The 235,058-nt window shown below is 36.1% G+C and overlaps 1 protein-coding gene and 2 long non-coding RNA genes across 5 annotated transcripts; 1 reads left to right on the top strand and 2 right to left on the bottom strand.

Moving 5' to 3' along the window:
* Positions 1-13,241: 13,241 nt before the first annotated feature.
* On the bottom strand, positions 13,242-60,894 carry AHR (aryl hydrocarbon receptor). Of its 2 annotated transcripts, XR_008667389.2 has the most exons (12): positions 60,145-60,894; positions 49,359-49,546; positions 36,282-36,388; positions 31,039-31,128; positions 28,811-28,934; positions 28,000-28,130; positions 24,761-24,963; positions 23,878-23,987; positions 23,078-23,219; positions 19,194-20,442; positions 18,907-19,024; positions 16,372-16,494 (listed from the first exon to the last, which is right to left on the bottom strand). XR_008667389.2 is itself a non-coding variant. In XM_004045136.4 (11 exons), exons 1-11 carry the CDS (start codon positions 60,207-60,209, stop codon positions 16,351-16,353), a joined length of 2,553 nt encoding a protein of 850 aa, XP_004045184.2. In that variant the 5' UTR covers positions 60,210-60,894; the 3' UTR covers positions 13,242-16,350. The 2 variants fall into 2 exon arrangements, 1 of the variants encoding a protein (XP_004045184.2); XM_004045136.4 differs by lacking the exon at positions 18,907-19,024 and having other exon boundaries at positions 13,242-16,494.
* Positions 60,895-60,994: 100 nt separating this feature from the next.
* Positions 60,995-147,718, top strand: LOC109027845 (uncharacterized). Of its 2 annotated transcripts, XR_010134606.1 has the most exons (4): positions 60,995-61,128; positions 61,460-61,612; positions 100,474-100,550; positions 147,430-147,718. It is a non-coding gene; the product is annotated as an uncharacterized lncRNA (long non-coding RNA). The 2 variants fall into 2 exon arrangements; XR_002006935.3 differs by lacking the exons at positions 100,474-100,550; positions 147,430-147,718 and adding an exon at positions 72,823-73,062.
* Positions 147,719-152,984: 5,266 nt separating this feature from the next.
* On the bottom strand, positions 152,985-234,823 carry LOC134758895 (uncharacterized). Its single transcript, XR_010134607.1, has 3 exons — positions 234,696-234,823; positions 155,140-155,202; positions 152,985-153,956 (listed from the first exon to the last, which is right to left on the bottom strand). It is a non-coding gene; the product is annotated as an uncharacterized lncRNA (long non-coding RNA).
* Positions 234,824-235,058: the final 235 nt, after the last annotated feature.

Below are 235,058 nucleotides of genomic sequence, written 5' to 3'. Positions count from 1 at the left end.
TAATGATGATGTGTTTTTAACATAATGACTTTTTTCTCCCCCTTCTTTAACTGTTTATGCTTTGTCAAGTTATTTCTGAAAAGCTTCAAAATTCAAATAAAAAAGAGAGGTGCTACTTAGTTTTGAGAGCACTTTAAATTCTCCACCAAAGTCTGTTTCTTCTTTTTCCACAGACAGATGGTAGTCAGGCCTATAGTTGTAGCTAGGTATGACCAAGGGAATATGTTCATGAGTACAGAATGTGAGCAGAAGTGATATGTACCAAGCTCTTACTTGTTCTCTCACAGCTCCTTGGCCTGCACACATCCCTCCCATTCCTTCCTCCTGGTTAGAAAACGCAGTGTTGGGAGCATATTGACAATGAAAAAGAGTTGCCTCACCACGTGGGTTTGCTTTGTGGAGCAGAGGCCACCTACATTAGACAAATAAACACCTAAAGTTTAAAGAATGCTTTTTTTGGTATTTCATTATACCAGATTGGCTTTACTCTAATACAGACTCACCGAATAACAGGAGCTCACAATTCTTTAGCACCAATTATCACGTATCAGTCATTGTGCTGAGCAAGTTGAATGCATTATCTCATTTGGTTCCCATAAAGATCCTAAGAAGTAGGGCCATTTTATTATCTTCTTTTTACAGAAGAAGAAACAAAGGCACAGAACAGTTAAATAAACTCCCCAATCACATATCTAGCAAGGGAGCAGAGCCTGAATTCAAACCTAGCATACACTTCCCTGAATCTTAAATATCACGGCATATTGCCTTTTATAATGACTTGGAGCAAAGTGTTCAAGTCAGGGTTTCAAAGGGTTTTCCATGGGGAGTAAGAATGGTGTAACTCGAGAACAGAGAATTTTATCAGATTCGCCATGCTATTTATCTCAAATAACAGTTGCCTCTGCAGTCTAGACTGGGATGCAGTCAAGAGAGCAGGATAGGTTGGCAATTTTAGTTGAAAGAGCAGGCAGAGCCAGTCATGATAAAAGATGGTGACAATTCCCCATGAATCTCGTGTTTCTGCACATCCTGTGAGCAGAGGGACTGCTTTTTATCTGAGCAGACTTTTGAAGGATGTCTGTATAGTAAGCAGCCTTAAAAGACAGAGATAGTATCCCTCTTCAGAGCAAAGGATCAGGTACGCATTCCGCCCATTACAAAACCCTAACCTCAGGCTTCCTCTCCTGGAATTGCATGTGTAGATGCCACCTGGCTGTCTTTGTGTTGCCTTGTGGGGAATCAACACAAATGCTATTGCTATGAGTAATAAACTTCCTTTGCCTCTGATACCAGAGTCTCATGTCATTTTGCCAGCATCCATCAAACTGTGACTGGCTAACTTGCTATCTTCAAAGTAGGGTAAAATCTCCACAGCTCTTCACAATAAGGTAAGATTTTCTATTCTCTTCTACATGCAGTGAATCTTCCTATTCAAAGATAGTCTGAATTTTCTACATATCAGTTGATTCCATAAGGAGGAAGACAAATATCTTCAAAGACAGTAGAAATTAATACACTTCAAAAAAGAATTTAAGCTAACCTAATTCTGAAACACAAGTTTTAGTCACAGTGTCTAATCTTTTTGCTGAAGTCCCCAAGTTAGATATTGATACTGTCAGATGTCAGGAAATACGTAGTTTAAAAATGTTTAAAGGACAACCTTTTAGTAAAAAATATTAAGTAACCATACAGGACTGTGGGAAAATAGAGTTGAAGATAAATTTGTAGACATTCCACAAGCATTGGGATGCTCTGCTTTACCTGAAAGGAGGGTGAAACCATAATTCTGAATAAAAGGAAAACAAAAATTTTATTTATCAAAGCTAAAAATAAAATTGTGTGAATATGTTGTTTTCCCTAAGAATAAAGCCAACTTCTTGTGCTGTAGAATGAATACTCAGACCCAAGCTGAGAATTCATGAAATAATTTTATCACAGACAATGACACTTGCACAAAACAGTCTATAGGCCTTTGTATTTTTCAAACATAATGTTGCGGGTGTAAAATACATTATCTCAAAGATCACATCTAAGATGGAAGTTTATGCAACTCTATAGTCTCAGAAGTAGAAGGATACTTAGCAGTGATAAAGTATAACACACATTAGAATTTTGAATTATTTTCTTATGAATTCTAAGTGATCATTTCTAGAAACAAGATCATTACATTATAAAGCAGGTTATTTTATCTCCAGTCATCTTTCAAAGGATAGTCTTCTTTAAATTAAGGTAAAGGTCTGTTAACTTTTATCAATGATCCTGGTTTAATTTCTGGGCCCCAAATGAGAATCTTCACTTTCCATGCTAGAATATCAATTATTTGAAGGTTGTAATCATATCACAGATCACTCTTCTCTTTTTCAATATATTAATCACCGGTTCTTATAATGTATGAATTATAAGATTCTTATACATATGAATTTGTTTCTCCACAATTCTGGTTATTCTTTTTAATATAAGAGTTGTTTCATGCTTGACTGTATACTTTAGACATCACACATAGAGTGTGGCACATCTTACCCCTTGAGAAATTTTGCTGGAGATGGAGAGACTAGTGTCAGAAACTGACCCCCCAGGGTCTGGATCTGCCCAAGATGGTGGTGGTGGGGCTGTGGGTGGGGGTGAGAACTGGAGGCAGGACTGGCTGTGCCTAGGATAGGGTTTTAAGTCTAAACTCAACAGCACAGGAGAGCTATTGGGGCCAACTTTATTCAGAAAGTTTTGATATCTTAAAGGTCTACTAGGAGACTAGGAGAGAAGGGCAGTTCGCCTAATGGAGGCAGTTTTGCTTTTCAGGTGAGAGTCAGAAGTGCGGTCAGGGTCACAGTGTAGTCTGGGGCAGGCCTCCTTAGTCTAATAATTGCATTTTGAGATTATACTAATGATTTTCAAGAATTACAGAAAGAGGGCCAAAAGTAAATCAGAAATCAGGAAAAAGGAGAGTACAATGTTACAGAAGCCAAAGTAAGAAAGTCTCAAGGAATGAAGATTTCTTGACTTAATAGACCATTTGTACCTAGAAAATTGGGAATAAATTCAGACTGGGAAGGTTTAAGAAACAGAGGTTGGTAAAGAAGTAAAGAAAGTGTCTTAGCCAGCTGCTCTTTCAAATGTATAGCAAGTTAAAAAAGAAAGAAAAATCTAGTGGTAGTTGTATTTCACTTTTCGAAGAGGGTTGGAAGACCTGGTGTTTGATAGATCAGTAGGGTGAATATAGTTAGCACTATTATACATTTCAAAATAGCTAGAACAATTTGAAAGTTCCTAGCATAAACAGCAGATAAATATTTGAGATGATGGATGCCCCAATTATCCTGATTTGATTATATGAATACATCAAATTATTACATGGACCTTGAAAATGTCTGCATCTATTATATATCAATTAAAAAACAGAAAAAATAAAAATATAAAAACTGGAGATATTCTGAAGTGCCATTATAGAAGAAGAAAACCATAATAAGAACATATTTTAGAAAAAAAAAGAGGAAGAAACTCATGTATTTAATGGCAGAAGTTGCAACAAAAAGTCAGAGGTAAGGAAAATCTGAGGAGATAGTTGATAGAAAGGAATACAAAGGCATAAAGTAGAAAACTGAAGATTATTTCAGGTTGTTTTCAGTCAAGTTGGAGATAATGTCATTCTAGAATGAGATGAAAATACCTAGGGGTGGTGGTGGGGCAGAGACTCTGTTTATCTCTTACGTACAGAAAGCCCAGAGGTAGTAGGCAGACTAGGAATTGCCTGTTTGGTAGTTCCAAGTCATGAGAAACCATGCTCATTCTATTTTTTCTTCACCATCCTAGTTCATGGCTTCTGTCATCATGGTTCAAAGTGGCTGGTGGCTCTCTAGATACATATGTGTTGGTTACATGGGAACCATGGGAAAAGCATGGGAAAAGCAGAAAGGCAAAAATTGCTCATTTTAGTTGTATTAAGTCCCTTTAAGCAGCCTTCCTGGAAGTATTATACAAAATTTTTGCTTTCATATATTTGGGCAGAAGTTATGTTAGTTATGTGTATCTACAAAGGAGGCTGGAAAATGTAGTCTTTTATTTCCTCAATGTAACCAGTGAAAAGTCAGGGTTCTCTTACTAAGGAAGGGAAGATATCTCTGTAGGCAACTGTCAGTCTCTGCCACTGACATGATAAGACTGTGGTGAACCCAATTATTTCTGTTTTGTGACTTTCTCTAGCAAGACTGCATATCAGGAAAACAGAGTGTTTTTGGCCAGGGCCATGGACTGGATCAGCAGTTACTAATAAGTGAGAACATCCAGGATATAAGCAAAAATATTTCTGAAATCCTGAAACTGAGGTCCAGGCTGCTGGACTATGAAAAAACAACGTATACTCAAGGAGCACAAGGAGGGTGCAGAGCTAGTTGAACAAGGAAGAAAAGATTGGAAAAGGAGATACTAAGTTGATAGAGGTAAGGCAGTTACAAATGCTCAAAGTCTGAGGTATGGCTGTACTTAGTTGTAACAGAAAAATAGGTTATTATAGTTGATGTGTAGAAGCTATGAGAACAAACCAAGAACGGCCATTGATAAGGATGATGTTAGCAGATCAAAGAAGAGAGGAACGTTTTAGGAGGTTAAAAAGTGGGTGCAGTCCATGGAGGGCGAGCTGAAACAGGGTGGGGCATCACTTCACCTGGAAAATGCAAGGGGTCGGGGAACTCCCTCCCCAAGCCAAAGGAAGCCATGTGGGACTGTGCAATGAGGAACAGTGCACTCCCACCCAGAGACTATGCTTTTCCCATGGTCTTCACAACCCACAGATCCGGAGATTCCCCTGGGTGTCTACACAACCAGGGCCCTGGGTTTCAAGCACAAAACTGAGCAGCCTTTAGGACAGACACTGAGCTAGCTGCAGGGGTTTTTTTGTTTTTCATACCCCAGTGGCACCTGGAACACCAGCAAGACAGAACCATTCACTCCCCTGGAAAGGGGGCTGAAGCCAGGGAGCCAAGCGGTCTAGCTCAGCGGATCCCACCCCCACGGAGCCCAGCAAGCTAAGATCCACTGGCTTGAAATTCTCACTGCCAGCATAGCAGTCTGAAGTCGACCCAGGATGCTTGAGCTTGGTTGGGGAAGGGGTGCCCACCATTACTGAGGCTTGAGTAGGTGGTTTTCCCCTCACAATGTAAAGAAAGCCATGGGGAAGTTCCAACTGGGTGGAGCCCTCCTCAGCTCAGCAAAGCCACTGTAGCCAGACTGCCTCTCTAGATTCCTCCTCTCTGGGCAGGGCATCTCTGAAAAAAAGGCAGCAGCCCCAGTCAGGGGCTTATAGATAAAACCCCCATCTCCTGGGACAGAGCACCTGGGGGAAGGGGTGGCTGTGGGTGCAGCTTCAGCAGACTTAAACATTCCTGCCTGCCAGCTCTGAAGAGAGCAGTTCTCTGAGCATAGTGTTCAAGCTCTGGTAAGGGACAGATTGCCTTCTCAAGTGGGTCCCTGACCCCTGTGCCTCCTGAGGGGGAGACACCTTCCAGGAGGGGCCAACAGACACTTCACACAGGAGAGCTCTGGCTGGCATCTGGTGAATGCCCCTCTGGGGTGAAGCTTCCAGAGGAAGGAACAGGCAGCAATCTTTGCTGTTCTGCAGACTCAGCTGGTGATACCCAGGCAAACGGTCTGGAGTGGACCTCCAGCAAACTCCAAAAGACCTGCAGCAGAAGGGCCTGACTGTTGGAAGGAAAACTAACAAACAGGAAGAGCATCAACATCATCAAAAAGGATGTCCACACAGAAACCCCATCTGAAGGCCACCAACATCAAAGACCAAAGGTAGATAAATCCACGAAGATGGGGAGAAACCAGTGCAAAAAGGCTGAAAATTCCAAAAACCAGAATACCTCTTCTACTCCAAAGGATCACAACTCCTCGCCAGAAAGGGAACAAAACTGGATGGAGAATGAGTTTGATGAATTGACAGAAGTAAGCTTCAGAAGGTGGGTAATAACAGACTCCTCTGAGCTAAAGGAGCATGTTCTAACCCAATGCAAGGAAGCTAAGAACCTTGAAAAAAGGTTAGACAAATTGCTAACTAGAATAACCAGTTTAGAGAAGAACATAAATGACCTGAAGGAGCTGAAAAACACAACATGAGAACTTCGTGAAGCATACACAAGTATCAATAGCTGAATTGATCAAGCAGAAGAAAGGATATCAGAGATTGAAGATCAACTTAATGAAATAAAGCATGAAGACAAGATTAGAGAAAAAAGAATGAAAAGGAATCAACAAAGCCTCCAAGAAATATGGGACTACATGAAAAGACCAAATCTACATTTGATTGGTGTACCTGAAAGTGACATGGAGAATGGAACCAAGTTGGAAACCACTCTTCAGGATATTATCCAGGAGAACTTCCCCAAACTAGCAAGAGAGGCCAACATTCAAATTCAGGAAATACAGAGAACACCATGAAGATACTCCCCAAGAAGAGCAACCCCAAGACACATAATCATCAGATTCATCAAGATTGAAATGAAGGAGAAATTGTTAAGGGCAGCCAGAGAGAAAGGCTGGGATACCCACAAAGGGAAGCTCATCAGACTAACAGCGGATCTCTCGGCAGAAACCCTACAAGCCAGAAGGTAGTGGGGGCCAATACTAAACATTCTTAAAGAAAATAATTTTCAACACAGAATTTCATATCCAGCCAAACTAAGCTTCATAAGTGAAGGAGAAATAAAATCCTTTACAAACAAGGAAATGCTGATTTTGTCACCACCAGGCCTGCCTTACAAGAACTCCTGAAGGAAGCATTAAAAATGGAAAGGAACAGCTGGTACCAGCCACTGCAAAAATGTACCAAATTGTAAAGACCATTGACACTGTGAAGAAACTGCATCAAGTAACGGGCAAAATAACCAGCTAGCAGCATAATGACGGGATCAAATTCACACATAACGATATTAACCTTAAATGTAAATGGGCTAAATGCCCCAATTAAAAGACGCAGGCTAGCAAATTGGATAAAGAGTCAAGACCCATCCGTGTGCTATATTCAGGAGACCCATCTCACATGTAAAGACACACATAGGCTCAAAATAAAGGGATGGAGTAATATTTACCAAGCAAATGGAAAGCCAAAAAAGCAGGAGTTGCAATCCTAGTCTGATAAAACAGACTTTAAACCACCAACGATCAAAAGAGACAAGGGCATTTACATAATGGTAAAGGGATCAGTGCAACAAGAAGAGCTAACTATCCTAAATATATATGCGCCCAATACAGGAGCACCCAGATTAATAAAGCAAGAGACCTACAAAGAGACTTAGATTCCCACACAATAATAGTGGGAGACTTTAACACCCCAGTGTCAATATTAGACAGATAAACAAGACAGAAAATTAACAAGGATATTCTGGACTTGAACTCAGGTCTAGACCAAGCGAACCTAATAGACATCTGCAAGACAAACTCTCCACCCCAAATCAACAGAGTATACATTCTTCTCAGCACCACATCACACTTATTCTAAAATTGACCACATAATTGGAAGTAAAACACTCCTCAGCAAATGCAAAAGAATGGAAATCATAACAAACAGTCTTTCAGACCACAGTGCAATCAAATTAGAACTCAGGATTAAGAAACTCACTAAAAACAGCACAACTACATGGAAACTGAACAACTGGCTCTTGAATGACTACTGGGTAAATAACAAAATGAAGGCAGAAATAAAGATGTTCTTTGAAACCAATGAGAACAAAGACACAACGTACCAGAATATCTGGGACACAGCTAAAGCAGTGTGTAGAGGGAAATTTATAGCACTAAGTTCCCACAAGAGAAAGCAGAAAAGATCTAAAATCGACACCCTAACATCACAATTAAAAGAACTAGAGAAGCAAGAGCAAACAAATTAAAAAGCCAGCAGAAGACAAGAAATAACTAAGATCAGAGCGGAACTGAAAGAGATAGAGACACAAAAAACCTTTCTAAAAATCAATGAAGCCAGCAGCTGGTTTTCTGAAAAGATCAACAAAATAGACCGCTAGCCAGACTAATAAAGAAGAAAAGAATCAAATAGACACAATAAAAAATGATAAAGGGGATATCACCACTGATCCCACAGAAACACAAACTACCAACAGAGAATACTATAAACACCTCTACACAAATAAAATAGAAAATCTAGAAGAAATGGATAAATTCCTGGACACATACACCCTCCCATGACTAAACCAGTAATAAGTTGAATCCCTGAATAGACCAATAACAAGTTCTGAAATTGAGGCAGTAATTAATAGCCTACCAACCAAAAAAAGTCCAGGACCAGACGGATTCACAGGTGAATTCTACCAGAGGTACAAAGAGGAGCTGGTACCATTTGTTTTGAAACGATTCCAAGCAATAGAAAAAGAGAGACTCCTCCCTAACTCATTTTATGAGGCCAGCATCATCCTGATATCAAAAGCTGGCTGAGACATAACAAAAAAAGAAAATTTCAGGCTGAGACAAAGATGCCCTCTCTCACCACTCCTATTCAACATAGTATTGGAAGTTCTGGCCAGGGCAATCAGGCAAGATAAATAAACAAAGTGTATTCAAATAGGAAAAGAGGAAGTAAAACTGTCTCTGTTTGCAGATAACATGATCATATATTTAGAAAACCACATCATCTCACCCAAAATCTCCTTAAGCGGATAAGCAACTTCAGCAGAGTCTCAGGATACAAAATCAATGTGCAAAAATCACATGCATTCCTACACACCAATAATAGACAAACAGAGAGCGAAATCATGAGTGAACTCCCATTCACAACTGCTTCAAAGAGAATAAAATACCTAGGAATACAACTTACAAGGGATGTGAAAAACCTTTTCAAGGAGAACTGCAAACCACTGCACAAGGAAATGAGAGGACACAAACAAATGGAAAAACATTCCATGCTCATGGATAGGAAGAGTAAATATTGTGAAAATGGCCGTACTGCTGAAAGTAATTTATAGATTCAATGCTATCCCCATCAAGCTACCAGTGACTTTCTTCACAGAATTAGAAAAAACTACTTTAAATTTCATATGGAACCAAAAAAGAGCCCGCATAGCCAAGACAGTCCTAAGCAAAAAGAACAAAGCTGGAGGCATCATGCTACCTGGCTTCAAACTATACTACAAGGCTACAGTAACTAAAACAGCATGGTACTGGTACCAAAACAGATATATACACCAAAGGCACAGAAAACTGAAAGTGGACCCCTTCCTTATACCTTATATAAAAATTAACTCAAGATGGATTAAAGACTTAAATGTAAGACCTAATACCATAAAAACCCTAGAAGAAAACCTAGGCAATACCATTCAGAACATAGGCATGGGCAAAGATTTCATGACTAAAACACCAAAAGCAATGGTAACAAAAGCCAAAATTGACAAATGGGATCTAATTAAACTAAAGAGCATCAATGCAGCAAAAGAAACTATCATCAGAGTGAACAGGCAGCCTACAGAATGGGAGAAAATTTTTGCAATCTATACATTTGACAAAGGGCTAATATCCAGAATCTACAAAGAACTTAAACAAATTTATAAGAAAAAAAACAAACAACTCCATCAAAAAGTGGGAGAAGGATATGAACAGACACTTCTGAAAAGAAGACATTTATGCTGCCGACAAACATGAAAAAAAGCTCATCATCACTGGTCATTAGAGAAATGCAAATCAAAACCACAATGAGATACCATCTCATGTCAGTTAGAATGGCAATCATTAAAAAGTCAGGAAGCAACAGATGCTGGAGAGGATATGGAGAAATCAGAATGCTTTTACACTGTTGGTGGGAAAGTAAATTAGTTCAACCATTGTGGAAGACAGTGTGGTGATTCCTCAAGGATCTAGAACTAGAAATACCATTTGACCCAGCAATCCCATTCCAGGGTATATACCCAAAGGATTACAAATCATTCTACTATAAAGACATATGAACATGTATGTTTACTGCAGCACTATTCACAATAGCAAAGACTTGGAACCAACCCAAATGCCCATCAATGACAGACTGGATAAAGAGAATGTGGTATACTACAAGGCTACAGTAACCAAAACAGCATGGTACTGGTACCAAAACAGATATATAGACCAGTGGAACAGAACAGAGGCCTCAGAAGTAACACCACACATCTACAACCATCCAATCTTTGACAAACCTGACAAAAATAAGCAAAGGGGAAAGGATTCCCTACTTAATAAATGGTGTTGGGAAAACTGGCAGCATGGAATACTATGCAGCCATAAAAAAGGATGAGTTCCTGTCCTTTGCAGGGACATGGATGAAGGTGGAAACCATCATTCTCAGCAGACTAACACAAGAACAGAAAACTAAACACCGCATGTTCTCACTCATAAGTGGGAGTTGAACAATAAGAACACATGGACACAGGGAGGGGAACATCACACACCAGTGGGGGGCTAGGGGAGGGATACCATTAGGAGAAATATCTAATGTAGATCACGGGTTGATGGGTGCAGCACACCACCATGGCACATGTATACCTATGTAACAAACCTGCACGTTCTGTACATGTACCCCAGAACTTAAATTAAAAAAAAAAAGATATTCGTCAAATCAGTAGTTAATGGGGACTGATGTCAATGTATAGCTTTACCTCCAACTAAGAGGAGGTTGTGAAGATACAGGAAAATAGTAGTGAGAGACATAAAGATACTTGCTATGTGGCAATAAAAAACTGCACTTTTATTAAAAAGTAAAATCTATTGTAGAATAATTTTAGATGTACAGAAAAGTCGAAAGGATATAGAGTTCCTTTACTCTCTTCACCCAGGTACCTCTCACGTCTTATATAACCATGGTGCATTGGTCAAAACCAAAAAATTAACAATGATGTGGTACTATTAACTAGACTTAGAGTTCTGCAGATTCTCAGTAATGCCCTTTTTCTATGAAGGATGCAATCAGAGATATCACATTAAATTCAGTCATCATGCCTCCTTAGCCTCCTCTGCTCTGTGATAATTATTCAGTCTCTTTCTGTGACAGTGACACTTTAAAAAATCCTCTCAGAAATTTTGTGGAATGTCCCTGAATTTGCGTTTGATGTTTTGTCATAATTAGACTGAGGCTATGTGTTTTTAAGAAAATCAGGGAGCTTTGAGATGTACACTTCTCAAAGTATCATATCAGATAATACATGTTATATCAACATGACTTTTCATTGGTGATGTTAACCTTGATTCCTTGGTTAAAGTAGTGCTTGCCAGATTTCAACAATGTAAAGTTATTTTCTTCTCTGTCTGTACTCTATTCCTTGAAAGCAAGTCATTAAGTCTAACTCATACTTCCAGGGGAGGAGAACTAAGCTCATGCATCAGAGGGCATAGTAGCTACCAATATTATTTGGGATTCTTCTATAGGAAAGATGTGCTCCTTCTCCCCCATTTATTTTTCAACCATTTTATTTATATCAGTATGGATTCATGGAAATTTACTTTATTCTTTGTGCTGTAATCTAATGCTATCATCACTTATTTAGTTGCTCAAATTATTCCAGTTTTGGCTACTGGCAGCTAAGTGATTTTATATAAATCACTGAATCCTCCAGCAACCCAGTGAGGCAGGTACTGTTAGCCTTAGTTTACAGAAAAGGCATCTTAGGCTGAGAGAAAGTAAGAAACCTTCTCAATGACATCTTATCTGTGGCAAAGCCAGGATTTATACCTAGTAGTCTGACTCCAGAGTCTATGTGTTTAGCTTGGCTATGCTATGCTGCTCTCTCAGGGAAAGAATTGCTCCACAAATGTCAATCAGAGGTAAGGCATTGAATCACTTCTTCTTAGACAGTATGTACAGAAAGAGCCACAAATGGTCAAAACTAAGCCTGCTGCCAGGTGGGAGGAGGAAAGAGTGGTTAACAAAGGAAAGAAAAGGGATAATAGGAGCTTATAGGACAACTAATGTCATGGAAGGGAAGAAAAAAGTTCATTGAAAGCGTAATCAGTTTGGTTGCAGGGCCATAGAAAAAGAGCCTATGGTAAGAAGTTTAGTGAACCGCAACGCTGCAGTATAATGGAAGGATGGAAAACAAAACCAGATCTCAGGAGATCAAAACTGTTACAAAGGAAGAAGGTAAAGAAGTAATTTAATAGAGAAGAAAGTGCAGGTTCAAGTAATTTTTTTCCAGGATGGAGGAGGACCTATTCACAGAGAATCCTACAGACAAGGAGAGCCTCTCAGAAAGCAGGTGTCGAAGCTGTGTGCATGAGAACGAGAGAGGATGGGGGCTAACCCTGAAGTCCAGGAACCTCTCCTCCTCACATACTGGAGGTAAGTCCAAGGATAGAGGAATTGCTGAGATGAAGGTACAAACTTAGGATGATATCCTCGATTTTATTAGTAAAAACGGAAGCCAGGTCATCTGCAGACAGTGAAAGAAATGAGAGATGTCATCCAGCCCTGTCAGTGGCCAACATCCCCGGGTCGGTGTTTGGTAGAGCTGGCGAAATTGGACAAGCTAGAGTCATTCATGGTGACAGAAATCACCTAAGTGCAAGCAGAGATGCACTCAGGTTATCTGGATTTTTACTTGATTTTTTTTCAGATCAAATAGTTACAACTAAATATTTTATGTAATTCTTAAAGACTCAGGATTAGTCTAAAATGTTCAGAATTAAGTATGATGCTAACTTATGATATGCTAGTCGAGAAAAATGCCTAATTGTAAAGAACAAATATAAAACTAATAGAAAAATAACTGTCACAAGAATGAAAACATTTTCTCAGGAATTTTTCTTCAATCAATTCTAATTGCAGAGTTTTCCATGAATGTTCAACCGTTATGAATTTAAGGCCAAAGGCTTCTGTATCATTTATACTTATTAAACGGAAATACTAAGTTTGGGCAATGGTTTTTCTAAACTAAGCACAAAATACAGCTAACAAGGGTTATTTCGAATTTCTTCAGAAATATTCTTAAAATATTAAAATAGGATTTTGGATTTTAATCTAAGATACACTACTACACTGATAACACAGGGCTTTTAAAAAGTTCATTTCAGAAGCATTTTAATTTATGAAGCTACTGAGAGTGTTTTTTATATCCAGATAAAGGTCAAACATTGGGGGGCAAAATTGTATAGGAAGTTTATGAATTACTGACGTAACATATCCCTAAGTATTGTAGATTGCCCTCATCTAACATAGTTATAATACTACAGAATAAATCATTTCCTTTACGTGGACCAGAAAGAATTTACATTAAAACATATTATTCATATTTGTTATTTTATTATATATTATTGTATACAACTTTGATAATGAGGATATTATAAATCATACTTTAAGCAAAAATCTATGCATGATATATGTAAGCAGTAACATTTTGAAGAAAAAAGCCATGAAAGCATTTACCTAAAATTTAGTAACATCGAAAAACACTAGTTTGTGCATAGTAATGTTGAAAGCTTCATAATACACTAGAATACCGGTAAGTCTTCAGGTATTGTAAGAAAAACCTGGTACAGGAAAAGACTAAATTAGACACATCCATATCCTTAGATGTGCGCATCACCTAGAAATAAATCCCACAATGTAGCAGTGCACTAAGTATCCTTTGTTTGGCACTTAACAATACAGACAAACGTGTATTTGGTTTAACGTGATTTTATTATTCTTAGATACATTTTAGTTATTTTATATAGATAAAAATATACAATATTGCTTCTCAAACTTTTAATTTTATAACTGTATAACTGATTGTCATCATATTCATGATTAAAAAGCCTATTTTCCACTAAACAATTTATCCAGTAACATGTGGAAGAGAGTAACAAAAATGGTTTATGTAAGACTTATAATAAAAGGTTTAAATGTAAAAATAGAGTATTAATCTAGACCACTGGTCTAAATCCTTAGATACCTCATGCTGGAAACAAATTATGAAATGTTTCAGACAAATTTTTTTCAACACTTAAATTGATTCTACAGGTTTAAAGTTTTGACTGAAAATACACAGAACTGAGAGATATTTTGTCCGAAGCCATTTTTATATACATTAATTTACTAAAAAAAGTAAAAGAAATAAAAATTGTATTTTTTTTTTTTTTTGGAGACGGAGTCTCGGTCTATTGCCAGGCTGGAGTGCAGTGGGGCGATCTCGGCTCTGCAACCTCCGATTCCCAGGTTCAGGCTATTCTCCTGCCTCGGCCTCCTGAGTAGCTAGGACTACAGGCTCACGCCACCATGCCCAGCTAATTTCTGTATTTTTAGTAGAGACAGGGTTTCACCATGTTGGTCAGGATGGTCTCCATCTCTTGACCTCGTGATCCACCCTCCTCGCCCTCCCCAAGTGCTGAGATTACAGGCGTGAGCCACTGCACCCGGCCGAAAATTGTATTTTAATACATCTCAGTTTGGGATTCCATCAGATTTTAAAATAATACATGCAAAATGTGTCTAAGCTCTTCAGCTCTCCTATATAAAGAAAAGAAGAGCTGAGTGCAGTGGCTCACGCCTGTAATCCCAGCACTTTGGGAGGCCAAGGTGGGAGGCTCACCTGAGGTCAGGAGTTTGAGACCAGTCTGGCCAACATGGTGCAACCCGTTTCTACTAAAAATACAAAAATTAGCTGGGCATGGTGGCACAGGCCTGTAATCCCAGCAACTCGGGAGGCTGAGGCAAGAGAATCACTTGAACCCAGGAGGTAGAGGTTGCAGTGAGCCAAGATTGTGCCACTGCACTCCAGTTTGGGCGGCAGAGTGAGACTCTGTCTCAAAAAAAAAAAAAAAGGAGAAGAAAAGAAGAATAAAAGATGGTAAGATGGTGTCATTTTTTCTTTTAAGCCATGTTAGGACAGTAAAGGTGGTAGGGTGATTAATTTGCCTATTGGTAATGAAGATCAGTATATCATTAAAAACAACCTAAAGTTTGAAGGTAAACGAACTATGTGGTTGTCTTTTTTTTAATACCAACTTTAAGCAGTTGGATTCATTACTTGATTTCTTAGAAAGACACATTGATGAAGTATGTAAAGCCCCAACAAATTATTTAAGTGCATATATAAGGTATGGACTTTTTAAAATGAAAAACTGCAAATATCTTACAAATAATTTTGTTCATTATATCTATACAATGCACCATTCAATTCACTCATTACAATACTTTGCACCAAACCTTGCTATCTGCAATCTTAACACTCCTCAAATATGAGAAAAACACATAGTTTCCACTGTTCTAAGAAGCGAAATTTATAAAGTCAACACAATATATTATCAAGGATTATAGGTCTAAAACAGTTTTTAAAAACAATTTATACACATTGAAATGGGTGCCTTGCTTAATTAAAAAGTAGAAATAAAGCTTCTTGCAATGTAATAAACAAGGTTGCAGTTAACAGCAGATTTTTCACATTGCAACTTCAACTATCATCATGGAGATTTCAATAAAGGTAAAGAGTGGTATATTTATTTCTTCTGAAAACACTGTTGAGGAATTTAAGTGCTATTGTCTTAATATTTTTATAATAATTAAGAAATAATTTGGAAAGACATTTTACTTTTAAATTTTTTCAACATAAGGCACATAGCAACATTTATAGTCTAGAAACAACTAAATTATGTAATAAATAATTATTTTTTCGATCATTATTTGCCCTTTACCTGAAGAAAGTAGGTAAGCAGTGGAGTTAAAATATGCCTGAATTAATGAAAATGGTTGGATTTAGGAAACACAAATAATATTTGTGTGCAGAAAGATATTAATTTAAAAAAGAAAAAGAATACTTTATATAAAATATACATCCTAGAGTGTTATAGGTAGAAAAAAATGTGAGGCACTTAGATGAAACAGTGAAGGAGGAAAGCACTGAGATTATCTTTTTATAAAAAGCACCAAACCATTTATTTTAACATCTGAGATAAAAGCAGAGGTTAACATGATAGGAAAAACTAGTTTAGTTCTGTAACTTTGTATTTGGGGAACTAATAAGAATCCAATAGTTCAAAACTCAAAGTATTTTATTTTTACTGTGACAGAAATAATTCAAATAGAGAATATTTTCTAATTTAAAAGAATCTTAGTTTCCCTGATAAAGTTTTGTATATTTTGTGGTGCCCAGAATAATGTGAAATGTAGACGGTATCTCACCACTCTGTGGCAGCACCCTTTCTATCTTGACTATAGTATATGTAATTTTGATACCATTTTTAAACTCCCTTTTCTAAAAGCAAAAATTAAAATTTGGTTTGGAATAATTGTGAATAGCATGCATCAATGCCTCCATGTGAACTTGCTGACATCCAACAGTGACAGTTTTATTTTTCCATAATCCTTCACAAACTAATTTAATCCAAAAACCAGGGTCAAAATTGGGCTTGGAATTACAGGAATCCACTGGATGTCAAATCAGGAAAAGGTCTGGCTTCTGACGGATGATGAAGTGGCTGAAGATGTGTGGTAGTCTGAGTGTTATTTATGTTATTTAATTCAGCTGGATATGTTTCATTTAAAACTCCATTCTGAAACTGAAAACAAAAATGGTGATGCAACTTATTGGAATAGATCTTCCAAGTATCTTAAGCCATTAAATAACATTAACATGTATTTTTAAAATCTTACCCCCGAGAGTTGTAAACTTCAAGTTCCTTTACTGTTGCTAAATTTTAAATCTTTCACACAGTGAAGACATACTGAGGACATATTATGTATTAGTTGCATTTATAACCTGTTTTTCCACTAATTTGACAGGAAATTTTGAACATGGTACAGATGAGTGATGCAGCTGTCTCATTTCAGATTGCCTTTGGGTCAGGTAGGAATTGATGGGTCAAACAGCACAAGTCATGAATTACAGTTAAATATTCTCTGTCATAAGTAGGTTTGCTTTGACCAGGTTTCAGGTTATAGGTATCAATGAATTGATCATATTCAGGAATCTTACACTGGAATGCAAAACTTTTCCAAAAAAGGCAGCTTCTGATTTTCTAAATGTTTCTAAATATTCCTAAAATATTACACCACAGGTATGATTTTCTTAACCGATTTCTTATTCATAATATACTTTTAATTAATGAATACTACTGAAAGCATAGTTCTAATTACAGAATTAAGTTACCAAAAGAAAATGCTCTGTCTTGTTTTCTTACACTGCAATGAATCTGGTTTCTATATGCTAGTAGAAAAAAGAAAAATAAAAAGGAAGGACATGAAGATGTATAGCTCTGTAGAGTTTTATAGATTACAGAGCCTTTATATTTTAGTTAGTGGACGTTCTGGAAACTTTAAAACAGATTAAAATCATATCCTTAATTGCTTCAAATAAAATCTACCTTTGTAAAGCCTACATAACTGGCTTCAGTAATCAAAATGTTAATTACTTCACAGATCCTCCAAAACATATATAAAATCTATAGTAAAAATCATATAACCTGTATCTTCAATGAATGGCAACACTGTAAATTCTTTAAATAAAAAGTTAGTATTACCTGCCCAGATAATGGTGAGTTTTAAATGATTTTTTCTCATTACTCATAACACAATTCATGTCAGCCATTCTCTTTAAACATACTGTACAGAGCAGTGTAATCCAATACAAATATAATGTGAGCCACATACAGAACTTAAATTTTTGGCTACAGTAGATTAAATAAAATACATTTCTAAAGTTAATTTTACCTGTTTCCTTTTACTTTTGTAATGCGGCTACTGAAAAAACTAATCATTTCAACATGAAATCAATAATAAAAGATGAGATATTTTACATTCTTTTTTCAAGCCAAGTCTTCAAAATCCAAAAATCCAATGTGTACTTCACACAGCACATCTCAGTTTGGACTAGCCACATTTCAAGTGCTGAACAGCTACTCAGTGGCTCAATATTGAGTGTCTTAGCTCAATAACATGTACTCTGGAGCATATGTAGGTCTATAGAATTATTTGGTTATTTACAAAGAAGCAGTGAAAAGTAGTGAGGGGAAAACACTGCAAAGAACTTATGTGGTACTCATGCAACTCCTTATTCAAAATGTAATTTTACAGAATTAACGTCTGTACAATTTGCTTTACTCAAGAGTAAAATATACTTTCATAGCAATTTTGTGAGACAGACTATAACTGAATATTATTCAATTTTAATATAATTGAAGGATGTAAGGAATAAGAAAAATTTTCACCGTCCTTTTCTATTAAAAAGCTCATATACAATTAGACAAGCAAAATGTATGAAAAAAGCCAGAAAATACAATTAAAGATAAAGCTTCAGGTCATACTTTTAATTATTATACTCTAATACAGAGTAAACAGGGGTCAAGGAGCTTAATTTTAGTCAAGATATTCTTTAAAACTAAACTTAAATATACTTTAAAATGAACTAAATATTTTCTAATGGAAAAAGCATAAATGCAAACATGATGTATTCCTGAGTGGCCAGAGATAGCAGTTACTGACATTATGTTAACTTTTTTTTTTTAAGTGATCATTTTTAGATTTAAAGTGTGCTCACTGCCAGACGGATTCTGATGACACATTTAAACAACAAAAATGCACTATCAAGCTTGATTTCCATGACAGAAAGCCAGCTGAGTTACCTCTTTTAAGAAAGCCAGAAAAGAAAGCCATTTGACCTTAAAGGATGAAATGAAGATAGGGGAGGTAATGTGGAGGAATAGCTAGAGAACATGGAGGTGCCTAGGACTGAATTCCAGGGATATAATTAATCTAGGGTTTCAGAGGCATTGTAAGAAAGCACACTTAAATTTGAGTTTAACTCAATTTCAAACATATATAAAAAAATAGAGCTTTGAAGAAATTATTCTTAAAAATTGCAATACATTTTTTAAAGCTTGAATTTTTAAATAGCCATATAATTTTTAAAGAATCCAGAAAGAATAAACCAAATTATCTATTTTAAACATAATACTTCTAAAAACTAATTTCACCTGGTAATTTAGGTCATCTTATATTAAGGACACATTCATGTTGCTTCATTCCTTGATATCTTTCTCCCTCATGAATCAGGTGAATGATATATTAGTAACATACTGGAAAAAGTACAGGCTTGTAAAAAAAAAAAAAAAAAAAGGTAGTCACAGATATAATAAAAAATGCTGTCTCCATGAATACTATAGATAACAGATTAAAATCAGCTGACATAAAAAATGTGTAACATGTCTATAAGGTAAAAAGAATCACTGAAAGATTTAATTCAGTTTGATAACACCCTTACCTTGTTTAAAAATGCCTGTTGGCCTGGCAGTACTGGATTGTACTGCATCTGACCCACGTGGGTGTGCTGAGGTTCTGGCTGGCACTGATACATCGACACGGCCCCAGCATAACATGTCTGAGGAGTTATTATGGCTGACTGTGGGTTTAATCCATGCTTTTGGTTTTCAGGAAGTTGTAAACAAGTGACAAAATCTTCTAAACTAGAAGCAGTGGGGTATGGGGATGGTTCAAAACTCCCCATAGGGTAGTCCAGCTCTGTACATTCGGAATGTTGTGGTAATACAGGCTGATTACAGGAAATAAAGTTCTGTGTATAAGGCATAGAATCCATTTCAGATTTGTAGGGGAACTCTTGACTGATCCCATGTAAGTCTGTAAAGACATTATATTGTTGTGGGTCTTGCCGTGGACAATTGAAAGGCATGAATTGGTTAGAGTTCCAGTTTTCAAACATGCCATTAACTTGCATGTGCTTCATTTTCTGACACAGCTGTTGCTGTGGCTCCACTACTACTTGCTTTTGGTGATGCTGCTGTTGCTGTTGCTGTTCTAGCTGTAGGTGCTCCTGTACCATACAGCTTGAGTTCAGAGCCAAGGACTGTTGCTGCTGATAAGCTGAAGGTATGAAGGGAGACTTACTTAAAGAATCTTGGACATACGTCAGGATTTCATCCGTTAAGTCAATGTCTCTGAAGTCAACCTCACCAGAAAAATCATTTCTGAAGAATTTTTCATTCTGCATGTGTTTGATGTCTTCAAAATCAATGCCTAGGTTTTTCATTATGCTGTACAAGTCACTGTTTTTACTATCTTGAAAGAGCCCTGGGTGACCTCCAGCAAATGAGTTCCCATCCTGAGGCTGGTCAATTTGCTCATGTTTCAGGATAGTATCATCTCCCATCGGTGCAGTATTATCTTGCCAATTTCTGCATTCATTCATAGATTCGTTAAAAAAATTGTTTTCAAAAGGTGCAGTACTTGAAGTACTTGAAGCAGGATAGAGATAAATAGACTCATCTTGTTGCATCATGGCAGCCAGGAGGGAACTAGGATTGAGAGAATCCTTGTTTAGAGTTGATGTGGTAGCAGAGTCTTTTCCACTAGTGCCATTTTTAGTCCTTACAGGTAAGGGATCCATTATGGCAGGAAAAGGGTTGGTTGCGTCATACAACACAGCTTCTCCAGTGGTAAACATAAAAGGCAACTTCGTATTTCGTTTTCGTAAATGCTCTGTTCCTTCCTCATCTCTAAAATTGTGTACAAAAAAGTCTTAGAAAAAATTCTATCAAACATTTTAAAATAAAAATAATTAAAAAAAGAAAAACATAAAGCAAAATACATTGTAATTGAATTCAGAAAGGGACATATTTTATTTTCACCTCAATTATTCTCATGACTGGTGCTATAAAATTGTTTTTCAGACAAGCATATTTAAATGATTTAATTTTTAAAAAATAACTTAGTTAACTCCATGGTCAGGTTACATCCCTACCTGACACCCTGCAAAAAAAGAAAAAAATAATAAATTTGTGTGGAATAAAGATCTACACACAAAAACAGACTACGAGAATTTAGGGGCCAGGCATGGTGGTGCATGCCTGTAATTGCAGCACTTTGGGAGGCTGATGTGTGTGAATTGCTTGAGCCCAGGATTTTGAGACAAACCTGGGCAACATGGCAAGACCCCCACCTCTACAAAAAAATAAAAATTAGCTGGGCGTGGTGGCACATGCCTACAGTCTTCAGCTACTCTGGAGTCTGAGGCAGGAGGACTGCCTGAGCCTGGAGGTTAAGGCTTCAGTGAGCCACATTTGTGCCACTGCATTCCAGCCTAGGTGACAGAGTAAGATCCTGTCTCAAAAATAATAATAATAATAATAATAAAAAAACAAAAAAATTAGGAATTAGAAAGTTAAGAATCTGAAACAACCTCTTTAATAAAACCCAGAAGCTATAAAGACAAAGACTGGCATAATAATATGAAAATTACTTAATATTAAAGTATTTGTATTTTTGCAATAGAATTCTTAACGAAAATATTTGTAACATAATGTATTTATAATTTAATATACTTATAAAATTTCATATCCATAATAAAGAGCTCCAATAGAGTCTAAGAGAGAGGCAAACAACTCAAAAGAAAAACAGGTAAATGATACAAATGTAATTTATGAAAGAAAAATGTCATAGAAAGATGTAAAAAGATGCCCCCCTTCAGTAATAAATGAAAACAAAATGTCTTAGTAACTAACAGAAGCACATAAAATATCAACAAATGTATACAAATATGAACACAATTAACAAACTAGACTTCTGATATATAAAAATAAGATACTCCCAAACAACAGAACATGTATTCTTCACAGGATTACATGGGATATTTTACCAACATAGACCATGTATTAGATCATAAAATAAGTCACCACAAATTTCAAAAAAACTGAAATCCATTCAGAGAATATTTTCTGACTACAATGGAATTAAGCTAAAAGTCAATCACAAAGAGGCAACTAGAAAAATCCCCAAACACCAAAAAGTACAGTAACACTGTATTTCTAAATAATTCATGAATAAAAATAAAAACAAATTAGCCAGTATTTTCAATTAAATAATAAAAATAAGATAGCAAAAGATGAGGGTTGTATTGTTGTACTTAAAGGGAAACTGATATATATGTTTAAGTATATATTTTTTAAAAGTTGCAAAAAATGATAAATTATACCCAAAGAAAGTAGAAGGAAGAAAATAATAATGAGCAGACATAATTAAAATTGAAAACAAATGTATAAAATAGAAAAAAATCAATAAACCAAAAGTTGGATCCTAATAAAGACTAATAAAATCTAATTAAAAAAAGTGCCTTCTAGAAACATTGATCAAGGGAGAAGGGACAAATTTGTAGAGGTACACACATACCCATGCACTCATATACATATGGTACACACATACTCATGTACTTCCATGGGTACTTATACACATACATACATTCATCATGTTCATGGGCTCAAAGATTCAGTATTAAAAAGATGTTAATTCTCCCCAAATGATCTACAGTTTCAAGGTAATTGCACTCAAAATCTCAACAGATTTTCAGACAACTGCTTTCTAAAATGTATATGGAATTATAGAGGGCAAAGAAGAACCAAGGCAATCTTGAAGGAGAACAAAAAAGGCAAAACAAACAAAATGACACACTCTGACATAGAAATTTATAATAAAGATCGAATAAGTAAAACAGTGTAATGCTAGACAAAATAGACAACTGCACTAATGGAGCTATTAATAGAACAACACAATCCAGACAGAGAACCACAGACAAAATCCCCTGATCAAAATACAGCGCAGCGGGGAAACAATGACCTTCTCGGTAAATCATCTTTTCAATGTTACTGGTCAATTGGGTATACGTATAAGGGCTGGGGGGAATCAGTCCTTACCTCAAGCTACAGACAAAAATCAATTCTCCAGAGTGGGAGGAAACATTTGCAATACAAATATTTGATAAAGGACTTATCTGCAGCATATGTAAGAAACTCTTAAAATCACTGCTGGGTTTAGAGAACATATTCTAAATAAAGCATTGTTATATTTTTCTTTTATTTTACCAATGACACTAGCTTTTCGTGTGTCTTTCATATGCCCAGGATAAAACCCTAGAGTTTTATTATTCTTTCTATAGCTCTGCACATGTAGCTGCTCAATCAAGTTAGTCAATTCTATCTTCTCAATGTCTCTCACCTGTGCTCTTCTTTCTAGATGAATTACTTAAACTTTTCAATTTTTATTTACAGACTAAAGTCTGCTTGAATTATTTTTATGCTTTCACATAAGAGGACTTATGAAAACAAAACCGTTAAAACAGGAAACATTATTTTTGCTTACGTTAGTGGTCTCTGAGTTGCAATGATATAATCTGGTCTTCCATTTTTATAAAGCAGGCGTGCATTAGACTGGACCCAAGTCCATCGATTGTTTTTTGTAAGAAGCCGGAAAACTATCATGCCACTTTCTCCAGTCTTAATCACTAAAATAAAATTAAAAAATTAAATTATCAAACCCCAAATCAATATATGAAAGATTACTCCTAAAACAAAGCTCTTGTGACATAGTTCTGGATGTATTTCCTTTATCCCCAAAGACAATAAATTTTAAACAAAAAATAATAAAAGGCATGGAAATAGTTTTTCAGAGTTGTTTTAAATTTATTATTTTAAATGTTAAAGGGAAGATTATGTACCAGACAATTCTAGTAACACAGCAAAGTATAGAGAGAACATAAATTGGGGAAAAAAAAGATTAAAAAATTATTTTCATTTAAATAGGGAATATTTTCCTACAGCCTAATACTTTATAATTTTAAACTAGAATTATTAACACTATTATTGTTACAATATTAACATAGATTTATGAATTGATAACGATGTAATTAAAAAATTCCCAAGCAAAACTTCATGGGCCAAAATGGTCATTTTTTAATAACTAAACAACAATATTTCTACATGGCAGGTGTAGACAAGTTAATGAACAAAGAGTGTAACCCTGGTTAATCATAATGATATGTTACTAAGTAGAAGTTTATCCATATACTTTACTTAAACACTTTACATTACGTAAGAATTTGAAACATGTACAACAGTATATGCCGTTTTTTTCTGAGATGTTCATAAGGAACTACAACTTACTTCGGATATGGGACTCGGCACAATAAAGCATATCAGCTGCATGAATAAACTGATATCCTGATCCTCTCGTGCACAGCTCTGCTTCAGTATATCCTAAAACAATTCTTCCTCTGTTTAAAATAAAAAAAGGTAAAATAAGAATGGATTAAGATTTAACATAAATGAAATAACCAAGATAAATTCATTGGTTTTATGCTAGTTTCTGCAATATGTTTTAGTTCACATTTAGAATTTCACATAAGTAGATGTGAAATTCAACACATCCATGTAAACTGCTCTTCTTTGCTTATGATTGCAAATTTCAGTTTCAGCCTATTTTCTTTTCCTGAATAAATCCATGGAAATTAGTATGCTAAAAATGAATCTAATAGAGCAGATGTATGGGTAACAGAACATCTTTAATAAAAATCTGGAATGTTTTTATAATCTATTTTTAGGGAAGAAGGTTTTTCTAATTACCTCTCTGCATTCCCACATTAGAAAGGAGAAAAGCACTGATATGTTTGATATGATATGAATGTTTAATATCAGACTCTTGCTCACAATTTTCTGAAAGTTACTAAAACTTCTGGGGCTAGAAATCAAATAACATTTGTGCCATTTAAAAATGTAAAACAAACCAACATAAATGTCATCAGAAGAATAAACCTTACTAATATATAAGAACATCATCATTTGAGACAAGTATTGCAAAAAATTAAAAAGATGATTTGTGAGCCTGATTAAATTATTTTACTGTAAAAGGCTACACTGGAAGAATATAAGATAATAGCCAATCTAATAATAAACAATATTACATACACTGTATGTTTTACATGCTAAGAGAGACTTACTGAAACATAATGTACATCCAATAAAATAAAAGTGAAAAAGTCTCACTTACTTGGCATCACAACTAATAGGTGTGAAGTCTAGTTTGTGTTTGGTTCTAAAGATAAAATTTTTGGTCCGGATTTCAAGTATGGATGGTGGCTGAAGTGGAGTAGCTATCGCAAACAAAGCCAACTGAGGTGGAAGTATTGATCCATCTTTCCCTTTCTTTTTCTGTCCATGAAGATACTTTAACTTCCCTTGGAAATTCATTGCCTTAAAAAAGCAACAACAACAAAAAAGTTCATTAAAATTAACAATATAAAATAGTGCCTTTTTAAAAGGCTCCATTATGGCTGCCTCTAGGGTTCTTGATAATTCCATAAATATTCCTGAAGCTGAGAACTGTTAGTTTCTTTCACTCCTCTCTCCATGGGATGCCCATTAAATCTATCTCAAAGAGTAATATGAAAAATATTCTAAAGGGATAAGTGAACCACTCCTTGTTCCTAATGGTCATAACATGAAAACCTATATCATTTTCCAAGCTTGCCATTACCCTATCATTTTCACCTCACACAGCTCCTTGCACACCAGGCAATCAATATATCCTGAATGGTGATAAAGTCCTAAAGTAAACATTCATTTTCAAGCATACATGAACTATATCACAGCTCATAGCATACTGCATAGTTCATAATCTTTTCTATAGAGGCAAAATATAATTTTACTAAGACACTAAAATGAATCATCATGAAAACATATAAAGAATGCAGAGCCCTACTGAGTAAAGATATGGAAGAAATTTAGAAGACAGGGAAAACAAAGGCACTTAAACATGAACATGATATATTTAATTGCTTAAAACAATATCAACCAGTCCAAGGGATGGTTCTGACATCAAAATAATAGCAGCACAAGGAGGAAAGGACCCTCCTGCACACAGATATTCCACCTCAGACATACACTCACATGTCATTTAACAAAAGGGGCATGTTCTGTGAAATGTGTCCTTAGGCAATTTCATTATCCTGTGAACATCAGAGGGTAGGTTCACAAACCTAGATGGTATAGCTTACTACGCATCTAAGCTATACAGTATAGCCTTTTGTTCCTAGGCTACAAACCTGTACAGCATGCTATCGTACTGAATACTTAAAGCAACTGTAACATGATGGTTAAGTATTTGTGTATCTAAACATAGAAAATATACAGTAAAAATAAAGTATAAAAGACAAAAAATGGTATACCTGTATAAGAGCACTTATTGTAAACAAGGTAGGCAGGACTGAAAGCTGCTTTGGTTTAGTCAGTGAGTGAGTGGTGGTGAGTGAATGTGAAGGCCTGAGACATTACTGTACACTACTATAGAGTTTATAAACACTATACACTTAGGCTACGCTGAATTTATAAAAAATATTTTCCTTTTGGCCAGGTGCAGTGGCTCATGCCTGTAATCCCAGCACAGTTTACTGTAACTTTTTTACTTCATAAACTTTTGCAATTTTAACTTTTGACTCTTCTGTAATAACACTTAAACACAGTGTACAGCCATACAAAAACATTTTCTTTCTTTATATCCTTATTCTATAAGCTTTCTTCTATTTTTTATTTTTTAATTTTTTTACTTTTTAAACTTTTTTTGTTAAAAACTAAGACACAAACCCACACATTAGCTTAGGTCTGTACAGGGTGAGGATCATTAATGATCCTATCTTCCACCTCTACATCTTGTCCCACTGGAAGGTCTGCGGGGGCAATAACATGCATGGAGCTGTCATCTCCTGTGATAACAATGCCTTCTTTTGGAATATTTCCTGAAGGACCTGCCTGAGCCTGTTTTACAGTTAACCTTATTCTAAAATAATGATTAAAATACAATAATTAAAAGTATAATAAATTTAAAAATAAAGTAAAATAATGATTAATAGTAAATACATAGTGATTTATTATTTTTTTATTTTCAAGTATTATGTATCATATATAATTGTATGTGCTATACTTTTTATATGACTGGCAACACAGGTTTGCTTCCATCAGCATCACCATCAACATGTGAGCAATGCTATGACATCATTAGGTGATAGGGATTTTTTGGCTCCATTATGATCTCATGGGACTACCATCATATACATGGTCTGTTATTGACCAAAGCATCATTATGCAGGACATGACTCTACATACTAACTGTTCACGAGCAATAATACTGGGAAAACTGTCTCAAAGCACAATTCTAAATCTGGGTCAGCAAAATCCTCTTCAGAAATAAACACATAAACAAAAATCATTGCTTGGTAATGTTAATTTAAGATTTGATTATCTGTTTCAAATTCCTTGTTATTCACAAAAAGAATATACAATATACTTTGTATTTTCTTTTCCTGTACTTGGTAACATGAGCTAAGGATACAATGAGATAACAGACAAGTCCACTCTGAGGAATCCTAAGCTGCTCCCTACAGTCAACTCCTATGCAGGTGTTCAGACTTTGTAACAAGAAAACAGCATCTCCTATCAAATGATGATTCCACAATCATGAATATACAATCGTTTTTCTATGTGGCAGTTATTTGAGACATATGGAAAGGCCATAATTTTTCTGTCTAGCAGGCATTCAATCCCAAGATGGTAAGCATCCTCCTATTAAAAAAGGGCTACATAATTCTCTCATACCTTAAAAATCCTAAAATAGTCAAAATACAAGGCTTCATGTTATTTCACTCAATCTTTGTTACTATATCCTAAAGAGCAGTTCTCTGAGTTATAGAAGACAGTCAAAATCAGAAATAATTACTTTAAAATGTTACCTTCCTTTATCAAATTATTTGGTAGCAGATTTTTAAAGCTGAAATCAAAGACAACCAAAGAAAATTGGCTTAACTTTTTTTTTTTCTATAACTTAATGTTAAACTAAATTTGGGCTAAAGATGCCTCTGCTCCTTAAGTCCTTACCAAGGAATTGCAACTTCATTTACTATATAAGCTAACGGAAAGCCTAACAGTAGAATTAAACTTTTGTAACCAAATAGCTGAGTCTCAGTCAGTCACAGGTGGCCAACTAATCAGATCATCTTCAAATAAGGCAAATCCCAAGCTGTACTCAATCAAGCCATTTCTGTACCTCACTTGCATTTTCTGTTCATAAATGCTCCAGCCCATGTTTTTAAGTGAGCTCTCTGAAGCTCTCTGGTTCTGAGGGTTGCCTGATTTAGGAATAGTTCTCTGCTGAATTATATTTTGCTAAATTAAATTTGCCTCAAGCTGTTATTGTAACAATAGTAAAAGCCAGTATCATAAAATTTTGTACCTTACCAGAAAACCAGATGAATTATCCAGCAGACACCTTAGACGACATATGAAGCACCTCTCCATTAAAGGAGAGTTTTCTGGAGGAAGCTGGTCTGGGTTATAACAGACTACTGTCTGGGGGAGACCAGTGGCTTCTGTAGAAATAAAGGCAAAACAAAATTTACTTTCCATTTTGCTGTAAAATTAAGCACTTGAATAGGTAAAATTTGTATTAGTTTCTAAACTGGAGTCTGTGTTCTGAATACAAAAAAATCATTTTCAAAAGAGCTAATGACAAGAAACTAAAAGTTTATTAAATATCACTTTTATCAGATAGAACTTGCATAATTTTTTAAATTTTTATTGAGCTATCACTGTCAACAATTTTCATATTTTCTAATGCATTTTTGTTTTCTTAACACTTTAACAAATTTCCAAAAACATTTTTTTGCATTGAGAAAAGCATTTTTATACTTGCATATGCTAGCTTACTTTTTTCTTTGGTGCATTTTAAACACAATAATTTACATGCACTCAGGTATCAACCTTGTACCTTCCTTCCATTTTTCATGAAGGTACTACTTATTTTTATAAAATACGTTACTGACTATGGCAATACTCTGTTGCCTGAAACTCATTAATGGCTCTCATTTGCCAAAATATTCCTTAGCTCATCAGGCTCTTTGTGACCTAGCTGTGGCCTATGATTGCAGACTTTACATCTTTCCACTGCTTCCCTATCATGGAGTTCTATGACCCTACAGGTTCCCAGCCTCCTTTCACAGACTCATATTTAAAAACTACCAACACTATTTTTTGTACCATCAATTCTTACCTTCAATTCCTTGTCCAGACTCTGTACACTGAGAAGGATTTAATGCCCAGTGTAGCTGACGCTGAAATTCAGCTCGGTCTTCGGTATGGATAAGTTCATATACACTCTGATGTATGACATCAGACTAAAGAAAAAAGATACAAGGAATACAACAAAAGGACTGATTTAAAAATATGGCTAAATTAATTTTAAAGCCTATTTAGATTAGTGGGTGCTTGCTAGTGGTGATGAATACAAATTGAATGATTCCTAAAATTCCCTAGTCACCTAAGATAGAACCTAAGGTAGAAAAAGCTAAAGAGACTGGCACTACAACAGATAAGCCAAAAGTTACTTGTCATCAGTTCCCAACATGAATGCTCTTGCTCAAATAAGTCACATCCCCATTCCTTAAATGCAACATATTAAAATCTGTTTATGTTCCATATCCATTTGTTAGTTTTTAGATTCTTATCTCTTCCATGCAGCTTTTCCTAACCACCCCAGGCCTCTTTGACTTCTCTAAGCTTAATGGTATTCTTTATGTATTTCCTTCACTGTTCTCTAAAATTTTCTTCATATAAAATTTTCACTCCAAGTAGACTCCACAAGAGCAAGGGATTGTGCCTTTACCATATTAAACCCACTTTCCTTCTCTTGCCTCTCACCATTTACTACAGTGCTGAGCCATTAGTGCTTAAACCAGAGTTTTCCTTTTTTTTAACTGCAAGTTATGATAAAAAATACATTTCCATCTGTCACAGGTGTGTGCACAGACATAAACACATGGAAAAGTTTCACAAAACACTTACCATTATTACATGAGATAATACTGTGTATTCTATATTATTTTATTCTATCCTAAACAACTAAAAAACAGTTTGATAGTGATCCACTGTCTCGACTGCATACCCATGAGCGAGTCACAACTTGCAGTTTTAAAAATGGTGTCTTAATCTACCACTTGCGTCAGATATGAATATTCTTCTAGGAAAAAAAATCCATGTGTATATGCGAGAAAAAAAATGGATTGGAAAATGGCTAATCTCTCTGATTTTCTTACTAATGTAAATCACAATATCAAATCATGATTAAGACAGTTATATAATACATTAGGCTTCAAACAGGCTTTTCTATGGACATTAATGTATTTTCTTTAGAATGCAAGATATCAGGAGTTTAGACTTTGTGGTAGCAGTAGTAGCTAGATACCACTACTTTAGTCATCTACACTTAAATCTTCCTAGGAACCTAATCTTCTAGTATTAAATCATCTTGATGCCAACCATTACACAATTTCCGGAAGTTGCATCTGAAACGCAAGTTGAAATATACACATCCCCTGTAACAAAACCCTTCAGTGGTTTCCACTGGGTATATAATAGAGTCGAAGCTCTAGTCTATATAACTGTTATTAAGACCAGCAGCCTTGTGAGCTTGATAGAAATGCAAATTCATGGGCCCCACTGTGAACTACTGATTCAGAATATCTGACAATGGGGCTCACAGGGATGACCAAGTTTTATCAAGGTCTTCAGGTGATTCTTGTGCACATTACAATTTGAGAACCAGATATATGAGAATAGCAAGCATTCAAATGTTACAATCTGTTCTCAAACCATAAAAGATGTTCTTGTCCTTCCAATATATCAAATATTTATAATTCCATCTATTCACTGTTCATTCAGTAACATCAAACAAGTCAGACACGTTTGTTTCCTTCAATGACTTCCAGTCTAATGCTTACAGTACTTCAATATTCCTATGTTTTCTTGACCACCCACCTGCTACACATTATTTAGGTCAGCTTATATACCATCTGATTTAGGATAACTTCCATAATCCACATAAATCAGAATTAAAGGTATAAATCATAGGATTTCACTTGTACTTTTTAACAGCATCTCATTCATTTCATAGTTGTCATATATCCTCTGCTATCCATAAGTTATTTGATAGCAAATAATTTTGTATCTTCTCCCCTAGACCCTATGTGCCTGTAAGTTTCTTATATATGAGATTCTTGATAAGCGAAAGAAGAAACACAGTAACCATGAATCACATAAAGGTTTAAAGGAATTATAGTGCAGTAAATTATTAATATTAGAAAAAATTATTAGCTATAAATACATACTGTATTCTACAGCATATATTGATACTTTATACATACAAATGGCCAACTGTGTCCCAAATATATATAAAAAGTAAATGATATAATAATATAAATGATATAAATAATATATACTTACCTGCTGAAACCCTAGATAATCTTGTATAGTAGAAGAAGCATAAAAGACCAAAGCATCTGTAGTGACAACTAATACAAAGCCATTCAGAGCCTACAAGGAAAGGAAGTTCTAAAATTAGTAATATGACTTAATATTGACCGTCAGATAAAGGTTATTACTTTTATCTCTGAAAATTCTTCTCTTCAAAATAGTTAAAATTATCACATTTCACAAACACAGCCAAAACATACACTCCTGGACTAAGAAATATCTATTCATACCTTTTGATTTGTCTATGGAAAAATGGCTAAATTTAATGCTCAATCAGAATAACTTTGGTAGAATATGGAATTCATCTTCTTCCTCATGTTTCAGATCTTCTCTTTTAAATATATTGTATATATTTTTTAAAAAGCAAACTAGACATCATTCACTATAGTCTATCACACTGCTTTTTTTTAGAGGGAAACAGGAGGCAAAGATGTTGATTAGATTCTTAAACTGGGAACATTAACAGAAAACTCTTCTTGTACAAAGACATTTCAAGCACTGATGCTAACATTTTAAGTCACAGAACATTTTAAGACTTTTATAGGAAAACACAATATATATATATAATATACAATTAAAATATAATACACATGTAAAACAAGCATACAGTGAATTTAGTCCACTAAAATTTAATGTCATTATGAACATATACCTAAATTTATCATTTTATATGTGTTATTTCTATTTGTTCACAGCACATTCACATTTATAATGTTTCTTTTTCTCTCTGTTTTGCCTGCTTTGGGTCCATTATTTTTTATTAGCCCATACTCTTTAGTTTGGATGTTATAGTCTCTTTTTCTATTACTGGATAATTCAAGTCCAATATCAACTAATACCTTTATTCTCCTCTTGGATAACAATAGTATCATAGATCACTTTATTATTATCATATATTTTAATTCTACAAGCCCTCACTATTTTCTCCTTGAGTTCAATTTGGTACTTGATCTATTCTTTACTGTGTGATCACAGCTAATGTCTTCTAACACCCTGTTTTTCATGTAAGGAGAAACACAGTATGGTTTAGTTTAAGAATTGTACTGTGTAGTCAGACAGATTTGGTCTGGACTCCTGTCTCTGTCTATTACTAGCTGTGTGGCTTTGGTTAAGCTATTTACTGCTTTTTAGGCTTCAGTGTTATTTCAAAAAACTGGCACTTCATCAGGTAGATATAATGACGATATCCCACCTAACTCAATGCTTGGCACAGAGCCAGCACTCAGTGTAATAAGGTTATATGGTTGTAGAAATGAGCAAATAAAGATTTATATCACCGTGCTTTGAGAACTATAAAGAGCTATATAAATAATAGTGATTCATTTATTCAACATGTAATAAACTATTACATACCCAAGAGGAGATATGTATGCTAAGTTCTGGGATTTAAGAGTTAACAAGTCTTTGCCCTAGTGCTTATGACGCTCACATACAGTCCAGTCGATATCTTCATTATCAGATGAAATAAATGAAATACAGTGACTGTCTCTCTTTCCACTCCAATTACTCTCCACCTTCAAGATTCTTGATCTATATTATACTTCTGAGAACTTGACTACAAAGATAACAACTATTATTTAGTATTCCTTTTTCTAAATGTTTTTATGTATTTGAGTGGTTTCTTCTCCCAAAAACCCAGTGAGGTAAGTGCCATGTTCCAGTTTTACAATAGAAGAAACTGAGGTCAAGGACTATACCTTTAAAAGTAACTTGCCCAAGGTCACATAGCCAGAAAATGGCTGATCCAGGAGATAAATTCAGTCTGGCTCCAAAGCATACTCACTTAAATAACATGATATGCTGCCTTTATGTGTTATCGATCCCAAATTGGTGCATGGTTCTGACTGTTTTGTTCTATTTTTTTACTTTTAAGTTCAGTGGTAGAAGTGCAGGTTTGTTACGTAGGTAAACTTGTGTCATGAGGGTTTGTTGTACAGATTATTTCATCACCCAGGTATTAAGCCTAGTACTTATCAGTTATTTTTCCTGATCCTCTCTCCCTCCTCCCACCCTGCAGCCTCTAAACGGCCCCAGTGTGTGTTGCTCCCCTCTGTGTGTCCATGTGTTCTCATCATTTAGCTCTCACTTATAAGTGAGAACATGTGGTATTTGGTTTTTCTGTTCCTGTGTTAGCTTGCTAAGGATAATGGCCTCCGGCTCCATCCATGTCCCTTTAACCACAAGCAGGCTCTCAGGTTTTTGACTGCAAGTATTATATGTAATACCTGGCAATTCCCTTAGGATAAACAATGGTGATTCTACCCATAAGAACTTGAATAGTTAATGATTAACACATTCAAAATTGAATATTCTTAAATTCTCTTGGCAGTAACACTATATATCCGTCATTGCACTGATTCATCCTGAAAATATCTGCTTCTAGGGAAGATTATCCATTGATCACATTCATATTATTTTGTAGAACATCATACTTTTTCAAACAGTGAAACAAATTTAGTCACATTCCAATAAACTCATTGGTGTACATGCCAGAAGACAGAAGGATAATTTAAGTACAGTTATGAAATCTCTTTAGACAAATGTTATTATCAGAAATAAAAATCTAGAAAGGATAGATGCATATCAATGTTTATATATCTCAAATGATCTCAAGTACCGGGAGACCCAAGGTTATTACTTGTATTGATTTGTCTCAATAAATTAACAGAAGGAATTAATATGCTAATTAAATAAAAGAGATCATCATTCTTTTAGTCACAAAGATTCACTCAACCTATCTGAAAATTTTGTTAAGCTCACTTATTATTTCAGAGAAACTGCAATACTGTTATATAAAATTTCAACTCCTGTCACTGAAAAACAAACCTGCAAGATTTTAACAAGTACAGTATTAAATAGCAAGAGATACATTTTAAACTTATGAAATAAACATGTGAAGTAAATAAAGACACAGTTATTCACATTGTTTCATTTTTATTCCTTGTAAAATAGTAATAAATTGAAGCTAACCTAGAAAGATGTCTTAAACTTTTAATAAATTTTTTTTTTTTTTTCAGATGGAGTCTCGCATTGTCATCCGGGCTGGAGTGCAGTGGTGTGATCTCTGCTCACTGCAACTACTGCCTCCTGGCTTCAAGCGATTCTCGGGCCTCAGCCTCCTGGGTATCTAGGATTATAGGCACCCGCCACCACGCCCAGCTAATTTTTTGTATTTTTAGTAGAGACAGGGTTTCCCTATGTTGGCCAGGCTGGTCTTGAACTCCTGACCTCGTGATCTGCCCGCCTTGGCCTCCCAAAGTGCTGGGATCACAGGCGTGAGCCACCGCACCTGGCCTTTAATAAAAATTTTTGTAACATTTTCTTCATATGCCTTTGTTAAGCAAAGGAAAATATTTCTCCTCAAAAGTTTTAGGCCATATGGTATACAGAACCTCTGGTAACACCTTTCACACTGTAGTGGTAATTGGCTGATAACTGTCGGTTGCAATATAAAGTCAGATGTCATTATGCAACTGTATATAATCAAACAGCCATTTTCACATATCTATAATGTTTCTAGTCATCTTCTTCATAAAAAGATAACATATAAGCACAATCCTAAGAAAATCATAGAGAATGTGAGTCTTCCTATTAAGAGAGCAATCTACAAATGGTATTCAATATGAACAGGTAAGTTTATTTTAACTTCTTAAGGGTTACCAATTTGCAGATAATTTAAAATATATATATTCCATATAATTATAGCTTTACAGCTTTGCATTCATATTATTGTTATTCTGTTTCCCTGACATAGGGTATGTACACAATTTGCCTAAATGTTTTGGGAAAAAAATAAAAATGGCCCATAATTTAAACCAACTTGCCAAGTGTTACGTCAATCAGTACATATTTGTCTATTTCACCTGAAATACAGGATTTCATTAGGCCCTTAGTAGAAAACCCAAGAGGTGTGTTTAATCATCTTAAACAGCAATTATTAAAATGCTTTCCTATGACCTGAATAAGGAGTCTTTATGTTTGGGTTTACATGTACATGAAGATCCTCAATTGGGGCTAGGGGAGGACTCATGCTTTAATAGATTTACTTCGTTTAAAGTAAGTTAATTTTTGCTAACAGGACTTTGAATGTGATTACACAATTGTAATAAAAATGTTATATTATTAGGCACATCACCATCCACTGAATGAACTAGTGGACTTACCGAAACTTAGGGTTACTTTTTGTAACAATGGTGAAGTAAGTTTTTCTAGTCAGTTCAGTGGGTGAGACTGATAACGATCACATAGCGGTGACAGCACACATGGCACACATCTTTATTCTATCTTTTTTCAACAAAATAACTATCTGAGAATTTTAAGTGAGAATCAATCATTGCATCAATTCTAAAAAAAAGAGTAAAAAAAGATTCAAAATGCTTTCATAGACAAATTAGAAATTAAATTCTGAAGCATAAAAATAGGGATTGGAGTTGTTGAGAAAATCTTTAGTATGTTAATAAGTCACAAACAGTTGCTAAAATAAAATGTAAGTTATAACATATTGGCAAAATGAAATTTGGATTAAGAACTATTTTAAACTATTTAAGAAATGCATTTAACAATTTTAATAGAGATACATTCCATAAAAATATATATAAATTCAACATCTTAAATTAGAACCTCTAAAATACTCTAGGAGTTCTTGCTATTTGAAGAAATATTAACACAACAGAAGGGGTTGACTGGTCTTCTAACTAATCTACTTCATATACAGTCATGCATTACCTAACAGGGACACATCCAAAGAAATATGTGGTTAGGTGATTTTCATCATCATGCAAACATCACAGAGAGTACTTACACAAACCTAGATGGTATAGTCTACCATACACTTACGCTATACAGTATAACTTATTGCTCCAAGGCTACAGACCTGTACAGCATGTTACTATACTGAATACTGTAGGCAATTTTAACACATGGTAAGCATTTTTGTATCTAAACTAGAAAAATTACAGTAAAAAATATGGTATAATCTTATGGGACCACTGTCGCATATGTGGTCTGTTGTTAACTGAAACATCATTATATGGTGCATGACTATAATTCCATTTTTTCATGTATTAAGCATCATTCACTATCGCAGTTCAGATGAAAGTGGCAAAAAACATTGAGCAAATCCTAAGTAAACTGGGAATTACTAAAAGACTTATTAATTCATTTTCCATTTACAACTGTCCTTAGTGTAAGAAACTATATTTACTAAAATTTACCTGTAATAAGAATTCTCCTTCTTGTAAGTTCAGGCCTTCTCTGAAATTTGCTGCCCTACAGTTATCCTGGCCTCCGTTTCTTTCAGTAGGGGAGGATTTTAATGCAACTGTGGAAAAAAAGGAAAAACAATGATTTTAAAAGTAAGCAAGAGTAAAGAGCTATAATAGAAAACTTCTGAACACCAAACAAAGACAATTTGAAATACTGGCATCCACTGGTATTTTTAGTAATTGGGTAAAACAAGGTAAATAATAAATACTAGGTAAGTAATCCTGTTGCCAGTGGGTAGCTCCTTATTCTATGCTAGTAACAAAACTGAAGGATTTAGTCAAGTTGTCAGCTGACAGATTGTTAAAAATAATTTTTGATGAGTTCACGATATAATTTTGTCACAAAACTTAGGAGTTTCAAAGAACTGCACAACACTGTTACAAACACTCCTCTCCACTCCTACCTCCTTTCTTAGGAGACTAAAGTTCTCCATAATGTAACCTATAAAAATGAATCCAACATTTTTATGTATTTATCTAAATATTAGGGAACTGGTGGTGGTGAGGAGAAAAAAAGCAACTATACACCTTATCGAGAGACGGATTTCTGATGTTTGGAATCTTCTTGTCCAGCATTTGGGTAAAAACTGTTAATTACTGTGACTATTTAATAGGTTCATGTTAAATTTATAAATTAACTCATGGAGAATTAATGTCTTCATAATCTTGAATCATTCTATCCAAGAACATACATTTCTTTCCATTTGTTCAAGTCTATATTTTGTCCTGCTAGGATGTTTTAAAGTTGTCTACAAAAAAGATGTGCACAGGTATCTTTATATTTACTCCTAGGTATTACATCTTGTAAAGTGGCTTTTCCGGTATAGCTTTTAACTGCTTGTGGATTATCTATGTGAAGGAAAGTCTGATGGCATGATAGGATGCTTACTATTGGAGGTGTCATGTTATAATGCTATCTCTTCTTTTTTTTCCTCACTCTGTGTGTGTGTGTGTGTGTGTGTGTGTGTGTGTGTGTGTGTGTGTGTGTGTGTGGTATGTATGTATTTATAGTCTGGGAGGAAGCGCAGCTGAATAGAAATAATAATAGCTACCACTTAAACATTTTGCCAAGCACTTTCAAATATTATCTCACTTAAAAGCATGTGGATATTGGTAATTGACAGAATTGGGCTCAAATCTTACCTCTGACATTTACTAAAAGTGGGAGTTATTTGAGCCTGTCTCCTAATATGTGAGGTGGTAATTAAAAAAAAAATGTTTAAAGCACATCTTGCAGGGCTGCTGTGAAGAGTAATGAGAATATATGTTAAGTTTCTGACACACAGTGGATCAATACTGTTCAACAAACAGTAGCTTTAATTAGTAGAAATATTTCTCAGAGCTTATGGATTGCTTGGTTATAAAGCATAATCTTTTAGATACTTTCCACTTTCTGACCTTTTTTTAACCTGTGATATTTGAATAAGAGAAACCATTAAATAAAACTGACTCTGGCAGTCCTTTTAACATTTATCTCACTATATTTTTATGTGACAAAATAATCCAGCTCTGAAAAAACTAGAGATTTACTAATAACTAGACTTTCTCTCAGTCTGAGCAGAGTTCCACATATAAAACCTGCCTGCAGTCTTTCATATTTGCAGTGTATTTTCTGGTAAATCATCACTGAATGTGTCACACCAGAATCTCATGCCATTCTGGCCTTTGCAGAAGTTAAAACATATCTCTTTGCAAGAAACAGCCAAAAGCACGGTCTCTGAATATAACTTCAAAAGGCCAGAGAACAGATTTCCTTAGGCCAAAAAACAGTTTGAGGTAAACTGACCTAACAGTTCATCAAGACCAAAGGAAATGTTTAATCTGTACACAGAGAGAATGGCAGAAGAGAGAATGGCCTTTTCTCCCTTTCTATTCCGTAAGTTACGTTGTTGCTTGCTTACTAATGGCCACATTTGCTTGAATGCACTAAAACCACACAACGTCAGAGTCAACTACATTCTGTTACTTTTCTAAAAGCTCTGGTATGAAGCATCAGTAACACTTGCTTTTAAAAAGAAAACAACAAAGCCAAACCCTTACATTATGAAATAAGCCTAAAAACGGACAATAACAGTGTCAGACTTTATATATCTCAATTATTGTTTGGAATCTCTTAAAATTAATATTTAATCAACACAATTGATATTAGTTCCACCTAGAGTCATTGGCAGTAGAAAAACATAAATATTAAGAGATAACTACTTGATCACTGAGAAGATGACTAAGCAATGAAAGAGACCATTCATCTTAGAGTAATTTATAATGTGTTCTTGGGCTTGTACTGGGGGTATTAGCCAATGTAATTAGACACTTGAGTCAGACCCTGTCTTTAAGTAGGGGATATAAGCTATGGAAATAACTAGAAAACAATGTCAAAAATACTAAGTACCAGAATAGGGTTTAATTAAAGTATTACAGGAACTTGAAGTAGAGAAAAAATAAAAAGAACAAATTCTTTCTAAACAACAATGCTTATAATTCCAAATGTTGGAAGGATGATATTTAATATGTGTAACTACTACATAAGTAGGAAAAGTGACAAGTTCATTTGGAGGAATGATCACTGGAGGTTTCTACCAAAAACAAATATGCAAATATTTCTTTTGCTCTTGTGTTTAAGGTTAATCACTGGTAAATAATTGAAGTAAATATTGTGCAAACATGAGTCTGAGAAGGGTGGACTTTTAAAATCATTTAAAAAACACTGCTGTGCTTTTTCAGGAAACATTTTATGTCATGGCCTTTCAGCCTAAACTATGTAATGTCTACCCCTGCATGAAGTTTTTCTTCTATTTCTTGCTCTCATGCCTACTACCTCTAACTTAGTAAATTACTAGAGGCTCTATCAATACTACTCATTTTCATGTATATATTGCTTGTGCTGATTAGAAAGAAAGCAATGAGTAAGAAAGTGACATGAGACACTGTCACAAGAGCTGCTTCCTACCATTGGAGTGACCTTACTTAGTACTCGTATGTGATATTGGGCACACACTGTACACACCTAGCACTTTCCACGTATTATATCCTATTTAATCTTCATAATAGTTCTATGAGACTGACACTGTTATTTCAATATATTAGAAAGCTGAGACTTAAGGAGATTGAGAAAATGTTCACAGGGTCATAGAGATTTAAGTGGCAGAGCTTAGACAAAAACTCAGGTAGCCAGACCTCAGTGTGTGAGCTATTATTAACCACTGCCCACTTTGCTAACCACCTTTGACCCTTAGTTTCCTCATCTTTAAATGAGGACAATGCTACCTCTTGAGACAAATTCCTGTGAGGATTAAAATAACATGTACAATACCAGGGTAATGCCTGGAATCAATCACTGACAATCAAGGACAGAGGTAACGAAGTCTATGCTGACTTTATACCCCCTCAAACCACGATGGGAAACTTACAATTAAAGTGCCCCTAAGCAGGTAACTGAGTATTTTTATCATCTTTAAGTGGAAAGCAGTAATTAGTATCTAATAGGATTACTATGATAACTATATGACACATTTGAAAGTACAGCTGACCCTTGAACAACATGGGTTTGAACTATGCAAGTCCACTTACATGCCTCTGCCACTCCCAAGCCAGCAAGACCAACCCTTCCTCAGCCTACTCAACATGAAGACAATGAGGATGAAGACCTGCATGATGATCCACTCCACTTAATGAATAGTAAATATATTTTCTCTTCCTTATGATTTTCCTAATAACATTTTCTTTTCTCTGGCCTATTTTAAGAATACAGTATATAACACATATACAAAAGACACATTAATCGGCTGTTCATGTTATTAATACATTGTTCAAGGGTCAACTATACTTCAAAACTGTAAATTGTTACATAAATTATATGCATAACGACACTTTAAACATTACACCACTGGAATTAAATTTATGACAGTCCACAGAAACAAAATGTAGTATCTGAAAATAGGTCACCAGCTGGGAAGTATCTGCTGTACCGTAATGGGCATTTGTTAAAATCTTCCCCATCAGTGAGGATATGCACCACTTTCCAAAGTGTGAGAATCAGACTCCGAACATTCAGTAGAATGTTAAGATAGTAAACCACCAAAATATTTCCACTATTTCCTCATTGAAAGATCTATGAAGGAGTCATACAATACAAATAAGAATTTAATCTAACAAATGATGGAATTTAGAGTGCAAATACATCACAGCATTATCAAATGGTCATACCACAGATGACTCAAGTTTTATTCCCACATGCATTTAACCATATCCATGTTTCCTAATATGGTACTTTCCTTCCTTAGACATCTAAGCTCAGATTTCCCCTGCTCCTTAAAAGCCAAATCTCTTCATATCACATGCTTTGAATTGGTCAAGGAAAAAAAAATTCATGAGGAATACCAAATAGTGGTAAACTATATTTTGTATTTTGTTACTATAGTTTGCATTTAAACAGAAAGATGACATGATAAAAGTCTTGCCAGGGAAAGAATATCCCCTTTTAGTCCCTAACTACTGCTATAAATTCAATTAATTTCATAATATTTACCATCCTCTTTACTACTTTGGCAGGGAAAATTCAATTCCATTCCCATATTGACATAAACATAAAGGAGAGCAAAGCTATGACTTATAAAATTCAACCAACCACATAAACTTTTATAAATTAGAAAGGGTTAAGTAACGCAGTATTTCTTAAATTTAAGAAAAACATTCCCAGTTTAGTTTAGTCTGCTATGATGGGTATTTCCAAATAATATATTCAGTGTACCTAAAAGGAGCTTCTGCTACATACCTACTGGTAAAACATACATGTTTCACTCCAATACACTGTTTTCTTTTGTAAAAGAAGCGTTCTTTTGAGGGAAGGAGGGAAGAAACTAAAGAAAACTATGTTATATTCTAAATTCCTAGGAAACAGAGATTAGGCCCACATAGTCTAGTACCTTCTAATTATACTGAGAGACTACTGTTTTTCTGCCTACAAATTTCTAATCACCATGGTAGAATGGAAGAATATTCAGTTTTTTTAAAATGCAAATGTTAGTTTATATATTTATGATTGTAGGTTGAGAAACTAGTGTTACTGTCTTTTTAGCAAATCTAGGAAACATCATTTTCCAGCTCTAAAAGTCCTTAAAAGTTTGTTCTATCCAAACTCTTACACAAAAACTGACTTCCAAAGATGTTTAACATTCTTCCAGTTACTGACTGGTACACACTCAGTTTTATGCAATTCCTCTATAACTATATGACAAATCTCTGCATTAATGGAACAAGAGCAGTTAATTGACCTTTTCAGTGGGGAATGAGTTGCACTTAGCTTTTCATATACACAAGAGTAGTACATAAATTGCATTTTAAGTAACATAATGTAAATACTCAATGAGGGCAGTGATCCTTAAGCTTTCACAGACATTAGAATCACCTGGAAGGCTTAAAATACAATGCTTAGCCACACCTCTAGAATTCCTGATTCAGTAGGTCTAGGATAGGGCTCTACAGTTTGCATAGGTAACAAGTTCCCCAGTGATGCTGAGAATGAGGTGCCACTCTTTGAGAAACAGAGACTTAGAACCTCAGGATTTAGAAAATAACTCACGTATGTTCTGGATTGAATTCCCTCATACTTCTTAAAATTATCATTCCATGCTGTTCAGCACAGTTATTATTGTGAATGTCTTCGGGAAATAATAACAATTTTACAAACACAAAAGCTGAAGCACCTATCTTAAGACATAGTGCAATAACAGAAAATTTGACATGTATCCCAATAAAGCAAGTAGCATACAATGCCCAAAATTTCTATCCTCACCAAAGCAAGCTATCACACTTTTCCAAGTGTCCAGATTTGGAATATGTGCCACTCTCGATAAAAGAAAACAGTATATGTAAGTAAATTATTATGTATTATATCAAAAGGGGAAAAACAGTTTATTAACAAATTTCCATCTCTAAATAAAAAATATGAAATTAATTAAACAAAGGGATTCTCAATTGATATTAATACCAGGTCCGTAAAGGCCCTTATGCATATTAAAAAAAAAAACAAAACAGAAAATTCTCCATTAAAACAAGTGAAATACCAGGATTCTGCAGGAAATAACTATGATTTCCATAACAGTAACAATTTTAATTATAAAAATTTTTCACAGATCTCTCATTTTTAGAATTTACTACAAACCTAATACATCAGGGCAAGCAAGCATCATTATCAAACATGCTGAGAAGATGAAGACCCTGTGGAACAGTGAGGTTAAAGTCTATCAAAAAACACAAGATTCGTTAACTGAACTAGCATCCACAGCTCCTGCTGTCAGTGCTTTAATCACAAAACACAATCTCCCTCTACCATGCTGAGATAAAGAGATGAAATGTCTCCATAACACAGAAATTAGACACGATAAAAAAAAATCCAGCTGACAACAGAATGCTCTGTAAAAATGACAATTGTGTGAGAAAATTTCAGGCTAGAAAATACATGAAGAATTCAGTATGTACAATTCATTAAGGTTCTTTATGTCAACCAATCCCATCAGACTACTTGTCTCCCTCTTTTGTGTGTGTGTGAAACAGTCTCACTCCTGAAGTTCAGTGGCACGATCACGGCTCAACGCAGCCTTGACATCCTGGGCTTAAGATATCTTCCCACCTCAGCGTCATGAATAACTGGGATACAGAAGTACACCACCAAGCCCAGCTAATTTTTTATTTTGTGTGGAGACGAGGTCTCACTACGTTGTCCTGGCTGGTCTCGAACTCCTGGACTCAAGCAGTCCTCCTGCTTCGGCTTCTCAAAATGCTGGGATTACAGGCATGAGCCACAGAGCCCAGACATTTGTCTCCCTCTTAATCTCCCACTGCTAACAACTGAATGGCTTTTTGGCTTCTATGGACAAACAAGGAACAGAAATCACCTTCTCTAGTGTTATTATTTTTCTGTACACACTTTCATTGCATTTCAGTTTACACTTTCATTTCATTTCAGTTTTCACTTTCATGTACAGTTTTCTCTCTGGCTCTCCAATTTAAGAACACATCAAATGAAGGTATCTTAAGTCAACTCATTATCACCTTAGCATACTTTCATACTCCGCAGATTTCACTTTTTACCACCCCTGCTCATCCTTAAAACATCTTATCTTTGGTACTTTTCCTCTTATTCTACATGTTCTCCCCCTGGAATATTTTATTCACTTTAATGGCTTAAAATGTTATTCTGACGATAAAATGACTCTAAAATCTAAATCTCCAGCCATAAGCAAATAAACGAATTTGAGTTACTCATTAAAATTCATTGATTGAAAAGTCATAAGGCTGTAAGAGCAAGATTTAAAAATAATATACAAATATTACCAAATAAAAATTTCTTCAGACTTTAATATAATTAATATTATATGTGAACATGTTTTATAAAACACTATAACATGAAGGTGTACGTTTCCATTAACCAGATCACAAACCCTCACGAAATATCTTAAGACTTAACTACAGATTTTTAAATGTCTGTATTTGAAAATTTTCTAAAAAAGGAAAATTGCTGTAAGTTGGTGATTTTAATGTTAGCCCACGGTAGTCTCCCTAAAAAGAAAAAAAATGATGACTAACGACCTGTTCATGGCCAAATAAGCAAGGATTCTAGAGCCATGCAAGACTAGGTAATGATCAAAGAGAAATCCATTAAATCAGTAAATTTAAAAGAGACAGGAAAGCAGCAAAATACATAATATATGATGCAATGAGTTTAGATTGTTTGAATCTCAGATATTTGTCACTGTGTTCTTCAAAATAGTTGTCAAAGCAAACAAAAGCAGAGATAAAAGTATCCTATATAAAGTTCTATCATATTAATTTATTCATATAATCTAATAAATCTTATACTGTAAATTGGGATATCTGAGGAAAAGAGAGATTAAATTCCTGAACCAAAGAGGTCACAATATTAAATATGAGAGCCAGGATTTGTACATACATTCAATAAGAATGCGCTACTATTCTTTGTATTTATTCATGTTTAAATCTGCGCGGGTTTTATTGTATGAAGTCCATAAATTAAAATTTTAAAAGAACCTAGGTTTATATAGTTTTAGCTATGAAAGTTATCATGAATATTGTAATTAGAGTTTCATGTTTTAAAATGTGAATTAGGAAAAAAGATAACAGTTAAATCACCATTTAAGATGGATAATGCCATGGGTAAATCAAATTCAACAAATACTTTATTTGGTGATTTCAAATGTGCTAAACTGTTATGCAAACAAACCTACTTTGGATAGTCCTAGAATTAAGAAATAACATTTGCTATGATACTATGATACTGAAACTTTGGTAAATTACTTGACACACAGAAATTTTAAAATTACAACAAAGCAGATGAAATTATAGAATTCTCATGAATGAAAAAGCAGACATACAAATCTATCAGATTTTATAAAACATCAACCCTTAGAAGTACATTACTTAATTCATTTTTACTGCTTGTTCAAGCTTGTTCTTTGCATATACACATGTACGTATACTTGTTTTTCAAGAATAATGTTCTGGTCTAGAGACATACCAAAACAACTGAAATTCGGAGAAATGCACAAGCTGAAGATGAATAAACACAATAGCTCTCTTTGGAAAACCTAATGAACTGGGAATGAACTGTTAAAGCATCTGCAAAAGGAAGACCAAGAACAGAGCACTTGTAATTTTTAATTTAAAATAAAGTCAAGAAAGATCCATGATAAACAATGGGGTCAAATAAATGTTAGATCATCACATAATATAACTATTATCCTCTCTTCCCACAGCATTTTTAGGCTTAATGAATGAAAATATTTTAACATGTAAATAATTCTACATTTTATAAAATGGTGATTATTTTAAGCGTGTATAATGATTCAAGATTTAGATTTTCCCTAACATTACCTTGTTTTAAAAATAACTAGAATAATACTATTCCCTATGACAGCTGCAAATGCAAGACTCTGAAATCAGAAACTCGGATCCCTAAGCTCCATTTTGTCAGGCTCATTAGGTGTTTGTATGTAAACAGAAAACAAAAGTAGTCATTCCCGAATTCTCAATTTTGGGGCTGTATAAAAACAGAATAATTTGAACAAAATAGTTACATAATAATGGGCATTTCAAAAAATAGTAAGGAAATCTCATTAAAAATTGTATTAAAGATACGCTGAAATTAGGAATGAAACATTACAACGCTGATTAGATTGATCAACAAGCCCAGTGTACACTGTTTAACAATTTTGAGAGACATGATATAGGAGGAAACAATCCTTTCTCTTCACATCAACCAGTTTCAAAGATTAGATTGTAATCACCCAAATCCTAGTCTCTATTAATAAACTATTATTGATTGTAACCATTGTTATTTAAATTTTTAAAATACCCTCCATCTCAGAGATAATATATTTAAATGTAATGCTTAAATCATGTCAAAGAAACTATTTTCAACTTTATAACTGAAAAATTGCTAAGCCTTGTTCAAGTATTTTAAAGTTATATTTCAAAATGTTTTAATTAATTAGAAATGGATAAATATTAATGTAGTACTTAAAACTTTAGTGTTGCTTTTCAGACAGCAGCAGCAGTATAGTCATGGTTCCAAACTTTAAGAAGATCCAACCAAGTTGGATTATTTAAACTTGCAATAAATAGATGTATTTTCTTGGAAAAATATCTATTGTTACAGTAAAACTTGAGTTTCCTTTCTAACAAGATTGTATGATTACTCGTTTATATTGTTCTTTCCGCAGGAATTTACACACCCCCCTGTTTGCATCCTGTTATTCACTTTGAGCTTCCCTTCGCTTCGCTATACTGTTTCCCTAACAGTGGAAGAGTGGGTCCAACTGCACACAAAAATCCTAATCATTGTTAGCAGGTTTCAAATCTCTTCGTTTGCATCTACCATTTTTTCAGTACATAAGGGTTACCCTTACAATTTCATTCTCTGTGTGCTCTGAAATGTTGCATTGCCTTTCCAGACCACTGGTAGTCTGGAGGAAATTTGGGGATTAAAAAAAAACCTTATTATTTTCATTTTCCATCTAACTGTATGTTTCTGTATCAAACAATCTAAGAAACTGCTTAGGCTGAATGTACACCACTAAAACACAAGCAAAAATATTCATAGACTTCTTTAAATTTTGTATGTTTGCATTTGTCATTCTGAAGGCAAAGAAACAAAAATTAACCTGTTCAGGGCATAATCAAGGCTAGGCTAAATCACTGCCTCAGACTCTGTAACATGCTTGTTAAAATACTGATTCTTGGGTTTTACACAGAACTTACTCGTTATCAGCAGGGGCATGCCTCCGAATTTGCATTTTAAAAAGCTTTCTAGGTAATTCTTATGCACAATGCAGTTTGAAAAGAATCTAACGTTAAAGATAATGATAATGTAGTTGATGAAGGAATCATGCAAATAGGTAATAAGATCCTACTGTCAAATACACTGAGCCAGAATAAAAAATAGACAAACTCATTAATGAAGAGCTGAGAAAAAAGTTTTTAACAATTCCATGATGAACCCTGTGTTAAACTATGACATGCTTTATAAGATAGACTGTGAGATCTCCTTTACTTGAAGCATTGAATAGGACACTTACCTAATCATGTATGTGTCTGTGTGTATACATACATGAACACACATACACACATAATGTAGACATTAAATATAGAAATACATCTGTTTATATATGTGTGTTTCACACACATTTATATGTATCTGTCTAGATACACACATATGTACTACTTCTAAACAGAGGAAAAACCTATACATTTTTTTTTCTTTTTAACATATATAATTTGATTCCCCATTACAAAGGAACAAGAAATGGAAAGGTAAAATGACTCAAGTCAATAAAGCTTTATCAGAGTCAGGGAATAATGCCTCCTTGGCTTCTAGACTCCAGAATCTCTAAGGGTGGCAACCACGTCTTACACATCACAGAATCTGCCACCACATGGTCAAGCACTAAGCACAGCATGTGAGTAAATGCTAGGGATCAGGACAGCATTCTGTGACGCTGGGAGAAGGCCTGAAGTTACAATCTACAGCAGTGGCTCCTGAACTTCAACATGCATCTAGCCCTATCACCAAAGGTCCCACCACCTTAGATTCCATAGGTCTAGGGTTGGACCCAATAATTAGCATTTCTAGCAAGTTCCCAGGTGATGCTGACGCTGCCTGTCTGGATACTACACTTTTAAGAACCACAGGTCTAGGAAAAAATCCTCAGTGCTTTCCTATGCAACGGTTCCCAGAAAAAAAAAGGTATTATTTGGTCAGGAAAAACAATATAAGGAATCTAGAAACCTGAGTTCTAGTTCCAACTATGTCAGCTAAATGACTATAGCTAATACACACATACTTACAGACCATCACTGAATACTGCGTAACTCTTCTCCCAAGATGAAGGGTTTGGTATAGAGGCAACTGAAAATTCAAACACTTTTTATATAGGTCAGAGAAAATTTGTGTACTACGAAACTTTGAAATATATAATCTTTCCTGAAATCACTATCCTCAAATCTGTATATTGCCCAGACCACAACTGTTAAACTAAATAGCTTTTGTCCAAAAGAAAGACGGGAGAGCAAGCAAGCAAATCAATAAAAAGATGCTCAGACGAAACACATCAGATTATGTAAACATAAATCTAAAGGGAAATTAACTGTTGCAATATTCTAAACACAAATTACCAGTCAAATATCTATAAACGTGTTGTCTAGGCACTTCCTAGTGACCTAGACTAGCAGGATCAGCATCATCTCGGAGCTTGTTAGACATGCAAAATCTAGGGACACACCTAAAGCTACTGAACAAGAACCTGCATCTTAACAAGATCCCTATGTGATTTGTAAGCACATTAATGTATGAGAAGCATTGACTGACATAGCCCACTGAGATTTTATCATTAACTTGCTATGGTTAGTAAAATTATATGATATTTTAAAAAGACCATTTCCTTAAAAAATCTATTTCTGCCTTATAGACAGATAAAAGATAAATCAAAAATTAATTTTACATGAGAAAATACACTGAAACATCATTTGCAAACAAAAACTTCCACTGCAATTTAAAGGTAACAAATATCATCCAGCCGCCTAGGGCTCAAAACCCTAACCTTTACTGCTGAGAAAACTGAGATACGGGGATGCTACCTGGTTTGGTTAATGACAAACAGTTTTCAGTGACACAATAGAGAATGAAATCAAATTCTATTGACTCTTACAATCAAATGTTCTTTCTAGTGAAAAACATGTTTTAATTATATTTCTTGCAGTCGGTATACAATTAATGTAAAATATTAGAAATAGGCCAGGCGCAGTGGCTCATGCCTGTAATCCCAGCATTTTGGGAGGCTGAGACGGGCAGATCACCTGAGGTCAGGAGTTTGAGAGCAGCCTGGCCAATATAGTGAAACCCCATCTCTAATAAAAATACAAAAAATTAGCTGGGCGTGGTGGTGGGCGCCTGTAATCCCAGCTACTTGGGAGGCTGAAGCAGGAGAATCGCTTGAACCCGGGAGTCAGAGGTTGCAGTGAGCCAAGATCGTGTCATTGCACTCGAGCCTGGGCAACAAGAGCAAAAGTCTGCCTCAAAAAAAAAAAAAAAAAAAAAAGATTAGAAATATACATAAGTTTGGAGGGATAAATAAAATGACATGTCTATGAAAACACAGAAAATCCAGCAAGATGGTGTTTTATCTTTTTTTTTTTTAAAAAAGAGAGACTTTTAAATATTGAAGTAGAAGGGAAACTGGAATTCAACATAATCAATTTGAGTGTAACTTCTAAATATATGATTTTCAAAGAATGATACCATGCATCATTTCAGTGGCTGCATCTGTTGGGTGAATAAAACTGGAAAATTGATTTTAAGACTTATAAATCTGGCTTTGCCACTGAAATTTTACTATACAGCAATAAATTTTCCAAATACGGGTAATTTTTGTAGTTATTAACACAGAAACAGCTATATCTAATACAACTATTTTTTATAAGTTATTGTAGACAAATTAAACCCTTCTGTCTTACCATCAAAGAAGCTCTTGGCTCTCAGGTAACTGACGCTGAGCCTAAGAACTGAAAGTTTGTCCAACTTATTAATAACATCTTGTGGGAAAGGCAGCAGGCTAGCCAAACGGTCCAACTCTGTATTAAGTCGGTCTCTATGCCGCTTGGAAGGATTTGACTTGATTCCTTCAGCCGGGATTGGCTTTACTCTGAAAAACAAACAAAATACCATAAAAATCCTTTAAAAAATATAAAGCAAAAATTTCTATTGCATTATAACATCTCCTCAAATATTTCTCTAACACAACAAACTTTTAAAGTCTATTTAAAGTTTACATAAGTCTTTCTAAAATCTTCCTTTCACATCTTAAGAAAAACAGGGAATGGGTTAAATTCTTCCTAATATTTCATTAAAAAGCTTATGAACTCATCATAGGAAAATGTTTGCTTATACTTCATGCATTTGTAGCACAGTGATTCCCAATTAACAGATCTACTGGGATTTTTTTTCCCCTGTCAAATGCATTAGCCATTGTTTGGTGGAAAATTAAAAAGAGAAATTTGTGATAAATTATATGAAAATCATACTTCCTTTGCTATCTTCCACAGGAAGCATCTCAGCATCATTGATGTTGTCAATAAACAGGGACAACCCTAAATAAAGTATTTATCTTCATATCACCAGCTTCCTGTATTTATTTACTTTCAACTCATTAGAGATAATGTCCCAAAGCTCCTCTGACACCTGCAGATGGTCCTCCAGCCATCTAATGTGGTCCTCAAATATTAAAAGAAGAATAAATTTGACTTTTGCTATTTACATTTCTTGTTGACAAATATTAGAGGTTAATGGTGATTACCGGCAACTTTTGCTTTTACATGTAGACAATAATTATACTTAATTATTAGCTTTCGTAGCTTGTGTCTCAATTAGAAAGTTCAATGGAACCCTAAACAATTTAGCATGATTTTCACCTGAGAAGAAAGACACTTATGGGTCAAAGAGGAACATGAGTTCAGAAATGAAAAGTTGAATAACTTCACACAAAGACCCCAGCCAGGATTTCACAGCAGACATTAATCACTTAAAGTGAATTTAAAGATCATCAGATACCCACGCTGAACTGGAAAACCAAAGTAATTTATACCTTATACCTCTATACCTTCCTGTTAGCCAGAAAAGTAATTATCCAGCGTTTTCTTACAACAAAGACATTTTTGACAATTCAAATGGAATTATATGAGCTTTTGTAAAGTAGAAATTGGCCTGGGCATAGTGCTATTAATATGACCCAATCAAAACATTTCTAGATAATTTCTTTTCAATGATATATGTGGAGAAGTAATACTTTAGGCAGAAAGAAGATGAAAAGTAAATACTTCTACAAAAAAGGTAATACATCGGTAAAATGATGTGTGTGTGTGTGTGTGTGTGTGTGTGTGTTTATGTATGTATCAACAGATACCTTCTCCAGATTGTCTGTACAACTGTGTATATAATAGAAATTGGTGATGGTTCCCCTAGCTATTTTCCCCTAATCATATTGCATTTATAAACAAATTTCAAGTCACACCTAATTACTTCATTTCTCCACTTAACCAACTGAATTTCAAACTTTACCTATAATGCTTGTCTACCTCATTGTGTAATTCTCTACTGGTTAATTAATAACTTGCTGACAAGTATTTATTTATATCCATCACATCCTGTACAGCCCAGGTAAACACTTTTCTCCTAACTATTCAAAAAGTGTTATGGGAGCTAAGCAGAAGCAGCAACTGCTTGAAAAAAGATTTTACAGAAAACGTGGTATCTGAGATGGATCTTGAGTGAGGGACAGGATTTCATGAAGAGGCATAACTAAGGATTGGTGAACTGTAAGAATTCCCCCATATGAAGGGAGAAGCACAGGGTGAAAGAGAGAAAAGAAGAAAGATGGTTGGGGCCACATTCTTTCAACAAATACTGAACACCTATCAAGTGCCCAGCACAGAACACTTACAGGTAAACAAAATATACAAAAGCTCCTGTTGTCATGGAGCTTACATCCTAGGTGGAGGATGGAGAAATAAACAAATAAACATATAACTTTTAGGGCAGTGAGTGCTAAGAAGAAAAATAAAGCAAGGTAAGAAACTAAGGGGTGACAGACATGATGCTGGTTTGGATAGCCTAGGAAGGTCTCTCTGATGTGACGTTTCAGGACAGACATGAGTAAAATGAAGTGAGCTATGTGGGTGTCTGATGCAAAAATGTTCAAGATAGAGGAGACAACAAAGTAACGATAGAAATCGGACTTAGGCATCTGTTCTTAAGTGTTGAGCTGAGATTTACAAGATCAGCCTGTGTTTCACCAAGCTGACTCTGGTGATAGAGAATACAGAAAGCAGGGCAGGGTTCACTGAAGTTAGGATTCCGGGATGCCAGGAACTTCTTTCTAAAACATAAATCTGACTGTGTCACTCCTCTGATTAAACTCCTTCAGTAGCTCTGAACTGTCCATGTTCCTTAGCTTAGCACACAAAATCCTTCATGATCTTTCTAGCTTCATCTACCCCTCTGGCTTCATTTCTTCTATTGAAGCCGCTTTTGTCTATTCTACCCCAGAGCTAAGAAATTACTTACAGTTACAACATGTGGTTTAGTGCTTTCATACAACCTCCTTGTTATGTCCCATTGGGTTCAAGTCCCCGCTCAAGTAGATCACTTTCATGAAGTCCTCCCTGACCTACCTCACAATGGATTAGCAACTCTGCCCCATTTGACTTCTTATACAAATGTCTAATATAATGATTCCATTAAGGAATATTCCATACAAACAACTTCACAGAAATAGAAAGTGTGTATACAATCCAGTCCTGCACTCTTGGTGGCTTTCCAGTAATGATTATGAAACACTGGAGAGAAGAGAGTGACACAAACGCTGAAACAAGGCAACATGCTATGACATAGGGAGAACTAATAGTAACATAAAGGTATCCCTCCATGTGGTACTGCTGCCTGTCTTGTGCTGGCTCTTTGCAATATTCAGCCTCACACTAGATTCTGAGGCTTGCTTTTCACAATGCAAAATTGTCTACATTTCTAATGTATTACTATGTGTCTTACAAAATATTTAACATGAGAGCAAATTTCCATTGTCAAGTAACATAAATGCTTATACTTGTTTGCCTAACACCCTTATTTCTATGTAAGCTTAAATCATTTTTGTATCCTTAATGCCCAGCATAATAGAGTGGACTCTCAATTAATGTTTGCTGACCAAAAGTGCCAAGAAAAGAAATGATCACAACCTGACCAAAGGCAGTCACAGTGAGGTTAAGAAAGGACTGGCTTGAAGAGAGATTTAAGCCAGACTCAAATGTTCACTGAACTAAACTAACTCACTATAGGAAGTAAGGAAGAGGAAACCATTGAGTGAGGAGAGGTTGCAAATGGTTCTGCGATTTGTAGCTCGGAAGAACAACTACATTTCCTAATGAGAGCTGTACCAGAAAAGGAAAAAAGTGGCTTGAGGATAGACCTCAGTAATACCAACATTTAGGTCCAGGGCTATGGAAGAGGCATAGACACAGAGAAGAAATGATAGACAGGAAAAAAACCAGGGTAGAATATTTTGGAGGTCATAGAAGAAAGTCAAATACACAGAGGAAGAAAGTCAAATACACAGAGGAATTAAGGTCAGGGCTAAGAAGTACCCTCAGAACTTAACAATTCAGATGTACTGGATTTGAAGCTTTTAAAATGTCAGATTGTTAAAGCTAACAAAGGTAATGCATTTGACCCACTTTTTCACTGATTTTGTGAGAAATGTACAGATTTTGTTAAAATATTTAATATCTATCCATACATCTTGAAGATATACAGAACAATTAAAAATAGAGTAATCTTACATTAACTGCACTTGACGTGGATTATGCTAATATTTTTACTTTTGTATTGTCTTCGAATCTATAAGAAAGGACACTGCTAACCATTATTTAAGGAAAAGCCTGTTTGAAATATAAATAAACATCCCTGTAAGATTGGATTTGGGAGCTCTGGAGTTCAAACATCTCCTGAAATAGACCGTATGATGTTGGTCAGGCAAAGGAGTAACTTATTATTTTTTGAAACCTTTACCTCAAAAATCTTGTCCCAATCTGTAATCAAAATTGTTATGAAATCAAGACTCCAGCTGACTGCATGCCATGCTTCTGTTTAGAAGCCCTGCAAGCTTTAACTGCTGGTGGTAACAGGCCCAACAGTATGCCCAATGCCAGTCTGAATGCTATCTTGAAAGCCTTTTTAACATCTCCATCAAAAAAGTCTATAAGGTTCATCATTTGTAGCCAGTGTTTGAAGTAAAGCTGAAAAAATTAACCAAGTTTACTCATAAATATAACTGTTTTATATAATATTCATTATAAAACCTCAAAATGACATGCAAAGATATGGTTTCAGTAATCCTATGAGATTAAAGTGACGTTTTTTAACAAGAGATTACCTCTCACAGTACTGAGTTTGCTCTATCGGATTTTTCCTCGGGGTGATGTAATCTACTCTTACTGCGTTGGTCTACTTACCCATAACTTGTTTATCTTTATTTCCAGTCCCTGTACCTGACTGCCCTTCCATTCACATTCCCCTGGAGTTGGGCACCCACTTCTCAGCACTATGGTGCTACTCTCCATCTAATAGCTAGGAAATCTGAAGTATTCCTCAGTAAAATCCCCCTACCATACTACCTACACCCAATAAAGCCCAACTCTTAACCCCATTCATTCTTCATTTCCTTCCCCCAGCTTCAGTGCATCCGTATTTATCTCTGAATATAAATTTCAAATATTTACAATCATAAACTATGTGCTTAATGTGATGGAGGTGACACATAGCACAAATAGATCCCAACTTCATTGTCAGGCTGAACACAGCTGGATATTTTATTTCCCTATATGAGTCAAAAACATCTACAAAAACTTCTGAGAATTCTGGCTGGAAGCCACTTTTAATGAGTCAGAAATCTTCTGCCACCCTCCTGCTGCTGCCCTATAATTGTGATGAGTTCTTTCCTTTCCCTTTTGTTTGCTATACCTGAGGAGAGATGATGAGATATAAACAGCATAGTTTCTAGCACAAGACATTAGCAGGGAAAATCAGGAAAATGAAATATGGCCTAGAAACCACTATTAGTTCCATAATCCTGAAAAACTCATTGTTTCCCTTTCCCCCTTCTTCTACGCAAATACACATTTTTATTCCCCCTTGAACCCGCATAAAATGTATCTGCCTTACCAGAATCACTAAAACATTACCAAAAAAATTTTAAGTGGTAGTTAATTGTTAAATTAGTACATCTCAAATATGTACTAAGTGCATGGTACTGTACTGGGAAGCTCTGGTAGTTTCAAAGACAAATAATAGTCCTATCTTTAAAGACATTCTTTTTCCTACTAGGAGGAAATATATTTTATAACAGGGCAAAATCAAGCATAATATATTGCTCAGTAACACAGGTGCTGTAAAAGAGTTCATGGAGATGTGGCATCTAAATCGGGTCTTAAATACAGGCAAGACACTTCTGTTTCCGTCATGGTAGAATACCCAGCTTTCTGCAACTACCCTTCTCTTCCAGAAAACCACACCAAAACAAGAAAAGCAGGAGCCAGAAACACAAACTCTGTCTCCGATGAACCTAAGTGACAGCTAAACCCAGATGCAAATAAACGGGAAGATGGTAGAAAAGAAATCAATAATAGCATAGAACAGGAAGGCAAATGTAATCACAGTATATTACTTAGCTAAACAGTAAACAATATACAGTCAAATATAATACAACGCTAATGTGTATATAATCCAAAATTGTGATAAAATATATTGGGAGGATGGAGGAAGGTGAAAAAGGTTAAAGTGAGACAAGAGAGCACTAAAATCCCTAACTACCACAGTAAGACATCAAAAGATAAGGCCTCACATGCTATACTTAAGATGTGCCACATATATAATTGACTTTTCAAATCTGCCAGTATTATTTAATAGGAATACATTTTAAAACAATATTTCAATAGAAAGAAGTAAAAAGAACAAACTAAAAGATGACTGAAAAATGTAAGACAAAACAAATGAATACGTAAAGGACACCCTAAGTAGAAAATCTGCAAATACAAGTGCTTCTCCTATACATAACCATGATCCCAACATATAACTTTAATTACCAACCACACTTTTGCCTATGAAATTGACAATAATATTTTTTAAGCAAAAATGCAAAAATATAGTCACATCCCCAGATTGATGATGGAATGTAATTAGTAAATTTTTCTTAATTTGATACTATCTCTTGGAGTGTACGATTTGGTTCAACCTTAAAACAACACATACTTTTCTATCCCAAAATTCCCTTACAGGAATTTTTTCCTAAAAAAATAAATTTGCATAAAAATTTACACATCACAAGGGTATTCTCTGAAATATTAAAGTATTAAATGGTTGGGAATAAAATTTCCTCCCAAAAGAAAAACAGTTAAAAAAATTATAGAATATTAGTACAACAGAGTATTATGCAGCCTTTAAAAGCAATGTTTTAAAGAGGAAGGGAGGTGGGTAGCAAATCAATAAGACAAGAGAAAAGACTCTAAGAGGAAAGGACGTAAAACACAAGTATGGGGATGAGCAAGTACAAAGTATGTATGGGAAATGACAAATAATTTATTTCAGCCATAACACTATCTGAGAAGAAACAGTGAAAATCCCTAGGATACGGCTGTACTGTATGCATCACTGAATCTGTTCACCTGGACAGTACGAACACAAGTCAGTAAGAACACAAGCTTTGAAGCAAAAAGACCTGGGATCCAATATCCAAACTCTTTTTCATTACCTGAGCAACTCTGAATTTGAATCTCAGTTCCCTATCTATAAACTTAAATAATACTACCTTTCTTTAGTACTATTATAAAAATGAAGAAAATGATGTAAAGAACTGGGCAAGCTTGTATCAGAATAAGTGCTAATAAACAGTCATCTTTTGTCATATTAAGCCACTAGCAAAATATCAATTTTAAAAGAAGCGTAAAAGTAGAAAGGTACTGTTGTAAAAGATTTGTATGGTATTTACTTCTAAGTAACTGTCTTAATTAAATACATGAGTAAGCACGTACTATGTAAATTTATTCACCAGTGAAGTAGCACATTTCAGCCGTAGCCGTAATTGAGAACATAATCGTATACTGCCTCTTACTGTTTCACGGGAGAATTGATTGTTCTGTGATAATGTAAGCTAAAAGAATAGAATTTACGTTTCTGTTTCATTTATATCTCTAGCAGTCTTCACAGTTTATATATATATATATATTTTTGTTCTGTTTTAGTTGTGAGAGTAGCAGTACAGGTGCTGACTGTCGTGCTTTATTGGTCAAGAAACTTGCCCAGATCTGTAACAGTGAAGAAACTAGACCTCATTTTTTAGTTTAGATCCAGTGCTTTCAATTTATACCTGTTTCCTCTTTTTGCCATTTAATGCTACCTATAACTAAACACTTTCACTTACTTCATTTCATAGTTCTAATAAGCAGGTGTCCATAACTACTATGTATATGCTGTCTAAATCAAGCTATTGGAAAGAAAAATGATGGAGAAATAATTGTGTAAATGAAAAGACCCATTCTTTTATTTTAGATGCTATTTTAAAAATGGCACCATAAATTTATAGAAAACATTTAATGAGTATTATGTAAGTAATACAATTCAGTATTACATATATGAAATTCATGACATTTAAAAAGAATAGCAAGACAATGCTTTTATATTATTAATATGTTAATAAAAGTAAAAGTTTTTATCAGTATGCATTTTAAAGAAAGATCAGCTAAGGCTCAGAAGTGACTTCCAGTTCTGACACCTCATAATGGCTTAATCACTACTACAGCTGGTATCATTTTAAAGTGTAGATCCCCTTTTCTCAACACCTATTATTTGCCAACATGCAGTGCTAACTTTCTACATACAGGTAAGCTGAAATCCATTACAACTTTTTCTTTATGATTAAAACCTTAAAAACACAAAAATATATCCAAAATTATCACTAGGGAAAAACATTCTATTTAATTCTATAATGGCCTTTTTGACTATCTTCATGAGACAAAATAAATAAACACTTTCATTTCCAAAGAGAATAAAATAAACACAGGATTTGTTCTCTTTTTCTGAGTAGGGTTACTAAGTATGGGGCAACAGTCTAAGCAAAGTTATAGTAGATTCTATAATGAAAGCTATCTTTGATATTTTCTTCTTGAAGGGAGGAACATGAATTGGACGTAAAGTTGCTTCAGAGCCTTTAATTTCCCAACTTTCATTACTCCAAAAAGAAAGGAAATATTTATTGAGAGTCTACTATGTTGGAGATACTTCAGTGGGATTAAATTGAACACATTTAAAATGTATTTCCTACTAATAAAGATAATTTTCAATGTGAGAGCCGCCACTAGGGGGGGTTGATTTTTCTTAATAAATTTAACTCAAGATTGAAAGAAGCTTCAGGTTACAACTGTCACCTACTTTACTCCAAAATTTTATGGCATACTTATATTCCATAAAATTTATATTTAATTGGCTGTCTTTTTAAACAGTCCTATAATAATGCTACAGCATATTTTATCTGTAAATAAAATAAAATGGCTCTCATTTAAGAGGTCAAAGTTAAGTAGGTCTGGATAGCATTTTCAGCTCAAAACAAGATCTATTTTCCCCAATGTTGGCATGTTTTGGGGCTCATTAGGCCACAAACTGGTAGTTTAATTTTAAAACTCAAATTTAATACCAGGTTTAATGCCTTCATTTCTAAAATAAACTTTGATTAACTGCATTATAAAGTTAACAATTTTTCATTCAGGTAAAAATAATTTATATAAACACTTTCACTTGATAATGAAAATGCCAGCACTAGCCTTTTCTTACAGAGCAAGCTGGTAATATTTAAGGCATTTGTATGATTAGAAGCAATATACGGTGCTCAGTAGAGATCTGATAAACATCTATGCTGACAAAATGTGGGTGAATGGAAAAAACACTTTTATTATAGGAAATTAATACAAGTATATTAAAGACTGAGTAAGTATAATATTAGGATAATCTAATAAAAAGTACACTTTACGCAAAATAACCAAAATCCATAAATGTTAAACTGTATAATGAATACAAAATTATGGCATTTGTTTTTGTTTACAAAGCCATCCAGGTCCTTTGATAACACCCTAACTGAAACCCAGTATCTTAAAAACACATCAGGGAGATCTTCATGTTTTCTCACCATACACATAAAACCCATGACACCCCTATTATACATGATGCTAAGTGTATTATTATATTAAACACATAGAACAGACATTTGGGATGCCTCCCAACTTTAACCATCAATGACAATGTCAAATAAGACAAACATACTTTAATATAAGAAACCATTCTACAAAATTAAAAGTATTATAAACCGATGTCTCAAACTGCCAAGGTAGAAAACTGCTGGTTTGACAATATTCCCTTAAGACACACTGTACCATAAAACTTCCAAATTTTAATCAGTCTATTTATAGATTATTATCCTCTGTTAACGCCAATTCGTAAGTATAGTTCTGAAGAACTATGATAACTGAAATTCTGAAAGGAAACTAAAATTTTAGAATGAAACTTTAAACCAATAACTGGTTTTAAATGTAAATCTTAAAGTGTTATTTTTCTGGTTCCCATTAGTGATAGTTGGAGTCTAAGCAAAACGCACACTTCTGATTTGGTCTGAGAAGACGTTTAAGAGTTCTTAAAATTGTTTACGAAAACTTGAAACACATGTAGGTAAAGTAACTCAGAGATCTAGAAATAAAAAAATTGGAATAAACACATGAATACAACCACCTCACAACACGAAATGTTTTGAGCACGGATAGTTTTTTCTGACACACACAAAAAATTGGCCATCTCACACAAATATTCCACCAAAATCAACCGACAACGACAAAAGCAAGTTTGTACTCACTCAACTAGAAGAAAACTTTGAAGGGGAAAAGAATCAGAGATAGATGATAAGAATGAAAACCTCTCTCAAATGCAGTTCTAAATCTTTTATTTTACAGACCCTAAAGCCACCCCAAAAGTGATAAGCAAGCTTCCGAAAAAGATGTCTGAAGAATACAAATCCTCCACCGTATCCTGTCCGTTGCATCCCCTCCCACCTGCTACCACTTCTATCCACTTTACCGATATGGTCACGATGAGCGCTACAAAATTGCTGCCAAATAAGTAAACAAGAGCGCAACACAAAGCCAGTTGGTGGGGACCAAAAAGTACCTTTAGAGGCACTTAGCCCCTCCGTAAAAGTCAGCATGTGTTTAGCTCTTTAAAACATCTCGCCCTACCAAACTCTACGAAGAATGAGAATTAAGACCGTCCTCTAACCTAACCCATGCGGATATTAAAAGTGGAAGGAGATTTCAAGACAGGTTTATACTAACTAATCCATTAGCCCAAGACAGATCAGAGCTGTCAACAAATCAGGACCAAATCAGAAAGAACAAAGTTGCAAATGTGAGAGGGTGCGTATGCACTGGTGCGGGGGAAGAGGATGGGTGGGAGGACAATTTTTAAAATGCAATCATTGAAAACGGGAGAATCCAAGTCCTCTGTCTCCCAGCCGGCCTCCAAACCTCGATTTCACGGGCAGTGCCGGGAATGGACCTAATCCCAGGATCGCAGGGATTTGGGGGCGGGGTGGGGCTGCCTCCCGCACCCGCGTGCCTGAGCGCCCAGCCCCCGCGATGAGGACGCGCTCGGGACACTCACGTTTTCTGCACCGGCTTCCGCCGCTTGCGACTGGCGTAGGTGATGTTGGCGCTGCTGCTGTTCATGGTGCCCAGCCGACGGCGGCGGCTACTCCCCGGGCACTGGCGGCCGGGTCCCCGGAACCCGGTGAAGGCTGGGACGACTGCGGCGGCCGGCGCCGGGTTCCGCGAAGCCGCGCCCGCTCCACCTGCGTCCTCTCGGGACAGTGGCGTGGGCGCCGCGCCTCAACGCCTCGGCTCACGCAGGCTTCCGCAGCCCGCGCCAGTACAGGTGAGCTGCCTGGGCCTGGCGCAGTGAGGGGGGGCGAGGGGCGGAGACCCGCGAGCAAGGCGGCGCAGGTGCCGTCTACACCGGCGGAGGCGGCACGGCAATGCCCGCAGGTGAGGCGGCCCGGGCGGAGGAGGAGCCTGGGCCGTCTATTTAGAATCCTGGCCTGGGTCGCGCACGGTGGCGCCGCGCCCCGTGACCGTCGCCGCGGCCCCTTGGGTGAGGGAGGCGCCGCCGCGCTGCTCCCGGGACTTCCCAAATCCTGGGTGCTTCCCGCCTGCGGAGCTCGGGCGCCGGCCACCAGTCCCGGCTGCTCCCAGCTTCCGTTCGGCTACACGGCTGCCCCTGGTCTGAGCTGGCGGTCCGGGGCACGCTCTCGGAACAGAGCGTCGAGGGGACTCCCCAGCCAGTGCCTCCCGCCGCCGCGCGCACCGGCTGAATAGCAGGAGCACCCCCGACCCCTCACCGGCCCCGCCCCGCCCCGCCCCGCCCAGATCCCGCGTAGCCCCGCCCCGTCCTGCTTGCCCCCGCCCATCTGGATTCCATTCCATCTTCCTTGAGGGCCCCACCCTCATCCCGGCACGTGATGACGTAGGACGTAAGGACGCCCCCCCGCCGGTAGCCATCTTCGTGCATAGGCAAACATTGTAGCTAGACTGTACAAAGTATATCAAGATATGCCAAATATTGAGCTTAACTTCACCTGTTTGAGAGATGGTGGGTCAGCTAACTTGTGGCTAAGAATTACAATTAACTGGTAGACAACTGGTAGACAACCAATGGGACTGTATATTTTCCTAGTTGGGGAGGCTTCAGAAGGCCAGATTTGAGTTGACACTTGAAGGCTAGGAGTTTCCTTGACCTTTTTTGGTGTGCGGGGGAAGTCTTTACAATAGACAGGAAAATAGATAATAAGGGGACTCTTACGTGTTGTGTCATGGAGGACCATGTGGAAAAATATTGGGAGTAATTAACAATATTGAATGCTGTTGAGAAATTCAAATTAGTTGAAAACTGAAAATGTCATTCTTGTTTTCTCAATGTGTAGTCACTGATGACTTTCGTGAATGCAGTGTTGGGGTAATGGGCCTGCAAATAACATTGAAGTGGGTACAGGATTGAGCTGAAGATGACAAAATGGCATCCTCAAGCAGACAATTTTTCTTCCAAGTTTAGCTGTGGATGAGAGACACATCAGATGGTATGTAGGGGGAGTGAAGGGTTAAATGAGGGTTTTCTAGTTTTGGTTTAGTTCTTTAATGGGCGATACTGAGCAGCTTAGAGGGGGTAGAGATAAACTATGTAGGGAACCTGAGGGAACAGTGAAGGAATGATAGATATTAAGATAGCGAAAGCAGGAGGGAATGAGTGCCAAAGCATAAATGGGAGATTAGGACTAATAGATTAGATACTAACAGAAACAGCACTTACAGTGCTTTGCTATTCAGAGTACTCCACAGCTTCTTTTGAGAGTTACAGGAAATGCAGACTCTTTGGGTGTCCTTACTAAATCAGAACCCGAAGTTCACAAGAACTCCCAGGTGATTCAAATGTACATAAAGTTGGAGGAGCAGTTCTCTACCATAGCTGGAGGAAAGAAGGACGGTGGGTGAGATATAGTAGGCTACTAAATTTTGGATCAGAAAGATGAAGGAGATGTAACAAAGAGGGTATTCTAGCATGAGCTACAAAAAAACAATTGTGTTTTGTGGTCGATGATCTTTGTTTTAATTTTAGAAGAGCATAAAGTAAAAGTGATCTGGGAAGTGACAACAAGGAAGTAGATGGACATCCACCCTATATCCTGTGATAAGAGAAAATAATTAGGCAGTACTGGGGAGACCTTTAGGAAAGTGATAGCCTCAGTAAGCCAGCTTTCAGTTTAAGGAAAAAGATGGAGCAAATTCCCAACGAAGACTGTGTACACTGGGAAAGTTTGATGTTTATGAATTAGCAATTGCAGAGGCAGAATCAACCATCTCTATTTTCCCTTCTCTTTCATTTCTTCATTTATCTGTGCTTACTTATAGCCATTCTATCTAAAACGTGTAAGTGTAAAAGAATAATTTCCTCCTAGCTAGGAACTTTAAGGGTGAAAAATTTATATCAAAACATAATTTATTGATTCTGTAGCTTATAACTCCTCTTCATAAAAGAGATGTACTAAATGCAATGAACCAATCTTAATTTAGTGGTTTAAAAAAATCCTACCCTTTTTAAGGTTGTTGGCTATTTGGTGCAGTCATTTTCTACCTTATTTTGACTTTCATACACTTATTTTTTTATGTTTAACTGTAGGATTATTTTCATTATCCAGAAGTCATATGCTGTATTATGTTACATAGTCTTAGTTAAGTAACAGATCTTTGCATAATTAAGATTAAAATTGAATATCAACAAAATTCCCAGAATTCATTTTATTTTAATAGTGACATGAACTTACCTTAACAGTTTTGCTGGCATGTGAATACAGTATAGTGTAGTGCCATTTTTAAAAAATGAGCTGCCATTATCTAGAAACTTCCTGTATTGGCACTGTGGAACATGGTTCTCAAAGTATGGTTTGTGGCCATCTGCTAAGATTTAAAAACTTTTTTGTGAGCAGTTTTTTTTTTTGTAGTTATGTGATTTTTATCTCATAACAATTAATTTGGCTGTAAGAGTCGGTGAACATTTGATTACCTTATCCAAAGAACATCCTTTTAATCAATTGGGTTGAGCTTACTTTCTGAGGTTTCAGATGCAGCTGTATGTGTATGGGTTTCTTTCTCCTGCGAAATAGTATGAGAAAAATGTTTTAGGAATGCTATTATAAATATCAGCTGTTCTTGAATAAAGGAAAATAATCAAAATGAATGCTAAACCTATTCTATCACAGTTCATTTCACTAAGCAAGATTTTAGCCCCTATAATATACCAGACACTGTGGGTTACAGTAGTGATATCAGACATGTTCTTTCCTCTTAGAGCTTACATTCTAATGAGAGAGACAAGAATTAACCAGATAGTTACACAAATGAATGTATAATTACAACTGGGACAAGTACTGTGAAATGAATACTCTGAGAATGTATAATAGGTGGATTTAACTTGGTAAGGGGAGGTTACCCTGAGGGAGCTTGAGCTGAGTTTTGAGGCATAGGTAGGCATTTTATAGGTGACCTGGGGAGGAAGGGGTATTTCATGCAGACTGAACATGTATCACTTTTTAATCTCCTCTTCAATTCTGCAGCTCCTTACCTCAGGCCCTCAGAATTGTCTTTTACAGTTTACAACACACATTGTAGCTATATGAAGTATTTTACAGAGGGTAGTCCATGCTTCCTCAACTATGTACTGAGGCACCCCAGGAGCACCACAACAAACTCACAGGGGCACTCTCATGGGATATTTTAAATTTTCAAGGCCAACACAGTGACATCAGTTGGACACCATGCAAACCACTATCTTGAGGTAGTTCAGAACTTCTACACATTAAATTGTACTTCATTCCTTTTGACATCGTATCTTTGTGAGGCTGTGTTTTTGTAAATTGCTGTAATAAAACACAAGGACTATGGGAAAATTACTGTAGAGCAGGAATGAGGGTAGCGGTTTCCAAGTTTATTCCAAAGTTTGAGAAGTTATGAAGTGCCCAACAGATGTGCACATCCCATTAAGAATAAAAAATGTTAATGTATATTATTTTTTAAATAGCTACTAAGTTGTTAGGATAGACAAACATAAGTTTGGGTTTAACTGTTTAATAAATGGAACTGTTAGGTGTTTCTTTTAGCTTGCAACACCATGAAAAAATTACTGAGACACTAGGAATGCTGTGAACTGAGAAAGTTTGGGACCTTTGGCATAACTAAATCCTTCATTTAACAGGTGAGAAACTTCAGGCCCAGAGAGATCAAGTGCCCTGCTAATCATAGCCTAGAATCTGGGTCTTGTGACTTCTGCCCCAGTCTAAAATGTATAACTTATCTGACTTTGAACTGTTCTGATTCATTTATTAAAAATAATTAGTTTACACATTGCTTGCTTTTACTCCTAACACTGAAGAACAGACATCGACATCTAAGGGCTGTTTCTAAATGCTTAATGTCTTCTTTACTTGCTTGGATACAACAGTCTCATAGAAGCCACAGAGAAGTAATTAATAGATAATGCTAATCTTAATTCTGACAAAGAAACTACAAGATAGGAATAATTTGTTATTAGTCAAAATTATTTTTATTCACTTATGGATAATGCTTTGTTGCAAGAAACATTTAGGTTTTTAACACATGAAAGTACACTATTAAAATGTTAACATGCAGTAAGTTTGGATTTCGATTTCTTTCTTTCCGGACTTTTAATTCTCACGAATTTGAAATTTGATTATGGGGAAAGTTATAAAAAAGTTTTGTGTTTCACATGCTAAGATTCATGTCTAATTTATTAAACATTTTATTAAAATATATATGTATAAATATCATTTTTACTAAAATCCATTTAACTTTGGAGATAAATATATTTGAAATCTACATAATACATACTTTCTGCATTTTAAATCATGATATAGAAGACACTGAAATTAAGATAAAATACATTTATTTAACAAAGAAAATTATTAACTTGATAAGAACAGCTTAAGGAAATGTAAATTATTGTAAAATGCTGACCTAAAATATATAATTTAGATTTGCTAAACTTTAAAAGGCTATCATTCTTATTCATATTAAGAAACAAAATGTATTCTTTACTGAAAATATTTAACAAATTTAATTAATGTGTGGACAGTGGTTCTCAACATTTGTTGCATATTGTAGTCACTTGAGAACTGTAAAAATTATGGATCCTTGGCTCCACTACAAAAATTTTTATTTAATTTATCTATGTTGTGTCCTGGAATCGGGATTTTACAGGTGATAGAGGTATTGTGGTTATATACCTCTATCACCTGTAGAGGTATATACCTCTAGAATAAAGAGAAGATCCTCATTCTCAGGAAATGCATGCTGCAACATTCATATATATATATACACACATACACATATACACAATTATGAAAGGTATACAAACATTTGTGGTATTCTTTCAACTTTGCCATATGTTGAAAAATTGCACAATAAAAACAAAAAATAAGTGCAAAAATAAATAGCCATGTACTTTCAAGTTAAAAAATTGAGAGACAAAATATCTGAAGTCTGATAATTGTTTCCATGGGAGGTCAGGACAGATACATATTAGGCACCCAGCTTTTACCTAAGATAAAGCTTTAGACCTTGCTCTAAATCTTGATGTTACAGGAAACAGATGTAAGATAAATTTTAAAAGATTCAAAGTTTCTGCACTTCTTCATTTTGAAAACAAAGTTAGAATCCCAAATCTCCATTGTATGGCCTCCGTGGGCTGAAGAATATGTGTAGTTAGTTGTGCATTTCAAGAATTTGGCTGATTTATACTAACCACAAATTATTCATTTTGCTGTATTCACCAGTTATTTATACTAAAATGCTAATAGTTTCTAATACCTTACAAATACCTTTTTGCTTGTTCTTATGCATTTGAAATTTCTCCTTTATCTACTTTCCTGTATATAATCGCTGACTTTTCTAAGACTTTATAATGTATCAGTAGACAGGATTTATGTCTATAAGGCTTACATGCTAAAATAATAGTTTAAAAAAAAAAGTCTGGAACAAATGTTAACTTGTACTGCAAGTTAAAGCTTTTCACTTTAATGCTATGCAAAACAGCTGCATAAGTAATATTTTTAGGACCCTCCTCACTCAGACCCCATACCAAGCATCAGAAATACCTGCCATTACCTGATTGGTAAGTTGATGAAGGAGATCTGGTTACATAATCAATCAAGGGGATATAGCTGAGGGTGGAGTGTCCTGTAAAACAGAATGTTCTCCACCCTTCCCTCCTAAAGCAAGCTGTAGGAATTTTCCTTGTAAAACTTTAAACTTTAGTTGAGTGGCCTTCCTGCCTGAATGTAGATGGAGCTCCCATCTGTCTTCACAGAGGCGAGGGCTTCTGATGAAAATGAGTAGGAAGGATTCGATGTATTCCCAGATCTTGGACAGATCTCTTACATTCTTTTAATCCTTGCGTTAGGTTGAATTCATTCTGGTTATCTGAGCCTTTAAATAAATTACATAAAGCAAATATGTTTCAGAGAAAAGCATGTGAATCGAATAATTATTTTGGGATACATTAGTATTTAAAGAAATACCAAGTAGATTATAATGTAAGCAATCCCTATCTAAACTCTTCAGAAACCAGGGTTTTCAAATATTCATTACATATTTGTGTTGTATTTTTCCATATTATTTACTTATTTAAACACATTTTGTGAGTGGTCATATTTATGCCAGCTTTTTGTATAATTCTTTGAAGCAAATCTCCCCTATAAAAGAAAGTTGACATACACCTATATGAGTAAAAACACCAATCTGTATCCTGTTAGAGTGCTTTGATTGTATATGTAAAAAGTAAATGAATGATATAAAATGCAAACTTTGATTTTTTTTTAGTTCCTCTTGAACAGTTCAGACAAATGTTAATTTCAGTAAGAACTGCATTAACAAGATGAGAAAAATGGAGGTTAGTAGAGGGTAATTCAATCCCCCAGACCATTTTGTTTTAATTAGTATTTGCCTATTTTAGGATATAAAAAAAGGTTGACATTCTGATAGAATTTTCTCAAATATTTATAAACATGCCCTACATGAAATATTAATAAAAGAAATAGCCTCACATACAGCAGTTTATTCTTAAAAAGTTTGTTCACACTGAAGGTATTAGCCAGTTATGAAGTAGGTCATGGTTTTTAGGCACACAAACACTCAGTCCTTCTAAAAGAAATGTCATTATCAGTCAACCTAAAGACGATATTTTTTTCAATAATAATAAGAAATAGTACTTAATAGCTGTAACTTAATAGCCCTTTTCTTACCTTTTAGTATCTGCTCAACAAGATGAGGAAAATCCATCAGTACACAAAGTGAAATATACTTCTCAAAACTGAGCACTTTATGTCATTACATCTTTAGGGTCAAGTCTCTAAGTGGCAATTTAAGTTTTATTTGGAAACTATACTCCTCAGTAGATGACTAGAATAATAATGGTTAATTTGGTAATGAACAATAGCATTGATTTAAGCCAGTAATTTCTGAGTTCTATATTACTATATGTTATGCTCAGAAAAAATAGATGGTAAATATCTGTCACCATGAAATTAATACTTAATTTTTCATGTTTTCTACACATCCTTTTAATTAATAGTCAAAAAATAAGAAAACAAAACAGTAAAGGAGTGTCAAACATTATAATTTTCCAATTAGCTCTTACTAGAGTCATGTACACCTCATTATTTTACCTAAAGAATAATGAAAAGCACTGTCTTTGACATTGAAATATATGTCCAACATAAGTCTGTTTAAAAAGCAAGTACACACACACAAACATATATATATTAAATAATATATATAATTACATATATATAAAATCATTGTAAAGGTGCCTTCAACTTCTGTAGTTTACAACTTATGGTCTTTGGTCATTTCTTTTTGTTTGTTTTTTGTTTTGTTTTGTTTTTTGAGATGGAGTCTCAGTCTGTCACTAAGGCTGGAGTGCAGTGGCGCGATCTCGGCTCACTGCAACCTCCACCTCCCGGATTCAAGCGATTCTCCAGCCTCAGCCTTCCACGTAGCTGGGACTACAGGTGCATGCCACCACACCCAGCTAATTTTTGTAATTTTAGTAGAGATGGAGTTTCACCATATTGGTCAGGCTGGTCTCGAACTCCTGACCTCAGGTGATCTACCTGCCTCGGCCCCACAAAGCACAGGGATTACAGGCATGAGCCACCATGCCCGGCCTGGTCATTTCTTATAAGATACTAAATATGTGGGATAACTGAGATAGGGATATATTTTTTAAGTTCTACTCTGTAGCCCACTTATCAAATAATACTGCTGACTTTAATGTAAAAGATCCTTCAACAACAAAATATACTATCACAATTTTTGATTATTTTTCTTTCTAATCTGAATGAATTTAGAAGTTAAATTGAACTTATTATTTTAGTTTCCTATGTAAAAAGCAAAGGAAAAAGCCTTATTGTGTGATCTCTCTAATATACCCCTCAACATTTATATGTGTGTATATTATATATAGAGGGGTGTGTGTATATGTGTGTGTGTGTGTGTGTGTGTGTACACAGAGAGAGTACATAATGACTTTCAGGAGTGAAAACAGTCTTTTACAAAAGATGGATTCCAATGACAAATAGAAATGTTCAGAAAAATCTCAGGATCAATTGTTTTCTCTAGTAAGCACCCCAAACTTCTCTTGAGGTGAATCACAGCCTTCACTGCTTTGTGTGCTGAATACAGTAGTTCCTTTTGATTTAAAAATTTGCCAACTCTTACAAAGTTAACATTCTGTATCTAATGAATATGTGGAGATAAATAATCTGTGATACTGATGTAATCTAACCTACACAAGACTCAGATAACGTCTTTATTTGATCCTTAACAACCACATATATTGTTTCTTTATTATATTCTTTTCTATATGCTCTTAGCACAAAACTACTAGATCCACTTGATCTAACAACTCTTGGACAATAATTATCTCCTTGTTTAAAAAGCGCAATCAAATCTCTTCTAACTACAATCATGATATGTACCTTTTATTTATATGAATTTAATCACCTCTTTAATTTTAACATAGTATTGTTGCTTAAGTCTAATCAGAAGTGTTAGGTAGTAATTTCTATTTTTCTCTTAAGGTATATGTTAGGAATTTTTGTACTTAGGTCATTGTATGTACATTTTAAAATATGTTCCCCAAATTACTTTAAAGTGCATTTGAAATGAAAGTGATGATTTAATTGAATATGAATGAGATATTACTGAGGCATTATATTTTTTCATTTTGTCCAAATACTTGCATAGTTCATATTTTTTATTTTAATATTAAAGTACAAATCTAGGAATATTTGCTTCAGAGAGCTTTCATTCTACTTTTCTTTTATGTGTAGTTAGAATTCAAGGGGATTTAACATCTGAAATCTTTCCTTTTTTAATGTTTTTCTGTATGTGGTCAGCAGAAAACAAAATAAAGATAAGGTGCAAATATTGCCATATTGGTAGGTTTTACCCCAAAGAAGAAAAAGCCACTAATGCGGTCTCTAATAATGTCCTTTCCCCCATTTTAATAAGAAGGTTTGTGTTGTTCTGACATTAAACGGATTAAGCAGCAAGCCTGCTGAGAAAAATACTCAAAGGTATTAAACCCTAGCAGTGTTGGTTTAACTGTAATTACTGTAAAATAAGATTAAGTCTGCGTTTGGAAGAAGAACTAGGTTTGACATAAGACTAAAAGGTAACAATGTTCACAGATGCCTGAATTAATGCTTCAGTGAAAAATATAATTAGCACAAGATTTGAAAATATGTCTCCTTTGGCAAATGTCTTCAGAGAGTAATCAGTGCTGTAGACTGATGTAGTGGAAAGAGTACTGGGCAAGTGGCCAAAATCTTTGAATTCAAGTTTGTTGCTCTAGCACTCACAAGTTCTGTGACCTTGGATAAGAAATTTCTAAAACCTTTGAATCTCAGTATGGTGGATATGGCCAACTGGCAACCATTTGCACTTTTCCATACTGTGTATTTCTATACTACAGCAGCTGGAAAGCTAAAAACTAAATTTTCTCAGATTCTTGTGCCATTAAACTTCCAAATGTAAATAAGTTTCATCCAATTAGATGCACTTGTTGAGAGTTGGAAGCAAAAGTCAAGTGGAGGTTATCTTCCTGCTGCTTCCATTGTTTTCTGCTAATAAGTGAGATTGTGGAAACATGATTTTTCTGTGATGGGTTCCAGCATCCAAGTTCTAGGGTTTGAGAGGCTGTAGGGGTGTGAGCAGTAGTTGCTCCCTGATCTCTTAGTTGTGGCTACAGTGGTGTGTTTTTGAAGCCAATAAATTTTATAGTGACTTCTGAAGTCCCCACTTTTCTGATTGAAGCAAAGGTCATCTTTCTCTAATAAGTCAGTTCTACAGTGTTATGGAAACATTTCTGAATTCCCAGCCTAGAGCCTCTCTCTCTAGCCTTTCCAAAGATTTAGTAAGCATTTTATTCCCTGTTTTAAATCCCTATTTACTTGAAATACCTGGAACTTATCTGTTTCCTGTACTAAAACCTAACTGACACACATGTGCAAGTTTCATTCATACCTTACAAAGTCTTTGAGAGGATTAAACCATATTAAGCATATTTAACATTGCTTCCTCTTTTGAAAGATAAGTATTCATGATATGAAAAACAACTATCAAAATTGTCTCGTGGCATTCTCTTGTCATTAATTTTGCTCAGCTAATAAAGTCTAAACACAGTTTGTGAAGTATTGGTTCTCCTGGGCAAATAATGCAGAAGAAACAATTGCATATTCAATTGGTATCTAAAGTTTATAAATCTCCAGTTCTAAGAAGGTCTGTGAGTTTGTATGATACCTTTCCTATAAATGAATAGCTTTCACTTCAATTTACATTTTGCTAGTATTTTTACTTTTTTTGCAGTGGTCATAATTAGAAGCACTATGGCTAATTCTGTAAGTGGAAGTGGACTGACATAACACCATGTCTGGCAAGATTTTGAGCAGATTTGGAAAAATGTTGCTCTGTGCTTTGATCTTATACTTTCTAAAGGAATAAAATAATTATCCTCCCCCTTTTCAATGAATTTCTTTTTAGAAATATGTGTTATATTTATGGCGTCAAGAGACTTTATCACCTTTAACCTAGCCCACATATTCAGCCACTATTAAGGCACCGATGTGCTTCATATCAGTTATTTCCTGACTTGATTTGTTGCCCTCCTGTTTCAGCCTGGCTTCTGGATCTTGTCTCCATTTCTGTCTGTGGCTTCTTCTTTGGCTTTTTGATTTGTAATCAGTCTTTTATTCTGCTTCTCCTAAAAGGGCTCATCCCACTGACATTTTTTCCCTTGAGACTTTCTTAGGAGGGGTGTGTGTGTGTGTGTATCTCCTAAGAAAGTTTCCTAAAATATATATGTGTGTATATACTTTAGTTTTCATCCCTCAGGACTTAAATTCAGTTGAACCTTGACTATGAAAACACTCTTCAGTTTTCCTTAATAGGTGAACTCAGAAAACAGGAGAATTACACTAAGTGCTCATTACTTTCCTAGGTAATTTTATATATTGGACAGAATAAACTACATCAAAATTTCCAGTGCTCTGTGCATGAAAGCTTATTCATTTACTTCCACGTGTATAAAATTACATCATATGATGGAATAAAGTTTTCATCTGTCATTTATTTTTATTTAAGACAAGATCTTGCTCTGTCACCTGGGCTGAGTGCAGTGGCACAACTACAGCTCACTGTGGTCTCAACCTCATGAGCTCTGTAGCTGAGAAAACTTGGGAGTGACCAAATAATATAAAATAATATGAAAGTAATTTTTAAGATGTTTAACCTCAACAGTACAATATTGAAGCATATAAATTCAAGTTAAGTATATAAATTTAGCTCAATTCAATGCACATTGATTAAGCACTTAAGATTTCACCAGCCTGTTCTTCAATTACATGAGAAATGTGGCTTATTGATTAAACGTCTTAATCAATACAAGATAAAATTTAAGTTATTGTGAAGAACATATGGCACAAGCAAGTACTGCATGAGATGGATCTTGTAGAATGGGTACAATTTAAGTAAGTGGCAAGTAGGTTTTCTAATTAAACATGATAAAGTGAGAAGTATGAATCTGACATATTGAGGAAATTAAGAAAATTAGTCTGATTGAAGTGGAAGGTATGCGTTAGGGAATGGGGAAAATGCCGTTAGATAAGAAAGCAAAGTTAGATTAGTTGATGGGGTATCTTAGGATTGATACTTAAAATTGATTTGATGAACAAGGAGAAATTATGGGTTCTTGAGAAGGAAACTTATGTGTATTTAGGAAAGAGTTTTCAGAACAGTTTGTGGTAGTATTTAAGATGGGATGGGGAAATTGGAGGTAAATCTAAAAATCAGGAACGATTTCATTAAGGTTAGAATTAGTCAATAAATGATAGCTGGAGCATGTGCAACATAGTGAGACCCTATCTCTATGAAAAATAAACAAATAGCTGGGTGTGGTGGCACGTTCCTGTAGTCCCAGCTACTTAGGAGACTGAGGTGGAAGGATCACTATATTTTGTGTTTTCTGCTGACCATATACAGAAAAACATTTAAAAAGGATTTGGGATGTCAAATCCTCTTCAGTTTTAATTACACATAAAACAAAAGTAGAATGAAAGCTCTATGAAGAAAACATTCTTAGATATGTACATTAATATTAAAAATATGAACTATGCAAATAAAATATATTTTTTCTTTTTTTTTTCCTTTCTTTTCCCAGTGTTGTGAACTACTTGTCATGGGATAACCAAAATTAAACCTGGAATCTCAGAAGAAACAAATTGTTTGAAGAAGTTGGATGTGCTTTTTTAAAATTTTTCATTCAACTAAAACTTTGTGAACTGTTTCTTGGTTGTGGTCTTCTCTAAATTTTAATCTTTGGCATTCACTTCCAAAGTATCCCCCACTAAACTTCATAACATTTATTGTGTCTCTTCATCATTAAACTTTGATGAATTTACAGAGTGTCTTTTGAAATTATGTTCTTGAGAAAGGTAAGTTCCCTAAAAATCCCACCACCTCAGGAACAGAATTTTCTAAAACTGTTGTATCTACCTAAGTTACCTATTTTTGTCTGGAGTCCACTTGTCCTCAAAACAAAATTAATGTTGTATTCCCCTTTGGTCAAGGACACATTAAACATTTAGTGCAGCATGCACATTTTTCAGGGATGTAGAATCATAATTATTTATATACACTTCTTATGACATAGGGTGACTTTTACAATGTGCTGTGCTATTTAAAGTTAAATGTTCACCACTACGTATTGTACCTGTGAAAAGATTATAGGTTAGCTTTGATAATTTAAAATATTTTTGCTACAGCCAGTAGCTCTATTAACGATGATATGAAACTCTGGCGTTGTTGTGATTACATTGTATTTTTTCATATCTGTTATGTGATATAGCAACCAACATATTAGTCATAATAATAATTTGGTAATGAGTTCACACAGTTATTGGAGTGCTGTGTCCATCCCTAGGTGTTTGTTATTGTAGTGATACTTATAAGAAGTACAGCTTGGTGTACCTACATTAGCGCAAATTTCACTAGTCAGGAAAATGTGGATAAAGTGGTCCCTTTGATTCATTAGCCCTATACAAAGTATTTTGAAAAAAATATTTTAACAGATTTGTATCCTCTTTCCATATCTTATATAAACTGTAATTATTTTTAATTCCCCCAAATGAATGAAAGCCATCTTTACCATTCAATCCTTTTAAAAAAAAATAAGAATTAGTATTTATCGATTACAGGTCCTGTGCACGTTACATACTTTCTTTAATTTAGTCTTACAACAATGCTATGTAAAAAGTACTTTTTGAAAAAATGAAATAAAATTTATGTACCATAACATTTATCACTTTAGTGTTCAGTTCAGTGGTTTTTAGTATATTCACAAGATTACAAAGCTATCGGTACTAATTCCAGAACATTTTCATCATCCCAAAAAGCAGCTCCATACTCACTAGCAGTCACTACCCATTCCTCCTTCTGCCAGCTATTAGAAAACGCTGATCTATTTTCTGCTTCTGTGGATTGGCATATTCTGGAAATTTCATATAAATAGGCTCATAAAAGGCTGGATGGGGTGGCTCATGCCTGTAATCCCAGCACTTTGGGAGGCCACGGTGAGCAGATCACTTGAGGTCAGAAATTCAAGACCAGGCTGGCCAATATGGTGAAACCCTGTCTCTACTGAAAACACAAAAATTAGCCAGGCATGGTGGCGGGCGCCTGTAATCCCAGCTACTCAGGAAGCTGAAGCAGGAGAATCGCTTGAACCTGGGAGGCAGAGGTTGCAATGAGCCAAGATCGCACCACTGCACTCCAGCCTGAGTGACAGAGGGAGACTCCATCTCAGAAAAAAGGCAGGGGGCGGGTGGCTTATACAATATATGGTCTTTTTTGATTAGTTTCATTCACTTATCATAATGTTTTCAAGGTTCGTCTATGTTGTAGCATGTATTAATACTTCATTTTTTATGCCTGAATATTATTTCATTGTGTAGATATACCACATTTGTCTATTCCCTTCATCAGTTGATGGGCAATTGGGTTGTTTCTATTTTTGGCTATTTTGAATAATGCTGCTATGAATATTTATATACAAGTTTTTGTGAGAACATGTATTTTCATTTCTCTTAAGTATATATCTAGGAATAAAATTACTGTGTTATATGATAACTATATGTTTAACTTTTTGAGGAACTGCCAAACTGTTTTCCAAGTGGCTATACCTTTTTACATTCCCATCAGCAACATATGGAAGTCCAAATTTTTCTACATCTTTCCCAGCATTTGTTATTGTTGTCCTTTTTATTGTAGCCATCTTAGTAGGGATAAAGTGATATTTCATTGTGGTTTTGATTTCCATAATATGAGCATGTTTTCCTGTGTTGATTGGCCATTTTTTATTGTCTTTGGAGGTATGTTTATTCAAACTCTTGGCTCATTTTTAAATTTGGTTATTTTATTATTGAGTTGTAGGAGTTACTTATATGTTCTGGATACTAGACTCTTAGATATGTGATTTGCAAATATTTTCTCCCATTCTGTGGGTTTTCTTTACACTCGACAGTGTAATTCTTTATATCTCGACAGTGTTCTTTGATGCACAAAAGTTTTTAATTTTGATAAAGTCCAATTTATGTAATTTCTATAATTGCTTATGCTTATCACTGCTTGTACTTTTATCATTGTTTGTCCAATTTGTCTAATTTTTTAAAATCATCGCTTGTTATTTCATCAATTTTGTGTCCTATTTAAGAAACCATTGTCAAAACTGAAATCATAAAAATTTGTCTCTATATTGTCTTTTAAGAGTTTTGTAGTTCTGGTTATTACATTTAGATATTTTATCCACTTTGTGTTAATTTTTGTAAATTTTGTGAGGTAAGGGTACAACTTCATTCTTTTGCATCTGGATATCCAGTTGTCCCAGCACTTCTGCTGAAAAGACTATTGTTTCTCCCATTGAATTACGTTGGCACCCCTCTCCAACGTTCATCATTGCCATCTTCTTCTTGAACAGACTCTCATGGGTTTTCTCATACCTCTTCCAAGTCTTTTCTTATTTCTTTTTTCTTTTTTTAATTGTGACTTTTCTGAAATCTCATTTCTTACACAAAAAATTATTTTACCAAGCAAGCAAGTTAGAAAATATCACCTTCTTCATAGCCCCATATAATAGTTTCCCCTCCATATATGTGTCAGCTGGTCAAACAGTTGAAGAGTTAAAGTCAAACTTCTAGAAAACAATGTCAAAAGTATACATAAAAATGTAAAAGCTATCCATATTTTGTGGAGCATTTATGTAATATTACTTAAATGATATTTATGCATACAGAAAATGGCCATATCAAAGATATGTTATATTGAGGTTTTCTGTCTCTATAAAGATGCTCAACATCAAAGGCAGATAAAGTTTGAATACTATTCATTATACAAACACTTACTGAATACCCTGCCATATGTTCTAGGTAATGCACTACCATCGCTGGTGCAAGAGAAACCTAACATAGCTCCTCTCCCCAAGGGATTTATCTAGGAATGGAGAAAGATCAGTAAACAAATGATTACATCCAAGCCCTATGGTAAGGGCATAAGTGTTATAGGAGAACAGGGAGGCAAATTCACTAATTTTGCCTCAGTGAGTTACTTAGAAGGTGACACTCGTTTGAATAGGTTATGAAAATAAAATAATTCTCCTAAGAAGACAAGAGGGACAAATGAATTTCCAGCCTACTGGATGACATATACAAGGCAGAGAAGCATGAGAGGAGAACATGATGTATTGAAGAAAGGATCAGTAGTCTGGTGTAACTAGGTGCTAGACTGTAGATGGAGAATATGCTGGCAATAGAGGACTGAGATGTAGGCTGAGGCCAAATTATAAACTGAGCTAAAGAGTATGGACTTGGTTATTGAGGGAACTGGTAATTGCAGAGGATTTTTAAGTAGTAGGTGATCCTGTGCTTGCCATAGTGTAAATGTTATCGTAATGACCTGCTTCCAACCATGAACTATTAAAAGAAGTACATAGTGATAAAAACTTGGACCCTAGAGACAGACAAAATCAATTCAAATTTGGTCTTCCCAACTAAGTTATTACATAATTTTAAGTAGGTTATGTAATTTCTCTGAAACCTCAATTTCCTTATCTGTAAACCTCACAGATTTGTTGTGAGAATTAAATGGGATGCAATTTTTAAGGTAAAATATGTAGCACAATTCCTAGAACATATTATGTGCTCAGTAAAGGATAGTTGTATAAAAATGTCTTTGAGGGCAGGCCGCCTTGTCTTTCCAGTGCCAAATCCAATGAATTGGCCTTCAGTCATTATTTTGGAATGACATAATGAGGTTAAGGGGTCAGTCCAGTAGCATTTAGAAATACAGATCTGGAGCTTAAGAGCGAGTCGGAGTGTGGTAGCTGTTGTCCATAATCAGGATATCATCTAAATATAAATGGGAAATGAAGCTCTCACAGTTGTAGAGATTGAGCACATAGCAAATAATAAAAGGAAAATATTGTTCAAGAGGGAATATTGAACAGAAAGCAACTTAATGGATCAGTCTTTCATGGGTTTTTTGGTGCACATACCTTTGTAAAAAATATTAAAACTATACTATTCCCAAGAAAAATATACATATATTTTGCATGTTTTATATGTAGTGTTAAGGGTTCATGGACACCATAAACTCATCCTAAGAATCTCTGATTTAAGAAATGAGAAAATAATGAATTAAAAAAATGAGCCTTGGAAGGAGAAGGAAAAAAAAGTCTATACTGCAACATATATAAACTTAGGTTGTTTCTGTGGTGAATATTTAAGAACCTAGGATCATTGCTGGTGATGTGGAATAGGAAATCAAGGACAATAATTGTTCATAGCTTAGATGGAGATTCTTATTTATCCATATAGTTGAGTTCAAACTAAATATCTGGCAACCTTACATCAGGCAAGGAAAATCCTCTTGCAGTGTTGACAATTTTATGGTCAAATATTTCATGGATTTACTCCAAGTATACCAGTCAAATACTGAGAGCAGACATTAGACAAAGCATATTGTTATTCATATTGTCTTTCAAATGCATGTTTCTCATCACCACTGAAATGACAATTCCAAAGAATACTCAAGAAATGATTTTTTTCTAATTCTCAGAAGTTTGTAAGAAAATCCTATTTAGACATAGCATTATATATAGTGGTAGAAAAATCTTCCTGAAATGTATATATTTCTTTCTTTCTGATTTAAAAATGTTTTCTATATTTTATAGCCTCAATGTTTTTGCTTCTTTTTAAAAGACATAGAAAGAAAGGATATAGAGCTTTAGAGTTATATTTCTATCTAGTTCCTATTGATGAAGTAAGGTTTTTCTTATTGACTTACTGGATTCTCCTCATCTCTTTGAGCCTGAATGCTTTGGAATTAACCAGTTCAATCTATTATGGGAAGTACCAAATTACACATCTTACTTTAACTAGTAGTAAAGTCATCATGGGGACTAAAGGTGGATCTGATATTTGTTCTACACTTTATAAACATCTAAAACTAATTAGTCTAGGGAGATTAATTGGGGGTGAGGAATGGGCTAGAGGCAGGTTTGTGTGTGTGTTCTTGTATATTTCAGTAATTGTACAATCATCTATTATGAACCTACTGTGTCCTGGGAAATATGTTAGGTATTAAGAAAACAAAGACGAATTAGATACTTTCCTTTTCTACAAAACTCAATCTAGTTGAGGAGTCAGCATATAGATAATTATAATGCACAGAGGATAAAGGGTTTAGCTTCCTTGGAGTTTGGGGGATTGGATGGTGTCATGGAAATGTCAAAGAAAAAGTGACACCTGAGAGAAAATTTGAAACATGAAAGGTAAATATATGAAAAATATGAATGGGGAAGATAATTCAGGTAAACGGAATAGCATGTTCAAAGACATGATGGCATAATTCCACATGGTGTCTCCTTTGAATGACAAGTATTGTTATGGTATAAAAAGTGGAAGAGAGGATAAATGGGTGTCAAGTATGCTGCCTTTCACGAACAAATTCCTGTGAGTGTGTAGGTAGCTGCTTGAAAGCCATGGTTGAATGATGAGATTTCTGAAGCTATATCCTTATTCCATGTGAAAGCTTGGCTGTGATTAATTTGTGATATCTGTCTTAAGCTTGTGGTTGAGAAGGAGCAGAAATTATTTTTTAACATCTTTATTATAGGAGATTCATTAGCAGATGAAAATGAAAAAATAGGCTGGAAGCAAACTGTAGCAAAACATTTTAGTGTCTGTGAGGTCCATGGATTTTCATTGAGTAGTTTTCAATGAGTGTTTTGTTATACAAACCATATTTGATAAAATAACTCATAAAAATTTGGAAATGAATGGGAAAAGGTCAAACCAGTAGGGAGGTTATTATAATACAAAAATGAAGGTCTGAACTAAAGGAGTACAGATAAAGAAGGAGAGAATAGGATTGATTTGACAAGTATTTTTTGGGTAAAAAAATAGTCTTTGATGCTCAACTGATGTGGAAGGTAAAGTTTTCTAGGATACCTCCCATGTTTCCTTGTCAATGATTGGGCAGATAATGATGCCATTAAGAGAGAGGGAATTCAGGAGTATATGTGTGTATATGGGGGAGTGAATTTGGTTTTGGACATACTGAGTATAAATTGTCTGCTGAACCTGAAAATAAAGATATCCAATAGGTAATTAGAAAATGATTCTAAAGGCTAAGGAGAGAAAGAGAAGCCAGAGATATACTTGGAGTGATCAACATATCACTGGTAATTAATTGTAATTTGCAGAGCAGATGCACTAAAGAGGCAAATCAGTCATCCAGACAAGAATTTACCTCATGAGAGTCAACTGTGCGCATCTCTTCCCAACATTGTGATTGGTTATGTCATGTTGATAGCTTGAAATTGGACATAGTATGTACATTTACACCCCAGAAATCTCAGGTACTACCAACTAAACCTTCCCCTCTCTCATTCCCCAGCGCTGTTAATATGGAAACTGGTCTAATATGGAAAACAGGTGAACATGGAGCTTCTTTGTTTGACTCAGGGATGAGAGATACCCAGGTCCTAATTACTTGTCTTTAACTTTCCTTAGGGAGTACTAATTTGGGAGTCATTGTTCTAAACAATTAAAGTGAAGTAACTGTCCTGTTTTTCTCTTTTACCCTTGTGAACGAGGAAGCTCAGGGTTAAAGTCTATGTCTTTTCTTATACATTTCTGTGTTGTAGGATCTTTTAGTAAATATTTTCTCCTTTTACTTTTGTATGTCATTAGCCCATCTGTACTTACCATGCAAACTGCCTCAAATCTATTAAGTTTATTGCATGTACGTTAATCACTCAGCCTCTCAATTTGATGAAAATAGACTCTCCGTTACCATTTCCCCAACAATTTAAGGCTGTCCCAGTCCTCTGCTGCAGCTTCCCATTAAGTACATGCTCAGCAAGAACTAGGGAATGATGTAGGGCAAACAGACCTCTCTACATGTTTAATAGTCACAGGTGGATTCTGGCATCAGAAATGAAAATATAATGGATATAATAAATGAAATAGATGATAATAATAAATAATAGATCAAATAAATGAGAATATAACATATAATTAAAATACAAAATTATTTGTGGATTCTGAATTTGTGGAATAAATTTATGGATTCTGAATTTGTGGAATAAAATGAATATCTAGGGAATTGTGTGCCTTTTAAAAAAATATATTATGAGAAAAACATTTGCACACGCCAGTTTACACCCAAAACCAACAGATGACACATATAATCCGAAGCTAATGAAACTGATGACAGATACATCTATTTAAGACTACGGATTGTGACTCCCAGACAGCTGGAGAATGCTTTACTGGAACAGTTGCTAAATACAGTAGCTGTATTTAGCATATTATATTTCCCATATTGACATTACAACAATTGGCAAAACTGCGTACATTGTGAAGCATGAGCTAAGAAAACTAACCATGGTAATTTCCCAAAGCTAGATTTGTAAAGAGCATGTAAGTGATGTTTGATAAAATAAATACCAACCTGCAAAGTCAATTGTGTGACAACAAACTTTGGAACTTTCTAATTCTCTTTAAATTGATCTATAAATTTGCAATAGGCACTGATCTGTAAAGTGAAAAAAATGAATATAAAAAGTTTATCTCTTCAGCCTTAAGAAATATTCAACTCTACAATTTTTTGTTAAAAACCAAACATTTGCTAGACACCATATTAAGGTTCAAGGTTTATAAAGGAAGCAATACATCAGATAATATATATACCTTCCATGAGAAGAATAAGAAAAAAGCAAGAATGCCAGAATTTAATTTAGCATTATTCTTCATTCTATACCTATTGTGATGCTCTTAGGACATATCTAAACACCAGTGGTCTCTCTGTTACCTTTAACTCTCCTCTCTAAATACGATGCTTATTCAAGCCTTTGTTAAAGCATAGGTGGTAAATTCTGCCTATTTTAGGAAGGAGTAGACTGGTCTAGGTGTGCTTGAGGCGCCATTTATTATTCCCTGGCTTTCTGCTTCTGGGATATGGCAAACACTAAAATATTGTTAACCAATCAAAATTCAAGGACTAAAATTCATGACCCTCAAGTATCCCAAATTAGATTTATCATGATTCTTGATTCATCATACATTTCATCATTGGTTCACGAGACTCACTGGAAGTTCTTCCTCAGGTGAAACCCTACAGTCCCCAGCAACTTAGGGAGGCTGGTCACCCTAAGTCATATCCTTCATTTTTAAAAATTTAACCTTAGAGGCCGGGCGTGGTGGCTCACGCCTGTAATCCCAGCACTTTGGGAGGTCAAGGTGGGGGGGATCACCTGAGGTCGGGAGTTCGAGACCAGCCTGACCAACATGGAGAAACCCCATCTCTACTAAAAATACAACATTAGCCAGGTGTGGTGGCATATGCCTGTAATTTCAGCTACTTGGGAGGCTGACTCAGAAGACTCACTTGAACCCAGCAAGCAGAGGTTGCGGTGAGCCCAGATCGCGGCATTGCACTCCAGCCTGGGCAACAAGAGCGAAACTCTGTCTCTCTCTCTCTCACACACACACACACACACACACACACACACACACACCAAAATAACAACAACAAAAAGAAACAAAACAAAAAAACAGAAAAAGAAAAAAAAATTAAGCTTAGCGTCTATAGCTACCATTTCATTCCTAGTATTACTGGGTTCTCAATATATGTCACATTCTCTTCTTTTCTTTGTCTCTTTTTTTCCCTTATTTTGGAGAACAAGATCTTGCTATATTGTCCAGGCAAGTCTCAGACTCCTGGGCTCCAGCTATCTTCCTACCTCTCCCTCCATAAGAGCTAAGATTACAGGCATGAGCCACCACAACTGGCACATGTCACATTCTCTTCTAACACTTCAGGTAGATACTATTGTTAACCCCACTTTACTAAATAAAGAAACTGAGCACTGAGATTCTAAGTAACTGGCCACAGTTTTCACAGTTAGGGTAGATTCCAGAATCCACATTTTAAAGCACTTTGAGCTGGGGTTGGAAACAAATTAAATAAAACATCAGTGTATTCATTAATGTGTCTGCTTGTTTTCACTGGCAAAACAAACATGTATGTTGCAGCTGGCATTGTTGGATTGAAATAGAATAGTATATTTCTAATGTTAACAGTTTTAGTGTAGCTATCATTTTAAATGATGTGACCATGTTTAAACTGTCCTTATCTGAATAATGTAGCCTGTTGCAAAATTGTAATAAATAGTATGTTTTGTTCAGCTACCTTATAGAGCAAAGAAGTAGCTTATTGGAAACACATATTCTAGCCTTTAAGATTAATCCTTATTATTTTAGGATTGGGGCTTTAGAAGAAAGTATAATATTTTCATGACATTAGGACTAGTTCTAATTTTATAGCTTGAATCTCATTTGCCTTCGCCCTGTTAAAGATCATTATCTTTTTTTCTTTAAATGTACTTACACCTATGTTGAGACCATTTGTGATCCTGTACTTCTTCCTGTGATGGTTTATTTAATGCCCATCCGTTTCAGTAGACTGTAAGCTCCTCAGGGAAAGGATCCTATTTGTTGTGCTCAGCATTTTATTATCAGTGCCTGACACAGAGTCTGGTATATAGTGGGCACCCAATAAATATTTGTTGAATAAAATAATGCCTGAGGAACTGAATTAATAGACAAACATAAAGAAGTTTTAAAAGCCTTGAGTCAGAAGTGAAAAAATATAGCTGCCGAGAATTTAAAAAACCGACTTTAAAGTTTTAGAAGTATAAATTAATGCAATAAAATGATTTGGAATGTAAAATTAATGTTATTTTATTATTGCAGTTAACATTTATTGGGTACTTACTATGTGCCAAATACTGCGCTAAATGTGTTTTTAAAAATTTAATCCTAATAAAAATAATCTATGAAGTAGGTGCTATTATTGGCCACAATTTTACATATGAGGAAATGAACCTTGAGTGGTTAAGCAACTTTATTATGATCTCTCTGCCAACAAGTAGTGGAACTGAGATAGCTATGCTAATACTAAGTGCTTCCACAGAACTCTGTACTTCCCTCATTATACTCCTCAAACTTCTTTGTAATTGTTTGTCCGGTATCTGTCCTCCCCACTCTATGAAGGCACAGTCTGGGTCTATTAGATTTAACATTTTATTCTCAGAACCAAACAAAATACCTGGTATCTAATGGTAGTAGCTCAAGAATATTTGTCAAACAATATTTGCCAAATGAAGTCAGAGAATAAATAAGCTTATGAAACAACAAGACTTTAAAATTATGGAGAAAAATAAAAGATTGCTAACATTCTTCAAGGGTTACAACATAGATGCCTATTCCCTGAGATGATTACCCACAGTTGGCTTTTAAAGGGACTGCAGCTAGAAAGTACACAGAATGATACATAAATTTGGCACAGAAGCCAGACTCTCCAAGTAAAGCAGCCAAGGGCTCTACATTGTTGGAAGCAGTGCCTCATGAAGGGAAGTAACTCTTTGGCAAAATCTAGAAATGACAACTAGAGATTTTGAATTAATACTTCATAAGAGTGAGGATGACCTTGGCACGAGGACATTATTAAATAAACTGTCATTGTAGTGGGATGTTTCTCTCCACCTTCTTTATTCCCGATGGAACTGCTCCCAACCCAAATAAGAACAAACAAAGGACATAGTGCAGCTGCTATCAGCTGTACCGATCCCACCCTTTTGTAACAGAGCACAGCCTAGGGCACATGATACTTAATTTAGAGAGAATTCAAGTTAGAAGCAGATGAGAACTAACAGTTATATCAGATGGAACTGCTTAATATATTCAGGAACACTTAATATACTTAATCAAGTGAAAACTGGCACTGCGGGTTTTTTGTACAGATCACTTATAAGTAGGTTTATCTGGAGGAAGATTAACCAGGGCATGATGGTGAGTGGATGGATGGATGGGTGGGTGAATGGATGCAGGTAATGACAACAGATAATAGAAAGGAAGGCATTTACCAAGAAAACAAAGAATAAATAATACAATTGAATAATCCTTTCTTCAAATACATTTTAAAGTAGGAGTAAAGATGACTATATGTTTGACATATAAAAAAAGAAATTTCTAGTGTTTTTTAAAATGATATATTGGAGAGGAGCACAATTTAGTCAGTATGACAATGACTTTGGCTTTAGACATAAGTTAGCATATAGCAAAGATCTAAGAGAACAGGTGGAGTTATAAGATCAGAATGTTCATGAGTGATCAGGAATAAAGACCAAGATTTGGGGATCATTAACATTGACATGGTCACTGAAGCCATCAGCATAGATAAATTTGCCAAGAGAAGAGAGCAACAAGACCAGTAAGCTTTAGAAATACCCACAGAAAAGAGACAAGAGGATAAGTTATAATTAGAGGAGTGGTCAGTGTTGGTCGGAAAGTTTGTTGTTCAGGATGATAGAAGCCAAATTATGGAAGAGTTTCAAGAAGGGCAATAGTTAAACCTGTGTAATATGACCAAGGAATCAAGAGGGAGAAGATTAAGGAAAGACATTTGAATTCGTCTAAAAGGAAAGTCCCTGACGTGCAGAATATTGGCATATGGAAAGCAGCCAAAAAGCAGATTAAACAGTGAGAAAGTTAAAGGAGGTGGTAAGCATACACTACTTATTTTAAGGACTTTGGGTATAAAAGAAAGGAAAGAAGTATAATGGTGGGAAATGTTAAGGGCATTAGGTTAACAAAATAAAAGGATACTGATATAATAAAGAAGAATCTAATCTTCTTGAGTTAGAAACTACTCCCTCATAGTAAATTAGTAGCCGTGGGAGGCTCAGAAACTCTGAGGGCACTAGAGTATTGTTCCCTGCATTGTAGTTGCGGTGCCTCACAAACCATAGAGGCTATTAATCATAGCTTTAGGAAAACCACTTCCTGTCACATTGGAGAGACTCGATAGGAAATAAAGAGACCATTATATGAGACAGAAGCAGCAGTGTCTGCTTTTCTAGAAGGAATATATATTTAAAGATAACTGTCAAATCAATTTGCAGAAAGTTAATCTGCTGTTAGATTTTAAGCCACTGGGCCATTCCTGTATCATCGTTATGCCTCAGTTTCTTCATTTGAAAAATAAGGAGTTCAGAGTTTATCTTAGTCTATTCTGTGTTGCTATAAAGGACTACCTGAGGCTAATTTATAAAGGAAAGAGGATTATTTTCCTTATAGTTCTACAAACTGTATTAGAAGCATGGCACTGGCTTCTGCATCTGGTACAGACCTCAGATTCCGTCCACTCATTGTGGAAGGTGAAGGGGAGCCTGAGTGCAAGAAATCACATGGTGAGAGAGACAACAAGAGAAGAAGGGAGGTACCATGCTCTTTTTTAACAACCAACTCTCTAAGAACTAAGAAGTGAGAACTAAGAACTAAGAACTCTGTACAAACTAAGAAAGTGAGAATGTATTCACCCCTGAGGGAGGGCATTAATCTATTCATGAGGGATTCACCTCCAAGACTCAAACACCTCCCACCAGGCCCCATCTCCCAACACCACCACACTGGAGATCAAATTTCAACAAGAGATTTTTGGGGAGACAAACAAACCATATCCAAACTACAGCAGAATTGATAACCCATAAGGAAACTTTTAGCTTTCAAAATCTATGTTCTCCAATTCTATCCTTCTCAGACAGTACCATTTGTAAAGAAAGAAAGGGTAATTGTAATATAAAATGCAATTATACAATTAAGAATGAACAAAGGCAGCTTCTTTCTTCTTTTTATCTTCTTTTCCTCTCAATTTTCCTTCTTTTTTTACCCTTTAGTTTAAAAATAATTCATCTTGAAAACTTTTTCATGGATCTTATGAATTATGAATGCTAATACTTCATGGATCTTATGAATGCTAAAGGTGCGAAAATTTCTACAAAATAGTCATTGACTTTTTCTGTACTTTACCTATTATGTAGCTCCCAGGATCCTTGTAAATAGTATTATTATTAGAAATAGCATAAGAAAAGTAGTAATAATAAGACCTATCATAATAGTGCTAATTCCTTTGATCTAATTACTTTTTAAAAACAGAATGCATATTATTGAGATGGAGTCTTTCATCTGTAGGCTTCTTTAAAATTTATTTGTGAGGGTGTGAGAATTCTGTCCTCCATAGTCCTGTATCTTGTAAACCTTTAATGATGCATGTTGTAATTGTTAGGACCTAAAATACAGAATGTTTTCATTCAATTCAGCACACATGTTTTGAGGAGATATTATTGCAAGATTTGGGATATCCAAATGAAGACAAGGCAGTTACCTACAGGAGCTAAGTATCTAATTGGGAAGGGGAATGGCCATATTTATAATAACTATCATCCAGAAGTGAATTTACACCTTAAAATGCGCTTTCACCATCATTCTCCTTTGACTCTGACTACTACGCTGTAAAGTATATATGCTTCCTAGTTTCCTATTTATAGACGATGAAATTAAGGAAGAGAGAGGGAAAGTGACTTGTACCAAGTCAAAGTTGGTGAATGATGGACTAAACCCCGAATTTCCCATTAAAAATATCAAGTTTGTTCTATTCTGTACAGAAGCAGCAGGATGCAAGAAATGTTTGGACACTTGCAGTTAGAGTATATTGGAGGTGAAGTTGTTAGTGGTAGTGGAGGGCACATTACAAACAGGAGGTAAGGCTGGAAAGCAAAGTAGGAACCACACACTAGAGAAGTTAAATCCCAACCACAAGACTTTACATGCTGTTATTTATGGACGAGTTGCTAATTGAAGGATGTTGAGCAGGGGAAAGATCAGATCACATTTGTGTTTTCTGAAAAGAGTACTGATGGCTAGAAGTGGGCTGGTGAGAAGAGTAAGAGACTGGGAGCCAGGGTATAGCTCTTACTGTCTGATCTAAGAGGGTGACAAGCATGAGCAGCACAGAGGCAGAAGGCTTGGAAAGGAAGGGGATAATGTTAGATGTGGTTTCTTTAACAGGAGGCATGCCCAGTTTTGGATTTATTGGGTTGTTATGAGGCCTAGATTCAGGCCACATGTCATAGTGCCTACTTCTCAGTCTGTAAAGAAAATATCTAATCTTTCAAAAAAAATAACTTCTGGTTATAAATCTACTTGGCAAGTCCAAGTAATTAACTTGCTCAGCAAACTTTAGTGATACCACATTCCTGATTTTTCTTTCTGACAATATTTTTAAGCTCTCTCTCTGTACCAGGTCAGGATATGAAATCAGCCTGTTAGTTTGATTTCTTTAATTTCTGTCGCATCATAGTTTGCTGCTTCCTTCAAAACAGAAGTAATAAGAGTGATATCAGGAAGATGGTAGAGTAGGAGATACCAACCTTTGCTCTCCCACAGAAACAACAGACAGCTATTCACAAATGAAAATAGCCCCGGAAGAGCTTAATAGTACAAATAAAAACCTGTGGGAACATAGTGAAGTAAAAAACAGACAATAACAGCACAGAAAGGATTGCTGGAGAGAGCAGTATACTTGAGACATCTGAAGATGGCTCGTAACAAAGAAAAGCAGGGATTACCAATGTCAGCCATGCATCACGTGCCACTGCATTCCCCGGTGGCCTGCTCTTCAGAGGACCTGGAAGCTTTTGCCATTAAAGACCTCAGTAGCCCCTGCCACAGCCATGGATTCCCCATAGCTTTGGCAATGGAGGTTCCCTTAGTGTTCATCTGCATGGATCACAGTGGCCTGCTACACAGAGGATGCCTCAGCTTTTGCCACTAAGGTAACCAGCAACCATTGACATTGTGCACCTCCTGGGAGAGGGAGCTGCTTCCCCAACCCTCTAGCCAAGAAGGAGCCACTTTCCTGCTACTCTAGGATTGGGGCTTTCACTGTCCTACCAACCCTATGCATACCCGGAACCCTAGAGCTGTGGCCATTGTGTGCATACCTTCATTCCAGACCCTGACTCTATGGCTGCATCACACATGTACATGCTTCATACACCAAAGCCACTGCTGCTGTGGGCCAGCTGGCACCCCAGATCTTAGAGCTACTGCTGCTCTAACCCTGGCTCCATGGCTTCTCTCTGAGTTCCGGCATCATAGACACCAGAGCCATTGCTAGAGCAGGTATGTGCATAGGCATATTGTTCCATACCTTGCAACAACAGTCTGCAGTCTGCTTGCATATGCCCATGCTCCAGATCCCAGCTCCATGTCCACACTGAGCACCTATTCCTAGGACACCAGAGCCACTGCCACAGTAGGTTTATTTGTACCCAAGATCCTTGAGCTGTGGTTGCTCTGTGCATGGCCACTCTTTGGACCCCAGCTCTGTGACAGCTTTGTGAGCACATGTGCCCAGGACAGCAAGTCACTGCCACAGCAGGAGCATCCACATTCTGAACTCCAGAGCTGCTGTAGTTCTGCACATGCCTGTTTTCTTGTTCTAGCTCCTTAGCTGCTCCATAAGCACCCAAACCTCATGCAATATTACCAATGCTGCTGCAGTAGCCCTGGAAACCCATGCCACCAACTATCACAGACTCTGGAGCTGTAGTTCCTCCATGCATGCCTACATTCTAGGCCCCAGCTCTGTGACACTCCATAGATGCCATGCATCAGATACTGATACCACTGCCCCATGAGCGTCCATGAGCCAGCCTTGGCACCCAGAGTGATCCCCTTGGCCACAACTTCCTCTGTGGGAGAAAAAGAGATCAAGTGGACCCCAAAAGCCTTTATCATCAAGGATCCCAGTGGTCCTTGCCACCACTGCAGACACCCAGAGCTTTGGCTGTTGAGGACCACTGCAACCTTTGCTGATGCTGACCGTAGCTGACAGACCTGCACAGAGACTGTGCCTTCAGCAAACCTGGAATTGTCACACCCCACCTACAGGGCATTCTTGCACCCACCTCCATGTGAAGGTCTTTTTCACCAAAACCAGTCTGTAAAGTCTAGAAGAGGTGACTGCTCCATCAAATGGGCAGACATCAATGCAAGGAACAAGAAACATGAAACAATCAAGGAAGCACAATATCAACAAAGGTATAAATAATTTTCTAATAACTGATTCCAAAGAAATGGATGTCTATGAATTGCCAAATAATTCAAAATAATTATTTTAAGAAAGTTTGGTGGGCTACAAGAGAACACATAGAAAACTGAACAAATCAGAAAAACAATACATGAACAAAACTAAACGGTCAATAAAGACATAGAAATCATGAAAAAGAACCAAACAGAAATTCTGGAAATGAAGAATACAATGAATGAAATGAAAAATGCAATAGAAAGTGTGAACAGCAAACTTGATCAAGCAGAGGAAAGAATCTGTGAGCTCAAAGACAGTCACTTGAAATTATCTAATTGAAGGAATAAAAAGTAAAATGTGACGAAAGCCTCAGTGATTTGTAGGACACCAGCAAGTGGCATGATGTGCACATTATTAGAGTAACAGAAGGAGAAGAGAGAATGCGAAAGGGGCAGAAACCTTCTTTAAAGAAATAATGGCTCAAAACATCCCATATTTGCTAAGAAATATGGATATCCAGGAATATAAAGCTCAAAAGTTTATAAGCAGCTTCAAACCAAAGAGGTCTTCAATGACACATAATCTGTAAAAACTAAAAGAGAATTTTGAAAGCAGAAAGGGAAAAAACAACCTTGTGACATACAAAGGAATCTAGGAATCTAATGGTATCAGCAAATTTCTCAGCAGAAACCTAGCAGACCATAAGAGTATGGGATGATATATTCAAAGTGCTAAAAGGAAACAGAAACAAAAATAAAAACAAAAAGAAACACTGCCAACGTAGAATACTTTATCCAGCAAAGCTGTCCCATGGAAATGAATGAAAGATAAAGACTCTCCCAGGCAAACAAAAGTGAGGGAGTTTATCACCACTAGAACTGCCTTACAAAAAAATGCTATAGGGAGTTCTTCACACTGAAATAAAATGCTGCTAATTAGTAACAGGAAGTCATATGAAGGCATAAAAATTACTGGCAAAGATACATATATAGTCACATTCAGAACATTCTTAAACTGTAAAGATGGTGAGTAAATCACTTTTAAGTATAAAGGTTAAAAGACAAAAGCATTAAAAGTAATAATGACACAATAATTTGTTAATGGATACACAATATAAAAAGATGTAAACTGTGATATCAAAAAACATAAAATGTAGGTAGGGTGGGGAATAAAGGGTAGGGTTGTTTCATGCAATCAAAGTTATTGTCAGCTTACTATACTGATACTATACTACATATGACTGATACTATACTATATATGTGTATATATATAGTATATATACTATATATATAGTATATATGGTATATATAGTATATATACTATATATGGTATATATATAGTATATATAGTATAGTATACTATATACTATACTATATATACATATAACTGATACTATACTACATATGACTGATACTATACTACAATAAAAAGTGTTATATAAGTCTCATGATAATCACAAAGAAAAATATCTATGGTAGATACACAAAGGATAAGGAAAAAAGAATCAAAGCATACCATTATACAACATTATAAAATCACAAAGGAACACAGAGAAGAGGAATAGAACAAAATCTGCAAAACAATACAAAAACAACAAAATGCCAATAGATTTAAATAGTTCTTATGTATCACAAATTACTTTAAATATAAACAGATTAAGTTAATCAATAGCAGAGTGGTCTAATGAATTTTAACAAATAAGACCCATTTATATACTGATTAAGGAGACTTACCTCACCTTTAAAGACACAAATAGGCTGAAAGTGAAGAGATGGAAAAAGATTCCTTGCAAATGGAAACCAAAGGAGAAGAGGGAAGCTATATTTATTCAGGCAAAATAGAATTTAAGTCAAAAACTGTTATAAGAGACAATAAGTATCTTTATGTAATGATAAAGAAGTCAATTCTTTAAGAGAATATAACAATTGTAAATATATATGCATCTAACATTGGAGTATCTAAATATATAAAGCACATTGTATTTGTTCTCATGCTGCTGATAAAGATATACCTGAGACTGGGCAATTTACAAAATAAAGAGGTTTAATTGACTTACAGTTCCATATGGCCGGAGAGGCCTCACAATCATGGCAGAAGGCAAGGAGGAGCAAGTCATGTCTTATATGGATGGCAGCAGGCAAAGGGAGAGCGCTTGTAGAGGGGAACTCCTCTTTATAAAACCATCAGATCTTGTGAGACTTATTCACTATCACGAGTACAGCCCAGGAAAGAATTGCCTCCATGATTCAATTACCTCCCACCAGGTCCATCCCACAATACATGGGAATTCAAGATGAGATTTGGGTGGGGACGTAGCCAAACCATATCACATATATTAGCAGATCTGAAGGGAGAAATAAACAGCAATATAATAATAGTAGAGGACTTCAGTACCTCATTTTCAACAACGGATGCATCAACTAGATAGAAAATCAATAAGGAAACATTGGGCTTTGAACTGTACTTTAGACAAAATGGACCTAATAGACATAAACAGAACATTCTATCTAACAATAGCAAATACACATTCTTCTCAAGTGCCCACAGAACATTCTCCAGGATAAATTATACATTGGGCTACAAAACAAGCCTTAACAAATTTAAGAAAATGGAATTATATCAAGTATCTTTCCTGACCACAGTGGTTTGAAAGTAGAAATCAGTAATAGGAGAAAAAAATGGAAAAGGTAAAATTATGTGGAATTTAAATAACACACTACTGAACAATCAATTGGTCAAAGAAGATCAAAATGGAAAATATCAGAACATTTCTGAATGAACGAAAATGGAAATACAACATACCAAAGCTATGGTATGCATCGAAAGCATTTCTAAGATGATATTTGTGGCAATAAATATCTACATGAAGACAAATAAATATCTCAAATATTCTAATTTTACACCCCATGGAACTAGAAAAAGAAGAACAAACTATACCCAAAGTTAGCAGAAGGAAGGATATAATGAAGATCAGAACAGAAGTAAATGAAATAGAGACTAGAAAAACAATAGAGAGATCAACAAAACAGTTGGTTTTTTGAAAAGAAAAACAAAATTCAAAAACCTTTAGCTAGATGGATTAAAAAAGAGAAAAGAATCAAAGAAATAAAATCAAAAATGAAAAAGAAGACAGACAACTGATACCACAGAAATACAAAGGATTGTAAGTGACTACTATGAACAATTATGTCAACAAATTCCATAACCTAGAAGAAATGGATATTTAGAAATGTACTACCTATGAAGATTGAATCATGACAAAATAGAAAATCTGAACATACCAAAAACAAGTAAGGACACTGAATCAGTAAGCAATATGACCCAAAAAGGAAAGTCTAGGAAGAGATGGTTTCACTGTAGAATTCTACCAAACATATAAGAAAAAAATTTTTTAAAAATAATTTCAACTTCTGTATTACATTCAGGCAGTACATGTGCAGGTTTTTTACATCTACCAAATATTTAAAGAAGAATTAATACCAATTCTTATGAAGCTATTACAAAAAATTGCAGAGGAATGAACACTTTCAAACTCATTTTATGAGGCCAGCCTTACCCTAATAACAAGACACTATCAGAAATGATTAGTTCAATATTCTTTATGAACTTTGAAGCACAAATCCTTAGAAAAATACTAGTGAACTGAATTTAACAGCACATTGAAAGGATCATACAGCATGACCAGTGGAATTTACCCCTGGGATGCAAGGATGGTTCAATATATGCAGATTAATAAGTGCAACACACGACATTAACAAAATGAAGGATAAAAATCATATAATTACATTAAAGCATTTTACAGAATTCAACATTTTTCATGGTAAAAATGCTCAACAAACGAGATATAAAAGGAATATAACAAGGCCATACATGACAAGTCCACAGCTAACATCATACTTAATGGTAAAAAGCTGAAAGCATTTCTCCTAAGATCAGGAACCTGAGACAAGGGTGCCTACTCTCACTACTTTCTGTTCAACATAGTACTGGAAGTCCTACTACAGCAATCGAGCAAGAAAAACAAATAAAAGATATTCAAAGAGAAAATGAAAAAACAAAATTATCTCTGTTTGAAAATTACATGACCTTATATAGAGAAAACCTTTAAGACTCTACCCCCGAAATTTAAAACTAATAAATTAATTCAGTGAAGTTGCAGGATACAAAATCAACATACAAAATTAGTTGCATTTCTAGATGCTAAAAATGAACTATGTGAAAATAACAGAACATTTACAATAGCATCAAAAAATAATATACTTAGGAATATATTTAACCTAGGATGTGAAAGTTCTGTGTGCTGAAAATTATAAAATATTGATGATGGATATTGAAGAAGACACAAAATGGGAATATATTCTGCATTCCTGGGTTGGAAGAATTAATATTGTTAAAATGTCCATACTACGCAAAAGTATCTACAGATCCAGTGTAATCTGTATTAAAACCCAATGGCATTTTTCACAGAAATAGAAAACACAATTCTGAAAGTCACATGGAACCACAAATATCTCTGAGGAGCTAAAGTAATCTTGAGTAAGAAGAAGGTTGGAGGCATCACATTTCCTGATTCCAAATTACATGACAAACCTATAGTAACCAAAATAGTATGATACTGATATAAAAACAGACACAAACCAATGGAATGGAATAGTGAGCTCAGAAATAAACCCTTACATACATGGTCAATTAATTTTCAATAAATGTTGGGGAAACAGGGAAACTGGATATCCACGTGCAAAAAAAATAAATTGGACCCTTATCTTATACCATGCACAAAAATAACCTCAAAATGGACTAAAGACTTAAATATAATACCTGAAACCATAAAACTCCTAGAAGAAAATTGAAGGGAACAGCTCCTTGACATTGGTCTTGGCAATTATTTTTTGGATTTGACAACAAAAACACAGGCAACAAAAGCAAAAATAACCAACTGGGACTACATCAAAATAAAAAGTTTCTGCATAGCCAAGCAAACAATCAACAAAATAAAAAGACAACCAACAGAATCATTGGAAATATTTTCTATCCATATATGCAATTAGGGGTTAATATCCAAAATATATTGGCAACTAATACAACTCAGTAGCAAAAACCCAAACGACCCAAAATGGGCAAAGGACCTCAATAGACATTTTTTCCAAAGAAGACATACAAATGGCCAAAGGACCATAAGAGACATAAAAATGAGCAAAGGACCTCAACAGACGTTTTTTTTCCAAAGAAGACATAAATGGCCAATAGATACTATATATGCAAGTGTTCTCAACATCAGTAATCATCAAGAAAATCATAAAATACAAATACAAATCAAAATCATATAATAGAAATACAAATCAAAACCACAATAAGATATCACCTCATCCCTGATAAGTGTTGATAAGGATATGGGAAAAGGGAACCCTGGTATACTGTTAATAGGAATGTAAATTGGTATAGCCATTATGGGAAACAGTATGGAGGTTCCTCAAAAAATTAGGAAAGAACTGCTGTATAATCCAGCAAGCCCACTGTGGGCATATATCCAAGGGAAATAAAATCACTATATTCAAGAAATATCTGCAAGCCCATTCACCACAGCATTATTCAGTTTGGCTTTTTCCAAATCTTGGCTATTGTGACCAGAGACCAACAACAAAACAAATGTCTCCCAAATGAAAGATAATTCAGAGGGACAGCTTTCATCTTTCTTTGCTTCAGAGAATGTGGCCTAAGAGAGTAGTGTCATTAGTATTATAAACTTATTTCGTTTGGTATTGGTGGGGTTGGGGCAGGGATAGTTGGTATACTAGTTTTCTATTGCTGTAGTATCAAATTCCAAAAATGTAATGGCTTAAACAAAACATATTTATTATGTTATAATTCCATAGGTTAGAAGTCCAACACAAGTTTCACTGGGCTAAAATTAAAGTGTCAGCAGAGCTGCATTCCTTTTTGGAGGCTCTAGGGGAAGATGCATTTTCTTGCCTTTTCCAGCTTTTAAAGCTGCTCACATTCTTTGGTTCATGGTCCCCTTCATCCATCATTAAAGTCAGCAATAGTCGTGTCTTAGTCCATTGTTGCTATTATAGCAAAATACCATACACTGGGTAATTTATAAATAATTGAATTTTTTTCTCACAGTTCTGGAGGTTGGAAAGTCCTAAATTAAGCTGCCAGCAGATTTAGCATCTGGTGAGGACTTGCATCTTCTGCTTCCAAGATGGCACCTTCTTCCTGTATTCTCACCTGACAGAAGAGATTGAAGAACTATGCAACTCTCTGAAGCCTCTTTTATAAGGGCACTAATCCCATTTATCTCGGAGACAGAGCCCTGATGTTGTAATCACTTCCCCAAAGGCCCTACATCTTAAGACCATCACAATAGGGATTAAGTTTCAAAATGAATTTTGAAGGGACACAAACATATAACCCATAACAGGTGGGTTGAATCCTCAAGTTGCATCTTTCTGGCCATTCTTCTGTTGTCAAGTCTCTCTATCTGGCCAGAAAGTCAGGGAAGTTTCTCTGCTTTTAAAGATTGGGCTCATGCAAATAATCCAAGATAATCTCCCTGTTTTCAAGTCAGATGATTAACAACTTTAATTCTACTTGCAACCTTAATAACCTCTTGCCATGTAACATAATATAGTCATATAGTGACAAGTTCCTGGGATTAGGTCATGGACATCTTTGGGAGGTCAATAACCATGAAGAAATAGGTGTTATAGTGAAAAGCTAGACAAAAAAGGCAATAGATTATTGAGATCAAGAGGAAAGTTGATCAATGTTAAAAAAAAAAAGAGACAGCAAAGAATTTTCTTCCAAATGAGAGCATGATTATTTATTTTTCAATATTTTGTCTAAGTACACTTCAGGAGGAAGTAATATATCTTAACTCTCCACAGTTCACAGGTGCTTTTGCATGTTTGATGTCTCAGTCCAGACTGCGTTGTTCCTGTCTCAATGCCCTGCCTGTCAAAGAGAATAAAGTTTAGCCTTGGAAAGTTGTGGGCCAAGTTACCAGTAATACTTAGGCTTGGGTGGATACAGGCCTCTCCCAGGGTTATGCATGGTAGACTGTTCCCCAAAGTCACCTCAGCTGTTTAGGTTGAAGATCTTCCTACTCCTTGTTGCTTCACTGGTGTGAAGTGTAGAGCACAGGCTATGAGGACTTGGCTGTGGTGGACCAATTATATGGACATGGATTGCTGTTTTCTGCAGGCAGATGGTTTCAAGATATGATGGCAGTTATGCCTGAGGAAGTGGGGGGCTGTAGAATCCCTCTGGTGGAGCACTAGAGTTGTAAGGGGTGAAGCTGACCTCAGGCTTGGACATTGGCAGAGTGGCTGGGGCTGAGTCCTCTGAAGCCCTGCTTGTTATCTTGGGTGCTGGTTTGCCATGAAAGGAACTCTACCACCTCATGTTTGGCAGGCCTAAACTCAGAATGTTCCAGCTGGGCTAACACAATCTGGGTATAGATGAAACAGGACTAAAGCAAGCTGTAGTGCTGGGAAAGGGTCCTGGAAGTTCCTGAGCATTCACCAATTAGTTACTTAACTGGAAGTTCTTCTATTTCCAGCAAAAGGAATAGGGAAAATAAAGCAGCTATTATACCAACCAATATAGAATTGTTTATGATTTAACAACTGGACATATCAGCTGTATTACAGCCTTGATTTTGGCTCAAGCAAAGCAGTGGGCATTTTTTCTTTCCAAATCCCCAAACCTAAAGAACACTCTTACTCTCCTTTTCCTATTTCCAGGAAAAGGAATAGGGTAAATATAGCAGCTATTATACCAACCAGTATAGAATTGCTTATAATTTAACAACTGAACATATCAGCTGTCTTACAGCCTTGATTTTGGCTCAAGCAAAGCAGTGGGCATTTTTTCTTTCCAAATCTCAAAACTCAAACAGCATTTTTACTCTCCTCTTCCTAGGCAAATCAAACTTTCCATCTTATATCTCCCATTTTGATGCTGCCCTTGATGATTCTAAAAGGATTTTCTGTTCTTATCCCATGAAAAATCAGCATTTTTCTCATTAAAGATAAAATATATATCTTTACTCTTTGGCAAGGTATGCCCTCTATATCATGCTCATCAAGATGTTTCTTGAGAGGTGTAATGGGTTCAAAATGTGTTTACCAAGTTGAGTCCAAACTCTTCTAAAGATTGGAGCCCCCAAAGAGTAGCATGCGGTGAAATTGATATCCAGTTTTTTAAAACTTTCATATGAATTGGTATGATGATCACTAGCAGATTTATTCATCCTCAATTGACTGATATTCCCAAAGAGACTCTCCCAAATTTAAAATTTCCAATTCTCTTCAATTTTCCTATAAAACAAAAGCGCTGATAACAGTAACATATATATGACCATTCAGAGCTATTATATCTTCTGGTTGACAAAATAGGAGAACATTGTGAGGAACAGTGACAAAACCCTAGAAGCTGTAGAAATACCTAGGAAAAAGATTGAGGAAAAGAAGTGTTGGATGAAAATATCAGAGGTACATACAAGATGGCTTTCTCCTGAGTCCCTTGAAGTCAGTATTCATTCAATACATTTTTGTTTTGGTTTGGTTTTGGTTTTCGGGTTGTTTTGTTTTGTTGTTGTTGTTTTCTGAGACAGAGTCTCATTCTGTCACCCAGACTGGAGTGCAATGGCATGGTCTCATCTCACTGCAACCTCATCTCCCGGGTTCAAGCGATTCTCCTGCCTCAGCCTCCTGAGTAGCTGGGATTACAGGAGCCCACCACCATGCCTAGCTAATTTTTTATTTTTAGTAGAGATGGGGTTTCACTATGTTGGCCAGGCTGCTGTCGAACTCCTGACCTCAGGTGATCTGCCCACCTCGGCCTCCCAAAGTGCTGGGATTACAGGCATGAGCCACCACACCTGGCCCATTCAATAGATTTTTATGAAGCTACTAAGTCAGACATCATAGTATATGCTAGAAATACAAATACGACAGCAGAGATTATTCTAGAGATATGAGGTTTACTGATGAGCAGTTGGTGATACAAGTGATGATTTAAAAAAATAGTGGGAATGGAAAGGTTTAGCAGAGGAAATGACTAGTCAAGATTTTGTGGGCTTAAGTATATAATGTTTGTATTTGCACAGAACCATTTTACACCTACATCCTCTTTCTAATGATGCACAATCTTATGCCAAAGCTGAGTATCAATCATTAAGATTGAAATGTCTAGACTAGACCGATATTCTCAAGGTTCTTGGCAGAATGACTCATTTGGGTATGAAACCACATACACATTAAACAATCACACTACAGAGTCCAGGGTGATAGTCTGGTATTTCTCGACATTTACAACCTTAGAAATGAGTAACTGCTGAATGGCAAGTTGCTATACATGGTAATCTGATAGAACAGTAAGGGAAAATGCACAATAATTCAAATGAATTTATGTCTATAACTTGTAGTTTAAATATCCTTTCCCATTGATATGACTGGTACTTAGAGTAAAAACTGTGTCTACTACTTTTTTATTTGATGAAATCACGTAATTGAATTTTTGATCCACCTTCTCAGAAGCTATCCATGTACACTCTCAAATTTTTCCTTTTGACAAAAATATATTTATATTTCCACTGTTTAAAAACTACTGGTGTAGAACCAATTCTAGTAGAAAGAGTTTAGAAAAAAAGGAAACATGCATTCTGTAAATGTTCATAGGGCTTGTTTCACAATGAAAACTTCAGTAGGTAAATATAATCAAACAGCATCAGGAAAATTAAATTCTCTTTCACTTTGCAGCAATGCCAAGCAGTAATCTACAAAGAGGTACAGTATGGATTATAAATGGTAGAACCAGCATCTTGGAAGGCAAATATTTGGATTAAAATCAGCATGTGAACTGAATTGGTCATAAAGAAAATAAATAAACCCAATGGAGTTCAAAGAGGGTATTTAAATGCTAGTCTATTTGATTCAAAACTTTTACAAACTCAGTTAGCTTTTATCTTTAAGATTCAGAAATTAATATGAACTGCTTAATAATTAAAAGTAAACATATTTTTATAACATTAGAAAACTAAGGAATGTAACATTAATTACCCAGAAAGAATCTATAAACATGGAAAAATTAATGAAAATAAAGTGCATTAGAAGTTCAGAAATCAAACTTCAGTTTTCTCTTAAGGAAAATTTCAGAGAGCACAGGAGTATAATCTATATATTTTTCCAGTTAGAGAAAGAATAGAGTTCTAGGGGGATAGGTATAATATATGGACATAATATTTTCAGAAATGTGATGTGCTTATGTTTTTTATATTTCCTTGTGAATGTTTTTTTCCCATAGTCGGACTTGGGAATTTAGTGGAAATTAGGCGAATTTCAACAAAAACGCAGAGAAGGAAAGATATTCTAAAAGGCAGTGTGCTGACAGACAGTAGCCTTGAAAACTACATATCTGAGAGGATTTTCTAAATTCCCTTTTTTCCCATTTAAAACTTCTAGAAGCTGGCCTAGCAAGATTAATCACAGAGTTTTGTGAAAAAGAGGTTCTAGTCAAAAAGGAAGAAGGAAAATCTTGTCTGGTTGGTCCGAAGAGTTGAATGGAAGAGAAAGGGAATGGAAGATTGAGGAAGCCAGAGACCCTTGTGTCTAGATCTCCTCTTTCCAGGCTGAAGTCCTCATGGGAGAAGATGTGTGACATGGAATGAGATGCCCCCAAAGGCTCTCATATTTGGCTGGCCCAATAGAGCAGATCACTTGGTGGTGGAGAGTAGACCAAAAGAAGACCTGAGTGTGGCTTCCTCCTTTAATCTGCCTCCTGTGTGTCAGAGATAGGACTCACAAGTACCTGTGTGCCCTGAGGGAGACAGGTGGAAGTAAATTGAGAGTCAGGTTGGTCTAGAGAACTCTCAAGTCAGGGCTCAGGGGCTGTGTAGCCAAATGGTTGTGAGGCTTAAGGAGGGGCTAAGTCAACAGGAAGAAAACTGTGCCCTGACCAAGTCCAGAATGTCCACACCCTGAGTTCCCCCAGCTTACACTTTCTCAGCAGATGCCAGAACACTGCACAGATGCTCCACCGCCTCTTGGCCCATACAGCAGATCAGGGCCTCACTGGCTTGTGCTGCCCTACAGCACAAACCAGTGAGGCCCTAGGAGGTAACCCCTTCCTACAGCCCCTGTGATGTCAAATAAGCTGTATGCTCCCAAACTGCAAATACCATTTAGATAATGGCTGAAGAAGAGGGCCTCTAAGATACTGCTCATTTTACCAGGGACTAATACTCTAATGGATTTAGTTTTTCAAATGGGACTATATTTTAGATTTTTCCTTTTATGTTCTCCTTACCCTGTAGGTGCACATCATGGAGACAATCTGACTGGTACAGAGAAATGAAGAGACAACATTTTCTTTCCAAATCTGAGCGGAGATGTGAGTAAATTTGTAACTCTATTACAGGCATTTTGTCATTATTCACATCTTCAGAGATTTCTAATCTTTTTCTAGAGACCCAGATTATCTTTGCCCACTTCCCTAATAAGAATCTCTTTTCCAGGATCCCATGACACACTTCCCTTTGTTGTTTTTCTATCTCTCCAGAATGTCTTGTTTTGCATGTTTTTATCCTCAGATCTTTAAAACTAGCCACATCTAAGGCTCAATATTTGGTCACACACATTAATTCTTTCTGTTTGGTGTTTTGTTACATGAGAAATAATTTGATACACACCCATGGTATTTTACAGATAATTGTGTTATAACCAACTTATTCTATTGCTTATAATTTTGCATTGGATAAGTGTTTTGCCTTTGTCCTTAAGTGAGTTCATGTGTGAATGGTCGATCTATACTGACTATATCTAAGTGTTTCAAGAACAGTGACTGTCAACCAAAGGACATTGCTCAATGCTTTATATACAGTAAGTTTTAACATAACCAGCATTGACTGCATATATACTATATGATTGATAAATACAAAGGGGAAGAGAGCATGATCCTGTTCTCAAGAAACCTTCAGTTCAGCAGAGGGAACAGACCCAACCAGGCAGAGGCTAAGTGCTATAATAGAGTATAAAAAGAAGGAAACACTTATTTTTATGTGATGAGGAAGACTCTTATAAGAAAATGGCAATAAGTTGTGCCTTGCAGGATAAACAAACTTTGGAAAAGACACTGAGCAGAGAGAACCATATGTGCAAAGGTATGTCTAAAAAGCTCATTTCCTTCTGTTTTTATGAATAATGAACTATAATATTAAATCAATCCGTTTAATTATAAATGTTTCAGCATTGTATACCAACACATGGGATATGACATTTGTAGTAAAAATACAACCTCAATTCCAAGCTTAAAGAAAATTTCCACTATTACAGCATTTTTCTTCATTGAGGTGAAATTCACATACAATTAATCATTTTAAAGTATACAATTCAATGGCATCAGTATATTCACAATGTTGTGCAACCACTACCCGTCTTTCTCAAAAAAAAAAAAGAAAACTCCATAAAATTAGAAACAAGCAAAGAAAAACTACACACACACACACACACACACACACACACACACACACACACCCAACTTTGGACCTGGTAATACTATGTCTAGGAATTTCTTCTAAAAAAAGAACCAGATAAGTATGCGAATAAAGGTATAAAAGGAAAAAAAACTGTTACAGCATTTAAGAAGAAAGACCAAAATTATCTGAATAATCGTATAGTAATACAATTTAAACTCTTATTATTGTTTTGTTTCTCCCAGTATTAATTGTTCTATGCTAGAGAACGTACAAATGTTATTTATCAGAAACTGTCTAAATTAGTTTGTAGTTTCAGGACTCTATACCTTCCAATTGTTTCAACCAATTCAATCAAAATTCAATTTTCAGTTTTTAATAACTTTTTTCAACAGTATTTCCATAAAGTTTAGGTTACCAGATGCACATTAAGAATTCTTATCCATGGCATACTGGTGCAATGGAATATTATTCAGCCTCAAAAAGAAAGGAAATTCTGACATATGGCTACAACATGGATGAAACTTGAGGATAATATGCTAAGTGAAATAAGACAGCCACAAAAGGAAAAATATTGTCTGATTCCACTTATATGAAGTACGTAGACTAGTCAAATTCATGAGACAGATGTCTCAGCATCCTCTGATAATGCTGTTGGCTATTCTCCCTTCCTTGAACGCTTTCCTCCCTAGCCTTAACACCATGCCCTGTTTTTGTCCTCTATTTTCCCTTCTCTTCAGGGACTTCCTTTCTACTATCCCATAAACATTGGTGTGCCCAGGGCTTTTCTTCCTCATATGTCCTTATTTTTCCACATACATAGCTGCATCTAGCACCAATATCCTTTGACACAAACCCACATCTTTAGCCCAGATTTCTCTCCTAAACCATGACATGCACAAGTTCAGTGCTTCCTGGACATCTCTCCTTGAAAGTCCCACAAACACCTCACATTCAAACACTGAATCTGAACTACTCTTCTCTTTTCCCACATCATCTTTTCTACCTTATAGTTTAAGTCAGGAATTAGAAGTTATTATAAATGAGCTAAAAATGAGAAAGTCCATAAAAGTTACTCATACCTGACAAAATAATTTTTTATGAGCATGCATTGTTATTGTCATTAACAAACCAAAAATATTCTTTAGCAAACTCATATTTCTCAGCTCTCAATTTCACATGCAGATAAAATAAGACCTTAAAATTTCATTTGACATTCTGTCTGCAAGTTCCAGATTAGGATAATTGATTTATATGGTTTTCTAAGTACTAACCATTTTGCATTTCAATGAGACTCTGATAAGAAATAATTTGATCAATATGGTCTATGCATGATCTTTGTCTATCTGTGTGTTGACAGTAAACTGAAGTCATGGTTGAGTGCTGACACATAGACATTGGTAGAGATTTTAAATATAAATTAGCCCCAGGAAAATGTTTTTATGCCTGAATTTTAAATAGCAGAGTTTTATGTTTGGAAGGTATTTTGCTTAATAGAAGCAGCACCGAATATATTCAGGAGAAATGGTGACTCTTGACTATGCTGACAGTGTTGAACATTCATCATGACTACCTTGTTTTATATGACTTTTTTTCTCCATACATTAGGCAATGTTTACAAGGAGGTGAACAGCACACCAGCAGATGTTTTGACTTGTAGAAAGCATGACTTGATTCTATAAGGTCTTGAGTAAAAGTGTTAAATGATGAGTTGAACTTTGGCCTGTGAAACATGCATGAATTGTTAGGAATCTTGGTCCTAAATGTCTTATTGCCAGCCTGGGTTGGCACTGCAAAGGTATGGTCAGATTTATAAACAACTCAAGACAGATCATTGGCAAATCAACGTTAAGATTTCATATTATTATATTTTCATTTTATTTTGCATTTGTGTTTCGAAAGTTGCCTTTAGTCTTTGAACTTATCTGCCCTGGTTATGAACAGTGGATATGTTCAGCATGAAATGTTGAAAAAGTTCTCACCAAACAAGTGCAGCAGTTTTATTCAGAATTTGCTGAAGGGCATAACACTGTAAAACAGAAAATGAACCACTCATTTGCTGTCATCAAAAATGAGGAAATGGCTCTAGGCAGTAGCCAAAGAGTTCTTTTGAAATTGAGAAGTTCACTGATTTGGCAGTGAGGAGGATCTTGTTTGTCTTGCTTGTTCTAAAAAACTATTTATCCTCAAATAATTCCAGTAAGATACAAGGAGAAAATCATCAATCTCATTTTTTCCAAATATCTCCTTATGTCATTATTATATTTAATATAACTTCCAAAATAAGGCCTTGGATTTTTACAGAGATCTTGATATATGCTGTATCTTTCCACTGTAAATAGATTATCCTTTAACCTAATACTGCAAATAAGAAAAATACATAATAATTTCATAATAAAATCAAACTGAGAAAAATGAATGCCTTGTCACAGAATGCTAACTAGGCTATCGAGGAACAAAAATTAGCATTTTAATATTTTTATTACACTGAGATATTTATGTAATGTAAGTCTTTATGCTAATGTGCTTTGTAATTTGATAACCTATTGATCATCTCTATCCCCACCTAGTTCAAGTCATCATTATCTCTTACTCTGGCAATTTCAATAGCACCATAATTGATCTCTCTGCCACCCTAAGATCTGATCTTTACCCAGCCCAGAGCAATTATTTTTAAAACACATTTCAGATCATGAATCTGTTCTTTAAAACTGCGAGTGGTTTCGCATCTCACTCACTCTTTAAATGGACTACACTGTGAGACCTGACCCATGGCCACCACACTGCCACAGCTTCCCTCCTAATGCTGCTTTAGCTGCTCTCATTTCCTTGCTGTTCTGTGAACACCTCAGATCCAGAATCCCCTCAGGGTCTTAGTCCTTATTCTACCCTCTTCTGGAACATCTAGATAGCCATATCTTCTGTCACGTTTTTGCCAAGATAAATATCGCTTTCTTGGTGCCCCTTCCAGGACCAGTGCATCTAAAATAGCAACTCTCTCTTTCTCCCAGCCATCTTCATTCTCCATCTCTCCATTCTGCTTTTTTCCTTCACAGGAATTCTTACCCCTGATGTTCCCTATACTTATTTGTGTGTTTTTTATTTGTTTTGGTTTTGGTCCATTTCTCTCCAGTAGAAAGTAAGATATGTGAGTACAGGGACTTTGCTTTTTTACTGTTCTATCCCAGTACCTAAAATACTTCCTGGCCCATAGTAGGTGCTCAATATATATTTCTGAGATGAATAAATACAAGAATGAGAATGAAGCTAAAATTATCTGTAGAAGAACCGGTTTCTACTAAAATTAATCTTATCAAGTTAATATATATCTCTGATACTTCATTAGTAATGTCAATTTTGATCAATCAATTCCTAGTTTTCCATTTACTTTCAGATATGAGTAGATTGCCAGAGAAAAGAAGGTACCAAGGCACAACTGAACATATTTATGAGCATAAGAATTCTATTAGATTTGCAGTTTTTCATTATTTATTCAGTATCGTTATATGAATTTTGGCAAATGTATAGGTTCATATAAAATAGGATACAGAAAAGTTCCACCACCCCAAAAATCCTTCTCATGCTATCCCCTTAGAGTCATGTTTCTCCCTTCTTCCTTCCCTGAAAACCATTGATCTGTTCTCCATCACCCTATTTTATAATTGAGAATGTCATATAATATAATCATATATTATGTAAACTTTCGAACTGGCTTTTTCCACTCAGTATAATGCCCTGAGAGTTAACCATGTTGTTGAATGTCCATTCCTTTTTATTGGTGAATAGTATTCCATTGTATGTGTGAACAACTGTTTGTCCATTCACCCAGTGAAGGACATATTGGCTGATTCCAGTTTTGGCAATTATAAAAACAGTTGCTATAAATATTCATATACATGTTTTCATGTGACTATAAGTTTTCAGTTCTTGAGGGTAAATACTATGAGTGAGATTGCTGAGTCATATGGCAATGCACGTTTAACTTGGCAAGAAACTTACAAATTCTTTTCCAAAGTGGCAGCATCACTTTGCACTCACACCAGCAATGTATGGGCTGCTCCACATCCTCACCAGCATTTGATATAGTCAGCAATTTTTATTTTTTTATTTGACATAGTCAGCAATTTTTATTTTAGCCATTTTAATATGTGGTGATAAGTTATCTTGGTTTTAATTTATATTTTCTCAGTGGCTAATTCACATGAACTTCAATTCATATCTTCCACCATACATGAAAATTAACTCTAAATAGATCATAGACCTAAATGTTAAATTGAAAATTGTAAAACTTCTTGAAGACAACATGGGAGAAAATCTTTGTGATCTTGGGTTAGGCAGAGATTTATTAGTTGTAGCACCAAAAACATACTCCGTAAAATAAAAATATAATAAATCGGACTTCCTAAAACTTAAAAAGTCTACTCTTCTAAAGACACTATTAAAAGAATGAAAAGACAAGAAGTGGGGAAGAAGAAGGGAAACCAGCAAAAGAACCCAAATGAGCGAAAAGTGTGATAGGAGAAACCAAGGAGAATGTGGCGTCTTGGGAGCCAACTAAAGAAATAGTGTCAAGGAGGAAGGAGTAATCCACAGGGTCATAGCTTCAGTTGAGGAGTGATTCTTTTATTTTGAATCAGGGAATAAATAGAGATGAATGTCTCCAGGTGCTGCCAGCTCTGGTCACAGTTGTCTTCCTAGTCATAACTCAGCCATTCCATCAAGGTAGGAGCTACTGTACCAGTTTGGCCCTCCATCTGGTGAAATAAACTTAAACTTGGTGCCATTGGCTTCATATGTGGTATATGGGGGATTGAATTTAGGCTTCTATGCACTTAAATTTCAGTCACTATTATACCTCCATTCATTCATCCATTCATTCATTCATTCATTCATTCATTCATTCATTATTTATTGAGGGGCTTCTCTGGGCCCAACATTGAGCATACACTAGTGATCTAAAACAGGCCTAGTATCTGAGTGAATATGGAACGTAGGGAATGGAGACTATGACAAACATTAATCAAATAGTCACACTGGGTGAAACAATTATGGTTCTCTCTACTGCATAATAACAATGAAAAGTTTGTTACTGCTCCTCTAGTCATAATATTATGGAGACTGTATCTGGAATTAATCTGTTGTCATCAATGTCATGTTTTTATCAATTAGCACCTCATACTGTGAATGTGATCTGAGTGTGAATAGACTGTGTTTTAATATATCTTTCTAACTAAGATTTCTTTAAATATCATTTCACAAATTGAAGTTGCCATCCACCTTAATTCCATTCTCAGACCCCAAATATATCTTCCCTTTGTATTTGATTCTCATTTAGAATAAATAAGCCAAATGTAAATGTAAAGACCAGCAAAAATATTAATTACTAATAACTGGGATGAATCAGAAACATATGTGGAATTTGTGTAATACAAATGTGTACAGGTTTTGCCAGCACTGGGAAACTTCCTGATAGACTGGATTAAGAAAATGTGGCACATATACACCATGGAATACTATGCAGCCATAAAAAAGGATAAGTTCATGTACTTTGCAGGGACATGGATGAAGCTGGAAACCATCATTCTCCGCAAACTATCACAAGTGCAGAAAACCAAACACTGCATGTTCTCACTGATAGGTGGGAATTGAACAATGAGATCACTTGGACACAGGGCGGGGAACATCACACACTGGGGCCTGTCGGGGGGTGGGGGACTGGGGGAGGGATAGCATTAGGAGAAATACCTAATGTAAATGATGAGTTGATGGGTGCAGCAAACCAACATAGCATACATATACCTAGGTATCAAACCTGCACGTTGTGCACATGTACCCTAGACCTTTAAGTATATAAAAAAAAGAAGTACTACAAAAATAAAAAAAAACATTGGCAATAGAGATGGAAAATAAAGATGCTTCTGAACAAAAATAAGTGTATTTGTGGTACATTCTATTTCTGCAAATGTGTCTCCATATAGACACATATTTATTGCTAGAAATGGCATGTTTTTGCTATGATCATTTTTCACAGAGAAAGACTATAACAGTTAAAAGCACAGATTCTGAAGCTAAAATGCTTGGGCTCCCAGTTTGTCTACCTATCAATTGTGTTAACTTGAGCAAATTATTTAATCTCTCTGTGCCTCGGTTTTTCTATTTGTATAGAATACACTTTTGTGCTTACTTTAAAGGTTATTATGAAGTTTAAATGTTAATATACATAGTATATGTGTGTGTGTGTGTGTGTGTGTGAGAGAGAGAGAGAGAGTGTGTGTGTTTGTGTGTACATGAATGAGCACTCCTAGGCTCTAGGCTCTGGAGTTAGATAATTTGAGTGAATCCTGATGTCACTATTACTATCTGTATGGCCTTGGGTACTCTAATTAACCTCTCTATGCCGATCTGCAAAACAGGACTCATAATGATAGTATTCATTCCTCCTAGAATGGCCATGAAATAGCACATGTAGAGCAATTAGCACATACAATGAATATTAGCTCCCATTTTATGACTGGTAGTGATGTGTTTCCAAGTATATAGATGAAATTTAGATATTTTTCTTGTGACCATGTAAATGGAATGTAATCATTATTTACTTTGTATTCAAAAGATGAAATAAGAAAAAGAATAAAAGAGAGGGGGCAGGAAGGAAAAATATACAGGAAGGAAACATGTAGTAACATAAGTTTGCCTAATTCTAGCAATTCTAGGTGAATTTGGCAATTCAGATAATTTCCCGGAGATAATACCTTAAATTCAATAAGAACATAGAACATGCATGTTGACTGACTTTTAAGGTTACCAAAGTAAGTGAATGGCTTGTCATTAATTGATTTTCTATCTCTTAATCAAATTAGGGGATAAACTAGCCTTTGCTATACATAAAATTAATTTATCATTGAAGAGATACTAAATACATCAGCACTTTGGATCAGGTGGCCATGGGTAATAAATGCATACCAACAAGATATCTAGATAATTGAGCTGGATTAGTGAGCTGATAGCCATAAGTATGTAGGTAGAAAAAATATATACCTTTTTTATGCTCTAGAATGAGTTTGTAAGGTAAATGTATTGAGCCGAGAAGCCAATGCAGCTTATAAACTAGCTGGCAAGCAGCCATAGCCAAAGAGCAAAGACCAGGACCATTGAGCATTTACAGGACTGGGTTACAAGTAGCTGCAGGCTTGGTCAGGCATGGTGGCTCACACCTGTAGTCCCAGCACTTTGGGAGGCCGAGGCAGGAAGGCCACTTTAAGCCAGGAGTTTGAGACCAGTCTGGGCAATAAGGGAAGACCCCCATCTCTACTAAAAAATTATTTTAATTAGCTGGGTGTGGTGGCATGCACCTGTAGTCCCAGCTACTCACTTGGGAATCTGAGGTGGGAGGATCACTTGAGCCTGGGAGGTTAAGGCTGTAGTGAGCTATGACTGTGCCACTGCACTCCAGTCTGGACAATACAGCAAGACCCTGTGTCTAGACAAACAAACAACAGCCAAGTAGCTACAGACACTGTGTTTAATAACCATAAGAATCAAAATACAATCTACTGTGTAAAGAACATGGAAAGTTATAAAAATAGGCACATAGACCAATGGAAGAGAATAGAGAACCCAGAAATAAAGCCAAATACTTGCAGCCAACTGATCTTCGACAAAGCAAAAGAAAAAAAAAAAAAAAAGTAAAGTGGGGAAAGGACACCCGATTCAAATGTTCAAATGGTGTGGATTAATTGGCAAGCCATATGTAGAAGAAAGAAACTGGATCCTTATCTCTCACTTTATACAAAAATCAACTCAAGGTGGATCAAAGACTTAAATCTAAGACCTGAAACCATAAAGATTCTAAAAGATAACATCGAAAAAACTCTTCTAGACAATTGGCTTAGCCAAAGAGTTCATGACCAAGAACCCAAAAGCAAACACAACAAAAACAAAGATAAATGGATGGGACTTAATTAAACTAAAAAGCTACTGCATGGCAAAAGAAATAATCAGCAAAGTAAACAGACAACCCACAGAGTGGGAGAGAATTTTCACAAACTATGCATTAGACAAAGGATTAATATTCAGAATCTACAAGGAACTCAAACCAATTAACAAGAAAAAAACAATCCCATAAAGAAGTGGGCTAAGGACATGAATAGACAATTCTCAAAAGAAGTTCCACAGCAACGTTTCTCCTCAAAACAAGGTGAATTTCACCATTATAAGAGGATGTGATTGTGCTTAAGATAGTTTGTTTTCACACTAAAAATTAACCTGGAGATAAAAAAAGATCATGTTCTTTGACTTTGATGGCAGAGACTGTATTTTGATTTTTGTCTTCATTTTCATGACTATAATTTAAGGGAGGTAAATGTTTTACACAAGTAGAAATTAAAAACCTCTTTCACTTAATACAAATTCATCATATTTACTAATTAAAAATCAAAGACAAGGCTTTCTGTTTCTCTTTAAAAGAATAAAGGTAGATACGAGTATACAATTTTTAATAAAAACCTCAGAGCTTTTTCCTTCGATTTGTTAATATTTTATTAACAAGGTTTTATTATTTGGCAGTTGATTGCTATTACTTCTAAGATTTACTCTTAAAACGAAAGTTTTTTTTTCTTTTTTTTTTTTTTCTGAGACGGAGTCTCGCTCTGTTGCCCAGGCTAGAGTGCAGTGGAGTGATCTCGGCTCACTGCAAACTCCGACTCCCAGGTTCAAGCGATTCTCCTGCCTCAGCCTCTCCAGTAGCTGGGACTACAGGCCCTTGCCACCATGCCCAGCTAATGTTTTTTGTATTTTTAGTAGAGACAAGGTTTCACCATGTTGGCCAGGATGGTCTCGATCTCTTGACCTCATGATCTGCCCACCTCGGCCTCCCAAAGTGCTGAGATTACAGGTGTGAGCCACCGCACCCGGCCAAAATGAAAGGGTTTTTTTTTTTATAACAACCAATAAAACTTACAAATTAAATCTGATATGTACACTTAATTTGTATATGCTAACACACAACCATTTAGGCAAGGGTTAAGTAGTGAGTTTAGCAACTTTCTAGTAAAAATCAGTAAATACAGTCACAATCTGTCTCCACCACTTAGGACCCCAAAAGTTCTTTACAGGTATCATGAATTATTTGCAAAATATTATTTCTTTAAGGACAATGTCACATCAGCAACTCCTGGGTCACAGGTACTTGACCAATTATTGAATAATGTACAAGAATTGATGAGTTCTAAGTGGGAAACAGACCAATATAGCTTTATGGCTAAGGTTAAAAAGTGAGTATTCAATTCAAATAAAATATTAAGGTTTCTGGACCTTCACAAACTTTTGAACTCCCCGTGGCTTGCCAAATTTAGTTAAATTTTAATTGAAATGTAAATATTATTCATCTTAGAACAAAAAAGAAAATTAATCAAAATGTTTTAAAGCAGGCAGAAAGTATTCTGTGTAATGTTTTGTTAGATACACATTGATAGGGAACAAATACTGCTCTGCCTGATAACTTCATATATCCCCTGTACTTTACTTGCTAGTGGTATTATTCAGTGGTCTAACAGGTAATTCTTAAAACTTGGTGGTGAAAAGGTCATGGTGTTAACAAGATTAAATTCATAACCAATCATCTTTAGAAATGTGAATGAAAAGGAGAAACGGAAAGTCTGTACACTGCAAAAATAGAGTTTCTAGCTCCCTAAAACCCTTTGAGCTGAAAGGTGACAATCAAAACATAAAAGAAAAATAAAATGTCTGCAAAATTGGGTTTTGTGTGAAACATTTACCTTAGTGAAATTAGCAGAATTCTGTATTAAGTTGGTGTAAGAAAGGATATGAGTGTGCACGAATGTTTTTGTTAGAAGCAGCATAATTTGCCAGAGATTATGAGTCCCACAGTTGAACTTCACACCATCTGACCAATTCTTCCTTTCCCAGACACCGAGAAATATCTTTTTCAGTCCAATAGACATCCTTACCAATTTAGGGCTTAATGTTTGACCAAGGCTACAAGAGGGAACTGTTAATATTTTTTAAAAAAATTACAATGGATTGGACCTTGAGTATAATTAGAAGCAGCCTTTTTTCTAGAGCCTAGAAATAAAAATATTAATAATGTGAGCCTGCTTGTTGAGTTCCAGTCTCAACTGATTATTGTTCTTCTCCTTCTCAAAGGAGTGTTAAGTCTTTTTGGAAGACTAGAGGACATTACATGGATAATATTTTCTCCAGGTCACACGTTAAGGATCCATGTTTATAGGAAGGAAATATTGTGCACTATTCAATCTCTAGTCACCCAGTATGATCTCTGTAGTCTACAGGGCTTTTCTATTTTCAGAGAATAAACATTTCATCTCCACTGAGTATTCAAGGAATACAAAGGATAATAAGGCTATATAGTAAATTAAATAAGTAAAGAAAATGTAAATTTTTATGTTAGCGAAGATTGCAAAAAGTATGTTTAGAATAGATTCAAAATAAGGCCATGACATACTGTGTAGAAAATAACTTTTTCTTCTGCTCTTACACCACAGCAATCAACACAGAAAACTTCTTTTACCCAGTGTGTGGAGATTTCTCCCAACCAACAAGCAAGCAATCAGTTTTGTAGTGGACACCAGCTGGGCGTCTTCTAATGCAATTCAATTCTGATGTCATCTTCCAGGAGATAGTGTCGGTTCCCACAAGACTGCCCCGCGTCAGACACCAGTCACAAGTCCAGGCCTCTGAACTTCTGACCTACCAGCTTCCTATTGGGGTTCCCACAACCCCCTCTTTAAGCGTAGTCAATTTGCTAGAGCAGCTCACAAAACTCAGGGAAACACATTTATCCGTTTATTATAAAAGATATTTTAAAGGATATAAATAAAAAGTCAGATAAAGAAATTCATAGTGTGAGGTTTGAAAAGGTACCAAGTGCACATTGTGCAGGTTAGTTACATATGTATACATGTGCCATGCTGGTGCGCTGCACCCACTAACTCGTCATCTAGCATTAGGTATATCTCCCAGTGCTATCCCTCCCCCCTCCCCCCACCCCACAACAGTCCCCAGAGTGTGATATTCCCCTTCCTGTGTCCATGTGATCTCATTGTTCAATTCCCACCTATGAGTGAGAATATGTGGTGTTTGGTTTTTTGTTCTTGTGATAGTTTACTGAGAATGATGGTTTCCAATTTCATCCATGTCCCTACAAAGGACATGAACGTACCCTAAAACTTAAAGTATAATAAAAAAAAATAAATAAATAAAAAATAAAAAAATAAAAAAAATAAAAAAATTAAATAAATAATTACTATCAAATATAAAAACGGCTGCAACAAATATACAAATAAAACCTCAAGTTGTTCAAAAAAAAAAAAAAAAGGTACCAAGTGCAGGAGCTTCCATTTGCATGGAGTTAGGGTGCTCCCACCCTACTGTAGATGAGTCTTGTTCACTTTCCTGTAAGTCTCTTTGTGTTCAGCTGTCCAAGCTCTCTGTACCCCATCCTCTTTGGGCATCTTATGGAGATTTCACTGAATGGGCATGATTGAAGACTGAGCAACCATGTAGAAATGTGATGGAACAAAAGGGATAGAGCTGATGCTAATAGACTCAGAGGGGAAACCCAGAAAGGCCTCTCTGTTCAGTCTTCTTGGTCTCACTGTGTAGCATCCCTTCCAGGTATGGGCAGGACCTCTTCTGAAATGAGGGTCTTATGACCTACAATCAGACAAGGTAGGTCAGAGAATTTCTTTATGGCCAGCTCTAAGACAGAAAGGTTGGGGGAAATTAGAGTAGATTTTAGTTTCTGCGGCTTGTCTTGGGGAGAAAAAGAAGAAGGTGAAAGGAGGGAGTGAGAGGGTCAGAGAGAGATATTCTGTTTTCTGAGGCCTGTTTCTGAGGCCTAAAGTGCCCCAACATTACAACAAGATACTATCTTTTACCATTATTGCTCTGAAACTATTCTGAAGCTGCTTCAGGAACCAAGAACAAAGGCCAAATACTTTAATAAAATATATGCTCATTGTTTAATCAGTTAGGAAATAACAAGGGCTATGGGAATTATAAGCCAGGAACTGTGGATGAAAGCTTATATCTACCTGTATCTATATATCTATCTGTGTATATATAAATATATATATATATATATATCATAATACATTTCTCAAAACCTGTGATATGTAGCCAAAGGAATACTTAGGAAATTTTGTCATCTTAAATGCATTTATTAAAAACTTAGGGCTGTGTGCGGTGGTTCACGCCTGTAATCCCAGCACTTTGGGAGGCTGAGGTGGGTGGATCACGAGATCAGGAGTCCAAGACCAGCCTGGCCGTCTCTACTAAAATACAAAAATCAGCCGGGCGTGATGGCGGGCGCCTGTAATCCCAGCTATTCAAGAGGCTGATGCAGAGAACTGCTTGAACCCGGGAGGCAAAGTTTGCAGTGAGCTGAGATCGCGCCACTGCACTCTAGTCTGGGTAACAGAGCGAGACTCTGTCTCAAAAAAAGAAAAAAAAAAAAACTTAGGTTAAAAACAAAAGAACTAAGCAACCATTCTAACAACTAAAAAAAAGAACAAAAATAAATCCAAGAAAGGAATGAAGAAAGGTAAATATAACAATTAATGAATAAATGAAACTGTTCATTGAAATAATTTGGAAAAAATTAATTCATTAATAGGTCATATAAAATAAATCAACCTTTGAAAATTAGGATTAAGACAAAATAAAGTACGGATTTTAAAAATTAATAAATAAGAGGAATATCTCTATATATTTCAAAACTACTAAAATTGGCAAAAGAAGAACTGAAAAACCTAAATAATGAAAAAGTAGTAACAGACACAGAGGTATATATTTTATTTTCTAACTGGCTGTTATTGATGTGAATAAAAGCCACAGTTTATTATATGTTGAGCCTATATTTGGCTAATTTGATTAAACTTCCAAAAGAACAGGAAAATCTAAATAGAGAAAAAATAATAGACATTGAAGTGGTAATAAAGTAATGATTTTCCCTACCTCTCAGCCCCCACTAAGGTTCCAGACTCAGATTTTTTTATGAGCAAGTATTTTTTTGTTGTTATTGTTTTGGTATGAGACAGTGTCTCACTCTGTCACCCAGGATGGAGAGTGCAGTGGCACAATCAGAGCTCCCTGCAGCCTCGGCCTCCCAGGCTCAAGGAATCCTCCCACCTCCGCCTTTCAAGTAGCTGGGACCATAGGCATGCGCCACCATGCCTGGCTAATTTTTGTATATTTTTTGTAAAGATGGGTTTTTGCCATGTTGCCCAGGCTGATCTCCAACTCCTGGGCTCAATCCCAAAGTGCTGGGATTACAGGCATAAGCCACCGCATAAAAGTTTCTATCTTAAACAGGATTACTATGGATACACAATGTATAATAAAATGGTAACACATTGAAAACAGCAATTAAAAATAATAGCATAATGAAGTATGTATTTATCTTGGGAACATAAAGGTGGCTCAACATTAGAAATCTTTCTATGGAATTCACTACATTAATATATTTAGGGAGGGAAATCCAATCATCTCACTTGACTTTGGAAAAGCATTCTGAAGGAAATATGTTTATAATAATTAAGAAACTTTTGTAAAATAAAGAAATATAAGGTAACTTCTTTGTCTTCATAAAAGAATCTACCGAGAATAAGCACTATCCTTAATAGTGAGATATTAGAAGCAGGCCCATTGTTGACTAGAAGACAACTGTTTAACTTTTAACTCAAGGTCCCTGCTAATGTAATAAAACAAGCAAAACATTTCAAATATTGGAAAGGGAGTTACAACGTTTTCACAATTTGCAGATAATAATTTACCTGATAACCCCAAAGTGACAAATTTTAAAGCCAGTAAGAAAGTTTAATCAAAATAGCTAAGTATACGCTCAACATAAAATAAACTATAGCTTTTATTCACAACAATAGAGTCAGTTAGAAAATAAAATAAGAACAAGAGGTTTATTTATAATCATCATATCAAATACTTAGGAACAATCCTGACAAGACTTTACTGAAGGGCATAAAAGAAAACCTAAATAAGTGAGGAAAACAATGTTGTTCGTGAGTGGGAAGTTTCAATACTTTTAAGATGTCTGTTCTCAGACACTTCTCAAAAGAAGACATTTATGCAGCCAAAAAACACATGAAAAAATGCTCACCATCACTGGCCATCAGAGAAATGCAAATCAAAACCACAGTGAGATACCATCTCACACCAGTTAGAATGGCAATCATTAAAAAGTCAGGAAACAACAGGTGCTGGAGAGGATGTGGAGAAATAGAAACACTTTTACACTGTTGGTGGGACTGTAAAGTAGTTCAACCATTGTGGAAGTCAGTGTGGCGATTCCTCAGGGATCTAGAACTAGAAATACCATTTGACCCAGCCGTCCCATTACTGGATATATACCCAAAGGATTATAAATCATGCTGCTATAAAGACACATGCACACGTATGTTTATTGCGGCACTATTCACAATAGCAAAGACTTGGAACCAAGCCAAATGTCCAACAATGATAGACTGGATTAAGAAAATGTGGCACATATACACCATGGAATACTATGCAGCCATAAAAAATGATGAGTTCATGTCCTTTGTAGGGACATGGATGAAACTGGAAATCATCATTCTCAGTAAACTATCACAAGGACAAAAAACCAAACACCGCCTGTTCTCACTCATAGGTGGGAATTGAACAATGAGAACACATGGACACAGGAAGGGGAACATCACACTCTGGGGACTGTTGTGGGGTGGGGGGAGGGGGGAGGGATAGCATTAGGAGATATACCTAATGTTAAATGACGAGTTAATGGGTGCAGCACACCAGCATGGCATAGGTATACATATGTAACTAACCTGCACATTGTGCACATGTACCCTAACCCTTAAAGTATAGTAATAATAAAATTAAAAAAAAAGATGTCTGTTCTCTACAAAACAGTCTATGAACTTAGTACAGTACTAACATGAACTAAGAGGATGTGTTATGGAAATGTAAAACTTATTCTAAAATCCGTAAAGAAGAGAGAATATGTAAAAATAATAAAAATAAATCTATAGGAGAAAACTAAAAATATGCCTAATATGTATCAAACGTGTTATAGAATTATACTAATCAAAATAATGTAGTGCTGGGACAGGAATTGAAAACTAGATCAAAGGAGTGGGCTAGGAATCTAAGAAGAAGCTAAAATATATATGATTATTTACTCAATGATAAAAGTGGCATTTTAAATGGGTAAAGTATATTACTTAATGTAAGTTCTTGGAAGAATTATCTACTTATTTAGAAATACATAGTTCTTATTCATAAAAACAAACTTCAGATGGTTATAATCTAAGCATAAATATAATGCCATAAAAGTATTATACTATATTGCAATGTCTTTTTGATGTTAAGTTTAAGAAGGTATTTTCATTAAAAAAATAGAAAGACACAGAATAATAAATTAAGCAGTTCAAGTTCATCAAAATTTAAAACTCATGATAGTAAAACATAACAAAATTTTTTAAACCAGTAGAAGAAAATTTTACAACATATATAATAGACAAAGGATTAGTAGCCAGAATACACGTGACCTTCCAGAGAGAAATAAAAATACACATACAATGAGATAAAAAAAAGCAAAGAAAATAAAACAGCAATTTACAAAAGAGTAAATATAATTGACCAATAAACGTATTGAAAGATGTCCAGCATCACTTGTTTTCAGCTGTTTAAATTAGAAAAAAATAAAAGACTTAACAAAATCGAGTTTATTCTAAAGTGTTGGAAAATGGGTACTCTCATAATCAACTGACAAGAACTAAAATGGTACAACCATTTTGAAATTAATTTTGTAGAATATTTATTAAAATACAAATATTCATAACTTATGGCCCAGAATTTCTAATTTGCATTATTTTTGCTTAGAGCTACTTGCTTAGGTGCAAAAAGAGGCATGTACAAGCTTGTTCATTGCACCGTCTTATTTCTAACAGCCAAGAACTGGAAGAGAATTAAATGTCTATGTATAGAGAGATTGCTAGATGATGCAATATAGGATATAATGCAGCAGTTAAAAGAAAGAAGGCACTGTTAAGGAAAAACAATTAGATTTCTGGTCTCACGGTAAGTGTATTATTATACCATTTATATAAAAGAGGAACACAAAACAACACTATATATTTTCATTGTTAACTATTGATTGTTACAAATTCATAGAACAAAAAGTGTAGAAGTATCCACATTAACCTGGTAGCAATTATTGGCTCTGTGAAGGGGGATTGGAATTTAGGATTATTGTGGAAGGTACAGTGGCCTTGTTTGTAATATTTAAATTTTAAATAAGAAGGATGTATAAAACTAGATAAATTATAGGTAGGTAGTGAGGAAAATGAGCATTATGGGGAAAAGTTGGTCAATCTCTTTTACAATTTCCACAAAGGAAATGACAAATATGAAAAAGATAACATGTTGTTAGAAGTAAAACAGCTGCCTGATTTGACCGCTATAGAAAAGAACTTGTTTTACCAGTTCAGCTGAATCCCACAGAATGAAGTTTTAATTTATTACATATTTTAGTAAAACGAAATGTTTCTAAAATATTTCAAAGGATAAATTATTTTCACTTAGAAATAGTTAAATGAAACAAGCACAATGTAGATTGTAAATCTAAATGTTTAAACCATGCTATTTCTACATTATTCCCTGAGTCAAACTATTCTGACATTCTGCTTTGTAATTTATTATTTATTTATTTATTTATTTATTTATGAGACGGTGTCTCTTGTTCTGTCACCTAGGCTGGAGTGCAATGGCATGATCTCAGCTCACTGTAACCTCCGCCTCCCAGGTTCAGGCAATTCTCCTGACTCAGCCTACCGAGTAGCTGGGATTACAGGTGCCCGCCACCATGCTCGGCTAATTTTTTTTTTTTTTTTTTTTTTTTTTTTTTTTACTAGAAATGGGGTTTTGCCATGTTGGCCAGGCTGGTCTCAAACTCCTAATCTTAGGTGATTCTCCTGCCTCAGCCTCCCAAAGTGCTGGGATTACAGGTGTGAGCCACCATGTCTGGCCTCTTCTGCGTAGTTTAAATGCATAATGTTAACCCATGGTTCATATTGTTTCAAGTGTATTAGTATCCAAATAAGTTCTAGGAATTTCTCTACTTGAAAATAGTCAAAGTTGGCCATGCGGGATTCAAAAGCCGTATTAACCAAGGTCACCGGAATGGTCCTAAGAAAACAATGTTCCTGAAAAATAAACACATAGACCAAACTTGTGTGCCTTTTTTTTAACTACGTGCTCGTGTGTGTGTGTGTGTGTGTGTGTGTGTGTGTGTGTGTGTGTGTTTTAACTGTGGTTAATAATTTTTTGCTAGTCTTATTTTGGTCTCCCTACCTCCTAAGAAGATAGAAATAAAGAGAAATAGGACAATAAAAAGTGACTCTGACTGATACCTTAAATTTTATTAAAAGTAATGCCAGTAAATATTTTTTAAAAGATCGTTAATGCTGCTGGGTTTAGTGAGAAGAGCAATTTGACAATACAGGTCAAGAAACTTAACAAATCTACAAATGATTGATCATACTGGATCTGTATCTTAGGATTTTAGTCTAAAAAACCAATAGTGACTAGAAAAAGATAAATATTCTAGGATGTTCATTATAGTATCATTTATAACATTGAAAGCCAACTGAAAGTTCGGCAATAGGGTACTTTTTATTAAACAAACTATGATATATCTGGATGATAGATTATTAGTCATTCAATAAGGTGTTTTTGGGGATTAATTTATGACATGGAGAGATGCTTATGTTTAATGAAAAAGATACAGAATTGTATTTACAATAATGAATGCACACCCACACTAATAGAAAAATATATAGAATATATATGTACATATATATGCATATATATACTTGGATTATATATTATATACTATATATAATTTTGAAGATATATATATACACACACATACATACATACTTGGAAGAAATAATTTCCAAGTGATTCCTGAAATAAAATCAGTGTACTTTAATTTCCCCTAGCCTATGTTCATCATTCAGTCTAATCGGTTCTTTGACACTAGGAGCTGCAAAACGGAAAAGTCTCATTATTGTGTAAAATGAAAAAATGAGAGAACAATTAAGAGTGGTCTAATAATCTCTACCTCTAATTTCCCATCCCTGGTTCCCAGCAGAAGATTCTTCGAATCAGCGTATTCTTATTTGAGTGGATATGGATAGACTCCTCTTGTTAAAAGACTTGGTGTCTGCTGGTACTTTGTTTTCAATGTCTTTGCTTGTTCTTAGGGTTGAAGTGACAAACATGTTGTGTGTTCTAAGCCCCTGAAGCACAAGTCTCACACTGTCTAGTGGAGGGTGGTTCTAAGGTCTGTAAGTTCAGTACTGCCTCAAAAAGCAGGTTATAACCTATAGGCTTCTAAGTCTGAGAGTTGTAGAGAGAGAAGGTAGAGGAAATATGATGTTGATCGTTATGAAAAACTGGGTCTCAAATGATATGAATGAATAATATTCCCTGCCATGGCCTTGTTGTGGACTGGGGCCCAGCTGGGACCCTGTCAGGGCCAAAAGCATCACCACCCACCATGGGAGTCTCTGCCCATCAGAACAAGGCTCATTCCTTGAGGGTCTCTTTCTCTTAAAGCTATTACTTCCAAAGTGAGGCGGGACCTTATCTCTTATTGACACAACTACTCAGAGAGATAAGATTTAGCAATATTTGAAATCAAAACACTTGTCTGGCAATACTGTTCTGACCACAACATTTTTTGCTGATCAATTGTAACTTTTAAGCCAAAGCATGCCTGTTACTATCTGAACTCTGAGTATCAGTATGACCTCTGCTGCCACTTGTCTTTTTTCTAAACTGAATCTGCTGCTTGCTTTATTTAACCTCATTTCACAAAGGTTAGATAACCGCAAACAGGACTTTGGAAACAAACCTGCTTCAGGAATAGACCAACATATTAATAACATTCACTTTTAGGTTTTGGGATTGTGGGTGAACTTTATTTTTAATTTCTGTTATTTATTCAAAAATTTTTAATATGAGTAGCACTTTTATGCCAAAAGGAAAAAAAGGGACATACAACCACGTGAATCTTGGACAATGTTGACCTTTGTCTAAGCTATTTTAACTACATTTGAACCAAACCAAGAATTTTACTGATAGGAACAAAAATATATGTAGAGTGAGCATGAAAATGAAAAAAGAAAACCCAATACTGTTGGTAATTTATCTCTCTATGGTTGATATTTCTTTATTTTCTCATAATACAGTGTCACCAAATTCTGTGAAATGGCCTCAAGGGTCACCATCATAAGACCTCTGTCTCTGCCTCATCTTTTCCACTACCTCTTGCTGCTTTCCAAATTAGCCCTATGTAAAGTCACCCTTCTGCTTCCCAGTCTAGCAGCTCATATCACTCTGTGCATTCCTTCCACAGCATCCATCATAAAGGATGTGATTACTCACTTATTTTATTTCTTCTTATACCAGGAGGTATAAGCCCCATGTGGAGTACTTTTAAAAGGTGTGCTTTTTCTATAGCACCACCTCTCATATGAGATAGGTATTTATAGATTCAATGATTAAATAAATTCTATATCCATGTTTATAACTTTGCTAGTTTTATTTCACAACCAGACATCAGCATAGTGCTCAGTGTGTTGCCCAGTTATTGAGATGATTAATTCATATTCCAATAATATCAAATAAATAGCATAATTTATGTTTATTCCACATGTAAACCAAAAACATGTTTTTTGAAAATGGATAAAAAATACATTTGGATTATTTTGTTTTCACATAATTTTACATTTCTGCCTCCTGTGATATTTTAGACTCCAGCTGGAATGGAACTGAAAGTACTGAAGTACTATGAGAAAAACTATTCCTGTATAATTTCCAATCTGATTTTGCAAACTAAGTATGTTTGGAAAGGTTGTAGAGAATATGAAAGGGATTTTAGATGTGAATGCCATAAATATCTTAGAACTAGTCTCAAAAATTGATCTCAAAAAGCTACTAAATACTTCTTCCTTTCCCATTATACAAAATATATTGCATATGCTCTACTCTTTAAAAAAAATATTCAAAGTAGTAATAAAAGCAAACCATTACATATAGTGCAGAGTACTGGCGATTGAAGTAATTTTTCCCCCCTCTTTAGAGTGATTGTTGGCTGGTCCTGGGTCATACAGCTAGGCAGAACCAGAATTTGAACACAATCTGGTTTCAGAAGATTTTTCCTAACTCCCTTTGCTATAATGCTTCTTTAAAATACCTGTAATGGGTGAGAAGTATTAGACGGGCTAAGCCCATTCTCATTTATACACAGGCAACTAGGAGTGAGGAGACAATGGAGTTGGATTCACAAAAAGGCTTGGGATACAATTCTTAACTCTGTGTCTGAAACTGCTACTAACGTAACTTGTTTCTTCAACTCTAAAATGGAGATACAAGTCCTTAATTATTGTGTTTTTGTGAGAATTAAGTAATGAAATGGTTCAAGTCTGTTGCATAATTCTGAAAACCTTAAAGAACTGCGTGAGTACTCATGTTGTCAAGTGTGGTAGCCTACACAGGCCTCTTTATTCCCTCAGTGAATAATGGAGCTCATGAAATCATTTAGAGAGATCTTGGATATCAAGTCTTTGGTACTGCTGATCTCATATAAGAAAGAGAGATTCTCCTCATTTCTTTTACACTCAAATATTCAATTCAACAAATTTATCAAGTGCACTCAAGAAGTATAGAAAGTAGCAGGAGGAAAAGGCATGATCACTGTTCTCAAAAGTCTTGGACAAGAAAGGAGATGGGATACATCTCACCAAAATCAAAGCAGATTATGACATGTGTGCTATGAAGGGAAAAAAAAAATTGTGGGCTGGGTGCAGTGGCTCATGCCTGTAATCACAGAACTTTGGGAGGCCAAGGTGGGCGGATCACTTGAGGCGGGAGTTCGAGACCAACCTAATCACATGGCAAAACCCCGTTTCAACTAAAATTACAAAAATTAGCCGGGTGTGAGAGCACATGCCTGTAATCCCAGCTACTCAGGAGTCTGAGGCACAAGAATCGCTTGAACCTGGGAGGCGGATGTCGCAGTGAGCCGAGATTGTGCCTCTGCACTCTCCACTGGGCAACAGGGCAAGACATTATCTCAAAAAAAAAAAAAAATTGTGAGTTCAGAAGAAGAAGGAGCCCTTTTGGGTTGGGGAGATTAGGAAAGAAGACTTGATGTATGAATATTAGGAGAAAAAAGGAGCAACAAATATGAAGAAATTAGATTCTGTCTGATTCATTTCAAACTTTCATTGAACATCCACTTTTTCCAATACACTAAGCTAATTGGGGGATGAAGGAGAGGAAAGGAAGGAGAGGAAAACTCAGACGTTAGAGTTTTGGGGAGATGACCTAAGTTCTCCATCCACATCAGCACAATGCCGAACACATGTAAACTAATAACTTATATTCCACAGTGAGTACTAAAAAAGCAAGTGGGTATAATGTCCTATAGGAATTTCAGTGAAAAAGTATTTGATTCTGCCTATGGGAGACAGAGATTCAGGAATACAACAGACAGGATGATGGTTGAGCAGAATCTCAAAGCTTCAGTGGATGGTTTCTAAGTAGATGAGAGAAGGGAAAGGTGGTTCAAAAAAGGAAACAACAGAACCGTGGATTTGGGATGTTCTCTTGTCTTCTTTTCAGAGAGTCACAAAGTTGGAAACATTGTGGGGCAGCAGGACAACTCAGCTCTCTTATTTTTCTTTAAAAAATATAGATGGTCCCTTTGTTTCAAAAAATTAAAAAAAATATTTGGCTTGGCACCGGTATCTTCTACGCAACCACTTATGTCATGAACAACTGAATTGACTCAGGTTCACATGTCAATCTCTGTTTTCCCCTGGTGAGTGTCCCAGAAAGTTGGGATGCAGGGGACAGTGATGCATTTAAGCAAAAGAAGAGCAGGTTCAAAGTGATGGAAGGTGATGATTGAGGAAAACAAAAGTTTTTAAAAACTTATGAAAAAGTTCAAGCACATATAATAAGAGATAGAATCATATACCCACTTTATTTTATCTCCTCCCACATTATTTTGAAATAAATTTGAGATAGCATATCATTTCATCCACAAGTATTTTGATATATACGCTAAAGGCAAAAAGACTCATTATGACAAAAACAGTACAATGAACATACCTTCAGAATCGAAAAACATGAACTCACTTAACATTTTTGAGCCTGAGGACTTGCGAAACAATGAGTTTTGATGCTCTGAGATCAGGGCTCGAGATGAAGGAGTGTGGTGGCATTAACATGTGAGAGATGCCAAAGTGAAGGAAATAGATAACATCACCCAGGAATTTAAAAGGAGGCAAACAATGGAAGAATGAGTCTGTAGGGACAAATTTGAGTAAAGGCCATAGGTACTCTGAGTCTGGATGACATGAAGATCTGTGAGGGCTGAAGGAGTCAAGAAGTCTCATTTGTGAACAGAATGTGACTTCAGTTGCGCCTTAAAGGAGGATAGAATTTAAGTAGGCAGTGGTTTGTGTGAGGTAGTTCATATGAGGCAATTGGTAGGAATAGTTGCATGGAGTTCGAATGGTACAAAGGCTCACCTCACAGGAAGGAAGGCAGTGGTGAGAAACAAGTTCGCCTAGGTATGGGAGGATACCATATACTTGTATAAGCCCAGCATATGAATTTCATTCACCATTTCAGTAAATGATGACTGAATGTTTGTAACATACCAGACACCCTTCCAGGAGCTAGGGATACAACAATTTACAAGATAAGCCTTCTGCTCACAAGAAGCTTTAGATTTAATGTGTGTGTGTGTGTGTGTGTGTGTGTGTGTGTGTGTGTGTGTGGTGGGGGGGTGCATATAAGCAAAAATACCACAATTATTATAATTCATTCAATAAACACATATTGAACATATTCTGTAGGTCAGGCACCATGATGGGTGCTGCAGATACAATAATAAATAAGTCATGGTCCTCAAGAAGCCATTGAACTATTAAAGAGTTTTGATTAGGTCCCTGGTGGCAGATGAAAAGCATTATTATTTTATTTATTTATTTAATTATTTATTTGAAGACTGAGTCTTACTCTGTTGCCTTGGCTGGAGTGCAGTGGCATGATCTCTGCTCACTGCAACCTCCACATCCTGGTTCAAGCGATTCTCCTGTCTCAGCCTCCTGAGTAGCTGGGATTACAGGCGTGCAACACCACACCCAGCTAATTTTTGCATTTTTAGTACAGATGGGCTTTCGCCATGTTGGCCACGCTGGTCTCAAGCTTCTGACCTCAGGTGATCCACCCACCTCAGCCTCCCAAAGTGCTGGGATTACATGTTTGAGCTACCGCACCTGGCCAAAAAGCATTTTTAGGGGAGGTTTTTTCTTTCCCCTTGTACATCCAATGAAGTAAAGGACAATCTGAGCCTAGATAAATGAAATGGTAAACCTTGATATAAGGTAGAAGCAACAATTGTGGAGATAAAGGGATTATATAACAGATGTATTTGTAAAAAAAAAAAAATGGGGGAATTGAGTAACTGATGAACATAAGTCTCAGACAGAGTGAGAGAGAGAAAATGTATGAGACCACACTTGTTCTCTTTTTAGGTGTCTGAAAATTTGTTGTGACTAACATTTTAAATGTGACAATGTCATGAAACATTTTTCTGGGGACATCAGATTTCTTTGTAGAAAGGGGACTTCCCCATTGCCAATACCTTGACTCACTTATCTGTTCCTCCTCAGATGGGGAGTGAGTGTCATCTTAAAGCAAGCAGAGGTTTGTTTTGTTTGGATATCAATCTTAAGGTCTACTTGGAGCATCCAGAATGTTTCTTAAACGATTGACCAAATTGACCAAAGATGTTACACTTTCTGAGGTGTCCACTCAGAGTCAGCAAACATTGCACAAATAAAAAACAATCGGTAAATTATTTCCAAGGATTGGAAACAGAAATCCTCAGATGATTCACCGATGATTCAGTTTTCTGTGTATCGCTTCTACTCTACTTGTTGCCAAGGGAACTTGGGGCCTACTTCCTACCACACGACGGCTATAAAAAGTACCAGCAAAAGCCGCAGTAGAGTAACTTCTCTACTCTTTTATTAAAAATGGCTAACGGACTAAATGTCAGTTACATAAGAAAGATTTAGGTTTGTCTGTGAAGGTCATACCTACCGGTACCATGAAATACTGAGAAACCACGTTGTTACTCTTTTTATCTTTCATTTGCTTTTAACTACACTGCTTTCTTTATGCGGGGCATTTTATATACTGTACCTAACATGCCAACAGAAATTGTATGTTCTTCATAAACTCCAGACCAATGTGCTTTTGCAGTGATAGAAGTGGCCTGTGAAATCTGTGTCAACCTCAGAGCCAGGGTAAGATACCGTCATCACACTGCCAGCCTGCCTGCTTCTCCGGGTCCTTGTGGCAGGGGAAGGAGATGAGACAGGGAGTAGGAGAGAGACTGACTGCTACAAAGGGACCTGTGCAGCTTCACTCTTATAGCCACTGTCTGTGTGGATCTCTTTTGACAATCATCTTTATCAAGCAACATAAAAATATCAATACCATTAAGTATCCATAAGAAGGCACCAATCATGAGTGGATATTTCCATATATAAAATCTAGGTTTCTTTCCTTTCAATATGTGCATTGAGTTCAATTCTCATCTGGAAACAGGGAATGAAAGCCGCTTGTATGGATAGTTGTCAGGAAGACATATACAGGATATAAGTTAACAGCACAGACAAGCATGTTCTGTGTTTACAGGGGGCGGGAACTCTCTCAGCAAGAAGTCCTGGTACGACAACACAGTTAAAGGCATTCCAGGAATATACTGTTTTCATTTGGCTGTGATTCTTCCTAGAAAATGTAAAAAGAAAGTTTTCCCTGTTAAGATAACACATTTTCTCTTTCTGGTTTCATGAGGGCAGAAGGAAGCTCTCAGCTGTTCTTACATAAAGCCTTGTCTGAGAGGTATGGGATGCCTGCTATTTTTTATGCTTAGATTTATATAACATTATAGCTCTTCTTCTCTTTGAAGAGGCAATATGGTTGAATAAGATTATAAATTTAAATTTACTATTAAAAAGTATTAAGTATTATGTGTAATACACACTGATTTTTCTAAAATGCAAGTCTGATCTTGTCATCTCTTTCTACCTTAAAATTTATTACAGGTCTCCTATTTTTTAGAACATTAAAATCCAAGCTTCTTATGGGATGCAAAGCACTTGATGGCCTCATCTCATTGTTCTTTGTACTTGAGCATCATAGAGTTAGTTACTTGTAGCTTTGAATTCGTATTATTTTTCCACACCTCTGTGACTTGGTGCATAGGATTTGAGAAGCCTGAAATGTCTTCCTTCTCTTCCTATGTGATTGATTCCTATTTATCCTCAACACAAAATTCAAATATCACCTGCTGTCTTGAGTCTTCACTGACTTAAAAGCAGTTCTTATGTAGGACCTCTACTCCTGTTCATATTTATGATGTTGCCTTTATAATGCTATATTTTGTCTGTTTCATCCTGTGTGCCTGTATTTTTTCTTTTTTTATACTGCATAATTCCTGGGATCCAGATTCATAGTTCCAAAAAAAAAAATCATTGTATTTCCAGCATTTTACACAGTCCCTGGCATATGGTAGTTGTTTATAACTTTTTGTTAAAGATCTTCCATTTTGCACCTTATGATAATTGTTAGATAAAAATCTAAAATAATGCATCACTAGAAAATGTAACATAGTAAATAAACATTGCATATGTGTGCCTTATGATGCCATGTAGAAAAGAGTGTGCTCAAAATTCCTTATTGGATAAAGAAGCAAAAGGTCATCGTGGCATAAGTCTGATGCATGTAAATTAAAGAGTTATTTGTTCAACAAAGAACAACAATAACAAAGTCTCCCAAACTCTGATGTCAGGATTAGCTGGTGAAAAGATTAAGATGTGTTTTTTTTTTCTCTCGTCCCAATACCTCTCAATGGAACCAACAAATATCTGCTGCAATGTCTGTTTCTTAAAAATTACCTGTTGGGCACAATGTACACTATTCAAGTTGATGAGTAGACTAAAAGCCCAGACTTCACCACTATACAATTCATTCATGTAACCAAAAACCGCTAGTATCACAGAAGCTATTGAAATTTTAAAAAAAATTAACCTGCTTCTTAGCCAATCACTACTGAAGTTCTGCAACAGGCCTATCAACCAAGACGTATGAGATAAATTGCTCATTCCACCCACTGTTTCTTTGTCAGGGTACTCGCAAAGCTATGGACCCAAGTCTTTGAGAAGCCCTATCACTAGGAATAAAGGATAAGCATGAATTGACAGGGACAGAAGTATACGAGAAATTTTATTTTGAAGCAAGATTTATACTGCCCCACTTCTGTAAGATCCGAAGTATCAGCACTATTTGACTTGCTGCAGAGGAAATCAGAACTAGTGTGAGGACCTGTAAACTTATATCAGCAACTTGGACCTTGCCTGGCCAAAGCTGTTAGAGCAGTATGTCGAGACACCTGGAGCTAGAGAAGGAGTCACACTCACTAAAAAGATGCCAGGACATACTGAGAAAGCTAAGGCAGAAATAGCACAATTGAGTCAAGTGCTGGATTAGGGCCAGAAAATGAAGAAAAATCACCCTGAGATATAATTGGGGAATAGAAGGATCTTTGAACAAGCATCTGGAATACTAAGTAGTTTTTGAGTGGTGTGTAGACAGGTAATCTTGGAATAAAATGTTTTGTAAATAATAAAAAACACCCTCTATTTCCTCTATGGGATAAACATTTTCTTCAAAGAGAAGAAAGTAGAGCGCTTATCTGTGCCAGGAATTCTAAGGTCTCAGTGGAGTTACTGCTTGGAATTTCTACCCAATCCCCTGGTAGCAGTCCTCCTGGCCAACTCCATGGAGCCTGGGTTTTCACAAAGCTGGAGCCTTACAGAAAGCACAAGGTAAGACTGAGAAATAGAAGGCTGACTTTAAGAAAAGGAGTATAATACTCTATTGAAAGTTGTCATCTAGATGTTCTTCTACCTGAGTGTTTTCTGGACAACATCCTTGTTCATTTGGCAGTCAAGTCTTTCAAGAACGCTTAGAGGGATGATTGATGACCTGGGCTGGATCCCAATTCTGGAACAAGATGGCATATCCTCGCTTTTCTCTGTTCCTCAGTGGCCTTCTCCAGGTTGCCCAATGACAGTAGGTAGCCCAAGGAAGTACCTTCCACTTCCACAGATGGCACCAGAACATTGATTGAGCAGTAAGCCCAATAGCATGCGAAAAATGAAGAACCATTCAACCAGAATAACATTGCAAGAGCTCAGAAAACTAAACTTTCATTGGAACTAAAGCCAATAAAAGTAGGACAGACCTGACAAGCAGAACCTAAACAGGGCAACTGCCTGCTAAAACAGAAGATATAAATAGGATCAAGTGTCTCCTAACATAAGAACTAAAATGTCCAGGATGTAATAGAAAATCATTCATGAAGAACCAGGCAAGCTACAATCTGAATGAGAAAAGACAATCAACTGGTGCCAATAATAACAAGATAAATTAGATGTTGGAATATCTGACAAAGATTTTAAAGCAGCTGTCATAAAACACACCAAAAATCAATTACAAATCCTCTTAAAACAAATAAAAATATAGAAAATCTGAGCAAAGAAATAAAATTATGGAAAATACTTGGGATAGCTTGCATAGCACCATTTCCAGGCCAACTTCTATGACCCTGGTTGCTTGTCAACTGATCATAACTATTAGACATGTTAGTAACAGTTCTGGATTGGAATACCCCCTGGGACAAACAAGGATATGTAGTGACTCTTAAGTTTCCTTAGCTGTACTTTGAATTTCACCCCTGTTCCCTCTTTTCCTAATTTTCCTCAGTAAATTTAACTCTTTAGGAAAGGTCAGTGGTTCACTCAGCTCCTGGACATGATTATAGTATTCTAAGAACTAAAAATAACATGTATTCATGCTCTGTTCAGGGACTACCCAACCCAACCTGACTTGTTGCTGTCAAAATTGGCAGGTACCTACAATACTGATTGGGGTGGGGAGGGTACCCTTTTGTTAAAAGTTCCTGGTTTTACTGTCTCTAAGTCTATACCTAGTTTGAAGATAGATGGTTTTAGTGAGGTCACATATACTGATGGAAACAGAGTAGCAGCTTATGACCAAGATTGCCTTTAGAGTTTAGAAACACTGCCTTGAATTGGGCTTATCCTAAGCCCCAAATTTTAGCCTGCACTAGCCAAGTTGATTTTATTATTAGAACACTTTAAGTTCATATCTGTCATGTAGCAAGCAGTGGAAAGTAACAGCCAGACGCCCAAGAATGTTATCAAGGTCTCCAAGCACTGGCAAAGGCATTATGCCCAGAAAGATCCTTGCGATGAGACATTTTCAGCCATTCAAATGTAGTTACAACTGACCAAGGCAAAATGGGGAAATAATAGTACCTGCTTCATCAGGTTGTTATGAGTATTACATGAGACAGCACATTAGTTATAATGATGATGGTCATGGTGATGACTTTTCTGGAAACCAAAGAAGGGATGCTATTCTGCAGGGCTTAGAAGTAGAGAAGCATAACCCCCTAAAAACAGTAAGAGAAGCTAAGACTAAAGGGGTGGGTTAAGACAGAGCCCATAATGCCCAAATGCCAGAAGAGTGGAAAAAAAGCAACAAATCCGTAAGAGAAAGACAAAACAGAGGGATACGCGCTGGATGTCAAGTCAAGAAAGCAGAACCGGAGGGTGAAAACAGCTTAAGATCAAACGGACTGGTGGCTGAGGGGTCTCAAACAATGTCCTTCAATGTTGTTGCTATCTGAAGCTGACTTTTATGATGCAATGTTAAGGAGTATGACCTGCCTTATAGGCCCAAAAGTGGGAAGGCAGTTGAGAGGCCATCACAACAAATAATTATTCAAAAACAGTTTTTGTATTCTAGTTTTGGTGGTGGAAAGCTGAAATGCTTATTTATGGATAATTGAGTTTTAACTATTTTATGTCATTTCATGTAGACATCATGAGATGAGATGTTTCTATTGTATTTTTAGTTTGTTTTCAAATAATGTGTTATGACAGAGATTCAAACTTGAATGTGCCAAAGGTCAGACTTGCTCAATTTGCCCAAAGGAAAGATCATAATGAAAATTCCTAGAGAGGTTTAATACGTCAAATGTAATTACATCTCAGTCAGTTGCTCAACATTTTAAAGCATATTCTTTGTGCAGAGTTCAAAGTAAAGTGCTTTAAATCTACATTTTCTGTAAGAATATTTTATTGGTATAGGTTTTATCTTCGAATAAGAGAAGCCTAATTCTCAAAGATCACAGACACATATGAATCATTTTTTGGTTCATGGATTTCTATTTCTGGTCATAAAAATTCCCTTCATTACACCCTTATATTTCCATTCTCTGTCTCTTGTCAGAAATATTTTGACACATGACCAATGAAAAATAATCTTTGATAAATGATAAATACAATTGACAACATAATCAAGAGTATATACACATAAACTAGTCTGTATTACAATTAAACAATTGTGAAATAGAAACATAAATCTAAAGATAAATGAAGAAATCTCTAAATTAGTAAAGAAAACATGGCATATAATGATCAAAAGAATTACTTGTTCTCACATTATGAGGAAAATAAAATCTCCAACTATAAATATTGTTTTATATTATTTCAAGTTCAAATAGTTTAAAATATTTAGTGTCTGCAGTAGATGAGTTAGTATACCGTTTCATATTACTTAGACCAAAGACTTAAGCAAACATCCATATTTGAAATGAATGGGAAAATATTTGCTTTATTTTATATATAATAGTTTTGAATTAGAAGGTTTTTTTCTTTGAAACTGTATATGCTAAAATGTCCGAGACTGTATTGGAATTAATGTTTGTAATGAAACTCTTTACATTTAAGCTACTTGTTTGATTCAAAGTTCAATGAGAGGAAACTTCTTATTCATCTGTCTGTGTAAAAGGACTATTCTTTGGTAAACAATTTTGTCTCTTATCCCCACCTATAATCATAAGTGTTTACTAGGAAAGATAAAGTCTCTAAGGTTTTTGTTTAGAAATGACTTTTAAAGAGTGCAAATTGTACCATGCCTAGTACATTACATTCCATCAGTAAAAAGGGAGAAGAGCCATTTACGTTGATGGTTTAGTTTATAAGCCTTTTTTCCCTCTATTCTTTCATGGTTTTACTATTTTCATTTCCCCACTATGCAGCCTACTAGTTGCTGAAGAATACCAATTACCAAATGTTGTCTCATTTAGTGGATTTTCCAGTTTCAAAGGAAAATTGCATTTTAGTGTAATTTCAAGATGACTCCTGAGGAGATTCATTTCTGTTATTTGTAGACAGCTGTTTGTTAAATTTGAAATCTTAAAGATTACAGCTTTTCATTTTTTTATCAGTAAATATTTTCTGTGATGTCTTCCATATGGTAAACATTCAATAAAAATTGTTTCATGGATGAATTGTATAGTTCTAAAAATACAAGAATACTAACGTTCTTAACATGATTTTCAACCAGACATACATAATTCTTTACAAATCCACTTCTAGACAACATTTATCTTCAGCTTGAATGGTTATTGCTATAAACAGAGTGAACTTCATGATCTTGCAAAACTTAGCTCAAATCCTGACTCAACCTCTACTAACCATGTGACATTGAGCAAGTTACTTAACTCTGAATGTGAGAAGTTGTTTTTAAGAATTAGACACAAATACATAAGAAACAAATTAAGCATAATAGCTGTTTAATAAATGATTGCATTATTGTTATGAATAAAAACTTATATATATATTTTTTGAGACGGAGTCTCGCTCTGTCGCCCAGGCTGCTGGTTACTTGAGGTTCTTTGGAAGAGGGTTTCTTAAACCACTTCATTCTCATGTATATTAGTATATCCTTATGCAATATTATCCAGGTATCATACAGTCATGAAAATTAATGGATGGATATGAACAAATTATACTCAATAAAAATAAACATATCAGACAGAGGAAAGTGTATTTGTTTTAAGAATAAAAAGTTTCTTTTTCTGGCTACTTTTTATTAATTTCAAGTTTTCCTCTACCACAGAAAATACAGACAATGTGATATTGCGCTTTTGGGAAGGTATTAAAGCTTCCTTTGAGGCTTACTACAGTTTTCGTGAATGCCTCAGACATTGCTACTACATGCTACCAGGAAAATGATGTCCCTTAGGAATTGCCATTAAATTCATCGGGTAATTCTAAAATAATCATCTTAGAAGATGGTGGAGATAACCTACTAGTTCCTGGAGCAATTGTGGGGACCAGAACAGGAGAAGTAGGGATAATTTAGTATTCCCTTGTCAGACTTGTTTCCGTCATCTCCTTACTCTTGTTGGGACTGTACTGAGGTTATTCCTTGGACAATAGGTGGCCATGTAGGATGCTTCTATTCTCTCTCACCAAAAAATGAAACTAAAGAATTAAAACCTCCTCTGCCGGCCTCGCTCCAACAGTGTTACCTGATTCCTGTCTCTCCTGCAGGCTGCTTGTCTCCTTCACAACAAACCACGTCTGCCTTTCCTCCCTGCAGAAATCCAGTTATCACGTTAGTTCAGTGGACCCATCTTTCTCCTCTCTCTCTTATGTAGCATCTATAGTGTTCAGTTTGGGGAGGAAGCCAGCATCCTCTGTAGTTTATCTTTCTTGTCCAGAGTAGTAAGTCTCAAAATTCTTACCAGGATAATTTATTCCAGAGTCCTGTGCCAATCCATGCAAGAAGTTCTGATAATCTTATTTGAAAGTTGCTATGAAGAGTTCTGAGTTATACATAATGTCAAACTTCGGGTGAATCATTAATCTTTCTGTTAAAATAAAACCACCATCGACTCTTAGGATATTTAATGTGAATTTTAAAGATGTTTCAAAAAATCAATGTAAATTATTTGAAAAGAAAATAGCCATTTTACTGCTTGATACAACTCTCTTTCTGGGGAAGGAAAACATTTTTTTAAAAAAATCAAGAAACATTCAGTTTAATAATTTGCTGGCATAGTGTTCCTGATATATATATATGTGGATATATATGGAGATATACATATATATGGAGAGATATATATATATGGAAAGGGATATATGTTTATCTCCATATATATCTCTCCATATATATATATATCTCCATATATATAATATATATATCTCTCTCTATATATACATATCTCCATATATATATCTCGGTATATATATGTATCAGGAGATATATATATATATATCAGGAGATATACATATATATCAGGAAATATATATATGTGTATCAGGAGATATACATATATATCTCATATATAAACCATATATATATATATGGTTTTTTTTTTAAGCACTTGTCAAAATAGTTTCTGTGAAGCAGCCTACTAGGAATTACTTTGACCTCAGAGTTGCAGAGGTTATGGGGAGAAGCCATGGGTAGTGTTAGAGTAATACTTAGAGGAAGAGCTACCTGATAGTGGAATGCATACCATCAGTTCAGTGTATGTGGGCACTGTTGACCACTGTCACTGTTTTGATTGTGCAAGAACATGGTAACATAAGGCACCTCACCATCATACTGAAGGAATTTACCAATGAGATGATAAACGCACTGACTGAATGTCGATTTTTTAGCTTCTCTATTTCTTTGTATAATTATTATACTTTCCAGTTTTTGCATTATGTATTCACATGAGTTCAGCTTTCTTTTGGAAAAAGAATAGAGCTGGCTATTACAAATATTTCTACAATGAACATGGGAGCGGTAATAATCTCTTCAAGATTCTGATTTTAATTCTACTGTCCACAGTAGACAAGGCACAGAAGTGACCTAAATGTCCATTTACAGAAATAGATAAAGAAAATGTGGTATATATATATATACGTACCTATACAATGGAATATTATTCAGCCTTGAAAAGGAAGCAAATTATGCCATTTGTGACAACACAGATGAATGTGGTGGACATTGTGCTAAGTGAAACAAGCCAGGAACAGGACAAATGTTATATGATACCAATTTTATGGAAAATTTGAAATAGTCACATGGAAGCAGAGAATAGAATGGTGGTTGTCAGGGGATAGTTGGGGGTAGGGAACAGGGAGATGTTAGTCAAAAGGTACAAAGCTCTAGTTTTACAAGATGAGTAAGTACTGGAGAGCTACTGTACACCACAGCACTTATAGTTAACAATACTGTATTGTATGCTGAAAATTTGCTAAAATGTTAACTCTTATACTAAGCATTCTTATCACAAAAATAATAATAAGTAAAATGAGAGGAAACCTTTGGAAGTGATGGATATGTTGATGGCATAGAATATGGTAATGGTTTTATGGCTGTATACTTATTCCCAAACTCACCAAGTTGTATACCTTAAATATACACAGCTTTTCATATGTCAACTGCACCTCAGTAAAGTGGTTAGGAAAAAATCGAGTTGGCTCAGATGGTTAGATCCAAAGAAGATAAATTTTCTTGTTCTCTTAGCAATGTTAAATAGGCATTCCCAGTGGTATTGGACATTTTACTCAAAACAGAAACAGGAAAGATATACAAGACTTAGAGAATGACCACTGTCTGTCATATCTAGTACATATGCAGTCTGATATATGTCCTATAATTCTGTAAGACGTTAAAATATTGCCAAGCCTTAAGGCCTAGCAGTGGATGACAGGTAGAAGAATACCAAGAAAAGTACCTTGATAACATCTGGATCTCTTTCAACTATACCACATCACATTGGGAGCACATCAGGCAGACAAGACCTTCCACTTTTTCTACTGTGTTTTAAAAATCATTATATTTTACAAGGATTAATATAAAGGATTTCTATATTCAATTAACACAATAATAGGTCTCACTGAAAATACTCATTAAAAAACTCTTGCATAAACATTCATGGTATCTACATTTTCAGAGTCTAAAAACTGAGGGTGAATTGAGTACAATTCATTAATAGTGATAGACCATAAAATAACTGTATGAGAGCATTCTCATTTGTTTTCACAGTTCCTATTCTGATAGCAGTGGTTTCTAAAGAAAGGCATTCTGCTGCAAAGTCCATAGATTTGCAGAGCTCACATGTCTAAAGGAATTATTGAGGTTAAGTAAAAAAACTAATGATGCTTTGCAAATCAAGTCCAAATGATAAAGTTTAATGCATATATGTATTCACATATATGCACACATAGAATGTATTCAGTTATTTTAAAAATATTGCAACCCTATTATGAATATTATTCTGAAGCCCATTACAGTATTTTACATATTATGTAAAATCTTCACATAAGGTATTATAAACAATCTCTTAAATACAAACCATGGACATGTTTAATTTTATTTCCTAAGTCATCATGATGGAACATTTGAGTTGTTTTCAAGATGTCATGATTTTATATAATCTTTTGGTCAACTTTTAATAAACAAATATTTGGGCATATATTTCGTGATTTTTGTTAGTCAGATCCTTGGCAGTGGAAATGATGAGTGAAAGGTTGAAGGCTTTTGAGATCTTTTGCCAAAATCCCCCTCAGAACAGTTGCATCAAAAGGTAATCTAATCAGCAGTGCATAAGTGCACACTTATAAAGTGTTCCTAATACCTACCTACTGTGTAATATCACCTAGATAATCTCACATGGCACCTCTGTAGAAATAACTTATTTGCTGCTAATCAAAATGCTACTATGATAACATTTGCCAAGGTAAATAATCAAATTAATCATGTAACCTCAAAAACATATGCATGAGAGGAGCCAATTCCTTATAACCATGCAGAATGCATCAAAACTCAAAGAAATATTTGCAGCTATTATTCTCTATTTCTCTCAGAGGATACGCTGTGGATAAATACTGAAAGCTAGTTGCTTCCTAAAGTTGTTTTTCAGATTTGATTACCTAAGACATGCAGATGTCATGTTATGTCATCTTGTCAGATTAACACGTGTAATAGATCGAATGTCAAACAAGAGTGAGAATTCAGAGGAAAGAAAAATGATCCCCAGGGCTAGGGTATAAGTACTGTCTTAGCGAAACTATACTTCTAGATGTGACAGAAGTACCACAAGACCATTTTAAAATCTTAAGACCACCTTCATTCTGTCTGTTGACTCTGAAAATCATAGAACATCAATTACTCTAAAGTGATTTGGCATCAGAGCTGTTCACATTCTTTCTGGGTAGAATAGTTTAGTATTTTTCAACCTTTGGTATAATGGTACAACAGAAAGAGAATAGAAGAGAAGAAAACCAATTTTTTTTCTATCCCAGCTCCACTACATACGTAACTTGAGGTAGAGGAAGACACTTTTATAACATTAGCTAAATTTCATTGAGCACTATTTATATTTCAGGCCTTGTGCTAGCATGTGTGTGTATGTGTATCTCATGTAATCCTATAATAACTACACTATAAGTGATATTCTGCCTTCTCCCCCTTCTTGTAAATAGGAACATTGAGGCTGCGAGTTCATATGCCTTTCCCAGAATGACTCAGTCATCAGTGATGGAGACTCATCAAGTGATGGAGACCCATTGTCTGTCACCCCAAGAATCCATAGACTTAACCACCACCCTGTTGTTAAAGTTGCTTTTCTAAAAAATGGGGCACTTAGGAAATAAGACTAGATACTTTCTAAATTTCTCTCAAAGTCTAAAATTCTCTTTCTTAGGACTTCCTACTTTGTTTATAATAAAATGGTATTATTTTTGTATTTATGGAATCCATACGGGCTGAAGGTACTATTTAAACTTCCCAGTTATAATCATACTAATTTTTAAAATCAGCATTAAAATATAACTCACATAAAGCAAATTCCTTGGTTTTCTACATATTCACAGAGTTGTGCAACTGTTAACACCAACAACTTTGGAACGTTTTTATCACTCAAAGAAGAACCCTTGTATCTATTTGCTAATACATACAGGGTATGGCTACACATTTCCCGCCAACCCCCAACCCAAGTCCCAGTCCTAAGCAATTATTATCTACTTTTTATCTCTATGGATTTGCCTATTTTGGACATTTCATATCAATATATACTCTTGTGGCTGCCTTCTTTCACTTAGCATAATATTTTCAAGGTTTATCCATGCCATAGCATATATCAGTACTCTTTTTTAATGGCTGAATAATATTTCATTGTTTGCATATACCATGCTTTCTTCATCCATTTGTCAGGTGATGGATAATTCAGTTGTTTATACTTTTGAATTATTATGAATAATGTTGCTAAGAATATTCATGAACATATTGGTGTATGGACATATGTTTTCAGTTATCTTGAAACATATGTATGCTGGGTCTATATTTAACATTTTGAGGAACTGCCAAACTGTTTTCCAAAGTGTCTGTACCATTTTACATTCTCACCAATAGTTTATGAGAGATCCAGTTTCTCTACTTCCTTATCAACACTTGTAATTATCTTTCATATTATAGCATCTTAGTGGGTATGAACTGGTAGCTCATTGTGGTTTTGATTTGCATTTCCTGATAGCTAATGATGTTGAGCAACTTTTCATGTATTTACCACACATATATCTTATTTAGAAGATAAACAAGCATTTAGATATATAAATGCTTATTCAGATCCTTTGCACATTTTTTTCTATTGGAAAATATTTATTTTGAACTTTTATTACATTTATTTGTTAACTTGAATAATGTGAATATTTATATTTCTTGTTCAGGAACTTGGGTGTTTACAGTCCATTCATTTCCTTTTCTTCTTTTTTTTGAGTAAAACTGAATTTAATCTATGGATTTAATATTATTTTCATCTTCTATAAATGTAATTTTTTATTATACTTTAAGTTTTAGGGTACATGTGCACAACATGCAGGTTAGTTACATATGTATACGGGTGCCATGTTGGTGTGCTGCACCCATTAACTCGTCATTTAACATTAGATATATCTCCTAATGCTATCCCTACCCCTTCCCCCCACCCCACAACAGGCCCCGGTGTGTGATGTTCCCCTTCCTGTGTCCATGTGTTCTCATTGTTCAATTCCCACCTGTGAGTGAGAACAGGCGGTGTTTGGTTTTTTGTCCTTGCGATAGTTTGCTGAGAATGATGGCTTCCAGCTTCATCCATGTCCCTACAAAGGACATGAACTCATCATTTTTTATGGCTGCATAGTATTCCATGGTGTATATGTGCCACATTTTCTTAATCCAGTCTATCATTGTTGGACATTTGGGTTGGTTCCAAGTCTTTGCTATTGTGAATAATGCCACAATAAACATACATGTGCATGTGTCTTTGTAGCAGCATGATTTATAATCCTTTGGGTATATACCCAGTAATGGGATGGCTGGGTCAAATGGTATTTCTACTTCTAGATCCCTGAGGAATTGCCACACTGACTTCCACAATGGTTGAACTAGTTTACAGTCCCACCGACAGTGTAAAAGTGTTCCTATTTCTCCACATCCTCTCCAGCACGTGTTCTTTCCTGACTTTTTAATGATTGCCATTCTAACTGGTGTGAGATGGTATCTCATTGTGGTTTTGATTTGCATTTCTCTGATGGCCAGTGATGATGAGCATTTTTTCATGTGCCTTTTGGAGCATAAATGTCTTCTTTTAAGAAATGTCTGTTCATATTTTTCGCCCACTTTTTGATGGGGTTGTTTGTTCTTTTCTTGTAAATTTGCTGGAGTTCATTGTAGATTCTGGATATTAGCCCTTTGTCAGATGAGCAGATTGCAAAAATTTTCTCCCATTCTGTAGGTTGCCTTTTCACTCTGATGGTAGTTTCTTCTGCTGTGCAGAAGCTCTTTAGTTTAATTAGATCCCATTTGTCAATTTTGGCTTTTGTTGCCATTGTTTTTGGTGTTTTAGTCATGAAGTCCTTGCCCATGCCTATGTCTTGAATGGTAATGCCTAGGTTTTCTTCTAGGGTTTTTATGGTTTTAGGTCTAACATGTAAGTCTTTAATCCATCTTGAATTAATTTTTGTATAACGTGTAAGGAAGGGATCCAGTTTCAGCTTTCTACATACGGCTAGCCAGTTTTCCCAGCACCATTTACTAAACAGGGAATCATTTCCCCATTTCTTGTTTTTGTCAGGTTTGTCAAAGATCAGATGGTTGTAGATATGCAGCATTATTTCTGAGGGCTCTGTTCTGTTCCATTGGTCTATTTCTCTGTTTTGGTGCCAGTACCATGCTCTTTTGGTTACTGTAGCCTTCTAGTATAGTTTGAACTCAGGTAATGTGATGCCTCTAGCTTTGTTCTTTTGGCTTAGGATTGCCTTGGCAATGCGGGCTCTTTTTTGATTCCATATGAACTTTAAAGTAGTTTTTTCCAATTCTGTGAAGAAAGTCATTGGTAGCTTGATGGGGATGGCATTGAGTCTATAAATTACCTTGGGTAGTGTGGCCATTTTCATGATATTGATTCTTCCTACCCATGAGCATGGAATGTTCTTCCATTTGTTTGTATCCTCTTTTATTTCATTAAGCAGTGGTTTGTAGTTCTACTTGAAGAGGTCCTTCACGTCCCTTGTAAGTTGGATTCCTAGGTATTTTATTCTCTTTGAAGCAATTGTGAATGGGAGTTCACTCATGATTTGGCTCTCTGTCTGTTAATGGTGTATAAGAATGCTTGTGATTTTTGCACATTGATTTTGTATCCTGAGACTTTGCTGAAGTTGCCTATCAGCTTAAGGAGATTTTGGGCTGAGACAATGGGGTTTTCTAGATATACAATCATGTCATCTGCAAACAGGGACAATTTGACTTCCTCTTTTCCTAATTGAATACCCTTTATTTCCTTCTCCTGCCTGGATCGCCCTGGCCAGAACTTCCAACACTATGTTGAATAGGAGTGGTGAGAGAGGGCATCCCTGTCTTGTGCCAGTTTTCAAAGGGAATGCTTCCAGATTTTGCCCATTCAGTATGATATTGGCTGTGAGTCTGTCATAGATAGCTCTTATTATTTTGAGATATGTCCCATCAATGCCTAATTTATTGACAGTTTTTAGCATGAAGGGATGTTGAATTTTGTCAAAGGCCTTTTCTGCATCTATTGAGATAATCATGTGGTTTTTGTCCTTGGTTCTGTTTATATGCTGGATTACGTTTATTGATTTGAGTATGCTGAGCCAGCCTTGCATCCAGGGATGAAGCCCAGTTGATCATGGTGGATAAGCTTTTTGATGTGCTGCTGGGTTCGGTTTGCCAGTATTTTATTGAGGATTTTTGCATCAATGTTCATCAGTGATATTAACCTAAAATTCTCTTTTTTTGTTGTGTCTCTGCCAGGCTTTGGTATCAGGATGATGCTGGCCTCCTAAAATGAGTTAGGGAGGATTCCCTCTTTTTCTATTCATTGGAATAGTTTCAGAAGGAGTGGTACCAGCTCCTCCTTGTACCTCTGGTAGAATTCGGCTGTGAATCCATCTGGTCCTGGACTTTTTTTGGTTGGTAAGCTATTAATTATTGCCTCAATTTCAGAGCCTGTTATTGGTCTATTCAGAGATTCAACTTCTTCCTGGTTTAATCTTGGGAGGGTGTATGTGTCAAGGAATTTATCCATTTCTTCTAGATTTTCTAGTTTATTTGCGTAAGGGTATTTATAGTATTCTGTGATGGTAGTTTGTATTTCTGTGGGATTGGTGGTGATATCCCCTTTGTCATTTTTTATTGCATCTATTTGATTCCTCTCTCTTTTCTTCTTTATTAGTCTTGCTAGCAGTCTATCTATTTTGTTGATCGTTTCAAAAAACCAGCTCCTGGCTTCATTGATTTTTTGAAGGGTTTTTTGTGTCTCTATTTCCTTCAGTTCTGCTCTGATCTTAGTTATTTCTTGCCTTCTGCTAACTTTTGAATGTGTTTGCTCTTGCTTCTCTAGTTCTTTTAATTGTGATGTTAGGGTGTCAATTTTAGATCTTTCCTGCTTTCTTTTGTGGGCATTTAGTGCTATAAATTTCCCTCTACACACTGCTTTGAATGTGTCCCAGAGATTCTGGTATGTTGTGTCATTGTTCTTGTTGGTTTCAAAGAACATCTTTATTTCTGCCTTCATTTCGTTATGTACCCAACAGTCATTCAGAAGCAGGTTGTTCTGTTTCCATGTAGTTGAGCGGTTTTGAGTGAGTTTCTTAATCCTGAGTTCTAGTTTGATTGCACTGTGGTCTGAGAGACAGTTTGTTATAATTTCTGTTCTTTTACATTTGCTGAGGAGTGCTTTACTTCCAACTATGTGGTCAATTTTGGGATAGGTGTGGTGTGGTGCTGAAAAGAATGTATATTCTGATGATTTGAGGTAGAGAGTTCTGTAGATGTCTATTAGGTCTGCTTGGTGCAGAGCTGAGTTCAATTCCTGGATATCCTTGTTAACTTTCTGCCTCATTGATCTGTCTAATGTTGACAGTAGGGTGTTAAAGTCTCCCATTATTACTGTGTAGGAGTCTAAGTCTCTTTGTAGGTCTCTAAGGACTCGCTTTATGAATCTGGGTGCTCCTGTATTGGGTGCATATATATTTAGGATAGTTAGCTCTTCTTGTTAAATTGATCCCTTTACCATTATGTAATGGCCTTCTTTGTCTCTTTTGATCTTTGTTGGTTTAAAGTCTGTTTTATCAGAGACTAGGATTGCAACCCCCGCCTTTTTTTGTTTTCCATTTGCTTGGTAGATCTTCCTCCATCCCTTTATTTTGAGCCTATGTGTGTCTCTGCACATGAGATGGGTTTCCTGAATACAGCACATTGATGGGTCTTGACTCTTTATCCAATTTGCCAGTCTGTGTCTTTTAATTGGAGCATTTAGCCTATTTACATTTAAGGTTAATATTTTTATGTGTGAATTTGATCCTGTCATTATGATGTTAGCTGGTTATTTTGCTCGTTAGTTGATGCAGTTTCTTCCTAGTCTCGACGGTCTTTACAATTTGGCATGTTTTTGCAGTGGCTGGTACCAGTTGTTCCTTTCCATGTTTAGCACTTCCTTCAGGAGCTCTTTTAGGGCAGGCCTGGTGGTGACAAAATCTCTCAGCATTTGCTTGTCTGTAAAGGATTTTAATTCTCCTTCACTTATGAAGCTCAGTTTGGCTGGATATGAAATTCTGGGTTGAAAATTCTGTTCTTTAAGAATGTTGAATATTGGCCCCCACTCTCTTCTGGCTTGTAGAGTTTCTGCCAAGAGATCCGCTGTTAGTCTGATGGGCTTCCCTTTGTGGGTAACCCGACCTTTCTCTCTGGCTGCCCTTAACATTTTTTCCTTCATTTCAACTTTGGTGAATCTGACAATTATGTGTCTTGGAGTTGCTCTTCTCGAGGAGTATCTTTGTGGCGTTCTCTGTATTTCCTGAATCTGAATTTTGGCCTGCCTTGCTAGATTGGGGAAGTTCTCCTGGATAATATCCTGCAGAGTGTTTTCCAAGTTGATTCCATTCTCCCTGTCACTTTCAGGTACACCAATCAGACGTAGATTTGGTCTTTTCACATAGTCCCATAGTTCTTGGATGCTTTGTTCATTTCTTTTTATTCTTTTCTCTCTAAACTTCTCTTCTTGCTTCATTTCATTCATTTGATCTTCCATCACTGATACCCTTTCTTCCAGTTGATCGAATTGGTTACTGAGGCCTGTGCATTTGTCACATAGTTCTCATGCTGTGGTTTTCAGCTCCATCAGGTCCTTTTAGGACATCTCTGCATTGGTTATTCTAGGTAGCCATTCGTCTAATTTTTTTCCAAGGTTTTTAACTTCTTTGCAATGGGTTCGAACTTCCTCCTTTAGCTCGGAGGAGTTTGATCGTCTGAAGCCTTCTTCTCTCAACTTGTCAAAGTCATTCTCCATCCAGCTTTATTCTGTTGCTGGTGAGGAGCTGCATTCCTTTGGAGGAGGAAAGGTGCTCTGATTTTTAGAATTTTCAGTTTTTCTGCTCTGTTTTTTCCCCATCTTTGTGGTTTTATCTACCTTTGGTCTTTGATGATGGTGACGTACAGATGTGGATGTCCTTTCTGTTTGTTAGTTTTCCTTCTAACAGTCAGGACCCTCAGCTGCAGGTCTGTTGGAGTTTGCCAGAGGTCCACTCCAGACCCTGTTTGCCTGGGTATCAGCAGCAGAGGCTGCAGAACAGCGGATATTGGTGAACAGCAAATGTTGCTGCCTGATCGTTCCTCTGGAAGTTTTGTCTCAGAGGAGTACCCGGCCGTGTGAGGTGTCAGTCTGGCCCCTACTGGGGGGTGCCTCCCAGTTAGGCTACTCAGGGGTCAGGGACCCACTTGAGGAGGCAGTCTGTCTATTCTCAGATCTCAAGCTGTGTGCTGGGAGAACCACTACTCTCTTCAAAGCTGTCAGGCAGGCACATTTAAGTCTGCAGAGGTTTCTGCTGCCTTTTGTTTGTCTATGCCCTGCCCCCAGAGGCCGTGTCTACAGAGGCAGGCAGGCCTCCTTGAGCTGTGGTAGGTTCCACCCAGTTCGAGCTTCCTAGCCACTTTGTTTACCTACTCAAGCCTAGGCAATGGCGGGCGCCCCTCCCCCAGCCTCACTGCCACCTTGCAGTTTGATCTCAGACTGCTGTGCTAGCAATGAGTGAGGGTCCGTGGGGGGTAGGACCCTCCAAGCCAGGCACGGGTTGTAATCTCCTGGAGTGCCGTTTGCTAAGACTGTTGGAAAAGCACAGTATTAGGGTGGGAGTGAACCGATTTTCCAGGTGCCGTCTGTCACCCCTTTCTTTGACTAGGAAAGGGAATTCCCTGACCCGTTGCACTTCCCGGGTGAGGCAATGCGTCGCCCTGCTTCGGCTCACGCTCGGTGTGCTACACCCACTGTCCTGCACCCACTTTTCAACTCTCCCCAGTGAGACGAACCCGGTACCTCAGTTGGAAATGCAGAAATCACTTGTCTTCTGCATCACTCACGCTGGGAGCTGTAGACTGGAGCTGTTTCTATTCAGCCATCTTGGCTCCACCCCCGCTTTGTATATTTTTTAAAGTTGGCTCGTCTTTTTATTAAATTAGTGAATAGGAAGTGTTCTTGATATATTCTGGAGACAAATCTCTTATAAAATATAATTTGCAAAAATTTTCTCCACTTCTGTGGGTTGTCCTTCACGTTCTTCACAGTGTCCTTTGAAACAGAAATTTTTACCTTTGATGAATTCCAGTCTATCTATTTTTTGTTTCTCATGCTTTTGGTATTATATCACAGAAACCATTGCCTAATCCCAGGTTACAAAGATTTAGCCTTTTATTTTCTTTTAAGTGTTTTGTAGTTTTAGCTTTTACATTTAGGTATTTGCTCCATTTTGAGTTGATTTGCATATTTGGTATCAGGTAGAAATTCAACTTCACTCTTTTGTATGTAGATAACAGATGGTCGCCAACTTATGATGGCTCAACTTAAGATTTTTTGACTATGCAATGGTGCAAAAGTGATATGCATTAAGTAGAAACTGTACTTTGAATTTTGATCTCTTCCAAGGCTAGCCACATGCAGTACGATACTCTCTCAAGGTGCTGGGAAGCCGTAGTGGCCCACAGCTCCCGGTCAGCCATGGGATCATGAGGGTAAACAATTGAAACTCTACAGTGTACTGTGTTGCTAGATGATTTTGCAAACTGTAGGCAAATGTAAGGCAAACTGTTTTCTCCTTTGAAACATCTTAGAATTCATGGTGCCTACCTTGTTTTGATCTCTAATTTTTCATATCAATTTATTTTCTTTGTTTCTTAAACACTTGTAAATTCCTTAAATTTGGCAACTATGTATTATACATATGTATGTACCATCCTTAGTGTGTGGCAAAGTACTGAGTCTATTTATAGTAGGTACTAGTAAATACTTGATCAATTGTTTGGTTGAGCAGTAGAATTGAAAGTACCAAAGGGCTAACGGAAAAATCCAGGAGTTTTAATAAAGATAAAGATTGTAAATTTCATCATGCTTCCATGTATCACAGCTAATAGTTTGGAAAATGCTGAAATAATGAATATTTGAATAATAATTCAAATTATCACTCTATTAAAAGTCATTTCTGGCAGGGCACAGTTACTAACGTCTGTAATATCAGCAGAGGCAGGAGCATTGCTTGAGTCCAGGAGTTCAAGACCAGACTGGGCAATGAAACAAGACCCCATCTCTAAAAACAAACAAACAAAACATTAGCTGGGCACGGTGGCAGGTGCCTGTAGTCCTAGCCACTTGGAAGGCTGAGGCAGGGGGATGGCTTGAGCCCTGGAATTCAAGGCTGCAGTGAGCTATGATCATACCACTATACTCCAGCCTGGGTGACAGAATGATACTCCATCTTAAAAAAATAGGTAAACAAAGTCATTTCTAAATCACAATATTCAAATATACTACTATGTTAGTAACATTTGCTGTTGTGGGAGTTCCTTTAATCTCTAAAATTCTTTCAAGATATGGAGTCAACTTCTTTTATACACATTCTTATTTTAGTATAATGTATATAATTAATTATATATTTCCTATGCTACTCTCTCATGTGCCCACTAATTATATACCTAATGGAATGTTTTTACCAATGATTCAGTATCATGTTTAGCCAAATAAACCACCTATAGCCATTAGTCCAAATAAAAAGGAACTAACTGTAAACTATTGTGCCTCTTGACTCATCATAAGGGCACATCTCTCTTTTAGATATTATATTCATGTTGACAAAGTCAGAGAATTTGAGTATAAAAATAAAAACACAGGCTTCCGCCTGACCTGCAAACATGAAACCTTTTTTTAAAAAAGTTCTGGTTTTCTGCCATTAAATGAATATTCAGTTAATCTAATCTAAGACTTGTTTTTTTAGTTAAGGTTTGCAATCAAGTCTCTAAAAATGCAAATTACATAATTGACTCTTGAGTTTTTCCTGTCCTTTTCCTTCATCTTATTAATCTTATAAGAAACATCATATATGTCTTTCAGAACATTGAATTTAAGTGGAGATGTTCCTGAGTAAAGAAATCAAAACATCACATAAGCATTTAACACAATTGTTATGAAAATAATTTGGATGGAAGTTTGAGAAATTAAGGCTTCTCTGGTTATTTTTACCAAATGATTGTCAAATTTAAAACTTTGGCTTTCCTTTTATGTAGTATTTTTAAGTTGAAAGTATACAAAAGTACAGTTCTGCAAAATTCTGTAGGTTAAAAAACTTAAAAACACATTAGTACAGGACAATACTACATATTTGTAGATTCAGACTGAAAGATATCGGTCTACTTATTTAGTCAGTTTACTTTTGTTTGTTACATTTTGCTTTAAAAGAATCTAGATCTACAGAGGGCAAATGAGGAAATTATGATGAGATATTTGATGTGTATCAGCAAATATAAATATAAATAAGGTAAATGATCTAAATATTTGTTAAGAAGCTCTGTTTGAGAACTTAGATTAGCATATATCTTACATTTCTTTGTCTAGTAATTACCATTTCAACTAGCTTATCTATATCAAGTAACATTGCCAGTGCATAGCAAGTAGCTGATGAAGATCTTGTCCAGGGTAACTGAACCTTTTAGAGAGCAGACATTACCGAGGGATTTAGGAAAGATTAAACTCTTTGAACCCTGCCAAAAGCAATAATTAAAATGAATGCAGTCTAGTTATTTAAACAGATGTCATTTCTCCTTCAACAAATTTTGCCAATTAAGAGTGTCCAAAAAGCTAATATTCTAAGAGGAGTGAATTTTTACCATTTCCCTTATAATTCTTATTTTTTTAAGGAAGATTCCTGAAACAACAATCAAAACGAACTTTGGACTCTGACTGAGGACACATCCAGCAATGGCAAAGCACTCTAGCCACTGCCCAGACCCATGGAAACTTCAGGAAGAGGCAGTTTAGTGCTTCTGGTATTTGTCTAATCAAGATTAGGACTCTTATTTATCATCTTCCTCTGGCATTTTTGCACCAGTCTTCAGGTTTTAGCATAGTAAATATGTTCCAGTCTGTGAAATCTCTCTGTTTTATTCCAAATAAATAAAAAAGCATAATAGTAGAAATTAAAATGAATTTCTGGTTGTTGAATTTTTATGTAGGAGACACCCTTTCTACCTCACTATCATCAATAGAAGTGGGACATCTGAAAATCATGAAAGCTTTCTCTCCAAATGTTATGATGATTATAAGCTACAGGACATAGACTCCAAAGGTTAAGAGAGAGGAGAGGAAGAAATGTTGAATCAAATGTGAAATATAAATTTTTGAGTGGTAAAGAAGAAGTGAATATATATTGCAAATTCCAAAATAATATTAATATACTATATTTATTTTATTGTCAGAACCACTTGACTGATAGAAACTAGGCTCAGAGAAAGTTTCTGATCTGCTTGAAAACCATGACTAGTGAATTGAAAAATTATGATAGAGCCTGATCTTCTAACTTCTAGGCCAATGTTTTTTCCCATTATTTTTGTTTTCAAGAATGTTAAAGCATATGAACAGATAAGTTATAGAAAAATAACAGATGGCCTTTATACATATGATAATATGTTCAACTTCAAACATAACAAAAGAAATACGCTGAGGTATCATTTATCACCCAGCAGACTGGCAAACAAACAAACAAACAAACAAAACAGCAGTAGGCCTTGTTGGTGAGACTAGAAAAATAGCCACTTGCATTTTTGCCACATGCATTGTTGGTAGGATTCCAGTAAGGTACAAGCCCTGTGGAGGAGAATTTGCCAAATCTAACCAGAGTCCACATGCATTTACACTTTGAACCAGCAATCCTGCTTCTAGGAATCTATCTTATAAATACACCCATAGAAATCTAAAATGGCATATGAACAAAGCTGTTCATTTTGCTATTATTTTGTAGCAAAAATGGGACATAACACAAGAATTTAACAATATAGAATAGCCTGAATTAATTATGCCACATTCATATAACAGAGTAATATGCAGCAGCATAAAAGAATGAGGACCATCTCTATGTACTGCTCTGGGGAGATTTTTTGGGATAATATTATTTAATGAAATAGTATTTACAAAATAGTGTATTTGTCATACTATCTTTTATACAAGAAATAAAGGAAATGTATATATTGCAAAAAGAACAGTATTGGAAGGATGAACAAAAAGCTAATAAAAATGGTTAATTATGAAGAGCAGGGAGGGGGAATTAAGTGAGAAAGATCAGGAGAGGCATCTATGTATACATTTAAAAATCAGGAGAAGCACCAATGTATATATTTTAGTTTTGACTTTCATACCATGTAAATGCATGGCTCTAATTTTTTTAAAAAAGATAAAAAAGAAAAAGGAATCCCTACAAATTAGAAACACACTAAAGCAAATGTACATTACTGTATATAAATTGTTAACGTAATCACAAAGAGAAAGAATATTTAAAGTAACTTTGGAGCATAGATCTTTGACTACATCTTTAGGGATGCATTCTACAGGGAAAAAAATGACAAAGGCATTTTAAACTTTCTTTAGTAGTTTTACTGTTAGGAGTGTTTATTTAATAACTATTTTATTTGAAGAATATTATAAAGCTCTGTCATCAAGGTCCAACCAGGACAATAAAACTCTCTTTTTCAAAAGGGAATGTAATTTAGAGAATAAGCTACATAGGTAATGGAATAACTAAGAAGCCAAGAGGAGATAACGAGGCCACCCAGATCTTAGAGACACAGGAAGCCTCTCTAATCTTAGGTTAGAGGAGCAAGAAACGTAAAGATGGGTTTCAGAGCCCAGAGGACCAGATCACCTCTTTGCAGCTGGAGCTCAGGTCAGCCTATCCTGGAGCACTGAAACCCCAGATGAGAAGCAGTCATATCCAGAAGCATCTTCCATGACAGACAGAAAAGGTAGAAATACTCTGGCTTCTTCCTTTGTCCTACTTCCCAGTCCCACCAGTGACTGCTATTGGCTGACATGGGAGCCTGCAAAGGTGATACACTAAAGGAAGGGTATCTTCCTCTATTTGATGTGAGGGAAAACAGGCTCAGGACGAGCACAGAAGCCAACAAATGTTATTAACTATTAGATAACAAGATTTTCAATGTTCAGGAGAAAAGAGGTACAATTACAAAACCAAAGTTATATAAAAGTATTTTATTGTTAGTATAGAATTCAAAATCTACAAACGAATGTATGATTTAAAAATATATTTTCTTGCTACGTCCATTGATATGGCTTAGATGTAATTTTACCCCCAATATCAATGAGTATACTTAGACTGACATTTTGGTCTCTGATATCATTCCCCAGTAAAGGCATCAGTTTCTTGAAGAAATGGTTGATTATTGACTGGAGACACAAAAGGTACAGACCAATCCTTGTATAATTTGAGCTCAAGATAATTTTCAAAATTGAATGCTGTTATCTTAATAGTAGACACAGCTTGAAAGGGCTCCCACAAGCCAGTGTTTTGATATATTGAACATCAAAAAGAATAATTTTTTGTAGTTGGCTTAAAAGTGATTTTATAAAAATCCCTCAATGCACAATGAAACTTTTTTTATAAGGCCAAAAGTGTATATATTATCATTTGGGTTAGGTGTTAAACCAAATCTTTTCTTATAAAATCAATGATTTAAAAACTATCCTGTTTTTTTCAATAGGAAATTGATTATCCCAGTATCCCCAAGTAATGAGAGAACGTCTAGTTAACATAGAAGGAATGTAGAATTAGAAAAAAAAATCACAATTTTGCAGTAATTGATTCATTCATAGATTCTCATTTAGAATTAAAACGACATGGTAAATGGTTGAAGGAGAATTGAAGCTCTATACAATGCTATAGTTGTACTACACAATTTACTTTTTGATCATAAGAGAAAAATAGAACAGCATAGTGGAGGGCTCAGACTGTGGCTCTGTAGTTTCAGTGTCCAGTGTCAGCAGTTGTAGTGGTGGGACAGGAGACAGACTCTGTCCTTATTGCAGTGCAGTTAACCACAGCATCAGGTGCGATGCATTCTAGCCCCGAATAGCTATGAGTATACTTAGACAAATAGCTAATTTGTTCAAGCCGTTAGATTGAACTTCCAATTAATTAAAAAAAAAAGAGAGAGAGAGTTAGATTTAAAACACACTTAGAAGCCATCAGATAAATTCAGAGATCTGCTCTCTCCAATAAATTATGTGAAACCAATCTTGATTGTTCTAGACTAAATGCAGCTTAAGGGGTATAATAGCTAGATGCAATGCATGATCCTAGATTGCACCTTGATTTTGGACAAAACAGGAAAAAAAATGGAGAAATTTTATTTTGGCTGGGTCTAAAATGAAATTAAGAAATTATTAATTTTGCTAGATATAAAAATCATTCTTTTGGCTATGCAGGAAAATACATTTATTTTTAAGAGCTGAATACTGACGTAGTTAGGTGTGTAATGAGATGTCAGTATTTAAAATTCTTCTGCACATAACATGTTTTAAGAAAGCATTGGCCAGTCGCGGTGGCTCACGCCTGTAATCCCAGCACTTCGGGAGGCCGAGACGGGCGGATCACGATGTCAGGAGATCGAGACCATCCTGGCTAACACGGTGAAACCCCATCTCTACTAAAAATACAAAAAATAAATAAATAAATAAATTAGCCGGGCGTGGTGGCGGGCGCCTGTAGTCCCAGCTACTCGGGAGGCTGAGTCAGGAGAATGGCGTGAACCCAGGAGGCGTAGCTTGCAGTGAGCCGAGATCGCGCCACTGCACTCCAGCCTGGGCGACAGAGTGAGACTCCGTCTAGAAAAGAAAAGAAAGCATTAGCATGATCCTTTATGACCTGACCCCAACTTATTTCTTTAACTTCATTTAGCCATAAGATAAAATCTATATCTTTATTTCTGTTTTAAAATAGCTCCCTTTGAGTCCTTCAGGATCAGCAACAGAAGTTTTGTTTCAGAGCAAGGATTTGTTTAGCCTCAAGTTCCTGAACACATCTCAAGGTGCTTGGGAAGCACGTGTGTGTGTGTGTGTGTGTGTGTGTGTTTATGGGAATATATATTTACCTGGATGAGTTTTATGACTTTCATCACGTTGTCAGAGGGGCATGCAACTCACAAATATTAAGAATGTCAAGAGTTTTCCAGTTTTACTTGTATAACTCACTGCACGGTAGCCTTTAAAAAAACAATGCTTAAATATTCATAGGGTCTTTAAGATAACTGATTCAAATTAAAATAATATACCTGAAGTTCATGGTTCCCTTGTTGAATTTTTTTGCCTTACAATGGTATTTCCATTTATATTTTCCATTGCATGCTGAGAATTAACTCCTGAGGGTTCTTCTTTTGTATACATTCATATGTTATACACTACGTCTAGTTTTCAGACAATGCAGGGGTGACAGTTGATTAAAAGGTGTGTCTCTGAGGCTTTAGAAAAGAAGAATCATTTAATCCTAAGCCATTAGCTAGATCATGTATCTGGCATTAAAACCTGAATACTTACTTGGTTTTGGAATAAGGTAAACTTCCATGGACATGGTAAAAGGCTGGACCACCAGAGGCCATTCCTGTACAGATAAGACTAGCAGTAACAGGGAAGGAAAAATGTATAGGACCAGCTGCATGGGCATCCAACCTGTGCATCTTCACAGGGTTCCATGCTTAAAAGAGCCTGATCCTTGATTTAATGATTGGCTGTCACCATCTCGAAGTTCTAAAACATTGTTTAATAAGGGGCCTCACATTTTTATGTTACACTGGGCCCCACATATTATGTAGTCCATCCCGCATATGTGACATGTCCCTGTGCTTATCTGTGTTGCTCATAGCTGTGTTCAACTTGGTTCTTGTTCAGCTATTGCTACCCCCAGTTTCCTTCCTGCAGATAAGGGCTGGGGTTGGGCTGCTTATTATGGCAACAGCACAAAAGGCATGAGCAAACATGTATTAGGATTGGAGAATGTGGAGGCAGGATAGCAAGGAAGACCTAAATTGGCAGAAAAAGTCCATCTAAATGGTAAATCATTAATATCACTCTATTTTTTATTCAATTTATATAACTTTCACTGACAATGCTCCTTTAAATTTCTAGTAATTCTCATCTTTCTATTCCCTTAGTCATACCTATGATGGAGGCAACTCAACTATTGAGGAAAATAGTCTCAGGGCTCCCCTGTGCACTAAAACTAAAATTGATCATGAATGATGCTGAATCTGCCATTTCAGATATTTTCTCTAAAAATTTAAAAGTGTTATTTTTCAAAATAACGTTAAAGACCTACAGGTGGCAACATTTTGATAAGGCAACATGTAAACGTTTGTGCCAACAATGTTATGCTATGTTTGGTTTTTTTTTTTTTTTTTTTGCCACAGATTTGCAGTTTACCAGGGTTGCTGTGTAGGGCTGTGCAGCAAATATCATGCTCAAGGGAGTTCAGAGGAGTTCAGAGGTGGCCAAAGACTAGACGATGACTGGCCTCTTATCTGATCCTGGCCTCTTTGTGATGAATTCTACTGAGTTTTTCAACAGAGGAAGTGCCCATGATAAGGGGGATTATCTTAGTGGTTTTCTTTCCCCCCAAGGTGGTCAAAGAGTAGCACTAGTAATTACAGTAACCAAGTGTTATTATCTTACTTGTAATAATTAACCACCATATATGAGGCACCATGCTAACACCTGATGTGCCTACATCATTCAATGCTTCAGCAACCTGAGTAGTTACTGAATTATTCACTATTTACAAAAGAGAAAATGGAGACTGAGAAAAGTGAAGTGAATTGCCCAAGGTTATGTACCTAGTAAATAATAGAGCAGAAATTTGAACCCAAGGCCAGAGGAATTCAGCAGCCGCGCCCTGAAGCACAGTGGTGCCCTTTATCAGGCAGAGAACCCACGAGGTCATTAAGAACAGGGAGTTTCTGGCTATGTCATTGCTGTAGGTTGAGTGAATAAAACTAACAAACAAAAATTAATCAATGAAAGTGATTCTACTGTATTTTATATTTTAGCTATTGTTCTAAAAAGTAACCATTGCTTTTTGTACATGATTTTAGCTTTGAAAATTTCCTGTCAGCACGAAGTCATTTCCCAGGTGGGATTTTAGAGGATCCTAAATCATGGGCCTTTGCTGTCAGCTGTCATGAGAGGGGGAAGAATTGAGGGAAGTAGACAGCAGATAAGGCTGGGAAATATATTCTCTTTCTGAGAAAAAAATAATTTTCAGAGATGGCATCTTTCTATGTTACCCAGTCTGCGGAGCAGTGGCAATTCACTCTTCACAGCGGCCATGGCACTACTGATCAGCACGAGGTAGGCAGCAGATAAGGCTGGGAAATGTATTCTGTTTCTGAGAAAAAAATAATTTTCAGAGATGGCATCTTGCTATGTTACCCAGGCTGGGGGGCAGTGGCAATTCAGTATTCACAGCCACTATGGCACCAATGAATCAGCACAGGAGTTTAGACCAGTTCCGTCTCCAAACTGGGCCAGTACCCAGCTCCCAGAAGGTCATCATATAGAGGCAAAACTTAATGCAGACACCCAATTGGCATAGATCACTACAGCCCAGAAATAGTCTCGAGCAATCCTCCCACTTCAGCCTACTGAGTGGTTGAGACGATAGGCACGCACAACCAAACCCAGCAGAAAATGGTTTCTTATTGACCTTAAAGTATCATCACACTGATCACAAATGTATGAAATTTAAAATATGATATTTAAGAACTGTCCAAGCATCTATCTTTCTTTGTGTTTAATTATCTGGCTGTTTCACTTTTATGGCTGATTTAAGAAAGCACTGAATATGCCTATATGGAAAATCATATATAAATAACATTTTCCGTGGAAGCAATAAAAGACATTAAAATACTATGCAATGAAAAGAATGTCTAATCATTATTCAAATGCAATCTGAAATTATCTAATTGTGTTTTATCCAGACAGGATTCTCTAAGATTCTTCATAGTTTTGTTTTATCTAGGCAACAAGAATGAGAGTAAATGTTAAGGAAATTCCCCAGGAGGAAATACTGATTTTGGAATTTTGCAATTGCATGGTGTATTTGGCTGATGAACGTGGAGATTAAAGTACAGTTGACCCTTGAAAAATATGGGTTTGAACTGCGAGGGTCTACTTATACGCACATATTTTCAACTAAATGGGGATCAAAAATTTGGTATTCTTGGGATGCAAAACTTGCATATATGAAGGGCTGCCTTTTCTTATATGTGGGTTCCAAAGGGCCAGCTGCAGAGCTTGAGTGTACACAGATTTGGGTATACTCCAGGTGCCCTAGAACCAATCCCCCACATATACCAAGGAATGACTGACTGTAGCTATAATTTCCCAGCTTCTCATTCTACTAGCTACCTACCAAGTGAAAACATTGGGGAAGCCAAATGCCAATGGCAGGATAGGTTTTGTTTCTTTTTATTTCCAGGGGTGCTCCAAAACACATGATCCAACCATTGCTAGAGAAAAAGAATATGAGTTCCCAAGGAAGATGTAAGCAGAGTGAACATATTCCATACCTTTACATTCTCTGAAGACATAGGTACTTCTCAAACAGCACAATTAATTCCTGAAAAGGCACTCTTCAGTAAGAAAAAGAAAAAATGGCGTCAGTTGAATCTCATATCTCCATGGAAAATATTAATAACGGCTTATGGAACTGACTGAGTTTTTTAAAAATTATAATCTTTCTAAGCTAAAAAATTTTTTTGAGTATTATATGTATTAAAGGAAGAACAATATAGTAATAAAATGAATACTATATGTGTTTATGATATACTAGTGTGCTATAAAAAGTTGTTACTTCTTCATATTTTCTTCCATATCTTACTACCATAATTGGGAAGCATTTGTAACATGGAATTCAGACAGAGTTCTGCAGAGATTCATGACAGGCATCTTGAGACTTTTTTTTTTGCACAAACTTAGAATCATTTCATGATCTTTAAGAAGTCTATATAGGATGTTTGTCTCGAGTCCCTGTTTTCAGTGAAAAATCTGTCATTTACAAGAATAGGCATTAGAGATAAATTTACCAAATTTTCCATGAGTTTGAGATTGTGAGCCCTATCCAATTGACATCCTAGCTTCAATATGCGTAAGTAGCAAAGCCCATCGTGTATATGGATATAAGTAGAACTGCTGTGAATAGAAAACTTTATGCATAATGACAGATTCACATTTTAAATTCTGATGCTGAAATACTTTTATATTAGTTACTACTTAAATGATATTAGATACAAATTTAGTAACTTTATGACAACTTGAAACATTAGTATGATTAGATCATATAATTGCTGTATTCTCTGGACTCTTAATTTGTCAGGAACTGTGATGCATACTGATTTCCCAAGAGCCAGGGAAGTTTAAAAGAAGAATGGGTATAAGTCAAGGTTGCCAGATGGGAGTCCCCATAGGCAGCTGCACCCTCTGACGTGGTGGCAACACAGCTTGGCCAGACCAACCCGATCATATTTTCTGAAACTTAATTCTGTTAAGTTTTATCCATGGCTCCCCCTTGTCTGCCATCCTTGGTTTCAGGGTGATGTATTTCCTTTTAATCCCAATTAATCTGGTCAGTTTAGGAGCACACTCCTTGCCTATTCATCCAAGCTAGAAACCTCCCCTTCACCTTACCTGCTACGTATCAATCACTGGGTTCTCTATCCGCCTGTTCATCTTCATCCCAGGACAAAAATTCCCTGTTTCTAAGCCTTAAAATTTCTTCCCTGAACTATTCAAGGCATCTTCCTAACTCTTTCCCAGCCTCCAGTCTTCACTCTCTAGTACATTCTCCACATCTTTACCAGCATGAACATGGTATACCTTGGTGAACTTGGAAGTATAAGTCTTAACATGTTTCTTTCTTTTTTTTTTTTTTTTTTTTTGAGATGGAGTCTCACTCTGTCACCTAGGCTGGAGTGCAGTGGTGCAATCTCAGCTTACTGCAACCTCCGCCTCCTGGGTTCAAGCGATTCTCCTGCCTCAACCTCCCGAGTAGCTGGGATTACAGGTGCACACCACCACGCCTGGCTAATTTTTATATTTTTAGTAGAGATGGAGTTTCACCATGTTGGTCAGGCTGGTCTCAAACTCCTGACCTCATGATCCACCCACCTCTGCCTCCCAAAGTGCTGGGATTACAGGTGTGACCTACTGTGCCCGGCCAACATGTCTCTTTCATAACTCCCCTTTGCTTTTGAATTTCTTAGTGAGGAATCTAGTAACCCTTATATACTTATATCACCTCAAATAGCCAGAAGAAGTCATTGCTCTCAAGGTAATGTTTAGTTTTCTCAGCGCACCAAAGGCCCTCCCAATGTCATGCTGAGAACTGGAATGTCCTCATCTCCTACTATCATCTAATCACCCTTTGTCTTCCCTTCATGCGTCAGAACACTCAAGGCTTGGGTCAGACATTACCTCCTCTGATGTGTGTCTCTGAGTTAGCTGATCCCTTATCTCTGCTCCCTTATTACCTTTGCTTATTGCTTTCTCTATAATTGTTCATTTTCTTATCTGTGTAGATTTCTAGAGTGAAGAAACGGAACGTTTCTTAACTATGTCTTGCTCATTATTAGCTTAACTATGCTACCCTAGCACATAGCACAATACCTGGAACATCCAACAAGCCCAACAAGCAAACACATATTTGCTGAATAAAACCATGAATTTATGACTCCAGTTGTTCATCCCCCCAGGCAGAAGAATAAAATTGGACTCTTATCTCACACCATCAACAAAATTAACTCAAAATGTATAAAAGACTTAAACATAAGACCCTGTAAAACTACCAGAAGAAAACATAGGGGAAACTCTCCATGATATTGGTCTGGGCAATTATTTGTTCGATATGATCCCCAAAGCATAGGCAACAAAACAAAAATAGAAAAATGGGATTACATCAAACAAAAAAGCTTCTGCACAGCAAAGGAAACAATTAACAGAGTAAACAGATAATCCACAGAACGGAAGAAAATATTTGCAGAACACACATCTAATAAGGGACTAATTATCCGAAATATATAAGGAATTCAACTCAATAGCAAGAAAACAAAAAACTTGATTAAAAAACAGGCAAAGGACCTGAACAGACACTTCTCAAAGGAAAACATACAAATGGCCAACAGATACATGAAAAAAAAAAAAGCTCAACATCTCTAATCATCAAGGACAACTTATCACAAATTTAAACAATAATGTGATATTACTTCATAGCTGTTAGAATGGCTGTTATCAGAAAGACGAAAGATAAGTGACAGCAAGGGTATGAAGAAAGGGGAACCCTGATACAGGTACGCTGTTGGTAGGAATGTAAATTAGCACTCCCATTATGGAACCAGTATGTAGGTTCCTTAAACATTACCATATGATCTTGCAATCACACTTCTGGATCTAAAGGAATTGAAAGCCAAAGGAATTGAAATCAGTATGTCTAATAGATATCTGCACTCCCATGTTCCCTGTAGCACAATTCACAATAGTTAAGATACAGAAGCAACCTAATGTCTCTTAACAGATGATAGAATCAATAAATAACTTCAATGAAGTTTCAGGATGCAAATCAATGTATAAACATCAGTAGCACTTGTATCCACCAATAATGTCCAAACTAAAGCCAAATTAAGAACACAATCCCATTTACAATAGCCAAAAAAAAGAATGATATCTAGGAATATAGCTTACCAAGGAAGATCTCTACAAGGAGAATTACAAAACACTGCTGAAAGAAATCAGAGACAACACAAACAAATAGAAAAACATTCCAAGCTCATGGATAGGAAGAATCAATATTGTTAAAATGACTATACTGCCCAAAGCAATTACTATTCCTATCAAACTACCAATGTCATTTATCACAGAATTAGAAAAAAAAATTCCAAAATGTATATGGAACCAAATAAGATCTCAAATTGCCAAAGCAATCCTAAGGAAAAAGAACAGAGCTGGAGACATTACATTACCTGACTTCAAACTATACTAAAAGGCCACAGTAACCAAAACAGCATGATATTGGTACAAAGGCACATCAACCAATGGAACAGGATAGACAGCCCAGAAGTAAAGACACACATCTAAACCACCTGATGTTCATGAAAGTCGACAATAGCAAACAATGAGGAAAGGACTCCCTGTTTAATAAATGGTGCTGGGATAACTGGCTAGCCATATGTAGAAGATTAAAGTTGGACACCTTCCTCTTACCATATATAAAAATTAACTCAAAATGGATTAAAGACTTAATTCTAAGACCTAACACAATAAAAGCCTTACAAGAAAACCTAGGGAATACTATTCTAGACATCAGCCTTGGCAAATAATTAATGACTGTCCCCAAAAGCAATTACAAAAAACCAAAAATTGACAACTGGGACCTAATTAAAGAGCTTCTGCACAGCAAAAGAAACTATCAACAGACTAGACAACCTACAGAATAGGATAAAATATTTGCAAACTGTGCATCTGACAAAGGTCTAATATCCAGAATCTACAAGGAACTTAAATCAGCAAGCAAAAAACAAACAACTCCATTAAAATGGACAAAGGACATGAACAGACACTTTTCAAAAGAAGACATATAACTGGCCAACAAATATATGAAAAAATGCTTATCATAACTAATCATTAGAGCAATGCAAATCAAAACCACAGTGAGATACCATCTCACAACAGTCAGAATGACTATTACTAAAAAGCAAAAGAACATCAGATGCTAATGAGGTTATGGAAAAAAGGGAATGGTTATGTACTGTTTCTGGAAAGAATCACACTTCAGAGAAGGCAATTAGCAGGACAGAGCAATCTTCTAAGAGGTGGATGGCATATAGAGGTCTATTTCCAATGCAAAAAAGGCTTAAAACATCATGGAAGGGAGGGATGTTGGCAATGAGAAGGTAATCCCAGGGGAGGGAGTACAAAACAATATGCCGAGCATCCGAGAAGACAGACTCTAGGAGACATCTTGTTCCAAGTGCCTCATGATATGATTTTAGGGGTGAGATGGCATCAGTAGTGAAGCGGGACCCCCAGGTTCTAGAATACTCCAATGGCCTGCTGTGGTTGGTAGCCCATATTGGGAGGATCAGAAATGAAGTAGTTCTTCACAGTGATTTGAGACTCCCTCCAATATCTTCTACCTTTTATATCTATAGCCATGAAAAATTAGGAACGATATTTAGAATGATACCGTAAACCTAGAGAAAATTCTCAGGAATTGAAGAAAGATTGAATAACATTCTCTTAACAAACATTAACGCATCAGAGGCTGAGTACCCATATAGTACTTGCTAACCTAGAAAAGTGGACAAAGACTAGTTTTAAAATGACTTTCAAAGATAAGGCTCAAAATAAAATATTCGGGAATTAACCATTATGTACCCCAAAAATTCAGTTATTAAAATGACCAGTCCATTTAAGAAAGTTCAACTATGGATAATGCTTCTCAGTGGTAAACTAAAAAATAGACGAAAGGATAAAAGCCTGAATTAACTATTATGTCAAGGAAGCAACTCACCATTACATGACTGTTGAACAGTTAGAATCTGTTAACACACCATCATAAAGGGCTGGTGAATACTTAAATGAGCACATGGGAATTTGAAGCAAGAAGACAGAACTCCCTGCCAGTTTAGAAGACTAAATAAATTAATGTGGCAGAAGGTATAAACTCTATGGTTCTTTTTTCCCCTATGGCTGCTCTCATTATCTTAGGAGAGCACACTTTGAAAATTTCCCACCTACATGGTAGAAAACCTATCATAAAAGCATTCAGAATGAAACTGGAATTCTAAGGGTACGTTCATACAGGAAGTTACGCCTTCTCCTTGTCCACACCCACAAATACTACATACACACTATAAAAATGGAAGAACTGCTTCTTCAGTCATCCTTGGTTAATATCAACTAAACCATACGTTACATAATTGGAAAACTTGTTTGGAAAAATAGTTGTACAAATGCCAACCTTATAGCTGCAAATCAACATTGACACGACTAGCTATGAGTCCTGGAGGGGAGTTATGATGGAATTCACCAACCTGGTATAAGCGTCTTTAAGGTCACAAATGTTTGTCTATAACTCTGAAGAGAATTATTTTCCACTGGCCCATAACCACAAATTCAGCTTTCCTAGACTTTGTGCCTATAGCTGATTTATCAAAGAATCTTAGACTATTAGGACAAAAAAAGAACTTCAAAAACATCTTGTCCCCACCCCCCAACAGATAAATAAAACGAAGGCCAAGAAAGCTAAATAACTTGCTAAGGCCTTGTCATGAGTTAGCACTGACTTGGTATAGGGGAAATTTTTAATGTAGAAATAAGTATTACTTAGGCACTAATTAAAAACATAAAAGTCATTATAGTACCTTGAAAGGGAGAGAATAAAGAACGGGGACTATTCAGGCTTCAATGTCTTATTTATTTGTGCTTCAAAATCTCAGTTGGAATGCTGTGACATTAGAGTGTTTTGGTTAGTTAAACGTTCTGGTCGACTAAGTATTTGACCAAAAATACCTTTTGCTTCAATCCTTCATGCTGAAAAGATTTTCTTCCAGAGGCCAGGGCACTTTCTGGCCTTCAAAAGTATATGTTGTATTCAAACGAATCATTTTCTTATGTCTGAAGCTAGAAACTATATTGTGTGCTGCCATGCCCTTTTAGTACTTTTCCTTATCTTGTGTCTGCCTTCTCATCTCGGGAACTCAATGCACAGATAAGGCCGTGGGATTCCCTATCTAGAGGTAACTTTGCCACAGGAACCCATACTCCCAGTGCTTCCCAAATTTAGCTGCTATGCATTTAAATCAAGTGGAAGCTTTTTAAAACCTAAATATCTGGGCATCAGAATTCATGTGTAAAATACATGGCCCATTCCTTGTAATGTAGTCAGGTATTGTACTTAGCGTTTAGAAAACGGCTTTAGATTAATCTCTCCCTCTTTACTCCAATGAATATACAGAATATGCAGCATTATTTAATGTGTGCCTTTTTAATTAATTTTATTTTTTATTCTCAAGGTATCAGTTGGAGAGAAATTCAATAAAACTAATGAAGGCTAGGATTCTAATAGTAATTACATTCTTTAATATTTACCCATTCTAGGATAATTTTCAATTTAGCAGTTAATCTATGAAAGGTAAAACTTTTAATTCCAAGAAATAAAGCTCTTAGATAGAATTTTAGGTACCAGAAGGAACCTAATTTTACAACAGGTGGAAGGCTGGATAGTTGGAAGAAGGAGGAATTATAACTCACAGCCTAGTCTTCATTCCAGCTCAGACTTTGGCAATCCTTAGATGATCATTATAAATAATATTTAGTGTTCACCAACAGTTTTATGTACTTATTTATTTCCATCCTTATGGAAGGGATTTAAGTTCACTTTTAAAGATTCATAAAATATAATTTAAATATGTGATTTAGAAGAAAAAGGATATAACTGGAGCCAAGGGTGAGACAAACAGAAGGCAAAAAATGTCAAGTGCTATGATTCTTAAATCTATTCATTCATTCATTCACTCATAAATAATAAGTACCCACTATTGGTCTGGCACCCAGTTCGATGGCTATACAGTGACAGAATCCCACTGGCTGTTTACTTCAATGTCTACTCTGATTGATTGGTGTCTATGCCTTACTATTAATTTTTTAAATATTACTACCTACCACTGGGAGTAGAACAGAGAGACAACGAACATGGACCATTCCTGCACGAGCTTCTAGTCTTTCACAGACAGACATATTCAAGCAACTCCAATAGAGTATGGCAAAATCAAATATAATGCATTAAGGAAACAAAAAATAAAACAGCAAGAAAACAACCAAAAACCCAGTAGGAGTTAGAGAGAGAGGCAGAGTTTGCACTTGACCCTTAATGGATTTTAAGCAGGAACATAAAGTAAGTTGTGTTAGAAAGATACGAGTTACAAAAATCCCTCTTTTTGCAACAATTGTGAATGAGAGTTCGTTCCTGATTTGGTTCTTGGGTTGACTGCTGTTGATGTATAGGAATGCTGGTGATTTTTGCACATTGATTTCATATCCTGAGACTTTGCTGAAGTTGTTTATCAGCTGAAGAAGCTTTTGGGCTGAGCCTATGGGATTTTCTAGGGATAGAATCAAGTCATCTTCAAGCATGGACAGTTTGACTTCCTCTCTTCCTATTTGGTGCCCTTTGTTTCTTTCTCTTGCCTGATTGCCCTGCCCAGAACTTATGTTGAATAGGAGTGATGAGAGAGGGCATCCTCGTCTTGTGCCAGTTTTCAAGGGGAATGCTTTCAGCGAGATCATGTCCTTTGCAGGGACATGGATGGAGCTGGAGGCCATTTTTCTCAGTAAACTAACACAGGAACACAAAACCAAATACCACATGTTCTCACTTATAAGTGAGAGCTAAACGATGAGAACACATGGACACATAGAGGGGAAGAACACACACTGGAGCATTTCAGAGAGTGGAAGGTAGGAGGAGGGAGAGGATCAAGAAAAACTAACTACTGGGTACTAGGCTTAATACCTGGGTGATGAAATAATCTGTACCACAAACCTCCATGACACAAGTTTGCATATGTAACAAACCTGCACATGTACCTCTGAATTTAAAGGTTAGAAAGAAAGAAAGAAAGAAAGAAAGAAAGAAAGAAAGAAAGAAAGAAAGAAAAAAATATTGATGGATGGATAGATAGATAGATAGATAGATAGATAGATAGATAGATAGATAGATAGATAGATCCCTCTGGCTGAAGCAGGGAACATCTCCTGCTGCCCCTACCTGGTCAAACTCCATCAGTCAAGATCTTGCTCAGAACTCCTCTCTATACTGAGGCCAGTTCTGAAAAGCAGTGGTTAATTCTGTGGTCTCTGGAGCTAGAATATCTTGGTGCCAATCCTGACTTATGAGTCAAGAAATATAAACTTCTCTGTACCTGGATTTCTACGCCTGTAAAATGCAGTTGAGAACCTACTTCCTAGGTAGATGTGAGGAATAAAAGATAATACAAGTAAATAATACAAGTAAAATGTTTAGAACCTTGTCTAGCACATATTAACACTCACTGGGAGCTTTATATACAATCTTTCTCATCTTATGACAACCCTTTAAGGGAAAGGTACTTATCGCCATTTTATCATAATCATTCATCATGCCTTTCAGTGTCAGACACAATAAAGTTTTAGATTTGGTTAAAATTTTTTCTGGCAATTACTCTTTCTCCCTGTTCTGATTTCATTTTGTAACCAACAATAATTTTGACTTTTGACTTTCCTTTTTGCCAGCATGGATTTGAAAGTTTCGGGTACTAAAATGTGGTTTGTGTTAACTTCCTAGACTGAGTCCAAATATGTTATCTCCTGAGGGACAGAGCCTGTCCCTTATGGTAGAAAAATTAAATGGTGTTAACACCTCATATGTGTCTAAAGCAATGGAAATAAGATGAGCTGTGTGCAGCCTGCCATAAAGTATTTCAGACAACTAAAGAAGGAAGTGCTGCTGAGATCCACCAGTGTGTTGGCCTGCTCTGACTTTAAGTTTTATGCAAATTCTGCAGAAGGGAATGAAAACCATGGCCTGGTTAAGCTAAGACCTGCCACGCTCAAAGTGACATTGAAGTAAATATTTCAGTGGAAAAAGCATGGAGATTACTTGTCTATGAAACTTGGGAAACACCTATTGGAAAGGCACTAGTGAAGTTTCCATATTTTTCTGGATTTGTCCAAGGTCAAAATAGAGCTGTGGACAGGTGTCAAATACTTCGTAAAAGGCTTTATTGGAACCAGTGTGCCTTATGTCACTGAGTCTGGACATGCAGAATTTGTGAAAGCATTTTATCAGGCATTTTAGGAAACAGAAAACAAGTTTTATGAGCCACTTTTTCCCTGTGGGACAAGCAGCATGTAGTCACTAAATGCTTAGAGAAAAGGAGCTCCATTTGGGATGCCACCGCAGAGGGGCCCAAACCAGCTGGTGCCCTGCATAGTTTGCTCCTATCTGGGGATAAAATCATAGCACTTCAGAAATCTTTCCAAATCTTGCCCCCAATAAAAAACCAGAGCCTTCTCACTCTGTTTAGCTTCCTGTGGTTTCAAGTCTACTGTGCCCTATAGGTTTTCACCTCTCTGACTAGCCCTTTTGGTTTGAAGCTTTTCCTCTTTTCCTTTTTCTACTTCATTTTTGTCTTAGATGCTTTTAGGGGGATCTTTTTCCTTTCTTTTTGAGCGAAGTTCCTAATAATGAGTCTAAATGAAGGTTAGCCTCATTTCCACTCTGTTGTCCAGTCCAGGGTCATGGAATTTTAGTCCAATTTATTGTGCTCGACCCAGGTTTAGGATGGAAGAAAAACCTAAACTCAACGTTGAGTGTCAAGTAATTTCTCTTTGACAGCCTTTGAGGCCCCTGGAAACCAAGCCTTGGTTCCTGCTGCAGCAGCTGCTGAGACTCAGTTTCAACATCCTCTTTTCCCAAATCCATAATAAGTGTTTCTTCTGCAATGATTGTTTGCCCATTTTTCCACTATATAAGGAACCAGTCTGGTTCCCTGAGGAGATTATTCAGACAGTAATAACCCCAGATTTTAAGAAGATTCAGTGTCGCACTCTTTACATTATCTGGTGAGGCTGTAAAATAGATGGCAGTGTGCTCAGTTTAAATATTTGGGCTCTGCAGGCAGACAGATCTCCCCTGTATTTCAGCTCTTCCACGGCGACCTTGAACAAGTATTTTTAACATTATTAGAGTTTCAAAAACGTAAAGATTTATTGAATTATAACATACATATAAGACATATAAAACTTTTTGAAATTTTACAGAGTAAACACTCCTATGTAACCAGCACCCAGATCAAGAAAGAGGACATAGTCAGCCGCCCAGCAGGTCTCCTTGCGCCACTACCTCCAGTAACGACCCTGGGCAGGGAGGGGGTCAGGACTCCACATTATCCCAATGTCAGATGCCTTAGATTTTTTGACACTGTATTTGACCTTCATAAGCCTCAGTTCTTCACATGTAAAATCAGGAAAATAAGAATACCAATTTCAAAGAATGTAATAATTAAACGAGATAGCCAATATAACGTGCTTTGCACCATATTATTTTGATAAACTCTTAGTGTTCTTATAATTTATTTTATTATTCACCTGCTTATTTCGGATTGGTCTATCACCTGCTAGCCTAACCCACGAAGCAAGCACCATCTCTTTCCAAGGACTGAAACCTATTTTTTGTGTGTGTATGCAACATTTTAGATTTTGAATTTGGCCAGGAAAGTTAGGGTTGTGGCAACCTGTGGAGAAAAAAAAAAAGTGAACAGATACACAAACAGAGTGGGGGTACATCTCAGAGAAACATTGGAAATTTAGTTTCTCTAAGACAACTTTGTTTTTACTTTAGATTTAAGGGATACATGTGCAGGTTTGTTACATGGATGCTGAAGTTTGGGCTTCTATTGAACCCATCACTCAAATAGTGAATATAGTACCCAATAGGTAGTTTTTCAACCCTTATCTGCTTCCCCTCTCTCTTCTTTTGGAGTTCCCAGTGCCTATTGTTCCCATCTTCATGTGCATGTGTACCCCCTGTTTACCTCTCACTTGTAAGAAAAAACATGTGGTATTTGATTTTTTTTTGTTTCTGTGTTAATTCACTTAGGATAACAGCCTGCAGCTATATCCATGTTGCTACAAAGGACATTATTTCATTTTTTTATAACAGTGTAGTATTCCATGATTATATGTACCACATTTTCTTTATCCAATCCACTATTGGGCTGAGTAGACTCCATGTCTTTGCTATTGTGAATAATGCTGTGATAAACCAAGTACAGGTGTATTTTTGGTAGAACAATTGATTTTCCTTTGAGTATATACCCACTAATCGGATTGAATGGTAGTTCTAGTTTGATGTATTTGAGAAATCTCCACACTGCTTTCATAGGGACTGAACTTATTTACATTCTTGCCAACAATTTATGAGTATTCCCTTTTCTCTGCAACCCCCCCAACATCTGTTATTTTTTGGCTTTTTAATAATAGCCATTCTGATGAATGTGAGACAGTGTCTCACTGTGGTTTTCATTTGCATTTCTCTGATCATTAGTGATGTTGAGCATTTTTTAAAATGTTTGTTGGCTGCTTGTATGTCTTCTTTGGAGAAGTGTCTGTTCATGTCCTTTGCCCACTTTTTAATAGGGTTATTCGGTTTTCTTCTTGTTGATTCTAATAATTTTGATTGGCAGTAAATAGAAGAGGAATTGAGTGGGAACAAAGGAGTTTTGCTAGTAAGAAGTGGGAGCAGAGGGTCAAATGTTAGGTTTCCAAAATCAGAGACATTGAATTCAAGTTGAGCGGCCATGGAAACCACAGTTGTGAAAGTTCTGATACTGACTGGGGACAGATGGGGAGTAAGGGCACAGGAACTTTGGTGGGCCTTGGTATATTGATTTATTTTTAGGAAAAGAGTATGTTCGAAGAACTTCTTTTGAGGGTTTAGCTCCATGTTTCCTTGAAGGTAATATCAATTTATTAGCTTCTAATACATTAGCTTCTAATAGCTCTACCTTGACCCCTGGCCATCCAGAAATTTCTTTCATCTTACCGTTTTATCTTCCAGACATTGCCTTGTCTCTTTTGATTGTAGTTTAGGTGCCTCCCTTTCCTTCCCTAATTGTACACCATTCACCTCACTGCCCCATGGAATAGAGGGAGAAGCTTTCTGGCCCCATAGCATTTTGCTATACAAAGCTCTTAATCCCCAGATTTCATAAAGTGGCCTAACAGAATTAGGGGCATTGTTTCAACTTTTGCACCAAGGTCAGTTATTCCTTTTGAGAACCCAGGGCTATTTTAGAGAAACCATATTTGGTGTACTCTTTTTTTCATATACCTTTTCCTGGGTTCGGTAATTGATTTGATTAAACTTTGAGATGTAGCATAGGCTGATGTGAAAGCGTACAACAGTACAATTAACAAGTACTCAATGAAGGACCATTTCTTCAACTTTTCCATTTGTCAGACTCTAAACTCCATTATTTAAAAAAGTATGCAAAGAGTACAGGATTAGGAGTCTAACATACCCGGGTTTAAAACCTGTATCTGCACTGACTAGTTCCATGATCTTGAGCAAACTGTGTAACATCTCTGAGTGTTAATCTCCTCTTTTATAAAATAGGGTTAATAATACTCATAACATAATGTGAAGGTAAGTGAAATTATTTACCTAGAGCATCTTGCTCAGCACCTGGCATGGAGTAGGAAATAAATACAATAGGTTTTATTAACAATCTTAACAAATAGCTCTCTGTTCTAATTTGGTTATATTGTCATTAATGTTCCTTTGTGTAGAATAATAACAGCAAATGTTTATTGAGCCTTTAAAATGTGTTAGACACTATTCAAAACGTTATCTTATTTCAACTTCACAATTACTCACCGAGCTTGGTGTTATTGAGATCTCAAGGTCTATAGATGATAAAACTGAAATTAAGTATTTTTGCTCAAGTCTTATAGGATTAAGGGGTGGAATGAGCTTTGAACTAAGAGTTTGACTGCAGAACTCATGATCTTAACCATGTCTCTACACACCCCGTTGCTCTTCCACTAGTTCTGCTTACAGAATCAACTTTAGAACTTGTCCAATACATCTGTAACTGTTTTTTTAATAAATCATATACATATGGTTTTGCAGCATGCTTGGTTTCAAGGTTTTGAGCCTGGACATACTTGCCAAACATGTGTAAACTGGTTGTGTGAAAAAGGGTACTTGAGGTTAAACGGTTCACATTTAATTTCATTTGTATTTTCCTAAAGCTTCGTGCTTAATCTTTTGAATTACAAATACCTGACACTTCAAACTGCTTGCCTAATGCCAATCTTTCATGTGATAAGCATAGTCTTTCATCAAGGTCTGTGGTGAAGACTGCCTTCCATAAAAGCCACACTATAGGATCAAATTTACAATATTTGATAAAAAAATTAAATATCATGGTGATCAATTCAGGGCCAATTAAAATTGTGGTTCACAATTGTTGCATATCAAATTTTAAAACAATGCTAAAGGGAGTTTTCATATATATGGATGGGAACCTGGAAGGAGGGAAAATGCCCTCCACATATATTTGTTATTAGATATTCAATATTAGATGTATTATCAATAAAGCAATTCTTATTATAGGCATATCTTATATGCTTAACAAAAATGACTGTATCATCCTCTTGCTTATCATATAGTCTCTTGTCTCTAAATCCCCTTGTGTCTAAGGCTAGCATTATTATTTTTTCTATTAATACTACTCTCCAAATTAATTATCATATCTCTGAATCATTTCCTACATATGGTACCAACTAGTAGCCCCTCCTTCTTAATCCTCACCTCTATTAGCTTCTATAATATTCAACTTTTTCTTCTTGAAATACTGATGAATACCAGCGACAGTTTAAGTTATGTAAAACAAAGAATAGAGGGCCTTTGATCCTTCCCTAAAGATTTGTACAATATAATCAAGATATATGCAAAAAAGTGTGTGGTACAGTGAATCTCAGAAGCATACGCAAGGTCAAAAGCATGCATATAGCTCAGAGTCGGGGATGTTTTCCTCTGTGAAGAGGAGTTGCAGTGAGGGCTTTACAGGAAAGTTGGCCTTCCAGCTGTGTACTAATGGATACACAGAACCTTGCCATTTGTACCAAGTGGAGAAGAACCATCCTAAGCAGAAGGAGCAGCAGGAGCACACTCATACAGGCATGAAACAATATACCATGTTTAGGGACATAAAAGTAGTTTCCTATTTCTAGGTGATAAAGCAAAATGGAGAGAGCTCCAGAATCTCAAGCTAAAGAGGTGCTTAAAACTTATATTAAGAGTAAATTTTTATGCTTATAAACATCATCAGATTATTCACTCATTTGTTCATGCATGCAAGCATGCATTCAAAAATTTTGTGAATATTTACTACGTATCTGTCTCTTTGACAGGTCCTCTGGCTTCCCTGGGAAACACTGGAAGAATTGTCTTGGGCCACAGATAAAATACACTAACAATAGTTGATGAGCTAAAAAAAAAAAAAAAATTACAAAAAAATCTCTTGTATGTAGAAAACCCTAAAGACTCCACAAAAAACTGCTAGAACTAATAAACGATTTAGCAAAGTTACAGTATATAAAATTAGCACACAAAAATCAGTTGTGTTTCTATATATTAACAATGAACAATCTGAAAAGTAGATTATGAAAAGTGAAAGAAAACAATTCCATTTACAATAGTATCAATAGCATCAAAAAAAAAAAAAAGGAACTTCGCCAAGGAGGTGAAAGACTTGTATACAGAAAACTACAAAACATTGCTGACAGAAATTAAAGAAGACATACAAAAACGCAAAGACACCCTGCGTTTATGGATTCAAAGTCTTAATCTTATTAAAACGTCCACACTACCCAAAGTGATCTACAGATTCAATGAATTCCCTATCAAAATTCCAATGGCATTAATTTTTTTTAATTCTAAAATTTGTATGGAATCTCATGTATGGACTCTGAATAGCCAAAACCATCTTGAAAGAGAAAAGCAGAGCTGGAGACTTCACACATCTTGATTTCAAAACATATTACTCAGCTACGGTAATCCAAACAGTGTTATTGGCATAAAAACAGACATATAGAGCAATAGAGCAAAATAGAGAACCCAGAGATAACCCTCACATATATGGTCACAATGGTGTGAAGGTTACGCAATAGGGAAAAGGTAGTTTCTTCAACAAATAATGTTGGGAAAACTGAACATCCACCTGCAAAATAATAAAGTCAGCACCTTACCTTATACAATACACAAAAATTAACTCAAAATGGATTAGACTTGAAGCCATAAACTCCTAAAGGAAAACATAGGGGGAAAGCTTCATAATACTGGTGTTGGCAATGATTTCTTCAATATGACACCAAAAGCACAGACAAAAAAAAAGCAAAATAGACGACATTAAACTTTCAAAATTGTACACAGCAAAGGAAACAATCAACAGTAAAAAGACAGCATATGTAATGAGAAAATATTTGTAAGCCATGTGTCTGATATGGGATTAATACCCAAAATATATCAAGAGCTCCTACCACTCAATAACAACAAAAACAAACAATCTAATTTAAAAATGGACACAGGACTAGATATTTCTACAAAGATATACAAATGGCCAGGAAACATATGAGAAATGTTCAGCATCCTTATGATCATTAGAGAAATGAGAATTGAAACCACAATGAGATATTACCTCACATCATTTTTTATTTTTATTTTTAAGTCAAAAGAGGAAATAAGTGTTGGTGAGGATATGGAGAAACTAAGACTCTCTTTTACTGTTGGTGGGAATGCAAACTAGTATAGCCTCTATAAAAAGCAATATGGAAATTCCTTTTAAAATTAAAAATATAATTACAATATGATCCTACAAGCCCACATTTGGGTATATTTCCAAAAGACTTGAAAATAAGATCTCAAGGGAAAAATTGTATACTCATGTTTGTTGTAGCATTAGGAGGAGAATGGGAAAATGTAAGTCAAAGGTTGTAAAGTACCAGACAGGTAGGATGAACACATCTAGAGACCTAATGTAAAACATGAGGACTATACTTAAATACTGTACTGTGCTCAGGATTTTTGCTAAAAGGAAATTTTAGGTGATCATGTCACAAAAACAAAAAAGGGTAACTGCGAGATGATAGCTATGTCAATTTGCTTCACTATGGTAACCTTTTCATTATCTGCATGTATATCTAAACATCATGTATTAAACCCTAAATATATACAGTAAGTTTTTTTAAAACACTTCAAAATCGGTGACACTCAATAAGTTTGCAAGGGATTTAAAGTTAGGAGGATAGATCTAATTTCAAATTCTACATGGACTCATTGTGGGACAAAAGTATATCCTGTTTGTCCTATATGTGCCTTTTTTTTCTCTCCTGGTGAAGATAAGGAGTACCAATCACCAAATTATTTTATCCAGTAGTCCTTCATAAGTATTAGTTACCTTCACAGTGAGGGTTTCCTGGTACCAATTTCAGATTCACCAGTTTGTTAAAAGCCAACTCTTCAATAAAATAGATTTTATTTTCCCATTAAGAAATCTCCCCTCAAAAGAAAAAAGTTTAAGATATTTCTGATGGAAAAGATTGGTGAAACTTATTTATTGTAGAAAGAAATAAGAAATTTGGATATAAAAATTCTTAGTATTCAATTCTATTATTTCCTATATTCTCTTGTATCCTAAATATGAAGGAGTAGTACTAAAGAGAACTGCTTTTTAAATGACCAAACTTTGAAATGTGTTCTTCAGACACAAATCAGCTGGACTACAAATCAATGTTATTTTTGACTTAATATTTTGTATTCTAGCCTTTGTTAATAAATGTAGTTTAGAGAATTGATCAGTATTAACTTAGCTGAATAAAAATGAAATCACAATATAATGTAGTTTTATAACTAATTTTACTAGAACCTATTTGTTGATATTCATGTTCAACAATTTTTTAAAAAGCATAGAAATATGCTATCCTGGTTTTTTAGAAAAGGTTTATTAGACATTCAATTTCATGACGAAATTGATAGGAAAATTTTCCAAGTTTTGATTCATTGTAATTTTGACTAATTGCTTTCTTGCTGTGAAGATGTGAAAATCTCCAGCTTTACTCACCTCACCATTGGGGTGAATTAATATTCTTATATTTAGATGGTTCTACATTCTACAATCTGATTTTTTAGAGGGATATATGAGCCATTTGAGACCATAATTTTTTTCTGACAAAAAATAATTGACAAATCCTTTAGTATCATGGATTAACTTCTAGAAATTATTAAGAACACCCCCCTCATAACCCCCCTGAAGCTCATAGAGTTTTGCTAAATAGCAAGAAATTATTGAGACATATGCAGTCGTCAGCTCAGTTTCCTTCTCCCCCACCCACTTGATGGCAGGCAGGGTGCTCCTAATCAGACCTTACAGTATATATCTAGTAAGAGCCAATCAGATGACTTATTTGATGACTCTGTGAGCCTGTCATGTAATAAATCTGATTCCTTTTCTCCTACCAGAAAACATGACTGAAACTGATGGCTTAGAGCTAAGTGAAAAACATATTAAACATGTACGAACCATTTGGGGCAAATTCCGTTTGATCCTGTTGTATCATTATAACTTGAATTTTCTATCATCTTTGTTAAAGATTTATGATTTAATGACTTAAAGCCAATCTTAGTATGTCAATAAAATATGAAACTTTAATAATCAACAACAACAACAATAACAAAAAACCTATTTACTTCTATTTTACTTGGATAAAACAAGGTGTAAAGGTCCCAGGTGATGGCAGTGTGGTCCCACATGTCCTGGCCAGGAGATATCAGGATGGGGATAGAGGTTGGGAATCTGGGCAGACCCCTGAAGCTGGTGGAAGTTGAAAAATGGATGGACAAAGGAGAAGCCAAGTAGAGGGAACCATAGAGCCAAGTGTCCAGAAAGCAGAGCCAGGATAAGGAGATGATCTGAGGATCTGTAAGTTTCATATTATCAAGCCAGTCATGATTGGAACATGAGATAAAAGCAAGTCTAAATGAGGAGGCACTAGTGTCAGAGAGAAAAGCCAGCAGTTTTCAGGATACTGCTGCAGAGCCGTGTAAGTGGTGGGGCCAGGACAGTCCTAAGAATCTGTGACAAAGCTGGGACTCAAAACCAGGATCCAGGGCTGGACACTTGAGGGTCAACAGGGCCAGGGCTGAACCCACAAAAAGAATGCTTGTAAGGCTGTGTGTCTGAACTACTGGATATACTCCCAATATTTTCTCTAGCCCTTAATAACCCGTCACCCTGAGACAGGACATGCAGGCCAGGGCTGAGCAGACACGTGAGGGCTTAATAGGGATGACTTCTGCATTTAGAAAATTAGGAGACAAAGATAGAGACAGGCCAAGTGTAGAGGGATAATCTCAAAGACCACATCTGAGAAATGAGGCCCCTTTTTATAGATTTTGCTTTTCTTTAAAAGTATAAATCCTTTTCTTAAAAAGTGTAAATCTTGTCAGCTTCAAGGAAGAAACCTACTACCATTAACCTTTTCAGTTTTCCTCCCAGTTACAATCCAAGCAAAGCCAATTCACAGCGAAGCTGAGAAGTTTAGAAAGTTTGCCTTCTGTCTTATTCTCTCATTTTTGCAGCATTTTCTTCTCTCTGGTATATAGTTATTTAATATATCCTGGTTGCTTCACCTCCCCGCCTCAAAACAGAGTAGGAGTTAAAAGCCATACTGTATGCTTTTGATTGAATAAGTGTCTATAATCTACTGCAGTTTAGTCTTAATGTGTTACCTCAAACATAAGTTTTATTTTCAACAGGGTAGGTTTTTTTTTTCTAATTGCTTAAAGATATGAACCTTACCCTTAAGAAGGGGAAGTGGAATGAGCCATATGAGTCGGTCAAAGATAGTCCACAGGAGGCCAGTCCGACCAAATCACATGTTAGACATACACTCTTGGAAACTGAAGAAAGCATGGAGAAAGCCATGATCTATTTTTGGTATTTTGTTGGAACTTGAAAGTTTTTTTTTAAATGAAAGTAATAAAGAACTCCAAAAATACATAGTAATGATAAAACAATCATATATCTATTATCAGGAAGCATAAAAATCATACAATAATCTAGTCCAGAGAGCATCATTACTTTGTCATCATTACTAAGTATTCCTTTTATAAGTAAATGTCAGTTCCTGCAACATTAGATAATTGTAGTTTAGAAATGAGTAATCTGATTTATTGGCCATGGCAGAGATTCAGCTCTTTGAAAAAGCATAGTCATTTTTAACCTTCTCATTGTTTATTGTTATGCATCTGACAATGGGATTTAATTTTTAGATATTTAAGCCTTTTCCTTATGCAATAATACCCCAAAGGCAGTCATTTCTGATGGTATTTGAAATCCCAAATCTTAATTCTTTTCCAGGAACAATGGAAATAAACAACCAATTTTAGGTGTTCCCCCATTTCCTTATTAAATAAAACCTTTTCACTTTTGCAGGCCTGCACTCTCTCTGTGAATGCTGGTTTATTTCCCCGTTAATTGTCTTTCTAATTTTAATTAAACAGCCTTAAAGTGGCGGCAAAAGACACCTTTAATGTTTGTTAGTTCTGTTACTCTAGAAAGAAAAGAAGGTTTAATGTATTGCTTTAAATTCAACACACACACATACTTCTGATTGGGTAACACTAGGCTTTAAAGTACTTAAACCGAAAAGTAATTTCAAAATAAATATTCCTTTACTCTTTGGACTATTTGAAAATAAGCTGCCAGCATGACTGCCAAACGTCCCCTCTGAGTCTACATGTACATAAAAATATTTACCAAACCGTTGAGTCCACATCACTATGAGGACAACATGCCATTTCTGATATGAGCTCTGGGGACTTAATGGCAGATATTTAGTTCTCAGCTGTCTTTAGCACATCCAGTCCAATATAGTTGCGTGTTACTTCTGTCTTTGGAGACAAACTAAATGATCTTACATTGTTAGAAATCTGTATCATTTAGATAAATAAATTTCAGATGTCCCCTTTTTTCTTGGTGCCATTATGGTTATTTATAGTCCCAAATGAATTGTTGCAAATATACATTATAACTTTTATAATACATAAATTACAGTACGTACATCTCTAAACTGGCTTGAGGTTAATTTTTAAATTGAATCTAGCAATGTGTGAATTTTCAAAATAGGTTTAATGTTTTACATGAAAATTTGTTTAACTGCTAAGTTCATTTTTAATTCATTAGTGTGCTTGATATACTATCTTTAGAGGCAATTATTTTAATGACAAATTACATTAAATCAACAAATAATTTTTTTAAGTATCAGGGATTTCCTCTTTAACACATTTTTATTGATTTATAATTGAGCCTATCAAAAAGACATTTGTTAAATGAGACTACAAGAACTCACAGATCCCATTTCTGAGTATAACATATCAATTTCATATTGACCTGCTTTCTTGTTCTCAAAAATTGTTTTTGCCCAAGTTTGCTTAGAGGATCGCTTTTTATCACAAGCTATACTTAGGCTGTCATATTGAAAGAATATTTTAAATGCCATATTTAAAGTGACAAAGTTGGCAAGCCCAGAAAGAAACAATAGTGCTAAGAGCAAACAGATGTCTGTATCTGGGTGAGAGCTTTTCTCTCGAGAGGCAAATAAAATAGATAATAACCCTAAGTTGCCAGAATTTGACATGGTGAGCCAAAACCTATCAGGAGACAGTGAAATTAATTTATACAAGTCACAAAGTCGTTTTTGAATGTATGGCGAACACTTTGGTTTTGACTTTAAATGCCTATTCTGATCACTTTCAGATTGTTTCTGGCACACTCTAGATAGAAACTGTTCCAGCTAATCAGACCGTTAGCAACTGGGTTAACCTTCTGAATCATACATCTTTGGAACTGCTTGTATTCATTTAGTTTGTCACATGTATTCTGTTTGTGATTTATTGAGCATTTTTTTGGTAAGAGCTCGATAGTTTTTAAGAGGCACTGTGTCATTTCTCAAAAGAATTATACTTCATGAGCACTAGCACAAGCTTCCCCAGTTATGTGCTTTTAGCATATCCTCAAATTGGACTCTGACTGCATTTTTTTTTCAGCAAAAGTACATACTTCTTTTTTTTTTTTTTTAGACGGAGTCTCCCTCTATTGCCCAGGCTGGAGTGTAGTGGCTCAATCTTGGCTCACTGCAACCTCCACCTCCTGGGTTCAAGCGCTTCTCCTGCCTCAGCCTTCCTAATAGCTGGGACTACAGGCACGTGTCACCATGCCCAACTAGTTGTTTTTTGTTTTTTTATATTTTTTTTGTAGAGACGGGGTTTCACCATATTGGCCGGGCTAGTCTTGAACTCCTGACCTTGTGATCCACCTGCCTTGGCCTCCGAAAGTGTTGGGATTACAGGCATAAGCCACCGCACCCGGCCACATGCCTCATTTCTCCAAGAACCCTCCTTTTCTGAGCTTCTTAACATCCACAGTCATTCCCTTCTATAGAATATACAGAAATGAGTTTAGCATTGCTTCAGGCAACCAGTCATTGCAAATAGGGTTCCTACCCCTTAGTATTATGTATCCTGAAACAGAAAAGCAAGCATAAAATTTCATAAACATAGAAAGGGAACACTGCCTAAAACACACGTTAATAAGTAATGTACTTAAAATATTCTGTGTGATTTTTATATTTGAGGGGTTTTTTTTGTTTAAAATTTCTTTCTCAATGAAAACTAGTCAAATTAAAAAAGGAACGAACAAACTCAAACTTAGAAAAAAATCTTATGGGAGTTTTCTTGTTCACATTCTGCTTTCAGAGGATGCTATAAGTTTCACCTCTGCTTCTGTTCCAGAGGTATTTGGGGGATTGCAGTAAGTAGTCTATTAAGCAAGTTCTATTTAAGTTAATTAAATCTTCAGGTGGCTAACTCTGTCTACCTAATCATTATGCATGGTTGTTTTATCTTCTTTCTCACTCCCTGTTATAAAATGTTTTTCACCATCAAATTCATTCATTCATTTACTAATTCAGGCACATCCTTCTATAAATGATACAAAGAAATATCAGAGAGATACAAATCACTAAAACATCAAGTTGGACAGAAAAGATATGAATGCACACAAAATTAAAGATAAAATAGTAAATAAGAAATGTCAAATAAACGGTGCAGACAAAAACAGCCCTGAGAAAGGAGAGAAGTAGAGATGCATTCAGTAAGTAAATGAGTGACTCAGGAGCCCATAGATCCAAGTTTTGGCCATCAAATAGAAAGGAATGAGCAGGCAGAAAAATGAAAACTCCAAGTGGGCCACCATCTGAGGTGGGTGGAGGCAAAGTTTCCATCCATGTCTAGCGTGGATACCTACCATGCTTGAGACACGAGTTTTAATAGAGTACATAATTCTATTTTGCACTGTGCTAGACATTGAGAATATAAAGCTGAAGAGATATGATCTACACCATCATGGGCTGATTGACTATCTAGCAAAGGATATAGGTTTGCTGGCTTAGGGACAAGTCCTTAAACCAAATTTCTAACAATGTTTTATGTGTTCCCTTCATTCATCTATTCAACGAATATTTTCTAAATGTCCACTTTGTGCCTGGTGTTGAAATAAGTAAAGGGGTGAAAAAAACAGACAATATCAGGCAATCTGCTTCCCTCGAGGATCTTATATTCTAATGGGGGACGTGGAAGACAGTCAACAAGTATTGAGTAAATACATAGTTCGTCATGTTAGATACATTCTATGGTGAAAAATAGAGAATGATAAAGATATTAGGACAGTTGGGAAGCTAACTTACAAAGGAAGGGCACAGGATTCCTCACTGACAAGGTGCTTGAGCAAGTTCTCAAAGAAAGTGAGGGAAAAGCCAGCTGGCTCACTCAGGAATTGGGACTCAGGAAGAAGAAGAGCAATGAAGGCTGGGGTGGGAAGGGGCTTGTTCAGGAACAGCAAAGAGGGCAGCCTGGTTAGAGGAGAGTTGAAAAGGACAAAAGTGGTAAGGGATGGGTCAGAGACACAGGATAAGGAAGGAGTCAAGACGTCAAACCCCGTTAAGCAGCATAGCATGGTGGCGCTATAAAGTCTAGTGTAAAATGCTGACTCCACTGCTTACCACCTGGGTACTTTGGACAAGCTGCTTAAATCCTTTGAACCTCTCTTTTCTTCCCTGCATAAACAGGGGTAATAAGAGTTTCCTTATGGTTATTAAGAGAATGAAATGAAATGATACTTTTTCTCTAAAACACCAAGGATTGTTCCCATACTAAGTACTAAATAAATAAATATTAGTAGTTGTTAACGATTGCAATAACTGATTGGTGATGAGTTTCTATCATTGTTTCTGTCACCCCTCAGGTTGCATTATATAAATAGCTTTCTCCCCAGTTCAGTTTATTTTTCACTAAGCCATCAGATTTCTTTTGCTTAAGCACTGCTATCATCATCATGTCATTTATGGCTTCTTATAATTTGGTCCACCATACAGTTCCAAAAGTATCATTCAGGAGTTTGCGGATGGGAACATCTATTCCAGCTTGGCTGGTGTGTCTATTTACTTACCCTCCAATCTCTCCGTTTTGGACAAGACATCAGACCCTAGGTTTCGATCATCATGCATTTGAACTTGCCCTCTACCACAACTAATTGGATCCTACCAACATTTCTAGGTTTTGCCCTTTTCTCAAAAGAAACATTCCAACTCTACTTGACCTTTCCTCTACTTTTAAACCAGTCTCCTACTGTTGGATATTCATGGTGTTTTCATGTTGTTATTTTAATCAATGCTATTGTAAAAAATGCTAATTTAGAACATATCAAAATACTTAAGTGAAAACTTTTCAGACTGAAAAGCAGACTTCTTATGGGTGAGAATATCCGTAGTTCTGGTCAGTAAAATGTTTATACCCATCATATTAAATGGGTACCTAAAAACTTTTTATGATGGGTGCATTTATATTACAGGCAACATGAAAACAAATAATAAACTGTTGAATAGGAATCAATGAGTTCTCAGAGGTTGTCCCAGGATGAGGTCACAGTATAATACAAAATATATTTGCTTTGATGAAAAAGAAAAGCAAATATGTAACATAATTCCCATATCTTTTTTGTTGTTTTTTTTCTTGTTGGTATTACTCCAATGTGGTTAAAGCAACATTTTTCATCTTGGCATCTCTGGAATCTTTAATGGAAAAATTTCTTTTCAAAGAAACACAAACAGTTAAACAAAATTTCAAAGAGATGTTAAATTTTTAATCTCATTAAATACGATTCTCAGAGTTTGGCATCTTGTGCTATTTACGGTGCAAACATACACAAAAGTATATTCCTAAATTATTTTCAAAATATTCCTATTTCTAATTTGAAAAATAATGTTCTTGATGTGTGTGTGTGCATGTGTGTGTGTGTGTGTGTGTGTGTGTGTGTGAACTTAATATCAACCTAATTACAAGCTCAGGGAAGGGCGGGCTTTTCTATTGTCTTTACTGGGAACCCTGGCCAAGGAAGCCTAATCAGGTAAAAACTGCCAACTGTTGCTGGACACATGTGGTTGAGGGAGTTAAGAGGGGTTCCCAAAGAAAGACGATGATATTTCCAAAAGAAAAGAAGAATTCTAGGCAGAAAATATATGACAACTAAATGCATTTCTGCCAAACCACATTGCTATTATTATTTGTCTAGAAGACCAGGAAGGAAAGGCACAGGTGAGACCTGAACATTCTTGTTTTTTGTTGTTATTGTTGTTGAGACGGAGTCTTGTTCTGTCGCCAGGCTGGAGTGTAGTGGCATGATCTTGGCTCACTGCAACCTCTGCCTCCCAGGTTCAAGCAATTTTACTGCCTCAGCCTACAGAGTAGCTGGGACTACAGGCACGTGCCACCATGCCCACCTAATTTTTGTATTTTTAGTAGAGACAGGGTTTCACCATGTTGGCCAGGATGATCTCGATCTCTTGACCTCATGATCTGCCCGCCTCAGCCTCCCAAAGTGCTGAGATTTCAGGCGTGAGCCACCGCGTCCAGCCAGGGCCTGAACATTCTTAATGCCATAACCTCTCACACAGTAAGAGGTGGCCACAACTAGAATTTTTGTTCAATTAGCCTACCGGGAGATTTTATCCTCAGTAACATATAAGACAACAAAAATAGGATTTTAAAATAGACTTCTGAAATATATATATTTCTAACTATAAAAAACAATTCATGGACATACAGAAACTTTCTGACTGTATAAAATAATAAATACAATAAAAAGTGTATCACTTTCCCATTCCAGGCCTCAGTTTCCCTTCCTAGAAGCAGCAGTATAGCAGTTTCCTATGTACCCTTCCAGAAATATTTCCTGGATATATTACATAGAAAAGCTTATAAAGGACTTTACATGAATGGTGTGTGGGGGGGTGGGGGGATGTATAAATATATATTCCTATTTTTACCCAAAAGGGAACATAGCATTTATACTGCTATATAATCTTACCGGTAGATGGTATTCCATTGTTTGGATAAATCACAGTTAATTTTGCCAGTCCCACATTGATTAAACATCTAGTTTGCCTTTTCTGTTTCAACAGTATTGCAAGGAATATCATGTCCTCATGTCCTTGCAAATATACGTGCATAATAAATTTCTAAAAGTAGAATTACTGACTCTAATCTATTCTTCATAACTTTATTTTCACATTGACTCCCTAAAAATGTGTCACCATTTTATTTGCCTAGTAACCAGGTATCTGTATAAGAATGCTAGTTTCCACATAGACTTGTCAACACATTGTATTATCTATCAATTTTTCTTTACCTTGTCAACCAGTAAAATATATTTTATAACTGCATGGCTCTATTTATTCACCTTTATCATAACTGTAATTAATGATATCCTCTCAGGAGTGCAATGACTGACTACTTCCACAGCACAAAGAGCTCCTTTTACGAACTTTTTCTCCCAGCTATAAAGTGAAAAATTTGTCTCATTCACCTGAGTATAATCCTTGTTTATGAGGTGCAAAGTACAAGAATGTGGCATAGCCCTTACACTGTGGTATAGATCAATTGCGTATGTTAATACACCTGACACCCCAATCAAAGTAAGAAATGCTGATTGGATGGACCCTCTGCCTTTAGGAATTGATTAGGCCTCCTAGCTGAGCTACAGAATTCAAAGTGGCAGGCCTGTACTGTGATGATGTTAAAGAACCTTCGAGTGAGCTCTGTCTCTCAGATTTGACTTGGGGAAATTTATATTTCCTGATTTCAAATGGCCAATTCTGCTATTCCATACTTTATAACTTCAAAGACTATCTGTCACCACATAAAGACAAATACCTTTCTTTAAAAAAAAAATCTGCTACTTTTTTAAACAAGCCTCAGCCCAGCTCTGTGCAATGAATGAAAAATGTGCTGTAGATAGAGTGTCATTTCATGTTGCTTTTCATTTGATCAGCAAGTGTGGAATGTTGGCACCTCAAAAAAGGCAGCTGTCTACAAAGGCTGAGAGAAGCTTAGACAGTCTTTTTATATCTTTTAGTAGGTATTTCTTAATATAATAAATAATGAAATAAATTTAAGTCATGTTAGTCCTCTGAAAAATAAATTATTTTTTGGGATAACATTTGTTAGGGGTGGAGGTTTTAAAGCTTGGTGACTTTTATTTTTCCTCTGTGATGGTTTATGTTAAATGACTAAGCCTATTTCCATGAGAAAATTCCTCATCTGACAACTGTCAATATTGACACATATTAGGGCTCTAACAGTTTTTGCCATCTAACATACATTTTAAAAATTAAATAATATATGGGGACAAATCCAAAATATATGATGAATTGGAGAAATATCTATTACCACTCAAGGAACAGGTCAGGAGCTAATTTCTTTTTTCTTTCCTCTAAAGCTGTGCAAGTCCTGGATGGAAAATCTTCAAGCATTTTCCTATAGCCCTGGCTATCTGAGTCCTGATGGATGGAATGTGGCACAGGCTGGCATTGATAGTGAAATGTGTCCTCTTTCTAAAACTGAAAATTGGGACGATGCTGCCATTTTATCAGATACTTGAGTTCAGTGAATCTCAGAGAAAAGAAGCTCAAAGGAAGTCAAAAAGGCTGAAAGAGATAGTGTTTCACCTTCCAGTGCCAAATTCAAAGTACAAAGTCCAAACTGGTACGTTTAGCATCATCTATGCAATGTTGTGAAGACATCACGAGAATATAATATGATTCTGTGCATGAGACTATTTTACATGATTTGTTTATCACGTGGTATGTCTCAACAGAGAGTCATATATATTAAGTCTCCACTAAATTAAGAAATCATCGAAACCAACACTAGTGAGTCTCAATGGGAGGTGGGTAAGAGAGATTCTCACATCTCAAGAATTATCGCAGTTTCTTGGTGTGGAAGTGAGAGTTTAGGTGCTAATTGTTTAAAAAAAAAAAAAAACCTCTTTAGGATCCTCTGAATGCCCCCAACCACCTAATTCCTATCCAAATTAAGATTTTCTTCAGCCTCTCCTTTTCACCTTGATATTATACATTTGCTGATCAGTGGCTTATATGCTACAATGTACAAATGCTGTTTTTGCAGTAAATATAAAGCCTTTCCCATCTATTATACAGCCCTATATTTTATTTTGTTCCTTCTATCTAGTTTTGGGAACACAGAATTTATCTATCCAAATTCCCACTTCTTACACAGGAAGGCACTAGCTGTACGTGCTCCTGGGTGAGCAGAGGTACTGAGTTAGGGAGGAAGGGAGCATCCCAGTAAGACAGGAGTAATACGGGGTGGTCGCAGGAGAATAAAACATTCCAGGCAGTTTCACGTGACTAAAGGCCATGGGCTGATAAGATCCTGAAAAACAGGGTGCCGACCAAGACCAGTAAGAACAACTGCACCTAACATGGCGCTCGATTTGACCTAGGTCTCACTTAGGACCTCGTCATATGCTCATCAACACACTAAATCACACACCCAACAGGACCATGACAGTTCCGGGAACATCCATATTAGGTGTAAAAATGGGTGGTACCAAAGTTCCAAGAACTCTCTACCTTTTTTCAGGAATTATTCCACCCCTTGGTTGAAGAAATTCATAAAGGTAGCGCCCCCAAACCCCCTTGCGCTCAACTCTCTCAAGTACGCCCACGCTCCCCTTTCTTGAGTGTGTACTTTCCACTTTGCAATAAATCTCCATGCTTTCACTATGTTCTGACTCATCTTTAAATTCCTTCTCACGATGGTGTCAAGAGCCTGGATACTGGCTGGGGGTGGAGTTCCCACCAACAGCATTAGGGGACATACCCCAGCCCACTGGTATCACCAGCTCCAGAAATTCTCTGCTTGAGTCTAGTATAGAACAGATCTGAGCAGCTTCCTTTTTGAGATTGTCTTTATGGAGTAAGGTATCCATTGGAAAAAATTATCTGTTGCTTTCTCCAGTATTAGGAGCTAGGAAGAGAACACCTTGCCTATGCCTCAGAGATCCACTGTCACTCCTCCAACCTGGCCCTGGTTTACCTTCTGATTTGGAGCTGAATTGTTCTCAGTGGCTTTCCTCGTGGGATTATACTCCCCTCAAATTTATATGACTTAACGGAGCCTCTGTCCATGTTTCTGCATCCATCCATTCCTACAGCGGAAACACTAGACCTGTTCCAACTGCAGACAGCAACATAAATGCCTGCAGTTTTTCAAGGGGACATCAAATTTTCAACTAGGAGACATTCTATTTTCTTTCTATAACTCTCCAAAGTATAACTGAATGTCTTTTATTTTTTTTCATTCCAACATTATTTAGATGTCCTAGGGTGTACCGTAAAAGTGTTTTCACTTATTTTTTCTTATTTTATAGCACAGCGTATATTTAAAAAACCTTACATGATGTGTACTAAGACCTCATTTGTCCACTGCTTCACGCACAAGCAGTGCCTGTTTTGCATTCAAAGTTACATTGTAGTTTAGACCTTCAGAGCATAAGCTAGAAAATAACCTTCATCTAAGAAGTAACCCAAATACCTCTGACCTCAATTATTCAAGAAAATTTACTCCCCTAAGCTGAGAGTCAGCTAATTTATTAAGGAATCATGGAGCTACTCTGTAACATACTGTGATGACAATTCGGAAGTAAATTTCAAGGTACATATGTAGCTTATGGCTCAAATTATAAGACATTAGTATTTACATACAGCTTTTTCCCACATGTAACTGTATAAAATTTAGTTCCTTTGAAGGGAGTATAAAAAAAAACTTTGTTGGGCTTAAAAATGACTATCATTTATGATATCCAGGATTGGCGCAAGATGTGAGGGAAAGCTGGCCGCTACCTCCACGCTATGAGCTGACAAGTGCTAAAACATTCACCTGACCAAAATAGCCTCACCTGGGATTTACATGCAGGGCTTGAAATACTTAGTTTTCTGTCTAAAGAATCAGCTGAAGCTCAGGCTAAGCCCCGCTATTCACTGCAATTCAGTTATATAAAACAAACACTTGTAAAGCAATTACTACTTGTCAAGGCTGTGCTAAGGGGATATAAGAAAATGACACACAAGGAACAAGAAAACAGCATAAGCCTCAGGAGCTAACAGACCAGCTGCATAAAAACATCAGAAGGAAGGTCTCACAACGCAGATGATGCTTCAACGGACCGTGAAGGGTGAGTGGAATTTCTTCTGGGAAAGGAGGAAGAAAGAGCATTTAAGAGAAAGAGTAGCAAATGACAAAAATAGAAGAATGTGACAGATATAATATGTTCTGGGAAAAAAATTAAAACTCCATTTCCTTGAAAACATCTGGAAAAACTGAACTTTTTGATGCATGTGAAAGTCAAGCTAAAAATGCAGCCGGAAAGGTCACCTGTGACTGGCACATGAAAGGCCTTATGCACCATGTCAAGGAGTTTGAGCTTTTTCCTATGGGTAATGGAGAATGACTGAGAGGTATAAAGCAGTAAAGTGACAGCACAAGGCCTGGATTTCAGAAAGTCACTTCACACGGAGCATGGAAAATGAAGATGCAGAAAAGCACTACCATGTAGAGACTGGAGGACACTTAATGGCTAACTCTGCTTTAATGGAGGGGCATGGTAAGCTTTCAGAGCATAGAGTAAAGGAACTGGAATTGAGAATATGGGACAGACACTACTGAGTTTTGAAGCGAGGGAAGGGGAGCTCTAGAGACATCATGAGCAAGGAGTAAATCCTGAGAGGTGATTTGGTAAACTACAAGCATCTAATAAATTGACTAAAAGACAACTTGAGCAGGAGAAAGGGCACTGAGAAGTTACTGAAATTTAAATTTTACTACTTAGACTTCCTAAGTTTACAGAAATCAAATTTTACTATTACATTAGGACCTACTGCTAATTCTAAGTTAAGAAAAGAGAAGAGGAAACATATATTGTCAGCGAAATAGCCACTTTATATGTAATATTTTACAGATGAATCCTATGAGGATCTCCACATCTTGCTATGGTAATGGAGCTTGCATCAATTAATCTTCATGCTGAGAATAACTATGTAAACTGGATAAGCTACAAACATCAGCTCTTTGAAGTTTTTGGAGAATAATTATGACAGCCAGAACTTGAGGGGCCAAGATCAAGGAGCCAAGAAAAATCACAGAAAAGTGAGCTTGAAACCTTGTGCCACTGTTTCCCTCAAAGCATTTGTTGACTCTTAAATTGCATGGGGCAAGAAAGAAGCAAAAGTAGTGTTATAGGCTACTAAGACAAAAATAGAGTTTGGTCCCACTAACAATTTAACTGAGATCTGTGAGGATCTATACTCCAGGAGTAAGAGCAAATCAAAATAGAGCCTTACAAAACAGAAATGCAGACTCAAATCAATTAATCAATTTAATTCCTTACTGGATCAAATCGATTTCCTGTCTACTAAAATAAGAAAATATTTGCTCTGGGGGAGATCACATCAACAACCTCTAGAGCTACACAGTCCAATACAGTAGCTACTGGTCACATGTGACTAAATTTGAATTAAAACTGGTAGAAATTGAATTAAACTAACAATTGAGTTCCTCAAATGACCACATTTCAACTGCTCATCAGTCACAAGTAGCAAGTCGCTAGCATATTGAAAAGCACAGATATAAAATTTTTCTACAATTGCAGAAAGTTCTCTATCAGGTACTCTGCTCTAAAGCCTGCAGAAGAAACAAAAATTCTCTCTGAGGGAAGAAGAAAACGGAAACAAAAATTATAAAGATTCTTAAAGGGGCCTTTCGATTTTTAAATTACTGTATTTTTCTTTTCATAAATGTATTGAGATATAACTTACACATAGTAAATGGTGCTATTTTAAAATGTGGCTGTGATTTTGTTTTTATTAGGTGTAGTGAGGCCAACAGATCAGGTGAGAACTGCCATTGGAAAGATAGTAACTTACATACAGTTCCCAAGGAAGGGGCATGCCATGCTGGGTCACCTGGGGAGGTGCCCGGGTCAGTCTGGAGGCAGAAGGAATGAGGGGAAAGCATGGATGATGCTTTTTTTGTGTGGTTTCCCTGGGATAGGCATGGCAAGGTGAGTGAGGCTTGGCTAGTTTGAATAATTTCAGTGGGCTCTAGGGTATAGGCCTGTCCTTAGTTACCTAGTACCTGGCCCTGGGGTGATTAGGGCAGTAGAATACTGTATTCTGGAGTTTATTGGTTTATTTGCATATGAATTTCATCATGCTAAGAATGGTGTACAGTTAAAAGGTATTAATTTTTGTTTACTTCTGAAATTTTCCATTTAATATTTTTGAACCAAAGTTAACCCATAGATAACTGAAACTGCAGAAAGTGAAACTGCAGATAAAGGGAGACTACAGTACTTAAAAATTTGCTAAGAATGTAGATCTTATGCTAAGTGTTGTTACCACAAAGAAGGAGGTGGGGCTCAAGGAAACTTTTGAAAGTAAAAATAAAATTTAATTTTTTAATAGATATAAGACTATTTAGGCTATGTATTTCTCCTTGAATGAGCTTTCTTGGCTGCATCTTTCAAGGTTTTTGTCTAGTTCATTTAAGTCATCTAAATTAATAACAGTTACCAAAATAATATTTTCTCTTGCTATGTTTTTTAAATGTGTATAGAAACTCTAGCGGTGTCACTTCTCCTCCAAATAGTGGTAATTTCTGTTTTTTCCTTTTTTTTCTCATCAGTCTGACTCTATTGCTTTTATTGTCCTTCTCAAAGAACCAGCTTTTGATTTTATTAATTTTTTCCATTATATTTGTTTTGTGTTTTATGGATTTCTGCAATTATTTTTATTATTTCCTTTCTTCTGCCTACATTTGAGTTTGATTTGCTTTTCTTCCTTCCTTAAATATGAAACTCTGACTTCAGAAGTTTCTTCTTTTTCTAATATAGGCTTTCTCTGCTACAGGTTTACTTCTAAGCACTGTGTCTGCTGCATCCTTGAAATTTTACCATGTTGCTTTTTCATTTTGATTTGGTTTAAAATATTTTTCTAATTTCCCTTCTTTCTTTTCTGACCTATGGGATATTAAGAAGTATGATTTGTAGTTCCCAAATATTAGAGATTTTCTAGTGATTTTTATGGTATTGATTTCTAATTCAATTTCATTATGTTCAGTGGACATACTTGTTGATTCTTTTTAAATTTATTGGCATTTTATTTTACAGCAAACAATAATATATATCTTCGTAAAATGTCCATGTGCTCTTGAAAAGAATGTGTATTCTGCTGTTGGGTGCGGTGTTCTATCAATATCAATTAGATAAAGCTGATTGATAATGTCTTTTTATTCTATTTGTATGTATTTATTCAATACATTACTTAAAGTAGGTGTTAATTTCCAACTATAATTGTGGGTTTGCATAGTTCTTTCAATTCTGTTTTTGCTTCATCTATTTTTAAGGACCTATCATTAAGTGCATAAATGTTTAGGATTGTTAAGGCCACTTGATAAATTCACCCCTTTATTATTATGAAATAACTTTCTTATCCCTGGTAACATCCTCTGCTCTGAAACCTACTTTGATATTAATATAGCCAATCCAGCTTTCTGCTGACTACTGTTATGGTATTTTTTCCTATCCTTTTACTTTTAACCTATTTATGTCTTCATATGTAAGTGTATTTCATATAAGCACCATATTTTCTTGCTTGCTTTTTTACCTAAATCAGCAATATTTGCCTTTAAACTAGAATGTTTACATAATTTACATTTGATGTAATTATTGAACTGAATATAAATGTATCATCTTGCTTGTTAGTTCTTAATTTCCCCCATGTTCCTTATTCCATTCTTTTTTCTAACTCGTTGTATAAATTTTTTTTTATGATTCCATTTTATCTCCTTTGTAAGAATTTTAGCTAGAGTTATTTGTTTTGTTCTATTTTGTTATTAATGTTGCTTTAAGGCTCATAGTATACTTGTTTAACTTACCACAATCTACATTTGAGTAATATTATACCACTTAATGTACAGATACAAACCTTAAAACAGTATACTTCCCCCTCACTAGATTTTGTTCTATTGTTGTCATATATTTGATTTCTACATATATTACAAACCCCTGAATATGTTGTTATATTTTTACTTAAGGTACTTGATTTACTTTTAGAGATAAAACATAAGTTAAAATTAATTTATATTTATGTGCATATATTTTATTTCTAGTCAGCCCTCTGTATTTGCAGATTCTGTGTCTATAGATTTAACTAACTGTGGGTCAAACATACTTTTTAAAAATTTCAGAAAATGTTAACACTGTTGCTGACCTGTACTATGTAGTTAGGCCTACAATGGCTGTATCTATACTGAGCACTTACAGACTTTTTTGTCATTATTCCCTAAAAAATAGAGTATAACAACTATTTACACAGCATTTCTATTATATTAGGCATTATAAGTAATCTAGAGATAATTTAAAGTATACAGAAAATTTTCATAGGTTATATGCAAATAGTATGCCATTTTATACAAGGGACTTGAGCATCTGTGGACTTTGGTATCCAACAGGAATCCTAGAACCAGTCCCTCGTGGATACTGAAGGATGACTATATTCTTCATTCCTCTTTATAGGTACAGATCTCATTTGTTATCACTCTGCTTCTGTCTGAAGGAATTTTTTTTTACTATTTCTTTTAGTGCAGGTCCACTGCTATTGAATTGTTTCAGGTTTTCTTTGTTGCAGAAAGTTTATATGTTGACCAGATTTGTTCTTTAAGTACTTAAAGATACTCCTCACTTGTCTTCTTGCTTGCATTGTTTCAGATGAGAAATGTGTTGTCATCCTTGTCTTTGTTCCTCCATTTGTAACATATCTTTTTTCCTTTGACTGCTTTTAATGTGCTCAATTCATTACTTGTTTTAAACGATTTGTTTATTATATGTCCTGATGTAGTTTTCCTGGTCTTGTTTCTTGTTCTTTGAGTTCATTTCACTTCTTGGATCTGTAGGTTTATAATTTTTATGAAATTTGGAAATTTTTAAGTCATTTCCTTAAATATTTTTATGTCCTTTGCACTTCTATAGTTTGTAGACTCAAATTATACTTGTATTGAGTAACTTGAAGTTGTTCCAAAGCTTATTGATGCGCCTTTTTGTCAGTCATTTCTCTTCTGCATTCTGTCATTTTGGATATTTTAATTGTGTAGGGGAAGCAGATTGTCCTTGACCTTCTTAGAGTCCCTGACCAGCTTTAACAATAAAACCGATAAAGACATATTAATAAGACAAAAGCATACCAATTTAATAAATTTTATGTGACATGAAAGCCTTCAGAAATGAAGACCCAAAGAAACAGGGAAACGTATTTTTATGCTAAGTTTGATGAAGAAATGGATAGCCATTGAGAAGCAGAATTAGACAAAGAGGGTATGATCTAATGATGATGAACTGGGGGAAATTTAGCGAGGCTTATTTGTTCTGATTATTCTCTATGTCCCTATGTCTTCAAAGAGAAGGGCCTTCCTTGCCTTTGGGTACAGGGAGGGTACTTCTCACATGAGGGTCTTATAATATCCTCCAAGGAAAGGTGAGAATATTATTTCTAAGTTTTATGACCTGCATTGGGACAGAAGGTCAGAGGATTCTTTCTAGCCTTTATTACCTGCTTCAGGGGAGAAAGGTAGGAGAAGGTCAGAGAGAACTTCCTGCTTCTGAGGTTTTCTCAGCCCCCTTCAGCTTACAATACTCCATATGCCAAGGTGTCATATTTTGGGGTAGTGTGTTTTGAACCCCATCATTTGCTATGCCTTCAAGTTTACTAATCTTTCTACAGTGCCTAGTCTTCTGTTAATCCCTTCCAGTAAACTTTTCATCCCAGACTTTGCAGATTTTATCTCTAGAAGTTGATTTTAGGTTTTTTGATATATTACATGTCCCTTAACATGCTAAATTTTTCTCCATCTTATTGAACATACAAAATATAGTTTAGATAGATAGATATAGATATAGATATAGATATAGATTTTTTTTTGAGACGGAGTCTCGCTCTGTCGCCCAGGCTGGAGTCCAGTGGCGCGATCTCGGCTCACTGCAAGCTCCGTCTCCCGGGTTCACGCCATTCTCCTGCCTCAGCCTCCCGAGTAGCTGGGACTACAGGCGCCCGCCACCACACCTGGCTAATTTTTTGTATTTTTAGTAGAGACGGGGTTTTACTGTGTTAGCCAGGATGGTCTCGATCTGCCCGCCTCGGCCTCCCAAAGTGCTGGGATTACAGGCGTGAGCCACCGCGCCTGGCTTAGTTATATATTTTTTAAAGTCCTTGTCTGCGCTTTCATCTGCATCACTTTCCAGTTTGTTTTGATTGATTTTTCTCTTCATACGAGTTGCATTTTCCTCCTTCATTGCATGCCTGACAATTTTTAAATTGTGAATATTACCTTGTTGAAGGCTAGATATTTTTGTAATCCTATTAACATCCTTGAACTTTAAGATGCAGTTAAGTTACATGGAAAGAGTTTGGTCTTTTGGAGTCTTGCTTTTAAATTTGTTACACATAATTGGAGGAGCCTTTATTCTAGAGCTAATTTTACTCACTATTGATGCAATACTCCACCCAATATCCTCGAATTATGAGTTATTTTCCATTCTGGCTGATGGGAACAAACATTATTGCTGATTCTGTGCATGTTTTGAGGATTGCTTTCTCTAATCCTTTCATGTGGTTTTCTTTTTACTCAGACTCAGAGTTTCTCCTCATATGTACACTGATAAATACTCAACTGAAGATTCAACTGAAATCCTCTATGGGTCTCCAGACTCCCCCATTCTGGAACTCTTCCCTGCAAATTCCAGCTGCCTAAACTCCCTTCCATCTCTCAGTTTCTCTATAACTGAGGAACACCGTCAGGCTCCAGCTGGATTTTCCTTCCTTGTGCACTGATCTGGAAAGTCTTTCACATCAGTAAGTGAGGGAAATCATAGAGTTCTCCTGGTGTGTTCCCAGCTCTCAAAATTACTGTGTTCTGTCATAGACAATGTTTGAAAATAAGTGTTTCTTATATTTTGTCCAATTTTTACTTGTTTCCGGCAGGTGGTTATATTCAGTCCCAGGTACTTCATCTAGGCTGAAAATAGAAGTTGCCTTTACAAATTTTAATGCACAGTAAAATTATCAGATGTGTCACCCCAAGCCCTAGCAGGAGGCAGAAGCAGAGTAACCATAAAGATATAACGAGAACTCTAACAGGTATTCTGGGGAAGTACAATACTCAAGGAAGGACAAACTTTGGAGGGGAATCAGACTTTATTGAAGATTGGTTGTAGCCCAGTAGATGCTGGAGAAATTATCTGGGTATTCCAGGCCAGGGATAACCCATAGGAGCCAAACAAAAAAGGAAAGAACTTCTGTTCATTCAGGCAAGCTGATGGTTGTAGGCAGGTGTAAAGATAGAGGGGGATTGTAGACATGAGGTCTGTGGCTCATTGTGATGGTTAACACTGAGTGTCAACTTGATTGGATTGAAGAATGCAAAGTATTGATCCTGGGTGTGTCTGTAAAGGTGTTGCCAAAGGAGATTAACATTTGAGTCAGTGGGCTGGGCAAGGCAGGCCCACCCTTAATCTGGGTGGGTACCATCTAATCAGCTGCCAGCAAATATAAAGCAGGCAGAAAAATGTGAAAAGGCTAGACTGACCTAACCTCTCTGCCTACATCTTTCTCCCATGCTAGATGCTTTCTGCCCTCAAACATCAGACTCCAAGTCTGATATATATATCTCCTATTAGTTCTGACCCTCTAGAGAACCCTAATAAACTCATGGTATCTGCAATAAGAGGATCACAGGAAACAAACTTGTAGGACACAGGTGAGCTAAGGCTGATGAGCAGGTAGACAGAGGAAATTGGGCTTACAGAGGGAATTTGGGAGCTGTTGTAGGCACTGCTAGATTCAGGAGCTTGACAGGTCTCCCTCTTCAGGAATATAGCCCACTTCTTTGTATGACTTGGGCCAAGGTCACTGCTACCCAAGTGGATACTTACAGAAAACACTCAACAGTTAAATGCTGCAGAAGGTTGCACCCTGGAGGTGCCTAGCCCTGAAGAAAACCACGTGGGCTGTGCAGTGTAGAAAAAAGCACACCCTGGAAAAACCTGGTGAGACAGCCATAGCAGAACCGAGAAAGAATACTCTCTCCTCCAGTAATGACTTTTCTCAGCACTTCTATCAAAGTTTAACATCCACAACTGGCAAAGAAAGCAGTTTATAGGCCCAGCTACAATTTGAATGTGTCCCCTAAAGTTCACGTGTGAGAAACTTAATCCCCAGTGTAACAGTGCTGATAGGTGGGACCTTTACAAGGTCATGAGGGCTCTGCAATCATGAATAGACCAGTGATGTTACTGCAGGAGTAGGTTCGTTATTCTGAGAGTGGGATTGTTAGGAAAAAAAGTTGAGTCCTCTTGCTGTATCTCCTGTACTCTCTTGTTATGTGATGCCTTCAGCCACAGGATGAAGCAGCCAGAAGGTCCTCACAAGAAGCAGCCACTTCCAGCCTCAAGAACTATGAGCCAAATAAATTGCCATGTTTTATAAATAACCTAGTCTGTGGCATTTTGTTATAGCAGCACTAAAACTAAGGCAGAACTAGGCCCATTCTCATTTTCACAGAACAGACATCAAAGAGTAAAATTGGAGCTGAAATGTCAATTTGTTGATAGCAGCCAACACATGATAGCAATAGCACAAAATGTAGGAGGAGGATAAGAACAGTTTGCATATTGTAAGATTATTTTATTTTCCAAAAGGTAGCAATACTATTAACTTATAGAGATTCCAATAGATCAAAGATGCATATGGTAATCTCTAAGAAAATCATAAGAATACAAAAGCTTGTAACTGAAAAAATAGAGAAAAATCAAAAAATAACTTGATTATTCCCAAAGAAGGCAATAAAGAAAAACAGGAGTAAAGAAAAAAATGGGACAAAAAGAAAACAATCCTATGAAATAAATGTTCATTCCCCATTTTACAGTTAAGAAAATGGAAACTTGGAGGAGTTAAATAACTAGCTTCTTTGTAATGGAATTTGAGTTCAATTTCAAGCTTCTTTAAATAAAATGTTTATGGTCTTTGTATTACAGCATGAGGTCACATTGTAAAATGCTATGGCCTGAATTGTGTTTCCCCCAAAATTCATATATTGAAGCCCTAACTCCCAGTGTGACTATATTTGGAAACAGGGCTTTTAGGAGGTAATTATGGTTTAAAAAGATCATAAAGGTGGGGCCCTAATCTAACAGAATTGGTGGTCTTAAGAAGATCTCCTGCCCACCCCCTACACAGCAAGAAAGCCAGCTCTCTGAAAGCCTGTAAGAGAGTCTCCACCAGGAACTGAAATGCTAGCACCTTCATCTTGGGCTTCCCAGCCTCTGGAACTGTGAGAAAATAGATTCTGTTGTTTAAGCCACCCAGTATATGGTATTTTGTTATGCCAGCCCAAGCAGCCTAATACACAAGGTATGCTAGTTTCTTTGTAATACATTATTTTTTCCCTTTTATCTCTTTAAAAATGTAAAAGGTAGTATATCAGTAACACTTCAAAAACTGGAAGATTAAAATCACTTATACTTTTATTGTCTCAGCACACCAATGTTATTTTGAATATTTATTTCTGGTCCCTTTTGATTTGCATGCACAGTACAATTATATTGCATATCACCTTGTTTCCGATTTCTCCATATATCATATTTAATTTACATATACAAACTTCAAATTTTCTGTCTGAAATTTGTTAATGCTTTTATTGTTAAGAAATATTTCCTAATGGACTCAGTGTGTGTGCATTCACGTGCGCATGCTATCACTGTATACTTGTGGTCATTATATGTGATGTACGTATAGATTTTACTACTGTTGCTTGTTAAACTTCCAGGAATAAGAGGCCAGGCATGACAGCTCACACCTGTAATCCCAGCACTTTGGGAGACCACAGTGGGAACATCACTTGAGCCCAGGAGTTTGAGACCAGCCTGGAAAACATAGTGAGACTCTGTCTCTAAAAAATAAATTTCCAGGAATAAAATTACTGGGAGACCAATAAGAGCATTAAAACCAATCTTGTTTCTTGTTGAAATTTTCTGTATCATTTTCTACCAATCCTCAAGTTTTTACTGGTAAAATTACTTTTATTACTATATTTTATTCAATAAGTATATCTAAAATATTATTCCTATAGGAAATCAATATAGTGAGATATTTCCTATAGGAAATCAATTATTAGTGAGATATTTTATATTTTTTATTTGTACTACATCCTTGAAACTCAGCATGTATTTTGTACTTACAACACATCTCAGTTTATACTAGACACACTTTAAGTACTCAAATAGCCACATGTAGGTAGTGGCTACTCTATAGGATAATGCAGCCCTAGATCTAACTTGCCTATTTTTTGAAATAACAGTGTGTTTATTCCATCATTTATTAAATTTTGTTTCATCTGGTGAGTATAACTTAAGCAACATACCATGTGATCTTGTGTTCTCTAATTTTCTCAGTGAGAACTTACTGAACCAACAGATGCAATATTCTCATGGCTTATTTTATAATATGCTTAATTTGATAAGGTTTATTTCTCAGAAACACACTTTCTTCACGTCCCTTGTAAGTTGGATTCCTAGGTATTTTATTCTCTTTGAAGCAATTGTGAATGGGAGTTCATTCATGATTTGGCTGTCTGTCTGTTATTGGTGTATAAGAATGCTTGTGATTTTTGCACATTGATTTTGTATCCTGAGACTTTGCTGAAGCTGCCTATCAGCTGAAGGAGATTTTGGGCTGAGACGATGGGGTTTTCTAGATATACAAACATGTCTTCTGCAAACAGGGACAATTTGGTTTTCTCTTTTCCTAATTGAATACCTTTTATTTCCTTCTCCTGCCTGATTGCCCTGGACAGAACTTCCAACACTATGTTGAATAGGAGTGGTCAGAGAGGGCATCCCTGTCTTGTGCCAGTTTTCAAAGGGAATGCTTCCAGTTTTTGCCCATTCGGTATGATATTGGCTGTGGGTTTGTCATAGGTAGCTCTTATTATTTTGAGATACATCCCATCAATACCTAATTTATTGAGAGTTTTTAGTGTGAAGGGTTATTGAATTTTGTCAAAGGCCTTTTCTGCATCTATTGACATAATCATGTGGTTTTTGTCATTGGTTCTGTTTATATGCTGCATTACGTTTACTGATTTGCATATGTTGAACCAGCCTTGCATCCCAGGGATGAAGCCCACTTGATCATGGTGGATAAGCTTTTTGATGTGCTGCTGGATTCGGTTTGCCAGTATTTTATTGAGGATTTTTGCATCAATGTTCATCAAGGATATTGGTCTAAAATTCTCTTTTTTTTTTGTTGTGTCTCTGCCAGGCTTTGGTATCAGGATGATGCTGGCCTCATAAAATGAGTTAGGGAGGATTCCCTCTTTTTCTATTGATTGGAATAGTTTCAGAAGGAATGGTACCAGCTCCTCCTTGTAACTCTGGTAGAATTCAGCTATGAATCCTTCTGGTCCTGGACTTTCTTTGGTTGGTAAGATATTGATTATTGCCTCAATTTCAGAGCCTATTATTGGTCTATTCAGAGATTCAACTTCTTCCTGGTTTAGTCTTGGGAGGGTGTATGCGTCAAGGAATTTATACATTTGTTCTAGATTTTCTAGTTTATTTGCATAGAGGTATTTATAGTATTCTCTGATGGTAGTTTGTATTTCTGTGGGATCGGTGGTGATATCCCCTTTAGCATTTTTTATTGCGTCTATTTGATTCTTCTCTCTTTTCTTCTTTATTAGTCTTGCTAGCAGTCTATCAGTTTTGTTGATCTTTTCAAAAAACCACATCCTGGCTTCATTGATTTTTTGAAGGGTTTTTTGTGTCTCTATTTCCTTCAGTTCTGCTCTGATCTCAGTTATTTCTTGCCTTTTGCTAGCTTTTGAACGTATTTGCTCTTGCTAACTACAAACCACTGCTCAATGAAATAAAAGAGGACACAAACAAATGGAAGAGCATTCCATGCTTATGGGTAGGAAGAATCTATATCGTGAAAATGGCCATACTGCCCAAGGTAATTTATAGATTCAGTGTCATCCCCATCAAGCTACCAATGACTTTCTTCACAGAATTGGAAAAAACTACTTTAAAGTTCATATGGAACCAAAAAGAGCCCGCATTGCCAAGTCACTCCTAAGCCAAAAGAACAAAGCTGCAGGCATCACGCCACCTGACTTCAAACTGTACTACAAGACTACAGTAACCAAAACAGCATGGTACTGGTACCAAAACAGAGATATAGACCAATGGAACAGAACAGAGCCCTCAGAAATAATGCCACATATCTACACCTATCTGATCTTTGACAAACCTGACAAAAACAAGAAATGGGGAAAGGATTCCCTATTTAATAAATGGTGCTGGGAAAACTGGCTAGCCATATGTAGAAAGCTGAAACTGCATCCCTTCCTTACACCGTATACAAAAATTAATTCAAGATGGATTAAAGACTTACATGTTAGACCTAAAACCATGAAAACCCTAGAAGAAAACCTAGGCAATACCATTCACGACATAGGCATGGGCAAGGACTTCATGACTAAAACACCAAAAATAATGGCAGCAAAAGCCAAAATTGACAAATGGGATCTAATTAAACTAAAGAGCTTCTTCACAGTAAAAGAAACTACCATCAGAGTGAACAGGCAACCTACAGAATGGGAGAAAATTTTTGCAATCTACTCATCTGACAAAGGGCTAATATCCAGAATCTACAATGAACTCAAACAAATTTACGAGAAAAAAACAAACAACCCCATCAAAAAGTGGGTGAAGGACATGAACAGACACTTCTCAAAAGAAGACATTGATGCAGCCAACAGACACGAAAAAATGCTCATCATCACCGGCCAGAGAAATGCAAATCAAAACCACAATGAGATACCATCTCACACCAGTTAGAATGATGATCATTAAATAGTCAGGAAACGACAGGTGCTGGAGAGGATGTGGAGAAATAGGAACACTTTCACACTGTTGGTGGGACTGTTAACTAATTCAACCATTGTGGAAGTCAGTGTGGCGATTCCTCAAGGATCTAGAACTAGAAATACCATTTGACCCACCCATCCCATTACTGGGTATATACCCAAAGGATTATAAATCATGCTGCTATAAAGACACATGCACATGTATGTTTATTGCTGCACTATTCACAATAGCAAAGACTTGGAACCAAGCCAAATGTCCAACAATGATAGACTGGATTAAGAAAATGTGGCACATATACACCATGGAATACTATGCAGCCATAAAAAATGATGAGTTCATGTCCTTTGTAGGGACATGGATGAAACTGGAAACCATCATTCTCAGCAAACTATGGCAAGGACAAAAAACCAAACACCGCATGTTCTCACTCATAGGTGGGAATTGAACAATGAGAACACATGGACACAGGAAGGGGAACATCACACACTGGGGCCTGTTGTGGGGTGGGGGGAGGGGGGAGGGATAGCATTAGGAGATATACCTAATATTAAATGATGAGTTAATGGGTGCAGCACACCAACATGGCACATGTATACATATGTAACAAACCTGCACGTTGTGCACATGTATCCTAAAACTTAAAGTATAATAACAAAAAAAAAAAAAGAAACACACTTTCTTGTGGCTCTCAGGATGCTTTAAATTCATAGAATCTCAACAACATGTTGATTCTTCTCAAGTCTTTGGAGTTACCTACAAGTAATAATATCACCACACACATAACAGACAAGGATGTGCATAACTGAATCCTTAGAAAAACTGAGGGAAGACAATCAGGAAGAAAGAACTAATGAAATATTTTACTTTTGAATTCTTGTTGTCTTGTGAATAGTATAATTAGGAATAGCAAATCTTACTCCATAAAGTAAATTAACTTTCAAACAAAATCAGATCATTACTAGGCCCTTAACAAATTGCAAACATGAGTAAGGATTGTTAGACAAATTCTGAGCTACTCCATAATCCACCATGTATCTTTATCTTTTTAAGGGATTCTTCGATGCTAATATATAAAATATTCGGAAAAAGGCACCCTTTGAAATTTAAGTCAATATTATTGATCTCTCAGAAATTTATCTGCTAAACAGACAGCTTTTTCAACTCCAAGGAAATGCCCAATAAAGCAAACATTTTACCTGGTAAAAAGAATTTTAAAACTCATGATAGTTAACTTCTCTCCATATTTATGAGATACTTTTTATAGCCAATTTGTTATTTATCTTCTGTAAGTTTGAACTCAGGTTCAGATGTAGTTCAGGCAAATCAAATTATGTAAACAAGTTACAAAATAATTTAATTTCCTTATGTCATCTTCATGATGTAAACTTATCAAAATGAGAGTAGCCCAAGGTTGAAGAGGGTAAACTAATCAAGTTGAGTTAGAGAGACTTCTAGATATATTCAAAATAAACTGGAATATTGAAGCAATCTATCATAATAAAATAGTTGCATATTAAAACCAATCCCATCTGCATTTATTTATATTTATGTTGTCACAAGAAAGAATTAAATTTCAATGATCAAATAAAGCAAGATGGTACAAAGTAAGTGTAAAAGCAAAAGAAAAAGAATCAAAGATAACAATGTAAAATAAAGGCAGGACTAAGGATAACAGAACACTAGATTACACAGTGCCCTTTCCACTAATAAAATTAGGCCACACATTTGTTCTTAGCTGTCTAGCAGCCAATTAGAAAAGGGAAACCTAATCAGTTACAGAATTCAGTGTTCCTAAAACAGGATTAAGTTTCTTAGAATAAAATACAACATATTGTGGTACAAAGTTCAGAAAAGTAATGTTCTCTTTATTGTCTACATGAAGTAGACACCGTCTAATACAATGAATAATAGCGTCACCTGTGTAGTACAAAGAATGGGGAATTTTGCAGAGCTCAGTACTGGCTAACAGGTCAGACAATCAACTGGACTTTCTTTGGTGAACTGACTGGTTATTTTGGCTTGAGACATGCAGAACAGGATTGTGTGTGGTGGGGAAACAACACTGGAGGTGGAATAAGGCAAATATAGACTCCAGTTCTGGCTCAGCCGCTAACTAAATCTGGTACCTTGGAAAGGTGCTCATCACTTTCTGGGTTCCTGTTTTCTCATCTGTAAAATAATGGGGCTGTTTTCTAAGGTTCTTTCCAGCTCATAATTTCTATGTTTCTAAGAAAGAAACCACGTGGTTTACTGCAAATTTGAGAGTCAATAGTAAGAATAAAACACCTTTCACTCTCACTGTCTGCAAAGTCATTTTGAAACAAAATGAGAAAAAGTGTTCTCTCTAGAATAAAACAGAAAATGTCCCCATATCTGTCTCGGTAAAACATTACTATTTCAGGCTTTTCTATACCTGTAACTTATAAACAGGTGCACCAACATCATCAACAATGATGAATGAGTCTTACTGGCATCAATACACAAGCCCCAGTGACTTTTCAGTTACAAGTAGGTGTTTCCACCTCTGAGAGACAGACTGAACTTTAGCTCACCAAGGTTTGGGAAATAACTTGAAATGAATCCTCTATGGAAAAAAAAATCAACTAATATTTCATGAGCAGAAGCTATGTAAAATACATTATTTTGGACATTGTGGAAAATATCAATAAACACATATGAAGCAATAGGGGAGCTTCAGTATTTTTTTTTTTTTTACTTGTCACTGGCAGAATGTTTAAAAAAAGTTATTCACTAGGCTGGGCGCCTGGCTCATGCCTGTAATCCCAGCACTTTGGGAGGCCGAGGCGGGTGGATCACGAGGTCAGGAGATCGAGACCATCCTGGCTAACATGGTGAAACCCCGTCTCTACTAAAAATACAAAAAATTAGCCAGGCGTGGTGGCGGGCACCTGTAGTCCCAGCTACTCGGGAGGCTGAGGCAGGAGAACGACGTGAACCCGGGAGGCGGAGCTTGCAGTGAGCCAAGATTGCGCCACTGCACCCCAGCCTGGGTGACAGAGCGAGACTCCGTCTCAAAAAAAAAAAAAAAAAATTATTCATTAGATTCTTCATTTAACATAGTGTCATGCTTTATAACCTTTAGTAAGTGGTGAGTACATTTCAAAAATTACAATTAATGCTAAACAAATACAATAATTTCATTTGTACCTTTTACCAGTAGCGATTGAACCAGTAAAAGGAAACTTGTGATTTGCGTAGTATTAGTCTGAGTCCTTTGGATTTCTAATCCCAAAGACTGGATTGTAGTACACTGCAACTGCTTGAGAAAGCAGTGTTGCTTTGTCAGGCTGAATATTTGAAATGGGAACAGCATTTTACCTAATCTATATCGTTCTCACCTCAGATACGGGAAGAAGGGAAAACTGGGAGTCTTTCATAACTATTATTCCTATAATTGATGTAGTGCATGGCTAAAGATTCCAGAAAGAAGCAAGCTAGGCTACAGGCACCCAATAGGAGACACTCATGTCCTACAGATGGCGGAAGAACACACATTCCAAACACACAGCATACTTCTGTTAGTCCCGATCTCTGTTCAACTTCACCTACAACTGAAAGCACTTGCCTGTTAGTTCTTAGAACTTGAAGAGAAGCAGGAAGCATTGGACTACATGTGAGATTAAAAATCTTCCCATTAATTCTATATGGTACGTTTATTTTAGTATGGTGCTGGTCAATGTTCAGCTTTTGGATTGGATTTGAATCCCCTCTTTCCTGTATCCTAGACTTCTCTTACCTAAGCCTGATGTACACCTTCATTTTCTTAGACGTGAGTCTTCCTCAACTTTGGCCTTCTGATTGGTTTTCCTTGTGTTTTCTAAATTTCTTCATGTAGACAATGCTTTTCCTAATTCTACATCTGTAAAACACCTATAAGAGTAAGAGACTGGAATCTCTTCAGGAAACAGAACAATTGTCCATTTTAACACACATCTAGTCACAGTCAGTCCCCCAAAAAGAAATCTAGAAAAGCTCAAAGTTGTCCAATAGATTGGATGAGTGAAATAAAGGTGTGATCTTGATCAGAACTGCAAAAATGAATGGAAGAAAATATAGACTGAAAGTCTGCTTCTACCAGAAAAAAAAAAAAGTTTCTGCTCTTAGGAGACCTTCACATAACTTTGAGGAAAATATGGTTCATGTGGTTACCATCATGGATTCTTGGGGTCTATTCTTGCTCTACTACTTATTTATCAGTGAAACTTTAGGCAGAGTTATCTAACTGCGCTGAGCCTCATTTTTCTCATTTATGACATGTCAAATATAGTAGTACCTTTTTCATAAGATTGATGGAATACACAAATAAGATTATATATTTAAAACACAAAGGCTGGCTAAATAAGTATCACCTATTATACCTCATCTAATATACACATATTCTAAGAAAGTTAGACTTTTCTCTTCAATTTTTATACTCTTTGGCATAACATCTCTTAGTTAAATCAGGTTAATTTAACTCCACTTTATAAGCACTAACATCTTATTCACCTAATATTGGTAAGGTGGGCTTTCATGTTCTTCTGCACTAAAGCCTGCAGCAACTAATTTATAATGATGGGTAGTGTTAACTCTTCATTTTTTATAGTGATTTGGGCTTATAGGAAGAAAAAGGAAGAAAGGAAAAGGGAGACAAAAAAAGGGACTTCATATGAGTTTCCCTTTAGGGTAGAATTACATACATTTACCCATGCTCAAAATTTAGTATCTTGTTTCAAGGGAGCAGTTAAGCACTTAATCAAGAAACAATATCTCACTTCTAAAATATACTCAGGAGAGGACTCTATGAGACAAATTTAAGTCCAAACATGAACTCTACCACTTACGAGAATTTAGGAAATCACTTAGCTTTCCCACGTCTTTGTTTCCTCTTTGTTAAATGAAGGTGATTATTCTCATGAGGTTGTCTGAGGATTAGAAGTAAAACATCTGGTACACACTAGGCATTTGATAAATGCTAGGTCACTTTCCACATTGATCGACTTATAAAAATAAACCATAAAAACATCAAACAAGCAAACTAAGATCCACCACCTGATAGAAATGTACTTTAAACATAACTTCTTTCTGTTTTGGTTATTGTCTATTATGTACAAATCAGTTAAGCATGCAGTTTTAAACTCTTTAAACTCTTCGGGTTTCTTTAAACTCTTTAGGGATGTGCTTAATCGTGTAGTAATTTCTGATATCTTTGTTTACTTGATCTATCAAGGTACTGGGAAAGATTTGCTAATATCTCCACCATGATTACAGAATGTCTATTTCTTTTAGTAATCCTGTCAACTTTTGCTTCATATATTTGGACACTTTATTTAGAATAATTACATTTTCTTTGTAAAATGATGTCTATTGCTGGGCGCGGTGGCTCACGTCCCAGCACTTTGGGAGACTGATGTGGGCGGATCACCTGAGGTCAGGAGTTTGAGGCTAGCCTGGCCAACATGGTGAAACCTCATATCTACTAAAAATACAAAATATAGCCGGGTATGGTGGTGGGCGTCTGTAATCTCAGCTACTCAGGAGGCTGAGGCAGAAGAATCACTTGAACCCGGGAGGTGGAGGCTGCAGTGAGCCAAAATCCTGCCATTGCACTCCAACCTGGGTGACAGAGCAAGACTTGGTCTAAAAAAAAAAATAATAAAAATAAGTCTACTATTGTGTAGAGATCCACTTTATCACTAATAATTATTGTGTTCTTAAAAAATACCTTAAATTGTATTTTTTTCCTGATATAACAGCATTTTCTTTCCTCTAGCTTAATATATACATGTTATTTAGTTTGCTATCTTACTTTCAATCTTTCTATGCCTTTAGGCTTTATGTATCTCCAGTAAATATCATGTAAAAATTGGAATGGCACTACCTATTACTGAGCTTAGTCCATTTACTTGAACTGTAATTACTAGTGTGTTTACATTTATTTCTATTATCCTCTCCTATACAATTCATTTCCCAGTTTATTTTTATTCTCCTTTGTTTTCTGTTGGATCAATTGAGCTTTTTGTTCCCTGTACTAGTTTGGAAGTCATATACTCATTATTTAAGTGGTTATCCTACTGTTTTTTATAATATTTTTATTGAGATTTAACTCACATACCATAAAAATTAACCACTTGAAGTTTACAACTCAATGACTTTTATTATAGTCACAGAGTTATTCAACCATCACAACAATCTAATTTTAGCCCATTTTCATCACCCTAGCAAGAAACCCTATATCCATTAGCAGTCACACCCACAGTCCTAGGTAACCACTAATCTGTGCTCTATCTCTTTAGGTTTGCCTACTCTTGACATTTCATATAAATAGAATCACACAATATGCAGTCTTGTGTAACTTTTCTCTTACTATAGTGCTTTCAGTCAACATAATGGACAAAGTTCATTCAAATTATAGTATATATCAATACTTCATTCCTTATGTCCAAATAACATTCTATTGCACAGATATACATGTGCTATCCACAGGGGCTTCTGAAACCAATCTTCCCACAAATATCAAGGGAGGATTGTATTAGCGTTTTAACAATATTAAGTTTTCTTATCTGTGAACATAGGATGTCTTTCCATTTATTTATGTCTTCTTTAATTTCTTTTGACAATGTTTTATGGTAGTTTTCAGTTGACAAGTATTGCATTTGTGAAATTTAATATAGTTATTTTATTCTTTTGTGTGCTATTGTAAAGGAAATTGTTTTCTTAATTTCATTTCCTGATTGTTAATGTAGAGTTGTCCCTTGTTATCTATGAGGAATTGTTTCTAAGACCTCATGTAAATACCGAAATCAGTGGACACTCAAATCCTAATATAAAATGGGATAGTATTTTCATATAACCTATGCACATCTTTTCTATACCTTAAATCATCTCTAGATTACTTATGATACCTAATACAATGCAAATATTATATAAATTGTTGTTATACTATTTAGGGACCAAGAAAAATTCTGTACATGTGCAGTACAATTTTTTTCAAATATTTTCAGTCTGCAGTTGGTTAAATCCATGGATGTGGGACAGGGGCTGAATACATTTATATGCAGAAATACCACTGATTTTTGCATATTGATGTATCCTAAAACCTTGCTGAACTTGTTTGTTAGTTGTTAGAGTTTGTTTTATTCCTTAGGATTATTTATATACAAGGTCATGTCATCTGCGATTAGAGATAGATTAATTTTTTCCTTTCCTATCTAGATTCCTTTTATTACTTTTTCTTGCCTAATTTCCTTGGATAGAACACCTAGTACTGGCATGGATAGAAGTGGCAAGAATAGGCATCCTTGTCTCGTTCCTGATCTTAGGTGAAAAGCTCTCTATTTTTCACCATCAAATATGATGACAGCTATGGACTTTTTCATAGATTTTATGATTAAGAAAGGTCCCTTCTCTTAGTTTGTTGCACACTTGTACATGAAAGGATATTTTGTTTGTCAAATGCTTCTTATTGATCAATTTAGATGTGATTTTTGTAATATATTCTATTACATTGATTTATTTTGGGGTGTTAAACGAACCATGGACTCCTGAATAAATCTCACTTGGTCTTGCTGTGTAATCCTTTTGTGTATGTGTTGCTACATTCATTTTGATAGTGTTTTGTTAATGATTTTGCACCTATATTTTAGGAGATATTGATTTGTCACTTTCACTTTCTTTTCTCATGATGCCTTTTCAGGTTTTGTATTAGGGTAATATTGGCCTCATAGACAAAATTAGAAAACATCTTCTATTTCTTGGAGAGTTTGTTGGGGATTGGCATTAATTCGCTTTTAAACGTTTGGTAAAATGCACCAGTGAAGTCATTTTTGCCTGTACTTTTCTTTGTGGACAGGTTTTCAATTACTAATTCAATCTATTTCTTATTATAGGTAGATTCAGATTTTCAGTTTCTTGAGTTAGATTCAGTAGTTTTTGTCCTTCTAGGAACTTGTCCATTTCATCTATGTTAACTCATTTGTTAGCATTCAATTGCTCAGAGTATTCCCTTATAATTATTTTTAAAAATTGCTTTAAGGTGGTAGTGACATCCTATCTTTTCTTCTTGATTTTGGTAATTTGGTTTCTAGAGCTAAGTTAGCTCTTATAAGAAATGGGAAACTCTGTAGTTGATTCATCATTGAGGAGTCTGACATCAGGTCAAAATCTTATGTGTCATCTCTCAGAGCTGACTATAGACAATTACAAATATGTTGAAAGTAAACATGGTAAAATTACAAAGATGTTGAAAGTAATCATGCCAAAACATGGCATGGTCCACACGGCAAAAAATGGCGGGGGTGGGGGGCACCTTTTGAGAAGCCTTTCTTATTACATTCCATCAGCTGTTTTTCATTTATTAAGATTTTATTGAATAGATAGTACAGAGAGCTCCTATATATCCCATCACTTCTTACCTCCCCAGTTTCTCCTATTATTAACATCTTGCATTAGTGTAGCACATTTGTTACAACTGATGTTACAATCAGTGGAACAATATTGATACATTATTAACTATGGCTAAAATCCAAAGACTCAGTAATACCTATCCTGGTGAGGATTTGAAGTCCATAGTTTGCTTTAGGGTTCATTCTTTGTGCTGTACAGTTGTATGTGTTTTGACTAATGTGAAATGCCACGTATCTACCATTATAATATCATATAGAATAGTTGCAATGCCCTAAGAAATCTCCTGTGCTGTAACTGTCATCCCTCCCCCTGAATTTCTGAAAAACACTAATCTTTTCTCTGTCTCTATATATAGTTTTGCATTTCCTACAATGTCATGTAGTTGGGAAGATACAGTATATAGCCTTTTTATACTGGCTTTTTTCACTTAACGATATGCATTTAAGTTTCCTTCATGTCTTTCATAGCTTAGTAGCTCATTTCTTTTTATCTCTAGATAATACTTATCTTAGTTCATCTTGTGCTCTTGTAACAAAATACCACAGACTGGGTAATTTATAGAGAACCGAAACTTATTTCCTCACAATTTCGGAGACTGGAAAGTCCTAGATTAAGGGGCTGACATCTGGTGGCCTTGTTGCCAAGTCATCCCATGGCAGAAAGCAGAGGGCAGAGAGAGGGCAAGAGAGAGACGCAAGGGGGTTGAACTCATCCTTTTACAAGGAATCCACGCATGCCGGCAGAGCTCTCATGGCCGTATCACCTCTTACAAGTCCCATCTCTTAATATTGTTACAATGGCAATTAAATTTCAACATGAGTTTGGGAGGGGACAAACATTCAAGTTATAACAATATTTCATTGTATAGATAGGCCACATTTATCTACTCACCTATTGAATGACATCTTGGCTGCTTCCAGTTTTTGGCGATTGTAAATAAAGCTGCTATGAACATTCACATGCGGATTTTTGTGTAGACGTAACTTCAACTCATTCATTGGTTTATTTATTTTTTTGAGACAGGGTCTTGCTCTGTCACCCAGGCTGGAGTGCAGCAGCGTGATCACCGTTCACTGCAGCCTCGACCTCCCTGGCCCTAACAATCCTCCCACTTCAGCCTCCTGAGTAGCTAGGACTGCAGACACATGCCAGCAAGCCTGTCTAACTTTTTTTATTTTTTTTGTAGAGACTGAATCTTGCCATTTTGCCTATGCTGGGCTCAAACTCTTGGACTCGAGCAGTCCTCCTGCCTAGGCTTCCCAAAGTGCTGGGATTACAGGCATGAGCCACTGTGCCCAGGCTTCAACTAATTTGAGTAGATACACAGGAGTGTGGTTGCTGGATCAAATGGTAGGACTGTTCACCTTGATTAAAAAAAACTGCCTGTCTATGCCATTTTGCATTCCTACCAGTAATGGGAATTACAGTCCCTGTTTACTATATATCCTCACCAGCATTACCTGGTGTTATCAGATTTTTGGATTTTAGCCATTCTAATACATATATAGCCATATCTTGTTTTTATTTGAAATTTCATGAAATAATTTTGAACATCTTTTCATATATTTATTTGACATATACCTTTTTATCTTCTTTTGTGAGGTGTTTGTTTAGGTCTTTCCCCCATTTTTAAATTGAGTTGTTTACTTTCTTATTGAGTTTTAAGAGTTTATATATTTTTGTGTATCTTGCCTATAAGTTGATCTATAGTCTGCTCATCCTCTTAAAGTTAACCACTAAAATTTCCAGTGTTTTTGAGAACACATTTAAGAGTAAAGCTTCCCATGTTCTGTTCCAAATAAAGTCAGTTCCCCTAGAGAGAGCTATGGAGTTCCCTCTTCCTACATGCTGCTGTTTGCCTTCGGGAGGAAACTCTGCACCACTTCTCCTGAGCTGGGGGTGGGGACAGTGGCTAGCTTCTCTTATAATGATACCCCCGGCCAGGCGCAGGTGACTTATGCCTGTAATCCCAGCACTTTGGGAGGCCGAGGCGGGTGGATCACGAGGTCAGGAGTTCGAGACCAGCCTGACTAACATGGTGAAACCCCATCTCTACTAAAAATACAAAAATTAGCTGGGCATGTTGGTGGGTGCCTGTAATCCCAGCTACTCAGGAGGCTGAGGCAGGAGAATCGCTTAAACCCAGGAGGCAAAGGTTGCAGTGAGCCGAAATCATTCCACTGCACTCCAGCCTGGGCGACAGAGCGAGACTCCATCTCAAAACAAACAAACAATCAAAAACACCAAAACAATACCCCTCTGACAGTTCACAGGCCTGGGACTTGAGTCTCTGGTCCTCTCTGCTAGCTTCTTCTGACATGAAATCTCTGCTCTCACTAGAGCTGGAGCAGGAATGATTAGAGTTTGGTATTCTCAGTCTTCCATGGCTGGGCCAGCACTTCCACCTTGTGAGTGGGAAATGGGTACAGGGAGCCCAAGATCTAATGGCCATGCTGGCCTAAATAGAGATTCTACAGCTGAGAGCCTGGGAGTTGGGGCAGTGAGAAATCCAAGTGGCTTGTCAGGGAGAGACCACCGTCCTGGACAAGAACATGGGGGAAAAAAGAGCCCAGTTTTCTAGGTTACAGCTACCCAGAGTAGAGCTTCCAGCTTCCAACACGTGGAGCTGGAAATGGGGTTGTAGCTCAAAACTATAGACCCTCACCCTTCTGAGATCTAGGTTTTCTTGAATAAATGTTTCTCCACTTGGTCTGTGCCCTTAGGACAATATACAGATACTGTAAATGGTTGATTTTTATAATTTTCACTAATTATGATTGATTCTATGGGGAGTGAGTTCACGGAGTCCCTCATACCACTGTTCCTGAAGTGCTTCTATTATTTTATATAAATAATTATTAACCAGGAAATGGGTGCATTTTTTAATGATTGAGGTTGAATACTAATTGATGAAGTGTAAGAGAAAAAAATTTACAATTACATACTAGTAAGGTTGCATCTCAACTCAGTTTTTGTCTCCTAAAGGAACATGAGCTTACTTGCCTGTTGAATTATGCTTCCTGGTCAAATTCTAGGCACTTACTCAAATCACTTTTACTGCTAGCACCTGAATATGCCATTGTGGGTTTAACCATATGAAATAATTCACGTGGTAAAAGCTGAAGTTTGTACTTTTATATTTTTCCATTCCCAAGCTATGTCTTATCTAAATATCTCTAACAATATATACTGATGAAATACTGTCTTTCCCATATAATTAAATCTGTATTAGGTTTTAACTGACACACACACACACGCAAAGAAATGAAATATTGACTAACTGCCTTGTTTCACTTCCTTCTTGTATGTTTCAATTTTAGGATAGAAGAGGCCCTGGTTAGCAGCTTCAGATGATGGATACATAAAAATGGGAGAGAGAAAACATGTAAGAGTGACTAATTGTTGAGGTAAATTTCTATAGGAGGTAATTCAGGATGGAATCATGGCACCAGTAAAAACAATACTCCGATAAAAGAACTTAGAAAAGATTTCTGTATTGGGATGGCCCATTCTGAATGTTTGTGAAATAATAAATCAGTAAATTTAATAATCTGTAGGAAGTGAGATGGGAGGGGAGGAGGAAATAGGGAGTTGATAATCAATAAGCAGAAAGTTTCAATTAATACAAGATAAGTAAGTTCAAAAGATCTACTGTACAATGTTACTCATAGTTAGCAATACTGTATTGTACAGTTAAAAATTTGTCAAGCAGGTAAACCTCATGTTAAGTGCTGTTACCAGAATAAAATTTAAAAAAATAAATGAGATAACAAATTGGAAGTTGTGGCTTCAGAAAAACAATGTTTGCAGTTGGATGGTGAAAATACTGCAGAGTTCTTTCCAGATGAACAGAAGGATTACAGGACAGCAGTGTAGATAGTTTAAATAGTATGAATGTATAAATTTGCGTAACATTTATGTGAGTTTTTCTAGCATGCTTGGCAACCCAGAAGTAGGAACAGACAAAGCAGATAAGTGTTGGAGACTTTCCTGAGTATCGGCTAGGCCTCCAAGCAAACACAACCCTGAATTGGCTGACTCTGGATAATAAAGCAAGGAAGACCAAAAAAAAAACTAATGGGGTGTAAGACCAAGAGTGGGGTTTGGAGTGTTTTGATTAGAAGTGAGAGAGCAACTATGGGCTGGGCATGGTGGCTCACACCTGTAATCCCAGCACTTTGGGAGGCTGAGACTGGCAAATCACCTGAGGTCAGGAGTTCAAGACCAGCCTGGCCAACATGGTGAAACCCTATCTCTACTAAAAATACAAAAAAATAGCCAGACGTGGTAGCACACTCCTGTGATCCTAGCTACTCAGGAGTCTGAGGCAGGAGAATTGCTGGAACCTGGGAGGTGGAGGTTGCAGTGAGCTGAGACCGTGCCATGGCACTCCAGCCTGGGTGACAGAGCGAGACTATGTCTCCAAAAAAAAAAAAAAAAAATGTGCCAAATATTTAGGTTGTGACCAAGAAGAGTTAGAAAACTTGGAGGAATTGAATGAATAAAGGTAAAGGGAGTGTTTTTTTCTGAGCATGGCTTGAGGTTAAGTAAAGCTGATAACTGCAGTTGGTGGCTTTGTATTAATATATAAACTTTGTACACCTTTTCAGATTCCCTCAATGTCCTATTTCTGAAGAATCTACCCTCCTTGCAGACCATCAGTGACTTTACCAGTACCCTTGCATAGTTTTCAGAGTTGGCTTGGGTCAGATTTAAATACTGGGCCCAGGTGGTCTAATTTCTCACATTCCATGCTCATCCTTGCCAAGTCACCTCACCTGCACCCTGGAGGGTAAGATGGTATGATAGCAGGAAAGGGAATTCTCTGAGGCAAACTTTGACCACCAGGAAGTAGGAGTCAGAAGGTGCCAGGCAGACACATCTCCCTTTGTCTCTTTGGTTGGCTACTTTGTACTACGGCCTTTCCTTGCAATCCTTGCAAAGAAATTCCTGCCTACCAGAACATGCCTACTCAGGGCACTTACTGCTTCTTTTTGCAATTTGTTGAGAAGGCCAGCTAGTGCAATAGCCCATTGTGTTGCATTGCTTTGCATCTTTCCTTGTCTCACTATCAATTTTCTACCATCCCTGCCCCAAGCTTGCACTTCCTCAGTAAAGGGTAACTATTATAATCTTTGCTTCAGGCTCTGGTTTCTAAAGAGGGTAGGTTAAGACAAAGTTTTGATGGAGAAGTATTTTCTTAAATGTGGATAGGGTCAAATATAAGAATTCTATTAATAGAATTTAAGTTTATTTAGATAGAAGTAACAGATTTGGAAGGATAAGATGGCTAATAGATCACCATCGAACATCAGCAATTCTCAATGTGACATGGAAATACTGTACTGACTATTTAGAAGAAAGGCTGAAAAAGCAGTAATCTCAGAGATACTAAGTTGAAGTGGTCTTACTAAGAAAGTGCTATCATAGTTTGAATATATTTACAATTATAGTATCATGAGAGAAGAAAAAATATCCAAAAGAACATACATATGCAGTCACACATACAAGGCCTTTAAAAAGGTTAGCTGAAAAATGTTTGTTAGGCTTTCCACTGAAAAATTTTAAATCAATGTTCATTTTTCATTTACAAAATATTTCCTTGGGCCTTTTATGGGCTGGCATCCTATGTGCTCAGGATAAAGATAGGTAAATGTAAATAAAACGTCTCCTGAACCCTGTTTAACAGAGTTTATATTCTAACAGGGGGGAAGCAAGAAATAAAAAATAGGTATAATAAGTAAATTATATACAATAAAGACAGTAAGTACTGTGGAGAAAATAGAGGAAGGGAAGGGATAAAGACTTTGAAGGAGGTGCTGGAAGGATGACAGTTTGCAATCGTAAATAAGATGACCAGGCTATGCCTCACTGAGAAAAGACTTCGAAAAAGCTGAGAGGGTGAGTTACATGGATACGAACATGATGCAAATTCCGGGCCGAAGACAGCTCAGGCAAAGGCTTGAAGCACGTGTGGCGTTTCTGAGAACAGCAAGGAGGCTCAAGAGGCTGGATTAGAGCAAGTGATGGGGAGAGTGGTGAAGAGTAGGTCAGGGAGGTACTAGAGGAGATCCAGACCATGTAGGGCTTCTGGGCTATTACAGGCATTTTGGCTATCACTTTAAGGGAAATCAGGAGCTACTATAAGGTTTGAAGTAGAGAAGGGACATACTCTGACTTCCATGTTATCAGGATTACTCTGGATGTATATTGTAAAGATGGTAGTAACCTAAACTATGGCACTGGTTCAAGCCAGAATGTTAGCAGCAGAGTGGCTGATGAAAGACTGAATTCTGAGTATGTTGAAAATAAATCCAATAGGGGGCTTAATATCTGATGGACTGAAAATAGAGTATGAGAGAAAGTAAGGAGTGAAGACGTGACTCTAAAATTTCTCACTGAACCTGAAAGGTGATTAACATGAACTGGGATGGATAGGACTCTGGTTGGAGCAGACTTAGAGGAAAGATGAGAATTTGGTTTTGAGCATTTTAGATTCGGTACACTTTTAGACATCTAAGTGAAGATAGAAAGAGGGAGTTGGATATATGAATAGAAGCAGGTGTCCGCAGATATTTTCATAAAGGACCAGATAGTAAATATTTTAGGCTTTGTGGACCAGATGTTCTCTGTCACAACTACTCTGCCTTTGTGTAGCCCCAGACAGTACGTGGGAGAATGACACGGCTGTGTTCCAGTAAAGCTTTATTTTAGAAAACAGGCTGTGGCTGAATTTGGCCTGAGGGCTGCAGTTTGCTAACTCCTGATCTAGAGTTTGGGGGAGAAATCTGCGTTGGAGAAGTACAGTACATTTGGAAGTTATCAGTATGAAATATTTGTAAGGCCATGTTAATTTGATGTAATAACTTATGCATGTAATATTTGTGCTTTTCCCCTTCTGAATAGTAATTGCATTTTCTTAACTATATATCAGTTTTCCTTAAAAAGAAGCCTACAACAAACTATTAAAAAGCCAATTTCATGCTTTAAAAACATCTGAATGAGGACAATTTTTTTAAAAAAGAACACAACTGATCACTAAATATACATGTGGAAAACATGTAATATTTGGTCAGCTTGCAATATGCACATATAATTGGATATTTAAGGAAGGCTGTGCTTTTCAGCTTAGCCAATCTATAGACACAATTTAGCATACACATATACATATATGTATATATTTATACTTGACCCTTGAACAACAGACATTTGAGCTACTCGAGCCCACTTATGTGCAGATTTTTAAAATAAAAGTTACACTGAGTACATCTACCTCCCCTTCTGTATGATTCTTAATAACATTTTCTTCTCTCTAGCTTATTTTAAGAGTATAGTATATCACACATGTAACATACAAAGTATGTGCTAATCGACTGTTTATGTGTTTATGTTATTGTCAGGGCTTTCAGTCAAGGCTAGGCTATTAGTAGTTAAGTTTCTGGGGAGTCAAAAGTTAGACACAGAGGGGGGTTGATTTCCCCAACTCCTGCATTGTGCAAAATGTCAACTGTACATATAAAATAAGGATGAAAATATGTTCTCAAATCATATTTTAAATAAATGAGAAATGGCATATATGCCACAAAAAGAGATTTGAACAAAAAGGGAAATTGTCACCCGTGAAATAACTCAAGGCAACCCTGATTTCCTAGCCAGAGATGCTCTGGAAATTAACAGTTTTAAGGCAAAGTGATGTAATAGTAATGATAAAGAAAGATTCAGTTATCAAAAAGATGAATCGATAGGATATTTAACAAGCATACACTCTAGATGGGTTCTTTCCTAACTACAAATTAGTTTAGCAAAGACAGAAGTACTACTAAAAATGCTTGCAGGCAGAAGAAAATTGTCAAATCTGAATACATGATATCAAACCTTATAGAAACACAGTATTAGGAAAACAGAGAAGGACAAAATAAAGGAGCTCATGAGCGGGCACTAGGAAAGGGACTGTTTCTACGCAATTATTTTAGAAGAGAATAGGAGGCTATAGTCTTTAAAGCAGTGTTTGTTAACCTTTTTAAGTTTTACTATTGCTTCCTTACAGCATCTTTTTAGGCTATTTCTCCCTTATCCAAAGCTCCTATGAAATTTTATTACCCTAGGTACATCATATATTTGTATATGTACAGATATGTAGTACATAAATTTTCTGGAGGGCCACAGCCAATTTAATAGCTAAGATTTTGCCTGCTGAGAACCGATGCTCCCCCCATCCCTAAAGACTGACCCATTGTTAGGGGCGATATTGCACCCTGGAGAATGCTTTAAATGGTGGACTACTTCATATCAGATCTATAGTCTTCAAAGTTTTTCTGAAATATCTTTGTCAATGGGGTGGGTGGTGGGAAGGTGATGGAGAAGTGGGTTCAAGGAGTACAGCTAGGGAAACAAAAGCTCGCTCTTATACTTGCTTTTTCTTATCAGTTGAACCTAATTTGACAGCGAAGCATAGAAACATATAAAGGAAAAAAAACAGTTTTAGCCCAGGTATCTCAATTTTAGGGAAATATGGGTAAAAATACTGGGGAAAAATAGGTACTAAATATAAAGTGAAAATTTCAGAAGAAATATCCTTATAATTGATAGAATTATTGCCTCATATAAAGATCAAACTAAATATTACTTTCACTTTCTAAAGTTTAATCATCTACCAAAATCCTTTGGTAGCCAAGATCAGTGTGAGTTATAAAAGTATGCTCAATCTGTTTTGATGAGATAATCTGATTGTTCTAATATCTCAGTTTCCAGGGCTCAAACCAATCTTGAATTGGAATTTCAAGACATAAAAACCACTGCAGGAACCTGCTGGAAAAACGGCCTCTGGTATCTCTATCTGAAATATGATTATCTTAAGTTCACAAAGCATTGTGTCTGCAGTGTGAGTTTGAAAACAACAATGTTAAGGCAACTTCGCAGCTTCTTAATCAAGCCCTTCTCCACCTCTCCGTGTGGTTTTTGGGGTGGTGGAGGTGGAGCCAAAAGAGAGAGGGCAGTTTCCCAGGGCTGAAGATGCTACCATGACTCATAGGATCTATGCAAACCCTGTGAGTGAATTCTGAGGAAGAATGAGTAATATTTTGATTGTATTACTGATGGTAATAAGATAGTATCATCAGCGTGGTATATTCTGATTACTGAATTCTATTCCCTATTTTCTTCCTGTGGCCAAATAAAATGTGTGTGTGTAAGCTATGATATTTAGTGTTATCTGATGAAACAGGTTTAGTGGAAAAGCTCATTTTAAATAAACATTAAAATTGTTTCAGCCTCAGATTTTTATTCCAAATCATTCCTTTGACACCAGAAGAATTTTCCTCAGAGTCAACTCCAAAGATAAAGCTGCCTGTTTTCCTATTTGCCCAGAAGTAAAGAGGTTGCAAAATGATAAGAATACACAAGTAGAACATAAGGATGTTGGAAGGAGAAACTCAGGAGGATGGTAATGAACAGGGAGATTTTTCTACAGACCTGGTTTTCCTATCACCCATCAGCTACACTTCTGGCCTGTGACTTCTTTGGGACTCTTGTGTAACCCTTTTGCACATCTGAACAATATTCACTTTTTAAAGTGAAGAGTTGACAACAATTGTGAATTGTAGCTTTGAACTAAGCTCCATTATTCCAAGGTCATTGCTTAGCTAATTTTAAACCAATTTTAAATTTCTCAGGAAAAGCACATATTTAATGCTACATTTCCATAATCAAGTTTCAATCAGTTCATTCACCCAAGAACCCATTCAATTATCCACCCAAGTCCTATTCATCCTTCAATTTTTCCAAAGAACCTATTCCTATTTCCTACAAGATAAAATCCAAGCCACTCCTTGGCTTGACAGAGGATATGCTTCCCAACCTGAACTCAATCTAACTTTAATAGAAAATCTCTGTTGGAGCCTAAGCTGTGCCCAGTGCCATCGTGTTTGGGTGTGATTGGTACCCTGGTAGAAGAGCCTGTTGGGAATCATTTTACTCGTTTCATGTAGGAGCCACAGAAAGACATCCTTCTAAGAGAAGGGTGTGTCAGACAGGGAAATTCGCTCAATAACAGTATCTCAATTGTGAGTGCATCCTGCTATCTGTTAGTCAGCCTTGTTTACTGCCTGGATTCATTTCTGAAAATTAAGAGAGGGGCTAAAGTACAAATGGAAGGAACTATGTTCACTAATAACTCTGAAGCACTGAGGCACAAGGAAGCACTGTATTGGTTCCATTAGGCCAAAGAACAAAGCTCCTCTTTGAATCTCCTCAATTTCACATATGTAAAGTATTGAATAAGTGTTGCAATAAATAAATGAGTGATGAAATGAATCAGTGAAACATTTCCAGGAAATACGCTTGTAAGATCTGTCATGTAAATGTGTCCTCAAATGCTAGTAGCTTTTATTTTCTTCTCATAGAGTTTAGTAGTATTTTGACGTTTCATAAACAATCAATACACACTAAGAAATCTCCACCCATGTTTTAAGCACCCAGTGGCTTTTCTCCTAAGACACTAATACTTGGATTAGTTCCTTTTACAGTATTTTGATACTTCCCCATAAAATTAGTATGAAACATCCATTCAGCAGAAATGGCTTAAAGAGTTACTCGTCTTTCTTTGGGAATTTCCATTTTTTCTTGTTTTAGATGAAAAGTTCCACAAATTTAACTTTCTCACAGTCCTTCACTGTATTTACTCAAACTATTGTCTAGCATATGAAAGCCAGAACACTTCTAAGCCAATAAATAACAAAAAACAACTGAAATTAGAAAATTCATGATAAAACAAAAAATTAAATGTCAAATAAAAGTTGCTACTCAATATAACTTCAGTGTTTATATTGAACATTGTGAAGAATGTGAAAGTGAAAGTGAAAACACACTTCTTTTTTGTTGGGGCAAGGAGGGGGTCTTCTTAGCTTTAGTTACAGGACTGGGGCCTGCAGTTAGCTGCCACTATTTAATCTAATTTTATGCTTATATTCATTTTGTGTGTCTTCCAAAATTCCAGTGTATTCTGAATACATTTCCTTTTTTTTTCTTTTTTTTTTGAGACAGAGTCTCACTCTGTCACCCAGGCTGGAATGCAGTGGCGCGATCTCAGCTCACTGCAACCTTCACCTCCTGGGTTCAAGCAATTCTCCTGCCCCAGCCTCCCTAGTAGCTGGGATTACAGGTGCCCACCATGAAGCCAGGCTAATTTTTGTATTTTCACTAGAGATGGGGGTTTTACCATGTTGGCCAGGCTGGCCTCAAACTCCTGACCTCAGGTGATCCGCCTGCTTCGGCCTCCCAAAGTGCTAGGATCACAGGCATGAGCCACTGTACCCAGCCTATTCTGAGTACAGTTCTAAACAAATCTAATAAATACATTCATATTCTTATTAAGTATTTATTAAACATACACAATAGTTCAACATATGCCTAGACGATAAACATATGGCAAACATGGTTCTAAAAGAAAGAAAGAAAGAAAGAAAAAAAGAAAGAAAGAAAGAAAGAAAGAAAGAAAGAAAGAAAGAAAGAAAGAAAGAAAGAGAAAGAAAGAAAGAAAGAAAGAAATCACTAACACATTCATTTTCCAGATAGAATATACCTTTAATTATAATTTGCAAGAACCTAAGAATATAATGTCAATATTGTAACCCGTTAGGAAGTAAAAAAATCGATACTAAGGTTTCTAAAATGCCATATGGTTAATTTTATGAAATATGTTTGCATCAGAAATTTCCTTTAAATGGAATTGACTGTGGTAATTGACCACTGTTAAAATAGTATATGATGCATAATTTTTTTTGAGACAGACTGTCACTCTCTCGCCCAGGCTGGAGTGCAATGGCACAATCTCGGCTCAATGCAACCTCCACCTCCCAGGTTCAAACAGTTCTCCTGCCTCAGCCTCCTGAGTAGCTGGGACTAAGGTGCATGCCACCACACCTGGCTAATTTTTGTATTTTTAGTAGAGACGTGGTATCACCGTGTTGGCCAGGCTGGTCTCGAACTCCTGTCCTCAGGTGATCTGCCTGCCTCAGCCTCCCAAAGTGCTAGGATCACAGGTGTGAGCCACTGCACCCAGCCTATGTTGATTATATTTCTAAGCAAATCTAAAATACATTCATATTCTTATTAATTATTTATTGAACATACACAACAGTTCAGCATATGCCTAGATGATAAACATATGGCAAACACAGTTATCTAAAAAAAAAAAAGAAAGAAATCACTGACACATTCATTTTCCAGATGGAATATACCTTTAATTATAATGTGCAAGAGCCTAAGAATATAATGTCAATATTGTAACCCATTAGGAAAATAGTTCAATATGACATATTTTTGCATCAAAAATTACTTTTAAATGGAATTGACTGTGATAATTGACCATTGTGAAAATAGTATATGATGCAATTTTTTTTTTTTTTGAGATGGAGTCTCACTCTGTCACCTAGGCTGGAGTGCAATGGCACAATTTCGGCTCACTGCAACCTCCACCTCCCAGGTTCAAGCAATTCTCCTGCTTCAGCCTCCAGAGTAGCTGGGACTACAGCTGCATGCATGCCACCACACGCAGCTAATTTTTGTATTTTTAGTAGAGACAGGGTGTCATCCTATTGGCGAGGCTGGTCTCAAACTCCTGACCTCAGGTGATCCACCAGCCTCGTCCTCCTAAAGTGCTGGGATTACAGGCATGAGCCACTGCAGCTGGCCTATGATGCTTAATTTTAAGAGCTGCCTCATTTCATAAGGAAGGCCATGTAATACATAGTTTCTGATCAGCCATCTAATTATTACTAGAAAGCAAAGTTTATAATGCCAGTCAATGTGGAATTTAAGTCTAAGTATTTTCCTAATTATATATCTCTATATATTGAAGTTAGATACTAAGGTTTCTAAAATGCCATAGGGTTATGATTAAAACTAGTAACTATATTTTCTATGACACAAGATGACTCAGGGGCTCTCAGACAATAGCTACTTTGTCTACATTAGTGGCCTCATCATTTCCATTAAACAGCTATTTACATTGTGAATATGTATGCCATGATATAATGGCTAGAAATGCATTTGTCTGTTAGAATAAGAAAATCTCTTCTGTAGTAGAGCACTGTCATCTTTATAATCCTAGTAAAAGTCAAATAAAATAAACAGCATCTACTTTAAATCACCTAAGCATAATGTTAGTATTCTGCTGTAAGAGAAAAAGGAATTGTTGCATCAGCTATAAATCAAACACCTTCAAGATTCCCATCTGCATTTTTTTCAATTTAAAACACTACATTTTACGTAACATTTTGGAAACTGAAATGCCAGTTAATTAAGCTCATATGGAATCTATTTATCTAAGTGAGAATTCAAGTCGAACATATTAGAAATAATACTGTATGGGTATAAATGTGGAGATGCTGTTCTTTATTGCTGGCCTCCTCCTTTTCACAGGAGAGATTACTTCAGTAGCTACTGAACCAAAGGCATTCTCACTGTTTTAAAAAAAAATGCTCCATGAATATATTTTGATGATAGTTATATTCTAGTAAACAGCCCAGAAAATAGTTGTTTTCCAAAATTTAACATTGTCCAGCCAGACACATTCTTAGCAGCACCCAAGATTTTTTTCCACTAAGTGATGGAATATTTGTAAATACCGTTCATGCAGAGTTTATTGCAGCTACAATTCTTAGGAGCAAATAAAGTTTGCCTTGTAGCAAACTGTATTGCCTTGAGGCTCTCTTCTAAGGGGGAGCTTCATGACATCTTTGCCAGAATTTTCCAAGGATAAAAAGGAGAACATAGTATGGGAAATGAACATTGCCCTAAAGAGACAAACAAATATTCCTCAGGAATATCCTCCTTTAAAATATTCTGTCTGCTGTGGATTGTTACGGAGTAGAAAACTCCAGAGGAAGTCTTTTTTGGGATAGGAGATATAGGCCCACAAATAAGGAGGTTTTTGCTTTTTGTGTTACATTTGCTTCCAGTTGTGGTAGAAAGTCATAGCGCCTTCCTGGAACAATATTTTATAGGACATTGGTGACATTAGATTTTCTGATAGTGTTTGAACGACTGTCCTATAAACTTTCATCAAAAGTCAACCACATTTCCTGTTTATTCATTCACTCACTCATTTATTCATTCCACAAACATTGACCCTGTTACAAGAGACAAATTAGTTAATATCCCTGCCCTGGAAGAATTCAAACTCATCTGTATTCTTTTCCTGTAATCTCTCTTAGCAGCCCAACCAGGCTTTTGAGACATTAGGAGGATAAGAAGCAGTCTCAATTTAGTCCCAACTTGTTAGATCCAACCACAAACCACGTATGTTAAGGTAGTGCTCAGTTTTACAGTCACCTTCAGGAAGCAATTCTGAGAATTAGCACTGTATAGTTTAAGAAACGTTGATTCTTTTTGAAGCTTCAGTAAAATAAGCCTCAGAACTGAAACTGAGTCATGTATAAAAATACAGGTTTTACAGTCAGAGTGCCAGGTTGATCTCACCTATAACCTGTTAGCCATTTCTTCTGCCACACTCAAGGTCAGGCTTTCTCCTTTCACTTAGACACTCAAACTTCAAACTAATGTGCACAGAGTCACCTGATTAAAAATATGGATTTCTGGGCCCCATAGCTTATGAACTGAATCATAATCAAGGGTTGGGCCTAGTCACAGTCATTGGCTTTTTTATTTGCTCCAGAAACAAGTATGCACACTATCGTTTGAAATCTAGACCTAGAGAGACAACTGAGATGACCTCTTAACCCAATCATGTTAATATTTCATCCAATTTGCCTTAGATAGCTTTGTTAAAATAATCAAAAGTCTTTGGTGGCTATTTTTAAGGACTTCAATAAATATAGATCCAGCCAAATTTTTTACTTACTGCTTACTCCTGACCTACCCCAAACCTGTGCTGGATTAGTTCATGTTTCTTAACTATCACTATGACCTCCCGGCTCTAGCTTTGCTCAGCATGTTCCCTTCTTGTCAACTTTTTAATCAGTCCAACCCAAATGCTGTCTCCTCCTTGAGACTTAGCCTGTTTCCCTCAAGGAGACACACTTTCTCTTTCCTTTGAGTTCATCAAACCCTTTATTTTATGATAGTGATCATATTTTACCTTATAGTTACATTTACATTTGTCATTCTCCCTTTAGATTGTAAAGTTCTAAAGTAAAGAATATCATGTCTTGCTGTAGTTGATAATATGTTCAACTGAAAAGTAGAACAATTCATGCTCTTTTCATCTTTGATGTTAGCAGAAATCATCTGTATGTTCTGCTGCAATCAAAGACTAAGCATTAACTGTTCTACATCTCAGGTGAGTATAAATTAAGTATAAATTGTGCTTTTATTTATTCCAGTCATCTCATGATCAGATATGTTGCCATTTATAGGATGTTTGTATTCCTGCTTTTCTCCACTATACTAAATATTGGTAGGTATACTCTATTACGTATTTCTCACTGTTTTTTTAACGTATAATGCTTATGAAATCTTGATATAAAGGCGAATTGTGAAAGGATTGGGAATCAGGGAATTCATGTGTTAAAATCATGCTAATATAGTTTTAGCACATTGCTTGTAACGTATCTCTCAATGGAGGGTGAAAAAGAATCTATTCTTTAAAAAGTTAGTAATTAGCTTTTTTTCTAATGAATTTCAATTAAAACCCCCCTTTTGTATAAATATTGAATGAAAGTACTCTGCAAGTGATTGTTTAATGTAGAGGGAAATAAAGCAGATGACAGAATGAGTTGACGGCCCAATATAGGAAAGAATTAAGCAGAAATTATAGACTAGAAACAGGAAATGTATTAAAAGAAAAGCAAAAAGCAGTAAGAAATTGCTTAGAGGAACAGATCTACGGAAACCAATGTTTATAGATGACATTTTTAGTTCTGCACTGTTATATTAGTCATAAAAAATATTTCTCAAAATAACTGAGTTTTTCACTCTTGAATTTTATTTTTCCCTAAAATCTTAATAAATCTAAAAAATTAACAAAAGGTGTAGTTCAAAGAACTGAAAGTGTCAAGGAAGTCCTATAAATGAGACTAAGCGAAGAGACATTTTAAAAAGAAATTGGAAAAGAAAAAACAAAGTTACATTTAACTTGCTACATAAACATTTTTGATAATATTTTCTTGAGCTTCAAAGTAGATTTTTAAAATAAGTAGTTATTAACATTTATTTATACTATAGGTAGGTAGCTGGGGAATTTGGAAACTAATGTCTCATAATGGCATATTACTAGCAGGTGCTTTCTTACAAAGTGAGAGAAGAAATACAATAATATTAATATCTCTTCTGCTCACAAATAGGTTTGTAAGTTATTGATGAAATTATGGCATTCAGCCCCTAAGGAAGACATAATTGGATGTGGACCAGAAGATAAACACAAACATTTCCATATTCTTTAAGAGAAACTCTGTGTACATGTATTGGATTTCCATTGCTTCTATAACAAATGAGTATACATATTGGGTTTAAGACAATGCAAATTTACTATCTTGTGGTTCTGTACATGAGAAGTATTATATAAGTCTCCCTGAACTAAAATTACGATGTCCTGACAATACCAATTGCTGGCAAAGATGCAAAGCGACAAGAACTCTCAATCATTGCTGGCAGATACACAAAATAATATGGCCAATTTGCAAGAGAGTTTTGAAGTTTCTTACAAAGTTTAACATGGTTTCACCATACAATCCAACAATCAAGTTCCTACTATTTCCCTAACTTATCTGAAGATTTATGTCCACACAAATACTTGCACATGAATTTCTACTGCAGCTTTATTTGTAATTGCAAAAAAATGGGAAACAATACAAATGTCCTTCAATAAGTAAACGTAAATGGATAAACCAGAAGTGGTACACCCACTCAATAGGATCCTATTCAATGATTTTAAGAAATGAGCTATCAAGCTATGCAGAGGCATGGAAATCTTAAATACATACTGTTAAGTGAAAGCAACCAGTCTGAAAATGCTACATATTATATAATTCCATTCATATGATATTATGGAAGAAAAATTATAAAGATAATAGATCAGTGGTGCTAGGGACTAAAGAGTGGTTATATAGGTGAAACAGGAGTTTTGGGGGTGGATAAACCATCATATATGGAACTACAATGATGGCTCTATGACACTGTACCCACAGAACTTTATAGCAGAAAAAAACTCACCATTAAATATATGTATTTTTTAAATCACTTAAATAGTTGTGGGATCACATGATCAAATGAAGATTATGACAGAAGAATCTAACTGTATTACAAATGTGTGAAACAGCCTTGTTGAAAGGAGTGGGGGGTAAAGTGCTGACCTAATTAACCTTGGAAATAAGATGTGCAAGAATAAGGTTAACAGACCTCAACGCAAGCACTGTGCTCTAGTTGATAAAGTGAGTTGATAAAGTCGTTTTCCTTGGGGGTATGAGTAATAAATCTGAAACCTCTATATAAGTATACGTGAATTGAACAGTTCAGTAAAATGGATGGTGAGCAGTGGGAGCCAAGTTTGTCAACATTCGAGTCTGAGGTTAGAGATAGGGAAGGGCAGGAACGTAGAATGATCCATGTGGTAATGGATTGGAGTTGTAGGCATCTGTATGGTCTCATTTTCTGCCTAATCTAGACAAATATAGTTACACATAAAATATTTAAGTGTATATATACACAAGTTAGTATACTCATATTTTATTACTCTGCTAGCTGAGGAGGCCTTAGAAGCAACAATTCCCCAGTAGCAATGAGTACATCTAACCCAGATCTTGATTTCTAATACTGTTCACCAACAAAAGTAACCAGAATTTCTTGGAAAGAAAGAGTGACTGATTTCAGTAACACAGCAGAAAATTTATAAGATGAGCCTGGAGCATTTTGTAGTACCAGAAAATAAAGAAGTGCTTGAAATATACAAAACACATTGATGATGGTATGTCAAAAGGACATAGGTGCCAACTGAAACAACACGCAGTGGCCAAAGCTAGAACAATTTGAGCAGCAAAATATAGTAACAAATGGTAAACCAAAGTGTAAGTAAACACTCAGTCCATATACTAAAAATAATTGAATAAATGGAAGAGAATAGACAAACATCCCATGTAGAAAAATTCCAAATAACTTGTGTAGATACTCTACATTCAAGGAATCAGAACATAACTCCCCACTCCTTCCATGCAGGCTGTACATAGTGGCTTCCTTTTAAAGAGTATAACGTGGAAAGGTGGAAAAAGAGTAACTTTACAGTGGAGAAAATGGACAACGATGTTGCAGCCAGGCAATCCACGGTAATATCAGCAGTGACAAGATATGCTGACAGGATGCACTCTCCTTGGTATTTAAGGAAAGATTGTTATCCACCCAAAAGCCCATAACCCCCTTTTAACCACAAGGTTAAACATCAGGCCACTTCACTAGATGCACGTTCTCAGCTTGTGCCCATCTCAAGTACCATCACTGTGGTCTCGCCTGGTACTCTTTTTGTCTTTTTTTCCACAATGGCCAGAGAGGCCCTTTTCCGATTCTCCATACACACTTGAGAGTGGATTGTAATGTTGAACAAGGAAGAGAGATAGGAAAAAAAAAAAAAAAACTATGCAACCTAGAACATTGCTTCTAAACATGTCCACGCTCACAGATCTGCCGGGGTCAGACTCCTCATAGATGCAGCTCACCTGACTTCTCAGGAAGCCCTCAGATGAGTTTCACTAGTGATGGGGCAGACCGAAACTGCTACATACTGAGAATGGGAACTGGCTCAGAGAGTGTGGATTTCTCTCTAGAAGTCTGGTTTTCACCCTGTCATTGACTGAATATAAATGTGTCTTGATTTTCTGTGTGCACCATAGAATACTTCCCCAACAGTTCACTCTGCAGCTTTCTGTCAGTGAAAACCCAGACCAACAATTAAGAAAATGTCCCACAAAGGGAATTAATGAGAAGAGTTTCCTCCTTTCTTGGCTCCAGAAAACCTGGCCCAAGAGAGCTGTGTCAATAAGTCCCATACATTTTGGTTTCTTTTGGTGGGGGTGGCAGGAAGGATGTTGGTATATTTGTTTTCTATTGCTGCTATAACAAATTATCATAAACTTGGTGCTTAAAATGGCATGACTTTATTATTGTTTTGAAGGTGAGGAGTCTAAAATCTGTTTCACCAGGCCAAAAGTCAAGGTGGTCAGCAGGCCTGGGTTCCTTGTGGAGACTCTGTGAGCAAATCTATTTTCTTGCCTTTTCCAGCCTATTCTAGAAGCTGCCTGCATTTCTTGGCTCAGGGCTGCCTTTCTCCGTCTTCAAAGCCAGCAACAGAAGGGCCCGACGTTCTCAATGCTGCTGCCATGTCTGATTCTCTTCAGCTGGCTAACTCTTTCCTTTAAAGGACTCATATGATTAGATTGGGCCTACCTGGGTAATCCCAGCTACTCTCCCCATCTGTAGGTTCTTAACCTTAATGACATATGCAAAGTACCTTTTGCCATGTAATATAACATTCACAAGTTCTTAGAATTACAGCATAGTTATCGTTGGGGGCCACTGTTTTGCTATCACACTGCAGCATTTTAGATTTAAATACATCTGCAATTACTCCCTGCTTATCACCTCCCACAGGCCTTTCAAACACATAATCCACAAAATTAGCCTTCCACCTGATGTGCTTCTTCCTTGTTTGCAGATATCATCTCCATCCAACAACCTAGTTTACAGATTGAGAATAGTTTTCTGTAATCCTTCATTAGATTGGCAAATCTGCTGATTTTAATTCCTAAATATCTTTCCAATCATTTTATTTTTAAAATAAATTGTATTTTGTATCTTTAAATTATGTAAGATAGCATTGAGATACATATATAGGAGAATGGTTATTATAGTGAAACAAATTAACATATCTATCACCTGACATAGTTACTCTTTTTTTTTTGTCTGTGGCAAGAACAGCTATAATATCTCATTTAGCAAAAATAATGAATGCCATACACTATTATTAACTATAGTCCTCATGTTATACCTTAGATTTTTAGGCTTGTTCATGCTACATATCTTCTATCTTGTATCCTTTGACCTATATCTCCCCATTTCCTCCTTCCCACCTTGCCCTGGTAACCATTGTTTTATTCTTTATCTGTATCATTGACCTTTTTTATTCCATGTATAACTAAGATCATGCAATATTTTTCTTTTCTGTCTGGCTTATTTCATTTAATATGTTTTCCAGGTACATTCATGTTATGGCAAATGACAGGATCTCCCTTTTAAAGGTGGAATAATATTCCATTGTGTATGTATACATGTATATACACACCACAGCTTATCCATTCATTTGGTGATAGACACCCAGGTTGTTTCTATATCTTGATTATTGTGGATAATGCTGTAATAAACATGAGAGTGCAGGTATCTTTACAAGGTAGTGATTTCATTTCTTCTGGGTCATATTTCCCCAATCTATCCCTGCCTTGCATCTCCCCCACAACAAACTACCCTTGTGTAGTTTCCATTTTCCTCAATAGAAAGTATTTCTTGGTTAATGGTGTCTGACATTCATTAGCTGGTGAAGCTGCTAATGAGACTGATGTACCTGTTTGGTTCACTCTGATGGGCTTACAGTCCAGCATAGAAAACACAGATTAAACAAATACATATGGGAATGTCCTGGGAGAAGACATTGTTGATCTTTCTAATCATGTATTCCCGATTCAGTTTTCAAACACTGAGGTCCAAAATTTGTGACTCTCTAGAGAGATGACATCATGCCAACTAATAGAAAGCAGTCAAGAGTAATTGTGTGTGTGTGTGAGAGAATGTGTGTGTGTGTGTGTGAGTGCATGTGTGCCTGTGAGCATGTGCGTGTGAGAGGGAGAGAGAGAGGACTTTTCCCTGATTCTGAAATACAAAAATAGAAAATAAGACTGTTAAATGTTAAATATGGCAACTTACTTTTAATAAGATCAAACAAAAATGGACTTCAAAGCCCATCTTGATCACTTGTTGAAATGGAGTTAAATTACAGATTTTAATGCCTCACACTAGATTTAATGAATCAGAATGCCTGGGATGGGGCCTGGAAATATGCATCTTAAACAAGCAGTCCATGAGTTTGTCGTGCACATTAGTATTAGGGAATTATTAAACCAATTTCAACTCACCAATACTGCATTCCTTGCATTTTCCAGCTTTCAGCTTCTGCAGGCTGCCCACATTCCTCGGCCTGTGGCCCCTTTCCACGCTCAAGTCGCATCCTACTGACTTTCCCATCGACATAGCTCTCATTGACCATAGCTGGCAAAGTTTCTCTGCTTTTAAAGACTGGGGTGACTAGATTGGTCCCACCTGGATATTCTAGTATAATCCTCTCACTTCAAGGTTCTTAATTTAATCACCTCTGCAAAGTCCCTTTTGCCATCTAAAGTAACATATTCATAGTTTCCATGGATTGGGAGGTGAACAAAGTGGGTGGAGGGGGACATGGTTCTTCCTACCAGACTACACATTATAGCTGTAGATCCTTTTCTCAGCTGCTACACATTAACCCCCCTGTTAATCATTCCTACATTCTTTTTACCCAGGTGAAAACGAGAGTAAAGAGAAAACTTTCAGAAAGCATGCTGAAAAGACTTTACCACTCAACACTCCATCCCAAATGGAGCTTTACACTCAAAGGGAAAACACACTTTCCAATATTCTACTAGCCCTCTATTTAACTTCTAATCGTAATAAATATTTAACTTAATATAAAAGTGTAAATGGCTAACAGCTTCATAGTTGGTTATTCTAGGTGCTTCATATGGCTGTAAGAACTTAGGATATTTATTGTCATAAGTTATCAAATATCTGTCATGTGTTGGATATCATATAGAGATAATAGTTTGTGTTACAGTAGATAGGCACTCTAATTTGGATTACTATCTTTATACTTATATCCTACAATCAGCACAAAATCAAGCACGAAGACTATCACACAGAGCCTACAATCCTTATTTTAACATAATCTTATCCTGATGTACATTGCCACAGGCTTTTAAATGTCTGAGCCTTATTTGCTTGTGTTCCATTTGTGACATAGGTTTTTGTTGTTTGTATTAATTTTAGAAACTCACTAAGAAGTTGTGGAATGAAGCATAAGAAATATTAAACTTCAGATGTTGAATTTTTTTGAGAGAATAGTTAACAAGACAGAGCAAGGGTAAAAGAAATAAAGGCATGTGGCTTAAGACATGCTTTATTCTCAACAAACTGCCTGAGGGACCTTTGGTTTTTTTTTTGTTTTGTTTTATAGAGATGGTGTCTCACTATGTTGCCCCAGCTGGTCTTGAACTCCTGGCCTCAACTGAGTCTCTCACCTCAGCCTTCCAAAGTGCTGGGCATGAGCCGCTATTCCCAGCCCAACCAGAGTTCTTTTAGGGAAGAAGTAACTCCTGACACTTGGAAGATACCACAGTCAAAGCAATAGAAATGATAGCGCAAAGAAGTAAAAACTTCCAACAGCACGGCAGGCTCCTTGTTCTTCACAAAGCTCCAGCTCTCCACTTAGGAAGCTACATAATGACATACTGTTTTCATCACACATGCCTGCTCAGAGATAAACAAACCAGTCCTGATGTGCATTCATGGAAAGATCGCCGTAATTTCAATTTGGCCTTTTCTGCTTAGTGTTAAGAAGATTAATGAGATGTGTGTTGATTGGTTTCTGTTGGAAGTTTTGTGAGCCAAGTGCAAAGAAGTGTGCAGCTACACTTCCTATAACCCACAAGCACCAAAGCAAATTAAATTAATATCAGGAAATATTAGAACAAAGATATTTTTCTAAATGAGGTGTTCTGAAATAACATTATCATGTTCCAAAAATCATTACGCTGAGCCCTAATCTGACATTTTACCATGTAAAGATCTCTGCTGAGAAACATAAAAGAATGGGCTAACAAATTCTACTGCCACATCAGTTTCATTTTGTTATAAATCTCTCTAAACCTACCCCATGTCATCTAAAAGCATATTTGGAGAGAGGAATATGTTACACCTGTCTATTAAACAAGATACCAGAAATTTTCCCCCACACACATTGCTTAATTAAAGCTCAGATGTCTTTCCCAGGGCTGACTGTATTATCAGAGAATGCTTTTAGTAGATTCTCACATAGTTGGTAAAGGAATCTGGATGTTGACCTAGCTGTGATGTAACAGTAGCAACAGAGGGTGTCAGACAGCAGGGTCAATTTAACAAGGAAACACAGCTCATGTTACCAAAGGGTTTCTGTGTTTGCACACAATTCCTCAGGTGACTTCTCAGTCAAGCACCTCCGCAGACATCCTTTTTAACCCCCTATTGTGTTTCTGATACTTAGCTGAGTAACAGAAATAAACAGAAATCTCTTCATTTTCTCTCTCCCTGACCCTAACCCGTCATGTTGCATGCAAAAGTATAATGTAGCATATTAGAAAGAAAAAATATCAAAATTTTGGGAGAAGAAATTGATTCAGCAAAGCTGAGTAGAGGCTAGGGAATGAGAGAGAAAGATCACAGTAAACTTACCTATTACGAACCTTCAAGAGAATGTAGATGCCTATTAAACTGGCATCTCTACTCCTAACTCTTGCGTGTCCAAATCTATTCTTCCAACTGCCATTAAACATTCACAGGTAGAAGTCCTATAACAGATATTTATCCACAAGCTAAAATAATTATCTTTTCTCCTATTAATTTTTTTTCTATTTATCCTATTTCAGTCACTTTTATCATCTTTCTTCCAAGGTTGGACATCTTGGAACCATCTTTTACTTTAAGGCAAAATGTTTACGGGACTATTAATTTCTTCTAGGTGTTGTTCAAATTTTTGTAGTTTAGGCCCATTCCAAGAGCTTAATAACTTCACAATTGAGCTTAATATAGTAGACCAAACTGGGAAGACTTATTAAAAAAAAAAACACTTAAAAACATAAAATAAAGTTTCAGAAGTACTGAAACTATTTAGAGGTGGTTGGGAAGTGAAAACAAAAGTCATCAATATCAATTATATTGAAGATGTTTTTACGATGTTGGCATTCTTCACATATGCAAGTACCTTTGCTATTTTAAGGTATAAACCCCTCTAACAGCTGTTTCTTTTTTTAATAGTTTATACTCCTCTGAAGACTTTACCAAAATCCTTAAATATAATTGCCATAATGACATTGCTTTAGGGTATATATAATTCTTTACTCACATAAATCCGTCTTTGTTTGTGATCTGCACTCCTCTAATGCAGATCACTTAGACAAGTGTCTCCCTGTTCAAAAAAGCAGCAGGCAGAAAGCAACTGTATCATTCACTTCCTAGCCACCATCCTCATTGGGCATGTCTCTTAGCCCATTTTCTGTTCCTTGTAACAGAACACCTGATACTGGGTAACTTATTAAGAAAATATTTTTATAGTTATGGAGGCTGAGAAATCCCAAGGTCAAGGGGCCACATCTGGTGAGGGTCTTCTTGCTGGTGGGGATTGCCTGCAGAGTCCTGAGGCAGTGCAGGGCATCACACGGCGAGGCGGCTGAGGTGCCAGATCAGGTCTCTCCTCTTCTTATAAAGGCACCAGTCCCATTCCCACAATAACTGTTTAATCCATTAACCTCTTAAACCATTAATCCATGAGTGGATTAGTCCATTCACGAGGTCAGAGCCCTCATGACCCAATCACCTCTTAAAGGCCTCACCTCTCAATACTGCCACATCTGGGATTAAGTTTCAACATGAGTTTTAGAGGGGACAAATACTCAAACCACAGAAGCATCTCTGCCATTTTACCTCTTCTATGAGATGAAGATTCATTAAAACGATTTGGTCTTTATTCAAAGAAGGGTGACCATGTTGCTGTGCTGCCCTCAAGGACAGAGCAAGTGAAAATAGCCCAAATGATGAAATAAAATTTCCAAATTTTATTTGCATTTTAAAGATAGTTTTTCCACATCGGTATTTCAACATTTAGGCTATTTTTGCTTTGCAGTGTGATACAAATATACCTGGAAGCAAAGAGATGGACAAATTGTTCTCTCAATAGTCCTTCCTTTCTACTGATTTCCTGCAACTATTGATGTTACTGGAGATGGTTAATATCAAATGGCATTATGAGACCTATGGCACACAATAAAAAGTATTAGTTTGGCCAGGCACGGTGGCTCACGCCTGTAATCTCAGCACTTTGGGAGGCCAAGGCAGGTGGATCACAAGGTCAGGAGATCGAGACCATCCTGGCTAACACGGTGAAACCCCGTCTCTACTGAAAATACAAAAAATTAGCTGGGCATGGTGGCAGTGGCCTGTAGTCCCAGCTACTCAGGAGTCTGAGTCAGGAGAATGACGTGAACCCGGGAGGCAGAGCTTGCAGTAAGCGGAGATCGCACCACTACACTCCAGCCTGAGTGACAGAGTGAGACTCTGTCTCACAAAAAAAAAAAAAAAAAGTATTAGTTTTCCAAGAGCAGATTCAAGAATTCTGTTTCCTTGTAGCATACGGGCACATTTATCCTACATTGGAGAAGGCTAGTGCAGTCTACCATGTGGACAAACATGTATTATCTTGGATTCTGGGAGAGCATCTGTCTAGGGTGAAGCAAAAGGCAGGACGTGAAGGGAAATATCTCTTCCACGCCACAGGGGAAGACAAAAAGAAAAAAGAGAAGGATAAAAATGGAGCGTGGCTTAACAGATTTACAATTTATTATCTGATTTCATCTATTTTCCATACTGTGTCCTTATTCCAATGACCTATTTTATATCTTTTCAGAGCATGATAAAAGTGTCATATCTAATGATGCAAGATGGTAAACAGCACTCTTCTCACTTGTCCAAGACATGTGAATGCTGATTTTTTTCCAGACAATTTAGTTACACTGCATGGAGAAGAACATTTCTTTAGTTCTTTTCACTTAGATGGAAAGATACAGCCAAAATGTTTCCTTGGTGCCCAACAAAAAGCAGCCAAAAAGTTTTTTTTTTACAATGCCTTTTTGCACATCCTCTTTCAGCTGTTACATCATTAGAAGGTTCGAACACTACAAAATCAGCAATTAAAGAGCCATATAAAATTGCATCAAGATGCTGATCTATTCTAGGTTGCTAAGAAACATAAACTCTATCCTTTCATGGCATTACCATACTGCAAATATGCCCAAACCCATACATATCTCATAATCTCAGGATAATCCAAATTCATCAGTGTCACCGCCAATATTGGCCTTAATGCCAAAACTGCAATTATAGCATACCTAAGGGAAGATCTACCATATAAGAAGCTACTACCATATAATTCTCTAATACTGAAATAGAAAGAATAAAGCCTATGAGTGTTCAAATGGGCATCAGTGGGACACAAACAGCTTAAATCAATGTAATCCAAGCTTCAGCTCCTTTTGCGCTGGTCTTTTGACTCTTTTATTTCCTTGCAACTACTGACCTTTCCACATTTGACCATGAACTACAGCTAACCTTCCACCCACTCATACTGCTTTTCTTCCTCTGCTACAATGTATGGTCTAACATACATGTTTTCCAATAAATGAGCCCTCCTTCCTCTTTAGTATTACCAACTCTTGCTTGTACTTAGAGCCTTATGAAATACTACTATCAGATCAGATTTGAAGTCTGTTGAATCAGTTTTCATTAAGAAGTATGTAAGGCTGGTATCAATGAAGTAACAGAATCATAAAATACTGAAAGACTATCATTTGTTTAGGACCAAATTAGACCTCGTGATACAGTAATGACTGGTTTCTTCAGTAAAGGACGTTAGTATCCTCTTGGGGAATCCAGACAAACAAATAAGATGTGAAGCAAGACAGAATAGTCATGAGTCAAATGGTATAGTCCAGAGTTCTCATGCTATTTAAGTTAAAAAAAAAAGGCAGGGGGGGTCTGAAACTTTTAGACGAAGTGCAACAAAGTGGAGTGTAAGCTAGGAAATCAAGAAACAGTTTGGTATTGTTAAAAAGAAAGCAAATGAATATCCCAAGCAACATGAACATTATGAGCAAAGGTAAAGAGGTGAGAATAATCATCTTGAGTTATCAGAGCACTCAGAAGACATTTGTGCTTCTCCTTGTGCTTAGTGTCTCATAAAATACTTTCAGATCAGACGGCAAGTCTGTTGAATCATTTTCATAAAGCAAAATGTGAGGCTGATATAAATGAAGTAAATGAATCATAAAGTACTGAAAAACTATCATTTGTTTAGGATCATGTTGGACCTGGTATGTGATCTGCATCTGGATAATGGTTGCAAGTGAGCTTGAATGTGTAAGATGAGGCCTGACTCTTGATTAAGTTTTGTTGAAAACAGAGGTCATTTTAGCCTAAGGTAATAGAAGCCTTTATAACAGATAAACTTCACAATCTCTGGACTTAACATAACAGATATTTATTTCTTGCTTCTGTAAAGTTGAAATCAGGTGTTTCTGTACAGAGACATTGGAGGTAAGTCTGTATTTAGGCTGATTAAATAAATTATACGATAGCTCACATATAGCTTCCTGCCAACATACATTTGTTACAGACTCACTTAGCAAGCATCTCTTAAGCACCTAGTACATACTAGGCACTGTTCTTGACTGACACTAGAGATCCTGACTGAGGCAAAAGGCATGGTCCCTGCCGTTTAGAAACGTCTGGCTGGTGAGGAAGCCAGGTAACAAGAAAAGAAATGAGTATTATATCGTCTGCTAGGGAGGACAAAAGAAGGAAGCATTTTACAGATTGTGGAAGCAGAGAGCTCAAATTAGAGACTTTTAATGAGAATTATTTGACTGTCCAATGAAAGCAGTTTCTCTACTTTGTGACTAGAATAAACACTGCAAAACCCCTGAGTTCAGCAGAAAAACAACTGATTTTTAATCTATTGATTTCTTGTCAGCTACAAGAATAACTGCCATGTCGCTATACTTCAAATTCAGATGTTTATTTTTCTATGTCCTTTTATAGCATTATGAGTATCTGCATATCCTATTTTTTGGTGGCCACTCCTGAACAGAACTTCTTCAGTTAGAAGGCAGGTATATCAGAATTGCAAGCAGGGAGAAATAGGTTCTTATACTGACTCTGCCCATGACTAAACGTGTTTGTCTTTGAGGCTCACCAGGGCTTTAGGTTTCTCCTCGTACAATGATTCACAAAATTTCTTCCTTTTCCAGCTTGAACATATAATTCTTATAATATTCTGATTGAAATTATTTCTCCTTGGGATATTTCTCTTTAATGGAGTTTGTTTGACACTGTTATGTTAATTACATGGCTGTAGACAGAGAAGCAGTAGTTGTACTGGTTTGGGGGTGTGGGCTCTGGTGTCAGATTGACTGGGTTCAAACCCTGCATAATACTCTTTAGCAGTGTGAGATAGTGTAAACCTCTGTATGCCTCACTTTCTATAAAATGGAAATGAGAATGGAATCACCTGTTCGGTTGATATGAAAATTAAATGAGTTAATTCAGGGAGCCCAAACCTTCTTTATTCATGGTGCCCTTAGTGTCTCTGTAATTCTTTTCACTGTCTGTGTCCCTAGGCTCCATGAAATAACTAATTGTTTTGTTTATTATGTCCAATCAACTAATAAGTAGTTATGTCTCAACAACTTACAGTAGTAGTCTCATGAAAATACAGTATACATAAATTAAAAGGAAAAATAGTATTTTTATTTCATTCTTAAATAAACATCATTACTTACTCATGAGATGTATGTGTCCACATTTGTCTCTGCTCCATGATATCTGAGGCCTCAGCTGGAAGGACTTAAAGGCTGGGAGTGGGAATCACCTGGATGCATGCTAGCTGTTGGCAGGAACCTCAGCTGGAGCTGCTGGTCACATAATCTACGTGTGGCCTGGGCTTACTCACCAGATGGCGGCCTCAAACATCTTACATCATGGCTCAGAGCCCCAAAGCAGAGTACCCAAAGAGAACCAGATGGAAACTTTCATTTCTCATTACCTACCCTCAAAAATCAGACAAATTCTTTTAACCATTGACACATCATATTTCTCCTCGGGATATTTCTCTTCAATAGAATTTGACCCAGTCATGTTATTTA

This window comes from Gorilla gorilla, chromosome 6 (genome assembly GCF_029281585.2).
Source record: "Gorilla gorilla gorilla isolate KB3781 chromosome 6, NHGRI_mGorGor1-v2.1_pri, whole genome shotgun sequence".
Classification (NCBI taxonomy): Eukaryota; Metazoa; Chordata; class Mammalia; order Primates; family Hominidae; genus Gorilla; species Gorilla gorilla.
This window is presented reverse-complemented; position numbering and strand designations above follow the sequence as displayed.

Coding starts and splice junctions, on each gene's coding strand:
- AHR (XM_004045136.4), bottom strand. CDS start 60,209: ATGAACAGCAGCAGCGCCAACATCACCTACGCCAGTCGCAAGCGGCGG. Junction 31,129..36,281: donor AAGGAGAATTCTTATTACAG/GTAAATTTTAGT, acceptor CTTTCCTTGTAG/GCTCTGAATGGCTTTGTATT. Junction 23,988..24,760: donor CCTATTAGTTGTGATGCCAA/GTAAGTGAGACT, acceptor TATTTTAAACAG/AGGAAGAATTGTTTTAGGAT.